The sequence below is a fragment of the Nerophis lumbriciformis genome, linkage group LG31, assembly GCF_033978685.3.
Source record: "Nerophis lumbriciformis linkage group LG31, RoL_Nlum_v2.1, whole genome shotgun sequence".
Taxonomy (NCBI): domain Eukaryota; kingdom Metazoa; phylum Chordata; class Actinopteri; order Syngnathiformes; family Syngnathidae; genus Nerophis; species Nerophis lumbriciformis.
Genome location: NC_084578.2, coordinates 22,531,890 through 22,820,247, shown reverse-complemented (window position 1 = coordinate 22,820,247; position 288,358 = coordinate 22,531,890). Strand labels below are relative to the sequence as shown.

Here is a 288,358-nt window from a genome sequence, read left to right as displayed (position 1 = left end):
TACTAGAATCAGTTGTTTTTGTAAGGTATACAAATACAAACTATTAGTTTTACTCATAATGACAGTATACTGTCACAATTAATCTGACAAAATGGCTAATAATGCCTTGAGGAATGTATCTTTGTGAGTTTTACTGGAAAAAATATTTTGTAAGGTTTGTAAAGACACGAGTTAGTTTTTTTTTTTTTTTACACAATTTAACAGTATAGCTGTCATACTATATATGAAAGTTTTATAAACATAATTCCATAACCAAATATGCAATCCGTCTAAAAATGCCTGTAATATTGAATATATGTGAGTTTTATCAGAATCAGATATTTTGGTAAGGTTTACGAATACAAAAATTAGGTTTTACTCATAGTGACAGTATATCTGCCACACTCAATATGACAGTTAATTAAACATAACTCCTAAAACACAAATGCAAAATGACTACTAATGCCTAGAGAAATGTATATTTTTGATCTTTACTGGAAAACAATATTTTGTAAGGTTTGTAAAGATACAAATTAGGTTTTTTTTTATTCAATATGATGGTATAACTGTCATACTAAATATGAAAGTTATAAAAACATAACTCCAAAACCAAACATGCTTTATGTCTAAAAATTCCTGTAATATTGTATCGATGTGGGTTTTACCAGAATCTGGTATTTTGGTAATTTTTACAAATACAAAAAATAGGTTTTACTCATAATGACAGTATAACTGCCACACTCAATATTACAGTTATTTAAACATAACTCCTAAACCAAACATGATAAATGACTAATTATGCCTGGAGAAATGTATCTTTGTGAGTTTTACTGGGAAAATTTTTTTTGTAAGGTTTATAAAGACACAAGTTATTTTTTTTTTACTCAATATGATGGTATAACTGTCATACTTAATATGAAAGTTGGATAAACATAACTCCAAAACCAAACATGCATTATGTCTAAAAATGCCTGCAATATTGTATCTATGTGATTTTTACCAGAATCAGGTATTTTTGGTAAAGTTTACAAATACAAAAATTAGGTTTTACTCACTATGACAGTAACCGTCACATTCAATCTGACAGTTATTTAAACATACTGTAACTCCTAAACCACAAATACAAAATGGCTAATAATGCCTGGAGAAATGTATCTTTGTGAGTTTTCCTGGGGAAAAAAAAAATTGCCTGTAATATTGAATCTATGTGAGTTTTACCAGAATCAGGTATTTTGGTAAGGTTTACAAATACAAAAATTGGGTTTTACTCATAATGACAGTATAACTGCCATATTCAAAATAACAGTTATTTAAACATAACTCCTAAACCAAACATGCTAAATAGCTAATAATGCCTGGAGAAATGTATCTTTGTGAGTTTTACTAGAAAAAAATATTTTGTAAGGTTTGTAAAGACAAAAGTTTTTTTTTTTTTACTCAATGTGATGGTATAACTGTCAAACTAAATATAAAAGTAATATAAACATCATTCCAAAATCAAACTCCTAAACCAAACTTGCTGTCTGTCTTAAACTGCCTGTAATATTGAATCTATATGAGTTTTACCAGAATCAGGTATTTTGGTAAGGTTTACAAATACAACACTTTGGTTTTACTCATAATGACAGTACAACTGCCATATTCAAAATAACAGTTATTTAAACATAACTCCTAAACCAAACATGCTAAATAGCTAATAATGCCTGGAGAAATGTATCTTTGTGAGTTTTACTAGAAAAAAAATATTTTGTAAGGTTTGTAAAGACAAAAGTTTTTTTTTTTTTACTTAATATGATGGTATAACTGTCAAACTAAATATAAAAGTAATATAAAAATCATTCCTAAACCAAACTCCTAAACCAAACTTGCAATCCGTCTTAAACTGCCTGTAATATTGAATCTATATGAGTTTTACCAGAATCAGGTATTTTGGTAAGGTTTACAAATACAAAACTTGGGTTTTACTCATAATGACAGTATAACTGCATTATTTGATACAACAGTTATTTAAACGTAACTCCTAAACCAAACATGATAAATAGCTAATAATGCCTGGAAAAATGTATACAAACATAACTCCAAAACCAAACATGCATTATGTCTAAAAATGCCTGTAATATTGTATCTATGTGAGTTTTGCCAGAATCAAGAATTTTGGTAAGGTTTATAAATACAAAAATTAGGTTTTACTCATAATGACAGTATAATTGCCACCCTCAATATGACGGTTATGTTAACATAACTCCTAAACCACACATGCAAAATGGCTAATAATGCCTAAAGAAATGTGTCTTTGTGAGTTTTACAGGAAAAAAAATATTTTGTAAGGTTTGATAAGACACAAAATAGTTTTTTTTATTCAATATGTTTGTATAACTGTCATAATAAATGTAAAAGTTATATAAACATAACTCCAATACCAAACATGCAATCCGTCTAAAATGCCTGTAATAATGAATCTATGTGAGTTTTACTAGAATCAGGTATTTTGTTAAGGTTTACAAATACAAAAATTAGGTCTTCCTCACTATGACAGTATACTGTCACATTCAATCTGACTGTTATATAAACACAAATTCTAAACCACAGATGCAAAATGGCAAATAATAACTGGAGAAATGTATTTTTGTGAGTTTTACTGGACAAAAAATATTTTGTAAAGTTTGTATAGACACAAGTAAGTTTTTTTTACTCAATATGATGGAAACATGCTTTATGTCTAAAAAAATCCTGTAATATTTTATCCATGTGAGTTTTATCAGAATCAGTTATTTTGGTAATTTTACAAATACAAAAAAATAGGTTTTACTCATAATGACAGTAAATCTGCCACACTCAATATGACAGTTATTTAAACATAACTCTAAACCAAACATGGTTAATGGCTAATGATGCCTGAAGAAATGTATCTTTGTGAGTTTTACTGGAAAACATTTTTTTAAGGTTTATAAAGACACAAGTTAGTTTTTTTTACTCAATATGACAGTATAACTGTAACACTAAATGTAAAAAATATATAAACATAACTCCAAAACCAAACATGCATTATGTTTAAAAATGCCTGTAATTTTGTATCCATACGAGTTTTACTAAAATCAATTGTTGTAGTAAGGTTTGCAATTACAAAATATTGGTTTTACTCACCATGATAGTATACTGTCACATTCAATTTGACAGTTATTTAAACATAACTACCAAACCACACATGCAAAATGGCTATAATGCCTGGAGAAATGTATCTTTGTGAGATTACTGGAAAAACATATTTTGTAAGGTTTGTAAAGAAACAATTTAGTTTTTTTTTACTTAATATGATGAAGTGGCGACTTTTCCAGGGTGTACACTGCCTTCCGCCCGATTGTAGCTGAGATAGGCTCCAGCGCCCCCCGCGACCCCGAAGGGAATAAGTGGTAGAAAAAATGGATGGATGGATGGACAGTATAACTGTCATACTAAATGTAAAAGTAGTATAAACATAACTTCAAAACCAAACATGCAATCCATCTAAAAATGCCTGTAATATTGAATCTATGTGAGTTTTACCACAAACAGGTATTTTTGTAAGGTTTACAAATACAAAAATTAGGTTTTACTCATAATGACAGTATAACTGCAACGTTCAAAATGACAGTTATTTAAACATAACTCCTAAACCAAACATGCTAAATGGCTAATAATGACTGGAGAAATGCATCTTTGTGAGTTTTACTGAAAAAAACAACATTTTAGTAAGGTTTGTAAAGACACAAGTTAGTTGTTTTTTACTCCATATGACAGTATAACTGTCATACTAAATGTAAAATGTATATAAACAAAACTCCAAAACCAAACATGCATTATGTCTAAAAATGCCTGTAACATTGTATCCATGTGAGTTTTACTAGAATCAGTTGTTTTTTTAAGGTTTGGAAATAGAAAATATTGAATTTACTCACTATGACAGTATGCTGTCACATTCAATCTGACAGTTATTTAAACATAACTCCTAAACCACACATACAAAATGACTAATAATGCCTTTGTGAGTTTTACTGAAAAATATATATATATATTTTGTAAGGTTTGTAAAGACACAAGTTAGTTTTTTTTTTTACTTAATATGAAAATATGAAAGTTATATAAACATAACTCCAAAACCAAACATGCATTATGTCTAAAAATGCCTGTAATATTGTATCTATGTGAGTTTTACTACAATCAGGTATTTTGGTAAGGTTTACAAATACAAAAATAAGGTTTTACTCATAATGACAGTATAACTGCCACACTCAATATGACAGTTATTTAAATATAACTCCTAAACCACACAAGCAAAATGGCTAATAATGCTTGGAAAAAATTGTAAGGTTTGTAAAGACAAGTTATTTTTTTTACTCAATATGACATTATAACTGTCATACTAAATGTAAAAGTTATATAAACATAACTCCAAAACCAAACATGCATTATATCTAAAAATAACTGTAGTATTATATCCATGTGAGTTTTACTAGAATCAGTTGTTTTTGTAAGGTTTGCAAATACAAAATATTGGTTTTACTCACTATGACAGTATACTGCTGTCATATTGAGTAAAAAAAAATTGTGTTATAAAAAACCTTACAAAATATTTTTTTCCAGAAAAATTCACAGAGATACATTTCTCCAGGCATTATTAGTCATTTTGAATATGTGGTTTAGGAGTTATGTTTAAATAACTGTCAGATCGAATGTGACAGTATACTGTCATTGTGAGTAAAACCAATATTTTGTATTTGCAAAACTTACAAAAACAACTGATTCTAGTACAACTCACATGACTACATCATTTCAGGCATTTTTAGATATAATGCATGTTTGGTTTTGGAGTTATGTTTATATAACTTTTCCATTTAGTATGACAGTTATACTGTATTTTTGAGCTAGAAAAAATTAACTTGTGTCTTTACAAACCTTACAATTTTTATTTATTTTTTTCCAGTAAAACTCACAAAGATATTTTCTCCAGTCATTATTAGCCATTTAGCATGTTTTGTTTAGGAGTTATGTTTAAAAACATTTGGCGGTTATCCGTCAATATGAGTAAAACCTAATTTTTGTATTTGTAATCCTTACCAAAATACCTGATTCTGGTAAAAATCAAATATATTCAATCTTACAGCCATTTTTTTACGAATTGCAAGTTTGGTTTTGGAGTTATGTTTATAAAACTTTCATATTTACAGTTATACCATCATATTGAGTTAAAAAAAACAAAAACAAAAACAGTATCTTTACAAACCTTACAAAATATTTTTTTCCAGTAAAAATCACAAAGATACATTTTTCCACGCATTATTAGTCATTTTGCATGTGTGTTTTAGGAGTTATGTTTAAATAACTGTCATATTGAGCGTGGCAGTTATACTGTCATTATGAGTAAAACCTAATTTTGGTATTGTAAACCTTACCAAAATACCAGATTCTGATAAAACTCACATATATTTAATATTACAGGCATTTTTAAATGGATTGCATGTTTGGTTTTTGAGTTTGGTTTTGGAGTTATGTTTCTATAACTTTTTTATTGACAGTTATACCGTCATATTGAGTAAAAAAACTTGTGTCTTTGTAAACCTTACAAAAGATCATTACTCTAGTAAAACTAACAAAGATACATTCCTCCAGGTTTAATAGCCATTTTCATGTGTCGTTTATGACTTATGTTTAAATAACTGTCATATTGAGTGTGGCACTTATAATGTCACTATCAGTAAAACCTTTTTTTTTTTTTTGTCAACCTTACCAAAATACCTCATTTTGGTAAAACTCACATAGATTCAATATTACAGACATTTTTAGACGGATTGCAAGTTTGGTTTTGGAGTCATGTTTATATATTTTCTGCATGTAGTATGACAGTTATACTGTCATATTGAGTAAAAAAACTAACGTGTGTCTTTACAAACCTTACAAATTGTTTTTCCTAGTGAAACTCACAAAGATACATTTCTCCAGGCATTATTAGCCATTTTGCATGTGTGGTTTAGGAGTTATGTTTACATAACTGTCAGATTGAATGTGACAGTATACTGTCATAGTGAGTAAAACCAAATTTTTGTATTTGTAAACCTTACCAAAATACCTGTTCTGGTAAAACTCACATAGATACAATATTGCAGGTATTTTTAGAAAAAATTCATGTTTTTTTTTGGAGTTATGTTTATATAACTTTCATATTTAGTATGACGGTTATACCATCATATTGAGTAAAAAAAAACTACCTTGTGTCTTTATAAACCTTACAAATTATTGTTTTCCTGTAAAACTCACAAAGATACATTTCTCCAGGCATTATTAGCCATTTATCATGTTTGGTTTAGGAATTATGTTTAAATACCTGTCATGTTAAATGTGGCAGTTATATTGTCATTATGAGTAAAACCTATTTTTTGTATTTGTAAACCTTACCAAAATACCTGATTCTGGTAAAACTCACATAGATACAATATTACACATAGACATAAAACATGTTTGGTTTTGCAGTTATGCTTATACAACTTTCATATTTAGTATGACAGTTATACCATCATATTGAGTAAAAAAACTAATTTGTGTCTTTACAAACCTTACAAAATATTTCTTTTTCATTAAATTTCACAAAGATACATTTTTCCAGGCATTATTAGTCATTTTGCATTTGTTGTTTAGGAGTTATGTTTAAAAAACTGTCATATTGAGTGTGGCAGTTATACTGTCATTATGAGTAAAACCTAATTTTTGTATTTGTAAACCTTACCAAAATACCTCATTTTGGTTAAACTCACATAGATTCAATATTACAGACATTTTTAGACGGATTGCAAGTTTGGTTTTAGAGTTATGTGTATATAACTTTCATATTTAGTATGACAGTTATACTGTCAAATAAGGTTTGTAAGGTTTGTAAAGACACAAATTAGTTTTTATTTACTCAATATGATGGTATAACTGTCATACTAAATATGAAAGTTATATAAACATAACTCCAAAACCAAACATGTTTTATGTCTAAAATTTCCCGTAATATTGTATCGGTGTGGGTTTTACCAGAATCAGGTATTTTGGTAAGGTTTACAAATACAAAAAATAGGTTTTATTTATAATGACACACAATACAATAACTACCCCACTCAATATGACAGTTATTTAAACATAACACCTAAACCAAACATGATAAATGGCTAATTATGCCAGGAGAAAAGTATCTTTGTGAGTTTTGGGGAAAAAAATCTGTAAGGTTTATAAGGACACAAGTTTTGTTTTTTTTACTCAATATGATGGGATAACTGTCATACTATATATGAAAGTTGTATAAACATAACTCCAAAACCAAACATGCATTATGTCTAAAAATGCCTGCAATATTGTATCTAATGTGATTTTTACCAGAATCAGGTCTTTTTGGTAAGGTTTACAAATACAAAAATTAGGTTTTACTCATAATGACAGTATACTGTCACATTCAATCTGACAGTTATTTAAACATAACTCCTAAACCACAAATACAAAATGGCTAATAATGCCTGGAGAAATGTATCTTTGTGAGTTTTCCTGGAAAAAAATAAAAAAATGTATAAGGTTTGTAAAGACACAAGTTAGTTTTTTTTACTTAATATGACAGTAAAACTGTCATCCTAAATATGAAAGTTAAATAAACATAACTCCAAAACCAAACTTGCAATACGTCTAAAAATGCCTGTAATATTGAATCTATGTGAGTTTTACCAGAATCAGGTATTTTGGTAAGGTTTACAAATACAAAACTTGGGTTTTACTCATAATGACAGTATAACTGCCATATTCAAAATAACAGTTATTTAAACATAACGCCTAAACCAAACATGCTATATAGCTAATAATGCCTGGATAAATGTATCTTTGTGAGTTTTACTAGAAAAAAATATTTTGTAAGGTTTGTAAAGACAAAACTTTTTTTTTTTACTCAATATGACTGTCAAACTAAATATAAAAGTAATATAAACATCATTCCAAAACCAAACTCCTAAACCAAATTTACAATCCGTCTTAAACTGCCTGTAATTTTGAATCTATATGAGTTTTACCAGAATCAGGTATTTTGGTAAGGTTTACAAATACAAAACTTGGGTTTTACTCATAATGACAGTATAACTGCATTATTTGATATGACAGTTATTTAAACATAACTCCTAAACCAAACATGATAAATAAGCTAATAATGCCTGGAAAAATGTATATAAACATAACTCCAAAACCAAACATGCATTATGTCTAAAAATGCCTGTAATATTGTATCTATGTGAGTTTTACCAGAATCAGGAATTTTGGTAAGGTTTATAAATACAAAAATTAGGTTTTACTCATAATGACAGTATAACTGCCACCCTCAATATGACGGTTATGTTAACATAACTCCTAAACCACACATGCAAAATGGTTAATAATGCCTGGAGAAATGTATCTTTGTGAGTTTTACTGGGGGGAAAAAAATATTTTGTAAGGTTTGTAAAGACACAAGTTAGTTCTTTCTTTCTTAATATGACAATATAAATGTCATACTAAATATTAAAGTTATATAAACATAACTCCAAAACCAAACATGCAACCCGTCTAAAAATGCCTGTGATATTGAATCTATGTGAGTTTTATGAGAATCAGGCATTTTGGTAAGGTTTACAAATACAAAAATTAGGTTTTACTCATAATGACGGATAACTGCCACACGCAAAATGACAGTTATTTAAACATAACTTCCTAACCACACATGCAAAAATGCTAATAATGCCTAAAACAATGCGTCCTTGTGAGTTTTACTCGAACATATGCTTTTTTAAGGCTTGCAGTTACAAAAAGTAGTTGTTTACTCAATATGACAGCAATGTTCTTAAAATCCTCTAATAATGCGGAAAAAGCAATACAAATGTTTTTCAACATAATTCCTAAACCAAACATGCAAAAATAAAAAAAAAAGCCTGTAGACATGTGTCTTTGTTAGTTTTAATAGGACAAATATATTTTGTAAGGTTTGCAAAGTTGCAAGTTAGTTTTTTTAATTCAATATGACTATAACTTTCATACTAAATATGAAAGTTACATAATTCCAAAACTAAACATGCATTATGTTAAAAAATGCCTAAAAGTCTGTATCTATGTGAGTTTTACCAGAATCAGGTAATTTGGTAAGGTTTACAAATACAAAAATTAGGTTTTACCCATAATGACAGTATAACTTCTCTAATCAATTTGACATTTATTTAAACATAACTTCCTAACCACACATGCAAAAAGGCTAATAAAGCCTAAAACAATGCATCCTTGTGAGTTTTACCTGAAACATATGCTTTTTTAAGGCTTGCAATTACAAAAAGTAGTTTTTTCGCTCAATATGACAGTGATGTTTTTAAAATCCTGATATAATGCGAAAAAAGCAATAAAAGAGTTTTTCAACATAATTCCTAAACCAAACATGCATTATGTCTTAAAATGCCTATAATATTGTATACAAGTGAGTTTTAGTAGAATCATTTGTTTTTGTAAGGTTTGCAAATACAACATTTTGGTTTTACTCACTATGACAGTATACTGCTGTCATATTGAGTAAAAAAAACAAAAAAACGTTCATTCAATCTGACTGTTATTTAAACATAAATTCTAAACCACAGATGCAAAATGGCCAATAATGCCTGGAGAAATGTATTTTTGTGAGTTTTACTGGAAAAAAAAATATTTTGTAAGGTTTGTTTGGACAAAAGTTTTTTGTTTTTTACTCAATATGATGGTATAACTGTCTTACTAAATTTGAAAGTTATATAAACATAACTTCAAAACCAAACATGCAATCCGTCTAAAAATGCCTGTAATATTGAATCTATGTGAGTTTTACCATATTCAGGTATTTTGGTAAGGTTTACAAATACAAAAATTAGGTTTTACTCATAATGACAGTATAACTGCCACATTCAAAATGACAGTTATTTAAACATAACCCCTAAAACAAAAATGCTAAATGGCTAATAATGACTGGAGAAATGCATCTTTGTGAGTTTTACTGAAAAAAAAAATATATATTTTGTAAGGTTTGTAAAGACACAAGTTAGTTTTTTTTTCTCTATATGACAGTATAACTGTCATACTAAATGTAAAATGTATATAAAAGAACCTCCAAAACCAAACATGCATTATGTCTAAAAATTCCTGTAACATTGCATCCATGTGAGTTTTACTAGAATCAGTTGTTTTTTTAAGGTTTGCAAATACAAAATATTGGTTTTACTCACTATGACAGTATGATGTCACATTCAAACTGACAGTTATTTAAACATAACTCCTAAACCACACATACAAAATGACTAATAATGCCTGGAGAAATGTATCTTTGTGAGTTTTACTGAAAAAAAAAAAAATATTTTGTAAGGTTTGTAAAGACACAAGTTAGTTTTTTTTACTCAATATGACAGTATAACTGTCATACTAAATATGAAAGTTATTTAAACATAACTCCAAAACCAAATATGCATTATGTCTAAAAATGCCTGTAATATTGTAACTATGTGAGTTTTACTACAATCAGGTATTTTGGTGAGGTTTACAAATACAAAAATAAGGTTTTACTCATAATGACAGTATAACTGCCACACTCAATATGGCAGTTATTTAAATATAACTACTAAACCACACATGCAAAATGGCTAATATTGCTTGGAAAAATGTGTATTTGTGAGTTTTACTGGGAAAAAAAAAGTAAGGTTTGTAAAGACACAAGTTATTTTTTTAAGTCAATATGACATTATAACTGTCATACTAAATGTAAAAGTTATATAAACATAACTCCAAAACAAAACATGCATTATATCTAAAAATGCCTGTAATTTTGTATCCATGTGAGTTTTACTAGAATCAGTTGTTTTTGTAAGGTTTGCAAATACAAAATATTGGTTTTACTCACTAAGACAGTATACTGCTGTCATATTGAGTAAAAAAAACAAAAAAACGTGTCATAACAAACCTTACAAAATATTTGTTTCCAGAAAAATTCACTGAGATACATTTCTCCAAGCATTATTAGTCATTTAAATGTGTGGTTTAGGAGTTATGTTTAAATAACTGTCAGATTGAATGTGACAGTATACTGTCATAGTGAGTAAAACCAATATTTTGTATTTGCAAAACTTACAAAAACCACTGATTCTAGTAAAACTCACATGGATACATCATTTCAGGCATTTTTAGACAAAATGCATGTTTGGTTTTGGAGTTATGTTTATATAACTTTTCCATTTAGTATGACAGTTATACAAACATATTAAATTAAAAAAAACTATTTTGTGTCTTATCAAACCTTACAAAATATTTTTTTTCCTGTAAAATTCACAAAGATACATTTCTCCAGGCATTATTAGCCATTTTGAATGTGTGTTTTAGGAGTTATGTTAACATAACCGTCATATTGAGGGTGGCAGTTGTACTGTCATTATGAGTAAAACCTAATTTTTGGATTTATAAACCTTACCAAAATTCCTGATTCTGGTAAAACTCACATAGATACAATATTACAGGCATTTTTAAACATAATGCATGTTTGGTTTTGGAGTTATGTTTATATAACTGTCATTTTGAATGTGGCAGTTATACTGTCATTATGAGTAAAAAAACTAACTTCTGTCTTTACAAACTTTACAAAATATTTATTTTTCCCAGTTAAACTCACAAAGATACATTTCCCCAGGCATTATTAGCCATTTAACATGTTTGGTTTAGGAGTTATGTTTAAATAACTGTCATATTGAGTGTGGCAGTTATACTGTCATTATGAGTAAAACCTATTTTTTGTATTTGTAAACCTTACCAAAATACCTGATTCTGGTAAAACCCACATTGATACAATATTACAGGAATTTTTAGACACAAAGTATGTTTGGTTTTGGAGTTATGTTTATATAACTTTTATATTTAGCATGACAGTTATACCATCATATTGAGTAATAGAACACTAATTTGTATCTTTACAAACCTTACAAAATATTGTTTTCCAGTAAAATTCACAAATATACATTTCTCTAGGCATTATTAGTCATTTTGAATTTGTGTTTTAGGAGTTATGTTTAAATAACTGTCATATTGAGTGTGGCAGTTATACTGTCACTATGAGTAAAACCTAATTTTTTGATTTTTAAACCTTACCAAAATACCTGATTCTGATAAAACTCACATGTAATAAATATTACAGACATTTTTAGACGGTTTGCATGTTTGGTTTTGGAGTTAAGTTTATAAAACTTTCATATACGGTATGAGAGCTATACTGTAAAATTAAGTTAAAAAAAACTAACGTGTGTCTTTACAAACCTTACAAAATATTTGTTCCAGTAAAATTCACAAAGATACATTCCTCCAGGCATTATTAACCATTTTGTCAGATTGATTGTGACATTATACTCTCATTATGAGAAAAACTAATTAACCTTACAAAAACAACTGATTTTAGTAAAACTCACGTAGATACAAAATTATAGGAATTTTTAGACATAATGCATGTTTGGTTTTGGAGTTATGTTTAAATAATTGTCATATTGAATGTGGCAGTTATACTTATCATTATGAGTAAAACCTAATGTTTGTATTTGTCAACCTTACCAAAATACCTGATTCTGGTAAAACTCAAAAAGATACAATATTACAGGCATTTTTAGACAAAATGCATTTTGGTTTTGGAGTTATGTTTATATAACTTTCATATTTAGTATGACAGTTATACCATCATTTTAAATAAAAAAAATAACTTGTGTCTTTATAAACCTTACATATTATTTTTTTCCAGTAAAACTCACAAAGATACTTTTCTCCAGGCATTATTAGTCATTTATCATGTTTGGTTTAGGAGTCATGTTTAATTAACTGTCATATCAAATGTTGCAGTTATACTGTCATTAAGAGTAAAACCCAAGTTTTGTATTTGTAAACCTTACCAAAATAACTGATTCTGGTAAAACTCCCATATATTCAATATACAGGCATTTTTAGACGGATTGCAAGTTTGGTTTTGGTGTTATATTTATTCAACTTTCATATTTAGTATGACAGTTATACTGTCATATTGAGTAAAAAAAAGCTAACTTGTGTCTTTACAAACCTTACAAACTATTTTTTTCCTGTAAAACTTACAAAGATACATTTCTCCAGGCATTATTTGACATTTTGCTTGCATGGTTTAGGAGTTATGTTTAAATAACAGTCAGATTGGATGTGACAGTATACTGTCATAGTGAGTAAAACCTATTTTTTGTATTTGTAAACCTTACCAAAATACCTGATTCTGGTAAAACTCACATAGATACAATATTACAGGTAATTTTAGACAAAAGTCATGTTTGTTTTTGGAGTTATGTTCATATAACTTTCATATTTAGTATGACGGTTATACCATCATATTGAGTAAAAAAAAAAACTACCTCGTGTCTTTATAAACTTTACAAATTTTTTTTTTCCTGTAAAACTCACAAAGATACATTTCTCCAGCCATTATTAGCCATTTATCATTTTTGGTTTAGGAATTATGTTTAAATACCTGTCATGTTAAATGTGGCAGTTATATTGTCATTATGAGTAAAACCTATTTTTTGTATTTGTAAACCTTACCAAAATACCTGATTCTGGTAAACTCACTTAGATACAATATTACAGGAATTTTTAGACATAAAACATGTTTGGTTTTGGAGTTATGTTTATATAACTTTCATATTTAGTATGACAGTTATACCATCATATTAAGTAAAAAAAATAATTTGTGTCTTTAAAAACCTTACAAAATTTTTTTTTTTTCATTAAAATTCACAAAGATGCATTTTTCCAGGCATTATTAGTCATTTTGCATTTGTTTTTTAGGAGTTATGTTTAAAAAACTGTCATATTGAGTGTGGCAGTTATACTGTCATTATAAGTAAAACCTATTTTTTGTATTTGTAAACCTTACCAAAATACCTGATTTTGGTTAAATTCACATAGATTCAATATTACAGGCATTTTTAGACGGATTGCAAGTTTTGTTTTAGAGTTATGTGTATATAACTTTCATATTTAGTATGACAGTTATACTGTCAAATTGAGTAAAAAATAACAAACTTGTACTTTTACAAACCTTACAAAATATTTTTTTCCAGTAAAATTCACAGAGATACATTTTTCCAGGCATTATTAGTCATTTTGCATGTGTGGTTTAGGAGTTATGTTTAATTAGCTGTCAGATTGAATGTGACAGTATACTGTCATAGTGAGTAAAACCAATATTTTGTATTTGCAAAACTTACAAAAACAACTGATTCTAGTAAAACTCACATGGATACAATATTACAGGCATTTTTATACATAATGCATGTTTGGTTTTGGAGTTAGCGACAATCGGGCAGAAGGCGGGGTACACCCTCGAAACGTCGCCACCTCATCATATTAAGTAAAAAAAACTAAATTGTTTCTTTACAAACCTTACAAAATATGTTTTTCCAGTAATCTCACAAAGATACATTTCTCCAGGCATTATAGCCATTTTGCATGTGTGGTTTGGTAGTTATGTTTAAATAACTGTCAAATTGAATGTGACAGTATACTATCATGGTGAGTAAAACCAATAATTTGTAGTTGCAAACCTTACTACAACAATTGATTTTAGTAAAACTCGCATGGATACAAAATTACAGGCATTTATAAACATAATGCATGTTTGGTTTTGGAGTTATATATATATATTTTTTACATTTAGTATTACAGTTATACTGTCATATTGAGTAAAAAAAACTAACTTGTGTATTTATAACCTTAAAAAACATTTTTTTCCAGTAAAACTCACAAAGATACATTTATTTCTCCAAGCATTATTAGCCATTAACTATGTTTGGTTTAGAGTTATGTTTCAATAACTGTCATATTGAGTGTGGCAGATATACTGTCATTATGAGTAAAACCTGTTTTTTGTATTTGTAAAATTACCAAAATAACTGATTCTGATAAAACTCACATGGATAAAATATTACAGGATTTTTTTAGACATAAAGCATGTTTCCATCATATTGAGTAAAAAAAACTAACTTGTGTCTATACAAACCTTACAAAATATTTTTTTTTCCAGTAAAACTCACAAAAATACATTTCTCCAGTTATTATTAGCCATTTTGCATCTGTGGTTTAGAATTTGTGTTTAAATAACAGTCAGATTGAATGTGACAGTATACTGTCATAGTGAGTAAAACCTAATTTTTGTATTTGTAAACCTTAACAAAATACCTGATTCTAGTAAAACGAAAATAGATTCAATATTACAGGCATTTTTAGACGGATTGCATAAATGGTATTGGAGTTATGTTTATATAACTTTTACATTTATTATGACAGTTATACAAACATATTGAATAAAAAAAACTATTTTGTGTCTTATCAAACCTTACAAAATATTTTTTTTCCTGTAAAACTCACAAAGATACATTTCTCCAGGCATTATTAGCCTTTTTGCATTTGTGGTTTAGGAGTTATGTTAACATTACCGTCATATTGAGGGTGGCAGTTATACTGTCATTATGAGTAAAACCTAATTTTTGTATTTATAAACCTTACCAAAATTCCTGATTCTGGTAAAACTCACATAGATACAATATTACAGGCATTTTTAGACATAATGCATGTTTGGTTTTGGAGTTATGTTTATATACATTTTTCCAGGCATTATTAACTATTTATCATGTTTGGTTTAGGAGTTATGTTTAAATAACTGTCATATCAAATAATGCAGTTATACTGTCATTATGAGTAAAACCCAGGTTTTGTATTTGTAAACCTTACCAAAATACCTGATTCTGGTAAAACTCATATATATTCAATATTACAGGCAGTTTAAGATGGATTGCAAGTTTGGTTTAGGATTTTGGTTTTGGAATGATGTTTATATTACTTTTATATTTAGTTTGACAGTTATACCATCATACTGATTTAAAAAAAAAAAATCTTTTTTCTTTACAAACCTTACAAAATATGTTTTTCTAGTAAAACTCACAAAGATACATTTCTCCAGGCATTATTAGCTATTTAGCATGTTTGGTTGAGGAGTTATGTTTAAATAACTGTTAATTTGAATATGGCAGTTATACTGTCATTATGAGTAAAACCCAATTTTTGTATTTGTAAACCTTACCAAAATACCCGATCCTGGTAAAACTCACTTAGATTCAATATTCTAGGCATTTTTAGACGTACTGCAAGTTTGGTTTTGGAGTTATGTTTATTTAACTTTCATATTTAGTATGACGGTTATACCATCATATTGAGTAAAAAAAAAAACTACCTCGTGTCTTTATAAACCTTACAAATTTTTTTTTCCTGTAAAACTCACAAAGATACATTTCTCCAGGCATTATTAGCCATTTATCATGTTTGGTTTAGGAATTATGTTTAAATACCTGTCATGTTAAATGTGGCAGTTATATTGTCATTATGAGTAAAACCTATTTTTTGTATTTGTAAACCTTACCAAAATACCTGATTCTGGTAAAACTCACATAGATACAATATTACAGGAATTTTTAGACATAAAACATGTTTGGTTTTGGAGTTATGTTTATATAACTTTCATATTTAGTATGACAGTTATTCCATCATATTAAGTAAAAAAAAATAATTTGTGTCTTTACAAACCTTACAAAATATTTTTTTTTCATTAAAATTCACAAAGATGCATTTTTCCAGGCATTATTAGTCATTTTGCATTTGTTTTTTAGGAGTTATGTTTAAAAAACTGTCATATTGAGTATATATTCTAGGCATTTTTAGACGTACTGCAAGTTTGGTTTTGGAGTTATGTTTATTTAACTTTCATATTTAGTATGACAGTTTTACTGTCATATTAAGTAAAAACTAACTTGTGTCTTTACAAACCTTATCCTTTTTTTATTTTTTTCCCAGGAAAACTCACAAAGATACATTTCTCCAGGCATTATTAGCCAATTTGTATTTGTGGTTTTGGAGTGACAGTATGTTTAATTAACTGTCAGATTGAATGTGACAGTATACTGTCATAGTGAGTAAAACCTAATTTTTGTATTTATAAACCTTACCAAAATACCTGATTCTGGTAAAACTCACATAGATACGATATTACAGGCATTTTTAGACATAATGCATGTTTGGTTTTGGAGTTACTTTACCTTATAATTTTTTTAATTTTTTTCCAGAAAAACTCACAAAAATACATTTTTCCAGGCATTATTAGCCATTTTGTAATTGTGGTTTAGGAGTTACAGTATGTTTAAAAAACTGTCAGATTGAATGTGACAGTATACTGTTATAGTGAGTAAAACCAATATTTTGAATTTGCAAACCTTACAAATACAACTGATTCTAGTTAAACTCACATGAATACAATATTACAGGCATTTTAAGACATAATGCATGTTTGGTTTTGGAGTTATGTTTATAATTTTTTTACATTTAGTATGACAGTTATACTGTCATATTGAGTAAAAAAAAAATAACTTGTGTCTTTACAAACCCATCCATCCATCCATTTTCTACCACTTATTCTCTTTGGGCTCGCGGGGGGTGCTGGAGCCTATATCAGCTACGATCGGGCGGAAGGCGGGGTACACCCTGGACAAGTCGCAGTCTTTACAAACCTTACAAATTTATTTATTTTCCTGTAAAATTTAAAAAGATACATTTCTCCAGGCATTATTAACCATTTTGCATGTGTGGTTTAGGAGTTATGTTTACATAACTGTCATATTGAATGTGGCAGTTATACTGTCATTATGAGTAAAACCTAATTTTTGTTTTTGTAAACCTTACCAAAATACCTGATTCTAGTAAAACAAACATAGATTCATTGGTTTTGGAGTTATTTTTATATAACTTTCATATTTAGTATGACAGTTATATCATCATATTGAGTAAAAAATTTAACTTGTGTCTTTATAAACCTTAAAATTTCGTTTTTTTCCAGTAAAACTCACAAAGATACATTTCTCCAGGCATTATTAACCATTTTGCCTGTGTGGTATAGGAGTTATGTTTACATAACTGTCATATTAAATGTGGCAGTTATACTGTCATTATGAGTAAAACCAAGTTTGTGTATATGTAAACCTTACCAAAATACCTGATTCTGGTAAAACTCACATAGATACAATATTACAGGCATTTTTAAACATAATGAATGTTTGGTTTTGGATTTATGTTTATATACATTTTTCCAGGCATTATTAGCCATTTATCATGTTTGGTTTAGGAGTTATGTTTAAATAACTGTCATATCAAATAATGCAGTTATACTGTCATTATGAGTAAAGCCCAAGTTTTGTATTTGTAAACCTTACAAAAAATACCTGATTCTGGTAAAACTCATATATATTCAATATTACAGGCATTTTTAGACATAATGCATGTTTGGTTTTGGAGTTATGTTTATACAACTTTCATATTTAGTATGACAGTATACCATCATATTGAGTAAATAAAACAAAAACACTTGTGTCTTTATAATCCTTACAATTTTTTTCCCCCCCAAAACTCACAAAGATACATTTCTCCAGGCATAATTAGCCATTGATCATGTTTGGTTTAGGAGTTATGTTTAAATAACTGTCATATTGAGTGTGGCAGTTATTGTATTGTGTGTCATTATAAATAAAAACCTATTTTTTGTATTTGTAAACCTTACCAAAATACCTGATTCTGGTAAAACCCACACCGATAAAATATTACAGGAATTTTTAGACATAAAGCATGTTTGGTTTTGGAGTTATGTTTATATAACGTTCATATTTAGTATGACAGTTATACCATCATATTGAGTAAAAAAACAAACTCATTTTTATCTTTACAAATCTTACAAAATATTGTTTTCCAGTAAAATTCACAAATATACATTTCTCTAGGCATTATTAGTCATTTTGCATTTGTGTTTTAGGAGTTATGTTTAAATAACTGTCATATGAGTGTGGCAGTTATATCTATGAGTAAAACCTAATTTTTGTATTCGTAAACCTTACCAAAATACCTGAATCTGATAAAACTCACATATATTCAATATTACAGGCATTTTTTAGATGGATTGCATATTTGGTTTTGGAATTATGTTTATATAACTTTCATATATAGTATGACAGCTAAACAGTTAAATTGTGTAAAAAAACTAACTTGTGTCTTTACAAACCTTACAAAATATTTTTCCAGTAAAACTCACAAAGATACATTCCTCAAGGCATTATTAGCCATTTTGTCAGTATACTGTCATTATGAGTAAAACTAATATTTTGTATTTGTAAACCTTACAAAAATAACTGATTATAGTAAAAATCACATGGATAAAAATTTATAAGCATTTTTAAACACAACATGTTTGGTGGCAGTCAATGTGGCAGTTATACTGTCATTATGAGTAAAACCTAATTTTTGTAATTGTAAACCTTACCAAAATACCTGATTCTGGTAAAACTCACATAGATACAATATTACAGGCATTTTTAGACATAATGTATGTTTGGTTTTGGAGTTATATTTATATAACTTTCATATTTAGTATGACAGTTATACCATCATATTAAGTAAAAAAACCTAATTTGTGTCTTTACAAACCTTACAAAATATTTTTTTTTTCATTAAAATTCACAAAGATACATTTTTCCAGGCATTATTAGTCATTTTGCATTTGTTTTTTAGGAGTTATGTTTAAATAACTGTCATGTTGAGTGTGGCAGTTATATTGTCATTATGAGTAAAACCTATTTTTTGTATTTGTAAACCTTACCAAAATACCTGATTCTGGTAAAACTCATATAGATACAATATTACAGGATTTTTTTTAGACATAAAACATGTTTGGTTTAGGAGTTATGTTTAAATAACTCAGATTGAATGTGACAGTATATTGTCATAGTGAGTTAAACCAATATTTTGTATTTGCAAACCTTACAAAAACAACTGATTCTAGTTAAACTAACATGAATACAATATTACAGGCATTTTTAGACATAGAGCATGTTTGGTTTTGGAGTTATGTTTATCATTTTTTTACATATAGTATGACAGTTTTACTGTCATATTGAGTAAGAAAAAAATAACTTGCGTCTTTACAAACCCATTCATCCATCCATTTTCTACCGCTTATTCCATTTGGGTTCGCGGGGGGCGCTGGAGCCTATCTCAGCTACAATCGGGCGGAAGGCGGGGTACACCCTGGACAAGTCGCTATCTCATCGCAGTCTTTACAAACCTTACAAAATTGTTTTTTTTTTCCCTGTAAAACTTAAAAAGATACATTTCTCCAGGCATTATTAACCATTTTGCATGTGTGGTTTAGGAGTTATGTTTACATAACTCTCATATTGAATGTGGCAGTTATACTGTCATTATGAGTAAAACCTATTTTTTGTTTTTGTAAACCTTACCAAAATACCTGATTCTAGTAAAACGAAAATAGATTCATTGGTTTTGGAGTTATGTTAATATATAACTTTCATATTTAGTTTGACAGTTATATCATCATATTGAGTAAAAAATGTAACTTGCATCTTTATAAACCTTACAAATTCGTTTTTCCAGTAAAACTCACAAAGATACATTTCTCCAGGCATTATTAACCATTTTGCATGGTTGGTATAGGAGTTATTTTTACAAAACTGTCATATTAAACGTGGCAGTTATACTGTCAGTATGAGTAAAACCAAATTTGTGTATATGTAAACCTTACCAAAATACCTGATTCTGGTAAAACTCACATAGATACAATATTACAGGCATTTTTAGACGCAAGTTTGGTTTTGGAGATATGTTTATTTAACTTTTATATTTAGTATGCCAGTTATACTGTCATATTAAGTAAAAAACTAACTTGTGTCTTTACAAACCTTACAATTTTTTATTTTTTTTTCCAGGAAAACTCACAAAGATACATTTTTCCAGGCATTATTAGCCATTTAACATGTTTGGTTTAGGAGTTATGTTTTAACTGTCATATTGAGTGTGGCAGTTATACTGTCATTATGAGTAAAACCTATTTTTTGTATTTGTAAACCTTACCAAAATATCTGATTCTGGTAAAACCCACATCCATACAATATTACAGGAATTTTTAGACATAAAGTATGTTTGGTTTTGGAGTTATGTTTATATAACTTTCATATTTAGTATGACAGTTATACCATCATATTGAGTAATAAAACACAAATTTGTATCTTTACAAACCTTACAAAATATTGTTTTCTAGTAAAATTCACAAATATACATTTCTCTAGGCATTATTAGTCATTTTAAATTTGTGTTTTAGGAGTTATGTATATAACTGTCATATTGTGTGTGGCAGTTATACTGTCACTATGAGAAAAACCTAATTTTTTGATTTGTAAACCTTACCAAAATACCTGATTCTGATAAAACTTACATATAATAGATATTACAGACATTTTTAGACGGATTGCATGTTTGGTTTTGGAGTTATGTTTATAAAACTTTCATATATAGTATGACAGCTATACTGTAAAATTAAGTAAAAAAAACAACTAACGTGTGTCTTTACAAACCTTACAAAATATTTGTTCTAGTAAAATTCACAAAGATACATTCCTCCAGGCATTATTAGCCATTTTGTCAGATTGATTGTGACAGTATACTCTCATTATGAGTAAAACTAATAATTTGTATTTGTAAACCTTACAAAAACAACTGATTCTAGTAAAACTCACGTAGGAATTTAATAGGAATTTTAAGACATAATGCATGTTTGGTTTTGGAGTTATGTTTAAATAATTGTCATATTGAATGTGGCAGTATACTGTCATTATGAGTAAAACCTATTGTTTGTATTTGTCAACCTTACCAAAATACCTGATTCTGGTAAAACTCAAAAAGATACAATATTACAGGCATTTTTAGACAAAATGCGTTTTGGTTTTGGAGTTATGTTTATATAACTTTCATATTTAGTATGACAGTTATACCATCATATTAAATAAAAAAAAATAATTTGTGTCTTTATAAACCTTACACAATATTTGTTTCCAGTAAAACTCACAAAGATACATTTCAAATCTTCTCCAGGCATTGTTAGTCATTTATCATGTTTAGTTTAGGAGTCATGTTTAAATAACTGTCATATCAAATGTTGCAGTTATACTGTCATTAAGAGTAAAACCCAAGTTTTGTATTTGTAAACCTTACCAAAATACCTGATTCTGGCAAAAATCACATAGATTCAATATTACAGGCAGTTTAAGACAGAGAGTTTGGTTTTGGAATTATGTTTATCTAACTTTCATATTTAGTATGACAGTTATACCATCATATTGAGTAAAAAAACAACCTAACTTTTGTCTTTACAAACCTTGCAAAATATTTTTTTTCTAGTAAAACTCACAAAGATTCATTTCTCCAGGCATTATTAGCCATTTAGCATATTTGGTTTAGGAGTTATGTTTAAATAACTGTTATTTTGAATATGGCAGTTATACTGTCATTATGAGTAAAACCCAATTTTTGTATTTGTAAACCTTACCAAAATAACTGATTCTGGTAAAACTCACATATATTCAATATTACAGGCATTTTTAGACGGATTGCAAATTTGGTTTTGGTGTTATATTTATTCAACTTTCATATATAGCATGACAGTTATACTGTCATATTGAGTAAAAAAAAAGCTAACTTGTGTCTTTACAAACCTTACAAACTATTTTTTTCCTGTAAAACTTACAAAGATACATTTCTCCAGGCATTATTTGACATTTTGCTTGCATGGTTTAGGAGTTATGTTTAAATAACAGTCAGATTGAATGTGACAGTATACTGTCATAGTAGTTTTTTACTCAATATGCCAGTAATGTTCTTAAAATCCTGAGATAATGCGAAAAAAAGCAATACGAATGTTTTTCAACATAATTCCTACACCAAACATGCAACATGTCTAATAATGCCTGAAGACATGTATCTTTGTTAGTTTTACTAGAAAATGTATCTTTTGTAAGTTTTGCAAAAACGCAAGTTAGTTTTTTTAATTCAATATAACAGTATTACTGTCAAACTAAATGTAAAAGTTATATAAACATAACTCCAAAAATGAACATACATTATGTCTAAAAATGCCTAAAATATTGTATCTATGTGAGTTTTACCAGTATGAAGTAATTTGGTAATGTTTACAAATACAAAAATTGGGTTTTTCTCATAATGACAGTATAACTGCTATATTCAATTTGACAGTTATTTAAACATAACTTCCTAACCACACATGCAAATAGGCTAATAAAGCCCAAAACAATGCATCCTTGTGAATTTTACTCAAAACATATGCTATTTTAAGGCTTGCAAACACAAAAAGTAGTTTTTTTTTTACTCATTTTGACAGTAATGTTCTTAAAATCCTGAGATAATGTGAAATAAGCAATAAAAATGTTTTTCAAAATAATTCCTACACCAAACATGCAACATGTCTAATAATGCCTGAAGACATGTATCTTTGTGAGTTTTACTAGAAAAAGTATCTTTTGTAAGTTTTGCAAAGAGGCAAATACGTTTTTTTAATTCAATATGACAGTATAACTATCATACCAAATATGAAAGTTATATAAACATAACTCCAAAACTGAACATGCATTATGTCTAAAAATGCCTAAAATATTGTATCTATGTGAGTTTTACAAGAATCAGGTAATTTGGTAAGGTTTACAAATACAGAAATATTTTCATGACAGTATAACTGCTTCATTCAATTTGACAGTTATTTAAACATAACTTCCTAATCACACATGCAAATAGATTAATAAAGCCTAAAACAATGCATCCTTGTGAGTTTTACTCGAAACATTTGCTATTTCAAGGCTTGCAAACACAAAAAGGAGTTTTTTACTCATTATGACAGTAATGTTCTTAAAATCCTGAGATAATGCGAAATAAGCAATAAAAATGTTTTTCAACATAATTCCTACCCCAAACATGCAACATGTCTAATAATGCCTGGATACATGTATCTTTGTTAGTTATATTTGAAAAATTATCTTTTGTAAGTTTTACAAAGACTCAAGTTAGTTTTTTTAATACAATATGACAGTATAACTGTCATACCAAATATGAAAGTTATATAAACATAACTCCAAAACTAAACATGCATTATGTCTAAAAATGCCTAAAATATTGTATCTATGTGAGTTTTGCAAGAATCAGTTAATTTGGTAAGGTTACAATTACATAAATTAGGGGTTTACTCATAATGACAGATAACTGCTACATTCAATTTGACAGTTATTTAAACATAACTTCTAACCACACATGCAAAATAGGCTAATAAAGCCTAAAACAATGCATCCATGTGAGTTTTACTCGAAACATATGCTATTTTAATGCTTGCAAACACAAAAAGTAGTTTTTTACTCATTATGACAGTAATGTTCTGAAAATCCAGAGATAAAGCGAAATCAGGAATAAAAATGTTTTTCAACATAATTCCTACCCCAAACATGCAACATGTCTAATAATGCGTGAAGATATGCATCTTTGTTAGTTTTACTTGAAAAATTATCTTTTGTAAGTTATTCAAAGAGGCAAGTTACTTTTTTAATACAATATGACAGTATAACTGTCATACCAAATATGAAATATATATAAACATAACTCCAAAATTGAACATGCATTATGTCTAAAAATGCCTAAAATATTGTATCTATATGAGTTTTACAAGAATCAGTTAATTTGGTAAGATGTACAATTACATAAATTAGGGGTTTACTCATAATGACAGATAACTGCTACATTCAATTTGACAGTTATTTAAACATAACTTCTAACCACACATGCAAAATAGGCTAATAAAGCCTAAAACAATGCATCAATGTGAGTTTTACTCGTAACATTTGCTATTTTAAGGCTTGCAAACACAAAAAGTAGTTTTTTACTCATTTTGACAGTAATGTTCTTAAAATCCTGAGATAATGCGAAATAAGCAATAAAAATGTTTTTCAACATAATTCCTACACCAAACATGCAACATGCCTGAAAACATGTATCTTTGTTAGTTTTACTAGAAAAATGATCTTTTGTAAGTTTTGCAAAGAGGCTAAGTTTTTTTAATTCAATATGACAGTATAACTGTCATACCAAATATGAAAGTTATATAAACATTACTCCAAAACTGAACATGCATTATGTCTAAAATTGCCTGTAATATTGTATCTATGTGCACCAGAATCAGGTAATTTGGTAAGGTTTACAAATACAAAAATTGTTTTTTTTCATAATGACAGTATAACTGCTACATTCAATTTGACTGTTATTTAAACAAACTTCCTAATCACACATGCAAATAGGTTAATAAAGTGTAAAACAATGCATCTTTGTGAGTTTTACTCGAAACATTTGCTATTTTAAGGCTTGCAAACACAAAAAGTAGTTTTTTACTCATTATGACAGTAATGTTCTTAAAATCCTGAGATAATGCGAAATAAGCAATTAAAATGTTTTTCAACATAATTCCTACACTAAAAACATGCACATGTCTAATGATGCGTGAAGATATTTATCTTTGTTAGTTATACTAGAAAAATTATCTTTTGTAAGTTTTGCAAAGAGGCAAGTTAGTTTTTTTAATTCAATATGACATTATAACTGTCATACCAAATATGAAAGTTATATAAACATAACTCCAAAACTAAACATGCATTATGTCTAAAAATGCCTAAAATATTGTATCTATGTGAGTTTTACAAGAATCAGTTAAATTGGTAAGATGTACAATTACATAAATTAGGGGTTTACTCATAATGACAGATAACTGCTACATTCAATTTGACAGTTATTTAAACATAACTTCTAACCACACATGCAAAATAGGCTAATAAAGCCTAAAACAATGCATCAATGTGAGTTTTACTCGTAACATTTGCTATTTTAAGGCTTGCAAACACAAAAAGTAGTTTTTTACACATTTTGACAGTAATGTTCTTAAAATCCTGAGATAATGCGAAATAAGCAATAAAAATGTTTTTCAACATAATTCCTACACCAAACATGCAACATGCCTGAAGACATGTATCTTTGTTAGTTTTAATAGAAAAATGATCTTTTGTAAGTTTTGCAAAGAGGCAAATAAGTTTTTTTAATTCAATATGACAGTATAACTGTCATACCAAATATGAAAGTTATATAAACATTACTCCAAAACTGAACATGCATTATGTCTAAAATTGCCTGTAATATTGTATCTATGTGCACCAGAATCAGGTAATTTGGTAAGGTTTACAAATACAAAAATTGTTTTTTTTCATAATGACAGTATAACTTCTACATTCAATTTGACTGTTATTTAAACCAACTTCCTAATCACACATGCAAATAGGTTAATAAAGTGTAATCAATGCATCCTTGTGAGTTTTACTCGAAACATTTGCTATTTTAAGGCTTGCAAACACAAAAAGTAGTTTTTTACTCATTATGACAGTAATGTTCTTAAAATCCTGAGATAATGCAAAATAAGCAATAAAAATGTTTTTCAACATATTTCCTACACCAAACATGCAACATGTCTAATTATGCGTGAAGATATGTATCTTTCTTAGTTTTACTAGAAAAATTATCTTTTGTAAGTTTTGCAAAGAAGCAAGTCAGTTTTTTTAATTCATTATGACAGTATAACTGTCATACCTAATATGAAATATATATAAACATAACTCCAAAATTGAACAAGCATTATCTTTAAAAATGCCTGAAATATTGTATCTATGTGAGTTTCACCAGAATCAGGTAATTTGGTAGTTTACAAATACATTTTTTTTTTTTCATAATGACAGTAAAACTGCTACATTCAATTTGACTGTTATTTAAAAATAACTTCCTAATCACACATGTAAATAGGTTAATAGAGCCTAAAACAATGCATCCTTGTGAGTTTTACTCGAAACATTTGCTTTTTTAAGGCTTGCAAACACAAAAAGTAGTTTTTTACTCATTATGACAGTAATGTTCTTAAAATCCTGAGATAATGCGAAATAAGCAATAAAAATGTTTTTCAATATAATTCCTACATCAAACATGCAACATGTCTAATAATGCCTGAAGACATGTATCTTTGTTAGTTTTACTAGAAAAATTATCTTTTGTAAGTTTTGCAAAGAGGCAAGTTAGTTTTTTTAATTCAATATGACATTATAACTGTCATACCAAATATGAAAGTTATATAAACATAACTCCAAAACTGAACATGCATTATGTCTAAAAATGCCTGTAATATTGTATCTATGTGAGTTTCACCAGAATCAGGTACTTTGGTAAGGTTTACAAATACAAAAATTGTTTTTTTCATAATGACAGTATAACTGCTACATTCAATTTGACTGTTATTTCAAATCAAATCAAATCAACTTTATTTATAATTTAAACATAACTACCTAATCACACGTGCAAAATAGGTTAATAAAGCCTAAAACAATGCATCCTTGTGAGTTTTACTCGAAACATTTGCTATTTTAAGGCTTGCAAACACAAAAAGTAGTTTTTTACTCATTATGACAGTAATGTTCATAAAATCCTGAGATTATGCGAAATAAGCAATAAAAATGTTTTTCAACATAATTCCTACATCAAACATGCAACATGTCTAATAATGCTTGAAGACATGTATCTTTGTTAGTTTTCTTGGAAAAATTATCTTTTGTAAGTTTTGCAAAGAGGCAAGTTAGTTTTTTTAATTCAATATGACAGTATAACTGTCATACCAAATATGAAAGTTATATAAACATAACTCCAAAATTGAACAAGCATTATGTTTAAAAATGCCTAAAATATTGTATATAAGTGAGTTTCACCAGAATCAGGTAATTTGGTAAGGTTTACAAATACAAAAATTGTTTTTTTTTCCATAATGACAGTATAACTGCTACATTCAATTTGACTGTTATTTAAACATAACTTCCTAATCACACATGCAATTAGGTTAATAAAGCCTAAAGCAATGCATCCTTGTGAGTTTTACTCGAAACATTTGCTATTTTAAGGCTTGCAAACACAAAAAGTAGTTTTTTCTCATTTTGACGGTAATGTTCTTAAAATCCTGAGATAATGCGAAATAAGCAATAAAAATGTTTTTCAATATAATTCCTACATCAAACATGCAACATGTCTAATAATGCTTGAAGACATGTATCTTTGTTAGTTTTACTGGAAAAAATATCTTTTGTAAGTTTTGCAAAGAGGCAAGTTATTTTTTTAATTCAATATGACAGTATAACTATCATACCAAATATGAAAGTTATATAAACATAACTCCAAAACTAAACATGCATTATGTCTAAAAATGCCTAAAATATTGTATCTATGTGAGTTTTACAAGGATCAGTTAATTTGGTAAGGTGTACAATTACATAAATTAGGGGTTTACTCATAATGACAGTTAACTGCTACATTCAATTTGACTGTTAGTTAAACATAACTCCCTAACCACACATGCAAAATAGATTGATAAAGCCTAAAACAATGCATACTTGTGAGTTTTACTCAAAACATATGCTATTTTAAGGCTTGCAAACACAAGAAGTAGTTTTTTACTCATTTTGACAGTAATGTTCTTAAAATCCTGAGATAATGCGAAATAAGCAATAACAAGGTTTTTCAACATAATTCCTACACCAAACATGCAACATGTCTAATAATGCCTGAAGACATGTATCTTTGTTAGTTTTACTGGAAAAATTACCTTTTGTAAGTTTTGCAAAGAGGCAAATAAGTTTTTGTAATTCAATATGACAGTATAACTGTCATACCAAATATGAAATATATATAAACATAACTCCAAAACTGAACATGCATTATGTCTAAAATTGCCTAAATTATTGTATCTATGTGAGTTTTACAAGAATCAGTCAATTTGGTAAGGTGTACAAATACATAAATTAGGGGTTTACTCATAATGACAGATAACTGCTACATTCAATTTGACATTTATTTAAACATAACTTCCTAACCACAAATGCAAAAAGGCTAAAAAAGCCTAAAACAACTTATCCTTGTGAGTTTTACTCGAAACATATGCTTTTTTAAGGTTTGCAAACACTAAAAGTAGTTTTTTACTCAATATGACAGTAATGTTCTTAAAATCCTGAGATAATGAGAAAAAAGCAATAAAAATGTTTTTCAACATAATTCCTACACCAATCGTGCAAAATGTCTAATAATGCCTGGAGACTTGTACCCTGTTAGTTTCACTAGAAAAAATATCTTTTGTAAGTTTTGCAAACAGGCAAGTTAGTTTTTTTAATTCAATATGACAGTATAACTGTCAAACCAAATATGAAAGTTATGCAAACATAACTCCAAAACTGAACATGCATTATGTCTAAAAATGCCTAAAGTATTGTATCTATGTGAGTTTTAAAAGAATCAGTTAATTTGGTAAGGTGTACAATTACATAAATTAGGGGTTTACTCATAATGACAGATAACTGCTACATTCAATTTGACAGTTATTTAAACATAACTCCTAAACCAAACATGCTAAATGGCTAATAATGCCTGGAGAAATGTATCTTTGTGAGTTTTACTAGAAAAAAATATTTTGTAAGGTTTGTAAAGAAAAAAGTTTTTTTTTTTACTCAATACGATGGTATAACTTTCAAACTAAATATAAAAGTAATATAAACATAATTCCAAAACCAAACTCCTAAACCAAACTTGCAATCCGTCTTAAACTGCCTGTAATATTGAATCTATATGAGTTTTACCAGAATCAGGTATTTTGGTAAGGTTTACAAAAACAAAACTTTAGTTTTACTCATAATGACAGTATAACTGCATTATTTGATATGACAGTTATTTAAACATAACTCCTAAACCAAACATGATAAATGGCTAATAATGCCTGGAAAAATGTATATAAACATAACTCCAAAACAAAACATGGATTAAGTCTAAAAATGCCTGTAATATTGTATCTATGTGAGTTTTACCAGAATCAGGTATTTTGGTAAGGTTTATAAATACAAAATTTAAGTTTTACTCATAATGACAGTATAACTGCAACATTTGATATGACAGTTATTTAAACATAACTCCTGAACCAAACATGCATTATATATTATTATATTTCTCCAGGCTATTATTGCCTGGAGAAATGTATACAAACATAACTCCAAAACCAAACATGCATTATGTCGAAAAATGCCTTTAGTATTGTATCTATGTGAGTTTTACCAGAATCAGGAATTTTGGTAAGGTTGAAAAATACAAAAATTTGGTTTTACTCATATTATACATTATACTGTCATTTTTAATCTGACAAAATGGCTATAATGCCTTGAGGAATGTATCTTTTTTTTACACCATTTAACAGTATAGCTGTCATACTATATATAAATGATAAATGGGTTGTACTTGTATAGCGCTTTTCTACCTTCAAGGTACTTAAAGCGCTTTGACACTACTTCCACATTTACCCATTCACACACACATTCACACACTGATGGAGGGAGCTGCCATGCAAGGCGCTAACCAGCACCCATCAGGAGCAAGGGTGAACTGTCTTGCTCAGGACACAACGGACATGACGAGGTTGGTACTAGGTGGGGATTGAACCAGGGACCCTCGGGTCGCGCCATTCTCCCACTGCGCCACGCCGTCCCTGAATGAAAGTTGTATAAACACAACTCCAAAACCAAATATGCATTCCGTCTAAAAATGCCTGTAATATTGATATACATTGTGAGTTTTATCAGAATCAGGTATTTTGGTAAGGTTTACAAAAACAAAAATTAAGTTTTACTCATAGTGACAGTATAACGGCCACACTCAACATGACAGTTAATTAAACATAACTCCTAAAACAGAAATGCAAAATGACTAATAATGCCTAGAGAAAGGTATATTTAAGAATTTTACTGGAAAACAAAATTTTGTAAGGTTTGTAAAGATACAAATTATTTTTTGTTTTTTACTCATTATGATGGTATAACATTCATACTAAATATGAAAGTTATATAAACATAACTCCAAAACCAAACATGCTTTATGTCTAAAAAATCCTGTAATATTATATCGATGTGGGTTTTACCAGAATCAGGTATTTTGGTAAAGTTTAAAAATACAAAAAATAGGTTATACTCATAATGACAGTATAACTGCCACACTCAATATGACAGTTGTTTAAACATGATAAATGGCTAATTAATGCCTGGAGAAATGTATCTTTGTGAGTTTTACTGGGAACATTTTTTTTTTGTAAGGTTTATAAAGACACAAGTTTTTGTTTTTTTTACGCAATAGGATGGTATAACTGTCATACTAAATATAAAAGTTGTATAAACATAACTCCAAAACCAAACATGCATTATGTCTAAAAATGCCTGCAATATTGTATCTATGTGATTTTTACCAGAATCAGGTATTTTTGGTAAAGTTTACAAATAAAAAAATTTGGTTTTTCTCACTAAGACAGTATACTGTCACATTCAATCTGAAAGTTATTTAAATATATTGTAACTCCTAAACCACAATTACAAAATGGCTTATAATGCCTGGAAAAATGTATCTTTTTGAGTTTTTCTGGAAAAAAAAAAAATGTTATAAGGTTTGTAAAGAAACATGTTAGTTTTTTTACTTAATATGACAGTATAACTGTCATTTTAAATAGGAAAGGTAAATAAACATAACTCCAAAACCAAACTTGCAATACGTCTAAAAATGCCTGTAATATTGAATCTATGTGAGTTTTACCAGAATCAAGTATTTTGGTAAGGTTTACAAATACAAAAATTGGGTTTTACTCATAATGACAGTATAACTGCCATATTCAAAATAACAGTTTTTTTAAACATAACTCCTAAACCAAACATGCTAAATGGCTAATAATGCCTGGAAAAATGTATATACACAAAACTCCAAAACCAAACATGCATTATGTATAAAAATGCCTGTAATATTGGATCTATGTGAGTTTTACCAGAATCAGGTATTTTTGTAAGGTTTATAAATACAAAATTTAGGTTTTACTCATAATGACAGTATAACTGCCATATTCAAAATAATTATTATTTAAATATAACTCCTCAACCAAACATGCTAAATTGCTATTAATGCCTGGAGAAATGTATACAAACATAACTCCAAAACCAAATATGAATTATGTCTAAAAATGCCTTTAGTATTGTATCCATGTGAGTTTTACCAGATTCAGATATTTTGGTAAGGTTGAAAAATACAAAAATTAGGTTTTACTCATAATGACAGTATAACTGCCACATTGACTGCCACCAAAAATGCATGATGTCTAAAAATGCCTATAATTTTGTATACATGTGAGTTTTACTAGAATCAGTGGTTTTTGTAAGGTTTACAAATACAAAATATTAGTTTTACTCATAATGACAGTATACTGTCACATTTAATCTGACAAAATGGCTAATAATGCCTTGAGGAATGTATCTTTGTGAATTTTACTGGAAAAAATATTTTGTAAGGTTTGTAAAGACACAATTTAGTTGTTGTTTTTTTTACACAATTTAACAGTATAGCTGTCATACTATATATGAAAGCTATATAAACACAACTCCAAAACCAAATATGCAATCCGTCTAAAAATGCCTGTAATATTGAATACATGTGAGTTTTATCAGAATCAGGTATTTTGGTAAGGTTTACAAAAACAAAAATTAGGTTTTACTCATAGTGACAGTATTACTGCCACACTCAATATGACAGTTATGTAAACATAACTCTTATACCACACATGCAAAATGACTAATAATGCCTAGAGAAATGTATATTTGTGATTTTTACTAGAAAAAATTTTTTTTGTAAGGTTTTGTAAAGTTAGTTTTTTTTTACTCAATATGATGGTATAACTGTCATACTATATATGAAAGTTATATAAACATAATTCCAAAACCAAACTCCTAAACCAAACTTGCAATCTGTCTTAAACTGCCTGTAATATTGAATCTATGTGAGTTTTACCAGAATCTAGTATTTTGGTAAGGTTTACAAATACAAAACTTGGGTTTTACTCATAATGACAGTATAACTGCAACATTTGATATGACAGTTATTTAAACATAACTTCTAATCCAAACATGATAAATGGCTAATAATGCCTGGAGAAATGTATCATTGTAAGTTTTACTGGAAACAAATAATTTTTAAGGTTTATAAAAACACAAGTTAGTTTTTTTTATTTCATTTGATGGTATAACTGTCATACTAAATATGAAAGTTATATAAACATAACTCCAAAACCAAATATGAATTATGTCTAAAAATGCCTGTAATATTGTATCTATGTGAGTTTTACCAGAATCAGGTATTTTGATAATGTTGACAAATACAAAAATTAGGTTTTACTCATAATGACAGTATAACTGCCACATTGACTGCCACCAAACATGCATTATGTCTAAAAATGCTTATAATTTTGTATCCATGTGAGTTTTACTAGAATCAGTTGTTTTTGTAAGGTTTACAAATACAAAATATTAGTTTTACTCATAATGACAGTATACTGTCACAATTAATCTGACAAAATGGCTAATAATGCCTTGAGGAATGTATCTTTGTAAGTTTTACAGGAAACAATATTTTGTATGGTTTGTAAAGACACAAGTTAGTTTTTTTTTTAAACACTTTAACAGTATAGCTGTCATACAATATATGAAAGTTATATAAACATAATTCCAAAACCAAATATTTAATCCGTCTAAAAATGCCTGTAATATTGAATATATGTGAGTTTTATCATAATCAGGTATTTTGGTAAGGTTTACGAATACAAAAATTAGGTTTTACTCATAGTGAAAGTATAACTGCCACACATAATATGACAGTTAATTAAACATAACTCCTAAAACACAAATGCAAAATGACTACTAATGCCTAGAGAAATGTATATTTGTGAATTGTCAAAATATTAGTTTTACTCATAATGACAGTATACTGTCACAATTAATCTGACAAAATGGCTAATAATGCCTTGAGGAATGTATCTTTGTGAGTTTTACAGGAAACAATATTTTGTAAGGTTTGTAAAGATACAAATTAGTTTTCTTTTACTCAATATGATGGTATAACTGTCATACAAAATATGAAAGTTATATAAACATTACTTCAAAACCAAACATGCTTTATGTCTAAACATTCCTGTAATATTGTATCGATGTGGGTTTTACCAGAATCAGGTATTTTGGTAAGGTTTACAAAAACAAAAAATAGGTTTTACCCATGCTGACAGTATAACTGCCACACTCAATATGACAGTTATTTAAACATAACTCCTAAACCAAACATGATAAATGACTAATTATGCCTGGAGAAATGTATCTTTTTGAGTTTTACTGGGGGAAAAAAAATTGTAAGGTTTATAAAGACACAAGTTATTTTTTTTTACTCAATATGATGGTATAACTGTCATACTAAATATGAAAGTTGTATAAACATAACTCCAAAACCAAACATGCATTATTTCTAAAAATGCCTGCAATATTGTATCTATGTATTTTTACCAGAATGGGGTATTTTTGGTAAGGTTTACAAATACAAAAATTAGGTTTTACTCACTATGACAGTATACCGTCACATTCAATCTGACAGTCATTTATACATATTGTAACTCCTAAACCACAATTACAAAATGGCTAATAATGCCTGGAGAAATGTATCTTCGTGAGTTTTCCTGGGAAAAAAAACAACAATTTATAAGGTTTGTAAAGACACAAGTTAATTTTTTTACTTAATATGACAGTAGAACTGTCATACTAAATATGCAAGTTAAATAAACATAACTCCAAAACCAAACTTGCAATACGTCTTAAAATGCCTGTAATATTGAATCTATGTGAGTTTTACCAGAATCAGGTATTTTGGTAAGGTTTACAAATACAAAAATTGGGTTTTACTCATAATGACAGTATAACTGCCATATTCAAAATAACAGTTATTTAAACATAACTCCTAAACCAAACATGCTATATAGCTAATAATGCCTGGAGAAATGTATCTTTGTGAGTTTTACTAGAAAACAATATTTTGTAAGGTTTGTAAAGACAAAAGTTTTTTTTTTTTTTACTCAATATGATGGTATAACTGTCAAACTAAATATAAAAGTAATATAAACATCATTCCAAAACCAAACTCCTAAACCAAACTTGCAATCTGTCTTAAACTGCCTGTAATATTGAATATATATGAGTTTGACCAGAATCAGGTATTTTGGTAAGGTTTACAAATACAAAACTTGGGTTTTACTCACAATGACAGTATCACTGCATTATTTGATATGACAGTTATTCAAACATAACTCCTAAACCAAACATGATAAATAGCTAATAATGCCTGGAAAAATGTTTTTAAACATAACTCCAAAACCAAACATGCATTACGTCTAAAACTGCCTGTAATATTGAATCTATGTGAGTTTTACCAGAATCAGGTATTTTGGTAAGGTTTACAAATACAAAACTTGGGTTTTACTCATAATGACAGTATAACTGCAACATTTGATATGACAGTTATTTAAACATAACTCCTAATCCAAACATGATAAATGGCTAATAATAACTGGAGAAATGTATCATTGTAAGTTTTACTGGAAACAAATAATTTTTAAGGTTTATAAAAACACAAGTTAGTTTTTTTTATTTCATTTGATGGTATAACTGTCATACTAAACATGAAAGTTATATAAACATAACTCCAAAACCAAATATGAATTATGTCTAAAAATGCCTGTAATATTGTATCTATGTGAGTTTTACCAGAATCAGGTATTTTGATAATGTTGACAAATACAAAAATTAGGTTTTACTCATAATGACAGTATAACTGCCACATTGACTGCCACCAAACATGCATTATGTCTAAAAATGCTTATAATTTTGTATCCATGTGAGTTTTAGTAGAATCAGTTGTTTTTGTAAGGTTTACAAATACAAAATATTAGTTTTACTCATAATGACAGTATACTGTCACAATTAATCTGACAAAATGGCTAATAATGCCTTGAGGAATGTATCTTTGTGAGTTTTACAGGAAACAATATTTTGTAAGGTTTGTAAAGACACAAATTAGGTTTTTTTTACACAATTTAACAGTATAGCTGTCATACTATATATGAAAGTTATATAAACATAATTCCAAAACCAAATATTTAATCCGTCTAAAAATGCCTGTAATATTGAATATATGTGAGTTTTATCATAATCAGGTATTTTGGTAAGGTTTACGAATACAGAAATTAGGTTTTACTCATAGTGAAAGTATAACTGCCACACTCAATATGACAGTTAATTAAACATAACTCCTAAAACACAAATGCAAAATGACTACTAATGCCTAGAGAAATGTATATTTGTGAATTTTACTGGAAAACAATATTTTGTAAGGTTTGTAAAGATACAAATTAATTTTCTTTTACTCAATATGATGGTATAACCTTCATACAAAATATGAAAGTTATATAAACATAACTTCAAAACCAAACATGCTTTATGTCTAAAAATTCCTGTAATATTGTATCGATGTGGGTTTTACCAGAATCGGGTATTTTGGTAAGGTTTACAAATACAAAAAATAGGTTTTACTCATAATGACAGTATAACTGCCACACTCAATATGACAGTTATTTAAACATAACTCCTAAACCAAACATGATAAATGACGAATTATGCCTGGAGAAATGTATCTTTTTGAGTTTTACTGGGAAAAAAAAATTGTAAGGTTTATAAAGACACAAGTTATTTTTTTTTTACTCAATATGATGGTATAACTGTCATACTAAATATGAAAGTTGTATAAACATAACTCCAAAACCAAACATGCATTATGTCTAAAAATGTCTGCAATATTGTATCTATGTGATTTTTACCAGAATCGGGTATTTTTGGTAAGGTTTACAAATACAAAAATTAGGTTTTACTCACTATGACAGTATACTGTCACATTCAATCTGACAGTCATTTAAACATATTGTAACTCCTAAACCACAAATACAAAATGGCTAATAATGCCTGGAGAAATGTATCTTTGTGAGTTTTCCTGGGAAAAACAACAACAATTTATAAGGTTTGTAAAGACACAAGTTAATTTTTTTACTTAATATGACAGTAGAACTGTCATACTAAATATGAAAGTTAAATAAACATAACTCCAAAACCAAACTTGCAATACGTCTTAAAATGCCTGTAATATTGAATCTATGTGAGTTTTACCAGAATCAGGTATTTTGGTAAGGTTTACAAATACAAAAATTGGGTTTTACTCATAATGACAGTATAACTGTCATATTCAAAATAACAGTTATTTAAACATAACTCCTAAACCAAACATGCTAAACAGCTAATAATGCCTGGAGAAATGTATCTTTGTGAGTTTTACTAGAAAACAATATTTTGTAAGGTTTGTAAAGACAAAAGTTTTTTTTTTTTTTACTCAATATAATGGTATAACTGTCAAACTAAATATAAAAGTAATATAAACATCATTCCAAAACCAAACTCCTAAACCAATCTTGCAATCTGTCTTAAACTGCCTGTAATATTGAATATATATGAGTTTTACCAGAATCAGGTATTTTGGTAAGGTTTACAAATACAAAACTTGGGTTTTACTCACAATGACAGTATAACTGCATTATTTGATATGACAGTTATTCAAACATAACTCCTAAACCAAACATGATAAATAGCTAATAATGCCTGGAAAAATGTGTATAAACATAACTCCAAAACCAAACATGCATTACGTCTAAAAATGCCTGTAATATTGTATATATGTGAGTTTTACCAGAATCAGGAATTTTGGTAAGGTTTATAAATACAAAAATTAGGTTTTACTCATAATGACAGTATAACTGCCACACTCAATATGACGGTTATGTTAACATAACTCCTAAACCACACATGCAAAATGGCTAATAATGCCTGGAGAAATGTATCTTTGTGAATTTTACAGGAAAAAAAATATTTTGTAAGGTTTGATAAGACACAAAATAGTTTTTTTTATTTAATATGTTTGTATAACTGTCATAATAAATGAAAAAGTTATATAAACATAACTCCAATAGCAAACATGCAATCCGTGTAAAAATGCCTGTAATATTGAATCTATGTGAGTTTTACTAGAATCAGGTATTTTGTTAAGGTTTACAAATACAAACATTAGGTTTTACTCACTATGACAGTATACTGTCACAATCAATCTGACTGTTATTTAAACACAAATTCTAAACCACAGATGCAAAATGGCTAATAATAACTGGAGAAATGTATTTTTGTGAGTTTTACTGGAAAAAAAATATTTTGTAAGGTTTGTATAGACACAAGTTAGTTTTTTTTACTCAATATGATGGAAACATGCTTTATGTCTAAAAAATCCTGCAATATTTTATCCATGTGAGTTTTATCAGAATCAGTTATTATGGTGATTTTACAAATACAAAAAATAGGTTTTACTCAATATGACAGTTATTTAAACATAACTCTAAACCAAACATGGTTAATGGCTAATAATGCCTGGAGAAATGTATCTTTGTGAGTTTTACTGGAAAACATTTTTTTTAAGGTTTATAAAGACACAAGTTAGTTTTTTTTACTCAATATGACAGTATACCTGTAATACTAAATGTAAAAAATATATAAACATAACTCCAAAACCAAACATGCATTATGTTTAAAAATGCCTGTAATTTTGTATCCATGCGAGTTTTACTAAAATCAATTGTAGTAAGGTTTGCAATTACAAAATATTGGTTTTACTCACCATGATAGTATACTGTCACATTCAATTTGACAGTTATTTAAACATAACTACCAAACCACACATGCGAAATGGCTATAATGCCTGGAGAAATGTATCTTTGTGGATTACTGGAAAAACATATTTTGTAAGGTTTGTAAAGAAACAATTTAGTTTTTTTTTTACTTAATATGATGAGGTAGCGACTTTTCCAGGGTGTACCTCGCCTTCCGCCCGATTGTAGCTGAGATAGGCTCCAGCGCCCCCCGCGACCCCGAAGGGATAAGCGGTAGACAATGGATGGATGGATGGACAGTATAACTGTCATACTAAATGTAAAAGTAGTATAAACATAACTCCAAAACCAAACATGCATTATGTCTAAAAATGCCTGTAATATTGTATCCATGTGAGTTTTACTAGATTCTGTTGTTTTTGTAAGTTTTGCAAATACAAAATATTGGTTTTACTCACTATGACAGTATACTGTCACATTCAATCTGACAGCTATTTAAACATAACTTCTAAACCACACATGCAAAATGACTAATAATGCCTGGAAAAATGTATCTCTGTGAATTTTACTGGAAAACATTTTTTTGTAAGGTTTGTAAAATTACAAGTTTGTTATTTTTTACTCAATTTGACAGTATAACTGTCATACTAAATATGAAAGTTATATACACATAACTCCAAAACCAAACTTGCAATCCGTCTAAAAATGCCTGTAATATTGAATCTATGTGAGTTTTACCAAAATCAGGTATTTTGGTAAGGTTTACAAATACAAAAATTAGGTTTTACTCATAATGACAGTATAACTGCCACACTCAATATGACAGTTTTTTAAACATAACTCCTAAAAAACAAATGCAAAATGACTAATAATGCCTGGAAAAATGTATCTTTGTGAATTTTAATGGAAAAAAATATTTTGTAAGGTTTGTAAAGACACAAATTAGGTTTTTTTATGCGGTATGATGGTATAACTGTCATACTAAATATGAAAGTTATATAAACATAACTGCAAAACCAAACATGTTTTATGTCTAAAAATTCCTGTAATATTGTATCTATGTGAGTTTTACCAGAATCATGTATGTTGGTAAGGTTTACAAATACAAAAATTAGGTTTTACTCACTATGACAGTATACTGTCACATTCAATCTGCCTGTTATTTAAACATAAATTCTGAACCACGGATGCAAAATGGATAATAATGCCTGGAGAAATGTATTTTTGTGAATTTTACGGGAAAAAAATATTTTATAAGGTTTGTATTGACATAAGTTTTTTTTTTTTTACTCAATATGATAGTATAACTGTCTTACTAAATTTGAAAGTTATATAGACATAACTCCAAAACCAAACTTGCAATCTGTCTAAAAATGTCTGTAATATTGAATATATGTGATTTTTACCAGAATCAGGTATTTTGGTAAGGATTACAAATAAAAAAAAATAGGTTTTACTCATAATGACGGATAACTGCCACATTCGAAATGACAGTTTTTCTAAACATAACTCCTAAACAAAACATGCTAAATGGCTAATAATGCCTGGAGAAATGTATCTTTGTGAGTTTTACTGGAAAAAAAAAAATTGTAAGGTTTGTAAAGACACAAGTTAGTTTTTTGTTACTCAAAAAGACAGTATAACTGTCATACTAAATGGAAAAGTTATACAAACAGAACTCCAAAACCAAACATGCATTTTGTCTAAAAATGCCTGAAATGATGTATCAATGTGAGTTTTACTCACTATGACAGTATACTGTCACATTCAATCTGACAGTTATTTAAACATAACTCCTAAACCACACATTCAAAATGACTAATAATGCCTGGAGAAATGTATCTCTGTGAATTTTTCTGGAAAAATATATTTTGTAAGGTTTGTTATAACACAAGATTGTTTTGTTTTTTACTCAATATGACAGCAGTATACTGTCATTGTGAGTAAAACCAATATTTTGTATTTGCAAACCTTTCAAAAACAACTGATTCTAGTAAAACTCACATGGACACAAAATTACAAACTTGTGTCTTTACAAACCTTACTTTTTTTTCCCAGTAAAACTCACAAATATACATTTTTCCAAGCATTATTAGCCATTTAGCATGTGTGGTTTAGGAGTTATATTTAAATAACTGCCATATTGAGTGTGGCAGTTATACTGTCATTATGAGTAAAACCTTATTTTTGTATTTGTAAACCTCACCAAAATACCTGATTGTAGTAAAACTCACATAGATACAATATTACAGGCATTTTTAGAGATAAGGCATGTTTGGTTTTGGAGTTATGTTTAAACAACTTTCATATTTAGTATGACAGTTATACTGTCATATTGAGTAAAAAAAACTAACTTGTGTCTTTACAAACCTTACAAAATATATATATTTTTTTTCAGTAAAACTCACAAAGATACATTTCTCCAGGCATTATTAGTCATTTTGTATGTGTGGTTTAGGAGTTACGTTTAAATAACTGTCAGATTGAATGTGACAACATACTGTCATAGTGAGTAAAACCAATATTTTGTATTTGCAAACCTTAAAAAAACAACTGATTCTAGTAAAACTCACATGGATGCAATGTTACAGGCATTTTTAGACATAATGCATGTTTGGTTTTGGAGTTTTGTATATATTTTACATTTAGTATAACAGTTATACTGTCATATGGAGTAAAAAAAAACTAACTTTTGTCTTTACAAACCTTACAAAATATATATTTTTTTTTTCAGTAAAACTCACAAAGATGCATTTCTCCAGTCATTATTAGCCATTTAGCATTTTTGTTTTAGGAGTTATGTTTAAATAACTGTCATTTTGAATGTGGCAGTTATACTGTCATTATGAGTAAAACCTAATTTTTGTATTTGTAAACCTTACCAAAATACCTGATTCTGTTAAAACTCACATAGATTCAATATTATAGGCATTTTTAGACGGATTGCATGTTTGGTTTTGAAGTTATGTTTATATAACTTTCAAATTTATACCATCATATTGAGTAAAACAAACTAACTTTTGTCCAAACAAACCTTACAAAATATATGTTTTTCCAGTAAAACTAAAAAAAATACATTTCTCCAGGCAGTATTAGCCATTTTGCATCTGTGGTTTAGAATTTATGTTTAAATAACAGTCAGATTGAATGTGACAGTATACTGTCATAGTGAGTAAAACCAAAATGTTGTATTTGTAAACCTTACAAAAACAAATGATTCTACTAAAACTCACTTGGATACAATATTATAGGCATTTTAAGACATAATGCATGTTTGGTTTAGGAATTATGTTGAAAAACTCTTTTATTGCTTTTTTCGCATTATATCAGGATTTTAAAAACATCACTGTCATATTGAGCAAAAAAACTACTTTTTGTAATCGCAAGCCTTAAAAAAGCATATGTTTCGAGTAAAACTCACAAGGATGCATTGTTTTAGGCTTTATTAGCCTTTTTGCATGTGTGGTTAGGAAGCTATGTTTAAATAAATGTCAAATTGATTAGAGAAGTTATACTGTCATTATGAGTAAAACCTAATTTTTGTATTTGTAAACCTTACCAAATTACCTGATTCTGGTAAAACTCACATAGATACAATATTTTAGGCATTTTTAAACATAATGCATGTTTAGTTTTGGAATTATGTAACTTTCATATTTAGTATGAAAGTTATACAGTCATATTGAATTAAAAAAAGTAACTTGCAACTTTGCAAACCTTACAAAATATATTTTTCCTAGTAAAACTAACAAAGACACATGTCTACAGGCTTTATTAGAAATTTTGCATGTTTGGTTTAGGAATTATGTTGAAAAACATTTGTATTGCTTTTTCCGCATTACTAGAGGATTTTAAGAACATTGCTGTCATATTGAGTAAACAACTACTTTTTGTAATTGCAAGCCTTAAAAAAGCACATGTTCGAGTAAAACTCACAAGGATGCATTGTTTTAGGCATTATTAGCATTTTTGCATGTGTGGTTAGGAAGTTATGTTTAAATAACTGTCATTTTGAATGTGGCAGTTATCCGTCATTATGAGTAAAACCTAATTTTTGTATTTGTAAACCTTACCAAAATACCTGATTCTAATAAAACTAACATAGATTCAATATTACAGGCATTTTTAGACGGATTGCATGTTTGGTTTTGGAGTTATGTTTATATAACTTTAATATTTAGTATGACATTTATATTGTCATATTAAGTAAAAAAGAACTAACTTGTGTCTTTACAAACAAAAAATATATATTTTTTTCCCATTAAAACTCACAAAGATACATTTCTCCAGGCATTATTAACCAATTTGCATGTGTGGTTTAGGAGTTATGTTTAAATAACTGTCAGATTGAATGTGCCAGTATACTGTCATAGTGAGTAAAACCAGTATTTTGTATTTGCAAAACTTACAAAAACAACTTATTCTAGTGAAACTCACATGGATACAATATTACAGGCATTTTTAGACATAATGCATGTTTGGTTTTGGAGATATATTTATATAACTTTCACATTTAGTATGACAGTATTAATGTCATATTGAGTAAAAAAAAACTATTTTTTCAGGCATTATTAACCATTTTGCATGAGTGGTTTAGGAGTTATGTTTACATAACTGTCTTTTTGAATGAGGCAGTTATACTGTCTATATGAGTAAAACCTAATTTTTGTATATGTAAACCTTACCAAAATACCTGATTCTGGTTAAACTCACATAGATACAATATAACAATAATTTTCAGACAAAATGCATGTTTGGTTTTGGAGTTATGTTTATATAACTTTTATATTTAGTATGACAGTTATACCATCATATTGAGTAAAAAAAAACTAACTTGTGTCTTTATAAACCTTACAAATTATTTTTCTTTCAGTAAAAGTCACAAAGATTCCTTTCTCTAGGCATTATTAGCCATTTAGCATGTTTGGTTTAGGAGTTATGTTTAAATAACAGTCATATTGAGTGTGGCAGTTATAATGTCACTATCAGTATTTGTCAACCTTACCAAAATACCTCATTTTGGTAAAACTCACATAGATTCAATATTACAGACATTTTTAGACGGATTGAAAGTTTGGTTTTGGAGTCATGTTTGTATATTTTTTGCATGTAGTATGACAGTTATACTGTCATATTTAGTAAAAAAAAACTAACTTGTGTCTTTACAAACCTTACAAAATATTTGGCGTAGTAAAACTCACAAAGATACATTTCTCCAGGTATTAGTAGCCATTTTGCATGTGTGGTTTAGGAGTTATGTTTACATAACTGTCAAAACTCACATACAATACAATAATACAGGTAATTTTAGACAAAATTCATGTTTGTTTTTGGAGTTATGTTCATATAACTTTCATATTTAGTATATACCATCATATTGAGTGAAAAAAAAAAAACTACCTTGTGTCTTTATAAACCTTACAAATTATTTTTTTCCTGTAAAACTCACAAAGATACATTTCTCCAGGCATTATTAGCCATTTATCATGTTTGGTTTAGGAATTATGTTTAAATACCTGTCATGTTAAATGTGGCAGTTATATTGTCATTATGAGTAAAACCTATTTTTTGTATTTGTAAACCTTACCAAAATACCTGATTCTGGTAAAACTCAAATAGATACAATATTACAGGAATTTTTAGACATAAACATGTTTGGTTTTGGAGTTATGTTTATATAACTTTCATATTTAGTATGACAGTTATACCATCATTTTAAGTAAAAAAAACTAATTTGTGTCTTTACAAACCTTACAAAATATTTTTTTTTCATTAAAATTTACAAAGATACATTTTTCCAGGCATTATTAGTCATTTTGCATTTGTTTTTTAGGAGTTATGTTTAAAAAACTGTCATATTGAGTGTGGCAGTTATACTGTCATTATAAGTAAAACCTAATTTTTGTATTTGTAAACCTTACCAAAATACCTGACTTCGGTAAAACTCACATAGATTCAATATTACAGGCATTTTTAGACGGATTGCAAGTTTGGTTTTAGAGTTATGTGTATATAACTTTCATATTTAGTATGACAGTTATACTGTCAAATTGAGTAAAAAATAACAAACTTGTAATTTTACAAACCATACAAAATATTTTTTTCCAGTAAAATTCACAGAGATACATTTTTCTAGGCATTATTAGTCATTTTGCATGTGTGGTTTAGGAGTTATGTTTAATTAGCTGTCAGATTGAATGTGACAGTATACTGTCATAGTGAGTAAAACCAATATTTTGTATTTGCAAAACTTACAAAAACAACTGATTCTAGTAAAACTCACATCGATACAATATTACAGGCATTTTTAGACATAATGCATGTTTGGTTTTGGAATTATGTTTATACTACTTTTACATTTAGTATGACAGTTATACTGTCCATCCATCCATCCATTTTCTACCGCTTATTCTCTTCGGGGTCGCGGGGGACGCTAGAGCCTATCTCAGCGACAATCGGGCGGAAGGCGGCGTACACCCTGGAAAAGTCGCCACCTCATCATATTAAGTAAAAAAAACTAAATTGTTTCTTTACAAACCTTACAAAATATGTTTTTCCAGTAATCTCACAAAGATACATTTCTCCAGGCATTATAGCCATTTTGCATGTGTGGTTTTGTAGTTATGTTTAAATAACTGTCAAATTGAATGTGACAGTATACTATCATGGTGAGTAAAACCAATAATTTGTAGTTGCAAACCTTACTACAACAATTGATTTTAGTAAAACTCGCATGGATACAAATTGACAGGCATTTTTAAACATAATGCATGTTTGGTTTTGGAGTCATGTTTATATATTTTTTACATTTAGTATTCGAGTTATACTGTCATATTGAGTAAAAAAAACTAACTTGTGTCTTTATAAACCTTAAAAAAAATGTTTTTCCAGTAAAACTCACAAATATACATTTCTCCAGGCATTATTAGCCATTAACTATGTTTGGTTTAGAGTTATGTTTAAATAACTGTCATATTGAGTGTGGCAGATGTACTGTCATTATGAGTAAAACCTATTTTTTGTATTTGTAAAATTACCAAAATAACTGATTCTGATAAAACTCACATGGATAAAATATTACAGGATTTTTTAGACATAAAGCATGTTTCCATCATATTGAGTAAAAAAAACTAATTTGTGTCTATACAAACCTTACAAAATATTGTTTTTCCAGTAAAACTCACAAAAATACATTTATCCAGTTATTATTAGCCATTTTGCATGTGTGGTTTAGAATTTGTGTTTAAATAACAGTCAGATTGAATGTGACAGTATACTGTCATAGTGAGTAAAACCTAATTTTTTTATTTGTAAACCTTAACAAAATACCTGATTCTAGTAAAACTCACATAGATTCAATATTACAGGCATTTTTAGACGGATTGCATGTTTGGTATTGGAGTTATGTTTATATAACTTTTACATTTATTATGACAGTTATATAAACATATTGAATAAAAAAAACTATTTTGTGTCTTATCAAACCTTACAAAATATTTTTTTCCTGTAAAACTCACAAAGATACATTTCTCCAGGCATTATTAGCCATTTTGCATGTGTGGTTTAGGAGTTATGTTAACATAACCGTCATATTGAGGGTGGCAGTTATACTGTCATTATGAGTAAAACCTAATTTTTGTATTTATAAACCTTACCAAAATTCCTGATTCTGGTGAAACTCACATACCGTGTTTTCCGCACTATTAGCCGCACCTAAAAACCACAAATTTACTCAAAAGCTGACAGTGCGGCTTATAACCCGGTGCGCTTTATATATGGATTAATATTAAGATTAATTTTCATAAAGTTTCGGTCTCGCAACTACGGTAAACAGCCGCCATCTTTTTTCCCCGTAGAAGAGGAAGTGCTTCTTCTTCTACGCAAGCAACCGCCAAGGTAAGCACCCGCCCCCATAGAACAGGAAGCGCTTCTTCTTCTACTGTAAGCAACCACCCGCCCGCGTAGAAGAAGAAGAAGCGCGCGGATATTACGTTTCATTTCCTTTGTGTGTTTACATCTGTAAAGACCAGAAAATGGCTCCTACTAAGCGACAGGTTTCTGGTTCATGAAAAGACGCAATCTCTCCATCCGCACACGGACTACTATTTCACAGCAACTGCCTAAAGACTTTCAAGAAAAGCTGGCTACTTTCCGTGCATATTGTAAAAACAAGATAGCTGAAAAAAAGATCCGGCCAGAGAACATTATCAACATGGACGAGGTTCCACTGACTTTTGATATTCCTGTGAACCGCACTGTGGATACAACGGGAGCACGTACGGTGAATATTCGCACCACAGGGAATGAGAAGTCATCCTTCACTGTGGTTCTAGCTTGCCATGCTAATGGCCAGAAACTTCCACCCATGGTGATATTCAAAAGGAAGACCTTGCCAAAAGAGACCTTTCCAGCCGGCGTCATCGTAAAAGCTAACTCGAAGGGATGGATGGATGAAGAAAAGATGAGCGAGTGGTTAAGGGAAGTTTACGCGAAGAGGCCGGGTGGCTTTTTTCACGCAGCTCCGTCCATGTTGATATACGACTCCATGCGCGCCCACATCACGCTGGTTTTTAATATATTATTAAAGTTTGACTGACCTATCTGACTGTTTTTTTGACATTCCTTTAGCGCAGTTAGATGCGGCTTATAACACGGGGCGGCTTATAGGTGGACAAAGTTTTGAAATATGCCGTTCATTGAAGGCGCGGCTTATAACCCAGGGCGGCTTATGGTGCGGAAAATACGGTAGATACAATATTACAGGCATTTTTAGACATAATGCATGTTTGGTTTTGGAGTTATGTTTATATACATTTTTCCAGGCATTATTAGCTATTTATCATGTTTGGTTTAGGAGTTATGTTTAAATAACTGGCATATCAAATAATGCAGTTATACTGTCATTATGAGTAAAACCCAGGTTTTGTATTTGTAAACCTTACCAAAATACCTGATTCTGGTAAAACTCATATAGATTCAATATTACAGGCAGTTTAAGACGGATTGCAAGTTTGGTTTAGGAGTTTGGTTTTGGAATGATGTTTATATTACTTTTATATTTAGTTTGAGAGTTATACCATCGGGCTTCACGGTGGCAGAGGGGTTAGTGCATCTGCCTCACAATACGAAGGTCCTGAGTAGTCTGGGGTTCAATCCCGGGCTCGGGATCTTTCTGTGTGGAGTTTGCATGTTCTCCCTGTGACTGCGTGGGTTCCCTCCGGGTACTCCGGCTTCCTCCCAACTCCAAAGACATGCACCTGGGGATAAGTTGATTGGCAACACTAAATTGGCCCTATTGTGTGGATGTGAGTGTGAATGTTGTCTGTCTATCTGTGTTGGCCCTGCGATGAGGAGGCGACTTGTCCAGGGTGTACACCGCCTTCCGCCCGATTGTAGCTGAGATAGGCTCCAGCGCCCCCCCGCGACCCCAAAGGGAATAAGCGGTAGAAAATGGATGGATGGATGGATGGAGTAATACCATCATATTGATTAAAAAAAATTACTTTTTTCTTTACAAACCTTACAAAGTATTGTTTTCTAGTGAAACTCACAAAGATACATTTCTCCAGGCATTATTAGCCATTTAGCATGTTTGGTTTAGGAGTTATGTTTGAAAAACTGTTATTTTGAATATGGCAGTTATACTGTCATTATGAGTAAAACCCAATTTTTGTATTTGTAAACCTTACCAAAATACTTGATTCTGGTAAAACTCACATAGATTCAATATTACAGGCATTTTTAGACGTATTGCAAGTTTGGTTTTGGAGTTATGTTTATTTAACTTTCATATTTAGAATGACAGTTATACTGTCATATTAAGTAAAAAAACTAACATGTTTCTTTACAAACCTTATAACATTTTTTTCCAGAAAAATTCAAAAAGATACATTTTTCCAGGCATTATTAGCCATTTTGTAATTGTGGTTTAGGAGTTACATTATGTTTAAATAACTGTCAGATTGAATGTGACAGTATACTGTCATAGTGAGAAAAACCTAATTTTTGTATTTGTAAACCTTACCAAAAATACCTGATTCTGGTAAAAATCACATATATGCAATATTGCAGGCATTTTTAGACATAATGCATGTTTGGTTTTGGAGTTATGTTTATACAACTTTTATATTTAGTATGACAGTTATACCGTCCTATTGAGTAAAAAAAAAAAAAACTTGTGTCTTTATAAACCTTACAAAAAAAAAATGTTCCCAGTAAAACTCACAAAGATACATTTCTCCAAGCATAATTAGCCATTTATCATGTTTGGTTTAGGAGTTATGTTTAAACAACTGTCATATTGAGTGTGGCAGTTATACTGTCATTATGAGTAAAACCTATTTTTTGTATTTTTAAACTTTACCAAAATACCTGATTCTGGTAAAACCCACATCGATATAATATTACAGGAATTTTTAGACATAAAGCATGTTTGGTTTTGGAGTTATGTTTATATAACTTTCATATTAAGTATGAATGTTATACCATCATAATGAGTAAAAAACAAAAACTAATTTGTATCTTTACAATTCTTACAAAATATTGTTTTCCAGTAAAATTCACAAATATACCTTTCTCTAGGCATTATTAGTCATTTTGCATTTGTGTTTTAGGAGTTATGTTTAATTTACTGTCATATTGAGTGTGGCAGTTATACTGTCACTATGAGTAAAACTTAATTTTTGTTTTTGTAAACCTTACCAAAATACCTGATTCTGATAAAACTCACATGTATTCAATAATACAGGCATTTTTAGACGGATTGCATATTTGGTTTTGGAGTTGTGTTTATATAACTTTCATATATAGTATGACAGCTATACTGTTAAATGGTGTAAAAAAAACCAATTAAATCGTGTCTTTACAAACCTTACAAAATATTTTATCCAGTAAAATTCACAAAGATACATTCCTCAAGGCATTATAGCCATTTTGTCAGATTAAATGGGACATTATAATGTCATTATGAGTAAAACCTAATTTTTGTATTTTTCAACCTTACCAAAATACCTGATTCTGGTAAAACTCACATAGATACAATACTAAAGGCATTTTTAGACATAATGCATGTTTGGTTTTGGAGTTATGTTTGTATACATTTCTCCAGGCATCAATAGCCATTTATTATGTTTGGTTCAGGAGGTATGTTTAAATAACTGTTATTATGAATATGGCAGTTATACTGTCATTATGAGTAAAACTTAAATTTTGTATTTATAAACCTTACCAAAATACCTGATTCTGGTAAAACTCACATAGATACAATATTACAGGCATTTTTAGACATAATCCATGTTTGGTTTTGGAGTTATGTTTATATACATTTTTCCAGGCATTATTAGCCATTTATCATTTTTGGTTTAGGAGTTATGTTTAAATAACTGTCATATCAAATAATGCAGTTATACTGTCATTATGAGTAAAACTCAAGTTTTGTTTTTGTAAACCTTACCAAAATACGTGATTCTGGTAAAACTCATATAGATTCAATATTACAGGCAGTTTAAGACGGATTGCAAGTTTGGTTTAGGAATTTGGTTTTGGAATTATGTTTATATTATTGTATATTTAGTTTGAAAGTTATACCATCATATTGAGTAAAAAAAAAAAACTTTTTTCTTTACAAACCTTACAAAATATTTGTTTCTAGTAAAACTCACAAAGATAGATTTCTCCAGGCATTATTAGCCATTTAGCATGTTTGGTTTAGGAGTTATGTTTAAATAACTGACAAATTGAATGTAGCAGTTATACTGTCATTATGAAAAAAAAAAAAAAAAATTGTATTTGTAAACCTTACCAAATTACTTGATTCTGGTAAAACTCACATAGATACAATATTACAGGCATTTTTAGACAAAATGCATTTTCGGTTTTGGAGTTATAATTATATAACTTTTATATTTGGTATGACAGTTATACTGTCATATTGAATTAAAAAAAACTAACTTGCGTCATGGCAAAACTTACAAAAGTTAATTTTTCTAGTGAAACTAACAGGGTACAAGTCTCCAGGCATTATTAGACATTTTGCACGTTTGGTGTAGGAATTATGTTGAAAAACATTTTTATTGTTTTTTTTCTCATTATCTCAGGATTTTAAGAACATTACTGTCATATTGAGTAAAAAACTACTTTTAGTGTTTGCAAACCTTAAAAAAGCATATGTTTCGAGTAAAACTCACAAGGATAAGTTTTTTTAGGCTTTATTAGCCTTTTTGCATTCGTGGTTAGGAAGTTATGTTTAAATAACTGTCAAATTGAATGTAGCAGTTATCTGTCATTATGAGAAAACCCCTAATTTATGTAATTGTACACCTTACCAAATTTACTGATTCTTGTAAAACTCACATAGATACACTATTTTAGGCATTTTAGACACAATGCATGTTTAGTTTTGGAGTTATGTTTATATAACTTTCATATTTGGTATGACAGTTATACTGTCATATTGAATTAAAAAAACTAACTTGCCTCTTTGCAAAACTTACAAAAGATAATTTTTCTAGTAAAACTAACAAAGATACATGTCTTCAGGCATTATTAGACATGTTGCATGTTTGATGTAGGAATTATATTGGAAAAACATTTTTATTGCTTATTTCGCATTATCTCAGGATTTTAAGAACATTACTGTCATAATGAGTAAAAAACTACTTTTTGTGTTTGCAAGCCTTAAAATAGCAAATGTTTCGATTAAAACTCACAAGGATGCATTGTTTTAGGCTTTATTAACCTATTTGCATGTGTGATTAGGAAGTTATTTTTAAATAACAGTCAAATTGAATGTAGCAGTTATACTGTCATTATAAAAAAATAAAAATTGTATTTGTAAACCTTACCAAATTACCTGATTCTGTTGAAACTCACATAGATACAATATTTTAGGCATTTTTAAACATAATGCTTGTTCAATTTTGGAGTTATGTTTATTTATATTTCATATTTGGTATGGCAGTTATACTGTCATATTGAATTAAAAAAACTAACTTGCCTCTTTGCAAAACTTACAAAAGATAAGTTTTCTAGTAAAAATAACAGAGATACATATCTTCACGCATTATTAGACATGTTGCATGTTTGGTGTAGGAAATATGTTGAAAAACATTTTTATTGCTTATTTCGCATTATCTCACGATTTTAAGAACATTACTGTCATAATCAGTAAAAAACTACTTTTTGTGTTTGCAAGCCTTAAAATAGCATATGTTTCGAGTAAAACTCACATGGATGCATTGTTTTAGGCTTTATTAGCCTATTTTGCATGTTTTAAATAACTGTCAAATTGAATGTAGCAGTTATCTGTCATTATGAGTAAACCCCTAATTTATGTAATTGTACACCTTACCAAATTAACTGATTCTTGTAAAACTCACATAGATACAATATTTTATGCATTTTTAGACATAATGCATGTTCAGTTTTTTAGTTATGTTTATATAACTTTCATATTTGGTATGACAGTTATACTGTCATATTGTATTAAAAAAACTAACTTGAGTGTTTGTAAAACTTACAAAAGATACATTTTCTAGTAAAACTAACAAAGATACATGTCTTCAGGCATTATTAGACATGTTGCATGTTTGGTGAAAAACATTTTTATTGCTTTTTTCGCATTATCTCAGGATTTTAAGAACATTACTGGCATATTGAGAAATGTATCTTTGTAAGTTTTACAGGAAAACAATAGTTTGTAAAGTTTATAAAGACACAAGTTAGCTTTTTTTTTTACTCAATATGACAGTATAACTGTCATACTAAATATGAAAGTTGAATAAATATAACACCAAAACCAAACTTGCAATCTGTCTAAAAATGCCTGTAATATTGAAAATATGTGAGTTTTACCAGAATCAGTTATTTTGGTAAGGTTTACAAATACAAAAATTGAGTTTTACTCGTAATGACAGTATAACTGCCATATTCAAAATAACAGTTATTTAAACATAACTCCTAAACCAAATATGCTAAATGGCTAATGTGCCTGGAGAAATGAATCTTTGTGAGCTTTACTAGAAAAAAACTATTTTGTAAGGTTTGTAAAGACAAAAGTTAGTTGTTTTTTTTTACTCAATATGATGGTATAACTGTCATACTAAAAATGAAAGTTAGATAAACATAATTCCAAAACCACACTCCTAAACCAAACTTGCAGTCTGTCTTAAACTGCCTGTAATATTGAATCTATGTGAGTTTTGCCAGAATCAGGTATTTTGGTAAGGTTTTTACAAATACAAAACTTGGGTTTGACTCATAATGACTGCAACATTTGATATGACAGTTATTTAAACATGACTCCTAAACCAAACATGATAAATGACTAATAATGCCTGGAGAAAGGTATCTTTGTGAGTTTTACTGGAAAAAAAGAATGTGTAAGGTTTATAAAGACACAAGTTATTTTTTTAATTTAATATGATCGAAGACCTCTATGAAGAACACGAACAAGGAACCCAGATTTCCCTCGCCCGGACGCGGGTCACCGGGGCCCTCCTCTGGAGCCAGGCCCGGAGGTGTGGCACGATGGCGAGCGCCTGGTGGCCGGGCCTGTCCCCATGGGGCCCGGCCGGGCACAGCCCGAAGAGGCAACGTGGGTCCCCCCTCCAATGGGCTCACCACCCATAGCAGGGGTCATAGAGGTCGGGTGCGATGTGAGCTGGGCGGAAGCCGAAGGCAGGGCACTTGGCGGTCCGATCCTCGGCTACAGAAGCTAGCTCTTGGGACGTGGAACGTCACCTCGCTGGGGGGGAAGGAGCCTGAGCTAGTGCGTGAGGTGGAGAAGTTCCGGCTAGATATAGTCGGACTCACTTCGACGCACAGCAAGGGCTCTGGAACCAGTTCTCTTGACAGGGGCTGGACTCTCTTCCACTCTGGCGTTGCCAGCAATGAGAGGCGACGGGCTGGGGTGGCAATTCTTGTTTCCCCTCGGCTCAAAGCCTGCACGTTGGAGTTCAACCCGGTGGACGAGAGGGTAGCCTCCCTCCGCCTTCGGGTGGGGGGACGGGTCCTGACTGTTGTTTGCGCTTACGCGCCCAACGGCAGTTCAGATTACCCACCCTTTTTGGATTCACTCGAGGGAGTACTGGAGAGTGCTCCCCCGGGTGATTCCCTCGTTCTACTGGGGGACTTCAACGCTCATGTTGGCAACGACAGTGAAACCTGGAGAGGCGTGATTGGGAAGAATGGCCGCCCGGATCTGAACCCGAGTGGTGTTTTGTTACTGGACTTTTGTGCTCGTCACGGATTGTCAATAACAAACACCATGTTCAAACATAAGGGTGTCCATATGTGCACTTGGCACCAGGACACCCTAGGCCGCGGTTCCATGATCGACTTTGTAGTTGTGTCATCGGATTTGCGGCCTCATGTTTTGGACACTCGGGTGAAGAGAGGGGCGGAGCTTTCTACCGATCACCACCTGGTGGTGAGTTGGCTGCGATGGTGGGGGAGGATGCCGGACAGACCTGGCAGGCCCAAACGCATTGTGAGGGTTTGCTGGGAACGTCTAGCAGAGTCTCCTGTCAGAGAGAGTTTCAATTCCCACCTCCGGAAGAACTTTGAACATGTCACGAGGGAGGCGCTGGACATTGAGTCCGAGTGGACGATGTTCCGTACCTCTGTTGTCGGGGCGGCCGATTGGAGCTGTGGCCGCAGGGTAGTTGGTGCCTGTCGTGGCGGTAATCCTAGAACCCGTTGGTGGACACCGGCGGTGAGGGATGCCGTCAAGCTGAAGAAGGAGTCCTATCGGGTTCTTTTGGCTCATGGGACTCCTGACGCAGCAGACAGGTACCGACAGGCCAAGCGGTGTGCGGCTTCAGCGGTCGCGGAGGCAAAAACTCGGACATGGGAGGAGTTCGGTGAGGCCATGGAAAAAGACTTCCGGACGGCTTCGAAGCAATTCTGGACCACCATCCGCCGCCTCAGGAAGGGGAAGCAGTGCAGTGTCAACACCGTGTATGGTGGGGATGGTGCTCTGTTGACCTCGACTGCGGATGTTGTGGATCGGTGGAGAGAATACTTCGAAGACCTCCTCAATCCTACCAGCACGTCTTCCTATGAGGAAGCAGGGCCTGGGGAATCTGTGGTGGGCTCTCCTATTTCTGGGGCTGAGGTTGCCGAGGTAGTTAAAAAGCTCCTCGGTGGCAAGGCCCCGGGGGTGGATGAGATCCGCCCGGAGTTCCTTAAGGCTCTGGATGTTGTGGGGCTGTCTTGGTTGACAAGACTCTGCAACATCGCGTGGACATCGGGGGCGGTACCTCTGGATTGGCAGACCGGGGTGGTGGTTCCTCTCTTTAAGAAGGGGAACCGGAGGGTGTGTTCCAACTATCGTGGGATCACACTCCTCAGCCTTCCCGGTAAGGTCTATTCAGGTGTACTGGAGAGGAGGCTACGCCGGATAGTCGAACCTCGGATTCAGGAGGAACAGTGTGGTTTTCGTCCTGGTCGTGGAACTGTGGACCAGCTCTATACTCTCGGCAGGGTCCTTGAGGGTGCATGGGAGTTTGCCCAACCAGTCTACATGTGCTTTGTGGACTTGGAGAAGGCATTCGACCGTGTACCCCGGGAAGTCCTGTGGGGAGTGCTCAGAGAGTATGGGGTAACGGACTGTCTTATTGTGGCGGTTCGCTCCCTGTATAATCGGTGTCAGAGCTTGGTCCGCATTGCCGGCAGTAAGTCGGACACGTTTCCAGTGAGGGTTGGACTCCGCCAGGGCTGCCCTTTGTCACCGATTCTGTTCATAACCTTTATGGACAGAATTTCTAGGCGCAGTCAGGGCGTTGAGGGTATCTGGTTTGGTGGCTGCAGGATTAGGTCTCTGCTTTTTGCAGATGATGTGGTCCTGATGGCTTCATCTGGCCAAGATCTTCAGCTCTCACTGGATCGGTTCGCAGCCGAGTGTGAAGCGACTGGGATGAGAATCAGCACCTCCAAATCCGAGTCCATGGTTCTCGCCCGGAAAAGGGTGGAGTGCCATCTCCGTGTTGGGGAGGAGATCTTGCCCCAAGTGGAGGAGTTCAAGTACCTCGGAGTCTTGTTCACGAGTGAGGGAAGAGTGGATCGTGAGATCGACAGGCGGATCGGTGCGGCATCTTCAGTAATGCGGACGCTGTATCGATCCGTTGTGGTGAAGAAGGAGCTGAGCCAGAAGGCAAAGCTCTCGATTTACCGGTCGATCTACGTTCCCATCCTCACCTATGGTCATGAGCTTTGGGTCATGACCGAAAGGACAAGATCACGGGTACAAGCGGCCGAAATGAGTTTCCTCCGCCGGGTGGCGGGGCTCTCCCTTAGAGATAGGGTGAGAAGCTCTGCCATCCGGGGGGAGCTCAAAGTAAAGCCGCTGCTCCTCCATATCGAGAGGAGCCAGATGAGGTGGTTCGGGCATCTGGTCAGGATGCCACCCGAACGCCTCCCTCGGGAGGTGTTTCGGGCACGTCCGACCGGTAGGAGGCCACGGGGAAGACCCAGGACACGTTGGGAAGACTATGTGTCCCGGCTGGCCTGGGAACGCCTCGGGATCCACCGGGAGGAGCTGGACGAAGTGGCTGGGGAGAGGGAAGTCTGGGCTTCCCTGCTTAGGCTGCTGCCCCCGCGACCCGACCTCGGATAAGCGGAAGAAGATGGATGGATGGATGGATGGATGATAATATGATGGTATAACTGTCATACTAAATATGAAAGTTATATAAACATAACTCCAAAACCAAAATGCATTTTGTCTAAAAATGCCTGTAATATTGTATCTTTTTGAGTTTTACCAGAATCAGGTATTTTGGTAAGGTTGACAAATACAAACATTAGGTTTTACTCATAATGACAGTATACTGCCACATTCAATATGACAATTATTTAAACATAACTCCAAAACCAAACATGCATTATGTCTAAAAATTCCTATAATTTTGTATCTACATGAGTTTTACTAGAATCAGTTGTTTTTGTAAGGTTAATTAGTTATTCTCTTAATGAGAGTATAATGTCACAATCAATCTGACAAAATGGCTAATAATGCCTGGAGGAATGTATTTTTGTGAATTTTACTGGAACACAAATTTTGTAAGGTTTGTAAAGACACATGTTAGTTTTTTTTAACTTAATTTTACAGTATAGCTGTCATACTTTATATGAAAGTTTTATAAACATAACTCCAAAACCAAACATGCAATCCGTCTAAAAATGTCTGTAATATTTATTATATGTGAGTTTTATCAGAATCAGGTATTTTGGTAAGGACAATACAAATTAGTGTTTTATTACTCAATAGGATGGTATAACTGTCATGCTAAATATAAAAGTTATATAAACATATCTCCAAAACCAAACATACTTTGTGTCTAAAAATTCCTGTAATATTGTATCGATGTGGGTTTTACCAGAATCAGGTATTTTGGTAAGGTTTACAAATACAAAAAATAGGTTTTACTCATAATGAAAGTATAACTGTCACATTCAATATGACAGTTATGTAAACATAACTCCTAAACCACACATGCAAAATGGTTAATAATGCCTGGAAAATGTATCTTTTTAAGTTTTACAGGGAAAAAAAAACAATTTTGTAAGGTTTGTAAAGACTGCGATGAGGTGGCAACTTGTCCAGGGTGTACCCCGCCTTCCGCCCGATTGTAGCTGAGATAGGCTCCAGCGCCCCCCGCGACCCCAAAGGGAATAAGCGGTAGAAAATGGATGGATGTTTGTAAAGACACAAGTTATTTTTTTCTTACTCAATATGTTGGTAAAACTGTCATACTAAATGTAAAAAAATTATAAACATAACTCCAAAACCAAACATGCATTATGTCTAAAAATGCCTGTAAAATTGTATTGTGAGTTTAACTAGAATCAGTTGTTTTTGTTAGGTTTGCAAATACAAAATATTGGTTTAACTCACTATGACAGTATACTGTCACATTCAATCTGACAGTTATTAAAACATAACTCCTAAACCAAACATGTTTTATGTCTAAAAATTCCTGTAATATTGTATCGATGTGGGTTTTACCAGAATCAGGTATTTTGGTAAGGTTTACAAATACAAAAAATAGGTTTTACTCATAATAACAATATAACTGCCACACTCAACATGACAATTATTTAAACATAATTCCTAAACCAAACATGATACATGGCTAATAATGCCTGGAGAAATGTATCTTTGTGATTTTTACTAGAAAAAATTATTTTGTAAGGTTTGTAAAGACAAAAGTTAGGTTTTTTTTTACTCAATATGATGGTATAAATGTCATACTAAATATGAAAGTTATATAAACATAATTCCAAAACCAAACTCCTAAACCAAACTTGCAATATGTCTTAAACTGCCTGTAATATTTAATCTATGTGAGTTTTACCAGAATCAGGTATTTTGGTAAGGTTTACAAATACAAAACTTGGGTTTTACTCATAATGACAGTATAACTGCAACATTTGATATGACAGTTATTTAAACATAACTCCTAAACCAAACATGATAAATGGCTAATAATGCCTGGAGAAATGTATCAGTGTGAGTTTTACTGGAAACAAATAATTTGTAAGGTTTATAAAGACACAAGTTAGTTTTTTTTATTTAATATGATGGTACAACTGTCATACTAAATATGAAAGTTATATAAATATAACTCCAAAACCAAACATACATTATGTCTAAAAATGCCTGTAATATTGTATCTATGTGAGTTTTACCAGAATCAGGTATTTTGGTAAGGTTTACAATTACAAAATTTAGGTTTTACTCATAATGACAGTGAACCTGCCACAATGACTGCCACCAAACATGCATTGTGTTTAAAAATGCTTATAATTTTGTATCCATGTGAGTTTTACTATAATCAGTTGTTTTTGTAAGGTTTACAAATACAAAATATTAGTTTTACTCATAATGACAGTATACTGACAAAATGGTTAATAATGCCTTGAGGAATGTATCTTTGTGAGTTTTACTGGAAAAAATATTTTGTAAGGTTTGTAAAGACACAAGTTAGTTTTTTTTACACAATTTAACAGTTTAGCTGTCATACTATATATGAAAGTTATATAAACATAATTCCAAAACCAAATATGCAATCCGTCTAAAAATGCCTGTAATATTGAATATATGTGAGCTTTATCAGATTCAGGTATTCTGGTAAGGTTTAAGAATACAAAAATTAGGTTTTAAACATAATTCCAAAACCAAATATGCAATCCGTCTAAAAATGCCTGTAATATTGAATATATGTGAGCTTTATCAGATTCAGGTATTCTGGTAAGGTTTAAGAATACAAAAATTAGGTTTTACTCATAGTGACAATATAACTGCCACGCTCAATATGACAGTTAATTAAACATAACTCCTAAAACACAAATGCAAAATGACTAATAATGCCTAGAGAAATGTATATTTGTGAATTTTACTGGAACAAAAATTTTGTAAGGTTTGTAAGGACACACGTTAGTTTTTTTTAACTTAATTTTACAGTATAGCTGTCATACTTTATATGAAAGTTTTATAAACATAACTTCAAAACCAAACATGCAATCCGTCTAAAAATATCTGTAATATTTATTATATGTGAGTTTTATCAGAATCAGGTATTTTGGTAAGGTTTACAAATAAAAAAATTAGGTTTTACTCATAGTGACAGTATAACTGCCACACTCAATATGACAGTTATTTAAACATAACTCCTAAAACACAAATGCAAAATGACTAATAATGCCTAGAGAAATGTATATTTGTGAATTTTACTGGAAAACAATATTTTGTAAGGTTTGTAAAGATACAAATTAGTGTTTTATTACTCAATATGATGGTATAACTGTCATGCTAAATATAAAAGTTATATAAACATAACTCCAAAACCAAACATACTTTGTGTCTAAAAATTCCTGTAATATTGTATCGATGGGGGTTTTACCAGAATCAGGTATTTTGGTAAGGTTTACAAATACAAAAAATAGGTTTTACTCATAATGACAGTATAACTGCCACACTCAATATGACAGTTATTTAAACATAACTCCTAAACCAAAAATGTTAAATGGCTAATAATGCCTGGGGAAATGTATATTTGTGAGTTTAACTGGAAAATAAAATATTTTGTAAGGTTTGTAAAGACAGAAGTTAGTTTTTTTACTCATAATGACAGTATAACTGCCACATTCAAAATGACAGTTATATAAACATAACGCCAAAACCAAACATGCATTTTGTCTAAAAATGCCTGTAATATTGTATCTATGTGAGTTTTACCAGAATCAGGTATTTTGGTAAGGTTGAAAAATAAAAAAATTTGGTTTTACTCATAATGTCAGTATAACTGCCACATTGACTGCCCCCAAACATGCATTATGTCTAAAAATGCCTATAATTTTGTATCCATGTGAGTTTTACTAGAATCAGTTGTTTTTGTAAGGTTTACAAATACAAAATATTAGTTTTACTCATAATGACAGTATACTGTCACAATCAATCTCACAATATGGCTAATAATGCCTTGAGGAATGTATCTTTGTGAATTTTACTGGAAATAATATTTTGTAAGGTTTGTAAAGACACGAGTTAGTTGTTTTTTTTACACAATTTTACAGTATAGCTGTCATACTTTATATGAAAGTTATATAAACACAACTCCAAAACCAAATATGCAATACGTGAGTTTTATCAGAATCAGGTATTTTGGTAAAGTTTACAAAAACAAAAATTAGGTTTTACTCATAGTGACAGTGTAACTGCCACACTCAATATGACAGTTATTTAAACATAACTCCTAAAACACAAATGCAAAATGACTAATAATGCCTAGGAAAGGTATATTTGTGAATTTTACTGGAAAACAATATTTTGTAAGGTTTGTAAAGATACAAATTAGTTTATTTTTTTACTCAATATGATGGTATAACTTTCATACTAAATATGAAAGTTATATAAACATAACTCCAAAACCAAACATGCTTTATGTCTAAAAATTCTTGTAATATTGTATCGATGTTGTAAAAAAAATAGGTTTTACTCATAATGACAGTATAACTGCCACACTCAATATGACAGTTATTTAAACATAACTCCTAAACCAAACATGATAAATGGCTAATTAAAACTGGAGAAATGTATCTTTGTGAGTTTTACTGGAAAAAGAAAAAAAGTAAGGTTTACAAAGACACAAGTTATTTTTTTTTTACTCATTATAATGGTATAACTGTCATACTAAATATGAAAGTTGTATAAACATAACTCCAAAACCAAACATGCATTGTGTCTAAAAATGCCTGTAATATTGTATCTATGTGATTTTTACCAGAATCAGGTATTTTGGTAAGGTTTACAAATACAAAATCTAGGTTTTACTCATAATGACAGTATAACTGCCACACTCAATATGACAGTTATTTAAACATAACTCCTAAACCAAAAATGCAAAATGGCTAATAATGCCTGGAGCAATGTATCTTTGTGAGTTTTCCTGGAAAAAATAAAACAAATTGTAAGGTTTGTAAACACACAAGTTAGTTTTTTACTTAATATGACAGTATAACTGGCATACTAAATACAAAAGTTAAATAAACATAACTCCAAAACCAAACTTGCAATACGTCTAAAAATGCCTGTAATATTGTATCTATGTGAGTTTTACCAGAATCAGGTATTTTGGTAAGGTTTACATATACACAAATTTGGTTTTACTCATAATGACAGTATAACTGCCACATTCAATATGACAGTTATGTAAACATAACTTCTAAACCACACATGCAAAATGGTTAATAATGCCTGGAAAATGTATCTTTTTAAGTTTTACAGGAAAAAAAAAACAATTTTGTAAGGTTTGTAAAGACTGCGATGAGGTGGCAACTTGTCCAGGGTGTACACCGCCTTCCGCTCGATTGTAGCTGAGATAGGCTCCAGCACACCCCGCGACCCCAAAGGGAATAAGCGGTAGGAAATGGATGGATGAATGGGTTTGTAAAGACACAAGTTATTTTTTTCTTACTCAATATGACGGTAAAACTGTCATACTAAATGTAAAAAAATTATAAACATAACTCCAAAACCAAACATGCATTATGTCTAAACATGCCTGTAAAATTGTATTCATGTGAGCTTAACTAGAATCTGTTGTTTTTGTTAGGTTTGCAAATACAAAATATTGGTTTAACTCACTATGACAGTATACTGTCACATTCAATCTGACAGTTATTAAAACATAACTCCTAAACCAAACATGTTTTATGTCTAAAAATTCCTGTAATATTGTATCTATATGAGTTTTACCAGAATCTGGTATTTTGGTAAGGTTTACAAATACAAAAAATAGGTTTTACTCATAATGACAATACAACTGCCACACTCAACATGACAATTATTTAAACATAATTCCTAAACCAAACATGATACATGGCTAATAATGCCTGGAGAAATGTATCTTTGTGATTTTTACTAGAAAAAATTATTTTGTAAGGTTTGTAAAGACAAAAGTTAGGTTTTTTTTACTCAATATGATGGTATAACTGTCATACTAAATACGAAAGTTATATGAACATAATTCCAAAACCAAACTCCTAAAACCAAACTTGCAATATGTCTTAAACTGCCTGTAATATTTAATCTATGTGAGTTTTACCAGAATCAGGTATTTTGGTAAGGTTTACAAATACAAAACTTGGGTTTTACTCATAATGACAGTATAACTGCAACATTTGATATGACAGTTATTTAAACATAACTCCTAAACCAAACATGATAAATGGCTAATAATGCCTGGAGAAAGTGTGAGTTTTACTGGAAACAAATAATTTGTAAGGTTTATAAAGACACAAGTTAGTTTTTTTTATTTAATATGATGGTACAACTGTCATACTAAATATGAAAGTTATATAAATATAACTCCAAAACCAAACATACATTATGTCTAAAAATGCCTGTAATATTGTATCTATGTGAGTTTTACCAGAATCAGGTATTTTGGTAAGGTTTACAATTACAAAATTTAGGTTTTACTCATAATGACAGTGAACCTGCCACAATGACTGCCACCAAACATGCATTGTGTTTAAAAATGCTTATAATTTTGTATCCATGTGAGTTTTACCATAATCAGTTGTTTTTGTAAGGTTTACAAATACAAAATATTAGTTTTACTCATAATGACAGTATACTGACAAAATGGTTAATAATGCCTTGAGGAATGTATCTTTGTGAGTTTTACTGGAAAAAATATTTTGTAAGGTTTGTAAAGACACAAGTTAGTTTTTTTTACATAATTTAACAGTTTAGCTGTCATACTATATATGAAAGTTATATAAACACAACTCTAAAACATAATATGCAATTCGTCTAAAAATGCCTGTAATATTGAATACAAGTAAGTTTTGTCAGAATCAGGTATTTTGGTAAGGTTTACAAAAACAAAAATTAGGTTTTACTCATAGTGACAGTGTAACTGCCACACTCAATATGACAGTTAATTAAACATAACTCCTAAAACACAAATGCAAAATGACTAATAATGCCTAGAAAAAGGTATATTTGTGAATTTTACTGGAAAACAATATTTTGTAAGGTTTGTAAAGATACAAATTATTTTTTGTTTTTTACTCAATATGATGGTATAACTTTCATACTAAATATGAAAGTTATATAAAAACATAACTCCAAAACCAAACATGCTTTATGGCTAAAAATTCCTGTAATATTGTATCGATGTAGGTTTTACCAGAAATAGGTATTTTGGTAAAGTTTACAAATACAAAAAATTGGTTTTACTCATAATGACAGTATAACTGCCACACTCAATATGACAGTTGTTTAAACATAACTCCTAAACCAAACATGATTAATGGCTAATTATGCTTGGACAAATGTATCTTTTTGAGTTTTACTGGGAAAAAATTTTTTTGTAAGGTTTATAAAGACACAAGTTTTTTTGTTTTTTTTTACTCAATAGGATGGTATAACTGTCATACTAAATATAAAAGTTGTATGAACGTAACTCCAAAACCAAACATGCATTATGTCTAAAAATGCCTGCAATATTGTATCTATGTGATTTTTACCAGAATCAAGTATTTTTGGTAAGGTTTACAAATACAAAAATTAGGTTTTACTCACTATGACAGTATACTGTCACATTCAATCTGACAGTTATTTAAACATACTGTAACTCCTAAACCACAATTACAAAATGGCTAATAATGACTGGAAAAATGTATCTTTTTTTTATAAGGTTTGTAAAGAAACAAGTTAGTTTTTTTTACTTAATATGACATTACTGTCATAACTGTCAGATTGAATGTGACAGTATACTGTCATAGTGAGTTAAAACAATATTTTGTATTTGCAAACCTTACAAAAACAACTGATTCTAGTTAAACTCACATGAATACAATATTACAGGCATTTTTAGACATAATGCATGTTTGGTTTTGGAGTTATGTTTTTAATTTTTTTACATTTAGTATGACAGTTTTACTGTCATATTGAGTAAGAAAAAAATAACTTGTGTCTTTACAAACCCATTCATCCATCCATTTTCTACCGCTTATTCCCTTTGTGGTTGCGGGGGGCGCTGGAGCCTATCTCAGCTACAATCGGGCAGAAGGCTGGGTACACCCTGGACAAGTCGCCACCTCATCGCAGTCTTTACAAAACTTACAAAATTGTAAAACTTAAAAAGATACATTTCTCCAGGCATTATTAACCATTTTGCATGTGTGGTTTAGGAGTTATGTTTACATAACTGTCATATTGAATGTGGCAGTTATACTGTCATTATGAGTAAAACCTATTTTTTGTATTTGTAAACCTTACCAAAATACCTGATTCTGGTAAAACCCACATCGATACAATATTACAGGAATTTTTAGACATAAAATATGTTCTGTTTTGGAGTTAAGTTTATATAACTTTCATATTTAGTATGACAGTTATACCATCATATTGAGTAATAAAACACTAATTTGTATCTTTACAAACCTTACAAAATATTGTTTTCCAGTAAAATTCACAAATATACATTTCTCTAGGCATTATTAGTCATTTTGCAATTGTGTTTTAGGAGTTATTTTTTAAATAAGTGTCATATTGAGTGTGGCAGTTATACTGTCACTATGAGTAAAACCTAATTTTTTGATTTGTAAACCTTACCAAAATACCTGATTCTGATAAAACTTACATATAATAAATATTACAGACATTTTTAGACGGATTGCATGTTTGGTTTTGGAGTTATGTTTATAAAACTTTCATATATAGTATGACAGCTATACTGTAAAATTAAGTAAAAAAAACTAACGTGTGTCTTTACAAACCTTACAAAATTTTTTGTTCCGGTAAAATTCACAAAGATACATTCCTCCAGGCATTATTAGCCATTTTGTCAGATTGATTGTGACAGTATACTCTCATTATGAGAAAAACTAATATTTTGTATTTGTAAACCTTACAAAAACAACTGATTCTAGTAAAAATCTCGAAGATAAAAAATTATAGGAATTTTTAGACATAATGCATGTTTGGTTTTGGAGTTTTGTTTAAATAATTGTCATATTGAATGTGGCAGTATACTGTCATTATGAGTAAAACCTAATGTTTGTATTTGTCAACCTTACCAAAATACCCGATTCTGGTAAAACTCAAAAAGATACAATATTACAGGCATTTTTAGACAAAATGCATTTTGGTTTTGGAGTTATGTATGTTATATAAAATAACTTGTGTCTTTATAAACCTTACACATTATTTTTTTCCAGTAAAACTCACAAAGATACATTTCTCCAGGCATTATTAGTCATTTATCATGTTTGGTTCAGGAGTCATGTTTAAATAACTGTCAGATCAAATGTTGCAGTTATACTGTCATTATGAGTAAAACCCAAGTTTTGTATTTGTAAACCTTACCAAAATACCTGATTCTGGCAAAATTCACATAGATTCAATATTACAGGCAGTTTAAGACAGACTGCAAATTTGGTTTAGGAGTTTCGTTTTGGAATTATGTTTATCTAACTTTCATATTTAGTAGGACAGTTATACCATCATATTGAGTAAAAAAAACAACTAACTTTTGTCTTTACAAACCTAACAAAATATTTTTTTTCTAGTAAAACTCACAAAGATTCATTTCTCCAGGCATTATTAGCCATTTAGCATTTTTGGTTTAGGAGTTATGTTTAAATAACTGTTATTTTGAATATGGCAGTTATACTGTCATTATGAGTAAAATCCAATTTTTGTATTTGTAAACCTTACCAAAATAACTTATTCTGGTAAAACTCACATATATTTAATATTACAGGCATTTTTCGACGGATTGCAAGTTTGGTTTTGGTGTTATATTTATTCAACTTTCATATTTAGTATGACAGTTATCCTGTCATATTGAGTAAAAAAAAGCTAACTTGTGTCTTTACAAACTATTTTTTTTCCTGTAAAACTTACAAAGATACATTTCTCCAGGCATTATTTGACATTTTGCTTGCATGGTTTAGGAGTTATGTTTAAATAACAGTCAGATTGAATGTGACAGTATACTGTCATAGTAGTTTTTTACTCAATATGCCGGTAATGTTCTTAAAATCCTGAGATAATGCGAAAAAAGCAATAAAAATGTTTTTCAACATAATTCCTACACAAACATGCAACATGTCTAATAATGCCTGAAGTATCTTTGTTAGTTTTACTAGAAAATGTATCTTTTGTAATTTTTGCAACGACGCAAGTTATTTTTTTTTAATTCAATATAACCGTATAACTGTCAAACTAAATGTAAAAGTTATATAAACATAACTCCAAAAATGAACATGCATTATGTCTAAAAATGCCTAAAATATTGTATCTATGTGAGTTTTACCAGAATAAGGTAATTTTGTAAGGTTTACAAATACAAAAATTGGGTTTTTTCTCATAATGACAGTAGAACTGCTATATTCAATTTGACAGTTATTTAAACATAACTTCCTAACCACACATGCAAATAGGCTAATAAAGCCTAAAACAATGCATCCTTGTGAGTTTTACTCGCAACATATGCTATTTTAAGGCTTGCAAACACATAAAGTAGTTTTTTACTCATTTTGACAGTAATGTTCTTAAAATCCTGAGATAATGCAAAATAAGCAATAAAAATGTTTTTCAACATAATTCCTACATCAAACATGCAACATGTCTAATAATGCCTGAAGACATGTATCTTTGTTAGTTTTACTAGAAAAATTATCTTTTGTAAGTTTTGCAAAGAGGCAAGTTAGTTTTTTTAATTCAAAATGAGAGTATAACTGTCACACCAAATATGAAAGTTATATAATTGGGACGGCGTGGCACAGTGGGAGAATGGCTGTGCGCGACCCGAGGGTCCCTCGTTCAATCCCCACCTAGTACCAACCTTGTCATGTCCGTTGTGTCCTGAGCAAGACACTTCACCCTTGCTCCTGATGGGTGCTGGTTAGTGCATTGCATGGCAGCTCCCTCCATCAGTGTGTGAATGTGTGTGTGAATAGGTAAATGTGGAAGTAGTGTCAAAGCACTTTGAGTACCTTGAAGGCAGAAAAGCGCTATACAAGTACAACCCATTTATCATTATTTATTTATAAACATAACTCCAAAACTGAACATGCATTATGTCTAAAATTGCCTGTAATATTGTATCTATGTGAGTTTCACCATAATCAGGTAAGTTGGTAAGGTTTACAAATACAAAATTTTTTTTTTTTCATAATGACAGTATATCTGCTACATTCAATTTGACTGTTATTTAAACATAACTTCCTAATCACACATGCAAATAGGTTAATAAAGCCTAAAACAATGCATCCTTGTGAGTTTTACTCGAAACATATGCTATTTTAAGACTTGCAAACACAAAAAGTAGTTTTTTACTCATTTTGACAGTAATGTTCTTCAAATCCTGAGATAATGCGAAAAAAGCAATAAAAATGTTTTTCAACATAATTCCTACACCAAACATGCAACATGTCTAATAATGCCTGAAGACATGTATCTTTGTTAGTTTTACTAGAAAATTATCTTTTATAAGTTTTGCAAAGAGGCAAATAAGTTTTTTTAATTCAATATGAGAGTATAACTGTCATACCAAATATGAAAGTTATATAAACATAACTCCAAAACTGAACATGCATTATGTCTAAAATTGCCTGTAATATTGTATATATGTGAGTTTCACCAGAATCAGGTAATTTGGTAAGGTTTACAAATACAAAAATTGTTTTTTTTCATGACAGTATAACTGCTACATTCAATTTGACTGTTATTTAAACATAACTTCCTAATGACTATTACAAATAGGGTTAATAAAGCCTAAAACAATGCATCCTTGTGAGTTTTACTCGAAACATTTGCTATTTTAAGGCTTGCAAACACAAAAAGTAGTTTTTTACTCATTACTACAGTAAAGTTCTTAAAATCCTGAGATAATGCGGAATAAGCAATAAAAATGTTTTTCAACATAATTCCTACATCAAACATGCAACATGTCTAATAATGCCTGAAAACATGTATCTTTGTTAGTTTTACTAGAAAAATTATCTTTTGTAAGTTTTACAAAGACTCAAGTTAGTTTTTTTAATGAATATGACAGTATAACTGTCATACCAAATATGAAAGTTATATAAACATAACTCCAAAACTAAACATGCATTATGTCTAAAAATGCTTAAAATATTGTATCTCTGTGAGTTTTACAAGAATCAGTTAATTTGGTAAGGTGTAAAATTACATAAATTAGGGGTTTACTCATAATGACAGTTAACTGCTACATTCAATTTGACTGTTATTTAAACATAACTCCCTAACCACACATGCAAAATAGGCTAAAAAAAGCCTAAAACAATGCATCCATGTGAGTTTTACTCGAAACATATGCTATTTTAAGGCTTGCAAACACAAAAAGTAGTTTTTTACTCATTATGACAGTAATGTTCTTAAAATCCTGAGATAATGCGAAATAAGCAATAAAAAAGTTTTTCATCATAATTCCTACACCAAACATGCAACATGTCTAATAATGCCTGAATACAAGTATCTTTGTTAGTTATACTAGAAAAAATATATTTTGTAAGTTTTACAAAGACTCAAGTTAGTTTTTTTTAATACAATATGACAGTATAACTGTCATACCAAATATGAGTTATATAAACATAACTCCAAAACTGAACATGCATTATGTCTAAAAATGCCTGTAATATTGTATCTATGTGAGTTTTACCAGAATCAGGTAATTTTGTAAGGTTTACAAATACAATTTTTTTTTTTTTTTATAATGACAGTTAACTGTTACATTCAATTTGACTGTTATTTAAGCTTAACTCCCTAACCACACATGCAAATAGGTTAAAAAAGCCTAAAACAATGCATCCTTGTGAGTTTTACTCGAAACATTTGCTATTTTAAGGCTTGCAAACACAAAAAGTACTTTTTTTTTTCATTATGACAGTAATGTTCTTAAAATCCTGATATAATGCGAAATAAGCAATAAAAAAAATTTTCAACATAATTTCTACATTAAACATGCAAAATGTCTAATAATGCCTGCAGACATGTATCTTTGTAAGTTTTACTAGAAAAAATATCTTTTGTAAGTTTTGCAAGGAGGCAAATTAGTTTTTTTAATTCAATATGACATTATAACTGTCATACCAAATATGAAAGTTATATAAACATAACTCAAAAACTGAACATGCATTATGTTTAAAAATGCCTAAAATATTGTATCTATGTGAGTTTTACAAGAATCAGTTAATTTGGTAAGGTGTACAATTACATAAATTAGGGGTTTACTCATAATGACAGATAACTGCTACATTCAATTTGACAGTTATTTAAACATAACTTCCTAACCACACATGCAAAATAGGCTAATAAAGCCTAAAACAATGCATCCTTGTGAGTTTTACTCGAAACATATGCTATTTTAAGGCTTGCAAACACAAAAAGTAGTTTTTTACTCATTATTACAGTAATAAATGGCTAATTATGCCTGGAGAAATGCATCTTTGTGAGTTTTACTGGGAAAACATTTTTTTTTAAGGTTTATAAAGACACAAGTTATTTTTTTTTTACTCAATATGATAGTATAACTGTCATACTAAATATAAAAGTTGTATAAACATAACTCCAAAACCAAACATGCATTATGTCTAAAAATGCCTGCAATATTGTATCTATGTGATTTTTACCAGAATCGGGTATTTTTGGTAAGGTTTACAAATACAAAAATTAGGTTTTACTCATAATGACAGTATACTGTTACATTCAATCTGACAGTTATTTAAACATACTGTAACTCCTAAATCACAATTACAAAATGGCTAATAATGCCAGGAAAAATGTATCTTTGTGAGTTTTCCTGGAAAACATTTTTTTTTATAAGGTTTGTAAAGAAACAAGTTAGTTTTTTCACTTAATATGACAGTATAACTGTCATACTAAATATGAAAGTTAAATAAACATTACTCCAAAACCAAACTTGCAATACGTCTAAAAATGCCTGTAATATTGAATCTATGTGAGTTTTACCAGAATCAGGTATTTTGGTAAGGTTTACAAATACAAAGATTGGGTTTTACTCATAATGACAGTATAACTGCCATATTCAAAATAACAGTTATTTAAACATAACTCCTAAACCAAACATACTAAATGGCTAATAATGCCTGGAGAAATGTATCTTTGTGAGTTTTAGTAGAAACCAATATTTTATAAGGTATGTAAAGAATTTTTTTTTATTTTTTTTTTACTCAATATGATGGTATAACTGTCAAATTAAATATAAAAAAAAAAAAAAAAGTCTCCTCTCTGAGCTGCCACCTTAACGTGGTAGAGGAGTTTGCGTGTCCCAATGATCCTAGGAGCTATGTTGTCCGGGGGATTTATGCCCCCTGGTAGGGTCTCCCAAGACAAACTGGTGAGGGATCAGACAAAGAGCAGCTCGAAGACCTCCATGAATAATAAAAAACAAGGACCCAGATTTCCCTCGCCCGGATGCGGGTCACCGGGGCCCCCCTCTGGAGCCAGGCCCGCAGGTGGGGCACGATGGCGAGCGCCTGACATGGGGCCCGGCCGGGCACAGCCCGAAGAGGCAACGTGGGTCCCCCCTCCAATGGGCTCACCATCCATAGCAGGGGTCATAGAGGTCGGGTGCGATGTGAGCTGGGCGGCAGCCGAAGGCAGGGCACTTGGCGGTCCGATCCTCGGCTACAGAAGCTAGCTCTTGGGACGTGGAACGTCACCTCGCTGGGGGGGAAGGAGCCTGAGCTAGTGCGCGAAGTGGAGAAGTTCCGGTTAGATATAGTCGGACTCACTTCGACGCACAGCAAGGGCTCTGGAACCAGTTCTCTCGAGAGGGGCTGGACTCTCTTCCACTCTGGCATTGCCGGCAGTGAGAGGCGACGGGCTGGGGTGGCAATTCTTGTTTCCCCCCGGCTCAGAGCCTGTACGTTGGAGTTCAACCCGGTGGACGAGAGGGTAGCTTCCCTCCGCCTTCGGGTGGGGGAATGGGTCCTGACTGTGGTTTGCGCTTACACGCCAAACCGCAGCTCAGAGTACCCACCCTTTTTAGATTCACTCGAGGGAGTACTTGAGAGTGCTCCCCCGGGTGATTCCCTCGTGCTAATGGGGGACTTCAATGCTCATGTTGGCAACGACAGTGAAACCTGGAGAAGCGTGATTGGGAAGAATGGCTGCCCGGATCTGAACCCGAGCGGTGTTTTGTTATTGGACTCTTGTGCCCGTCACAGATTGTCCATAACGAACACCATGTTCAAACATAAGGGTGTCCATATGTGCACTTGGCACCAGGACACCCTAGGCCGCAGTTCCATGATCGACTTTGTAGTTGTGTCATCGGATTTGCGGCCTCATGTTTTGGACACTCGGGTGAAGAGAGGGGCGGAGCTTTCTACCGATCACCACCTGGTGGTGAGTTGGCTGCAATGGTGGGGGAGGATGCCGGAAAGACCTGGCAGGCCCAAACGCATTGTGAGGGTTTGCTGGGAACGTCTGGCAGAGTCTCCTGTCAGAGAGAGTTTCAATTCCCACCTCCGGAAGAACTTTGAACATGTCACGAGGGAGGTGCTGGACATTGAGTCCGAATGGACCATGTTCCGCGCCTCTATTGTCGAGGCGGATGATTGGAGCTGTGGGCGCAAGGTAGTTGGTGCTTGTTGTGGCGGTAATCCTAGAACCCGTTGGTGGACACCGGCGGTGAGGGATGCCGTCAAGCTGAAGAAGGAGTCCTATCGGGTTCTTTTGGCTCATAGGACTCCTGAGGCAGCGGACAGGTACCGATGTGCGGCTTCAGCGGTCGCAGAGGCAAAAACTCGGACATGGGAGGAGTTCGGGGAAGCCATGGAAAACGACTTCCGGACGGCTTCGAAGCAATTCTGGACCACCATCCGCCGCCTCAGGAAGGGGAAGCAGTGCACTATCAACACCGTGTATGGCGAGGATGGTGTTCTGCTGACCTCGACTGCGGATGTTGTGGATCGGTGGAGGGAATACTTCGAAGACCTCCTCAATCCCACCAACACGTCTTCTTATGAGGAAGCAGTGCCTGGGGAGTCTGTGGTGGGCTCTCCTATTTCTGGGGCTGAGGTTGCTGAGGTAGTTAAAAAGCTCCTCGGTGGCAAGGCCCCAGGGCTAGATGAGATCCGCCCGGAGTTCCTTAAGGCTCTGGATGCTGTGGGGCTGTCTTGGTTGACAAGACTCTGCAGCATCGCGTGGACATCGGGGGCTGTACCTCTGGATTGGCAGACCGGGGTGGTGGTTCCTCTCTTTAAGAAGGGGAACCGGAGGGTGTGCTCTAACTATCGTGGGATCACACTCCTCAGCCTTCCCGGTAAGGTCTATTCAGGTGTACTGGAGAGGAGGCTACGCCGGATAGTCGAACCTCGGATTCAGGAGGAACAGTGTGGTTTTCGTCCTGGTCGTGGAACTGTGGACCAGCTCTATACTCTCGGCAGGGTCCTTGAGGGTGCATGGGAGTTTGCCCAACCAGTCTACATGTGTTTTGTGGACTTGGAGAAGGCATTCGACCGTGTCCCTCGGGAAGTCCTGTGGGGAGTGCTCAGAGAGTATGGGGTATCGGACTGTCTGATTGTGGCAGTCCGCTCTCTGTATGCTCAGTGCCAGAGCTTGGTCCGCATTGCCGGCAGTAAGTCGGACACGTTTCCAGTGAGGGTTGGACTCCGCCAAGGCTGCCCTTTGTCACCGATTCTGTTCATAACTTTTATGGACAGAATTTCTAGGCGCAGTCAAGGCGTTGGGGATCTGGTTTGGTGGCTGCAGGATTAGGTCTCTGCTTTTTGCAGATGATGTGGTCCTGTTGGCTTCATCTGGCCAGGATCTTCAGCTCTCACTGGATCGGTTCGCAGCCGAGTGTGAAGCGACTGGGATGGACCATGGACTCGGACCTCCAAGTCCGAGTCCATGGTTCTCGCTCAAAAAAGGGTGGAGTGCCATCTCCGGGTTGGGGAGGAGATCTTGCCCCAAGTGGAGGAGTTCAAGTACCTCGGAGTCTTGTTCACGAGTGAGGGAAGAGTGGATCGTGAGATCGACAGGCGGATCGGTGCGGCGTCTTCAGTAATGCGGACGCTGTATCGATCCGTTGTGGTGAAGAAGGAGCTGAGCCGGAAGGCAAAGCTATAAATAAATGATAAATGGGTTGTACTTGTATAGCGCTTTTCTACCTTCAAGGTACTCAAAGCGCTTTGACACTACTTCCACATTTACCCATTCACACACACATTCACACACTGATGGAGGGAGCTGCCATGCAAGGCGCTAACCAGCACCCATCAGGAGCAAGGGTGAAGTGTCTTGCTCAGGACACAACGGACATGACGAGGTTGGTACTAGGTGGGGATTGAACCAGTGACCCTCGGGTTGCGCACGGCCACTCTTACACTGCGCCACGCCGTCCCTAGCTCCCAATTTACCGGTCGATCTACGTTCCCATCCTCACCTATGGTCATGAGCTTTGGGTTATGACCGAAAGGACAAGATCACAGGTACAAGCGGCCGAAATGAGTTTCCTCCGCCGGGTGGCGGGGCTCTCCCTTAGAGATAGGGTGTGAGAAGCTCTGCCATCCGGGGGGAGCTCAAAGTAAAGCCGCTGCTCCTCCACATCGAGAGGAGCCAGATGAGGTGGTTCGGGCATCTGGTCAGGATGCCACCCGAACGCCTCCCTAGGGAGGTGTTTAGGGCACGTCCGACCGGTAGGAGGCCACGGGGAAGACCCAGGACACGTTGGGAAGACTATGTCTCCCGGCTGGCCTGGGAACGCCTCGGGGTCCCACAGGAAGAGCTGGACGAAGTGGCTGGGGAGAGGGAAGTCTGGGCTTCCCTGCTTAGGCTGCTGCCCCCGCGACCCGACCTCGGATAAGCGGAAGAAGATGGATGGATGGATGGATAAATATAAAAGTAATATAAACATCATTCCAAAACCAAACTCCTAAACCAAACTTGCAATCCGTCTTAAACTGCCTGTAATATTGAATCTATATGAGTTTTACCAGAATCAGGTATTTTGGTAAGGTTTACAAATACAAAACTTGGGTTTTACTCATAATGACAGTATAACTGCATTATTTGATATGACAGTTATTTAAACATAACTCCTAAACCAAACATGATAAATAGCTAATAATGCCTGGAAAAATGTATATAAACATAACTCCAAAACCAAACATGCATTATGTCTTAAAATGCCTGTAATGTTGTATCTATGTGAGTTTTACCAGAATCAGGAATTTTGTTAAGGTTTATAAATACAAAAATTAGGTTTTACTCATAATGACAGTATAACTGCCACCCTCAATATGACGGTTATGTTAACATAACTCCTAAACCACAAATGCAAAATGGCTAATAATGCCTGGAGAAATGTATCTTTGTGAGTTTTACAGGAAAAAAAAATATTTTGTAAGGTTTGATAAGACACAAAATAGTTTTTTTTATTCAATATGTTTGTATAACTGTCATAATAAATGTAAAAGTTATATAAACATAACTCCAATACCAAACATGCAATCCGTCTAAAAATGCCTGTAATATTGAATCTATGTGAGTTTTACTAGAATCAGGTATTTTGTTAAGGTTTACAAATACAAAAATTAGGTTTTACTCACTATGACAGTATACTGTCACATTCAATCTGACTGTTATTTAAACACAAATTCTAAACCACGGATGCAAAATGGCTAATAATAACTGGAGAAATGTATTTTTGTGAGTTTTACTGGAAAAAAAATATTTTGTAAGGTTTGTATAGACACAAGTTAGTTTTTTTTACTCAATATGATGGAAACATGCTTTATGTCTAAAAAAAATCTTGTAATATTTTATCCATGTGAGTTTTATCAGAATAAGTTATTTTGGTAATTTTACAAATACAAAAAATAGGTTTTACTCATAATGACAGTATATCTGCCACACGCAATATGACAGTTATTTAAACATAACTCTAAACCAAACATGGTTAATGGCTAATAATGCCTGGAGAAATGTATCTTTGTGAGTTTTACTGGAAAACATTTTTTTTTAAGGTTTATAAAGACACAAGTTAGTTTTTTTTACTCAATATGACAGTATAACTGTAATACTAAATGTACCGTTAAAACATATGTAAACATAACTCCAAAACCAAACATGCATTATGTTTAAAAATGCCTGTAATTTTGTATCCATGCGAGTTTTACTAAAATCAATTGTTGTAGTAAGGTTTGCAATTACAAAATATTGGTTTTACTGACCATGATAGTATACTGTCACATTCAATTTGACAGTTATTTAAACATAACTACCAAACCACACATGCAAAATCTTTGTGAGATTACTGGAAAAACATATTTTGTAAGGTTTGTAAATAACCAATTTAGTTTTTTGTACTTAATATGATGAGGTGGCGACATTTCCAGGGTGTACCCCGCCTTCCGCCCGATTGTAGCTGACATAGGCTCCAGCGCCCCCCGCGACCCCGAAGGGAATACGCGGTAGAAAATGGATGGATGGATGGATGGACATCCATTAAAAAATGCCTGTAATATTGTATCACTCCTCTCTGAGCTGCCACCTTAACGTGGTAGAGGAGTTTGCGTGTCCCAATGATCCTAGGAGCTATGTTGTCCGGGGGCTTTATGCCCCCTGGTAGGGTCTCCCAAGACAAACTGGTCCTAGGTGAGGGATCAGACAAAGAGCAGCTCGCAGACCTCCATGAAATATAAAAAACAAGGACCCAGATTTCCCTCGCCCGGACGCGGGTCACCGGGGCCCCCCTCTGGAGCCAGGCCCGGAGGTGGGGCACGATGGCGAGCGCCTGGTGGCCGGGCCTGCCCCCATGGGGCCCGGCCGGGCACAGCCCGAAGAGGCAACGTGGGTCCCCCCTCCAATGGGCTCACCACCCATAGCAGGGGTCATGGAGGTCGGGTGCAATGTGAGCTGGGCGGCAGCCGAAGGCAGGGCACTTGGCGGTCCGATCCTCGGCTACAGAAGCTAGCTCTTGGGACGTGGAACGTCACCTCGCTGGGGGGGAAGGAGCCTGAGCTAGTGCGCGAGGTGGAGAAGTTCCGGCTAGATATAGTCGGACTCACTTCGACTGGTTTGGTGGCTGCAGGATTAGGTCTCTGCTTTTTGCAGATGATGTGGTCCTGATGGCTTCATCTGGCCAGGATCTTCAGCTCTCACTGGATCGGTTCGCAGCCGAGTGTGAAGCGACTGGGATGAGAATCAGCACCTCCAAGTCCGAGTCCATGGTTCTCGCCCGGAAAAGGGTGGAGTGCCATCTCCAGGTTGGGGAGGAGATTTTGCCCCAAGTGGAGGAGTTCAAGTACCTCGGAGTCTTATTCACGAGTGGGGGAATAGTGGATCGTGAGATCGACAGGCGGATCGGTGCGGCGTCTTCAGTAATGCGGACGCTGTATCGATCCGTTGTGGTGAAGAAGGAGCTGAGCCGGAAGGCAAAGCTCTCAATTTACCGGTCGATCTACGTTCCCATCCTCACCTATGGTCATGAGCTTTGGGTTATGACCGAAAGGACAAGATCACGGGTACAAGCGGCTGAAATGAGTTTCCTCCGCCGGGTGGCGGGGCTCTCCCTTAGAGATAGGGTGAGAAGCTCTGCCATCCGGGAGGAGCTCAAAGTAAAGCCGCTGCTCCTCCACATCGAGAGGAGCCAGATGAGGTGGTTCGGGCATCTGGTCAGGATGCCACCCGAACGCCTCCCTAGGGAGTTGTTTCGGGCACGTCCGACCGGTAGGAGGCCGCGGGGAAGACCCAGGACACGTTGGGAAGACTATATCTCCCGGCTGGCCTGGGAACGCCTCGGGGTCCCCCAGGAGGAGCTGGACGAAGTGGCTGGGGAGAGGGAAGTCTGGGCTTCCCTGCTTAGGCTGCTGCCCCCGCGACCCGACCTCGGATAAGCGGAAGAAGATGGATGGATGGTTATTGTATCAATGTGAGTTTTACTAAAATCAGTTGTTTTTGTAAGTTTTGCAAATACAAAATATTGGTTTTACTCACTATGACAGTATACTGTCACATTCAATCTGACAGCTATTTAAACATAACTCCTAAACCACACATGCAAAATGACTAATAATGCCGAGAAAAATGTATCTCTCTGAATTTTAGTGGAAAAAAATATTTTTTAAGGTTTTTGAAATTACAAGTTTGTTATTTTTTACTCAATTTGACAGTATAACTGTCACACTAAATATGAAAGTTATATACACATAACTCTAAAACCAAACTTGCAATCCGTCTAAAAATGCCTGTAATATTGAATCTATGTGAGTTTAACCAAAATCAGGTATTTTGGTAAGGTTTACAAATACAAAAATTAGGTTTTACTCATAATGACAGTATAACTGCCACACTCAATATGACAGTTTTTTAAACATAACTCCTAAAAAACAAATGCAAAATGACTAATAATGCATGTATCTTTGTGAAATTTAATGAAAAAAAAAAATTTAGTAAGGTTTGTAAAGACACAAATTAGTTTTTTTACTCAATATGATGGTATAACTGTCATACTAAATATGAAAGTTGTATGAACATAACTGCAAAACCAAACATGTTTTATGTCTATGTGTAATATTGTATCTATGTGAGTTTTACCAGAATCAGGTATTTTGGTAAGGTTTACAAATACAAAAAATAGGTTTTACTCATAATGACAATATAACTGCCACATTTAACATGACCGGTATTTAAACATAATTCCTAAACCAAACATGATAAATGGCTAATAATGCCTGGATAAATGTATCTTTGTGAGTTTTACAGGAAAACAATAATTTGTAAGGTTTATAAAGACACAAGGTAGTTTTTTTTTACTCAATATGATGATATAACCGTCATACTAAATAGGAAAGTTATATAAACATAACTCCAAAAACAAACATGATTTTTTTCTAAAAATACCTGTAATATTGTATCTATGTGAGTTTTACCAGATCAGGTATTTTGGTAAGGTTTACTAATACAAAAATTTGGTTTTACTCACTATGACAGTATACTGTCACATTCAATCTGACAGTTATGTAAACATAACTCCTAAACCACACATGCAAAAGGGCTAATAATGCCTGGAGAAATGTATCTTTGTGAGTTTTACTAGGAAAAACAATTTGTAAGGTTTGTAAAGACACACGTTAGTTTTTTTTACTCAATATGACAGTATAACTGTCATACTACATGCAGAAAATATATAAACATGACTCCAAAACCAAACTTGCAATCCGTCTAAAAATGTCTGTAATATTGAATCTATGTGAGTTTTACCAAAATGAGGTATTTTGGTAAGGTTGACAAAAAAAAAAAAAAAGGTTTTACTGATAGTGACATTATAAGTGCCACACTCAATATGACAGTTATTTAAACATAAGTCATAAACGACACATGAAAATGGCTATTAAACCTGGAGAAATGTATCTTTGTTAGTTTTACTAGAGTAATGATCTTTTGTAAGGTTTACAAAGACACAAGTTTTTTTACTCAATATGACGGTATAACTGTCAATAAAAAAGTTATAGAAACATAACTCCAAAACCAAACTCAAAAACCAAAGATGCAATCCATTTAAAAATGCCTGTAATATTAAATATATGTGAGTTTTATCAGAATCAGGTATTTTGGTAAGGTTTACAATACCAAAATTAGGTTTTACTCATAATGACAGTATAACTGCCACGCTCAATATGACAGTTATTTAAACATAACTCCTAAAACACACATGCAAAATGACTAATAATGCGTGGAAAAATGTATCTTTGTGATTTTTACTGGAAAAAAATGTTTTGTAAGGTTTGTAAAGATACTTTTTTTTTTTAACTCAATATGATGGTATAACTGTAAATATGAAAGTTTTATAAACATAACTCCAAAACCAAACTTGCAATTCGTAAAAAAAATGGCTGTAATATTGAATATATTTGATTTTTACCAGAATCAGGTATTTTGGTAAGGATTACAAATACAAAAAACAATTTTTTTTAAACATAACTCCTAAACAAAACATGCTAAATGGCTAATAATGCCTGGAGAAAAGTATCTTTGTGAGTTTTACTGGAAAAAAATGAATAAAAATTGTAAGGTTTGTAAAGACACAAGTTAGTTTTTTCTAATTCAAAAAGACAGTATAACTGTCATACTAAATGGAAAGGTTATATAAACATAACTCCAAAACCAAACATGCATTATGTCTAAAAATGCCTGAAATGATGTATCCATGTGAGTTATACTAGAATCAGTTGTTTTTGTAAGTTTTGCAAATACAAAATATTGGTTTTACTCACTATGACAGTATACTGTCACATTCGATCTGACAGTTATTTAAACATAACTCCTAAACCACATATTCAAAATGACTAATAATGTCTGGAGAAATGTATCTCTGTGAATTTTTCTGGAAAAAAATATTTTTTTAATCAATATGACAGCAGTATACTGTCATAGTGAGTAAAACCAATATTTTGTATTTGCAAACCTTTCAAAAACAACTGATTCTAGTAAAACTCACATGGATACAATGTTACAGATATTTTTAGATATAATGCATGTTTGGTTTTGGAGTTATGTTTATATAACTTTTACATTTAGTATGACAGTTATAATGTCATATTGAGTAAAAAAAATAACTTGTCTTTACAAACCTTACAATTTTTTCCAAGCATTATTAGCCATTTTGCATGTGTGGTTTAGGAGTTATATTTAAATAACTGTCATATTGAGTGTGGCAGTTATACTGTCATTATGAGTAAAACCTTATTTTTGTATTTGTAAACCTTACCAAAATACCTGATTGTAGTAAAACTCACATAGATACAATATTACAGGCATTTTTAGAAATAATGCATGTTTGGTTTTGGAGTTATGTTTATATAACTTTCATATTTAGTATGACAGTTATACTGTCATATTAAGTAAAAAAAACCAACTAACTTTTGTCTTTACAAACCTTACAAAATATATATTTTTTTTTTCAGTAAAACTCACAAAGGCATTATTAGTCATTTTGTATGTGTGGTTTAGGAGTTATGTTTAAATAACTGTCAGATTGAATGTGACAGTCATAGTGAGTAAATTCAATATTTTCTATTTTCAAACCTTAAAAAAACAACTGATTCTAGTAAAAATCACATGGATACAATGTTACAGGCATTTTTAGACATAATGCATGTTTGGTTATGGAGTTTTGTTTATATACATTTTACATTTAGTATGACAGTTATACTGTCATATGGAGTAAAAAACAACTACCGGTAACTTGTGTCTTTACAAACCTTACTAAAATGTTGTTTTTTTCAGGAAAACTCACAAAGATGCATTTCTCCAGTCATTATTAGCCATTTAGCATGTTTGGTTTAGGAGTTATGTTTAAATAACTGTCATTTTGAACGTTGCAGTTATACTGTCATTATGAGTAAAACCTAATTTTTGTATTTGTAAACCTTACCAAAATACCTGTTTGTGGTAAAACTCACATAGATTCAATATTACAGGCATTTTTAGACGGATTGCATGTTTGGTTTTGAAGTTATGTTTATATAACTTTCAAATTTAGTAATACAGTTATACCATCATATTGAGTAAAAAAAACTAACTTGTGTCCAAACAAACCTTAAAAAATATTTATTTTCCAGTAAAACTCACAAAAATACATTTCTCCAGGCATTATTAGCCATTTTGCATCCGTGGTTTAGATTTTATATTTAAATAACAGTCAGATTGAATGTGACAGTATACTGTCATTGTGAGTAAAACCAAAATGTTTTATTTGCAAACCTTACAAAAACAAATGATCCTACTAAAACTCACTTGGATACAATATTATAGGCATTTTAAGACATAATGCATGTTTTGTTTAGGAATTATGTTGAAAAACTATTTTATTGCTTTGTTCGCATTATATCAGGATTTTAAAAACATCACTGACATATTGAGAAAAAAAACTACTTTTTGTAATTGCAAGCTAAAAAAGCATGTTTTGAGTAAAACTCACAAGGATGCATTGTTTTAGGCTTTATTAGCCTTTTTGCATGTGTGGTTAGGAAGTTATGTTTAAATAACTGTCAAATTGATTAGAGAAGTTATACTGTCAATATGAGTAAAACCTAATTTTTGTATTTGTAAACCTTACCAAATTACCTGATTCTGGTAAAACTCACATAGATACAATATTTTAGGCATTTTTAAACATGGTGCATGTTTAGTTTTGGAATGATGTGACTTTCATATTTAGTATGAAAGTTATACAGTCATGTTGAATTAAAAAAACTAACTTGCAACTTTGCAAACCTTACAAAATATATTTTTCCTAATAAAACTAACAAAGACACATGTCTACAGGCTTTATTAGAATTGTTGCATGTTTGGTTTAGGAATTATGTTGAAAAACATTTGTATTGCTTTTTCCGCGTTATTCAAGGATTTTAAGAACAATTCTGTCATATTGAGTAAAAAACTACTTTTTGTAATTGCAAGCCTTAAAAAAGCATATGTTCGAGTAAAACTCACAAGGATGCATTGTTTTAGGCATTATTAGCATTTTTGAAAGTGTGGTTTAGGAGTTATGTTTAAATAACTGTCATTTTGCGTGTGGCAGTTATACTGTCATTATGAGTAAAACTTAATTTTTGTATTTGTGAACCTTACCAAAATACCTGATTGTAGTAAAACTCACGTAGATTCAATATTACAGGCATTTTTAAACGGATTGCAAGTTTGGTTTTAGAGTTATGTGTATATAACTTTCATATTTAGTATGACAGTTATACTGTCAAATTAAGTAAAAAATAACAAACTTGTAATTTTACAAACATTACAAAATATTTTTTTCCAGTAAAATTCACAGAGATACATTTTTCCAGGCATTATTTGTCATTTTGTATGTGTGGTTTAGGAGTTATGTTTAAATAGCTGTCAGATTGAATGTGACAGTATACTGTCATAGTGATTTAAACCAATATTTTGTGTTTGCAAAACTTACAAAAACAACTGATTCTAGTAAAACTCAAATGGATTCAATATTACAGGTATTTTTAGACATAATGCATGTTTGTTTTTGGAGTTATGTTTATATTACTTTTACATTTAGTATGACAGTTATACTGTCCATCCATCCATCCATTTTCTACCGCTTATTCCCTTCGGGGTCGCGGGGGGCGCTGGAGCCTATCTCAGCTACAATCGGGCGGAAGGCGGGGTACACCCTGGAAAAGTCGTCATATTGAGGGTGGCAATTATACTGTCATTATGAGTAAAATCTAATTTTTGTATTTGTAAACCTTACCAAAATACCTGATTCTGGTAAAACTCATATAGATTCAATATTACAGGCAGTTTAAGACGGATTGCAAGTTTGGTTTAGGAATTTGGTTTTGGAATGATGTTTATATTACTTTTATATTTAGTTTGACAGTTATACCATCATATTGAGTAAAAAAAAAAAAAAATTGTATTTACAACCCTTACAAAATAATTTTTTTCTAGTAAAACTCACAAAGATACATTTCTCCAGGCATAATTAGCTATTTAGCATGTTTGGTTTAGGAGTTATGTTTAAATAACTGTTATTTTGAATATGGCAGTTATACTGTCATTATGAGTAAAACCCAAGTGTTGTATTTGTAAACCTTTCCAAAATACCTGATTCTGGTAAAACTCATATAGATTCAATATTACAGGCAGTTTAAGACGGATTGCAAGTTTGGTTTAGCAGTTTGGTTTTGGAATGATGTTTATATTACTTTTATATTTAGTTTGACAGTTATACCATCATATTGAGTAAAAAAAAAAAAAAACTTTTGTCTTTACAAACCTTACAAAAAATTTTTTTCTAGTAAAACTCACAAAGATACATTTCTCCATGCATTATTAGCTATTTAGCATGTTTGGTTTAGGAGTTATGTTTAAATAACTGTTATTTTGAGTATGGCAGTTATACTGTCATTATGAGTAAAACCCAAGTGTTGTATTTGTAAACCTTTCCAAAATACCTGATTCTGGTAAAACTCATATAGATTCAATATTACAGGCAGTTTAAGACGGATTGCAAGTTTGGTTTAGGAGTTTGGTTTTGGAATGATGTTTATATTACTTTTATATTTAGTTTGACAGTTATACCATCATATTGAGTAAAAAAAAAAAAAAACTTTTGTCTTTACAAACCTTACAAAAATTTTTTTTCTAGTAAAACTCACAAAGATACATTTCTCCATGCATTATTAGCTATTTAGCATGTTTGGTTTAGGAGTTATGTTTAAATAACTGTTATTTTGAATATGGCAGTTATACTGTCATTATGAGTAAAACCCAATTTTTGTATTTGTAAACCTTACCAAAATACCTGATTCTGGTAAAACTCACATAGATTCAATATTACAGGCAATTTTTTTTTTCCAGGAAAACTCACAAAGATATATTTCTCCAGGCATTATTAGCCATTTTGTATTTGTGGTTTAGGAGTTACAGTATGTTTAAATAACTGTCAGATTGAATGTGACAGGTTACTGTCATAGTGAGTAAAACCAAATTTTTGTATTTGTAAACTTTACCAAAAATACCTGATTCTTGTAAAAATCACATAGATACAATATTACAGGAATTTTTAGACATAATGCATGTTTGGTTTTGGAGTTATGTTTATACAACTTTCATATTTAGTATGACAGTTATACCATCAAATTGAGTAAAAAAAAAATAACTTGTGTCTTTATAAACCTTACAAATTTTTTTTCTTCCCAGTAAAACTCACAAAGATACATTTCTCCAGGCATAGTTAGTCATTTATCATGTTTGGTTTAGGAGTTATGTTTAAATAACTGTCATATTGAGTGTGGCAGTTATACTGTCATTATGAGTAAAACCTATTTTTTTGTATTTGTAAACCTTACCAAAATACCTGATTCTGGTAAAACCCACATCGATACAATATTACAGGAATTTTTAGACATAAAGCATGTTTGGTTTTGGAGTTTTGTTTATATAACTTTCATATTTAGTATGACAGTTATACCATCATATTGAATAAAAAAAAACTAATTTGTATCTTTACAAACCTTACAAAATATTGTTTTCCAGTAAAATTCACAAATATACATTTCTCTAGGCATTAGTAGTCATTTTGCATTTGTGTTTTAGGAGTTATGTTTAATTAACTGTCATATTGAGTGTGGCAGATATGACAGTATAACTGTCATACTAAATATGAAAGTTATTTAAACATAACTCCAAAACCAAACATGCATTATGTCTAAAAATGCCTGTAATATTGTATCTATTTGAGTTTTACTACAATCAGGTATTTTGGTGAGGTTTACAAATACAAAACATAGGTTTTACTCATAATGACAGTATAACTGCCACACTCAATATGTTCAGTTATTTAAATATAACTCCTAAACCACACATGCTAAATGGCTAATAATGCTTGGAAAAATGTATATTTGTGAGTTTTACTGGAAAAAAAAAAGTAAGGTTTGTAAAGACACAAGTTATTTTTTTTACTCAATATGACATTATAACTGTCATACTAAATGTAAAAGTTATATAAACCTAACTCCAAAACCAAACATGCATTATATCTAAAAATGCCTGTAATTTTGTGTCCATGTGAGTTTTACTAGAATCAGTTGTTTTTGTAAGGTTTGCAAATACAAAATATTGGTTTTACTCACTATGACAGTATACTGCTGTCATATTGAGTAAAAAACAAAACAAACTTGTGTTATAACAAACCTTACAAAATATTTTTTTTCCAGAAAAATTCACAGAGATACATTTCTCCAGGCATTATTAGTCATTTTGAATGTGTGGTTTAGGAGTTATGTTTAAATAACTGTCAGATTGAATGTGACAGTATACTGTCATAGTGAGTAAAACTCACATGGATACATCATTTCAGGCATTTTTAGACAAAATGCATGTTTGGTTTTGGAGTTCTGTTTGTATAACTTTTCCATTTAGTATGACAGTTATACTGTCTTTTTGAGTAACAAAAAACTAACTTGTGTCTTTACAAACCTTACAATTTTATTTTTTCCCAGTAAAACTCACAAAGATACACTTCTCCAGGCATTATTAGCCATTTAGCATGTTTTGTTTAGGAGTTATGTTTAGAAAAACTGTCATTTCGAATGTGGCAGTTATCCGTCATTATGAGTAAAACCTCATTTTTTTATTTGTAATCCTTACCAAAATACCTTATTCTGGTAAAAATCACATATATTCAATATTACAGACATTTTTAGACAGATTGCAAGTTTGGTTTTGGAGTTATGTCTATATAACTTTCAAATTTAGTAAGACAGTTATACTATCATATTGAGTAAAAAAAACCTAACTTATGTCTATACAAACTTTATAAAATATTTTTTTCCGGTAAAATTCACAAAAATAAATTTCTCCAGGCATTATTATCCATTTTGCATCCGTGGTTTAGAATTTATGTTTAAATAACAGGCAGATTGAATGTGACAGTATACTGTCATAGTGAGTAAAACCTAATTTTTGTATTTGTAAACCTTACCAAAATACCTGATTCTGGTAAAACTCACATAGATACAATATTACAGGAATTTTTAGACATAAAACATGTTTGGTTTTGCAGTTTGTTTATATAACTTTCACATTTAGTATGACAGTTATACCATCATACTGCGTAAAAAAAAACTAATTTGTGTCTTTACAAACCTTACAAAATATTTTTTCCATTAAAATTCACAAAGATACATTTTTCCAGGCATTATTAGTCATTTTGCTTTTGTTTTTTAGGAGTTATGTTTAAAAAACTGTCATATTGAGTGTGGCAGTTATACTGTCATTATGAGTAAAACCTCATTTTTGTATTTGTAAACCTTACCAAAATACCAGATTTTGGTAAAACTCACATAGATTCAATATTACAGGCATTTTTAGACGGATTGCAAGTTTGATTTTGGAGTTATGTGTATATAACTTTCATATTTAGTATGACAGTTATACTGTCAAATTGAGTAAAAAATAACAAACTTGTAAATTTACAAACCTTACAAAAAATATTTTTCCAGTAAAATTCACAGACATACATTTTTCCAGGCATTATTAGTCATTTTGCATGTGTGGTTTAGAAGTTATGTTTAAATAGCTGTCAGATTGAATGTGACAGTATACTGTCATAGTGAGTAAAACCAATATTTTGTATTTGCAAAACTTACAAAAACAACTGAATCTAGTAAAACTCACATGGATACAATATTTACAGGCATTTTTAGACATAATGCATGTTTGGTTTTGGAGTTATGTTTATACTACTTTTACATTTAGTATGACAGTCATACTGTCCATCCATCCATCCATTTTCTACCGCTTATTCCCTTCGGGGTCGCGGGGTGCGCTGGAGCCTATCTCAGCTACAATCGGGCGGAAGGCGGGGTACACCCTGGAAAAGTCGCCAACTCATCATATTAAGTAAAAAAAAAACTAAATTGTTTCTTTACAAACCTTACAAAATATGTTTTTCCAGTAATCTCACAAAGATACATTTCTCCAGGCATTATAGCCATTTCGCATGTGTGGTTTGGTAGTTATGTTTAAATAACTGTCAAATTGAATGTGACAGTATACTATCATGGTGAGTAAAACCAATATTTTGTAATTGCAAACCTTACTACAACAATTGATTTTAGTAAAACTCGCATGGATACAAAATTACAGACATTTTTAAACATAATGCATGTTTGGTTTTGGAGTTATGTTTATATATTTTTTACATTTAGTATTACAGTTATACTGTCATATTGAGTAAAAAAAACTAACTTGTGTCTTTATAAACCTTAAAAAAAAATGTTTCCAGTAAAACTCACAAAGATACATTTCTCCAGGCATTATTAGCCATTAACCATGTTTGGTTTAGAGTTATGTTTAAATAACTGTCATATTGAGTGTGGCAGATATACTGCCATTATGAGTAAATTCTATTTTTTGTATTTCTAAAATTACAAAAATAACTGATTCTGATAAAACTCACATGGATAAAATATTACAGGATTTTTTTAGACATAAAGCATGTTTCCATCATATTGAGTAAAAAAACTAACTTGTGTCTATACAAACCTTACAAAATATTTTTTTTCCAGTAAAACTCACAAAAATACATTTCTCCAGTTATTATTAGTCATTTTGCATCTGTGGTTTAGAATTTGTGTTTAGATAACAGTCAGATTGAATGTGACAGTATACTGTCATAGTGAGTAAAACCTAATTTGTGTATTTGTAAACCTTAACAAAATACCTGATTATAGTAAAACTCACATAGATTCAATATTACAGGTATTTTTAGACGGATTGCATGTTTGGTATTGGAGTTATGTTTATATAACTTTTACATTTATTATGACAGTTATACAAACATATTGAATAAAAAAAACTATTTTGTGTCTTATCAAACCTTACAATTTTTTTTTTTCCTGTAAAATTCACAAAGATACATTTCTCCAGGCATTATAAGCCATTTTGCATTTGTGGTTTAGGAGTTATGTTAACATAACCGTCATATTGAGGGTGGCAGTTGTACTGTCATTATGAGTAAAACCTAATTTTTGTATTTATAAACCTTACCAAAATTCCTGATTCTGGTAAAACTCACATAGATACAATATTACAGGCATTTTTAGACATAATGCATGTTTGGTTTTGGAGTTATGTTTATATACATTTTTCCAGGCATTGTCAGCTATTTATCATGTTTGGTTTAGGAGTTATGTTTAAATAACTGTCATATCAAATAATGCCTGTCATTTTGAGTAAAACCCAAGTTTTGTATTTGTAAACCTTACCAAAATACCTGATTCTGGTAAAACTCATATAGATTCAATATTACAGGCAGTTTAAGACGGATTGCAAGTTTGGTTTAGGAGTTTGGTTTTGGAATTATGTTTATATTACTTTTATATTTAGTTTGACAATTATACCATCATGTTGAGTAAAAAAAAAAAACTTTTGTCTTTACAAACCTTACAAACTATTTTTTTCTAGTAAAACTCACAAAGATACATTTCTCCAGGCATTATTAGCTATTTAGCATGTTTGGTTTAGGAGTTATGTTTAAATAACTGTTGAATATGGCAGTTATACTGTCATTATGAGTAAAACCCAATTTTTGTATTTGTAAACCTTACCAAAATATCTGATTCTGGTAAAACTCACATAGATAAAATATTACAGGCATTTTTAGACATAATGCATGTTTGGTTTTGGAGTTTTGTTTATATATATTTTTCCAGGCATTATCAGCCATTTATCATGTTTGGTTTAGGAGTTATGTTTAAATAACTGTCATATCAAATAATGCAGTTATACTGTCATTATGAGTAAAACCCAACTTCTGTATTTGTAAACCTTACCAAAATACCTGATTCTGGTAAAACTCACATAGATTCAATAATACAGGCATTTTTAGACGTATTGCAAGTTTGGTTTTGGAATTATGTTTATTTAACTTTCATATTTAGTATGACAGTTTTACTGTCATATTAAGTAAAAAAAACTAACTTGTGTCTTTTACAAACCTTACAATTTGTTTTTGTTTTCCAGGAAAACTCACAAAGATACATTTCTCCAGGCATTATTAGCCATTTTGTATTTGTGTTTTAGGAGTTACAGTATGTCTAAATAACTGTCAGATTGAATGTGACAGTATACTGTCATAGTGAGTAAAACCTAATTTTTGTATTTGTAAACCTTATTGAGTAAAAAAATAATAACTTGTGTCTTGATAAACCTTACATTTTTTTTCCCAATAAAACTCACAAAGATACATTTCTCCAGGCATAATTAGTCATTTATCATATTTGGTTTAGGAGTTATGTTTAAATAACTGTCATATTGAGTGTGTCATTATGAGTAAAACCTATTTTTTGTATTTGTAAACCTTACCAAAATACCTTATTCTGGTAAAACCCACATCGATACAATATTACAGGAATTTTTAGACATAAAGCATGTTTGGTTTTGGAGTTATGTTTATATAACTTTCATATTTAGTATGACAGTTATACCATCATATTGAGTAAAAGAAAAATAATTTGTATCTTTACAAATCTATTGTTTTCCAGTAACATTCACAAATATACATTTCTCTAGGCATTATTAGTCATTTTGCATTTGTGTTTTAGGAGTTATGTTTAATTAACTGTCATATTGAGTGTGGCAGTTGTATTGTCACTATGAGTAAAACCAAATTTTTGTATTCGTAAACCTTACCAAAATACCTGTATCTGATAAAGCTCACATATATTCAATATTACAGGCATTTTTAGACGGATTGCATATTTGGTTTTGGAATTATGTTTATATAACTTTCATATATAGTATGACAGCTAAACTGTTAAATTGTGTAAAAAAAACTAACTTGTGTCTTTACAAACCTTACAAAATATTTTTTCCAGTAAAACTCACAAAGATACATTCCTCAAGGCATTATTAGCCATTTTGTCAGTATACTGTCATTATGAGTAAAACTAATATTTTGTATTTGTAAACCTTACAAAAACAACTGATTATAGTAAAACTCACATGGATACAAAATTATAAGCATTTTTAAACACAATGCATGTTTGGTGGCAGTCATTGTGGCAGTTACACTGTCATTATGAGTAAAACCTAAATTTTGTAATTGTAAACCTTACCAAAATACCTGATTCTGGTAAAACTCACATAGATACAATATTACAGGCATTTTTAGACATAATGTATGTTTGGTTTTGGAGTTATATTTATATAACTTTCATATTTAGTATGACAGTTATACCATCATATTAAATAAAAAAAACTAACTTGTGTCTTTATAAACCTTACAAATTATTTTTTTCAAGTAAAACTCACACTGATACATTTCTCCAGGCATTATTAGCCATGTATCATGTTTGGTTTAGGAATTATGTTTAAATAACTGTCATGTTGAGTGTGGCAGTTATATTGTCATTATGAGTAAAACCTATGTTTTGTATTTGTAAACCTTACCAAAATACCAGATTCTGGTAAAACTCATATAGATACAATATTACAGGAATTTTTAGACTTAAAACATGTTCGGTTTAGGAGCTATGTTTTAATAACTGTCAGATTGAATGTGACAGTATACTGTCATAGTGAGTTAAACCAATATTTTGTATTTGCAAACCTTACAAAAACAACTGATTCTAGTTAAACTCACATGAATACAATATTACAGGCATTTTTAGACATAATGCATGTTTGGTTTTGGAGTTATGTTTATAATTTTTTTACATTTAGTATGACAGTTTTACTTTCATATTGAGTAAGAAAAAAATAACTTGTGTCTTTACAAACCCATTCATCCATCCATTTTCTACCGCTTATTCCCTTTGGGGTCGCGGGGGGCGCTGGAGCATATCTCAGCTACAATCGGGCGGAAGGCGGGGTACACCCTGGACAAGTTGCCACCTCATCGCAGTCTTTACAAACCTTACAATTTTTATTTTTTTTTCCTGTAAAAGTTAAAAAGATACATTTTCCAGGCATTATTAACCATTTTGAATGTGTGGTTTAGGAGTTATGTTTACATAACTGTCATATTGAATGTGGCAGTTATACTGTCATTATGAGTAAAACCTATTTTTTGTTTTTGTAAACCTTACCAAAATACCTGATTCTAGTAAAACGAACATAGATTCATTGGTTTTGGAGTTATGTTAATATAACTTTCATATTTAGTATGACAGTTATATCATCATATTGAGTAAAAAATATAACTTGTATCTTTATAAACCTTACAAATTCGTTTTTTCCAGTAAAACTCACAAAGATACATTCCTCCAGGCATTATCAACCATTTTGCATGTGTGGTATAGGAGTTATGTTTACATAACTGTCATATTAAATGTGGCAGTGTCATTATGAGTAAAACCAAATTTGTGTATATGTAAACCTTACCAAAATACCTGATTCTGGTAAAACTCACATAGATACAATATTACAGGCATTTTAAGACGTATTGCAAGTTTGGTTTTGGAGTTATGTTTATTTAACTTTTGCATTTAGTATGCCAGTTATAATGTCATATTAAGTAAAAAACTAACTTGTGTGTTTACAAACCTTACAAATTTTTTTTATTTTTTCCAGGAAAACTCACAAAGATACATTGCTCCAGGGATTATTAGCCATTTTGCATTTTTGGTTTAGGAGTTATGTTTAAATAACTGTCAAATTGAGTGTGGCAGTTATACTGTCATTATGAGTAAAACCTAGATTTTGTATTTGTAAACCTTACCAAAATACCTGATTCTGGTAAAAATCACATAGATACCATATTACAGGCATTTTTAGACACAATGCATGTTTGGTTTTGGAGTTATGTTTATACAACTTTCATATTTAGTATGACAGTTATACCATCATATTGAGTAAAAAAACTAACTAATTTGTATCTTTACAAACCTTACAAGATCATTTTTTCCAGTAAAACTCACAAAGATACATTTCTCTAGGCATTATTAACCATTTTGCATGTGTGGTATAGGAGTTATGTTTACATAACTGTCATATTAAATGTGGCAGTTATACTGTCATTATGAGTAAAACCAAATTTGTGTATATGTAAACCTTACCAAAATACCTGAATCTGGTAAAACTCACATAGATACAATATTACAGGCATTTTTAGACGTATTGCAAGTTTGGTTTTGGAGTTATGTTTATTTAACTTTTGTATTTAGTATGCCAGTTATACTGTCATATTAAGTAAAAAACTAACTTGTGTGTTTACAAACCTTACAATTTTTTTTTTTTTTTCCAGGAAAACTCACAAATATACATTGCTCCAGGCATTATTAGCCATTTTGCATTTTTGGTTTAGGAGTTATGTTTAAACAACTGTCATATTGAGTGTGGCAGTTATACTGTCATTATGAGTAAAACCTGGATTTTGTATTTGTAAACCTTACCAAAATACCTGATTCTGGTAAAAATCACATAGATACAATATTACAGGCATTTTTAGACACAATGCATGTTTGGTTTTGGAGTTATGTTTATACAACTTTCATATTTAGTATGACAGTTATACCATTATAATGAGTAAAAAAAAATAACTTGTGTCTTTATAAACCTTACTTTTTTTTTTTTTCAGTAAAACTCACAAAAATACATTTATCCAGGTATAATTAGCCATTTATCATGTTTGGTTTAGGAGTTATGTTTAAATAACTGTCATATTGAGTGTGGCAGTTATACTGTCATTATGAGTAAAACCTATTTTTTGTAAAACATCGATACAATATTACAGGAATTTTTAGACATAAAGCATGTTTGGTTTTGGAGTTATGTTTATATAACTTTCATATTTAGTATGAAAGTTATACCATCATATTGAGTAAAAACACAAACTAATTTGTATCTTTACAAACCTTACAAAATATTGTTTTCCAGTAAAATTCACAAATATACCTTTCCTAGGCATTATTAGTCATTTTGCATTTGTGTTTTAGGAGTTATGTTTAAATAACTGTCATATTGAGTGTGGCAGTTATACTGTCACTATGAGTAAAACCTAATTTTTGTTTTTGTAAACTTTACCAAAATACCTGATTCTGATAAAACTCATGTACTGCATATTTGGTTTTGGAGTTGTGTTTATATAACTTTCATATATAGTATGACAGCTATACTGTAAAATTGTGTAAAAAAAAAAACTAACTCGTGTCTTTAAAAACCTTACAAAATATTATTTCCAGTAAAAATCACAAAGATACATTCCTCAAGGCATTATTAGCCATATTGTCAGATTGATTGTGACAGTATACTGTCATTATGAGTAAAACTAATATTTTGTATTTGTAAACCTTACAAAAACAACTGATTCTAGTAAAACTCACATGGATACAAAATTATAGGCATTTTTAGACATAATGCATGTTTGGGGGCTCTCAATGTGGCAGTTATACTGTCATTATGAGTAAAACCTAATTTTTTTATTTTTCAACCTTACCAAAATACCTGATTCTGGTAAAACTCACATAGATACAATATTACAGGCATTTTTAGACATAATGCATGTTTGGTTTTGGCATTATGTTTATATAACTGTCATTTTGAATGTGGCAGTTATACTGTCATTAAAGTAAAAAAACTAACTTCTGTCTTTACAAACCATACAAAATATTTTTTTTTCCATTTAAACTCACAAAGATACATTTTCCCAGGCATTATTAGCCATTTAACATGTTTGGTTTAGGAGTTATGTTTAAATAACTGTCATATTGAGTGTGGCAGTTATACTGTCATTATGAGCAAAACCTATTTTTTGTATTTGTAAACCTTACCAAAATACCTGATTCTGGTAAAACCAACATCGATACAATATTACAGGAATTTTTAGACACAAAGTATGTTTGGTTTTGGAGTTATGTTTATATAACTTTTATATTTAGCATGACAGTTATACCATCATATTGAGTAATAAAACGCTAATTTGTATCTTTACAAACCTTACAAAATATTGTTTTCCAGTAAAATTCACAAATATACATTTCTCTAGGCATTATTAGTCATTTTGCATTTGTGTTTTAGGAGTTATGTTTAAAAAACTGTCATATTGAGTGTGGCAGTTATACTGTCACTATGAGTAAAACCTAATTTTTTTATTTGTAAACCTTACCAAAATACCTGTTTCTTATAAAACTCACATATAATAAATATTACAGACATTTTTAGACGGATTGCATGTTTGGTTTTGGAGTTATGTTTATAAAACTTTCATATAAAGTATGACAGCTATACTGTAAAATTAAGTAAAAAAAAAATAACTAACGTGTGTCTTTACAAACCTTACAACATTTATGTTCCAGTAAAGTTCACAAAAATACATTCTTCCAGGCATTATTAGCCATTTTGTCAGATTGATTGTGACATTATACTCTCATTATGAGAAAAACTAATTAACCTTACAAAAACAACTGATTCTAGTAAAACTCACGTAGATACAAAATTATAGGAATTTTTAGACATAATGGTTTTGGAGTTATGTTTAAATAATTGTCATATTGAATGTGGCAGTATACTGTCATTATGAGTAAAACCTAATGTTTGTATTTGTCAACCTTACCAAAATACCTGATTCTGGTAAAACTCAAAAAGATACAATATTACAGGCATTTTTAGACAAAATGCATTTTGGTTTTGGAGTTATGTTTATATAACTTTCATATTTAGTATGATAGTTATACCATCATATTAAATAAAAAAAATAACTTGTGTCTTTATAAACCTTACACATTATTTTTTTCCCGTAAAACTCACAAAGATACCTTTCTCCAGGCATTATAAGTCATTTATCATGTTTGGTTTAGGAGTCATGTTTAAATAACTGTCATATCAAATGTTGCAGTTATACTGTCATTATGAGTAAAACCCAAGTTTTGTATTTGTAAAAACCTTACCAAAATACCTGATGCTGGCAAAACTCACATAGATTCAATATTACAGGCAGTTTAAGACGGACTGCAAGTTTGGTTTAGGAGTTTGGTTTTGGAATTATGTTTATCTAACTTTCATTTTTAGTATGACAGTTATACCATCATATTGAGTAAAAAAAAACCACTAACTTTTGTCTTTACAAACCTTACAAAATATTTTTTTTCTAGTAAAACTCAAAAAGATTCCTTTCTCCAGGCACATTAGCCATTTAGCATATTTGGTTTAGGAGTTATGTTTAAATAACTGTTTTTTTTAATATGGCAGTTATACTGTCATTATAAGTAAAACCCAATTTTTGTATTTTTAAACCTTACCTAAATACCTGATTCTGATAAAACTCACATAGATTTAATATTACAGGCATTTTTAGACGTATTGCAAGTTTGGTTTTGGAGTTATATTTATTCATTTTTCATATTTAGTATGACCGTTATACTGTCATATTGAGTAAAAAAAAGCTAACTTGTTTCTTTACAAACCTTACAAACTATTTTTTTCCTGTAAAACTTACAAAGATACATTTCTCAATATGCCAGTAATGTTCTTAAAATCCTGAGATAATGCGAAAAAAGCAATAAAAATGTTTTTCACCAAACATGCAACATGTCTAATAATGCCTGAAGACATGTATCTTTGTTAGTTTTACTAGAAAATGTATCTTTTGTAAGTTTTACAAACACTCAAGTTAATTCTTTTAATAAAATATGACAGTATAACTGTCATACCAAATATGAAAGTTATATAAACATAACTCCAAAACTGAACATACATTATGTCTAAAAATGCATAAAATATTGTATCTATGTGAGTTTTACAAGGATCAGTTAATTTGGTAAGGTGTACAATTACATAAATAGGGGTTTACTCATAATGACAGTTAACATTCAATTCTACTGTTATTTAAACATAACTCCCTAACCACACATGCAAAATAGGTAAATAAAGCCTAAAACAATGCATCCTTGTGAGTTTTACTCGAAACAAATGCTATTTTAAGGCTTGCAAACACAAAAAGTAGTTTTTTACTCATTTTGACAGTAATGTTCTAAAAATCCTGAGAAAATGCGAAAAAAGGAACACAAATGTTTTTAAACTTAATTCCTACACCAAACATGCAACACGTCTAATCATGCCTGAAGACATGTATCTTTCTTAGTTTTACTAGAAAAATTATCTTTTGTAAGTTTTGCAAAGAGACAAATACGTTTTTTTATTTCAATATGACAGTATAACTGTCATACCAAATATGAAAGTTATATAAACATAACTCCAAAACTGAACATGCATTATGTCTAAAATTGCCTGTAATATTGTATCTATGTGAGTTTCAACAGAATCAGGTAATTTGGTAAGGTTTACAAATACAAAAATTGTTTTTTTTCATAATGACAGTATAACTGCTACATTCAATTTGACAGTTATTTAAACATAACTTCCTAACCACGATTGCAAAAAGGCTAATAAAGCCTAAAACAACTTATCCTTGAGAGTTTTACTTGAAACATATGCTTTTTTAAGATTTGCAAACACTAAAAGAGTTTTTTACTCATTTTGACAGTAAAGTTCTTAAAATCCTGAGATAATGCGAAAAAAGCAATACAAATGTTTTTCAACATAATTCCTACACCAAACATGCAACACGTCTAATCATGCCTGAAGACATGTATCTTTCTTAGTTTTACTAGAAAAATTATCTTTTGTAAGTTTTGCAAAGAGGCAAATAAGTTTTTTTATTTCAATATGACAGTATAACTGTCATACCAAATATGAAAGTTATATAAACATAACTCCAAAACTGAACATGCATTATGTCTAAAATTGCCTGTAATATTGTATCTATGTGAGTTTCACCAGAATCAGGTAATTTGGTAGGGTTTACAAATACAAAAATTTTTTTTTTTTCATAATGACAGTATAACTGCTACATTCAATTTGACTGTTATTTAAACATAACTTCCTAATCACACATGCAAATAGGTTAATAAAGCCTAAAACAATGCATCCTTGTGAGTTTTACTCGAAACATTTGCTATTTTAAGGCTTGCAAACACAAAAAGTAGTTTTTTACTCATTATGACAGTAATGTTCTTAAAATACTGAGATAATGCGAAATAAGCAATAAAAATGTTTTTCAACATATTTCCTACACCAAAGATGCAACATGTCTAATAATGCGTGAAGATATGTATCTCTGTTAGTTTTACTAGAAAAATTATCTTTTGTAAGTTTTGCAAAGAGGCAAGTTAGTTTTTGTAATTCATAATGACAGTATAACTGTCATACCAAATATGAAATATATATAAACATAACTCCAAAATTGAACAAGCATTATGTTTAAAAATGCCTAAAATATTGTATCTATGTGAGTTTCACCAGAATCAGGTAATTTGGTAAGGTTTACAAATACAATTTTTTTTTTTTCATAATGACAGTAGAACTGCTACATTCAATTTTAATGTTATTTAATCATAACTTCCTAATCACGCATGCAAATAGGTTAATAAAGCCTAAAACAATGCATCCTTGTGAGTTTTACTCGAAACATTTGCTATTTTAAGGCTTGCAAACACAAAAAGTAGTTTTTTACTCATTATGACAGTAATGTTCTTAAAATCCTGAGATAATGCGAAATAAGCAATAAAAATGTTTTTAGTATAATTCCTACATCAAACATGCAACATGTCTAATAATGCCTGAAGACATGTATCTTTGTTAGTTTTACTAGAAAAATTATCTTTTGTAAGTTTTGCAAAGAGGCAAGTTAGTTTTTTTAATTCAATATGATAGTATAACTGTCATACCAAATATGAAAGTTATATAAACATAACTCCAAAACTAAACATGCATTATGTCTAAAAATGCCTAAAATATTGCATCTATGTGAGTTTTACAAGAATCAGTAAATTTGGTAAGGTGTACAATTACATAAATTAGGGGTTTACTCATAATGACAGATAACTGCTACATTCAATTTGACAGTTATTTAAACATAACTTCTGAACCACACATGCAAAATAGGCTAATAAAGCCTAAAACAATGCATCCATTTGTGTTTTACTTGAAACATATGCTATTTTAAGGTTTGCAAACACAAAAATAAGTATTTTACTCATTATGACAGTAATGTTCTTAAAATCCTGAGATATTGCGAAATAAGCAATAAAAATGTTTTTAATATAATTCCTACATCAAACATGCAACATGTCTAATAATGCCTGAAGACATGTATCTTTGTTAGTTTTACTAGAAAAAGTATCTTTTGTAAGTTTTGCAAAGAGGCAAGTTAGTTTTTTTAATTCAATATGATAGTATAACTGTCATACCAAATATGAAAGTTATATAAACATAACTCCAAAACTAAACATCCATTATGTCTAAAAATGCCTAAAATATTGTATCTATGTGAGTTTTACAAGAATCAGTAAATTTGGTAAGGTGTACAATTACATAAATTAGGGGTTTACTCATAATGACAGATAACTGCTACATTCAATTTGACAGTTATTTAAACATAACTTCTGAACCACACATGCAACATAGGCTAATAAAGCCTAAAACAATGCATCCATGTGAGTTTTACTTGAAACATATGCTATTTTAAGGTTTGCAAACACAAAAAGAAGTATTTTACTCATTATGACAGTAATGTTCTTAAAATCCTGAGATAATGCGAAATAAGCAATAAAAATGTTTTTAATATAATTCCTACATCAAACATGCAACATGTCTAATAATGCCTGAAGACATGTATCTTTGTTAGTTTTTGCTAGAAAAATTATCTTTTGTAAGTTTTGCAAAGAGGCAAGTTAGTTTTTTTAATTCAATATGATAGTATAACTGTCATACCAAATATGAAAGTTATATAAACATAACTCCAAAACTAAACATGCATTATGTCTAAAAATGCCTAAAATATTGTATCTATGTGAGTTTTACAAGAATCAGTAAATTTGGTAAGGTGTACAATTACATAAATTAGGGGTTTACTCATAATGACAGATAACTGCTACATTCAATTTGACAGTTATTTAAACATAACTTCTGAACCACACATGAGAAATAGGCTAATAAAGCCTAAAACAATGCATCCATGTGAGTTTTACTTGAAACATATGCTATTTTAAGGTTTGCAAACACAAAAAGAAGTATTTTACTCATTATGACAGTAATGTTCTTAAAATCCTGAGATAATGCGAAATAAGCAATAAAAATGTTTTTCAACATATTTCCTACACCAAACATGCAACATGTCTAATAATGTGTGAACATATGTATCTCTGTTAGTTTTACTAGAAAAAATTATCTTTTGTAAGTTTTGCAAAGAGGCAAGTTAGTTTTTTTAATTCAATATGACAGTATAAATGTCATACCAAATATGAAATATATATAAACATAACTCCAAAATTGAACAAGCATTATGTTTAAAAATGCCTAAAATATCGTATCTCTGTGATTTTCACCAGAATCAGGTAATTTGGTAGTTTACAAATACAATTCATTTTTTTTCATAATGACAGTATAACTGCTACAATCAATTTGACTGTTATTTAAAAATAACTTCCTAATCACACATGCAAATAGGTTAATAAAGCCTAAAACAATGCATCCTTGTGAGTTTTACTCGAAACATTTGCTATTTTAAGGCTTGCAAACACAAAAAGTAGTTTTTTACTCATTATGACAGTAATGTTCTTAAAATCCTGAGATAATGCGAACTAAGCAATAAAAATGTTTTTCAATATAATTCCTACATCAAACATGCAACATGTCTAATAATGCCTGAAGACATGTATCTTTGTTAGTTTTACTAGAAAAATTATCTTTTGTAAGTTTTGCAAAGAGGCAAGTTAGTTTTTTTAATTCAATATGACAGTATAACTATCATACCAAATATGAAAGTTATATAAACATAACTCCAAAACTAAACATGCATTATGTCTAAAAATGCCTAAAATATTGTTTCTATGTGAGTTTTACAAGGATCAGTTAATTTGGTAAGGTATACAATTACATAAATTAGGGGTTTTCTCATAATGACAGTTAACTGCTACATTCAATTTGACTATTAGTTAAACATAACTCCCCAACCACACATGCAAAATAGGTTAATAAAGCCTAAAACAATGCATCCTTGTGAGTTTTACTCGAAACATTTGCTATTTTAAGGCTTGCAAACACAAAAAGTAGTTTTTTACTCATTTTGACAGTAATGTTCTTAAAATCCTGAGATAATGCGAAATAAGCAATAACAATGTTTTTCAACATAATTCCTACACCAAACATGCAACATGTCTAATAATGCCTGAAGACATGTATCTTTGTTAGTTTTACTAGAAAATTTATCTTTTGTAAGTTTTGCAAAGAGGCAAGTTAGTTTTTTTAATTCAATATGACAGTATAACTGTCATACCAAATATGAAAGTTATATAAACATACCTACAAAACTAAACATGCATTATGTCTAAAAATGCCTAAAATATTGTATCTATGTGAGTTTTACAAGACTCAGTAAATTTGGTAAGGTGTACAATTACATAAATTAGGGGTTTACTCATAATGACAGATAACTGCTACATTCAATTTGACAGTTATTTAAACATAACTTCCTAACCACGAATGCAAAAAGGCATATAAAGCCTAAAACAACTTATCCTTGTGAGTTTTACTCGAAACATATGCTTTTTTAAGATTTGCAAACACTAAAAGTAGTTTTTTACTCAATATGACAGTAATGTTCTTAAAATCCTGAGATAATGAGAAAAAAGCAATAACAATATTTTTCAACATAATTCCTACACCAAACGTGCAAAATGTCTAATAATGCCTGGAGACTTGTACCCTGTTAGTTTAACTAGAAAAAATAACTTTTGTAAGTTTTGCCATGACGCAAGTTAGTTTTTTTTAATTCATTATGACAGTGTAACTGTCATACCAAATATAAAAGTTATATAATTATAACTCCAAAACTGAAAATGCATTTTGTCTAAAAATGCCTGTAATATTGTATCTATGTGAAGTTTACCAGAATCAAGTAATTTGGTAAGGTTTACAAATACAAAAATTGTTTTTTTTTTTCATAATGACAGTATAACTGCTACATTCAATTTGACAGTTATTTAAACATAACTCCTAAACCAAACATGCTAAATGGCTAATAATGCCTGGAGAAATGTATCTTTGTGAGTTTTACTAGAAACAAATATTTTGTAAGGTTTGTAAAGAAAAAAGTTTTTTTTTTTTACTCAATATGATGGTATAACTTTCAAACTAAATATAAAAGTAATATAAACATAATTCCAAAACCAAACTCCTAAACAAAACTTGCAATCCGTCTTAAACTGCCTGTAATATTGAATCCATATGAGTTTTACCAGAATCAGGTATTTTGGTAAGGTTTACAAAAACAAAACTTGAGTTTTACTCATAATGACAGTATAACTGCATTATTTGATACGACAGTTATTTAAACATAACTCCTAAACCAAACATGATAAATGGCTAATAATGCCTGGAAAAATTTATATAAACATAACTCCAAAACCAAACATGGATTATGTCTAAAAATGCCTGTAATATTGTATCTATGTGAGTTTTACCAGAATCAGGTATTTTGGTAAGGTTTATAAATACAAAATTTAAGTTTTACTCATAATGACAGTATAACTGCCATATTCATAATAACAGTTATTTAAACATAACTTCTGAACCAAACATAATAAATGGCTATTAATGCCTGGAGAAATGTATACAAACATAACTCCAAAACCAAACATGCATTATGTCTAAAAATGCCTTAAGTATTGTATCTATGTGAGTTTTACCAGAATCAGGTATTTTGGTAAGGTTGAAAAATACAAAAATTAGGTTTTACGCATAATGACATTATACTGTCACATTTAATCTGACAAAATGGCTATAATGCCTTGAGGAATGTATCTTTGTGAATTTTACTGGATAAAATATTTTGTAAGGTTTGTAAAGACACAATTTAGTTTGTTTTTTTTACACCATTTAACAGTATAGCTGTCATACTATATATGAAAGTTATATAAACACAACTCCAAAACCAAATATGCAATCCGTCTAAAAAGGCCTGTAATATTGAATACATGTGAGTTTTATCAGAATCAGGTATTTTGGTAAGGTTTACAAAAACAAAAATTAGGTTTTACTCATAGTGACAGTATGACTGCCACACTCAATATGACAGTAAATTAAACATAACTCCTAAAACACAAATGCAAAATGACTAATAATGCCTAGAGAAAGGTATATTTGTGACTTTTACTGGAAAACAATATTTTGTAAGAATTGTAAAGATACAAATTATTTTTTGTTTTTTACTCATGATGGTATAACATTCATACTAAATATGAAAGTTATATAAACATAACTCCAAAACCAAACATGCTTTATGTCTAAAAATTCCTGTAATATTATATCAATGTGTGTTTTACCAGAATCAGGTATTTTGGTAAAGTTGAAAAATACAAAAAATAGGTTTTATTCATAATGACAGTATAACTGCCACACTCAATATGACAGTTGTTTAAACATAACTCCTAAACCAAACATGATAAATGGCTAATTATGCCTGGATAAATGTATCTTTGTGAGTTGTACTGGGAACATTTTTTTTTTGTAAGGTTTATAAAGACACAAGTTATTTTTTTTTTTTACTCAATAGGATGGTATAACTGTCATACTAAATATAAAAGTTGTATAAACTTAACTCCAAAACCAAACATGCATTATGTCTAAAAAAGCCTGCAATATTGTATCTATGTGATTTTTAACAGAATCAAGTATTTTTGGTATGGTTTACAAATACAAAAATTAGGTTTTACTCACTATGACAGTATACTGTCACATTCAATCTGACAGTTATTTAAACATACTGTAACACCTAAAACACAATTACAAAATGGCTAATAATGCCTGGAAAAATGTATCTTTGTGAGTTTTTCTGGAATTTTTTTTTTTTTATAAGGTTTATAAAGAAACAAGTTAGTTTTTTTTACTTAATATGACAGTATAACTGTCATACTAAATATGAAAGTTAAATAAACATAACTCCAAAACCAAACTTGCAATACGTCTAAAAATGCCTGTAATATTGAATCTATGTGAGTTTTACCAGAATCAGGTATTTTGGTAGGGTTTACAAATACAAAAATTGGGTTTTACTCATAATGACAGTATAACTGCCATATTCAAAATAACAGTTATTTAAACATAACTCCTAAACCAAACATGCTAAATGGCTAATAATGCCTGGAGAAATGTATCTTTGTGAGTTTTAATAGAAACATTTTTTTGTAAGGTTTGTAAAGAAAAAAGTTTTTTTTTTTTTTACTCAATATGATGGTATAACTGTCAAACTAAATATAAAAGTAATATAAACATAATTCCAAAACCAAACTCCTAAACCAAACTTGCAGTCCGTCTTAAACTGCCTGTAATATTGAATGTATATGAGTTTTACCAGAATCAGGTATTTTGGTAAGGTTTACAAATACAAAACTTGGGTTTTACTCATAATGACAGTATAACTGCATTATTTGATATGACAGTTATTTAAACATAACTCCTAAACCAAACATGATAAATGGCTAATAATGCCTGGAGAAATTTATCATTGTAAGTTTTACTGGAAACAAATAATTTTTTAAGGTTTATAAAAACACAAGTTAGTTTTTTTTTATTTAATTTGATGGTATAACTTTCATACTAAATATGAAAGTTATATAAACATGACTCCAAAACCAAATATGCATTATGTCTAAAAATGCCTGTAATATTGTATCTATGTGGGTTTTACCAGAATCAGGTATTTTGGTAATGTTGACAAATACAAAAATTAGGTTTTACTCATAATGACAGTATAACTGCCACATTGACTGCAACCAAACATGCATTATGTCTAAAAATGCTTATAATTTTGTATCCATGTGAGTTTTACTAGAATCCGTTGTTTTTGTAAGGTTTACAAATACAAAATATTAGTTTTACTCATAATGACAGTATACTGTCACAATTAATCTGACAAAATGTCTAATAATGCCTTGAGGAATGTATCTTTGTGAGTTTTTACAGGAAACAATATTTTGTAAGGTTTGTAAAGACACAAGTTAGTTTTTTTTTTACACAATTTAACAGTATAGCTGTCATACTAAATATGAAAGTTATATAAACATAATTCCAAAACCATCCATTTTCTACCGCTAATTCCCTTTGGGGTCGCGGGGGGCGCTGGAACCTATCTCAGCTACAATCGGGCGGAAGGCGGGGTACACCCTGGACAAGTCGCCATCTCATCCAAAACCAAATATTTAATCCGTCTAAAAATGCCTGTAATATTGAATATATGTGAGTTTTATCATAATCAGGTATTTTGGTAAGGTTTACGAATACAAAAATTAGGTTTTACTCATAGTGAAAGTATAACTGCCACACTCAATATGACAGTTATTTAAACATAACTCCTAAAACACAAATGCAAAATGACTACTAATGCCTAGAGACATGTATATTTGTGAATTTTTCTGGTAAACAATATTTTGTAAGGTTTTTAAAGATACAAATTAGTTTTCTTTTACTCAATATGATGGTATAACTGTCATACAAAATATGAAAGTTATATAAACATAACTTAAAACCAAACATGCTTTATGTCTAAAAATTCCTGTAATATTGTATCGATGTGGGTTTTACCAGAATCAGGTATTTTGGTAAGGTTTACAAATACAAAAAATAGGTTTTACTCATAATGACAGTATAACTGCCACACTCAATATGACAGTTATTTAAACATAACTCCTAAACCAAACATGATAAATGACTAATTATGCCTGGAGAAATGTATCTTTTTGAGTTATACTGGGGGAAAAAAAATTGTAAGGTTTATAAAGACACAAGTTATTTTTTTTTTTACTCAATATGATGGTATAACTGTCATACTAAATATGAAAGTTGTATAAACATAACTCCAAAACCAAACATGCATTATGTCTAAAAATGCCTGCAATATTGAATCTATGTGATTTTTACCAGATTCGGGTGTTTTTGGTAAGGTTTACAAATACAAAAATTAGGTTTTACTCACTATGACAGTATACTGTCACATTCAATCTGACAGTTATTTAAACATATTGTAACTCCTAAACCACAAATACAAAATGGCTAATAAAGCCTGGAGAAATGTATCTTTGTGAGTTTTCCTGGAAAAAACAACAACAATTTATAAGGTTTGTAAAGACACAAGTTAGTTTTTTTACTTAATATGACAGTAGAACTGTCATACTAAATATGAAAGTTAAATAAACATAACTCCAAAACCAAACTTGCAATACGTCTTAAAATGCCTGTAATATTGAATCTATGTGAGTTTTACCAGAATCAGGTATTTTGGTAAGGTTTACAAATACAAAAATTGGGTTTTACTCATAATGACAGTATAAATGCCATATTCAAAATAACAGTTATTTAAACATAACTCATAAACCAAACATGCTAAATAGCTAATAATGCCTGGAGAAATGTATCTTTGTGAGTTTAACTAGAAAACAATATTTTGTAAGGTTTGTAAAGACAAATGTTTTTTGTTTTTTTACTCAATATGATGGTATAACTGTCAAACTAAATATAAAAGTAATATAAACATCATTCCAAAACCAAACTCCTAAACCAAACTTGCAATCTGTCTTAAACTGCCTGTAATATTGAATCTATATGAGTTTTACCAGAATCAGGTATTTTGGTAAGGTTTACAAATACAAAACTTGGGTTTTACTCATAATGACAGTATAACTGCATTATTTGATATGACAGTCATTCAAACATAACTCATAAACCAAACATGATGAATAGCTAATAATGCCTGGAAAAATGTGTATAAACATAACTCCAAAACCAAACATGCATTACATCTAAAAATGCCTGTAATATTGTATTTATGTGAGTTTTACCAGAATCAGGAATTTTGTTAAGGTTTATAAATACAAAAATTAGGTTTTACTCATAATGACAGTATAACTGCCACCCTCAATATGACGGTTATGTTAACATAACTCCTAAACCACACATGCAAAATGGCTAATAATGCCTGGAGAAATGTATCTTTGTGAATTTTACAGGAAAAAAAATATTTTGTAAGGTTTGATAAGACACAAAATAGTTTTTTTTTATTTAATATGTTTGTATAACCGTCATAATAAATGTAAAAGTTATATAAACATAACTCCAATAGCAAACATGCAATCCGTCTAAAAATGCCTGTAATATTGAATCTATGTGAGTTTTACTAGAATCAGGTATTTTGTTAAGGTTTACAAATACAAAAATTAGGTTTTACTGACTATGACAGTATACTGTCACAATCAATCTGACTGTTATTTAAACACAAATTCTAAACCACAGATGCAAAATGGCTAATAATAACTGGAGAAATGTAATTTTGTGAGTTTTACTGGAAAAAAAGGTTTGTATAGACACAGGTTAGTTTTTTTTACTCAATATGATGGAAACATGCTTTATGTCTAAAAAATCCTGCAATATTTTATCCATGTGAGTTTTATCAGAATCAGTTATTATGGTAATTTTACAAATACAAAAAATAGGTTTTACTCAATATGACAGTTATTTAAACATAACTCTAAACCAAACATGGTTAATGGCTAATAATGCCTGGAGAAATGTATCTTTGTGAGTTTTACTGGAAAACATTTTTTTTTAAGGTTTATAAAGACACAAGTTAGTTTTTTTTACTCAATATGACAGTATACCTGTAATAATAAATGTAAAAAATATATAAACATAACTCCAAAACCAAACATGCATTATGTTTAAAAATGCCTGTAATTTTGCATCCATGCGAGTTTTACTAAAATCAATTGTTGTAGTAAGGTTTGCAATTACAAAATATTGGTTTTACTCACCATGATAGTATACTGTCACATTCAATTTGACAGTTATTTAAACATAACTACCAAACCACACATGCGAAATGGCTATAATGCCTGGAGAAATGTATCTTTGTGAGATTACTGGAAAAACATATTTTGTAAGGTTTGTAAAGAAACAATTTATTTATTTTTTTACTTAATATGATGAGGTGGTGACTTTTTCAGGGTGTACCCCGCCTTCCGTCCGATTGTAGCTGAGATAGGCTCCAGCGCCCCCCGCGACCCCGAAGGGAATAAGCGGTAGAAAATGGATGGATGGATGGACAGTATAACTGTCATACAAATGTAAAAGTAGTATAAACATAACTCCAAACTCCTATCTTGAGACTTTACTCAGGAAATTTTTCAATGAGGCTGAGGATAGATCCCAAAAGCTATTCCAGCGATTGGAGGATCGATAGGTAACACCTAACGTTAGCGTAACGTTACTCTATGGTTCTCGTTTGGTTATGCAAGATGAGAACATTCTAAGAACATTCTCAGAACATATCATAACCTATCTGACACACAAAATATTTGCCTGCAATGGAAACAGCGACCGTTAGGCTTTTCGAAATGATTTTTTTCGCAAATGTACTTTATATACATTATGTAATAACGTTTCCCTAACGTTCCGCGAACGTGTTGTGTTTTTCGAACAATCTGACGTCAGCTGAGCTGAGTCAAGGCTGCACGCATGCGCGTAGAAGCTTCCGTGAGACAAAGACGAAGCTCGACAACGCTGCAAATTCCAGAATCCCGATACTCAGGCAATACGGTGCGCCATCCATTGATCACATGTAAGTAGATAGAAAGAGTGAAATATGAAGTGTAACGGAGTTAAAATACACCTTTGTTATTTATTATATTTTGTTTGTGAATTTTATCTCCAAATAGTTATCTTGTCTGCTCGCCTATGAGAGGGCGGTTTGATATCTTTTTGTCCCTCCTGAGCTCCTGTAGTTCTCCTGGGTTGTGTAGCCCCTCCCTTCTCCCCTCACAGAAAAGTTCCACATGGTTGAGGGTGAGTCTTGGTTGGACGGTCCCACCGACCTTTTCCTTGTTTTTCGGTAGAAATTAGGTCTTTAATTAATGAATGTGTGTACCAAGAATGTGAATATGTTTACCTGTGTTGTCCTCTAGTTTTAAGTTCAGATTACAGGTAACATTACATCGCTAACATTGGCGCCAAACGGCCGCTCTTTGTTGTATGAGACTTGTTCAGTGTGTGCGTGCGTGCGTGCCTACAAGTGTAGGTAATGAGACTTGTTCAGTGTGTGCGTGCGTGTGTGCGTGCCTACATGTGTAGGTAATGAGACTTGATCAGTGTGTGCGTGCGTGCGTGCGTGCCTACAAGTGTAGGTAATGAGACTTGTTCAGTGTGTGCGTGCGTGCGTGCGTGTGTGCGTGCCTACATGTGTAGGTAATGAGACTTGATCAGTGTGTGCGTGCGTGCGTGTGTGCCTACAAGTGTAGGTAATGAGACTTGTTCAGTGTGTGTGTGTGTGTGCGTGCGTGTTTGTGTGTGCGTGTGTGTGTGCTTACGTGCGTAGGTAACCGTGTTATTCTGTGTGTTTAGGCGTAAGCCAAAGAAAGACGGGATACCGACATTGTCTGATTGTCGCCCCGCAGGTTGGAAGAAAAATAAATGAAGCTGAGAACAGTGGAAAAGTCTCATCATTGTGCCGACCCAGAACAGTTACAGAAGCACGTTTTTGTGTAACAATTTCTACCCTACATTTTACGGTTTTAGCGTTGTGTCAAATGCGCGCCATGCTCAACTGCCGGCACCATATAAACTAGCATGCATTTCTCGTGCATATTGGCTGTTATATAGTTTCCAAATACCAACGAATGACTTCTGAAGAAGGGTGGATCTATCTGTAGCCTAGTTAAACAATAATTTGCCCCGTCAGTGTCATATTTTGAGGTCCATATGGCACGAATGTTGCCTGAACGTTCTGTTAAACATTATCACAATTTCAGAAGGGTTAAAACCATTAAAAATCAGTTCCCAGTGGCTTATTTTATTTTTCGAATTTTTTTTCAAAATGTTACCCATTACGCAATATCCCTAAAGAAATGTTATATACACCCGTCCATTTTCCTGTGACGTCACAATACAAACAAACATGGCGGATACAACAGCAAGATATAGCGACATTAGCTCGGATTCAGACTCGGATTTCAGGGGTTTACGCGATTCAACAGATTACGCATGTATTGAAACTGATGGTTGTAGTGTGGAGGCAGGTAGCGAAAACCAAATTGAAGAATAAACTGAAGCTATTGAGCATTGCCAACCTTGAGACCTCCGATTTCGGGAGGTGGCGGGTGGGGCGGGGCGTGGTTAAGAGGGGAGGAGTATATTGACAGCTAGAATTCACCAAGTCAAGTATTTCATACATATTATATATATATATATATATATATATATATATATATACATATATATATATATATATATATATATATATATATCTATCTACATCCTGAAAATATGCAAACAAAACTGTGTTTAGATAATTGACACTTCAAACTTGCATAGATAAATATTAAGGAATATAACATAACTTGGCTTCTGAGAGTTTCAAAATGTAATGAATAAAATGCTAAAGTTGTTGATAAACAAGCTATTATTTTAATAATTAAATATGGTAATTTTAAATGAATTATTATGATAATTTAAAATCAATTATTTCAAATATGTTTATTTTAATGTATAATTCTATGGTTGGATGTAATAAGGAGTCACAAAAAAATACAAATAAAAATACAATTAATTTGGATGTTTTTAGCAAAATATAGTAAAAATGTGGGCGATAATAGGGCAACCCATTTTCCTTGTTTTTTTTTTTATAGAATAAACAACACAATGAAGAAGTTTCAACAGAGGGCTTATAAGCGTAGATGGGCTGCCACAACTAGGCATTTGAAGAAGCAATGCCGACAGTCAACTTTAGAATTAGAGAGTGATGATAGCGAGCAAGAGAATGACACGACAATCTTTACAACTCCAGAAACAGTGACAACCCTTCAGTACATGGATGCTGCGGAGACTGCTTCCTGCACTGCCGCGGGTGCTGACAATGCCACCTACAGTGGCCCTGATAGTGATGAGCCTGATGAAAATGATGCTGATTGGAGACTAATCGACCATCATGTCACCTTGTCATCTGATTCAGAAAATGAGAGTGATAGTGACTGCTTTGAAGATATTTTGAGGTCTGGATTATTTTATCGTCAGAATAGCTTCTGCTATTGGCCAAAGCCAAATCCTACCCACTCTTGAATCCGGAGAGCTGAGATTCCTGACAAAGAAGTCTGGGCTAGGCTGCCAATTCGGGTTTTCAGGAAAACATTGACTGGTAAGGGAATATTGTCAAAGTCATATCATGTATATCTTAAACAACATAATTCATCTTGAGTCATCAGCATACTTTGAAATTTTGCAGAAGACTTTGACAAGGCCCTTCAATATGAAAAACAAGCTGAAATGTTTTCGAGCCCAGAGGAAGAAGAAATGTCAACCAAATGGAGCCACATCACCTCTGAACGTTATAGAAACGATGAGGAAGATGTGTTTGATGCTGACGGTTAGTCACTTTTCAAAGACTGTTTACTTACAATACTCAAACACTACTTAGTGGTGCATAAATGTTATTGTCTTCGTTGGTTTAGGCGAAGAGGAAATTCGGCCAAAAAAGAAGTGCAGAAAAGAGAAATTACAGATCCTCATCCAGGCACCCCCACTGCCAGTGCTCCCACCATTGAACTTTCCAAACTCCAGCGAGTACCAGACCACTTCAGCCAGTACCAGCCAATACTACACCACTCCAAGGCATCCAGGCCGACCTCACAGCCCAGCGAGAAGCAGCACTTACAGGCTCAGTCCAGACAGGAATCATGCATCTAGCTCAAGCCAGTACCAAACCACTCCAGCCAGTATGAGTCAGTACCAGACCACTCCAAGAAGCAGCAGGAATGCCCTTGAAAGTGAACGTTAGTTTGCTTTTTAACTGTTGATAGGTGGTGTTAAACAGGCTGTTACAACGGGCAGTAATACGAATTACCTCTTTGACTTTTGTTGTCTTTGCAGTTTTCCAGTTAAACATGAAAGTTCAAAAACTAGTTGAGAACCAGGGAGAACTGATGCGCATGCTGAGAGGGCTGGCAGCACAGTCTGTGGGGCCAGAAGCTGTGGATGTTCAAGATCTCATTGAGAAGCCTTTCGAGACTCTTGAGCAGCTTAAGACCTTCAGTGAACAGCTCGACACTGATCTTCTGCTCAGAAAGCAGCTGGTAATTAGTTTTAATTCCCCATTGCAAAATTATTTTGTTTAGTTATCAAAAAACATGTTCTAATCAAGTACAATATTGTTGTTTATTTATTTGTATAGGTGAAAGCTCTTACTGCTCTCGGTGGGCAGAATTTGGCAGACACAGTGAGGACAATGCTGAGGAAAATTGCCACAAACAAAGTCCTGGAGCAGCTTGGTCTCCGTGGAAAGACAGGCAAAGTGGCATTTGAGGACTTGCCCTTTTACAGAATAATAATAAGTAAGTGTTAATAATAGGTTTGCATCTTTGAACATGTTGCATGTATGCTCACAAGGTCGATCTAGCTGTTATTATTACGGTATTTATTCTAAAGGGAATTCTAAATTGTGCTGGTGATTCCAGAGGCATGCAGGGGTGTTCACAAACAGACGACCACAGCTGAAGTAGATTGTGAGCTTGGAGAGGTCCTGAAACTGGCCACTTTTCGAAAGGGAGGTTCAAAGTTTGAGGTACGGAGAATTATGATAAGATATCCCAATTTTGAATTCCATTTTATTGAAGTTCCACTGCATGTCTTTTAAATTTGCAATTATAACTACTTGCAGGAGAAGAGGAGGAATTAAGAGGAAGCGACGGCGAAGAAGGGCAAAGGGAGGTGTACAAAGGAAATGGACAGTGAGATGAGTGACCAGGTAAATGATAAAGTAATTATGCCAATGTTTTAAATCAATTCATGAAGATCCCAGTTCTGTGTTGAATTTGCAATTATAAACACTCGATTGTATTGTACATATGTCCCGGCAAGAAATCTGCGTTCAAAGAACTCCGGCTTATTATTGATACCCAGAGCCCCAAAAAAGTCTGCGGGCTATAGAGCGTTTTCTATTCAGGCTCCAGTACTATGGAATGCCCTCCCGGTAACAATTAGAGATGCTACCTCAGTAGAAGCATTTAAGTCCCATCTTAAAACTCATTTGTATACTCTAGCCTTTAAATAGACCCCCCTTTTAGACCAGTTGATCTGCCGTTTCTTTTTTCTCCTCTGCTCCCCTCTTCCTTGTGGAGGGGGGGGGGGGGCACAGGTCCGGTGGCCATGGATGAAGTGCTGGCTGTCCAGAGTCGGGACCCGTGGTGGGCCGCTTGCCTGTGCATCGGCTGGGAACATCTCTGCGCTGCTGACCCGTCTCCGCTCGGGATGTGTACAAAGGAATAGGACAGTGATATGAGTGACCAGGTAAATGATAAAGTAATTATGCCAATGTTTTAAATCAATTCATGAAGATCCCAGTTCTGTGTTGAATTTGCAATTATAAACACTTGCAGGAAGCGACGGCGAAGAAGGGCAAAGGGAGGTGTACAAAGGAATAGGACAGTGATATGAGTGACCAGGTAAATGATAAAGTAATTATGCCAATGTTTTAAATCAATTCATGAAGATCCCAGTTCTGTGTTGAATTTGCAATTATAAACACTTGCAGGAAGCGACGGCGAAGAAGGGCAAAGGGAGGTGTACAAAGGGAATGGACAGTGAGATGAGTGACCAGGTAAATGATAAAGTAATTATGCCAATGTTTTAATTCAATTCATAAAGATCCCAGTTCTGTGTTGAATTTGCAATTATAAATACTTGCAGGAAGTGAAGAAGAAGAAAACAGGGAAAGGGAAAAGAACCAAGCAAACGCCAGTGAGACCAGTGAGCATTGAGCAGGTAAACAAGGAGTAAATTATGCCATGTTTTAATTTAATTCAATTCATCTACATTCCAGTGCTGTCTTTGTTGTATTTGTGAATATCTATAATTATTTACTTCCAGGAAGAGAACCAACAAGAAGGGGCAGGAGTACACTGACGCGCACGACCAAGACCACAGCATTCCATTTCTATTGTATTATAATTATCACTAATAAAGAATTATTGTTGAATTTTCTGTTTGAGTGTCAGTCCTGACAAGATAGATAGCACAAAAACAGACGTAAATACCACTGCATTCCATTTCTATTGTATTATAATTATCACTAATAAAGAATTATTGTTGAATTTTGTGTTTGAGTGTTAGTCCTGACAATATAGAGCAAAAACAGACGAAAATAGCATGTTCCTAAACAGTTCCCTAAACGTTCTTGCCAAACGTTCTTGGCTAACGTTCTGCTAACCAAGCAAGAACTCCACAACCTAACGTTCTTTGAACGTTACAAACTAACGTTCCCATAACAATGCCACTACGTTCTCCTAACGTTCTCATAACGTTCGCGTGTTAAGCGAAATGGATCCAGATAGAAATGCTCCTCAAAACACCAACAATGATTGTTTATATTATACTGACGTCACATTTGATAAAACATTTATGCAAGATAAAAACATATCTCTAGTACATTTTAATAGCAGGAGTCTATACTCTCATTTTGATGATATCCAGGACTATTTGAATCAGTTCAAATCTCCATTTAATATTATAGGTATTTCAGAGACATGGATGAATGAGAATACAAGTAATGATTTTGAATTAAATGGGTATAAAATGTTTTGCACCAACCGTAAAAATAAGAGAGGAGGAGGTGTGGCTCTGTATGTGGACAAAAATATCAGCTGTAGTATTGTAACTGATATGTGTTTAACTGTTGAGGAACTCTTCGAATGCGTCACTGTAGAATTATCATTTTCAAATAGGAAACACATTATTGTAAGCTGCATTTATAGAACACCAGGATCCGACTTAAAAATATTTAATGAATGGATGGAAAAATTATTTAAGAGAAACAAAAAATATATAGTATGTGGTGACTTTAATATCAACCTTTTGAATCCTAATAAACACAAACACACAGCAAAATTTATTGACACCATGTTCTCCATGGGCTTATTCCCACTGATCACACGACCCACTAGAATCACAACACACAGCATGACACTTATTGACAACATATTTTGTAACATTGTAGATCAGACTGTAACTGGAGGCTTGTTAGTGAGTGACGTCAGTGATCATTTACCCGTGTTCATGGTGTACAATATTAACTGCAAAACATCCAAACCTGTAAATAGTGAATATTATCGTAGAGACACAACAGAAAGATCATTAACAGCACTAAAGAATGATTTAGCGAAACACAACTGGGATTCTGTTTTTCAAACGTCAGATATAAATGCAGCTTATAATTTATTTCATGACATTTTTTTCTCACTTTATGATACACACTGCCCCATCAAAAAATGCACTATAACTAACTCCACAAAAACTCCATGGATAACTAAAGGGCTTGCGAACGCTTGCAAAAAGAAACATTATTTATATAGGACTTTTTTTAGGCATCAAACCATAGAAACAGAACAAAAGTACAAAACATATAAAAATAAATTAACCAGCATATTAAGAGCAAGCAGAAAAGAATACACCACCAAACTATTAATCCAAAAGAAAAGTGATATAAAGGGAATTTGGAAGGTATTAAATACAATTATTGGGCATGGTTCAAACAGTCCTTGTTATCCAGAGTTTTTTGTTGAGAGCGACCAAATCATAAGTGACAAGAAGATGATTGCTGACGGCTTCAATATGTTTTTTGTTAAAGTTGGGCCTGAGCTGGCAAAAAAAATCCCAATTAATGATGTACAGCCTATGGAACTTATTGGAAAAAATCCTTACTCGATGTTCCTTACTCCGACTGTCGAAAAGGAAGTTTTAGAGATTATTTAGAAAAGCAAGAACAAAACATCACGTGACATTTATGACCTCGACATGAATGTAGCGGAAGAAATCATCAAACCATTCACATACATCTGCAATTTATCTTTTCAACTTGGACAATTTCCTTCACAAATGAAACTCTCAAAAGTCATCCCCATCTTCAAATCTGGAGACAAACACCACTTCACAAATTACCGGCCCGTCTCCCTTCTGCCACAGTTGTCAAAAATTTTGGAAAAATTATTTGATAATAGACTTCGTGGCTTCATTGAAAAACACACATTATTATCTGATTGTCAATATGGGTTCCGACAAAATAGGTCAACTTCATTAGCTTTAAGTGATCTAATAGAGAACATTACTAATGGTATCGAGAAAAACAAATTTGTTTTAGGAATTTTTATTGACCTGCAAAAGGCTTTCGATACCATTGACCACCAGATTTTGGTAAACAAACTGGAAAACTATGGCATAAGGGGAGTGGCAGGGAAATGGCTGAAGAGCTACTTGAATGAGAGACAGCAGATTGTTCAGATCGACCAACATCAATCTACACTCATGAACATAACCTGTGGAGTCCCCCAGGGGTCGATACTGGGACCCACCCTATTTATAATGTATATCAATGAAATATGTAAAGTATCAACACTGCTGAAGTTCATCCTCTTTGCTGACGACACAACCATTACATGTGCAGGTGACGACCTGAAGCAACTTCTGGCCTCTGTAACTGAGGAGATGATCAAGTTAAAAACTTGGTTTAATACCAACAAATTGTCTCTCAATTTAAAGAAGACCAAAATCATGCTCTTTAGCAATCGCAAAAGTGAAATACCCATCAGGATTGTTATTGATGATACACCAATAGAATATGTTCAACAAAATTCATTCTTAGGAGTGGTAATAGATGAAAATATATCATGGAAGCCTCATATAAATTACCTGAGGACAAAAGTTGCTAAATGTGTTGGAATGATGAGGAGATCATGTCATTTATTGAACACCAATGCTCTGCTTTTATTGTATCATTCATTTATTATGTCATATCTAAACAATTGTGTTGAAGTCTGGGGAAATTGTTATAAATCCCATCTACAGCCTTTAGTCACTCTGCAGAAAAAGGCCATTAGGATTGTGTCCAATGTTCACTACAGACATCATTCAAATCCACTATTCATGGAGTTAAAGCAACTTAAACTGCACGATGTGATCAATTTTAAAACTGCTCAAATTATGTTTAGGGCATCCCAAAACTCTCTACCATCCAATATACAAAACCTATTCCAGGATAGAGATGCTCATCATAGTTACAGTCTAAGAGGAAACAACAAATTATATTTGCCTAAATTTAGAACAACTTTAAAATCAATGTGCATTTCAGTGCGTGGAGTCAGTCTGTGGAACAACTTAGGGGACGAGTTAAAAACCTGTTCTAACATGATTACATTTAAAAGACTGTTTAAAAAAGAAGTACTGAAGAAGTACGAGGAGGAAAGAGAGTGATGCCCTCAGCACAGAGCGATGGGAGAGAGGTGTATGGTCAGAGAGTGTTTGGGCCTGTGTGTGTGTGTGTGTGTGTGTGTGTGTGTGTGTGTGTGTGTGTGTGTGTGTGTGTGTGTGTGTGTGTGTGTGTGTGTGTGTGTTTTGTCTCGTCTTGTCTTGTTTTATAGTAACAGTGGTACTATTGTATTGTTAGTGTACAGGAGCTTTTCTTGTTTTTGTTTGTATAGTATTGTTCTTGTATTATATTGTTTATGTTAAATGTGGAATGAGTGAGAGGGGTTGGGATATTATAAGCATCTGCTTCATCCAACCCCTTTTCAAGCCTTGCATAAATGTCCCTGCCAAAATGTTTAAAAAAAAAAAGTGTGTGTTGTTGTACTGTGCAGGTTTGAAATAAATAATTCAATCAATCAATCAAAATAACTGTCAGATTGAATGTGACAGTATACTGTCATAGTGAGTAAAACCAGTATTTTGTATTTGCAAAACTTACAAAAACAACTTATTCTAGTGAAACTCACATGGATACAATATTACAGGCATTTTTAGACATAATGCATGTTTGGTTTTGGAGATATATTTATATAACTTTCACATTTAGTACGACAGTATTAATGTCGTATTGAGTAAAAAAAAACCCTATTTTTTCAGGCATTATTAACCATTTTGCATGAGTGGTTTAGGAGTTATGTTTACATAACTGTCATTTTGAATGAGGCAGTTATACTGTCTATATGAGTAAAACCTCATTTTTGTATATGTAAACCTTACCAAAATACCTGATTCTGGTTAAACTCACATAGATACAATATAACAATAATTTTCAGACAAAATGCATGTTTGGTTTTGGAGTTATGTTTCTTTAACTTTTATATTTAGTATGACAGTTATACCATCATATTGAGTAAAAAAAAAACTAACTTGTGTCTTTATAAACCTTACAAATTATTTTTTTTTCAGTAAAAGTCACAAAGATTCCTTTCTCTAGGCATTATTAGCCATTTAGCATGTTTGGTTTAGGAGTTATGTTTAAATAACAGTCATATTGAGTGTGGCACTTATAATGTCACTATCAGTAAAACCTTTTTTTTATTATTTGTCAACCTTACCAAAATACCTCATTTTGGTAAAACTCACATAGATTCAATATTACAGACATTTTTAGACGGATTGAAAGTTTGGTTTTGGAGTCATGTTTATATATTTTTTGCATGTAGTATGACAGTTATACTGTCATATTTAGTAAAAAAAAACTAACGTGTGTCTTTACAAACCTTACAAAATATTTGTCCTAGTTAAACTCACAAAGATACATTTCTCCAGGCATTATTAGCCATTTTGCATGTGTGGTTTAGGAGTTATGTTTACATAACTGTCAGATTGAATGTGACAGTATACTGTCATAGTGAGTAAAACCTATTTTTTGTATTTGTAAACCTTACCAAAATACCTGATTCTAGTAAAACTCACATAGATACAAAATTACAGGTAATTTTAGACAAAATTCATGTTTGTCTTTGGAGTTATGTTCATATAACTTTCATATTTAGTATATACCATCATATTGAGTAAAAAAAAAACTACCTTGTGTCTTTATAAACCTTACAAATTATTTTTTTCCTGTAAAACTCACAAATATACATTTCTCCAGGCATTATTAGCCATTTATCATGTTTGGTTTAGGAATTATATTTAAATACCTGTCATGTTAAATGTGGCAGTTATATTGTCATTATGAGTAAAACCTATTTTTTGTATTTGTAAACCTTACCAAAATACCTGATTCTGGTAAAACTCACATAGATACAATATTACAGGAATTTTTAGACATAAAACATGTTTGGTTTTGGAGTTATGTTTATATAACTTTCATATTTAGTATGACAGTTATACCATTATATTATGTAAAAAAACTAATTTGTGTCTTTACAAACCTTACAAAATATTTTTTTTTCATTAAAATTCACAAAGATACATTTTTCCAGGCATTATTAGTCATTTTGCATTTGTTTTTTAGGAGTTATGTTTAAAAAACTGTCATATTGAGTGTGGCAGTTATACTGTCATTATAAGTAAAACCTAATTTTTGTATTTGTAAACCTTACCAAAATACCTGATTTTGGTAAAACTCACATAGATTCAATATTACAGGCATTTTTAGACGGATTGCAAGTTTGGTTTTAGAGTTATGTGTATATAACTTTCATATTTAGTATGACAGTTATACTGTCAAATTGAGTAAAAAATAACAAACTTGTAATTTTACAAACCTTACAAAATATTGTTTTCCAGTAAAATTCACAGAGATACATTTTTCTAGGCATTATTAGTAATTTTGCATGAGTGGTTTAGGAGTTATGTTTAATTAGCTGTCAGATTGAATGTGACAGTATACTGTCATAGTGAGTAAAACCAGTATTTTGTATTTGCAAAACTTACAAAAACAACTTATTCTAGTGAAACTCACATGGATACAATATTACAGGCATTTTTAGACATAATGCATGTTTGGTTTTGGAGATATATTTATATAACTTTCACATTTAGTACGACAGTATTAATGTCATATTGAGTAAAAAAAAAACCTATTTTTTCAGGCATTATTAACCATTTTGCATGAGTGGTTTAGGAGTTATGTTTACATAACTGTCATTTTGAATGAGGCAGTTATACTGTCTATATGAGTAAAACTTAATTTTTGTATATGTAAACCTTACCAAAATACCTGATTCTGGTTAAACTCACATAGATACAATATAACAATAATTTTCAGACAAAATGCATGTTTGGTTTTGGAGTTATGTTTATATAACTTTTATATTTAGTATGACAGTTATACCATCATATTGAGTAAAAAAAAACTAACTTGTGTCTTTATAAACCTTACAAATTATTATTTTTTCAGTAAAAGTCACAAAGATTCCTTTCTCTAGGCATTATTAGCCATTTAGCATGTTTGGTTTAGGAGTTATGTTTAAATAACAGTCACATTGAGTGTGGCACTTATAATGTCACTATCAGTAAAACCTATTCTTTTTTATTTGTCACATTCAATCTGACAGTTATGTAAACATAACTCCTAAACCACACATGCAAAATGGCTAATAATGCCTCTTTGTGAGTTTTACTAGGACAAATATTTTGTAAGGTTTGTAAAGACACACGTTAGTTTTTTTTTACTAAATATGACAGTATAACTGTCATACTACATGCAAAAAATATATAAACATTACTCCAAAACCAAACTTTCAATCCGTCTAAAAATGTCTGTAATATTGAATCTATGTGAGTTTTACCAAAATGAGGTATACTGTCATAGTGAGTAAAACCTATTTTTTGTATTTGTAAACCTTACCAAAATACCTGATTCTGGTAAAACTCACATAGATACAAAATTACAGGTAATTTTAGACAAAATTCATGTTTGTTTTTGGAGTTATGTTCATATAACTTTCATATTTAGTATATACCATCATATTGAGTAAAAAAAAAAACTACCTTGTGTCTTTATAAACCTTACAAATTATTTTTTTCCTGTAAAACTCACAAAGATACATTTCTCCAGGCATTATTAGCCATTTATCATGTTTGGTTTAGGAATTATGTTTAAATACCTGTCATGTTAAATGTGGCAGTTATATTGTCATTATGAGTAAAACCTATTTTTTGTATTTGTAAACCTTACCAAAATACCTGATTCTGGTAAAACTCACATAGATACAATATTACAGGAATTTTTAGACATAAAACATGTTTGGTTTTGGAGTTATGTTTATATAACTTTCATATTTAGTATGACAGTTATACCATTATATTAAGTAAAAAAAAACTAATTTGTGTCTTTACAAACCTTACAAAATATTTTTTTTTCATTAAAATTCACAAAGATACATTTTTCCAGGCATTATTAGTCATTTTGCATTTGTTTTTTAGGAGTTATGTTTAAAAAACTGTCATATTGAGTGTGGCAGTTATACTGTCATTATAAGTAAAACCTAATTTTTGTATTTGTAAACCTTACCAAAATACCTGATTTTGGTAAAACTCACATATATTCAATATTACAGGCAGTTTAAGACGGATTGCAAGTTTGGTTTAGGAGTTTGGTTTTGGAATGATGTTTATATTACTTTTATATTTAGTTTGACAGTTATACCATCATATTGAGTAAAAAAAATAAAATAACTTGTGTCTTTACAAACCTTATACATTTTTTATTTTTTTTCCAGGAAAACTCACAAAGATACATTTCTCCAGGCATTATTAGCCATTTTGTATTTGTGGTTTAGGAGTTACAGTATGTTTAATTAACTGTCAGATTGAATGTGACAGTATACTGTCATAGTGAGTAAAACCTAATTTTTGTATTTGTAAACCTTACCAAAAATACCTGATTCTGGTAAAACCCACATCGATACAATATTACAGGAATTTTTAGACATAAAGCATGTTTGGTTTTGGAGTTATGTTCATATAACTTTCATATTTAGTATGACAGTTATACCATTATATATTGAGTAAAAAAAACTAATTTGTATATTTAAAAACCTTACAAATTATTATTTTCCAGTAAAAATCACAAATATACATTTCCCTAGGCATTAGTAGTCATTTTGCATTTGTGTTTTAGGAGTTATGTTTAATTAACTGTCATACTGAGTGTGGCAGTTATACCATCATATTAAATAAAAAAACTAACTTGTGTCTTTATAAACCTTACAAATTATTTGTTTCCAGTAAAACTCACCATGATACATTTCTCCAGGCATTATTAGCCATTTATCATGTTTGGATTAGGAGTTATGTTTAAATAACTGTCATATCAAATGTTGCAGTTATACTGTCATTATGAGTAAAACCCAAGTTTTGTATTTGTAATCTTACCAAAATACCTGATTCTGGTAAAACTCACATAGATTCAATATTACAGGCAGTTTAAGACAGATTGCAAGTTTGGTTTAGGAGTTTGGTTTTGGAATTATGTTTATATAACTTTCATATTTAGTATGACAGTTATACCATCATATTGAGTAAAAAAAAACTAACTTTAGTCTTTACAAACCTTACAAAATATTTTTTTCTAGTTAAAATCACAAAGATACATTTCTCCAGGCATTATTAACCATTTTGCATGTGTGGTATAGGAGTTATGTTTACAAAACTGTCATATTAAATGTGGCAGTTATACTGTCATTATGAGTAAAACCAAATTTGTGTATATGTAAACCTTACCAAAATACCTGATTCTGGTAAAACTCACATAGATACAATACTAAAAGCATTTTTAGACATAATGCATGTTTGGTTTTGGAGTTATGTTTGTATACATTTCTCCAGGCATTAATAGCCATTTAGCATGTTTGGTTCAGGAGTTATGTTTAAATAACTGTTATTTTGAATATGGCAGTTATACTGTCATTATGAGTAAAACCTAAATTTTGTATTTATAAACCTTACCAAAATACCTGATTCTGGTAAAACTCACATAGATACAATATTACAGGCATTTTTAGACATAATGCATGTTTGATTTTGGAGTTATGTTTGTATACATTTATCCAGGCATTATTAGTCATTTTGCATTTGTGTTTTAGGAGTTATGTTTAATTAACTGTCATATTGAGTGTGGCAGTTATACTGTCACTATGAGTAAAACCGAATTTTTGTTTTTGTAAACCTTACCAAAATACCTGATTCTGATAAAACTCACATGTATTCAATATTACAGGCATTTTTAGACGGATTTCATATTTGGTTTTGGAGTTGTGTTTATATAACTTTCATATATAGTATGACAGCTATACTGTTAAATTGTGTACAAAAAAACAACTAAATCGTGTCTGTACAAACCTTACAAAATATTTTTTCCAGTAAAATTCACAAAGATACATTCCTCAAGGCATTATTAGCCATTTTGTCGGATTAAATGTGACAGTATACTGTCATTATGAGTAAAACGAATATTTTGTATTTGTAAACCTTACAAAAACAACTGATTCTAGTAAAACTCACATGGATACAAAATTATAGGCATTTTTAGACATAATGCATGTTTGGTTTTGGAGTTATGTTTATATACATTTTTCCAGGCATTATTAGCCATTTATCATGTTTGGTTTAGGAGTTATGTTTAAATAACTGTCTTATCAAATAATGCAGTTATACTGTCATTATGAGTAAAACCCAAGTTTTGTATTTGTAAACCTTACCAAAATACCTGATTCTGGTAAAACTCATATACGGTAGATTCAATATTACAGGCATTTTTAGACGTATTGCAAGTTTGGTTTTGGAGTTATGTTTATTTAACTTTCATATTTAGTATGACAGTTAAACTGTCATATTAAGTAAAAAAAACTAATTTGTTTCTTTACAAACCTTATAAAAAAAAAAAATTCCAGGAAAACTCACAAAGATACATTTTTCCAGGCATTATGAGCCATTTTGTATTTGTGGTTTAGGAGTTACAGTATGTTTAAATAACTGTCAGATTGAATGTGACAGTATACTGTCATAGTGAGTAAAACCTAATGTTTGTATTTCTAAACCTTACCAAAAATACCTGATTCTGGTAAAAATAACATAGATACAATATTGCAGGCATTTTTAGACATAAAGCATGTTTGGTTTTGGAGTTATGTTTATACAACTTTTATATTTAGTATGACAGTTATACCATCATATTGAGTAAAAAACAAAAAATAATTTGTATCTTTACAAACCTTACAAAATTTTGTTTTCCAGTAAAATTCACAAATATACCTTTCTCTAGGCATTATTAGTCATTTTGCATTTGTGTTTTAGGAGTTATGTTTAATTAACTGTCATATTGGGTGTGGCAGTTATACTGTCACTATGAGTAAAACCTAATTTTTGTTTTTGTAAACCTTACCAAAATACCTGATTCTGATAAAACTCACATATATTCAATATTACAGGCATTTTTAGACGGATTGCATATTTGTTTGGTTTTGGAGTTGTGTTTATATAACTTTCATATATAGTATGACAGCTATACTATTAAATTCCATCCATCCATCCATTTTCTACCACTTATTCCCTTTGGGTTCGCGGGGGGCGCTGGAGCCTATCTCAGCTACAATCGGGCGGAAGGCGGGGTACACCCTGGACAAGTCGCCACCTCATCGCAGGGCCAACACAGATAGACAGACAACATTCACACTCACATCCACACACTAGGGCCAATTTAGTGTTGCCAATCAACTTATCCCCAGGTGCATGTCTTTGGAAGTGGGAGGAAGCCGGAGTACCCGGAGGGAACCCACGCAGTCACGGGGAGGACATGCAAACTCCACACAGAAAGATCCCGAGCCCGGGATTGAACCCCAGACTACTCAGGACCTTCGTATTGTGAGGCAGATGCACTAACCCCTCTACCACCGTGAAGCCCAAATTGTGTACAAAAAAAAAACTAACTCGTGTCTTTACCAAAATACCTGATTCTGGTAAAACTCATATAGATTCAATATTACAGGCAGTTTAAGACGGATTGCAAGTTTGGTTTAGGAGTTTGGTTTTGGAATGATGTTTATATTACTTTTATATTTAGTTTGACAGTTATACCATCACTGCGATGAGGTGGCGACTTGTCCAGGGTGTACCCCGCCTTCCGCCCGATTGTAGCTGAGATAGGCTCCAGCGCCCCCCGCGACCCCAAAGGGAATAAGCGGTAGAAAATGGATGAGTTATACCATCATATTGAGTAAAAAAAAAAAAAACTTTTGTCGTTACAAACCTTACAAAATATTTTTTTCTAGTAAAATTCACAAAGATACATTTCTCCAGGCATTATTAGCCATTTAACATGTTTGGTTTAGGAGTGTTTAAATAACTGTTATTTTGAATATGGCAGTTATACTGTCATTATGAGTAAAAACCCAATTTTTGTATTTGTAAACCGGATTGCATATTTGTTTGGTTTTGGAGTTGTGTTTATATAACTTTCATATATAGTATGACAGCTATACTATTAAATTGTGTACAAAAAAAAAACTAACTCGTGTCTTTACCTAAATACCTGATTCTGGTAAAACTCACATAGATTCAATATTACAGGCATTTTTAGACATATTGCAAGTTTGGTTTTGGAGTTATGTTTATTTAACTTTCATATTTAGTATGACAGTTAAACTGTCATATTAAGTAAAAAAAACTAACTTGTGTCTTTACAAACCTTATAAAATATTTTTTTTTTCCAGGAAAACTCACAAAGATACATTTCTCCAGGCATTATTAGCCATTTTGTATTTGTGGTTTAGGAGTCATGTTTAAATAACTGTCAGATTGAATGTGACAATATACTGTCATTATCAGTAAAACTTAATTTGTGTATTTGTAAACCTTACCAAAAATACCTGATTCTGGTAAAAATCACATAGCTACAATATTGCAGGCATTTTTAGACATAATGCATGTTTGGTTTTGGAGTTATGTTTATACAACTTTCATATTTAGTATGACAGTTATACCATCATATTGAGTAAAAAAAACAAAAACTTGTGTCTTTATAAATCTTACATTTTTTTTTCCCCCAAAACTCACAAAGATACAATTCTCCAGGCATAAATAGCCATTTATCATGTTTGATTTAGGAGTTATGTTTAAATAACTGTCATATTGGATGGGGTAGTTATTGTATTGTGTGTCATTTTAAATAAAAACCTATTTTTTGTATTTGTAAACCTTACCAAAATACCTGATTCTGGTAAAACCCACACCGATACAATATTACAGGAATTTTTAGACATAAAGCATGTTTGGTTTTGGATTTATGTTTATATAACTTTCATATTTAGTATGAAAGTTATACCATTATATTGTGTAAAACAACAAACTAATTTGTATCTTTACAAACCTTACAAAATATTGTTTTCCAGTAAAATTCACAAATATACCTTTCCTAGGCATTATTAGTCATTTTGCTTTTCTGTTTTAGGAGTTATGTTTAAATAACTGTCATATTGAGTGTGGCAGTTATACTGTCACTATGAGTAAAACCTAATTTTTGTTTTTGTAAACCTTACCAAAATACCTGATTCTGATAAAACTCACATATTGCATATTTGGTTTTGGAGTTGTGTTTATATAACTTTCATATATAGTATGACAGCTATACTGTAAAATTGTGTAAAAAAAACAACTAACTCGTGTCTTTACAAACCTTACAAAATATTATTTCCAGTAAAACTTACATATACATTCCTCAAGGCATTATTAGCCATATTGTCAGATTGATTGTGACAATATACTGTCATTATGAGTAAAACTAATATTTTGTATTTGTAAACCTTACAAAAACAACTGATTCTAGTAAAACTCACATGGATACAAAATTATAGGCATTTTTTAGACATAATGCATGTTTGGGGGCAGTCAATGTGGCAGTTATACTGTCATTATGAGTAAAACCTAATTTTTGTATTTTTCAACCTTACCAAAATACCTGATTCTGGAAAAACCCACATCGATACAATATTACAGGAATTTTTACACATAAAGCATGTTTGGTTTTGGAGTTATGTTTATATAACTTTCATATTTAGTTTGAAAGTTATACCATCATATTGAGTAAAAAAACAAACTAATTTGTATCTTTACAAACCTTACAAAATATTTTTTTCCAGTAAAATTCACAAATATACCTTTCCTAGGCATTATTAGTCATTTTGCATTTGTGTTTTAGGAGTTATGTTTAAATAATTGTCATATTGAGTGTGGCAGTTATACTGTCACTATGAGTAAAACCTAATTTTTGTTTTTGTAAACTTTACCAAAATACCTGATTCTGATAAAACTCACGTATTGCATATTTGGTTTTGGAGTTGTGTTTATATAACGTTCATATATAGTATGACAGCTATACTGTAAAATTGTATAAAAAAAAAAAAACTAACTCGTGTCTTTACAAACCTTACAAAATATTATTTCCAGTAAAATTCACAAAGATACATTCCTCAAGGCATTATTAGCCATATTGTCAGATTGATTGTGACAGTATACTGTCATTATGAGTAAAACTAATATTTTGTATTTGTAAACCTTACAAAAACAACTGATTCTAGTAAAACTCACATGGATACAAAATTATAGGCATTTTTAAACATAATGCATGTTTGGGGGCAGTCAATGTGGCAGTTATACTGTCATTATGAGTAAAACCTAATTTTTTTATTTTTCAACCTTACCAAAATATCTGATTCTGGTAAAACTCACATAGATACAATATTACAGGCATTTTTAGACATAATGCATGTTTGGTTTTGGCATTATGTTTATATAACTGTCATTTTGAATGTGGCAGTTATACTGTCATTATGAGTAAAAAAACGAACTTCTGTTTATATAACTTTTATATTTAACATGACAGTTATACCATCATATTGAGTAATAAAACGCTAATTTGTATCTTTACAAACCTTACAAAATATTGTTTTCCAGTAAAATTCACAAATATACATTTCTCTAGGCATTATTAGTCATTTTGCATTTGTGTTTTAGGAGTTATGTTTAAAAAACTGTCATATTGAGTGTGGCAGTTATACTGTCACTATGAGTAAAACCTAATTTTTTTATTTGTAAACCTTACCAAAATACCTGATTCTGATAAAACTCACATATAATAAATATTACAGACATTTTTAGACGGATTGCATGTTTGGTTTTGGAGTTATGTTTATAAAACTTTCATATAAAGTATGACAGCTATACTGTAAAATTAAGTAAAAAAAAAAAAACTAACGTGTGTCTTTACAAACCTTACAACATTTTTGTTCCAGTAAAGTTCACAAAAATACATTCCTCCAGGCATTATTAGCCATTTTGTCAGATTGATTGTGACATTATACTCTCATTATGAGAAAAACTAATTAACCTTACTACAACAATTGATTTTAGTAAAACTCGCATGTATACAAAATTACAGACATTTTTAAACATAATGCATGTTTGGTTTTGGAGTTATGTTTATATATTTTTTACATTTAGTATTACAGTTATACTGTCATATTGAGTAAAAAAAACTAACTTGTGTCTTTATAAACCTTAAAAAAAAATGTTTCCAGTAAAACTCACAAAGATACATTTCTCCAGGCATTATTAGCCATTAACTATGTTTGGTTTAGAGTTATGTTTAAATAACTGTCATATTGAGTGTGGCAGATATACTGTCATTATGAGTAAATCATATTTTTTGTATTTCTAAAATTACCAAAATAACTGATTCTGATAAAACTCACATGGATAAAATATTACAGGATTTTTTTTAGACATAAAGCATGTTTCCATCATATTGAGTAAAAAAACTAACTTGTGTCTATACAAACCTTACAAAATATTTTTTTTCCAGTAAAACTCACAAAAATACATTTCTCCAGTTATTATTAGCCATTTTGCATCTGTGGTTTAGAATTTGTGTTTAGATAACAGTCAGATTGAATGTGACAGTATACTGTCATAGTGAGTAAAACCTAATTTGTGTATTTGTAAACCTTAACAAAATACCTGATTATAGTAAAACTCACATAGATTCAATATTACAGGTATTTTTAGACGGATTGCATGTTTGGTATTGGAGTAATGTTTATATAACTTTTACATTTATTATGACAGTTATACAAACATATTAAATAAAAAAAACTATTTTGTGTCTTATCAAACCTTACAAATGTTTTTTTTCCTGTAAAATTCACAAAGATACATTTCTCCAGGCATTATTAGCCATTTTGCATGTGTGGTTTAGGAGTTATGTTAACATAACCGTCATATTGAGGGTGGCAGTTATACTGTCATTATGAGTAAAACCTAATTTTTGTATTTATAAACCTTACCAAAATTCCTGATTGTGGTAAAACTCACATAGATACAATATTACAGGCATTTTTAGACATAATGCATGTTTGGTTTTGGAGTTATGTTTATATACATTTTTCCAGGCATTATTAGCTATTTATCATGTTTGGTTTAGGAGTTATGTTTAAATAACTGTCATATCAAATAATGCAGTTATACTGTCATTATGAGTAAAACCCAAGTTTTGTATTTGTAAACCTTACCAAAATACCTGATTCTGGTAAAACTCATATAGATTCAATATTACAGGCAGTTTAAGACGGATTGCAAGTTTGGTTTAGGAGTTTGGTTTTGGAATTATGTTTATATTACTTTTATATTTAGTTTGACAGTTATACCATCATATTGAGAAAAAAAACAAAAACTTTTGTCTTTACAAACCTTACAAAATATTTTTTTCTAGTAAAACTCACAAAGATACATTTCTCCAGGCATTATTAGCTATTTAGCATGTTTGGTTTAGGAGTTATGTTTAAATAACTGTTATTTTGAATATGGCAGTTATACTGTCATTATGAGTAAAACCCAATTTTTGTATTTGTAAACCTTACCAAAATATCTGATTCTGGTAAAACTCACATAGATACAATATTACAGGCATTTTTAGACATAATGCATGTTTGGTTTTGGAGTTTTGTTCATATACATTTTTCCAGGCATTATCAGCCATTTATCATGTTTGGTTTAGGAGTTATGTTTAAATAACTGTCATATCAAATAATGCAGTTATACTGTCATTATGAGTAAAACCCAACTTTTGTATTTGTAAACCTTACCAAAATACCTGATTCTGGTAAAACTCACATAGATTCAATAATACAGGCATTTTTAGACGTATTGCAAGTTTGGTTTTGGAGTTATGTTTATTTAACTTTCATATTTAGTATGACAGTTTTACTGTCATATTAAGTAAAAAAAACTAACTTGTGTCTTTTACAAACCTTACAATTTGTTTTTGTTTTCCAGGAAATCTCACAAATATACATTTCTCCAGGCATTATTAGCCATTTTGTATTTGTGTTTTAGGAGTTACAGTATGTCTAAATAACTGTCAGATTGAATGTGACAGTATACTGTCATAGTGAGTAAAACCTAATTTTTGTATTTGTAAACCTTATTGATTAAAAAAATAATAACTTGTGTCTTGATAAACCTTACATTTTTTTTCCCCCAATAAAACTCACAAAGATACATTTCTCCAGGCATAATTAGTCATTTATCATATTTGGTTTAGGAGTTATGTTTAAATAACTGTCATATTGAGTGTGTCATTATGAGTAAAACCTATTTTTTGTATTTGTAAACCTTACCAAAATACCTTATTCTGGTAAAACCCACATCGATACAATATTACAGGAATTTTTAGACATAAAGCATGTTTGGTTTTGGAGTTATGTTTATATAACTTTCATATTTAGTATGACAGTTATACCATCATATTGAGTAAAAAAAAACTAATTTGTATCTTTACAAATCTATTGTTTTCCAGTAACATTCACAAATATACATTTCTCTAGGCATTATTAGTCATTTTGCATTTGTGTTTTAGGAGTTATGTTTAATTAACTGTCATATTGAGTGTGGCAGTTATATTGTCACTATGAGTAAAACCTAATTTTTGTATTCGTAAACCTTACCAAAATACCTGTATCTGATAAAGCTCACATATATTCAATATTACAGGCATTTTTAGACGGATTGCATATTTGGTTTTGGAATTATGTTTATATAACTTTCATATATAGTATGACAGCTAAACTGTTAAATTGTGTAAAAAAAAACTAACTTGTGTCTTTACAAACCTTACAAAATATTTTTTCCAGTAAAACTCACAAAGATACATTCCTCAAGGCATTATTAGCCATTTTGTCAGTATACTGTCATTATGAGTAAAACTAATATTTTGTATTTGTAAACCTTACAAAAACAACTGATTATAGTAAACCTCACATGGATACAAAATTATAAGCATTTTTAAACACAATGCATGTTTGGTGGCAGTCATTGTGGCAGTTACACTGTCATTATGAGTAAAACCTAAATTTTGTAATTGTAAACCTTACCAAAATACCTGATTCTGGTAAAACTCACATAGATACAATATTACAGGCATTTTTAGACATAATGTATGTTTGGTTTTGGAGTTATATTTATATAACTTTCATATTTAGTATGACAGTTATACCATCATATTAAATTAAAAAAACTAACTTGTGTCTTTATAAACCTTACAAATTATTTTTTTCAAGTAAAACTCACACTGATACATTTCTCCAGGCATTATTAGCCATGTATCATGTTTGGTTTAGGAATTATGTTTAAATAACTGTCATGTTGAGTGTGGCAGTTATATTGTCATTATGAGTAAAACCTATTTTTTGTATTTGTAAACCTTACCAAAATACCAGATTCTGGTAAAACTCATATAGATACAATATTACAGGAATTTTTAGACATAAAACATGTTCGGTTTAGGAGTTATGTTTTAATAACTGTCAGATTGAATGTGACAGTATACTGTCATAGTGAGTTAAACCAATATTTTGTATTTGCAAACCTTACAAAAACAACTGATTCTAGTTAAACTTACATGAATACAATATTACAGGCATTTTTAGACATAATGCATGTTTGGTTTTGGAGTTATGTTTATAATTTTTTTACATTTAGTATGACAGTTTTACTTTCATATTGAGTAAGAAAAAAATAACTTGTGTCCGTACAAACCCATTCATCCATCCATTTTCTACCGCTTATTCCCTTTGGGGTCGCGGGGGGCGCTGGAGCCTATCTCAGCTACAATCAGGCGGAAGGCGGGGTACACCCTGGACAAGTTGCCACCTCATCGCAGTCTTTACAAACCTTACAAATTTTTTATTTTTTTCCTATAAAACTTAAAAAGATACATTTTCCAGGCATTATTAACCATTTTGCATGTGTGGTTTAGGAGTTATGTTTACATAACTGTCATATTGAATGTGGCAGTTATACTGTCATTATGAGTAAAACCTATTTTTTGTTTTTGTAAACCTTACCAAAATACCTGATTCTAGTAAAACGAACATAGATTCATTGGTTTTGGAGTTATGTTAATATAACTTTCATATTTAGTATGACAGTTATTTCATCATATTGAGTAAAAAATGTAAGTTGTATCTTTATAAACCTTACAAATTCGTTTTTTCCAGTAAAACTCACAAAGATACATTTCTCCAGGCATTATTAACCATTTTGCATGTGTGGTATAGGAGTTATGTTTACATAACTGTCATAATAAATGTGGCAGTTATTCTGTCATTATGAGTAAAACCAAATTTGTGTATATGTAAACCTTACCAAAATACCTGATTCTGGTAAAACTCACATAGATACAATATTACAGGCATTTTAAGACGTATTGCAAGTTTGGTTTTGGAGTTATGTTTATTTAACTTTTGCATTTAGTATGCCAGTTATAATGTCATATTAAGTAAAAAACTAACTTGTGTGTTTACAAACCTTACAATTTTTTTTATTTTTTCCAGGAAAACTCACAAAGATACATTGCTCCAGGGATTATTAGCCATTTTGCATTTTTGGTTTAGGAGTTATGTTTAAATAACTGTCATATTGAGTGTGGCAGTTATACTGTCATTATGAGTAAAACCTAAATTTTGTATTTGTAAACCTTACCAAAATACCTGATTCTGGTAAAACTCACATAGATACAAAATTGCAGGCATTTTTAGACATAATGTATGTTTGGTTTTGGAGTTATATTTATATAACTTTCATATTTAGTATGACAGTTATACCATCATATTCAATAAAAAAAACTAACTTGTGTCTTTAAACCTTACAAATTATTTGTTTCCCGTAAAACTCACACTGATACATTTCTCCAGGCATTATTAGCCATTTATCATGTTTGGATTAGGAGTTATGTTTAAATAACTCTCATATCAAATGTTGCAGTTATACTGTCATTATGAGTAAAACCCAAGTTTTGTATTTGTAATCTTACCAAAATACCTGATTCTGGTAAAACTCACATAGATTCAATATTACAGGCAGTTTAAGACAGATTGCAAGTTTGGTTAAGGAGTTTGGTTTTGGAATTATGTTTATATAACTTTCATATTTAGTATGACAGTTATACCATCATATTGAGTAAAAAAAAACTAACTTTAGTCTTTACAAACCTTACAAAATATTTTTTTCTAGTTAAAATCACAAAGATACATTTCTCCAGGCATTATTGGTTTTGGTAAAACTCACATAGATACAATACTAAAGGCATTTTTAGACATAATGCATGTTTGGTTTTGGAGTTATGTTTGTATACATTTCTCCAGGCATTAATAGCCATTTAGCATGTTTGGTTCAGGAGTTATGTTTAAATAACTGTTATTTTGAATATGGCAGTTATACTGTCATTTTGAGTAAAACCTAAATTTTGTATTCATAAACCTTACCAAAATACCTGATTCTGGTAAAACTCACATAGATACAATATTACAGGCATTTTTAGACATAATGCATGTTTGATTTTGGAGTTATGTTTGTATACATTTATCCAGGCATTATTAGTCATTTTGCTTTTGTGTTTTAGGAGTTATGTTTAATTAACTGTCATATTGAGTGTGACAGTTATACTGTCACTATGAGTAAAACCTAATTTTTGTTTTTGTAAACCTTACCAAAATACCTGATTCTGGTAAAACTCACATAGATACAAAATTGCAGGCATTTTTAGACATAATGTATGTTTGGTTTTGGAGTTATATTTATATAACTTTCATATTTAGTATGACAGTTATACCATCATATTCAATAAAAAAAACTAACTTGTGTCTTTAAACCTTACAAATTATTTGTTTCCCGTAAAACTCACACTGATACATTTCTCCAGGCATTATTAGCCATTTATCATTTTTGGATTAGGAGTTATGTTTAAATAACTCTCATATCAAATGTTGCAGTTATACTGTCATTATGAGTAAAATCCAAGTTTTGTATTTGTAATCTTACCAAAATACCTGATTCTGGTAAAACTCACATAGATTCAATATTACAGGCAGTTTAAGACAGATTGCAAGTTTGGTTTAGGAGTTTGGTTTTGGAATTATGTTTATATAACTTTCATATTTAGTATGACAGTTATACCATCATATTGAGTAAAAAAACCCTAACTTTAGTCTTTACAAACCTTACAAAATATTTTTTTCTAGTTAAAATCACAAAGATACATTTCTCCAGGCATTATTGGTTTTGGTAAAACTCACTTAGATACAATACTAAAGGCATTTTTAGACATAATGCATGTTTGGTTTTGGAGTTATGTTTGTATACATTTCTCCAGGCATTGATAGCCATTTAGCATGTTTGGTTCAGGAGTTATGTTTAAATAACTGTTATTTTGAATATGGCAGTTATACTGTCATTTTGAGTAAAACCTAAATGTTGTATTCATAAACCTTACCAAAATACCTGATTCTGGTAAAACTCACATAGATACAATATTACAGGCATTTTTAGACATAATGCATGTTTGATTTTGGAGTTATGTTTGTATACATTTATCCAGGCATTATTAGTCATTTTGCATTTGTGTTTTAGGAGTTATGTTTAATTATCTGTCATATTGAGTGTGGCAGTTATACTGTCACTATGAGTAAAACCTAATTTTTGTTTTTGTAAACCTTACCAAAATACCTGATTCTGACAAAACTTACTTGTATTCAATATTACAGGCATTTTTAGACGAATTGCATATTATGTTTTAGAGTTGTGTTTATATAACTTTCATATATAGTATGACAGCTAAACTGTTAAATTATGTAAAAAAAACTAACTTGTGTCTTTACAAACCTTACAAAATATTTTTTCCAGTAAAACTCACAAAGATACATTCCTCAAGGCATTATTAACCATTTTGTCAGTATACTGTCATTATGAGTAAAACTAATATTTTGTATTTGTAAACCTTACAAAAACAACTGATTATGGTAAAACTCACATGGATACAAAATTATAAGCATTTTTAAACACAATGCATGTTTGGTGGCAGTCATTGTGGCAGGTTCACTGTCATTATGAGTAAAACCTAAATTTTGTAATTGTAAACCTTACCAAAATACCTGATTCTGGTAAAACTCACATTGATACAATATTACAGGCATTTTTAGACATAATGTATGTTTGGTTTTGGAGTTATATTTATATAACTTTCATATTTAGTATGACAGTTGTACCATCATATTAAATAAAAAAAACTAACTTGTGTCTTTATAAACCTTACAAATTATTTGTTTCCAGTAAAACTCACACTTTCTCCAGGCATTATTAGCCATTTATCATGTTTGGTTTAGGAGTTATGTTTAAATAACTGTCATATCAAATGTTGCAGTTATACTGTCATTATGAGTAAAACCCAAGTTTTGTATTTGTAAACCTTACCAAAATACCTGATTTTGGTAAAACTCACATAGATTAAATATTACAGGCAGTTTAAGACATATTGCAAGTTTGGTTTTAGGAGTTTGGTTTTGGAATTATGTTCATATAACTTTCATATTTAGTATGACAGTTATACCATCATATTGAGTAAAAAAAACCTAACTTTTGTCTTTACAAACCTTACAAAATAATTTTTTCTAGTAAAAATCACAAAGATACATTTCTCCAGGCATTATTAGCCATGTATCATGTTTGGTTTAGGAATTATGTTTAAATAATTGTCATGTTGAGTGTGGCAGTTGTATTGTCATTATGAGTAAAACCTATTTTTTGTATTTGTAAACCTTACCAAAATACCAGATTCTGGTAAAACTCATATAGATACAATATTACAGGAATTTTTAGACATAAAACATGTTTGGTTTAGGAGTTATGTTTTAATAACTGTCAGATTGAATGTGACAGTATACTGTCATAGTGAGTTAAACCAATATTTTGTATTTGCAAACCTAACAAAAACAACAGATTCTAGTTAAGCTCACATGAATACAATTTTACAGGCATGTTTAGACATAATGCATGTTTGGTTTTGGAGTTATGTTTATAATTTTTTTACATTTAGTATGACAGTTTTACCGTCATATTGAGTAAGAAAAAAATAACTTGTGTCTTTACAAACCCATTCATCCATCCATTTCCTACCGCTTATTCCCTTTGGGGTCGCGGGGGGCGCTGGAGCCTATCTCAGCTACAATCGAGCGGAAGGCGGTGTACACCCTGGACAAGTTGCCACCTCATCGCAGTCTTTACAAACCTTACAAAATTGTTTTTTTTTTCCTGTAAAACTTAAAAAGATACATTTTCCAGGCATTATTAACCATTTTGCATGTGTGGTTTAGAAGTTATGTTTACATAACTGTCATATTGAATGTGGCAGTTATACTGTCATTATGAGTAAAACCAAATTTGTGTATATGTAAACCTTACCAAAATACCTGATTCTGGTAAAACTCACATAGATACATTATTACAGGCATTTTTAGACGTATTGCAAGTTTGGTTTTGGAGTTATGTTTATTTAACTTTCATATTTAGTATGACAGTTAAACTGTCATATTAAGTAAAAAAAACTAACTTGTGTCTTTACAAACCTTATAAAATATTTTTTTTTTCCAGGAAAACTCACAAAGATACATTTCTCCAGGCATTATTAGCAATTTTGTATTTGTGGTTTAGGAGTCATGTTTAAATAACTGTCAGATTGAATGTGACAATATACTGTCATTATCAGTAAAACTTAATTTGTGTATTTGTAAACCTTACCAAAAATACCTGATTCTGGTAAAAATCACATAGCTACAATATTGCAGGCATTTTTAGACATAATGCATGTTTGGTTTTGGAGTTATGTTTATACAACTTTCATATTTAGTATGACAGTTATACCATCATATTGAGTAAAAAAAACAAAAACTTGTGTCTTTATAAATCTTACATTTTTTTTCCCCCCAAAACTCACAAAGATACAATTCTCCAGGCATAAATAGCCATTTATCATGTTTGATTTAGGAGTTATGTTTAAATAACTGTCATATTGGATGGGGTAGTTATTGTATTGTGTGTCATTTTAAATAAAAACCTATTTTTTGTATTTGTAAACCTTACCAAAATACCTGATTCTGGTAAAACCCACACCGATACAATATTACAGGCATTTTAAGACGTATTGCAAGTTTGGTTTTGGAGTTATGTTTATTTAACTTTTGCATTTAGTATGCCAGTTATAATGTCATATTAAGTAAAAAACTAACTTGTGTGTTTACAAACCTTACAATTTTTTTTATTTTTTCCAGGAAAACTCACAAAGATACATTGCTCCAGGGATTATTAGCCATTTTGCATTTTTGGTTTAGGAGTTATGTTTAAATAACTGTCATATTGAGTGTGGCAGTTATACTGTCATTATGAGTAAAACCTAGATTTTGTATTTGTAAACCTTACCAAAATACCTGATTCTGGTAAAACTCACATAGATACAAAATTGCAGGCATTTTTAGACATAATGTATGTTTGGTTTTGGAGTTATATTTATATAACTTTCATATTTAGTATGACAGTTATACCATCATATTCAATAAAAAAAAATAACTTGTGTCTTTAAACCTTACAAATTATTTGTTTCCCGTAAAACTCACACTGATACATTTCTCCAGGCATTATTAGTCATTTATCATTTTTGGATTAGGAGTTATGTTTAAATAACTCTCATATCAAATGTTGCAGTTATACTGTCATTATGAGTAAAACCCAAGTTTTGTATTTGTAATCTTACCAAAATACCTGATTCTGGTAAAACTCACATAGATTCAATATTACAGGCAGTTTAAGACAGATTGCAAGTTTGGTTAAGGAGTTTGGTTTTGGAATTATGTTTATATAACTTTCATATTTAGTATGACAGTTATACCATCATATTGAGTAAAAAAAAACTAACTTTAGTCTTTACAAACCTTACAAAATATTTTTTTCTAGTTAAAATCACAAAGATACATTTCTCCAGGCATTATTGGTTTTGGTAAAACTCATATAGATACAATACTAAAGGCATTTTTAGACATAATGCATGTTTGGTTTTGGAGTTATGTTTGTATACATTTCTCCAGGCATTAATAGCCATTTAGCATGTTTGGTTCAGGAGTTATGTTTAAATAACTGTTATTTTGAATATGGCAGTTATACTGTCATTTTGAGTAAAACCTAAATTTTGTATTCATAAACCTTACCAAAATACCTGATTCTGGTAAAACTCACATAGATACAATATTACAGGCATTTTTAGACATAATGCATGTTTGATTTTGGAGTTATGTTTGTATACATTTATCCAGGCATTATTAGTCATTTTGCATTTGTGTTTTAGGAGTTATGTTTAATTAACTGTCATATTGAGTGTGACAGTTATACTGTCACTATGAGTAAAACCTAATTTTTGTTTTTGTAAACCTTACCAAAATACCTGATTCTGGTAAAACTCACATAGATACAAAATTGCAGGCATTTTTAGACATAATGTATGTTTGGTTTTGGAGTTATATTTATATAACTTTCATATTTAGTATGACAGTTATACCATCATATTCAATAAAAAAAACTAACTTGTGTCTTTAAACCTTACAAATTATTTGTTTCCCGTAAAACTCACACTGATACATTTCTCCAGGCATTATTAGCCATTTATCATTTTTGGATTAGGAGTTATGTTTAAATAACTCTCATATCAAATGTTGCAGTTATACTGTCATTATGAGTAAAATCCAAGTTTTGTATTTGTAATCTTACCAAAATACCTGATTCTGGTAAAACTCACATAGATTCAATATTACAGGCAGTTTAAGACAGATTGCAAGTTTGGTTTAGGAGTTTGGTTTTGGAATTATGTTTATATAACTTTCATATTTAGTATGACAGTTATACCATCATATTGAGTAAAAAAAAACTAACTTTAGTCTTTACAAACCTTACAAAATATTTTTTTCTAGTTAAAATCACAAAGATACATTTCTCCAGGCATTATTGGTTTTGGTAAAACTCACTTAGATACAATACTAAAGGCATTTTTAGACATAATGCATGTTTGGTTTTGGAGTTATGTTTGTATACATTTCTCCAGGCATTGATAGCCATTTAGCATGTTTGGTTCAGGAGTTATGTTTAAATAACTGTTATTTTGAATATGGCAGTTATACTGTCATTTTGAGTAAAACCTAAATGTTGTATTCATAAACCTTACCAAAATACCTGATTCTGGTAAAACTCACATAGATACAATATTACAGGCATTTTTAGACATAATGCATGTTTGATTTTGGAGTTATGTTTGTATACATTTATCCAGGCATTATTAGTCATTTTGCATTTGTGTTTTAGGAGTTATGTTTAATTATCTGTCATATTGAGTGTGGCAGTTATACTGTCACTATGAGTAAAACCTAATTTTTGTTTTTGTAAACCTTACCAAAATACCTGATTCTGATAAAACTCACATGTATTCAATATTACAGGCATTTTTAGACGGATTTCATATTTGGTTTTGGAGTTGTGTTTATATAACTTTCATATATAGTATGACAGCTATACTGTTAAATTGTGTTAAAAAAAACAACTAAATCGTGTCTGTACAAACCTTACAAAATATTTTTTCCAGTAAAATTCACAAAGATACATTCCTCAAGGCATTATTAGCCATTTTGTCAGATTAAATGTGACAGTATACTGTCATTATGAGTAAAACTAATATTTTGTATTTGTAAACCTTACAAAAACAACTGATTCTAGTAAAACTCACATGGATACAAAATTATAGGCATTTTTAGACATAATGCATGTTTGGTTTTGGAGTTATGTTTAAATACATTTTTCCAGGCATTATTAGCCATTTATCATGTTTGGTTTAGGAGTTATGTTTAAATAACTGTCATATCAAATAATGCAGTTATACTGTCATTATGAGTAAAACCCAAGTTTTGTATTTGTAAACCTTACCAAAATACCTGATTCTGGTAAAACTCATATAGATTCAATATTACAGGCATTTTTAGACGTATTGCAAGTTTGGTTTTGGAGTTATGTTTATTTAACTTTCATATTTAGTATGACAGTATGACAGTTAAACTGTCATATTAAGTAAAAAAAAACTAATTTGTTTCTTTACAAACCTTATAAAAAAAAAAATTCCAGGAAAACTCACAAAGATAAATTTTTCCAGGCATTATGAGCCATTTTGTATTTGTGGTTTAGGAGTTACAGTATGTTTAAATAACTGTCAGATTGAATGTGACAGTATACTGTCATAGTGAGTAAAACCTAATGTTTGTATTTGTAAACCTTACCAAAAATACCTGATTCTGGTAAAACTAACATAGATACAATATTGCAGGCATTTTTAGACATAATGCATGTTTGGTTTTGGAGTTATGTTTATACAACTTTTATATTTAGTATGACAGTTATACCATCATATTGAGTAAAAAACAAAACATAATTTGTATCTTTACAAACCTTACAAAATATTGTTTTCCAGTAAAATTCACAAATATACCTTTCTCTAGGCATTATTAGTCATTTTGCATTTGTGTTTTAGGAGTTATGTTTAATTAACTGTCATATTGGGTGTGGCAGTTATACTGTCACTATGAGTAAAACCTAATTTTTGTTTTTGTAAACCTTACCAAAATACCTGATTCTGATAAAACTCACATATATTCAATATTACAGGCATTTTTAGACGGATTGCATATTTGTTTGGTTTTGGAGTTGTGTTTATATAACTTTCATATATAGTATGACAGCTATACTATTAAATTGTGTACAAAAAAAAAACTAACTCGTGTCTTTACCAAAATACCTGATTCTGGTAAAACTCATATAGATTCAATATTACATGCAGTTTAAGACGGATTGCAAGTTTGGTTTAGGAGTTTGGTTTTGGAATGATGTTTATATTACTTTTATATTTAGTTTGACAGTTATACCATCATATTGAGTAAAAAAAACAAACTTTTGTCGTTACAAACCTTACAAAATAGTTTTTTCTAGTAAAATTCACAAAGATACAATTCTCCAGGCATTATTAGCCATTTAACATGTTTTGTAGAAGTTTTGTATTTGTAAACCTTACCAAAATACCTGATTCTGGTAAAACTCACATAGATACAATATTACAGGCATTTTTAGACATAATGCATGTTCAGTTTTGGAGTTATGTTTATATAACTTTCATATTTGGTATGACAGTTATAATGTCATTATGTTTTAAAAAAAATTAATTTGCGTCATGGCAAAACTTACAAAAGAAAATGTTTCTAGTGAAACTAACAAGGATACTTTTCTTCAGGCATTATTAGATATATGTTACATGTTTGGTGTCGGAATTATGTTAAAAAAAACATTTGTATTGCTTTTTTCGCATTATCTCAGGATTTTAAGAATATTACTGTCATATTGAGTAAAAAACTACTTTTAGTGTTTGCAAGCCTTAAAATGCCATATGTTTCGAGTAACACTCACAAGGATGCATTGTTTTAGGTCTTTTTAGCCTTTTTTGCTTGTATGGTTAGGAAGCTATGTTTAAATAACTGTCAAATTGAATGTAGCACTTATACTGTCATTATGAGAAAAACCTATTTTTTGTATTTGTAAACCTTACCAAATTTCCTGATTATGGTCAAACTCACATAGATACAAACTTACAGGCATTTTTAGACTTAATGCATCTTTACTTTTGGAGTAATATTTATATAACGTTCATATTTGGCATGACAGTTATACTGTCATATTGAATTAAAAAAACTAATGTGCGTCTTTGCAAAACTTACAAAAGATTATTTTTCTAGTAAAACTAACAAAGATACATGTCTCCAGGCATTATTAGATATTTTGCATGTTTGGTGTAGGAATTATGTTGAAAAACATTTTTATTGCTTTTTTCGACTTTTCTCAGGATTTTAAGAACATTACTGTCATATTGAGAAAAAACGACTTTTTGTGTTGGCAAGCCTTAAAATAGCAGATGTTTCGAGTAAAACTCACAAGGATGCATTGCTATAGGCTTTATTGGCCTAATTGCCCGTGTTATTATGAAGATATGTCTAAATAACTGTCGAATCGAATTTAGCAGTTATACTGTCAATATGACGAAAACCCAATTTTTGTATTTGTAAACCTTTCCAAATGACCTGAGTCTGGTTAAACTCACATAGATACAATATAACAGGCATTTTTAGACATAATGCATGTTCAGTTTTGGAGTTATGTTTATATAACTTTCATATTTGGTATGACAGTTATAATGTCATTATGAATTAAAAAAAACTAACTTGCGTCATGGCAAAACTTACAAAAGACTATTTTTCTTGTGAAACTAACAAGGATACTTGTCTCCAGGCATTATTAGACATGTTACATGTTTGGTGTCAGAATTATGTTAAAAAACATTTTTATTGATTTTTTCGCAATATCTCAGGATTTTAAGAATATTACTGTCAAATTGAGTAAAAAACTACTTTTAATGTTTCGAGTAACATTCACAAAGATGCTTTGTTTTAGGTCTTATTAGCCTTTTTTGCATGTATGGTTAGGAAGTTATGTTTAAATAACTGTCAAATTGAATGTAGCAGTTATACTGTCATTATGAGAAAAACTTAATTTATGTATTTGTAAACCTTCCCAAATTACCTGATTCTGGTAAAACTCACATAGATATAAACTTACAGGCATTTTTAGACTTAATGCATCTTTACTTTTGGAGTTATGTTTATATAACTTTCATATTTGGTATGGCAGTTATACTTTCATACAGAATTAAAAAAACTAAATTGCGTCTTTGCAAAACTTACAAAATATTATTTTTCTAGTAAAACTAACAAAGATACATGTCTCCAGGCATTATTAGACATTTTGCATGTTTGGTGTAGAAATTATGATGAAAAACATTTTTATTGCTTTTTTCGCATTATCTCAGTATTTTAGAAATATTACTGTCATTTTGAGGAAAAAAATACTTTTTGTTTTGTCAAGCCTTAAAATAGCATATGTTTCGAGTAAAACTCACAAAGATGCATTGTTTTAGGCTTTATTGGCCTATTTGCATGTGTTATTATGAAGATATGTTTAAATAACTGTCAAATTGAATTTAGCAGTTATACTGTCATGACAAAAACCCAATTTTTGTATTTGTAAAGCTTTCCAAATTACCTGATTCTGGTTAAACTCACATAGATACAATATTACAGGCATTTTAAGACATAATGCATGTTCAGTTTTGGAGTTATGTTTATTTAACTTTCATATTTGGTGTGACAGTTATACTGTAATATTGAATTAAAAAAACTAACTTGCGTCTTTGCAAAACTTACAAAATATTCTTTTTCAAGTAAAACTAACAAGGATACATGTCTCCAGACTTTATTAGACATTTTGCATGTTTTGTGTAGGAATTATGTTGAAAAACATTTTTATTGCTTTTTTCGCATTATTTCAGGATTTTAAGAACATTACTGTCATATTGAGGAAAAAACTACTTTTTGTGTTGGCAAGCTTTAAAATAGCATATGTTTCGAGTAAAACTCACAAGGATGCATTGTTATAGGCTTTATTGGCCTAATTGCCCGTGTTATTATGAAGATATGTCTAAATAACTGTCGAATCGAATTTAGCAGTTATACTGTCAATATGACAAAAACCCAATTTTTGTATTTGTAAACCTTTCCAAATGACCTGATTCTGGTAAAACTCACATAGATACAAAATGACAGGCATTTTTAGACTTAATGCATCTTTACTTTTGGAGTTATGTTTATATAACTTTCATATTTGGTATGATAGTTTGAATTAAAAAAAACTAACTTGCGTCTTTGCAAAACTTACAAAAGATTATTTTTCTAGTAAAACTAACAAAGATACATGTCTCCAGGCATTATTAGACATTGTGCATGTTTGGTGTAGGAATTATGTTGAAAAACATTTTTATTGCTTTTTTCGCATTATCTCAGGATTTTAAGAACATTACTGTCATTTTGAGGAAAAAACTACTTTTTGTGTTAGCAAGCCTTAAAATAGCATATGTTTCGAGTAAAACTCACAAGGATGCATTGTTTTAGCTTTATTGGCCTATTTGCATGTGTTATTATGAAGATATGTTTAAATAACTGTCAAATTGAATTTAGCAGGTATACTGTCATTAGGACAATAACCCAATTTTTGTATTTGTAAACCTTTCCAAATTACCTGATTCTGGTTAAACTCACATAGATACAATATTACAGGCATTTTTAGACATAATGCATGTTTTGGAGTTATGTTTATATAACTTTCATATTTGGTATGACAGTTATAATGTCATTATGAATTAAAAAAAACTAACTTGCGTCATGGCAAAACTTACAAAAGTTAATTTTTCTAGTAAAACTGACAAGGATACTTGTCTCTAGGCATTATTAGACATGTTACATGTTTGATGTAGGAATTATGTTAAAAAACATTTTTATTGCTTTTTTCGCATTATCTCAGGATTTTAAGAATATTAGTGTCATATTGAGTAAAAAAGTACTTTTTGAGTTTGCAAGCCTTAAAATACCATATGTTTCGAGTAACACTCACAAGGATGCATTGTTTTAGGCTTTATTAGCCTTTTTTGCCTGTATGGTTAGGAAGTTATGTTTAAATAACTGTCAAATTGAATGTAGCAGTTATACTGTCATTATGAGAAAAACTTAGTTTTTGTATTTGTAAACCTTACCAAATTACCTGATTCTTGTAAAACTCAATATTTTTGGCATTTTTAGACATAATGCATGTTCAGTTTTGGAGTTAAGTTTATTTAACTTTTATATTTGGTATGACAGTTATACTGTCATTATGAATTAAAAAAACTAACTTGCGTTTTTGAAAAACTTACAAAAGATAATTTTTCTAGTAAAACTAACAAAGATACATGTCTCCAGGCATTATTATACATTTTGCATGTTTTAGTATGAATTATGTTGAACAATATTTTTATTGCTTATTTCGCATTATCTCAGGATTTTCAGAACATTACTGTCATATTGAGTTTAAATCTACTTTTTGTGTTTGCAAGCCTTAAAATAGCATGTGTTTCGAGTAAAACTCACAAGGATGCATTGGTTTAGCCTTTATTAGCCTATTTGCATGTGTGGTTAGGAAAATATGTTTAAATAACTCAAATTGAATGTAGCAGATATACTGTCATTTTGAGTAAAACCCCATTTTTGTCTTTTTAAACCTTACCAAATTACCTGATTCTTGTAAAACTCACATAGATACAATATTTTAGGCATTTTTAGACATAATGCAAGTTCAGTTTTGGAGTTATGTTTATTTAACTTTTATATTTGGTATGACAGTTATACTTTCATTATGAAGTAAAAAAACTAACTTGCGTTTTTGCAAAACTTACAAAAGATCATTTTTCTAGCAAGACTAACAAAGATACATGTCTCCAGGCATTATTATTCATTTTGCATGTTTGGTGTAGGAATTATGTTGAAAAACATTTGTATTGCTTATTTCGCATTATCTCAGGATTTTAAGAACATTACTGTCATAATGAGTAAAAAACTACTTTTTGTGTTTGCAAGCGTTATAATAGCATATGTTTCGAGTAAAACTTACAAGGATGCATTGTTTTAGGCTTTATTAGGCGTGGCGAAGTTGGTAGAGTGGCCGTGCCAGCATTCGGAGGGTTGCTGGTTACTGGGGTTCAATCCCCACCTTCTACCATCTTAGTCACGTCCGTTGTGTCCTTGGCAAGACTCTCCACCCCTTGCTCCTGATGGCTGCTGGTTAGCGCCTTGCATGGCAGCTCCCGCCTTCAGTGTGTGAATGTGTGTTTGAATGGATGAATGTGGAAATACTGTCAAAGCGCTTTAAGTACCTTGAAGGTAGAAAAGCGCTATACAAGTATAACCAATTTATTTGCATGTGTGGTTAGGAAGTTATGTTTAAAAAACTGTCAAATTGAATGTAGCAGTTATACTGTCATTATGAGAAAAACACCATTTTTGTATTTGTAAACCTTGCCAAATTACCTGATTCTGGTAAAACTCATATAGATACAAAATTTTAGGCATTTTTAGACATAATGCATGTTCATTTTTGGAGTAATGTTTATATAACTTTTACATTTAGTTTGACAGTTATACTGTCATATTGAATTAAAAAAACTAACTTGCGTCGTTGCAAAACTTACAAAAGATACATTTTCTAGTAAAACTAACAAAATATACATGTCTCCAGTTATTATTATGTTGCATGTTTGGTGTAGGAATTATGTTGAAAAACTTTTTATTGCTGTTTTCGTATTATCTCAGGATTTTAAGAACATTACTGGCATATTGAGTAAAAAACTACTATGACAGTATACTGTCACATTCAATCTGACTGTTATTTAAACATAACTCCTAAACCATGCATGCAAAATGTCTAATAATGCTTGGAAAAATGTATCTTTGTAAGTTTTACAGGAAAAAATAGTTTGTAAGGTTTGTAAAAACACAAGTTAGCTTTTTTTTACTCAATATGACAGTATAACTGTCATACTAAATATAAAAGTTGAATAAATATTACACCAAAACCAAACTTGCAATCCGTCTAAAAATGTCTGTAATATTGAATCTATATGAGTTTTACCAGAATCAGGTATTTTGGTATGGTTTACAAATACAAAAATTGGGTTTTACTCATAATGACAGTATTGCTGCCATATTCAAAATAACAGTTATTTAAACATAACTCCTAAAACAAATATGCTAAATGACTAATAATGCCTGGAGAAATGAATCTTTGTGAGTTTTACTAGAAAAAAATATTTTGTAAGGTTTGTAAAGACAACATTTTTTTTTTTAATTTAATATGCCATTATATCTGTCATACTAAATATGAAAGTTAAATAAACATAAGTCCAAAACCAAGCTTGCAATCGGTCTAAAAATGCCTGTAATATTGAATCTATGTGAGTTTTACCAGAATCAGGTATTTTGGTAAGGTTTACAAATACAAAAATTGGGTTTTACTCATAATGACAGTATAACTGCCATATTCAAAATAACAGTTATTTAAACATAACTCCTAAACCAAATATGCTAAATGCCTAATAATGCCTGGAGAAATGAATCTTTGTGAGTTTTACTAGAAAAAAAATATTTTGTAAGGTTTGTAAAGACAAAAGTTTTTTAATTTTATTTAATATGCCATTATAACTGTCATACTAATTATGAAAGTTATATAAACATAATTCCAAAACCAAACTTCTAAACCAAACTTGCAATCTGTCTTAAACTTTTTGTAATATTGAATCTATGTGAGTTTTAACAGAATCAGGTATTTTGGTAAGATTTACAAATACAAAACTTGGGTTGTACTCATAATGACAGTATAACTGCAACAGTTGATATGACAGTTATTTAACATGACTCCTAAACCAAACATGATAAATGGCTAATAATGCCAAGAGAAATGTATCTTTGTGAGTTTTACTGGAAAAAAATAATTTGTAAGGTTTATAAAGACACAAGTTAGTTTTTTTTATTTAATATGACATTATAACTGTCATATTAAATATGAAAGTTAAATCAACATAAGTCCAAAACCAAGCTTGCAATTGGTCTAAAAATACTTTTAATATTGAATCTATGTGAGTTTTACCAGAATCAGGTATTTGGTAAGGTTTACAATTACAAAAATTTGGTTTTACTCATGACAGTATACCTGCCACATTCAATTTGACATTTATTTAAACATAACTCCTAAACCACACATGCTAAATGGCTAATAATACCTGGGGAAATGTCTCTTTGTGAGTTTTACTAGAAAAAATATATTGTGTAAGGTTTGTAAAGACACAAGTTAGTTTTTTTTTACTCAATATGACAGCATAACTGTCATACTAAATATGAAAGTTAAATAAACATAACTCCAAAATCAAACTTGCAATCCGTCTAAAAATACCTGTAATTGTGAATCTATGTGAGTTTTACCAGAATCAGATATTTTGGTAGGGTTTACAAATACAAAACTTGGGTTTTACTCACGTTGACAGTATACTATCACATTTAATCTGACAGTTATTTAAACATAACTCCTAAACCACACATGCAAAATGACTAATAATGCCTGGAAAAATGTATCTTTGTAAGTTTTACTGGAAAAAAAAAAAGTTTGTAAGGTTTGTAAAAACAAAAGTTAGTTTTTTGACTAAATATGAAAGTTAAATAAACATAAGTCCAAAACCAAACTTGCAATCGGTCTAAAAATGCCTGTAATTTTAAATCTAAGTAAGTTTTACCAGAATCAGATATTTTGGTTAGGTTTACAAATACAAAACTTTGGTTTTACTCAAAATAACTGTCATATCAAATGTTGCAGTTATACAACTGCAAAGTTTGATATGACAGTTATTTTAACATAACTCTTAAACCACACATGCAAAATGGCTAATAATGCCTGGAAAAATGTTTTACTAGAAAAACATATTTTGTAAGGTTTGTAAAGACAAAAGTTAGTTGTTTTTTTACTCAATGTCATACTAAATATGAAAGTTATATAAACATAATTCCAAAACCAAACTTTTAAACCAAACTTGCAATCCGTCTTAAACTTTTTGTAATATTGAATCTATGTGAGTTTTACCAGAATCAGGTATTTCGGTAAGGTTTACAAATGCAAAACTTAGGTTGTACTCATAATGACAGTATAACTGCATCATTTGATATGACAGTTATTTAACATGACTCCTAAACCAAACATGATAAATGGCTAATAATGCCTAGAGAAATGTATCTTTGTGAGTTTTACTGGAAAACAATAATTTGTAAGGTTTATAAATACACAAGATAGTTTTTTTAATTTAATATGCCATTATAACTGTCATACTAAATATGAAAGTTAAATAAACATAAGTCCAAAACCAAGCTTGCAATCGGTCTAAAAATACTTGTGATATTGAATCTATGTTAGTTTTACCAGAATCAGGTATTTTGGTAAGGTTTACAAATACAAAAATTGGGTTTTACTCATAATGACCTGCCATCTTCAAAATAACAGTTATTAAACATAACTCCAAAACCAAACATGCTAAATGGCTAATAATGCCTGGAGAAATGTATTTTTGTGAGTTCTACTGGAAAAAAAATATTTTGTAAGGTTTGTAAAGACACAAGTTAGTTTTTTTTTACTCAATATGACAGCATAACTGTCATACTAAATATGAAAGTTAAATAAACATAACTCCAAAACCAAACTTGCAATCTGTCTTAAACTGCCTGTAATATTGATACTATGTGAGTTTTATCAGAATAAGTTATTTTGGTAAGGTTTACAAATACAAAAAATAGGTTTTACTCATAATGACAGTATAACTGCCACCCTCAATATGACAGTTATTTAACATAACTCCTAAACCAAACATGCTCAATGGTTAATAATGCCTGGAAAAATGTATCTATGTGAGTTTTACTGGAAATAAATAATTTGTAAGGTTTATAAAGACACAATTTTTTTTTTTTTTTACGCAATATGATGGTATAGCCTAGGGAGGCGTTCGGGTGGCATCCTGACCAGATGCCCGAACCACCTCATCTGGCTCCTCTCGATGTGGAGGAGCAGCGGCTTTACTTTGAGCTTCCCCCCGGATGGCAGAGCTTCTCACCCTATCTCTAAGGGAGAGCCCCGCCACCCGGCGGAGGAAACTCATTTCGGCCGCTTGTACCCGTGATCTTGTCCTTTCGGTCATAACCCAAAGCTCATGACCATAGGTGAGGATGGGAACGTAGATCGACCGGTAAATTGAGAGCTTTGCCTTCCGGCTCAGCTCCTTCTTCACCACAACGGATCAATACAGCGTCCGCATTACTGAAGACGCCGCACCGATCCGCCTGTCGATCTCACGATCCACTCTTCCTTCACTCGTGAACAAGACTCCGAGGTACTTGAACTCCTCCACTTGGGGCAAGATCTCCTCCCCAACTCGGAGATGGCACTCCACCCTGAGAACCATGGACTCGGACTTGGAGGTGCTGATTCTCATCCCAGTCGCTTCACACTCGGCTGAGAACCGATCCAGTGAGAGCTGAAGATCCTGGCCAGATGAAGCCATCAGGACCACATCATCTGCAAAAAGCAGAGACCTAATCCTGCAGCCACCAAACCAGATCCCCTCAACGCCTTGACTGCGCCTAGAAATTCTGTCCATAAAAGTTATGAACAGAATCGGTGACAAAGGGCAGCCTTGGCGGAGTCCAACCCTCACTGGAAACGTGTCCGACTTACTGCCGGCAATGCGGACCAAGCTCTGGCACTGAGCATACAGGGAGCGGACTGCCACAATCAGACAGTCCGATACCCCATACTCTCTGAGCACTCCCCACAGGACTTCCCGAGGGACACGGTCAAATGCCTTCTCCAAGTCCACAAAACAAATGTAGACTGGTTGGGCAAACTCCCATGCACCCTCAAGGACCCTGCCGAGAGTATAGAGCTGGTCCACAGTTCCACGACCAGGACGAAAACCACACTGTTCTTCCTGAATCCGAGGTTCGACTATCCGGCGTAGCCCCCTCTCCAGTACACCTGAATAGACCTTACCGGGAAGGCTGAGGAGTGTGATCCCACAATAGTTAGAGCACACCCTCCGGTTCCCCTTCTTAAAGAGAGGAACCACCACCCCGGTCTGCCAATCCAGAGGTACCGCCCCCGATGTCCACGCGATGCTGCAGAGTCTTGTCAACCAAGACAGCCCCACAGCATCCAGAGCCTTAAGGAACTCCGGGCGGATCTCATCTACTCCCGGGGCCTTGCCACCGAGGAGCTTTTTAACTACCTCAGCAACCTCAGCCCCAGAAATAGGAGAGCCCACCACAGACTCCCCAGGCACTGCTTCCTCATAGGAAGACGTGTTGGTGGGATTGAGGAGGTCTTCGAAGTATTCCCTCCACCGATCCACAACATCCGCAGTCGAGGTCAGCAGAACACCATCCTCGCCATACACGGTGTTGATAGTGCACTGCTTCCCCTTCCTGAGGCGGCGGATGGTGGTCCAGAATTGCTTCGAAGCCGTCGTTTTCCATGGCTTCCCTGAACTCCTCCCATGTCCGAGTTTTTGCCTCTGCGACCGCTGAAGCCGCACACCGCTTGGCCTGTCGGTACCTGTCCGCTGCCTCGGGAGTCCTATGAGCCAAAAGAACCCGATAGAACTCCTTCTTCAGCTTGACGGCATCCCTCACCGCCGGTGTCCACCAACGGGTTCTAGGATTACCGCCACAACAAGCACCAACTACCTTGCGGCCACAGCTCCAATCAGCCGCCTCGACAATAGAGGCGCGGAACATGTTCCATTCGGACTCAATGTCCAGCCCATTGGAAGGGGGATCCACGTTGCCTCTTCGGGCTGTGCCCGGCCGGACCCCATGGGGACAGGCCCGGCCACCAGGCGCTCGCCATCGTGCCCCACCCCGGGCCTGGCTCCAGAGGGGGGCCCCGGTGGCCCGCGTCCGGGCGAGGGAAATCTGGGTCCTTGGTTTTTATTTTTCATGGAGGTCTTCGAGCTGCTCTTTGTCTACTGTCATTATTAGTAAAACCTAAATGTTGTATTTGTTGTATACATTTTTCCAGGCATTATTAGCCATTTTGTAATTGTGATTTAGGAGTTACAGTATGTCAGATTGATTGTGACAGTATACTGTCATAGTGAGTAAAACCTAATTTTTGTATTTGTAAACCTTACCAAAAATACCTGATTCTGGTAAAAATCACATAGATAAAATATTGCAGGCATTTTTAGACATAATGCATGTTTGGTTTTGGAGTTATGTTTATACAACTTTTATATTTAGTATGACAGTTATACCATCATATTGAGTAAAAAAAAAATAACTTGTGTCTTTATAAACCTTACAAAAAAATTTTTTCCCAGTAAAACTCACAAAGATACATTTCTCTAGGCATAATTAGCCATTTATCATGTTTGGTTTAGGAGTTATGTTTAAATAACTGTCATATTGAGTGTGGCAGTTATTGTATTGTGTGTCATTATAAATAAAAACCTATTTTTTGTATTTGTAAAACTTACCAAAATACCTGATTCTGGTAAAACCCACACCGATACAATATTACAGGAATTTTTAGACATAAAGCATGTTTGGTTTTGGAGTTATGTTTATATAACTTTGATATCTAGTATGACAGTTATACCATCATATTGAGTAAAAAAAAAAGTAATTTGTATCTTTACAAATCTTACAAAATATTGTTTTCCAGTAAAATTCACAAATATACATTTCTCTAGGCATTATTTGTCATTTTGCATTTGTGTTTTAGGAGTTATGTTTAATTAACTGTCATATTGAGTGTGGCAGTTATATTGTCACTATGAGTAAAACCTAATTTTTGTATTCGTAAACCTTACCAAAATACGTGAATCTGATAAAACTCACATATATTCAATATTACAGGCATTTTTAGACAGATTGCATATTTGGTTTTGGAATTATGTTTATATAACTTTCATATATAGTATGACAGCTAAACTGTTAAATTGTGTAGAAAAAACTAACTTGTGTCTTTACAAACCGTACAAAATATTTTTTCCAGTAAAACTCACAAAGATACATTCCTCAAGGCATTATTAGCCATTTTGTCAGTATACTGTCATTATGAGTAAAACTAATATTTTGTATTTGTAAACCTTACAAAAACAACTGATTACTTTTTGTGTTTGCCAGATTTGAAAAAGCATATGTTTCGAGTAAAACTCCGTAGAATGCATTATTTGAGGCATCATTAGACATTTTGCATGTGTAGTTTAGGAGTTATGATTAAATAATTGTCATATTTAGTGTGACAGTTTACTTTCATAAAAAGTAAAACCTAATTTTTGTTTTTGCAAACCTTACTAAAACAACTGATTCTAGTTAAACTCACATGGATTCAATATTACAGGCATTTTTAGACGTATTGCAAGTTTGGTTTTGGAGTTATGTTTATTTAACTTTCATATTTAGTATGACAGTTTTACTGTCATATTAAGTAAAAAAACTAACTTGTGTCTTTACAAACCTTATACATTTTTTATTTGTTTTCCAGGAAAACTCACAAAGATACATTTCCCCAGGCATTATTAGCCATTTTGTATTTGTGGTTTAGGAGTTATGTTTAAATAACTGTCAGATTGAATGTGACAATATACTGTCATAGTGAGTAAAACCTAAATTTTGTGTTTATAAACCTTACCAAAATACCTGATTCTGGTAAAACTCACATAGATACAAATTACAGGCATTTTTAGACATAATGTATGTTTGGTTTTGGAGTTATGTTTATATACATTTCTCCAGGCATTATTAGCCATTTGTCATGTTTGGATTAGGAGTTATGTTTAAATAACTGTCATATCAAATGTTGCAGTTATACTGTCATTATGAGTAAAACCCAAGTTTTGTATTTATAAACCTTGCCAAAATACCTGATTCTGGTAAAACTCACATAGATTCAATATTACAGGCAGTTTAAGACAGATTGCAAGTTTGGTTTAGGAATTTGGTTTTGGAATTATGTTTATATAACTTTCATATTTAGTATGACAGTTATACCATCATATTGAGTAAAAAAAAACTAACTTTTGTCTTTACAAACCTTACAAAATATTTTTTTCTAGTAAAAATCACAAAGATACAATTCTCCAGGCATTATTAACCATTTTGCATGTGTGGTATAGGAGTTATGTTTACATAACTGTCATATTAAATGTGGCAGTTATACTGTCATTATGAGTAAAACCAAATTTGTATATATGTAAACCTTACCAAAATACCTGATTCTGGTAAAACTCACATAGATTCAATACTAACGGCATTTTTAGACATAATGCATGTTTGGTTTTGGAGCTATGTTTGTATACATTTCTCCAGGCATTAATAGCCATATAGCATGTTTGGTTCAGGAGTTATGTTTAAATAACTGTTATTTTGAATATGGCAGTTATACTGTCATCCATCCATCCATCCATCCATCCATCTTCTTCCGCTTATCCGAGGTCGGGTCGCGGGGGCAGCAGCCTAAGCAGGGAAGCCCAGACTTCCCTCTCCCCAGCCACTTTGTCCAGCTCTTCCTGTGGGACCCCGAGGCGTTCCCAGGCCAGCCGGGAGACATAGTCTTCCCAACGTGTCCTGGGTCTTCCCCGCGGCCTCCTACCGGTCTTAGGACATTTAAAAACAGCATCCCAACAACCCACGATTAGATTCATACCTATTATGAAGGGGTGTGTACAGTTTTGATCCGCAACAATTACTACTCCTCTTTCGGGAACTTTAACACCCTCTACCTCAAAACCAAGAACCGCATAGCCGATATAGGGGATTTCCAGGCCATTAGCTGCTCTTAGACGAAAAAGGGTAGGGGTCCTTTCGAGCTTAGCTTTGGTAAAGTGAGCATTAAATAGGCTTTCGGACATTAGCGTCACTTGGGACCCGGTGTCTAAAAGTCCTGGCAGAATAGTGCCTCCAGCGTCTACTTGTATTTTGTTTGTTTGTTTTTAGACATAATGCATGTTTGGTTTTGGAGTTATGTTTATATAACTTGTGTTTATAGTATGACAGTTATACTGTTATATTGAGTAAAAAAAACTAACTTGTGTCTTAACAAACCTTACAAAATATGTTATCCCAGTAAAACTCACAAAGTTACATTTCTACAGGCATTATTATCCATTTTGCATGTGTGGTTTAGGAGTTATGTTTAAATATAACAGTATACTGTCTAAGTGAGTAAAAAAAACTAACTTGTGTCTTTGCAAACCTTACAAAAGAAAATGTTACTCGTAAAACTCACAATGATACATTTCTTCATGCATTATTAGAAAATGTTCATGTGTAGTTTTGAAGTTATGTGTATATAACTTTCATATATAGTATGACAGTTATACTATTGAGTAAAAAAAACTAACTTGTGTCTTTACAAACCTTACAAAATATTGTTTCCCAGTAAAACTCACAAAGATACATTTCTACAGGCATTATTAGCCATTTTGTATGTGTGGTTTAGGAGTTATGTTTAAATAACTGAAATTGAGTGTGACAGTATACTGTCAAAGTGAGTAAAAAAAAAACTAACTTGTGTCTTTGCAAACCTTACAAAAGAAAATGTTACTAGTAAAACTCACAAAGATACATTTCTTCATGCATTATTAGAAAATGGTCATGTGTAGTTTAGGAGTTATGTTTAAATAACTGTCATTTTGAGTGTGGTAGTATAACTGCCACACATATTGAGTTATAAAGTTAAGTGTAAAACCTAGTTTTTGTATTTGCAAACCTTGCAAAAACAACTGATTCTTGTAAAACTCACATAGATTCAATATTAAAGGCATTTTAGACATTTTACATGTTTTGTATAGGAGTTGTGTTTGAATACATTAGTATTGCTTTTTTCGTTAAGGCAAGTCCAAACGGCAGGAGGCCACGGGGAAGACACAGGACACATTGGGAAGATTATATCAGCTGGCTGGCCTGGGAACGCCTCGGGATCCCCCGAGAAGAGCTGGACAAAGTAGCTGGGGATAGGGAAGTCTGGGCTTTTCTGCTTAGGCTGGATTTAGTATGACAGTTATACTCCCTGCTAAAAATGTTCTATAGAATTTCTATAAAAAAAGTGTAAAGAATTTCTAAAGAATATCTCAATAGAACTCTATAGAATTTCTAATGAACTTTAGGACCGAAGTTCTATAGAACAGGATTCTAAAGAATGGTTCTATAGAACAGGATTCTAAAGAATGGTTCTATAGAACAGGGTTCTAAAGAATGGTTCTATAGAACAGGATTCTAAAGAATGGTTCTATGGAACACAATTCTGAAGAATAGTGCTATAGAAGAAAGTTCTAAAGAGTAGTTCTATAAAACAGGCTCCTATGGAATGGCTTTCTGTGGAATACGGTTCAGAATGATGTAGAAATGATTGGGCAGGCATTCTACAAAATCTGTGGTCTAACACTGGCAATGGAGAAAGACAAATATTGCAGTTGAATGAATGTTGACTTGTATTTATTATATACATGTAACTCAAATCTTATTGAGTAAAAAAAAAATAACTTTTGTTTTTGTAAACATTCAAAATATATTTTTTCTATTAAAACTCACAAAGATACATGGAGTTTAAATAACTGTCATAGTAAGTAAAACCTATTTTTTGTATTTGAAAACCTTACAAAAACAACTGATTCTAGTAAAACTCACATGGATTCAATATTACAGACATTTTTACACATTTTGCATGTTTGGTTTAGAAAATATGATGGAACACATTTTTATTGCCAACACGTCTTCCTATGATGAAGCAGTGCCTGGGGAGTCTGTGGTGGGCTCTCCTATTTCTGGGGCTGAGGTTGCTGAGGTAGTTAAAAAGCTCCTCGGTGGCAAGGCCCCAGGGGTAGATGAGATCCGCCCGGAGTTCCTTAAGGCTCTGGATGCTGTGGGGATGTCTTGGTTGACAAGACTCTGCAGCATCGCGTGGACATCGGGGGCGGTACCTCTGGATTGGCAGACCGGGGTGGTGGTTCCTCTCTTTAAGAAGGGGAACCGGAGGGTGTGCTCTAACTATCGTGGGATCACACTTTTCAGCCTTCCCGGTAAGGTCTATTCAGGTGTACTGGAGAGGAGGCTACGCCGGATAGTTGAACCTCAGATTCAGGAGGAACAATGTGGTTTTCGTCCTGGTCGTGGAACTGTGGACCAGCTCTATACTCTCGGCAGGGTCCTTGAGGGTGCATGGGAGTTTGCCCAACCAGTCTACATGTGTTTTGTGGACTTGGAGAAGGCATTCCACCGTGTCCCTCGGGAAGTCCTGTGGGGAGTGCTCAGAGAGTATGGGGTATCGGACTGTCTGATTGTGGCAGTCCGCTCCCTGTATGCTCAGTGCCAGAGCTTGGTCCGCATTGCCGGCAGTAAGTCGGACACGTTTCCAGTGAGGGTTGGACTCCGCCAAGGCTGCCCTTTGTCACCGATTCTGTTCATAACTTTTATGGACAGAATTTCTAGGCGCAGTCAAGGCGTTGAGGGGATCTGCTTTGGTGGCTGCAGGATTAGGTCTCTGCTTTTTGCAGATGATGTGGTCCTGATGGCTTCATCTGGCCAGGATCTTCAGCTCTCACTGGATCGGTTCGCAGCCGAGTGTGAAGCGACTGGGATGAGAATCAGCACCTCCAAGTCCGAGTCCATGGTTCTCGCCCGGAAAAGGGTGGAGTGCCATCTCCGGGTTGGGGAGGAGATCTTGCCCCAAGTGGAGGAGTTCAAGTACCTCGGAGTCTTGTTCACGAGTGAGGGAAGAGTGGATCGTGAGATCGACAGGCGGATCGGTGCGGCGTCTTCAGTAATGCGGACGCTGTATCGATCCATTGTGGTGAAAAAGGAGCTGAGCCGGAAGGCAAAGCTCTCAATTTACCGGTCGATCTACGTTCCCATCCTCACCTATGGTCATGAGCTTTGGGTTATGACCGAAAGGACAAGATCACGGGTACAAGCGGCCGAAATGAGTTTCCTCCGCCGGGTGGCGGGGCTCTCCCTTAGAGATAGGGTGAGAAGCTCTGTCATCCGGGGGGAGCTCAAAGTAAAGCCGCTGCTCCTCCACATCGAGAGGAGCCAGATGAGGTGGTTCGGGCATCTGGTCAGGATGCCACCCGAACGCCTCCCTAGGGAGGTGTTTAGGGCACGTCCGACCGGTAGGAGGCCGCGGGGAAGACCCAGGACACGTTGGGAAGACTATGTCTCCCGGCTGGCCTGGGAACGCCTCGGGGTCCCACAGGAAGAGCTGGACGAAGTGGCTGGGGAGAGGGAAGTCTGGGCTTCCCTGCTTAGGCTGCTGCCCCCGCGACCCGACCTCGGATAAGCGGAAGAAGATGGATGGATGGATGGATTTTTATTGCTTTTTTCGCATTATCTCAGGATTTTAAGAATATTACGGCGTGGCGCGGTGGAAGATTTGGCCGTGCGCGACCCGAGGGTCCCTGGTTCAATCCCCACCTAGTACCAACCTCGTCATGTCTGTTGTGTCCTGAGCAAGACACTTCACCCTTGCTCCTGATGGGTGCTGGTTAGCGCCTTGCATGGCAGCTCCCTCCATCAGTGTGTGAATGTGTGTGTGAATGGGTAAATGTGGAAGTAGTGTCAAAGCGCTTTGAGTACCTTGAAGGTAGAAAAGCGCTATACAAGTACAACCCATTTATCAATTATCATTTATCATTTATCTCAGGATTTTAGGAATACTACTGTCATATTGAGAAAAAAACTACTTTTTGTGTTTGCAAGCCTAAAAAAGCATATGTTTCGAGTAAAACTCACAAGAATGCATTATTTCAGGCAATATTAGCTCATATTTATGTGTAGTTTAGGAGTTATGTTTAATTTACTGTCATATTGAGTGTACATTGTCATGGTGAAAAAAAACAATTTTTTTTATTTGCAAAAATTTCAAAGACAGCTGATTCTAGTAAAATTCACATGGATTCAATATTACAGGCATTTTTACACATATTGCATGTTTGACTTAGGAAATATGATTGAATACATTTTTATTGCTTTTTTCGCATTATCTCAGGATTTTAGGAATATAACTGTCATATTGAGTAAAAAACTACTTTTTGTGTTTGCAAGATTTAAAAAAGCATATGTTTAGAGTAAAACTCCGTAGAATGCATTATTTGAGGCATCATTAGTCATTTTGCATGTGTAGTTAGGAGTTATTTTTAAATAACTGTCATATTGAGTGTGACAGTATACTTTCATGAAGAGTAAAACCTAATTTTTGTTTTTGCAAACTTTACTAAAACAACTGATTCTAGTAAAACTCACATGGATTCAATAATACAGGCATATTTACACATTTTGCATGTTTAGTTTAGAAATTATGATTGAATACATTTTTATTGCTTTTTTCGCATTATCTCAGGATTTTAAGAACATTACTGTCATGAGTAAAAAAATACTTTTTGTGTTTGCAAGCCTTAAGAAAGCAAATGTTTCGAGGAAAACTCCCAAGGATCCATTATTTCAAACATTATTAGCCATTTTGCATGAGTAGTTTAGGATTTATGATTAAAAAACTGTCATATTGAGTGTGACACTTTATTTTTATAAAGAGTAAAACCTAATTTTTGTTTTTGCAAACCTTACTAAAACAACTGATTCTAGTAAAACTCACATGGATATTACAGGCATTTTTAGACATTTTGCATTGCTGGTTTAGGAATTATGTTGGAATACATTTTTATTGTTTTTTTCGCATTATCTCAGGATTTTAAGAACATTACTGTCATATTGAGTAAAAACTACTTTTTGTGTTTGCAAGCCTTAAAAAAGCATATGTTTCGAGTAAAACTCACAAGAATGCATTATTTCAGGCAATATTAGCTCATTTTTAAGTGTAGTTTAGGAGTTATGTTTAATTTACTGTCATATTGAGTGTACATTGTCATGGTGAAAAAAAAAAATTTTTGTATTTGCAAAAATTTCAAACACAACCTAATCTAGTAAAACTCACATGGATTCAATATCACAGGCATTTTAACACATTTTGCATGTTTGATTTAGGAAATATGATTGAATACATTTTCATTGCTTTTTTCGCATTATCTCAGGATTTTACTGTCATATTGAGTAAAAAACTTTTTTTTTTGTGTTTGCAAGATTTGAAAAAGCATATGATTCGAGTAAAACTCCGTAGAATGCATTATTTGAGGCATCATTAGACATTTTGCATGTGTAGTTTAGGAGTTATGATTAAATACATGTAATGAGTGTGACAGTTTACTTTCATAAAGAGTAAAACCTAATTTTTGTTTTTGCAAACTTTACTTAAACAACTGATTCTAGTAAAACTCACATGGATTCAATAATACAGGCATTTTTACACATTTTGCATGTTTAGTTTAGAAATTATGATTGAATACATTTTTATTGCTTTTTTCGCATTATCTCAGGAATTTAAGAACATTACTGTCATATTGAGTAAAAAAATACTTTTTGTGTTTGCAAGCCTTAAGAAAGCAAATGTTTCGAGGAAAACTCCCAGGATCCATTATTTCAAACATTATTAGCCATTTTGCATGAGTAGTTTAGGAGTTATGATTAAAAAACTGTCATATTGAGTGTGACAGTTTATTTTTATAAAGAGTAAAACCTAATTTTTGTTTTTGCAAACCTTACTAAAACAACTGATTCTAGTAAAACTCACATGGATTTAATATTACAGGCATTTTTAGACATTTTGCATTGTTGGTTTAGGAATTATGTTGGAATACATTTTTATTGCTTTTTTCGCATTATCCCAGAATTTTAAGAACATTACTGTCATATTGAGTAAAAACTACTTTTTGTGTTTGCAAGCCTTAAAAAAGCATATGTTTCGAGTAAAACTTACAAGAATGCATTATTTCAGGCAATGTTAGCTCATTATTAAGTGTAGTTTAGGAGTTATGTTTAATTTACTGTCATATTGAGTGTACATTGTCCTGGTGAAAAAAACCTAATTTTTGTATTTGCAAAAATTTCAAACACAACCTAATCTAGTTAAACTCACATGGATTCGATATTACAGGCATTTTTACAAATTTTGCATGTTTGATTTAGGAAATATGATTGAATATATTTTCATTGCTTTTTACGCATCATCTCAGGATTTTAGGAATATTACTGTCATATTGAGTAAAAAACTACTTTTTGTGTTTGCAAGATTTGAAAAAGCAAATGTTTCGAGTAAAACTCCGTAGAATGCATTATTTGAGGCATCATTAGACATTTTGCATGTGTAGTTTAGGTGTTATGATTAAATACATGTGTGACAGTTTACTTTCATAAAGAGTAAAACCTAATTTTTGTTTTTGCAAACCTTACTAAAACAACTGATTCTAGTAAAACTCACACGGATTCAATATAACAGGCATTTTTACACATTTTGCATGTTTAGTTTAGAAATTATGATTGAATACATTTTTATTGCTTTTTTCGCATTATCTCAGGATTTTAAGAACATTACTGTCATATTGAGTAAAAAAAGACTTTTTGTGTTTGCAAGCCTTAAAAAAAGCACATGTTTCGAGGAAAACTCCCAAGGATCCATTATTTCAAACATTATTAGCCATTTTGCATTAGTAGTTTAGGAGTTATGATTAAAAAACTGTCATTGAGTGTGACAGTTTACTTTCCTAAAGAGTAAAACCTAACTTTTGTTTTTGCAAACCTTACTAAAACAACTGATTCTAGTAAAACTCACATGGATATAATATTACAGGCATTTTTAGAGATTTTGCATTGTTGGTTTAGGAATTATGTTGGAATACATTTTTACTGCTTTTTTCGCATTATCTCAGAATTTTAAGAACATTACTTTCATATTGAGTAAAAAACTACTTTTTGTGTTTGCAAGCCTTAAAAAAGCATATGTTTCGAGTAAAACTCACAAGAATGCATTATTTCAGGCAATATTAGCTCATTTTTATGTTCAGTTTAGGAGTTATGTTTAATTTACTGTCATGTTGAGTGTACATTGTCATGGTGAAAAAAACCTAATTTTTCTAATTGCAAAACATACATTGATTCACTATTACAGGCATTTTTACACATTTTGCATGTTTGGTTTAGGAATTATAATGGAATACATTTTTTTTTGCTTTTTTCGTATTATCTCAGGATTTTAAGAACATTACTGTCATATTGAGTAAAAAACTACTTTTTGTGTTTGCAAGATTTAAAAAAGCATATGTTTTGAGTAAAACTCCCAAGGATGCATTATTTCAGGCATCAATAGCCATTTTACTTGTGTGGATTAGGAGTTTTTAAATAACTGTCATATTGCGTGTGGCAGCTATACTGTTATTATGAGTAAAACCTAATTTTTGTATTTTTAAACCTTATAAACCTCCCGATTCTAGTAAAATTCACAAAGAAACAATATTACAGGCATTTTTAGACATAATGCAGGTTTGGTTTTGGAGTTAGGTTTATAACTTTTCGTATTTAGTATGACAGTTATACTGTCATATTAAGTAAAAAAAAAAAGACTTGTGTCTTTGCAAACCTTACAAAATATTTTTTTCCAGTAAAACTCACAAAGATACATTTCTCTTATTAGCCATTTTGCATGTGTGGTTTCGGAGTTATGTTTAAATAACTGTCAGATACAGAGACAGAGACAGTATACATGGGGAAGGCGTGGCGCAGTTGGGAGAGTGGCCGTTCCAGCAACCTGAGGGTTCTTGGTTCTATCCCCACCTTCTACCAACCTCGTCACGTCCGTTGTGTCCTTGAGGGAGACACTTTACCCTTGCTCCTGATGGGTTGTGGTTAGGGCCTTGCATGCCAGCTCCCGCCATCAATGTGTGAATGTGTGTGTGAATGGATGAATGGAAAAATAGTGTCAAAGCGCTTTGTGTACCTTGAAGCTAGAAAAGCGCTATACAAGTATAACCCATTTACCATAGTGCGTAAAACCAAATGTTTGTATTTACAAACCTTACAAAAACAACCCATTCTAGTAAAAGTCACACAGATACAATATTTTAGGCATTTTTAGACATAATGCAAGTTTGGTTTTGGAGTTATGTTTATATAACCTCCTTTCTGAGGCGCCACCTTATCGTGGTAGAGGAGTTTGCGTGTCCCACTGATCCTAGGAGCTATGCTGTCTGTGGGCTTCTATGCCCCCTTGTAGGCTCTCCCAAGACAAATAGGTCCTAGGTGAGGGATCAGACAAAGAGCAGCTCAAAGACCTTTATGAAAAGTACAAATCGAGGTCCTAGATTTTTCCTCGCCCGGACGCGGGTCACCGTGGCTCCCCTGTGGAGCCAGGCCCAGAGGTGGGGCACGATGGCGAGCGCCTGTTGGCTGGCTCAGCTCAATGAAGCAACGTGGTTCCCTCCTCCAATGGGCTCACCACTCATGGGCTGGGTTATAGAGGTCGGGTGCAGTGTGAGCTGAGCGGCAGCCGAAGGCAGGGCACTTGGCGGTCCGATCATCGGCTACATAAGCTAGCTCTTCTGACGTGAAATGTCACCTCGCTGGGAGGGAAGGAGCCTGAGGTGGTGTGCGAGGTGGAAAAGTTCCGGCTAGATATAGTTGGACTCACTTCGACGCACAGGAACCTGTTCTCTCGAGAGGGGCTGGACTCTCTTCCACTATGGCGTTGCAAGCAATGAGAGGCTGGGGTGGCAATTCTTGTTGTCCCCCCGGCTCAAAGACAAGAGTATGGGGTATCGGACTGTCTGATTGTGGCGGGTCGCTCCCTGTATGATCAGTGTAGGGCAGCCTTGGTCCGCTTAGGCTGCCGTTTGTCACCGATTCTGTTGTTAACTTTTATGGACAGAATTGCAGTCATGGCGTTGAGGGGATCCGGTTTGGTGGTTGCAGGATTAGGTCTCTGCTTTTTGCAGTTGATGTGGTTCTGATGGCTTCAACTGGCCAGGATCTCCAGCTCTCATTGGATGGCCAAGTATGAAGCGACTGGGATGAGAATCAGCACCTCCAAGTCCGAGTCCATGGTTCTCGCCCGGTAAAGGGTGGGGTGCCATTTCCAGGTTGAGGAGGCGATGGCACATACTAGATGGCCCCAAGTGGAGGAGTTCAAGTACCTAGGAGTCTTGTTCACGAGTGAGGGAAGAGTGGATCATGAGATCCACAGGCGGATCGGTGCGGCGTCTTCAGTAATGAGGACGCTATATCGATCCATTGTGGTGAAGAAGGAGCTGAGCCAGAATTAAAAGCTCTAAATTTACCGGTCGATCTACATTCCCATCCTGCACCCATGGTCATGGTTATGACCGAAAAGACAAGCGGCCAAATTGAGTTTCCTCCGCCGGGTGGCGGGTCTCTCCCTTAGAGATAGGATAAGAAGCTCTGTCATCCGGGAGGAACTCAGAGTAAAGCGCTGCTCCTCCACATTGAGAGGAGCCAGATGAGGTGGTTCGGGCATCTGCTCAGGATGCCACCCGAACGCCTCCCGAGGGAGGTGTTTAGGGCAAGTCCGACCGGCAGGAGGCCACGGGGAAGACCCAGGACACATTGGGAAGATTATGTCTCCAGGCTGGCCTGGGAACGCCTCAGGATCCCCCGAGAAGAGCTGGAAGAAGTGGCTGGGGAGAGGGAAGTCTGGGCTTCTCTGTTTAGGCTGCTTCCCCCGCAACCCGACCTCGGTTAAGCGGAAGAAAATGGATGGATTTAGTAACGACAACAAAAAATGCCCATCCATCCATTTTCTACCGCTTATTCCCTTTTGGGGTGGCAGGGGGCGCTGGAGCCTATCTCAGCTACAATCGGGCGGAAGGCGGGGTACACCCGCCACCTCATCGCAAAAAATAATTCTAGTAAAACTCACATTGATACAATTTTACAGGTATTTTTAGACATATTGCATGTTTGGTTTTGGAATTATGTTTATATAACTTTCATATGTATTAGACAGTTATACTGTCATCTTGAGTAAAACTAACTTGTGTCTTTACAAACATTACAAACTATGTTTTTCCAGTAAAACTCACAAAAATAATGTTTTCCAGGCATTATTAGACATTTTTCATGTGTGGTTTAGGAAATATGTTTAAATAACTGTCATATTGAATGTGGCAGTTATACTGTTATTATGTGTAAAACCAAATTTTTGTATTTGCAAACCTTACAAAAACAACTGATTCTAGTAAAACTCACATAGATTCAATATTACAGGCATTTTTAGACATTTCACATGTTTGAATACATTTTTATTGCTTTTTTCGTTAGGGCAAGTCCGATCGGCAGGAGGCCACGGGGAAGACCCAGGACACATTGGGAAGACTATGTCTCAGGCTGGCCTGGGAACGCCTCGGGATCCCCCGAGAAGAGCTGGACAAAGTGACTGGGGCTTCTCTGCTTAGGCTGCTGCCCCCGCAACCCGACCTCGGATAAGCGGAAGAAAATGGATGGATTTAGTATGACAGTTATACTGTCATATTGAGTAAAAAAACTATTTTTCATAGATTCAATATTACAGGCATCTTTAGATGGATTGCATGTTTGGTTTTGGAGATATGTTTATACAACTTTCATATTTAGTATGTCAGTTATACTGTCATATTGAGTAAAAAAAAAAAAACTTGTGTCTGCAAACCTTACAAAAGATTATTATTCTAGTAAAACTAACAAAGATACATTTTTCCAAGCATTATTAGCATTTGTTGTTTTGGAGTTATAATGCTTGCGTTGAGAGGCGACGGGCTCGGGTGGCAATTCTTGTTGCCCCCCGGCTCAAAGCCTGCACGTTGGAGTTCAATCCAGTGGACCAGTGGGTAGCTTTCCTCCGCCTTCTGGGTGGGGGGACGGGTCCTGACTGTTGTTTGGCCTTACGCGCCAAACGGCAGCTCAGAGTACCCACCCTTTTTGGATTCACTCGAGGGAGTACTGGAAAGTGCTCCACCGGGTGATTCCCTCGTTCTACTGGGGGCCTTCAACGCTCATCTTGGCAACAACAGTGAAACCTGGAGAGGCGTGATTGGGAAGAATGGCCGCCCGGATCTGAACCCGAGTGGTGTTTTGTTATTGGACTTTTGTGCTCGTCACAGATTGTCAATAACAATAACAACAATATGACAGTATAACTGTCATACTAAATATGAAAGTTGTAAAAACATAACTCCAAAACCAAACAAGCAATCCGTCTAAAAATGTAATATTCAATCTATGTGAGTTTTACCAGAATCAGGTATTTTGGTAAGGTTTACAATTACAAAAATTAGGTTTTACGCATGACAGTATACCTGCCACATTCAATTTGACATTTATTTAAACATAACTCCTAAACCACACATGCACAATGGCTAATAATACCTGGGGAAATGTCTCTTTGTGAGTTTTACTAGAAAAAATATATTGTGTAAGGTTTGTAAAGACACAAGTTAGTTTTTTTTACTCAATATAACAGTATAGCTGTCATACTATATATAAATAAATAAATAAATAAATGGGTTGTAATTGTATAGCGCTTTTCTACCTTCAAGGTACTCAAAGCGCTTTGACACTACTTCCACATTCACCCATCACACACTGATGGAGGGAGCTGCCATGCAAGGCGCTAAACAGCACCCATCAGGAGCAAGGGTGAAGTGTCTTGCTCAGGACACAACGGACATGACGAGGTTGGTACTAGGTGGGGATTGAACCAGGGACCCTCGGGTCGCGCACGGCCATTCTTCCACTGCGCCAAACATTACTCCAAAACCAAACATGTATTACCGTATTTTCCGCACTATAAGGCGCACCTAAAAACCACAAATTTTCTCAAAAGCTGACAGTGCGCCTTATAACCCGGTGCGCTTTATATATGGATAAATATTAAGATTTATTTTCATAAAGTTTCGGTCTCGTAACTACGGTAAACAGCCGCCATCTTTTTTCCCGGTAGAACAGGAAGCGCTTCTTCTTCTACGCAAGCAACCGCCAAGGTAAGCACCCGCCCCCATAGAACAGGAAGCGCTTCTTCTTCTACTGTAAGCAACCACCCGCCCGCGTAGAAGAAGAAAAAGCGCGCGGATATTACCGTACGGTACGTTTCATTTCCTTTGTGTGTTTACATCTGTAAAGACCACAAAATGGCTCCTACTAAACGACAGGGATCCGGTTCATGAAAAGACGCAATCTCTCCATCCGCACACGGATTACTATTTCACAGCAACTGATATTCCTGTGAACCGCACTGTGGATACAACGGGAGCACGTACGGTGAATATTCGCACCACAGGGAATGAGAAGTCATCCTTCACTGTGGTTCTAGCTTGCCATGCTAATGGCCAGAAACTTCCACCCATGGTGATATTCAAAAGGAAGACCTTGCCAAAAGAGACCTTTCCAGCCGGCGTCATCATAAAAGCTAACTCGAAGGGATGGATGAAGAAAAGATGAGCGAGTGGTTAAGGTAAGTTTAAGTTTACGCGAAGAGGCCGGGTGGCTTTTTTCACGCAACTTCGTCCATGTTGATATACGATTCCATGCGCGCCCACATCACGCTGGTTTTAATATATTATTAAAGTTTGACTGACCTATTTGACTGTTTTTTTGACATTCCTTTAGCGCAGTTAGATGCGGCTTACAACACGGGGCGGCTTATAGGTGGACAATGTTTTGAAATATGCCGTTCATTGAAGGCGCGGCTTATAACCCAGGGCGCCTTATGGTGCGGAAAATACGGTATGTCTAAAAATGCCTGTAATATTGTATCTGTGTGAGTTTTACTAGAATCAGTTGTTTTTGTAAGGTTTTCAAATACCAAAATTAGGTTTTATTTACTTTGACAGTTATTTAAACATAACTCCTAAACAACAAATGCAAAATAGCTAATAATGCTTGGAGAGATGTATCGTTGTTATAGCGAGCCTGCTGACCAACAGCATCTCTGTCTGGACTGGAGCCTGCAGTGCCTCAGACTGGAAGTATCTCCAGAGAGTGGTGAGGACGGCGGAAAAGATCATCAGGACTCCTCTTCCTCCTATCCAGGAGATCGCAAAAAGCGCTGCCTGACCAGGGCTCAGAAAATTGAATGAAATAAAAAATATAACATACACCCATAAACGTGGGCGCATGTGGAAAAAGTGCAATATATTTATCTGCACAGTAATCTATTTATCTATTTTTTATATATTTATTTATTATATATATATATATATGTATATATATATATATATATAGTATTTATATATTATTTATATATATTTATGTATCGAAATATGCACCTTATTGCTTTTTTATCCTGCACTACGACATTTCGTTCTTATCTGTGCTGTAAAGTTCAAATTTGAATGACAATAAAAAGAAAGTCTAAGTCTAAGTCTAAGTCTTTACTAGAATAACGATCTTTTGTAAGGTTTGCAAAGACACAAGTTAGGTTTTTTTTTACTCAATGGTAATATACAGTATAACTGTCATACTAAATATGAAAGTTGTATAATCAAAACTCCAAAACCAAACATGCAATCCGTCTAAAATGCATGTAATATTGAATCTATGTGAGTTTTACCAGAATCAGGTATTTTGGTAAGGTTTACAATTACAAACATTAGGTTTCACTCATAATGACAGTATAACTGCCACATTCAATTTGACATCTATTTAAACATAACTCCTAAACCACACATGCACAATGGCTATTAATGCCTGGAGAAATGTCTCTTTGTGAGTTTTACTGGGAAAAAAATATTTCGTAATGTTTGTACCGACACAAGTTAGTTTTTTTTACTCAATATGACAGTGTTACTGTCATACTAAACATGAAAGTTATATAAACATAACTCCAAAACCAAACATGCATTATCTCTAAAAATGCCTGTAATTTAAAAGTTAAAAAGTTAAAGTACCAATGATTGTCACACACACACTAGGTGTGGCGAAATTATTCTCTGCATTTGACCCATCACCCTTGATCACCCCCTGGAGGTGAGGGGAGCAGTGGGCAGCAGCGGTGGCCGCGCCCGGGAATCATTTTGGTGATTTAACCCCCAATTCCAACCCTTGATGCTGAGTGCCAAGCAGGGAGGTAATGGGTCCCATTTTTTTAGTCTTTGGTATGACTCGGCCGGGGTTTGAACTCCCAACCTACCGATCCCAGGACGGACACTCTAACCACTAGGCCACTGAGTAGGTGGCCTAGTGTAATTTTGTATCCATGTGAGTTTTACTAGAATCAGTTGTTTTTGTAAGGTTTGCAAATACAAAATATGGGTTTTACTCACAGTATAATGTCACACTCAATCTGACAGTTATTTAAACATAACTCCTAAACCACACATGCCAAATGGCTAATAATGCCTGGAGAAATGTCTCTTTGTGAGTTTTTCAGGAAAAAAAAAACATTTTGTAAGGTTTGTAAAGACACAAGTTAGTTTTTATTACTCAATATGACAGTATTACTGTAATACTAAATATGAAAGTTATATAAACACAACTCCAAAATCAAACATGCATCATGTCTAAAAATGCCTGCAATATTGCATCCATGTGAGTTTTACTAGAATCAGTTGTTTTTGTAAGGTTTTTGCAAATACAAAAATTAGGTTTTACTCACTATGACAGTTATTTAAACATAACTCCTAAACAACAAATGCAAAATGACTAATAATGCTTGGAGAAATGTATCTTTGTTAGATTTACTAGAAAAAATATATTTTGTAAGTTTGTTTTTTTTTTACTTAATATGACAGTATAACTGTCATACTAAATCCATCCATTTTCTTCCGCTTATCCGAGGTCCGGTTGCAGGGGCAGCAGCCTAAGCAGAGAAGCCCGGACTTCCCTATCCCCAACCACTTCGTCCAGCTCTTCTCGGGGGATCCCGAGGCGTTCGACAGCCCAGCCTGGAGACATAGTCTTCCCAATGTGTCCTGGGTCTTCCCCGCGGCCTCCTGCCCGTCGGACTTGCCCTAATGAAAAAAGCAATACAAATGTATTCAAACACAACTCTAAACCAAACATGTAAAATGTCTAAAAATGCCTGTAAAATTGAATCTATGTTTTACTAGAATCAGTTGTTTTTATAAGGTTTGCAAATACAAAATGAGGTTTTACACATAATGACAGTATAACTGCCACACTCAATATGACAGTTATTTAAACATAACTCCTAAACCACACATGAAAAATGTCTGATAATGCGTGAAGAAATGTATCTTTGTGATTTTTATTAGAAACGTTTTCTTTTGTGAGGTTTGCAAAGACACAAGTTAGTTTTTTTTACTCAATATGACAATATGACACTCACTATGACAGTTATTTAAACATAACTCCTAAACTCATACTTGCCAACATTGAGACCTCCGATTTCAGGATGTGGGGGTGGGGAAGGCATGGTCGGGGGTGGGGTGGGGGCGTGGTTGGGGGTGTGGTTAAGAGGGGAGGAGTATATTTAGAGCTAGAATTCACCAAGTCAAGTATTTCATATATATATATATATATATATATTTATATATATATATATATATATATATATATTTATATATATATATATATATATATATATATATATATATATATATATATATATATATATATATATATTTATATATATATATATATATATATATATATATATATATATATATATATATATATATATATATATATATATATACACATACATAAAAAAACTTGACTTTCAGTGAATTCTAGCTATATATATATATATATATATATATATATATATATATATATATATATATATATATATATATATATATATATATATATATATATGTATGTGTGGGGAAAAAAATCACAAGACTACTTCATCTCTACAGGCCTGTTTCATGAGGGGTTCCCTCAATCATCAGGAGATATAAGACATATATCAATCAATCAATCAATCAATGTTTATTTATATAGCCCTAAATCACAAGTGTCTCAAAGGGCTGCACAAGCCACAACGACATCCTCGGTATAGCCCACATAAGGGCAAGGAAAAACTCACCCCAGTGGGACGTCGATGTGAATGACTATGAGAAACCTTGGAGAGGACCGCATATGTGGGTATCCCCCCCCCCTCTAGGGAGACCGAATGCAATGGATGTCGAGTGGGTCTAACATAATATTGTGAGAGTCCAGTCCATAGTGGATCCAGCATAACAGTAAGAGTACAGTCCACAGTGGGGTCAGCAGGAAACCATCCCGAGCGGAGACGGGTCAGCAGCGCAGAGATGTTCCCAACCGATATACAGGCGAGCGGTCCACCCCGGGTCCCGACCCCGGACAGCCAGCACCCCATCCATGGCCACCGGATCTGTGTGTCTCCCCTTCCACAAGGGATAGGGGGGAGCAGAGGAGAAAAGAAAAGAAACGGCAGATCAACTGGTCTAAAAAAGGGGGCCTATTCAAAGGTTAGAGTATACAAATGAGTTTTGAGATGGGACTTAAATGTTTCTACTGAGGTAGCATCTCTAACTGTTACCGGGAGGGCATTCCATAGTGCTGGAGCCCGAATAGAAAACGCTCTACAGCCCGCAGACTTTTTTTGGGCTCTGGGAATCACTAATAAGCCGGAGTTCTTTGAACGCAGATTTCTTGCCGGGACATATGGTGCAATACAATCGGCAAGATAGGCTGGAGCTAGACCGTGTAGTATTTTATACCTAAGTAGTAAAACCTTAAAGTCGCATCTTAAGTGCACAGGAAGCCAGTGCAGGTGAGCCAGTATAGGCGTAATATGATCAAACTTTCTTGTTCTTGTCAAAAGTCTAGCAGCCGCATTTTGTACCAACTGTAATCTTTTAATGCTAGACATAGGGAGACCCGAAAATAATACGTTACAGTAATCGAGACGAGACGTAACGAACGCATGAATAATGATCTCAGCGTCGCTAGTGGACAAAATGGAACGAATTTTAGCGATATTACGGAGATGAAAGAAGGCCGTTTTAGTAACACTCTTTATGTGTGACTCAAAAGAGAGAGTTGGGTCGAAGATAATACCCAGATTCTTTACTGAGTCGCTTTGTGTAATTGTTTGGTTGTCAAATGTTAAGGTGGTATTATCAAATAAATGTCGGTGTTTAGCAGGACCGATAATCAGCATTTCCGTTTTCTTAGTGTTGAGTTGCAAGAAGTTAGCGGACATCCATTGTTTAATTTCATTAAGACACGCCTCCAGCTGACTACAATCCGGCGTGTTGGTCAGCTTTAGGGGCATGTAGAGTTGGGTGTCATCAGCATAGCAATGAAAGCTAACACCGTATTTGCGTATGATGTCGCCTAGCGGCAGCATGTAAATACTAAAGAGTGCAGGGCCAAGAACCGAACCTTGGGGGACTCCGCACGTTACCTTAACATAGTCCGAGGTCACATTGTTATGGGAGACGCACTACATCCTGTCAGTAAGATAAGAGTTAAACCACGACAAGGCTAAGTCTGACATACCAATACGTGTTTTGATACGCTCTAATAAAATGTTATGATCGACGGTATCGAAAGCAGCGCTAAGATCAAGAAGCAGCAACATAGATGACGCATCAGAATCCATCGTTAGCAGTAGATCATTAGTCATTTTTGCGAGGGCTGTCTCCGTAGAGTGATTTGCCCTGAAACCGGATTGAAAAGGTTCACAGAGATTGTTAGACATTAAGTGTTCATTTAGCTGCTGTGCGACAATTTTTTCGAGGATTTTCGAGATAAACGGAAGGTGGGACACCGGCCGGTAGTTTACCATGAGGTCAGGATCGAGGTTAGGTCTTTTGAGCAAAGGATGAATAACCGCTTTTTTGAATGCTAGTGGAACAGTGCCAGAGGAAAGTGATAAGTTTATAATATTTAGCACTGATGGACCTAATAATACAAAAAGCTCCTTAATAAGTTTCCCAGGAAATGGGTCAAGTAAACATGTTGTTTGTTTTGTCCCCTTAACACATCTTAACAATTCCTCTAATGTTATTTCATCAAAGAGAGAGAAACTATTTTGGAGGGCGGTATCCTTCGTAGATACAGTCGTATCTGTGTTAATAGAACCCAGTTGTAGCTGCGATGCATTGTCTTTAATCTCCTTTCTAATGAGTTCAATTTTCTTATTAAAGAAATTCATAAAATCATCTGCTGAGTGGGTGGAGCTACTGGGAGGAGTCCCTTGTTGGGTTAGCGATGCTACTGTACTAAACAAAAATTTCGGATCATTTTTGTTGAGGTGGATGAGATTTGAGTAATATTTAGCTTTAGCTAGGGTAAGCATGTGTTTATAAGTTATTAAACTATCACTCCATGCTTGATGGAAAACCTCAAGTTTAGTAGCGCGCCATTTGCATTCCAGCTTTCTACATGATAATTTATGGGCTCTAGTTTCTTCTGTAAACCATGGGGTGCGCCTTTTAGGGGCTCTTTTAAGCTTTAGCGGTGCTATACTATCAATGGTGTCGCGCAGGGCGTCGTTAAAGTTGTTAGTGAGGTTATCAATAGAGCCGACATAATTTGGGAATGGTGCCATTACCGAAGGCAGTAGGCCAGCAAGAGTCATCGTTGTGGCAGCATTAATGTTGCGGCTGCTATAGTAGTTATTATTATTAGTTTGTTGACAATGAGTCAGAACTTCGAATTTTATAAGGTAATGATCGGACATTACTTTAGTATACGGGAGTATCGTAACTTTGGAGGTGGTGACACCCCTGACCAGCACTAGATCTATCGTATTTCCGTTGCGATGCGTAGGTTCATTTATTATTTGTGTAAGACCACAGCTATCAATTATAGTCTGGAGCGCCATGCACTGAGGGTCCGATGGGGTATTCATATGGATATTAAAGTCCCCCATTATGATTATATTGTCGGCGTGCGTCACTAAATCAGCAACGAACTCTGAAAATTCACTGATGAAGTCCGAATTGGGTCCTGGGGGGCGGTAGATAACAGCCAGGTGGAGAGGCAGCGGTGTGACAAACCTCATAGTAAGCATCTCAAACGAGTTATATTTATTATTTAGGTTCGGGGTAAGATTAAAGTTTTTATTGTGGATGAGTGCAACTCCCCCACCCCTTTTAATGGGACGGGCAATATGCGCTCCCGCATAGCCAGGAGGAGACGCCTCACCCAGCGCAAAGAAATCATCTGGTTTGAGCCAGGTCTCGGCGAGACCAATAACGTCAAGATTATTGTCTCTAATGACCTCATTCACTAATAACGTTTTGGAAGATAATGATCTTATGTTTAAGAAGCCCATATTATAGGTAGTGGGCTGTTTTGAGGAGTTTTTGTTGAAATTATCCGTAGTAGCAATATTATAATGTTGTGTTTATTATGTGTAGTGCAATTTAAATAATTTCGACCATATCTAGGAATTGATATGACGGGAATTTTCCGATTGTTTGCTTGATGTTGTGATAAACCGAACGCATCATAACTTGCCACCTCAGTAGAGTGCATGTCTACTTTTGACACAGAAAAAACATTTTTGAGTTGTGTATTGTTCTAAAATAGTTGCTATGTGTGCAGGTATTATCCAGCCTGGCGCTGGCTAGTTCTATTTTAACAAACTTCTCACCCGGACTAGCGCTTCTTTGAGGATTAGCCTTTCGCTTTGTTGTTAGCCCCGCTCGGCATCCCCGCTTCTGCTTCCGCTCACACCGCTTACGTGTCTTCCGTTGACGGTCCTCGCTGGCACTTAACTCCGCTGCTTTCGAGGCCGCTGGATGTAGCCGGCGAAGAATCCCCATGCTAGCGAGGAGGTCGAAAGTACCCGCATCTTTCAGCCTATAACGGCCCGATCTATCCACATCCAGAATCGTCTGTCGGTCGTATCTGATCACGAAGTGTCCACGCTATGAGCCAGCCATGAAATAGACAGAATTGACGGGTATTTTTGCCAAATCGCTCTACACTTCCAAGAGCGTCTGCAAGCCGCTGCCATCAGGGCGCCGCCATCTTGGCTGAATATATATATATACAGGTAAAAGCCAGTAAATTAGAATATTTTGAAAAACTTGATTTATTTCAGTAATTGCATTCAAAAGGTGTAACTTGTACATTATATTTATTCATTGCACACAGACTGATGCATTCAAATGTTTATTTCATTTAATTTTGATGATTTGAAGTGGCAACAAATGAAAATCCAAAATTCCGTGTGTCACAAAATTAGAATATTACTTAAGGCTAATACAAAAAAGGGATTTTTAGAAATGTTGGCCAACTGAAAAGTATGAAAATGAAAAATATGAGCATGTACAATACTCAATACTAGGGTTGGAGCTCCTTTTGCCTCAATTACTGCGTTAATGCGGCGTGGCATGGAGTCGATGAGTTTCTGGCACTGCTCAGGTGTTATGAGAGCCCAGGTTGCTCTGACAGTGGCCTTCAACTCTTCTGCGTTTTTGGGTCTGGCATTCTGCATCTTCCTTTTCACAATACCCCACAGATTTTCTATGGGGCTAAGGTCAGGGGAGTTGGCGGGCCAATTTAGAACAGGCACGGGTAGATTTTGCGCTGTGTGCAGGCGCCAAGTCCTGTTGGAACTTGAAATCTCCATCTCCATAGAGCAGGTCAGCAGCAGGAAGCATGAAGTGCTCTAAAACTTGCTGGTAGACGGCTGCGTTGACCCTGGATCTCAGGAAACAGAGTGGACCGACACTAGCAGATGACATGGCACCCCAAACCAGCCTAGAAATTCTGTCCATAAAGGTTATGAACAGAATCGGTGACAAAGGGCAGCCTTGGCGGAGTCCAACCCTCACTGGAAACGGGTCCGACTTACTGCCGGCAATGCGGACCAAGCTCTGACTCTTGCAAAGGGAGCGAACCGCCACAATAAGACAGTCCGTTACCCCATACTCTCTAAGCACTCTCCACAGGACTTCCAGGGGTAAATGGTCGAATGCCTTCTCCAAGTCCATAAAGCACATGTAGACTGGTTGGGCAAACTCACATGCACCCTCAAGGACCCTGCCGAGAGTATAAAGCTGGTCCGCAGTTCCACGACCAGGACGTAAACCACACTGTTCCTCCTGAATCCGAGGTTTGACTATCCGGCGTAGCCTCTTCTCCAGTACACATGAATAGACCTTACCGGGAAGACTGAGGAGTGTGATCTCACGATAGTTGAAACACACCCTCTAGTTCCCCTTCTTAAAGAGAGGAACCACCACCCCGGTCTCCCAATCCAGAAGTACCGCCCCCGATGTCCACGCGATGTTGCAGAGTCTTGTCAACCAAGACAGCCCCACAGCATCCAGAGCCTTAAGGAACTCCGGACAGATCTCATCCACCCCCAGGGCGTTGCCATTGAGGAGCTTTTTAACTACCTTGGCATCCTCAGCCCCAGAAATAGGAGAGCCCACCACAGATTCCCCAGGCACTGCTTCCTCATAGGAAGACATGTTGGTGGGATTAAGGAGGTCTTCGAAGTATTCCCTCCACCGATCAATAACAGCTGCAGTAGAGGTCAGCAGCGCACCATCCTCACCATACACGGTGTTACAGTGCACTGCTGCCCCCCCTTGAGCCGGCGGATGGAGGTCCAGAATCGCTTCGAAGCCGTCTGGAAGTCGTTTTCCATGGCTTCTCCAAACTCCTCCCATGTCCGAGTTTTTGCCTCTGCGACCGCTGAAGCCGCACTTCGCTTGGCCTGTCGGCTGCCTCTGGAGTCCCATGAGCCTAAAGGACCCGATAGGCTCTTTCTTCAGCTTGACGGCATCCCTCACTGCTGGTGTCCACCAGCGGGTTCTAGGATTACCGCCACGACAGGCACCAAACTCCTTGCGGCAACAGCTCCAATCAGCCGGCTCGACAAGAGAGGCACGTAACATGGTCCACTCAGACTCAATGTCCAGCGCCTCGCTCGTGACATGTTCAAAGTTCTTCCGGAGGCGTTCCCAGCAAACCCTCACAATGCGTTTGGGCCTGCCGGTCTGTCAGGCATCCTCCCCCACCTTCGCAGCCAACTCACCACCAGGTGGTGATCGGTAGAAAGCTCCGCCCCTCTCTTCACCCGAGTGTCCAAAACATGAGACCGCAAATCCGATGACACAACTACAAAATCGATCATGGAACTGCGGCCTAGGGTGTCCTGGTGCCAAGTGCACATATGGACACCCTTATGTTTGAACTTGGTGTTTGTTATTGACAATCTGTGACGAGCACAAAAGTCCAATAACAAAACACCACTCGGGTTCAGATCCGGGCGGCCATTCTTCCCAATCACGCCTCTCCAGGTTTCACTGTTGTTGCCAAGATGAGCGTTGAAGGCCCCCAGTAGAACGAGGGAATCACCCGGTGGAGCACTTTCCAGTACTCCCTCGAGTGAATCCAAAAAGGGTGGGTACTCTGAGCTGCCGTTTGGCGCGTAAGGCCAAACAACAGTCAGGACCTGTCCCCCCACCCGAAGGCGGAGGAAAGCTACCCACTGGTCCACTGGGTTGAACTCCAACGTGCAGGCTTTGAGCCGGGGGGCAACAAGAATTGCCACCCGAGCCCGTCGCCTCTCAACGCAAGCATTATAACTCCAAAACAACAAATGCTAATAATGCTTGGAAAAATGTATCTTTGTTAGTTTTACTAGAATAATAATCTTTTGTAAGGTTTGCAGACACAAGTTGTTGTTTTTTTACTCAATATGACAGTATAACTGTCATACTAAATATGAAAGTTGTATAAACATATCTCCAAAACCAAACATGCAATCCATCTAAAGATGCCTGTATTATTGAATCTATGAAAAATAGTTTTTTTTACTCAATATGACAGTATAACTGTCATACTAAATCCATCCATTTTCTTTCGCTTATCCGAGGTCGGGTTGCGGGGGCAGCAGCCTAAGCAGAGAAGCCCAGACTTCCCTCTCCCCAGCCACTTTGTCCAGCTCTTCTCGGGGGATCCCGAGGCCTTCCCAAGCCCGCCTGAGACATAGTCTTCCCAATGTGTCCTGGGTCTTCCCCGTGGCCTCCTGCCGATCGGACTTGCCCTAACGAAAAAAGCAATAAAAATGTATTCAAACATGTGAAATGTCTAAAAATGCCTGTAATATTGAATCTATGTGAGTTTTACTAGAATCAGTTGTTTTTGTAAGGTTTGCAAATACAAAAATTTGGTTTTACACATAACAGTATAACTGCCACATTCAATATTACAGTTATTTAAACATATATCCTAAAACACACATGAAAAATGTCTAATAATGCCTGGAAAAAATTATTTTTGTGAGTTTTACTGGAAAAACATAGTTTGTAATGTTTGTAAAGACACAAGTTAGTTGTACTCAAGATGACAGTATAACTGTCATAATACATATGAAAGTTATATAAACATAATTCCAAAACCAAACATGCATTATGTCTAAAAATACCTGTAAAATTGTATCCATGTGAGTCTTACTATAATCATTTTTTGCGATGAGATGGCGATGGTGTACCCCACCTTCCGCCCGATTGTAGCTGAGATAGGCTCCAGCGCCTCCTGCCACCCCAAAAGGGAATAAGCGGTAGAAAATGGATAGATGGGCATTTTTTGTTGTCGTTACTAAATCCATCCATTTTCTTCCGCTTAACCGAGGTCGGGTTGCAGGGGCAGCAGCCTAAACAGAGAAGCCCAGACTTCCCTCTCCCCAGCCACTTCTTCCAGCTCTTCTCGGGGGATCCTGAGGCGTTCCCAGGCCAGCCGGGAGACATAATCTTCCCAATGTGTCCTGGGTCTTCCCCGTGGCCTCCTGCCGGTCGGACTTGCCCTAAACACCTCCCTCGGGAGGCGTTCGGGTGGCATCCTGAGCAGATGCCCGAACCACCTCATCTGGCTCCTCTCAATGTGGAGGAGCAGCGCTTTACTCTGAGTTCCTCCAGGATGACAGAGCTTCTTATCCTATCTCTAAGGGAGAGACCCGCCACCCGAAGGAGGAAACTCTTGTCTTTGATCTTGTCTTTTCGGTCATAACCATGACCATGGGTGCAGGATGGGACTGTAGATCGACCGGTAAATTTAGAGCTTTTAATTCTGGCTCAGCTCCTTCTTCACCACAATGGATCGATATAGCGTCCTCATTACTGAAGACGCTGCACCGATCCGCCTGTGGATTTCATGATCCACTCTTCCCTCACTCGTGAACAAGACTCCTAGGTACTTGAACTCCTCCACTTGGGGCCATCTAGTATGTGCCATCGCCTCCTCAACCTGGAAATGGCACCCCACCCTTTACCGGGCGAGAACCATGGACTCGGACTTGGAGGTGCTGACTCTCATCCCAGTCGCTTCATACTCGGCCATCCAATGAGAGCTGGAGATCCTGGCCAGTTGAAGCCATCAGGACCACATCAACTGCAAAAAGCAGAGACCTAATCCTGCAACCACCAAACCGGATCCCCTCAACGCCATGACTGCAATTCTGTCCATAAAAGTTAACAACAGAATCGGTGACAAAGGGCAGCCTTGGCGGACCAAGGCTGCCCTACACTGATCATACAGGGAGCGACCCGCCACAATCAGACAGTCCGATACCCCATACTCTTGTCTTTGAGCCGGGGGGACAACAAGAAATGCCACCCCAGCCTCTCATTGCTTGCAACGCCATAGTGGAAGAGAGTCCAGCCCCTCTCGAGAGAACAGGTTCCTGTGCGTCGAAGTGAGTCCAACTATATCTAGCCGGAACTTCTCCACCTCGCACACCAGCTCAGGCTCCTTCCCTCCCAGCGAGGTGACATTTCACGTCAGAAGAGCTAGCTTATGTAGCCGATGATCGGACCGCCAAGTGCCCTGCCTTCGGCTGCCGCTCAGCTCACACTCTATAACCCAGCCCATGAGTGGTGAGCCCATTGGAGGAGGGAACCACGTTGCTTCATTGAGCTGAGCCAGACAACAGGCGCTCGCCATCGTGCCCCACCTCTGGGCCTGGCTCCACAGGGGAGCCACGGTAACCCGCATCCGGGCGAGGAAAAATCTAGGACCTCGATTTGTACTTTTCATAAAGGTCTTTGAGCTGCTCTTTGTCTGATCCCTCACCTAGGACCTATTTGTCTTGGGAGAGCCTACGAGGGGGCATAGAATCCCACAGACAGCATAGCTCCTAGGATCAGTGGGCTCCGCAAACTCCTCTACCACGATAAGGTGGCGGCTCAGAAAGGAGGTTTTATAAACATAACTCCAAAACCAAGATTAGGTTGTTTTTTTTCACCATGACAATGTACCCTCATCCATCCATCCATTTTCCTACCGCTTATTCCCTTTGGGGTCGCGGGGGGGCGCTGGAGCCTATCTCAGCTACAATCAGGCGGAAGGCGGTGTACACCCTGGACAAGTTGCCCCCTCATAGCAGGGCCAACACAGATAGACAGACAACATTCACACTCACATTCACACACTAGGGCCAATTTGGTGTTGCCAATCAACCTATCCCCAGGTGCATGTGTTTGGAGGTGGGAGGAAGCCGGAGTACCCGGAGGGAACCCACGCAGTCACGGGGAGAACATGCAAACTCCACACAGAAAGATCCCGAGCCTGGGATTGAACCAAGGACTACTCAGGTCCTTCGTATTGTGAGGCAGACGCACTAACCCCTCTTCCACCGTGCTGCCCAATGTACACTCAATATGACAGTAAATTAAACATAACTCCTAAACTACACTTAAAAATGAGCTAATATTGCCTGAAATAATGCATTCTTGTGAGTTTTACTCGAAACATATGCTTTTTTAAGGCTTGCAAACACAAAAAGTAGTTTTTACTCAATATGACAGTAATGTTCTTAAAATTCTGAGATAATGCGAAAAAAGCAAAAAAAAGTATTCCAACATAATTCCTAAACCAACATTGCAAAATGTCTAAAAATGCCTGTAATATTAAATCCATGTGAGTTTTACTAGAATCAGTTGTTTTAGTAAAGTTTGCAAAAACAAAAATTAGGTTTTACTCTTTATGAAAGTAAACGTCACACTCAATATGACAGTTTTTTAATCATAACTCCTAAACTACTCATGCAAAATTGCTAATAATGTTTGAAATAATGGATTCTTGGGAGTTTTCCTTGAAACATATGCTTTCTTAAGGCTTGCAAACACAAAAAGTATTTTTTTTTACTCAATATGACAGTAATGTTCTTAAAATTCTGAGATAATGCGAAAAAAGCAATACAAATGTATTCCAACATAATTCCTAAACCAACAATGCAAAATGTCTAAAAATGCCAGTAAGATTATATCCTTGTGAGTTTCACTAGAATCAGTGTTTTAGTAAGATTTGCAAAAGCAAAAATTAGGTTTTACTCTTTATGAAAGTAAACTGTCACACTCAATATGACAATTTTTAAATCATAACTCCTAAACCACTCATGCAAAATGGCTAATGATGTTTGAAATAATGGACCCTTGGGAGTTTTTCTCGAAACATATGCTTTCTTAAGGCTTGCAAACACAAAAAGTATTTTTTTACTCAATATAACAGTAATGTTCTTAAAATCCTGAGATAATGCGAAAAAAGCAATAAAAATGTATTCAATCATAATTTCTAAACCAAACATGCAAAATATGTAAAAATGCCTGTAATATTGAGTCTATGTGAGTTTTACTAGAATCAGTTGATTTAGTAAAGTTTGCAAAAACAAAAATTAGGTTTTACTCTTTATGAAAGTAAACTGTCACACTCAATATGACAGTTTTTTAATCATAACTCCTAAACTACTCATGCAAAATGGCTAATAATGTTTGAAATAATGGATTATTGGGAGTTTTCCTCGAAACATTTGCTTTCTTAAGGCTTGCAAACACAAAAAGTTTTTTTTTTTTACTCAATATGACAGTAATGTTCTTATAATTCTGAGATATTGCGAAAAAAGCAATAAAAATGTATTCCAACATAATTCCTAAACCAACAATGCAAAATGTCTAAAAATGCCAGTAATATTAAATCCATGTGAGTTTCACTAGAATCAGTTAATTTAGTAAGGTTTGCAAAAGCAAAAATTAGGTTTTACTCTTTATGAAAGTAAACTGTCACACTCAATATGACAATTTTTAAATCATAACTCCTAAACCACTCATGCAAAATGGCTAATAATGTTTGAAATAATGGATCCTTGGGATTTTTCCTCGAAACATATGCTTTCTTAAGGCTTGCAAACACAAAAAGTATTTTTTTACTCAATATGACAGTAATGTTCTTAAAATCCTGAGATAATGCGAAAAAAGCAATAAAAATGTATTCAATCATAATTTCTAAACTAAATATGCAAAATGTGTAAAAATGCCTGTATTATTGAATCCATGTGAGTTTTACTAGAATCAGTTGTTTTAGTAAAGTTTGCAAAAACAAAAATTAGGTTTTACTCTTCAATATGACAATTTTTGAATCATAACTCCTAAACCACTCATGCAAAATGGCTAATAATGTTTGAAATAATGGATCCTTGGGAGTTTTCATTGAAACATATGCTTTCTTAAGGCTTGCAACAAAAAAAGTATTTTTTTACTCAATATGACAGTAATGTTCTTAAAATCCTGAGATAATGCGAAAAAAGCAATACAAATGTATTCAATCATAATTTCTAAACTAAACATGCAAAATGTGTAAAAATGCCTGTATTATTGAATCCATGTGAGTTTTACTAGAATCAGTTGTTTTAGTGAAGTTTGCAAAAACAAAAATTAGGTTTTACTCTTTATGAAAGTAAACTGTCCCACTCAATATGACAGTTTTTTAATCATAACTCCTAAACTACGCATGCAAAATGGCTAATAATGTTAGAAATAATGGATTATTGGGAGTTTTCCTCGAAACATTTGCTTTCTTAAGGCTTGCAAACACAAAAAGTATTTTTTTTTTACCAATATGACAGTAATGTTCTTAAAATTCTGAGATAATGCGAAAAAAGCAATAAAAATGTATTCCAACATAATTCCTAAATCAACAATGCAAAATGTCTAAAAATGCCAGTAATATTAAATCCATGTGCGTTTCACTAGAATCAGTTGTTTTAGTGAAGTTTGCAAAACCAAAAATTAGGTTTTACTCTTTATGAAAGTAAACTGTCACACTCAATATGACAATTTTTGAATCATAACTCCTAAACCACTCATGCAAAATGGCTAATAATGTTTGAAATAATGGATCCTTGGGAGTTTTCCTTGAAACATATGCTTTCTTAAGGCTTGCAAACACAAAAAGTATTGTTTTACTCAAAATGACAGTAATGTTCTTAAAATTCTGAGATAATGCGAAAAAAGCAATAAAAATGTATTCCAACATAATTCCTAAACCAACTATGCAAAATGTCTAAAAATGCCAGTAATTTTAAATCCATGTGAGTTTCACTAGAATCAGTTGTTTTAGTAAAGTTTGCAAAAACAAAAATTAGGTTTTACTCTTTATGAAAGTAAACTGTCACTCAATATGACAATTTTTGAATCATAACTCCTAAACCACTCATGCAAAATGGCTAATAATGTTTGAAATAATGGATCCTTGGGAGTTTTCATTGAAACATATGCTTTCTTAAGGCTTGCAAACACAAAAAGTATTTTTTTACTCAATATGACAGTAATGTTCTTAAAATCCTGAGATAATGCGAAAAAAGCAATAAAAATGTATTCAATCATAATTTCTAAACTAAACATGCAAAATGTAAAAAAATGCCTGTATTATTGAATCCATGTGAGTTTTACTAGAATCAGTTGTTTTAGTGAAGTTTGCAAAAACAAAAATTAGGTTTTACTCTTTATGAAAGTAAACTGTCCCACTCAATATGACAGTTTTTTAATCATAACTCCTAAACTACGCATGCAAAATGGCTAATAATGTTAGAAATAATGGATTATTGGGAGTTTTCCTCGAAACATTTGCTTTCTTAAGGCTTGCAAACACAAAAAGTATTTTTTTTTTACCAATATGACAGTAATGTTCTTAAAATTCTGAGATAATGCGAAAAAAGCAATAAAAATGTATTCCAACATAATTCCTAAATCAACAATGCAAAATGTCTAAAAATGCCAGTAATATTAAATCCATGTGCGTTTCACTAGAATCAGTTGTTTTAGTGAAGTTTGCAAAAACAAAAATTAGGTTTTACTCTTTATGAAAGTAAACTGTCACACTCAATATGACAATTTTTGAATCATAACTCCTAAACCACTCATGCAAAATGGCTAATAATGTTTGAAATAATGGATTCTTGGGAGTTTTCCTTGAAACATATGCTTTCTTAAGGCTTGCAAACACAAAAAGTATTTTTTTACTCAATATGACAGTAATGTTCTTAAAATCCTGAGATAATGCGAAAAAAGCAATAAAAATGTATTCAATCATAATTTCTAAACTAAATATGCAAAATGTGTAAAAATGCCTGTATTATTGAATCCATGTGAGTTTTACTAGAATCAGTTGTTTTAGTAAAGTTTGCAAAAACAAAAATTAGGTTTTACTCTTTATGAAAGTAAACTGTCACACTCAATATGACAATTTTTGAATCATAACTCCTAAACCACTCATGCAAAATGGCTAATAATGTTTGAAATAATGCATTATTGGGAGTTTTCCTCGAAACATTTGCTTTCTTAAGGCTTGCAAACACAAAAAGTATTTTTTTTTACCAATATGACAGTAATGTTCTTAAAATTCTGAGATAATGCGAAAAAAGCAATAAAAATGTATTCCAACATAATTCCTAAATCAACAATGCAAAATGTCTAAAAATGCCAGTAATATTAAATCCATGTGCGTTTCACTAGAATCAGTTGTTTTAGTGAAGTTTGCAAAAACAAAAATTAGGTTTTACTCTTTATGAAAGTAAACTGTCACACTCAAAATGACAATTTTTGAATCATAACTCCTAAACCACTCATGCAAAATGGCTAATAATGTTTGAAATAATGGATCCTTGGGAGTTTTCCTTGAAACATATGCTTTCTTAAGGCTTGCAAACACAAAAAGTATTTTTTTACTCAATATGACAGTAATGTTCTTAAAATCCTGAGATAATGCGAAAAAAGCAATAAAAATGTATTCAATCATAATTTCTAAACTAAACATGCAAAATGTGTAAAAATGCCTGTAATATTGAGTCTATGTGAGTTTTACTAGAATCAGTTGATTTAGTAAAGTTTGCAAAAACAAAAATTAGGTTTTACTCTTTATGAAAGTAAACTGTCACACTCAATATGACAGTTTTTTAATCATAACTCCTAAACTACTCATGCAAAATGGCTAATAATGTTTGAAATAATGGATTATTGGGAGTTTTCCTCGAAACATTTGCTTTCTTAAGGCTTGCAAACACAAAAAGTTTTTTTTTTTACTCAATATGACAGTAATGTTCTTATAATTCTGAGATATTGCGAAAAAAGCAATAAAAATGTATTCCAACATAATTCCTAAACCAACAATGCAAAATGTCTAAAAATGCCAGTAATATTAAATCCATGTGAGTTTCACTAGAATCAGTTAATTTAGTAAGGTTTGCAAAAGCAAAAATTAGGTTTTACTCTTTATGAAAGTAAACTGTCACACTCAATATGACAATTTTTAAATCATAACTCCTAAACCACTCATGCAAAACGGCTAATAATGTTTGAAATAATGGATCCTTGGGAGTTTTCATTGAAACATATGCTTTCTTAAGGCTTGCAAACACAAAAAGTATTTTTTTACTCAATATGACAGTAATGTTCTTAAAATCCTGAGATAATGCGAAAAAAGCAATAAAAATGTATTCAATCATAATTTCTAAACTAAACATGCAAAATGTGTAAAAATGCCTGTATTATTGAATCCATGTGAGTTTTACTAGAATCAGTTGTTTTAGTGAAGTTTGCAAAAACAAAAATTAGGTTTTACTCTTTATGAAAGTAAACTGTCACACTCAATATGACAATTTTTGAATCATAACTCCTAAACCACTCATGCAAAATGGCTAATAATGTTTGAAATAATGGATTCTTGGGAGTTTTCCTTGAAACGTATGCTTTCTTAAGGCTTGCAAACACAAAAAGTATTTTTTTACTCAATATGACAGTAATGTTCTTAAAATCCTGAGATAATGCGAAAAAAGCAATAAAAATGTATTCAATCATAATTTCTAAACTAAATATGCAAAATGTGTAAAAATGCCTGTATTATTGAATCCATGTGAGTTTTACTAGAATCAGTTGTTTTAGTAAAGTTTGCAAAAACAAAAATTAGGTTTTACTCTTTATGAAAGTAAACTGTCACACTCAATATGACAATTTTTGAATCATAACTCCTAAACCACTCATGCAAAATGGCTAATAATGTTTGAAATATTGGATCCTTGGGAGTTTTCATTGAAACATATGCTTTCTTAAGGCTTGCAAACACAAAAAGTATTTTTTTACTCAATATGACAGTAATGTTCTTAAAATCCTGAGATAATGCGAAAAAAGCAATAAAAATGTATTCAATCATAATTTCTAAACTAAATATGCAAAATGTGTAAAAATGCCTGTATTATTGAATCCATGTGAGTTTTACTAGAATCAGTTGTTTTAGTAAAGTTTGCAAAAACAAAAATTAGGTTTTACTCTTTATGAAAGTAAACTGTCACACTCAATATGACAGTTTTTTAATCATAACTCCTAAACTACGCATGCAAAATGGCTAATAATGTTAGAAATAATGGATTATTGGGAGTTTTCCTCGAAACATTTGCTTTCTTAAGGCTTGCAAACACAAAAAGTATTTTTTTTTTACCAATATGACAGTAATGTTCTTAAAATTCTGAGATGATGCGAAAAAAGCAATAAAAATGTATTCCAACATAATTCCTAAGTCAACAATGCAAAATGTCTAAAAATGCCAGTAATATTAAATCCATGTGCGTTTCACTAGAATCAGTTGTTTTAGTGAAGTTTGCAAAAACAAAAATTAGGTTTTACTCTTTATGAAAGTAAACTGTCACACTCAATATGACAATTTTTGAATCATAACTCCTAAACCACTCATGCAAAATGGCTAATAATGTTTGAAATAATGGATCCTTGGGAGTTTTCATTGAAACATATGCTTTCTTAAGGCTTGCAAACACAAAAAGTATTTTTTTACTCAATATGACAGTAATGTTCTTAAAATCCTGAGATAATGCGAAAAAAGCAATAAAAATGTATTCAATCATAATTTCTAAACTAAACATGCAAAATGTGTGAAAATGCCTGAATTATTGAATCCATGTGAGTTTTACTAGCATCAGTTGTTTTAGTGAAGTTTGCAAAAACAAAAATTAGGTTTTACTCTTTATGAAAGTAAACTGTCCCACTCAATATGACAGTTTTTTAATCATAACTCCTAAACTACTGATGCAAAATGGCTAATAATGTTAGAAATAATGGATTATTGGGAGTTTTCCTCGAAACATTTGCTTTCTTAAGGCTTGCAAACACAAAAAGTATTTTTTTTTACCAATATGACAGTAATGTTCTTAAAATTCTGAGATAATGCGAAAAAAGCAATAAAAATGTATTCCAACATAATTCCTAAATCAACAATGCAAAATGTCTAAAAATGCCAGTAATATTAAATCCATGTGCGTTTCACTAGAATCAGTTGTTTTAGTGAAGTTTTCAAAAACAAAAATTAGGTTTTACTCTTTATGAAAGTAAACTGTCACACTCAATATGACAATTTTTGAATCATAACTCCTAAACCACTCATGCAAAATGGCTAATAATGTTTGAAATAATGGATTCTTGGGAGTTTTCCTTGAAACATATGCTTTCTTAAGGCTTGCAAACACAAAAAGTATTTTTTTACTCAATATGACAGTAATGTTCTTAAAATCCTGAGATAATGCGAAAAAAGCAATAAAAATGTATTCAATCATAATTTCTAAACTAAACATGCAAAATGTGTAAAAATGCCTGTATTATTGAATCCATGTGAGTTTTACTAGAATCAGTTGTTTTAGTGAAGTTTGCAAAAACAAAAATTAGGTTTTACTCTTTATGAAAGTAAACTGTCACACTCAATATGACAATTTTTGAATCATAACTCCTAAACCACTCATGCAAAATGGCTAATAATGTTTGAAATAATGGATTCTTGGGAGTTTTCCTTGAAACATATGCTTTCTTAAGGCTTGCAAACACAAAAAGTATTTTTTTTTACCAATATGACAGTAATGTTCTTAAAATTCTGAGATAATGCGAAAAAAGCAATAAAAATGTATTCCAACATAATTCCTAAATCAACAATGCAAAATGTCTAAAAATGCCAGTAATATTAAATCCATGTGCGTTTCACTAGAATCAGTTGTTTTAGTGAAGTTTTCAAAAACAAAAATTAGGTTTTACTCTTTATGAAAGTAAACTGTCACACTCAATATGACAATTTTTGAATCATAACTCCTAAACCACTCATGCAAAATGGCTAATAATGTTTGAAATAATGGATTCTTGGGAGTTTTCCTTGAAACATATGCTTTCTTAAGGCTTGCAAACACAAAAAGTATTTTTTTACTCAATATGACAGTAATGTTCTTAAAATCCTGAGATAATGCGAAAAAAGCAATAAAAATGTATTCAATCATAATTTCTAAACTAAACATGCAAAATGTGTAAAAATGCCTGTATTATTGAATCCATGTGAGTTTTACTAGAATCAGTTGTTTTAGTGAAGTTTGCAAAAACAAAAATTAGGTTTTACTCTTTATGAAAGTAAACTGTCACACTCAATATGACAATTTTTGAATCATAACTCCTAAACAACTCATGCAAAATGGCTAATAACGTTTGAAATAATGGATTCTTGGGAGTTTTCCTTGAAACATATGCTTTCTTAAGGCTTGCAAACACAAAAAGTATTTTTTTACTCAATATGACAGTAATGTTCTTAAAATCCTGAGATAATGCGAAAAAAGCAATAAAAATGTATTCAATCATAATTTCTAAACTAAACATGCAAAATGTGTAAAAATGCCTGTATTATTGAATCCATGTGAGTTTTACTAGAATCAGTTGTTTTAGTGAAGTTTGCAAAAACAAAAATTAGGTTTTACTCTTTATGAAAGTAAACTGTCCCACTCAATATGACAGTTTTTAATCATAACTCCTAAACTACTCATGCAAAATGGCTAATAATGTTTGAAATAATGGATTATTGGGAGTTTTCCTCGAAACATTTGCTTTCTTAAGGCTTGCAAACACAAAAAGTATTTTTTTTTACCAATATGACAGTAATGTTCTTAAAATTCTGAGATAATGCGAAAAAAGCAATAAAAATGTATTCCAACATAATTCCTAAATCAACAATGCAAAATGTCTAAAAATGCCAGTAATATTAAATCCATGTGCGTTTCACTAGAATCAGTTGTTTTAGTGAAGTTTGCAAAACCAAAAATTAGGTTTTACTCTTTATGAAAGTAAACTGTCACACTCAATATGACAGTTTTTTAATCATAACTCCTAAACTACTCATGCAAAATGGCTAATAATGTTTGAAAAAATGGATCCTTGGGAGTTTTCCTTGAAACATATGCTTTCTTAAGGCTTGCAAACACAAAAAGTATTGTTTTACTCAAAATGACAGTAATGTTCTTAAAATTCTGAGATAATGCGAAAAAAGCAATAAAAATGTATTCCAACATAATTCCTAAACCAACAATGCAAAATGTCTAAAAATGCCAGTAATATTAAATCCATGTGAGTTTCACTAGAATCAGTTGTTTTAGTGAGGTTTGCAAAAGCAAAAATTAGGTTTTACTCTTTATGAATGTAAACTGTCACACTCAATATGACAATTTTTAAATCATAACTCCTAAACCACTCATGCAAAATGGCTAATAATGTTTGAAATAATGGATCCTTGGGTGTTTTCCTCGAAACATATGCTTTCTTAAGGCTTGCAAACACAAAAAGTATTTTTTTACTTAATATGACAGTAATGTTCTTAAAATCCTGAGATAATGCGAAAAAAGCAATAAAAATGTATTTAATCATAATGTCTAAACTAAACAAGCAAAATGTGTAAACATGCCTGTATTATTGAATCCATGTGAGTTTTACTAGAATCAGTTGTTTAAGTAAAGTTTGCAAAAACAAAATTTAGGTTTTACTCTTTATGAAAGTAAACTGTCACACTCAATATGACAATTTTTAAATCATAACTCCTAAACCACTCATGCAAAATGGCTAATAATGTTTGAAATAATGGATCCTTGGGAGTTTTCATTGAAACATATGCTTTCTTAAGGCTTGCAAACACAAAAAGTATTTTTTTACTCAATATGACAGTAATGTTCTTAAAATCCTGAGATAATGCGAAAAAAGCAATAAAAATGTAATCAATCATAATGTCTAAACTAAACATGCAAAATGTGTAAAAATGCCTGTATTATTGAATCCATGTGAGTTTTACTAGAATCAGTTGTTTTAGTAAGGTTTGCAAAAACAAAATTTAGGTGTTACTCTTTATGAAAGTAAACTGTCACACTCAATATGACATTTATTTAATCATAACTCCTAAACTTCACATGCAAAATGTCTAATGATGCCTCAAATAATGCATTCTACGGAGTTTTACTCGAAACAAATGCTTTTTCAAATCTTGCAAACACAAAAAGTAGTTTTTTACTCAATATGACAGTAATATTCCTAAAATACTGAGATAATCCAAAAAAAGAAATGAAAATATATTCAATCATATTTCCTAAATCAAACATGCAAAATGTGTAAAAATGCCTGTAATATTGAATCCATGTGAGTTTTACTAGATTAGGATGTGTTTGAAATTTTTGCAAATACAAAAATTAGTTTTTTTTCACCATGACAATGTACACTCAATATGACAGTAAATTAAACATAACTCCTAAATTACACTTAAAAATGAGCTAATGTTGCCTGAAATAATGCATTCTTGTGAGTTTTACTCGAAATATATGCTTTTTTAAGGCTTGCAAACACAAAAAGTAGTTTTTATTCAATATGACAGTAATGTTCTTAAAATTCTGAGATAATGCGAAAAAAGCAGTACAAATGTATTCCAACATAATTCCTAAACCAACAATGCAAAATGTCTAAAAATGCCTGTAATATTGAATCCATGTGAGTTTTACTAGAATCAGTTTAGTAAGGTTTGCAAAAACAAAAATTAAGTTTTACTCTTTATGAAAGTAAACTGTCACACTCAATATGACAGTTTTGTAATCATAACTCCTAAACTACCCATGCAAATTGGCTAATATTGTTTGAAATATTGGATATTTGGGAGTTTTCCTCGAAACATATGCTTTCTTAAGGCTTGCAAACACAAAAAGTATTTTTTTTACTCAATATGACAGTAATGTTCTTAAAATCTTGAGATAATGCGAAAAAAGCAATACAAATGTATTCAATCATAATTTCTAACCTAAACATGCAAAATTAGTAAAAATGCCTGTAATATTGAATCCATGTGAGTTTTACTAGAATCGGTTGTGTTTGAAATTTTTGCAAATAAAAAAATAGGTTTTTTTCACCATGACAAGTACACTCAATATAACAGTAAATAAACATAACTCCTAAACTACACATAAAAATGAGCTAATATTGCCTGAAATAATGCATTATTGTGAGTTTTATTCGAAACATATGCTTTTTTAAGGCTTGCAAACACAAAAAGTAGTTTTTTACTCAATATGACAGTAATGTTCTCTAAATCCTGAGATAATGATAAAAAAGCAATAAAAATGTATTCCAACATAATTGCTAAACCAACAATGCAAAATGTCTAATAATGCCTGTAATATAAATCCATGTTAGTTTTACTAGAATCAGTTGTTTTTATAAGGTTTGCAAATACAAAAATTAAGTTTTACTCACTATGACAGTATACTGTCACACTCAATATGACAGTTATTTAAAAATAACTCCTAACTACACTTGCAAAATTGCTAATGTTGCCTCAAATAATGCATTCTACGGAGTTTTGCTCTAAACATATGCTTTTTTAAATCTTGCTAACAGAAAAAGTAGTTTTTTACTCAATATGACAGTAATATTCTTAAAATCCTGAGATAATGCGAAAAAAGCAATACAAATGTATTCCATCAAAATTTCTAAACCAAACAGGCGAAATGTCTAAAAATAACTGTAATATTGAATTCATGTGAGTTTTACTAGAATCAGTTGTTTTTGTAAGGTTTGCAAATACAAAAATTAGGTTTTACTCTATACGAGAGTATACTGTTACATTTAATATGACAGTTATTTAAACATAACTCCTAAACTACAAATGCTAAATGGCTAATGATGCCTGAAATAATGCATCCTTAGGAGTTTTACTCGAAAAATATGTTTTTTTTAATCCTTGCAAACACAGAAAGTAGTTTTTCCTCAATGTGACAGTAATATTCTTAAAATCCTGAGATAATGCGAAAAAAGCAATAAAAATGTGTGCCATCATAATTTCTAAACCAAACATGCAAAATGTGTAAAAATGCCTGTAATATTGAATCCATGTGAGTTTTACTAGAATCAGTTGTTTTTGTAAGGTTTTCAAATACAAAAAATAGGTTTTACTTACTATGACAGTTATTTAAACTCTATGTATCTTTGTGAGTTTTACTAGAAAAAATATATTTTGAATGTTTACAAAAACAAAAGTTAGTTTTTTTTTACTCAATATGATAGTATAATTGTCATACTAAATCCATCCATTTTCTTCCGCTTATCCGAGGTCGTGTTGTGGGGGCTGCAGCCTAAGCAGAGAAGCCCAGACTTCCCTATCCCCAGCTACTTCGTCCAGCTCTTCTCGGGGGATCCCGAGGCGTTCCCAGGCCAGCCAGCTGATATAATCTTCCCAATGTGTCCTGTGTCTTCCCCGTGGCCTCCTGCCATTTGGACTTGCCTTAACGAAAAAAGCAATACTAATGTATTCAAACACAACTCCTAAACAAAACATGTAAAATGTCTAAAATGCCTTTAATATTGAATCTATGTGAGTTTTACAAAAATCAGTTGTTTTTGTAAGGTTTGCAAATACAAAAATTAGGTTTTACACTTAACTTTATAACTCAATATGTGTGGCAGTTATACTACCACACTCAAGTTGACAGTTATTTGAACATGACTCCTAAACTACTCATGACCATTTTCTAATAATGCATGAAGAAATGTATCTTTGTGAGTTTTACTAGTAACATTTTCTTTTGTAAGGTTTGCAAGGACACGAGTTAGTTTTTTTTTACTCACTTTGACAGTATACTGTCACACTCAATTTCAGTTATTTAAACATAACTCCTAAACCACACATACAAAATGGCTAATAATGTCTGTAGAAATGTATCTTTGTGAGTTTTACTGGGAAACAATATTTTGTAAGGTTTGCAAAGACACAAATTAGTTTTTTTTACTCAATATAACAGTATAACTGTCATACTATAAACACAAGTTATATAAACATAACTCCAAAACCAAACATGCATTATGTCTAAAAATTCAGCACTGCAACTACACATGCACCGGATTTAAACTAAATGTCCCGCTGCTGAGATCCGAGTTGCAGGGCTGGCCACCACGCCAACATCATCCAGGGCTCCAGAAACATTTGTAGGTCAATGCCCCACAATAGATGCTGGAGGCACTATTCTGCCAGGACTTTTAGACACCGGTTCCCAAGTGACGCTAATGTCCGAAAGCCTATTTAATGCTCACTTTACCGAAGCTAAGCTCGAAAGGACCCCTACCCTTTTTCGTCTAAGAGCAGCTAATGGTCTGGAAATCCCCTATATCGGCTATGCGGTTCTTGATTTTGAGGTAGAGGTTGTTAAAGTTCCCGAAAGAGGAGTAGTAATTGTTGCGGATCAAAACTGTACACACCCCTTCATAATAGGTATGAATCTAATCGTGGGTTGTTGGGATGCCGTTTTTAAATGTCCTAAGACCTCTACTCTTCGGCATCTTCAAAAGCAAAAGGTGTGGAGGGAAGCTTTTGCTACATGTTCCCGTATAGAAGCTGTTGCTGCTGAAGATGGCTTGCTAGGCCACGTGAGATTGGCCTCGAATACTAGTATTACATATCCCCCAAAGGAGATGTTGGTGCGGGGCTAACTACTGCGCCCTGCCACGCCAACTGCCGGTGCAGTTGGCGTGGCAAAATCACTGGTCGTGGTGAACAGAGGTAGGCTGCCCCTCCGTGTTTATAACCCCCATTCCTACAGTATTTCCTTAAAACGATTTGAGAAGCTAGGGCAGCTGTTCTGTGTTGATGATAGTGATGTGCATGGAGCTGAGGATCTGTGTTTATCTCTAGTAGAGGAGGGTGTGCTAGAAGTGTCACTCATTGATGCCACAGCCCAAACCAATCCAGAACTGTCCCCAGATGTTAGGGATTTGAGTGACAAACCGGATCTGTCTGAGCAGCAACAGGTGCAGCTATGCGCCCTGCTGGCGAAGTGGGAGAAGGTGTTTGCACAACATGAGGACTTTGGAAGGACCAGTCTTGTGCAACACAGGATACTGACAGGAGATTCCGCCCCTACCAGGGAGAGATACCGACCCATCCCGCCTCTGTTGCATAAGGAAGTGAAGACACTGCATGCTTTCAGGTATGCTTGAACAGAGAGTGATAAAGGAAAGCTGCAGTCCCTGGGCAGCGCCTATAGTGTTAGTCCGCAAAAAGGATGGGAGTTGGCGCTTTTGTGTAGACTACCGGAGGTTAAACTCAGTTACACATAAAGACGCCTTTCCGTTCCCCTGAATCGAAGAGACCCTAACTGGTCTGAGCAAATCTGAATGGTTTTCGACCTTAGACCTCGCTAGTGGGTATTGGCAAGTGGAGGTGCACCCGGACGATCGTGAAAAGACTGCATTTACAACTCCCCTCGGACTGTTCGAGTTTGAACGCATGCCATTTGGTCTATGCAATGCACCTGCCACTTTCCAACGGCTTATACATCATTGTTTGAATGGTCAAATAGCGGAATCATTGTTGGTTTATCTTGATGACATAATAATTTTTTCTGTTGATTTCACTGCCCATCTACAGCACCTGGACCAGGTGTTTGAACGGTTGCAGCGACATGGACTTAAACTCAAGCCCTCTAAGTGCAAGCTCTTTCAGCGTGAGGTGAAATTCTTGGGACACGTGGTGGATCGGGATGGAGTGAGACAGGGCCGGCCCGTGGCATAGGCCGTATAGGCAAATGCTAAGGGCGCCGTCCATCAGGGGGCGCCACGCCAGTGCCACAAATGTTGGGAGGAAAAAAAAAAAGAAAAAAAAATAAGTTGGTACTATTATTTCTAAATACAAAAAATAATCCCACGTTAATTAAAATGCAAAGTAAAGCCTATTTAATAGAAATATTATTTGTTACAACATTACGCCCCCTCCTCCCCCGCACGGTGCGCCCCCTCCCTTCCCGTATCGTGACTCTTTTTGGACGTCCCCACATCAAAAAATCAACACAAGATGCCAAAACTGTCAGGTGCCCAGGGAAGAAAAAAGAGAAAAGAAGAGGAGTAGAAACGAGCAAAGACAGAGGTAGCAGGTAGGTAACGTTAGCCTACATGAAATTATTTGTCTGTTACAGAATGTGATAGTAACCTGGCTTTTTAGCATTAAGCTAATGTTACATGATTCGGCAATTGCTAATAGTTGTGTTTTAACGTCGGGTTAATATTGTGGAGGGGGCTAAATTGTTATGGAAAATAATAATGTAACGTTAGGTAATTACAGTACTCCCACTTTACATTCCTCAGGGACATTTCTTTCTTTCTTTAGTTTATTTCGAACATGAACACACTTACATCATAATACATCACACAATTTCGTATCATTTCATTTTACATCATGCCCGAAAAGGAGTAGGAAGAAGCAAAGCTTATTTAATCCTACCTCTTTCCCACTTCAAAGCGTTTACAAATATATAGAATCATTTCTGACCTTTTTATATAATAAAATAACATCTATGAGTTAGTATACAACAGTTTTGTACTATGTAATTAATTAATTAATTCAGTCATTATTAACATACTGAGATGAAGAATATCTTATTTTCAATAAGGTTGAAAGTATTTCTCATAATTCTTCTTCTTTGTACTCTGTAAGCACTATTATTTTGAACAACCTCTTAAACTGGATCATATCAGTACAATTTTTAACTTTTTTACTTAATCCATTCCATAATTTAATTCCACATACTGATATGCTAAAAGTTCTAAGTGTTGTACGTGCATATAAATGTTTGTATTAGATCTCTCCCAAGCAGGTGTTTTTTGTTTACATTGTTATTGCCTTCTGGTTAGCTAATGTTTGCCCTGCAGGTAATAGTCACTTTTCCACCCCTTTATATATTAGGTATAGTTGTAAGTAAAAAAAAAAAGGTCAAAGACAAAGCTATTCAGGTTCTTGTGAGTATATACACTTCACTGCCGATGTGGGGGGGCGCCACCTAAAATCTTGCCTAGGGCGCCAGATTGGTTAGGGCCGGGCCTGAGTGAGACCGGACCCAGGTAAAATTAAGGCAGTACAGGACTGGGCCGCTCCGACCACTGTCAAGGAAGTGAGAGCGTTTCTTGGATTGGCAGGCTATTACCAACGTTTTGTGGCTGGGTTTGCTAAAATAGCCCGTCCCCTAAATAAATGTCGTTGGGACGGCCTCACTGGCCGTCCCACCGACAAGAAGGCACAGGCCCACAAAATAGTGTGGACACCAGAGTGTCAGACGTCCTTTGAAGAGCTAAAAAAGGCTTTGACCGACAGTTGCCTGCCCGCTATGCAGACGAGAGTTCCCCCCGTTGCAGGGACTGACAACGATAATGTATGGGGGGGATGTGATGGGACACAGGTAGGGGATTTTATTTTTTTTGTTTCATTGTCATGCATGTCTGAGTGTTTTTATTGTTGTAGATTTTAATTGCATGTTTTTACATTTTACAATTTGATTGCATGTTTTTACACTTTGAGGACTTTGACTGTATTTTTAATTGCATAAGTTTATTCCTTGTGGACTTTGCTGGCATTTTAAGACGTTGCCCCTTTTAGCTTGTTGCCCCTGACAACCAAAGTGCCCAATCGAACGGCACCTGAAATCAGACGCACCTGTGGAGCATTAGGGCTGCACACATTTAAAAAAGGAGCGACCAGGAGGATCGTCAGGCTTGACAAGGAGGACCGGGTGAACGCGCGCAAGTTGAGAAGGAATCCCCAAGACTACCCAGCAGACCCGCAGGCTACCGAAAAAAAAAACCAGAATCCCACAATACGCAGGGGCAGAGGAAACTCTGACTCCAAAGTAAGTGTCGTGCCTTGTGGATTTGCAGGGGTATTTAACTGCCTTGGGCTGTGGGCTTGTGGCTCGTGTGTTGTGCGCTGGCTGTGTGGTTCTGTGAGCAGGAGCAATCGAACACGATTCATAAACCAAAGATGTATTATGTCTAAAAATGCCTGTAATATTTTATCCATGTGAGTTTTACTACAATCAGTTGTTTTTGTAAGGTTTGCAAATACAACAATTAGGTTTTACACAGAATGACAGTATAACTGCCACACCCAATCAGTAGTTTTTTTACTCAATTTGACTAATATTTTTACAATCCTGAGATAATGCAAAAAAAGCAATAAAAATGTATTGCAACATAATTCCTAAACCAACAATGCAAAATGTCTAAAAATACCTGTAATATTAAAACTATGTGACAATTACTGTAATCAGTTGTTTTTGAAAGATTTGCAAATACAAAAATTAGGTTTTACGCATAGACATATAACTGCCACCTAAATATGACAGTTGTTTAAAACATATCTCCTAAACCACACATGCAAAGTGGCTAATAATGCCTGGAAGAATGTATCTTTGTGAGTTTTACTAGAATAATGATCTTTTGTAAGGATTGCAAAGACACAAGTTAGTTTTTTTTACTCAATATGACAGTTTTACTGTCATACTAAATATGACATTTATATAAACATAACTCTAAAACCAAACATGCATTATGTCTAAAAATGCCTGTAATATTGAATCTATGTGAGTTTTACCAGAATCAGGTATTTTGGTAAGGTTTACAATTACAAAAATTAGGTTTTACTCATAATGACAGTATAACTGCCACATTCAATATGGCAGTTATTTAAACATAACCCCTAAACAACATGCAAAATGGCTTATAATGCCTGGAGATGTATCTTTGTGAGTTTTTCTAGAAAACATATCATTTGTAAGGTTTTTTAAAGACACAAGTTAGTTTTTTTTACTCAATATAATAGTATAACTGTCATACTAAATGTATCCATTTTCTTCCGCTTATCCGAGGTCGGGTTGCGGGGGCAGCAGCTTAAGCAGAGAAGCCCAGACTTCCCTCTCCCCAGCCACTTCGTCCAGCTCTTCTCGGGGGATCCCGAAGCGTTCCCAGGCCAGCCGGCTGACATAGTCTTCCCAATGTGTCCTGGGGCTTCCCCGTGGCCTCCTGCCGGTCGGACTTGCCCTAACGATAAAAGCAATTAAAATGTATTCAAACACAACTCCTAAACCAAACATGTGAAATGTCTAAAATGCCTGCAATATTGAATGTGAGTTTTACTAGAATCAGTTGTTTTTGTAAGGTTTGCAAATACAAAAATTAGGTTTAACACTTAATGACAGTATAACTGCCACACTCAATTTGACAGTTATTAAAACATAACTCCTAAACTACACATGAACATTTTCTAATAATGCATGAAGAAATGTATCTTTTGTGAGTTTTACTAGTAACATTTTCTTTTGTAAGCATTGCAAAGACACAAGTTAGTTTGTTTTACTCACTATGACTTTACTGTCACACTAGATATGACAGTTATTTAAACATAAATCCTAAACCGCACATGCAAAATGGCTAATAATGCCTGTAGAAATGTATCTTTGAGTTTTACTGGGAAAAATATTGTGTAAGGTTTGTAAAGACACAAGTTAGTTGTTTTTTTTACTCAATATGACAGTATTACTGTAATACTAAATATGAAAGTTATATAAACACAACTCCAAAACCAAACATGCATTATGTCTAAAAATGCCTGTGATATTGTATCCATGTGAGTATTACTAGAATCAATTGTTTTTGTAAGGTTTGCAAATACAAAATTTAGGTTTTACTCACTATGACAGTTATTTAAACATAAATCCTAAACAACAAATGCAAATAGCTAATAATGCTTGGAGAACTGTATCTTTGTTATAGAGAGCCTGCTGACCAGCAGCATCTCTGTCTGGACTGGAGCCTGCAGTGCCTCAGACTGGAAGTCTCCCCAGAGAGTGGTGAGGACGCCGGAAAAGATCTTCAGGAATCCTCTTCCTCTTATCCAGGAGATCGCAAAAAGCGCTGCCTGACCAGGGCTCAGAAAATTTGCAAAGACTCCTCCCACCCCCACCAAGGACTGTTTTCACTGCTGGACTCTAGAAAGAGGTTCCGCAGCCTCCGAAGCAGAACCTCCAGCTTCTTCCCTCAGGCCGTAAGACTCTTGAACGCATTATAATTAAATTATCCCCTCAACTCCCCTCAAAATGGATTAACTAGCTGGAATAAACAAAAAACAATAACATACACCCATAAACGTGGGCGCATGTGGAACAAGTGCAATATATTTATCTGCACAGTATCCTTTTTATTTATTTATATATATTTAAGTATATTTATTTATTTTATATGTATATTTATATATTATTTATATTTATTTATTTATATATGCACCTTATTGCTTTTTTATCCTGCCCTACCATGAGCTTATGTCACGAAATTGTGTTATCTATGCTGTAAAGTTCAAATTTGAATGACAATAAAAAGAAAGTCTAAGTCTTTACCAGAATAATGATCTTTTGTAAGGTTTGCAAAGACACAAGTTAGTTTTTTTTTTACTCAATATGACAGTATAACTGTCATACTAAATATGAAAGTTGTAAAAACATAACTCCAAAACCAAACAAGCAATCCGTCTAAAAATGCATGTAATATTCAAACTATGTGAGTTTTACCAGAATCAGGTATTTTGGTAAGGTTTACAATTACAAAAATTAGGTTTTACTCATGACAGTATACCTGCCACATTCAATTTGATATGTATTTAAACATAACTCCTAAACCACACATGCACAATGGCTAATAATACCTGGGGAAATGTGTCTTTGTGAGTTTTACTAGAAAAAATATATTGTGTAAGGTTTGTAAAACACAAGTTAGTTTTTTTTACTCAATATAACAGTATAGCTGTCATACTATATATAAATAAATAAATAAATAAATGGGTTGTACTTGTATAGCGCTTTTCTACCTTCAAGGTACTCAAAGCGCTTTGACACTACTTCCACATTTACCCATCACACACTGATGGAGGGAGCTGCCATGCAAGGCGCTAACCAGCACCCATCAGGAGCAAGGGTGAAGTGTCTTGCTCAGGACACAACGGACATGACGAAGTTGGTACTAGGTGGGGATTGAACCAGGGACCCTCGGGTCGAGCACTGCCATTCTTCCACTGCACTGCAGTTGTTTTTGTAAGGTTTTCAAATACCAAAATTAGGTTTTATTTACTTTGACAGTTATTTAAACATAACACCTAAACAACAAATGCAAAATAGCTAATAATGCTTGGAGAGATGTATCGTTGTTATAGCGAGCCTGCTGACCAACAGCATCTCTGTCTGGACTGGAGCCTGCAGTGCCTCAGACTGGAAGTATCTCCAGAGAGTGGTGAGGACGGCGGAAAAGATCATCAGGACTCCTCTTCCTCCTATCCAGGAGATCGCAAAAAGTGCTGCCTGACCAGGGCTCAGAAAATTTGCAAAGACTCCTCCCACCCCCACCAAGGACTGTTTTCACTGCTGGACTCTAGAAAGAGGTTCCGCAGCCTCCGAAGCTTCTGTAGCAGCTTCTTCCCTCAGGCCGTAAGACTCTTGAACGCATCATAAATAAATTATCTCCTCAACTCCCCTCAAAATGAATTAACTCGCTGGAATGAAATAAACAATATAACATACACCCATAAACGTGGGCGCATGTGGAAAAAGTGCAATATATTTATCTGCACAGTAATCTATTTATCTATTTATATATATTTATTTATTATATATATATGTATGTGTATATATATATATATATATATATATATATATATAGTATTTATATATATTTATGTATCGAAATATGCACCTTATTGCTTTTTTATCCTGCACTACGACATTTCGTTCTTATCTGTGCTGTAAAGTTCAAATTTGAATGACAATAAAAAGAAAGTCAAAGTCTAAGTCTTTACTAGAATAACGATCTTTTGTAAGGTTTGCAAAGACACAAGTTAGGTTTTTTTTTTACTCAATGGTAATATACAGTATAACTGTCATACTAAATATGAAAGTTGTATAATCAAAACTCCAAAACCAAACATGCAATCCGTCTAAAAATGCATGTAATATTGAATCTATGTGAGTTTTACCAGAATCAGGTATTTTGGTAAGGTTTACAATTACAAAAATTAGGTTTCACTCATGACAGTATAACTGCCACGTTCAATTTGACATCTATTTAAACATAACTCCTAAACCACACATGCACAATGGCTATTAATGCCTGGAGAAATGTCTCTTTGTGAGTTTTACTGAAAAAAAAATATTTCGTAATGTTTGTACCGACACAAGTTAGTTTTTTTTACTCAATATGACAGTGTTACTGTCATACTAAATATGAAAGTTATATAAACATAACTCCAAAACCAAACATGCATTATCTCTAAAAATGCCTGTAATTTTGTATCCATGTGAGTTTTACTAGAATCAGTTGTTTTTGTAAGGTTTGCAAATACAAAATATGGGTTTTACTCACAGTATACTGTCACACTCAATCTGACAGTTATTTAAACATAACTCCTAAACCACACATGCCAAATGGCTAATAATGCCTGGAGAAATGTCTCTTTGTGAGTTTTGCAGGAAAAAAATATTTTGTAAGGTTTGTAAAGACACAAGTTAGTTTTTATTACTCAATATGACAGTATTACTGTAATACTAAATATGAAAGTTATATAAACACAACTCCAAAATCAAACATGCATCCTGTCTAAAAATGCCTGCAATATTGCATCCATGTGAGTTTTACTAGAATCAGTTGTTTTTGTAAGGTTTTTGCAAATACAAAAATTAAGTTTTACTTACTATGACAGTTATTTAAACATAACTCCTAAACAACAAATGCAAAATGACTAATAATGCTTGGAGAAATGTATCTTTGTTAGATTTACTAGAAAAAATATATTTTGTAAGTTAGTTTTTTTTACTTAATATGACAGTATAACTGTCATACTAAATCCATCCATTTTCTTCTGCTTATCCGAGGTCCGGTTGCAAGGGCAGCAGCCTAAGCAGAGAAGCCCGGACTTCCCTATCCCCAACCACTTCGTCCAGCTCTTCTCGGGGGATCCCGAGGCGTTCGACAGCCCAGCCGGGAGACATAGTCTTCCCAATGTGTCCTGGGTCTTCCCCGCGGCCTCCTGCCCGTCGGACTTGCCCTAATGAAAAAAGCAATACAAATGTATTCAAACACAACTCTAAACCAAACATGTAAAATGTCTAAAAATGCCTGTAATATTGAATCTATGTGAGTTTTACCAGAATCAGGTATTGTGGTAAGGTTAACATTTACAAAAATTAGGTTTTACTCATAATAACAGTATAACTGCCACATTCAATTTGACATTTATTTAAACATAACTCCTAAACCACATGTGCACAATGGCTAATAATGCCTGGAGAAATGTCTCTTTGTGAGTTTTACTGGGAAAAAAATATTTTTTAAGGTTTGTACAGATACAAGTTAGTTTTTTTTATTCAATATGACAGTATTACTGTCATACAAAATATGAAAGTTATATAAACATTACTCCAAAACCAAACATGCATCATGTCTAAAAATGCCTGTAATATTGTATCCATGTGAGTTTTAGTAGAATTATTTGTTTTCCTAAGGTTTGCAATTACAAAATATGGGTTTTACTCACTATGACAGTATACTGTCACACTCAATCTGACGATTATTTAAACATAAGTCCTAAACCACACATGAAAAATGTCTAATAATGCGTGAAGAAATGTATCTTTGTGATTTTTATTAGAAACGTTTTCTTTTGTGAGGTTTGCAAAGACACAAGTTAGTTTTTTTTACTCAATATGACAGTGTAACTGCCACACTCACTATGACAGTTATTTAAACATAACTCCTAAACTCATACTTGCCAACATTGAGACCTCCGATTTCAGGAGGTGGGGGTGGGGAAGGCATGGTCGGGGGTGGGGTGGGGGCGTGGTTGGGGGTGTGGTTAAGAGGGGAGGAGTATATTTAGAGCTAGAATTCACCAAGTCAAGTATTTCATATATATATATAAATATATATATATATATATATATATATATATATATATATATATATATATACACACACATATATAAAAAAAACTTGACTTTCAGTGAATTCTAGCTATATATATATATATATATATATATATATATATATATATATATATATATACACACACATATATAAAAAAAACTTGACTTTCAGTGAATTCTAGCTATATATATATATATATATATATATATATATATATATATATATATATATATATATATATATATATATGTGTGGGGAAAAAATCACAAGACTACTTCATCTCTACAGGCCTGTTTCATGAGGGGTTCCCTCAATCATCAGGAGATATAAGACATATATATATATATATATATATATATATATATATATATATATATATAAAAAATAAATACTTGAATTTCAGTTTTCATTTATTTACACATATACACACACACATAACACTCATCTACTCATTGTTGAGTTAAGGGTTGAATTGTCCATCCTTGTTCTATTCTCTGTCACTATTTTTATAACCATGCTGAACACCCTCTCTGATGATGCATTGCTGTGTGGCACGCACAAAAGTGCTTTCATCAAATGCACGAGAGTCTGGAATTTTCCATCCCTCCCGAGCATGGCCAAAAACCGGTCAATCTTTGCTTCTTGAGGAAGATCTTCACTGCCAAGCACTTGGTATTCCACTACTTCTTCCCGGAGGCTATCCAGGTCCAATCGCAGCTGCGGCTTGGAACTTATAAGCGTGTTTCTTCATCTTACTCGTCGTCGGCGTTGCCATGGCTGTATCTTCCGCGTTCTTCTGCTTCGTCTCCTTGTTGTGTGCGCAGTTGTGCACTGCACTCTCTAAAAGCCCTGGATGTTATTGTTACATATGCATGTACAGTAGATGGCAGTATTGCCCTGTTTAAAGTGTGTCACAACATTGCTGTTTACGGCAGACAAACTGCTTTACGGTAGACGAAAACGTGACTGCTGTTGTTTTGTGTTGTTACCGCGCTGGGAGGACGTTAATGAAACTACCTAACAATAAACCCACATAAGAAACCAAGAACTCACCCTCGATCATTCTACAGTTATAACGTGATTGGGCAGGCATGCTGTTTATATCGTGGGAAAGCAGACGTGAATACAGGCTGTCCTCACTCAGATCAGCCTGAATTTCGGGAGATTTTCGGGAGAAAATTTGTCCCGGGAGGTTTTCGGGAGAGGCGCTGAATTTCAGGAGTCTCCTGGAAAATCCAGGAGGCTTGGCAAGTATGACTAAACTACACATAAAAAATGGCTAATAATGCCTGAAATAAGGCATTCTTGTGAGTTTTACTCGAAACATATGCTTTTTTAAGGCTTGCAAACACAAAAAGTATTTGTTTTCCTCAATATGACAGTAAAGTTCTTAAAATCCTGAGATAATGCGAAATAAGCAAAAACAATGTATTCCATCATAATTCCTACACCAAATAAGCAAAATGTCTAAAAATGCCTGTAATATTGAATCTGTGTGAGTTTTACTAAAATCAGTTGTTTTGGTTTACAAATACAAAAATGAGGTTTTACTCTTTATGACTGTTATTTAAACATAACTCCATCCATCCAGCCATCCATTTTCTTCCGCTTATCCGAGGTCGGGTCGCGGGGGCTGCAGCCTAAGCAGGGAAGCCCAGACTTTCCTCTCCCCAGCCACTTCGTCCAGCTCCTCCCGGGGGATCCTGGGGCGTTCCCAGGCCAGCCGGGAGAGATAAGCTTCCCGTTTCCTGGGTCTTCCTGGGCCTCCTACCGGTCGGACGTGCCCGAAACACCTCCCTAGGGAGGCGTTCGGGTGGCATCCTGACCAGATGCCCGAACCACCTCATCTGGCTCCTCTCGAAATGGAGGAGCAATGACTTTACTTTGAGCTCCTCCCGGATGACAGAGCTTCTCACCCTATCTCTAAGGGAGAGCCCCGCCACCCGGCGGAGGAAACTCATTTCGGCCGCTTGTACCCGTGATTTTGTCCTTTCGGCCATGACACAAAGCTCATGACCATAGGTGAGGATGGGAACGTAGATCGACCGGTAAATCGAGAGCTTTGCCTTCCGGCTCAGCTCCTTCTTCACCACAACGGATCAATACAGCGTCCGCATTACTGAAGACGCCACACCGTTCCGCCTGTCGATCTCACGATCCACTCTTCCCTCACTCGTGAACAAGACTCTGAGGTCCTTGAACTCCTCCACTTGGGGCAAGATCTCCTCCCCAACCCGGAGATGGCACTCCACCCTTTTCCGGGCGAGAACCATGGACTCGGACTTGGAGGTGCTGATTCACATCCCAGTCACTTCACACTCGTCTGCGAACCGATCCAGTGAGGGCTGAAGATCTTGGCCAGATGAAGCCATCAGGACCACATCATCTGCAAATAGCAGAGACCTAATCCTGCAAACACCAAACCGGATCCCCTCAACGCCCTGACTGCGCCTAGAAATTCTGTCCATAAAGGTTATGAACAGAATCGGTGACAAAGGGCAGCTTTGGCGGAGTCCAACCCTCACTGGAAACGGGTCCGACTTACTGCCGGCAATGCGGACCAAGCTCTGACTCTTGCAAAGGGAGCGAACCGCCACAATAAGACAGTCCGTTACCCCATACTCTCTAAGCACTCCCCACAGGACTTCCAGGGGTAAATGGTCGAATGCCTTCTCCAAGTCCATAAAGCACAAACTCCCATGCACCCTCAAGGACCCTGCCGAGAGTATAAAGCTGGTCCGCAGTTCCACGACCAGGACGTAAACCACCCTGTTCCTCCTGAATCCGAGGTTCGACTATCCGGCGTAGCCTCTTCTCCAGTACACATGAATAGACCTTACCGGGAAGACTGAGGAGTGTGATCTCACGATAGTTGAAACACACCCTCTGGTTCCCCTTCTTAAAGAGAGGAACCACCACCCCGGTCTCCCAATCCAGAAGTAACGCCCCCGATGTCCACGCGATGTTGCAGAGTCTTGTCAACCAAGACAGCCCCACAGCATCCAGAGCCTTAAGGAACTCCGGACGGATCTCATCCACCCCCAGGGCGTTGCCATTGAGGAGCTTTTTAACTACCTTGGCATCCTCAGCCCCAGAAATAGGAGAGCCCACCACAGATTCCCCAGGCACTGCTTCCTCATAGGAAGACATGTTGGTGGGATTAAGGAAGTCTTCGAAGTATTCCCTCCACCGATCAATAACAGCTGCAGTAGAGGTCAGCAGCGCACCATCCTCACCATACCGGTGTTATAGTGCACTGCTCCCCCCCCTTGAGCCGGCGGATGGTGGTCCAGAATCGCTTCAAAGCCGTCTGGAAGTCGTTTTCCATGGCTTCTCCAAACTCCTCCCATGTCCGAGTTTTTGCCTCTGCGACCGCTGAAGTCGCTCTTCGCTTGGCCTGTCGGCTGCCTCTGGAGTCCCATGAGCCAAAAGGACCCGATAGGCTCTTTCTTCAGCTTGACGGCATCCCTCACTGCTGGTGTCCACCAGCGGGTTCTAGGATTACCACCACGACAGGCACCAAACTCCTTGCGGCCACAGCTCCAATCAGCCGGCTCGACAAGAGAGGCACGGAACATGGTCCACTCAGACTCAATGTCCAGCGCCTCCCTCGTGACATGTTCAAAGTTCTTCCGGAGGCGTTCCCAGCAAACCCTCACAATGCGTTTGGGCCTGCCAGGTCTGTCAGGCATCCTCCCCCACCATCGCAGCCAACTCACCACCAGGTGGTGATCGGTAGAAAGCTCCGCCCCTCTCTTCACCCGAGTGTCCAAAACATGAGACCGCAAATCCGATGACACAACTACAAAATCGATCATGGAACTGCGGCCTGGGGTGTCCTGGTGCCAAGTGCACATATGGACACCCTTATGTTTGAACTTGGTGTTTGTTATTGACAATCTGTGACGAGCACAAAAGTCCAATAACAAAACACCACTCGGGTTCAGATCCGGGCGGCCATTCTTCCCAATCACGCCCCTCCAGGTTTCACTGTTGTTGCCAAGATGAGCGTTGAAGGCCCCCAGTAGAACGAGGGAATCACCCGGTGGAGCACTTTCCAGTACTCCCTCGAGTGAATCCAAAAAGGGTGGGTACTCTGAGCTGCCGTTTGGCGCGTAAGGCCAAACAACAGTCAGGACCCGTCCCCCCACCCGAAGGCGGAGGAAAGCTACCCACTGGTCCACTGGATTGAACTCCAACGTGCAGGCTTTGAGCCGGGGAGCAACAAGAATTGCCACCCGAGCCCGTCGCCTCTCAACGCAAGCATTATAACTCCAAAACAACAAATGCTAATAATGCTTGGAAAAATGTATCTTTGTTAGTTTTACTAGAATAATAATCTTTTGTAAGGTTTGCAGACACAAGTTTTTTTTTTTTTTACTCAATATGACAGTATAGCTGTCATACTAAATATGAAAGTTGTATAAACATATCTCCAAAACCAAACATACAATCCATCTAAAGATGCCTGTAATATTGAATCTATGAAAAATAGTTTTTTTACTCAATATGACAGTATAACTGTCATACTAAATCTATCCATTTTCTTCCGCTTATCCGAGGTCGGGTTGCGGGGGCAGCAGCCTAAGCAGAGAAGCCCCAGCCACTTTGTCCAGCTCTTCTCGGGGGATCCCGAGGCGTTCCCAGGCCAGCCTGAGACATAGTCTTCCCAATGTGTCCTGGGTCTTCCCCGTGGCCTCCTGCCGATCGGACTTGCCCTAACGAAAAAAGCAATAAAAATGTATTCAAACATGTGAAATGTCTAAAAATGCCTGTAATATTGAATCTATGTGAGTTTTACTAGAATCAGTTGTTTTTGTAAGGTTTGCAAATACAAAAATTTGGTTTTACACATAATAACAGTATAACTGCCACATTCAATATGACAGTTATTTAAACATATTTCCTAAACCACACATGAAAAATGTCTAATAATGCCTGGAAAACATAATTTTTGTGAGTTTTACTGGAAAAACATAGTTTGTAATGTTTGTAAAGACACAAGTTAGTTTTACTCAAGATGACAGTATAACTGTCTAATACATATGAAAGTTATATAAACATAATTCCAAAACCAAACATGCAATATGTCTAAAAATACCTGTAAAATTGTATCAATGTGAGTTTTACTAGAATCATTTTTTGCGATGAGGTGGCGGGTGTACCCCGCCTTCCGCCCGATTGTAGCTGAGATAGGCTCCAGCGCCCCCTGCCACCCCAAAAGGGAATAAGCGGTAGAAAATGGATGGATGGGCATTTTTTGTTGTCATTACTAAATCCATCCATTTTCTTCCGCTTAACCGAGGTCGGGTTGCGGGGGCAGCAGCCTAAACAGAGAAGCCCAGACTTCCCTCTCCCCAGCCACTTCTTCCAGCTCTTCTCGGGGGATCCTGAGGCGTTCCCAGGCCAGCCGGGAGACATAATCTTCCCAATGTGTCCTGGGTCTTCCCCGTGGCCTCCTGCCGGTCGGACTTGCCCTAAACACCTCCCTCGGGAGGCGTTCGGGTGGCATCCTGAGCAGATGCCCGAACCACCTCATCTGGCTCCTCTCAATGTGGAGGAGCAGCGCTTTACTCTGAGTTCCTCCCGGATGACTTATCCTATCTCTAAGGGAGAGACCCGCCACCCGGCGGAGGAAACTCAATTTGGCCGCTTGTACCCGGGATCTTGTCTTTTCGGTCATAACCATGACCATAGGTGCAGGATGAGAATGTAGATCGACCGGTAAATTTAGAGCTTTTAATTCTGGCTCAGCTCCTTCTTCACCACAATGGATCGATATAGCGTCCTCATTACTGAAGACGCCGCACCGATCCGCCTGTGGATCTCATGATCCACTCTTCCCTCACTCGTGAACAAGACTCCTAGGTACTTGAACTCCTCCACTTGGGGCCATCTAGTATGTGCCATCGCCACCTCAACCTGGAAATGGCACCCCACCCTTTACCGGGCGAGAACCATGAACTCGGACTTGGAGGTGCTGATTCTCATCCCAGTCGCTTCATACTCGGCCATCCAATGAGAGCTGGAGATCCTGGCCAGTTGAAGCCATCAGGACCACATCAACTGCAAAAAGCAGAGACCTAATCCTGCAACCGCCAAACCGGATCCCCCAACGCCATGACTGCAATTCTGTCCATAAAAGTTAACAACAGAATCGGTGACAAAGGGCAGCCTTGGCGGACCAAGGCTGCCCTACACTGATCATACAGGGAGCGACCCGCCACAATCAGACAGTCCGATACCCCATACTCTTGTCTTTGAGCCGGGGGGACAACAAGAATTGCCACCCCAGCCTCTCATTGCTTGCAACGCCATAGTGGAAGAGAGTCCAGCCCCTCTCGAGAGAACAGGTTCCTGTGCGTCGAAGTGAGTCCAACTATATCTAGCCGGAACTTCTCCACCTCGCACATCAGCTCAGGCTCCTTCCCTCCCAGCGAGGTGACATTTAGTGGCCTAGCAACCTACTCAGTGGCCTAGTGGTTAGAGTGTCCGCCCTGAGATCGGTAGGTTGTGAGTTCAAACCCCGGCCGAGTCATACCAAAGACTTTAAAAATGGGACCCATTACCTCCCTGCTTGGCACTCAGCATCAAGGATTGGAATTGGGGGTTAAATCACCAAAAATGATTCCCGGGCGCGGCCACCGCTGCTGCCCACTGCTCCCCTCACCTCCCAGGGGGTGATCAAGGGTGATGGGTCAAATGCAGAGAATAATCTCGCCACACCTAGTGTGTGTGTGTGACAATCATTGGTACTTTAACTTTAACTTTTAATTTCACGTCAGAAGAGCTAGCTTATGTAGCCGATGATCGGACCGCCAAGTGCCCTGCCTTCGGCTGCCGCTCAGCACCCGACCTCTATAACCCAGCCCATGAGTGGTGAGCCCATTGGTGGAGGGAACCACGTTGCTTCATTGAGCTGAGCCAGCCAACAGGCGCTCACCATCGTGCCCCACCTCTGGGCCTGGCTCCACAGGGGAGCCACGGTGACCCGCGCCGGGCGAGGAAAAATCTAGGACCTCGATTTATACTTTTCATAAAGGTCTTTGAGCTGCTCTTTGTCTGATCCCTCACCTAGGACCTATTTGTCTTGGGAGAGCCTACGAGGGGGCATAGAAGCCCACAGACAGCATAGCTCCTAGGATCAGTGGGCCCCGCAAACTCCTCTACCACGATAAGGTGGCGGCTCAGAAAGGAGGTTATACAAACATAACTCCAAAACCAAACATGCATTATGTCTAAAAATGCCTACAATATTGTATCTGTGTGACTTTTACTAGAATGGGTTGTTTTTGTAAGGTTTGTAAATACAAACATTTGGTTTTACTCACTATGGTAAATGGGCTATACTTGTATAGCGCTTTTCTACCTTCAAGGTACACAAAGCGCTTTGACACTATTTTTACATTCATCCATTCACACACACATTCACACACTCATGGCGGAAGCTGGCATGCAAGGCCCTAACCACAACCCATCAGGAGCAAGGGTAAAGTGTCTCCCTCAAGGACGCAACAGACGTGACGAGGTTGGTAGAAGGTGGGGATCGAACCAAGAACCCTCAGGTTGCTGGAACGGCCACTCTCCCAACTGCGCCACGCCTTCCCCATGTATACTGTCTCTGTCTCTGTATCTGACAGTTATTTAAACATAATTCCGAAACCACACATGCAAAATGGCTAATAAGAGAAATGTATCTTTGTGAGTTTTACTGGAAAAAAATATTTTGTAAGGTTTGCAAAGACACGTCTTTTTTTTTTTTTTTTACTTAATATGACAGTATAACTGTCATACTAAATATGAAAAGTTATAAACCTAACTCCAAAACCAAACCTGCATTATGTCTAAAAATGCCTGTAATATTGTATCTTTGTGAATTTTACTAGAATCAGGAGGTTTTAAGGTTTAAAAATACAAAAATTAGGTAACTAACAGCCACACGCAATATGACAGTTATTTAAAAACTCCTAATCCACACAAGCAAAATGGCTATTTATGCCTGAAATAATGCATCCTTAGGAGTTTTCCTCGAAACATATGCTTTTTTTAAATCTTGCAAACACGAAAAGTAGTTTTTTACTCAATATGACAGTAATGTTCTTAAAATCCTGAGATAATTACGAAAAAAGCAAAAAAAAAATGTATTCCATTATAATTCCTAAACCAAACATGCAAAATGTGTAAAAATGCCTGTAATATTGAATCAATGTATGTTTTACTAGAATCAGTTGTGTTTGAAAGGTTTGCAATTAGAAAAAGTGGGTTTTTTTCACCATGACAATGTACACTCAATATGACAGTAAATGAAACATAACTCCTAAACTACACATAAAAATGAGCTAATATTGCCTGAAATAATGCATTCTTGTGAGTTTTACTCGAAACATATGCCTTTTTAAGGCTTGCAAACACAAAAACTAGTTTTTTACTCAATATGACAGTAATGTTCTTAAAAATCTGAGATAATGCGAAAAAAAGCAATAAATGTATTCCAACATAATTCCTAAACCAACAATGCAAAATGTCTAAAAATTTCTGTAATATTATATCCATGTGAGTTTTACTAGAATCAGTTGTTTTAGTAAGGTTTGCAAAAACAAAAATTAGGTTTTACTCTTTAGGAAAGTAAACTGTCACACTCAATATGACAGTTTTTTTTAAATCATAACTCCTAAACTACTCATGCAAAATGGCTAATAATGTTTGAAATAATGGATCCTTGGGAGTTTTCCTCGAAACATATGCTTTCTTAAGGCTTGCAAACACAAAAAGTATTTTTTTACTCAATATGACAGTAATGTTCTTCAATTCCTGAGATAATGCGAAAAAAGCAAAAAAAAATTCTTCAATCATAATTTCTAAACCAAACATGCAAAATGTGTAAAAATGCCTGTATTATTGAATCCATGTGAGTTTTACTAGAATCAGTTGATTTAGTAAAGTTTGCAAAAACAGAAATTAGGTTTTACTCTTTATGAAAGTAAACGTCACACTCAATATGACAGTTTTTTAATCATAACTCCTAAACTACTCATGCAAAATGGCTAATAATGTTTGAAATAATGGATCCTTGGGAGTTTTCCTTGAAACATATGCTTTCTTAAGGCTTGCAAACACAAAAAGTATTTTTTTTTTACTCAATATGACAGTAATGTTCTTAAAATTCTGAGATAATGCGAAAAAAGCAATAAAAATGTATTCCAACATAATTCCTAAACCAACAATGCAAAATGTCTAAAAATGCCAGTAATATTATATCCTTGTGAGTTTCACTAGAATCAGTTGTTTTAGTAAGGTTTGCAAAAGCAAACATTTGGTTTTACTCTTTATGAAAGTAAACTGTCACACTCAATATGACAATTTTGAAATAATGGATCCTTGGGAGTTTTCTTCGAAAAATATGCTTTCTTAAGGCTTGCAAACACAAAAAGTATTTTTTTACTCAAAATGACAGTAAAGTTCTTAAAATCCTGAGATAATGCGAAAAAAGCAATAAAAATGTATTCAATCATAATTTCTAAACTAAACATGCAAAATGTGTAAAAATGCCTGTATTATTGAATCCATGTGAGTTTTACTAGAATCAGTTGTTTTAGTAAAGTTTGCAAAAACAAAAATTAGGTTTTTTTCACCATGACAATGTACACTCAATATGACAGTAAATAAACATAACTCCTAAACTACACATAAAAATGAGCTAATATTGCCTGAAATAATGCATTATTATGAGTTTTACTCGAAACATATGCTTTTTTAAGGCTTGCAAACACAAAAAGTAGTTTTTTACTCAATATGACAGTAATGTTCTTAAAATCCTGAGATAATGCGAAAAAAGCAATAAAAATGTATTCCAACATAATTCCTAAACCAACAATGCAAAATGTCTAAAAATGCCTGTAATATTAAATCCATGTGAGTTTTACTAGAATCAGTTGTTTTTATAAGGTTTGCAAATACAAAAATTAAGTTTTACTCACTATGACAGTATACTGTCACACTCAATATGACAGTTATTTAAAAATAACTCCTAACTACACATGCAAAATGGCTAATGATACCTCAAATAATGCATTCTACGGAGTTTTACTCGAAACATATGCTTTTTCAAATCTTGCAAACACAAAAAGTAGTTTTTTACTCAATATGACAGTAATATTCCTAAAATCCTGATATAATGCGAAAAAAGCAATGAAAATATATTCAATCATATTTCCTAAATCAAACATGCAAAATGTGGGAAAATGCCTGTAATATTGAATCCATGTGAGTTTTACTAGAATCGGTTGTGTTTGAAATTTTTGCAAATAGAAAAATTAGGTTTTTTTTCACCATGACAATGTACACTCAATATGACAGTAAATAAACATAACTCCTAAACTACACATAAAAATGAGCTAATATTGCCTGAAATAATGCATTATTGTGAGTTTTACTCGAAACATATACTTTTTTAAGGCTTGCAAACACAAAAAGTAGTTTTTTTATTCAATATGACAGTAATATTCCTAAAATCCTGAGATAATGCGACAAAAGCAATACAATGTATTCCATCATAATTTCTAAACCAAACAGGCAAAATGTCTAAAAATAACTGTAATATTGAATGCATGTGAGTTTTACTAGAATCGGTTGTGTTTGAAATTTTTGCAAATAAAAAAAATAGTTTTTTTTCACCATGACAATGTACACTCAATATGACAGTAAATAAACATAACTCCTAAACTACACATAAAAATGAGCTAATATTGCCTGAAATAATGCATTATTGTGAGTTTTACTCGAAACATATGCTTTTTTTAAGGCTTGCAAACACAAAAAGTAGTTTTTTACTCAATATGACAGTAATATTCCTAAAATCCTGAGATAATGCGTAAAAAGCAATACAAATGTATTCCATCATAATTTCTAAACCAAACAGGCAAAATGTCTAAAAATAACTGTAATATTGAATGCATGTGAATTTTACTAGAATCAGTTGTTTTTGTAAGGTTTGCAAATACAATACTGTTACATTTAATATGACAGTTATTTAAACATAACTCCTAAACAACAAATGCAAAATGACTAATAATGCCTGGAGATGTATCTTTGAGTTTTACTAAAATGTTCTTTTGTAAGGTTTGCAAAGACACAAGTTAGTTTTTTTTTTTACTCAATATGATAGTATCACTGTCATACTAAATAAGAAAGTTGTATGAACATAATTTCAAAAATACACATGCAATCCGTCTAAAAATGCTTGTAATATTGAATCTATGTGAGTTTTACCAGAATCAGGTATTTTGGTAAGGTTTACAATTACAAAAATTAGGTTTTACTCATAATGACAGTATAACTGCCACATTCAATATGGCAGTTATTTAAACATAACCCCTAAACCACATGCAAAATGGCTTATAATGCCTGGAGATGTATCTTTGTGAGTTTTACTAGAAAACATATAATTTGTAAGGTTTTTTAAGGACACAAGTTAGTTTTTTTTACTCAATATAATAGTATAACTGTCATACTAAATGTATCCATTTTCTTCCGCTTATCCGAGGTCGGGTTGCGGGGGCAGCAGCCTAAGCAGAGAAGCCCAGACTTCCCTCCCCCCAGCCACTTCGTCCAGCTCTTCTCGGGGGATCCCGAAGCGTTCCCAGGCCAGCCGGCTGACATAGTCTTCCCAATGTGTCCTGGGGCTTCCCCGTGGCCTCCTGCCAGTCGGACTTGCCCTAACGAAAAAAACAATTAAAATGTATTCAAACACAACTCCTAAACCAAACATGTGAAATGTCTAAAATGCCTGCAATATTGAATCTATGTGAGTTTTACTAGAATCAGTTGTTTTTGTAAGGTTTGCAAATACAAAAATTAGGTTTAACACTTAATGACAGTATAACTGCCACACTCAATTTGACAGTTATTAAAACATAACTCCTAAACTACACATGAACATTTTCTAATAATGCATGAAGAAATGTATCTTTTGTGAGTTTTACTAGTAACATTTTCTTTTGTAAGCATTGCAAAGACACAAGTTAGTTTGTTTTACTCACTATGACTTTACTGTCACACTCAATATGACAGTTATTTAAACATAAATCCTAAACTGCACATGCAAAATGGCTAATAATGCCTGTAGAAATGTATCTTTAAATTTTACTGGGAAAAACATTTTGTAAGGTTTGTAAAGACACAAGTTAGTTGTTTTTTTTTACTCAATATGACCGTATTACTGTAATACTAAATATGAAAGTTATATAAACACAACTCCAAAACCAAACATGCATTATGTCTAAAAATGCCTGTGATATTGTATCTGTGAGTTTTACTAGAATCAATTGTTTTTGTAAGGTTTGCAAATACAAAATTTAGGTTTTACTCACTATGACAGTTATTTAAACATAAATCCTAAACAACAAATGCAAATAGCTAATAATGCTTGGAGAACTGTATCTTTGTTATAGAGAGCCTGCTGACCAACAGCATCTCTGTCTGGACTGGAGCCTGCAGTGTCTCAGACTGGAAGTCTCTCCAGAGAGTGGTGAGGACGGCGGAAAAGATCTTCAGGAATCCTCTTCCTCCTATCCAGGAGATCGCAAAAAGCGCTGCCTGACCAGGGCTCAGAAAATTTGCAAAGACTCCTCCCACCCCCACCAAGGACTGTTTTCACTGCTGGACTCTAGAAAGAGGTTCCGCAGCCTCCGAAGCAGAACCTCCAGCTTCTTCCCTCAGGCCGTAAGACTCTTGAACGCATTATAATTAAATTATCCCCTCAACTCCCCTCAAAATGGATTAACTCGCTGGAATAAAAAAAAAACAATATAACATACACCCATGGCGCATGTGGAAAAAGTGCAATATATTTATCTGCACAGTAATCTTTTTATTTATTTATATATATTTAAGTATATTTATTTATTTTATATGTATATTTATATATTATTTATATTTATTTATTTATATATGCACCTTATTGCTTTTTTATCCTGCACTACCATGAGCTTATGTAACGAAATTGTGTTATCTATTATGTAAAGTTCAAATTTGAATGACAATAAAAAGAAAGTCTAAGTCTTTACCAGAATAATGATCTTTTGTAAGGTTTGCAAAGACGCAAGTTAGTTGTTTTTTTTACTCAATATGACAGTATAACTGTCATACTAAATATGAAAGTTGTAAAAACATAACTCCAAAACCAAACAAGCAATCCGTCTAAAAATGTAATATTCAATCTATGTGAGTTTTACCAGAATCAGGTATTTTGGTAAGGTTTACAATTACAAAAATTAGGTTTTACTCATGACAGTATACCTGCCACATTCAATTTGACATTTATTTAAACATAACTCCTAAACCACACATGCACAATGGCTAATAATACCTGGGGAAATGTCTCTTTGTGAGTTTTACTAGAAAAAATATATTGTGTAAGGTTTGTAAAGACACAAGTTAGTTTTTTTTACTCAATATAACAGTATAGCTGTCATACTATATATAAATAAATAAATAAATAAATGGGTTGTAATTGTATAGCGCTTTTCTACCTTCAAGGTACTCAAAGCGCTTTGACACTACTTCCACATTTACCCATCACACACTGATGGAGGGAGCTGCCATGCAAGGCGCTAAACAGCACCCATCAGGAGCAAGGGTGAAGTGTCTTGCTCAGGACACAACGGACATGACGAGGTTGGTACTAGGTGGGGATTGAACCAGGGACCCTCGGGTCGCGCACGGCCATTCTTCCACTGCGCCAAACATTACTCCAAAACCAAACATGTATTACTGTATTTTCCGCACTATAAGGCGCACCTAAAAACCAAAAATTTTCTCAAAAGCTGACAGTGCGCCTTATAACCCAGTGCGCTTTATATATGGATAAATATTAAGATTTATTTTCATAAAGTTTTGGTCTCGTAACTACGGTAAACAGCCGCCATCTTTTTTCCCGGTAGAACAGGAAGCGCTTCTTCTTCTACGCAAGCAACCGCCAAGGTAAGCACCCGCCCCCATAGAACAGGAAGCGCTGCTTCTTCTACTGTAAGCAACCACCCTCCCGCGTAGAAGAAGAAAAAGCGCGCGGATATTACCGTACGGTACGTTTCATTTCCTTTGTGTGTTTACATCTGTAAAGACCACAAAATGGCTCCTACTAAACGACAGGGATCCGGTTCATGAAAAGACGCAATCTCTCCATCCGCACACAGATTACTATTTCACAGCAACTGATATTCCTGTGAACCGCACTGTGGATACAACGGGAGCACGTACGGTGAATATTCGCACCACAGGGAATGAGAAGTCATCCTTCACTGTGGTTCTAGCTTGCCATGCTAATGGCCAGAAACTTCCACCCATGGTGATATTCAAAAGGAAGACCTTGCCAAAAGAGACCTTTCCAGCCGGCGTCATCATAAAAGCTAACTCGAAGGGATGGATGAAGAAAAGATGAGCGAGTGGTTAAGGTAAGTTTAAGTTTACGCGAAGAGGCCGGGTGGCTTTTTTCACGCAACTTCGTCCATGTTGATATACGATTCCATGCGCGCCCACATCACGCTGGTTTTAATATATTATTAAAGTTTGACTGACCTATTTGACTGTTTTTTTGACATTCCTTTAGCGCAGTTAGATGCGGCTTACAACACGGGGCGGCTTATAGGTGGACAATGTTTTGAAATATGCCGTTCATTGAAGGCGCGGCTTATAACCCAGGGCGCCTTATGGTGCGGAAAATACGGTATGTCTAAAAATGCCTGTAATATTGTATCTGTGTGAGTTTTACTAGAATCAGTTGTTTTTGTAAGGTTTTCAAATACCAAAATTAGGTTTTATTTACTTTGACAGTTATTTAAACATAACTCCTAAACAACAAATGCAAAATAGCTAATAATGCTTGGAGAGATGTATCGTTGTTATAGCGAGCCTGCTGACCAACAGCATCTCTGTCTGGACTGGAGCCTGCAGTGCCTCAGACTGGAAGTATCTCCAGAGAGTGGTGAGGACGGCGGAAAAGATCATCAGGACTCCTCTTCCTCCTATCCAGGAGATCGCAAAAAGCGCTGCCTGACCAGGGCTCAGAAAATTTGCAAAGACTCCTCCCACCCCCACCAAGGACTGTTTTCACCGCTGGACTCTAGAAAGAGGTTCCGCAGCCTCCGAAGCAGAACCTCCAGCTTCTTCCCTCAGGCCGTAAGACTCTTGAACGCATCATAATTAAATTATCTCCTCAACTCCCCTCAAAATGAATTAACTCGCTGGAATGAAATAAAAAATATAACATACACCCATAAACGTGGGCGCATGTGGAAAAAGTGCAATATATTTATCTGCACAGTAATCTATGTATCTATTTTTTATATATTTATGTATATTTATTTATTATATATATATACATATGTATATATATATATATATATATATATATAGTATTTATATATTATTTATATATATTTATGTATCGAAATATGCACCTTATTGCTATTTTATCCTGCACTACGACATTTCGTTCTTATCTGTGCTGTAAAGTTCAAATTTGAATGACAATAAAAAGAAAGTCTAAGTCTAAGTCTAAGTCTTTACTAGAATAACGATCTTTTGTAAGGTTTGCAAAGACACAAGTTAGGTTTTTTTTTACTCAATGGTAATATACAGTATAACTGTCATACTAAATATGAAAGTTGTATAATCAAAACTCCAAAACCAAACATGCAATCTGTCTAAAATGCATGTAATATTGAATCTATGTGAGTTTTACCAGAATCAGGTATTTTGGTAAGGTTTACAATTACAAACATTAGGTTTCACTCATAATGACAGTATAACTGCCACGTTCAATTTGACATCTATTTAAACATAACTCCTAAACCACACATGCACAATGGCTATTAATGCCTGGAGAAATGTCTCTTTGTGAGTTTTACTGGAAAAAACATATTTCGTAATGTTTGTACCGACACAAGTTAGTTTTTTTTACTCAATATGACAGTGTTACTGTCATACTAAACATGAAAGTTATATAAACATAACTCCAAAACCAAACATGCATTATCTCTAAAAATGCCTGTAATTTAAAAGTTAAAAAGTTAAAGTACCAATGATTGTCACACACACACTAGGTGTGGCGAAATTATTCTCTGCATTTGACCCATCACCCTTGATCACCCCCTGGAGGTGAGGGGAGCAGTGGGCAGCAGCGGTGGCCGCGCCCGGGAATCATTTTGGTGATTTAACCCCCAATTCCAACCCTTGATGCTGAGTGCCAAGCAGGGAGGTAATGGGTCCCATTTTTTTAGTCTTTGGTATGACTCGGCCGGGGTTTGAACTCCCAACCTACCGATCCCAGGACGGACACTCTAACCACTAGGCCACTGAGTAGGTGGCCTAGTGTAATTTTGTATCCATGTGAGTTTTACTAGAATCAGTTGTTTTTGTAAGGTTTGCAAATACAAAATATGGGTTTTACTCACAGTATAATGTCACACTCAATCTGACAGTTATTTAAACATAACTCCTAAACCACACATGCCAAATGGCTAATAATGCCTGGAGAAATGTCTCTTTGTGAGTTTTTTAGGAAAAAAAACATTTTGTAAGGTTTGTAAAGACACAAGTTAGTTTTTATTACTCAATATGACAGTATTACTGTAATACTAAATATGAAAGTTATATAAACACAACTCCAAAATCAAACATGCATCATGTCTAAAAATGCCTGCAATATTGCATCCATGTGAGTTTTACTAGAATCAGTTGTTTTTGTAAGGTTTTTGCAAATACAAAAATTAGGTTTTACTCACTATGACAGTTATTTAAACATAACTCCTAAACAACAAATGCAAAATGACTAATAATGCTTGGAGAAATGTATCTTTGTTAGATTTACTAGAAAAAATATATTTCGTAAGTTAGTTTTTTTTACTTAATATGACAGTATAACTGTCATACTAAATCCATCCATTTTCTTCCGCTTATCCGAGGTCCGGTTGCAGGGGCAGCAGCCTAAGCAGAGAAGCCCGGACTTCCCTATCCCCAACCACTTCGTCCAGCTCTTCTCGGGGGATCCCGAGGCGTTCGACAGCCCAGCCGGGAGACATAGTCTTCCCAATGTGTCCTGGGTCTTCCCCGCGGCCTCCTGCCCGTCGGACTTGCCCTAATGAAAAAAGCAATACAAATGTATTCAAACACAACTCTAAACCAAACATGTAAAATGTCTAAAAATGCCTGTAAAATTGAATCTATGTTTTACTAGAATCAGTTGTTTTTATAAGGTTTGCAAATACAAAATGAGGTTTTACACATAATGACAGTATAACTGCCACACTCAATATGACAGTTATTTAAACATAACTCCTAAACCACACATGAAAAATGTCTGATAATGCGTGAAGAAATGTATCTTTGTGATTTTTATTAGAAACGTTTTCTTTTGTGAGGTTTGCAAATACACAAGTTAGTTTTTTTTACTCAATATGACAATATGACACTCACTATGACAGTTATTTAAACATAACTCCTAAACTCATACTTGCCAACATTGAGACCTCCGATTTCAGGAGGTGGGGGTGGGGAAGGCATGGTCGGGGGTGGGGTGGGGGCGTGAATGGGGGTGTGGTTAAGAGGGGAGGAGTATATTTAGAGCTAAAATTCACCAAGTCAAGTATTTCATATATATATATATATATATATATATATATATATATATATATATATATATATATATATATATATATATATACACATATATAAAAAAAACTTGACTTTCAGTGAATTCTAGCTATATATATATATATATATATATATATGTATGTGTGGGGAAAAAAATCACAAGACTACTTCATCTCTACAGGCCTGTTTCATGAGGGGTTCCCTCAATCATCAGGAGATATAAGACATATATCAATCAATCAATCAATCAATGTTTATTTATATAGCCCTAAATCACAAGTGTCTCAAAGGGCTGCACAAGCCACAACGACATCCTCGGTATAGCCCACATAAGGGCAAGGAAAAACTCACCCCAGTGGGACGTCGATGTGAATGACTATGAGAAACCTTGGAGAGGACCGCATATGTGGGTATCCCCCCCCCCTCTAGGGAGACCGAATGCAATGGATGTCGAGTGGGTCTAACATAATATTGTGAGAGTCCAGTCCATAGTGGATCCAGCATAACAGTAAGAGTACAGTCCACAGTGGGGTCAGCAGGAAACCATCCCGAGCGGAGACGGGTCAGCAGCGCAGAGATGTTCCCAACCGATATACAGGCGAGCGGTCCACCCCGGGTCCCGACCCCGGACAGCCAGCACCCCATCCATGGCCACCGGATCTGTGTGTCTCCCCTTCCACAAGGGATAGGGGGGAGCAGAGGAGAAAAGAAAAGAAACGGCAGATCAACTGGTCTAAAAAAGGGGGCCTATTCAAAGGTTAGAGTATACAAATGAGTTTTGAGATGGGACTTAAATGTTTCTACTGAGGTAGCATCTCTAACTGTTACCGGGAGGGCATTCCATAGTGCTGGAGCCCGAATAGAAAACGCTCTACAGCCCGCAGACTTTTTTTGGGCTCTGGGAATCACTAATAAGCCGGAGTTCTTTGAACGCAGATTTCTTGCCGGGACATATGGTGCAATACAATCGGCAAGATAGGCTGGAGCTAGACCGTGTAGTATTTTATACCTAAGTAGTAAAACCTTAAAGTCGCATCTTAAGTGCACAGGAAGCCAGTGCAGGTGAGCCAGTATAGGCGTAATATGATCAAACTTTCTTGTTCTTGTCAAAAGTCTAGCAGCCGCATTTTGTACCAACTGTAATCTTTTAATGCTAGACATAGGGAGACCCGAAAATAATACGTTACAGTAATCGAGACGAGACGTAACGAACGCATGAATAATGATCTCAGCGTCGCTAGTGGACAAAATGGAACGAATTTTAGCGATATTACGGAGATGAAAGAAGGCCGTTTTAGTAACACTCTTTATGTGTGACTCAAAGGAGAGAGTTGGGTCGAAGATAATACCCAGATTCTTTACTGAGTCGCTTTGTGTAATTGTTTGGTTGTCAAATGTTAAGGTGGTATTATCAAATAAATGTCGGTGTTTAGCAGGACCGATAATCAGCATTTCCGTTTTCTTAGTGTTGAGTTGCAAGAAGTTAGCGGACATCCATTGTTTAATTTCATTAAGACACGCCTCCAGCTGACTACAATCCGGCGTGTTGGTCAGCTTTAGGGGCATGTAGAGTTGGGTGTCATCAGCATAGCAATGAAAGCTAACACCGTATTTGCGTATGATGTCGCCTAGCGGCAGCATGTAAATACTAAAGAGTGCAGGGCCAAGAACCGAACCTTGGGGGACTCCGCACGTTACCTTAACATAGTCCGAGGTCACATTGTTATGGGAGACGCACTACATCCTGTCAGTAAGATAAGAGTTAAACCACGACAAGGCTAAGTCTGACATACCAATACGTGTTTTGATACGCTCTAATAAAATGTTATGATCGACGGTATCGAAAGCAGCGCTAAGATCAAGAAGCAGCAACATAGATGACGCATCAGAATCCATCGTTAGCAGTAGATCATTAGTCATTTTTGCGAGGGCTGTCTCCGTAGAGTGATTTGCCCTGAAACCGGATTGAAAAGGTTCACAGAGATTGTTAGACATTAAGTGTTCATTTAGCTGCTGTGCGACAATTTTTTCGAGGATTTTCGAGATAAACGGAAGGTGGGACACCGGCCGGTAGTTTACCATGAGGTCAGGATCGAGGTTAGGTCTTTTGAGCAAAGGATGAATAACCGCTTTTTTGAATGCTAGTGGAACAGTGCCAGAGGAAAGTGATAAGTTTATAATATTTAGCACTGATGGACCTAATAATACAAAAAGCTCCTTAATAAGTTTCCCAGGAAATGGGTCAAGTAAACATGTTGTTTGTTTTGTCCCCTTAACACATCTTAACAATTCCTCTAATGTTATTTCATCAAAGAGAGAGAAACTATTTTGGAGGGCGGTATCCTTCGTAGATACAGTCGTATCTGTGTTAATAGAACCCAGTTGTAGCTGCGATGCATTGTCTTTAATCTCCTTTCTAATGAGTTCAATTTTCTTATTAAAGAAATTCATAAAATCATCTGCTGAGTGGGTGGAGCTACTGGGAGGAGTCCCTTGTTGGGTTAGCGATGCTACTGTACTAAACAAAAATTTCGGATCATTTTTGTTGAGGTGGATGAGATTTGAGTAATATTTAGCTTTAGCTAGGGTAAGCATGTGTTTATAAGTTATTAAACTATCACTCCATGCTTGATGGAAAACCTCAAGTTTAGTAGCGCGCCATTTGCGTTCCAGCTTTCTACATGATAATTTATGGGCTCTAGTTTCTTCTGTAAACCATGGGGTGCGCCTTTTAGGGGCTCTTTTAAGCTTTAGCGGTGCTATACTATCAATGGTGTCGCGCAGGGCGTCGTTAAAGTTGTTAGTGAGGTTATCAATAGAGCCGACATAATTTGGGAATGGTGCCATTACCGAAGGCAGTAGGCCAGCAAGAGTCATCGTTGTGGCAGCATTAATGTTGCGGCTGCTATAGTAGTTATTATTATTAGTTTGTTGACAATGAGTCAGAACTTCGAATTTTATAAGGTAATGATCGGACATTACTTTAGTATACGGGAGTATCGTAACTTTGGAGGTGGTGACACCCCTGACCAGCACTAGATCTATCGTATTTCCGTTGCGATGCGTAGGTTCATTTATTATTTGTGTAAGACCACAGCTATCAATTATAGTCTGGAGCGCCATGCACTGAGGGTCCGATGGGGTATTCATATGGATATTAAAGTCCCCCATTATGATTATATTGTCGGCGTGCGTCACTAAATCAGCAACGAACTCTGAAAATTCACTGATGAAGTCCGAATTGGGTCCTGGGGGGCGGTAGATAACAGCCAGGTGGAGAGGCAGCGGTGTGACAAACCTCATAGTAAGCATCTCAAACGAGTTATATTTATTATTTAGGTTCGGGGTAAGATTAAAGTTTTTATTGTGGATGAGTGCAACTCCCCCACCCCTTTTAATGGGACGGGCAATATGCGCTCCCGCATAGCCAGGAGGAGACGCCTCACCCAGCGCAAAGAAATCATCTGGTTTGAGCCAGGTCTCGGCGAGACCAATAACGTCAAGATTATTGTCTCTAATGACCTCATTCACTAATAACGTTTTGGAAGATAATGATCTTATGTTTAAGAAGCCCATATTATAGGTAGTGGGCTGTTTTGAGGAGTTTTTGTTGAAATTATCCGTAGTAGCAATATTATAATGTTGTGTTTATTATGTGTAGTGCAATTTAAATAATTTCGACCATATCTAGGAATTGATATGACGGGAATTTTCCGATTGTTTGCTTGATGTTGTGATAAACCGAACGCATCATAACTTGCCACCTCAGTAGAGTGCATGTCTACTTTTGACACAGAAAAAACATTTTTGAGTTGTGTATTGTTCTAAAATAGTTGCTATGTGTGCAGGTATTATCCAGCCTGGCGCTGGCTAGTTCTATTTTAACAAACTTCTCACCCGGACTAGCGCTTCTTTGAGGATTAGCCTTTCGCTTTGTTGTTAGCCCCGCTCGGCATCCCCGCTTCTGCTTCCGCTCACACCGCTTACGTGTCTTCCGTTGACGGTCCTCGCTGGCACTTAACTCCGCTGCTTTCGAGGCCGCTGGATGTAGCCGGCGAAGAATCCCCATGCTAGCGAGGAGGTCGAAAGTACCCGCATCTTTCAGCCTATAACGGCCCGATCTATCCACATCCAGAATCGTCTGTCGGTCGTATCTGATCACGAAGTGTCCACGCTATGAGCCAGCCATGAAATAGACAGAATTGACGGGTATTTTTGCCAAATCGCTCTACACTTCCAAGAGCGTCTGCAAGCCGCTGCCATCAGGGCGCCGCCATCTTGGCTGAATATATATATATACAGGTAAAAGCCAGTAAATTAGAATATTTTGAAAAACTTGATTTATTTCAGTAATTGCATTCAAAAGGTGTAACTTGTACATTATATTTATTCATTGCACACAGACTGATGCATTCAAATGTTTATTTCATTTAATTTTGATGATTTGAAGTGGCAACAAATGAAAATCCAAAATTCCGTGTGTCACAAAATTAGAATATTACTTAAGGCTAATACAAAAAAGGGATTTTTAGAAATGTTGGCCAACTGAAAAGTATGAAAATGAAAAATATGAGCATGTACAATACTCAATACTAGGGTTGGAGCTCCTTTTGCCTCAATTACTGCGTTAATGCGGCGTGGCATGGAGTCGATGAGTTTCTGGCACTGCTCAGGTGTTATGAGAGCCCAGGTTGCTCTGACAGTGGCCTTCAACTCTTCTGCGTTTTTGGGTCTGGCATTCTGCATCTTCCTTTTCACAATACCCCACAGATTTTCTATGGGGCTAAGGTCAGGGGAGTTGGCGGGCCAATTTAGAACAGAAATACCATGGTCCGTAAACCAGGCACGGGTAGATTTTGCGCTGTGTGCAGGCGCCAAGTCCTGTTGGAACTTGAAATCTCCATCTCCATAGAGCAGGTCAGCAGCAGGAAGCATGAAGTGCTCTAAAACTTGCTGGTAGACGGTTGCGTTGACCCTGGATCTCAGGAAACAGAGTGGACCGACACTAGCAGATGACATGGCACCCCAAACCAGCCTAGAAATTCTGTCCATAAAGGTTATGAACAGAATCGGTGACAAAGGGCAGCCTTGGCGGAGTCCAACCCTCACTGGAAACGGGTCCGACTTACTGCCGGCAATGCGGACCAAGCTCTGACTCTTGCAAAGGGAGCGAACCGCCACAATAAGACAGTCCGTTACCCCATACTCTCTAAGCACTCTCCACAGGACTTCCAGGGGTAAATGGTCGAATGCCTTCTCCAAGTCCATAAAGCACATGTAGACTGGTTGGGCAAACTCACATGCACCCTCAAGGACCCTGCCGAGAGTATAAAGCTGGTCCGCAGTTCCACGACCAGGACGTAAACCACACTGTTCCTCCTGAATCCGAGGTTTGACTATCCGGCGTAGCCTCTTCTCCAGTACACATGAATAGACCTTACCGGGAAGACTGAGGAGTGTGATCTCACGATAGTTGAAACACACCCTCTGGTTCCCCTTCTTAAAGAGAGGAACCACCACCCCGGTCTCCCAATCCAGAAGTACTGCCCCCGATGTCCACGCGATGTTGCAGAGTCTTGTCAACCAAGACAGCCCCACAGCATCCAGGGCCTTAAGGAACTCCGGACAGATCTCATCCACCCCCAGGGCGTTGCCATTGAGGAGCTTTTTAACTACCTTGGCATCCTCAGCCCCAGAAATAGGAGAGCCCACCACAGATTCCCCAGGCACTGCTTCCTCATAGGAAGACATGTTGGTGGGATTAAGGAGGTCTTCGAAGTATTCCCTCCACCGATCAATAACAGCTGCAGTAGAGGTCAGCAGCGCACCATCCTCACCATACACGGTGTTACAGTGCACTGCTGCCCCCCCTTGAGCCTGCGGATGGTGGTCCAGAATCGCTTCGAAGCCGTCTGGAAGTCGTTTTCCATGGGTTCTCCAAACTCCTCCCATGTCCGAGTTTTTGCCTCTGCGACCGCTGAAGCCGCACTTCGCTTGGCCTGTCGGCTGCCTCTGGAGTCCCATGAGCCTAAAGGACCCGATAGGCTCTTTCTTCAGCTTGACGGCATCCCTCGCTGCTGGTGTCCACCAGCGGGTTCTAGGATTACCGCCACGACAGGCACCAAACTCCTTGCGGCAACAGCTCCAATCAGCCGGCTCGACAAGAGAGGCACGTAACATGGTCCACTCAGACTCAATGTCCAGCGCCTCGCTCGTGACATGTTCAAAGTTCTTCCGGAGGCGTTCCCAGCAAACCCTCACAATGCGTTTGGGCCTGCCGGTCTGTCAGGCATCCTCCCCCACCTTCGCAGCCAACTCACCACCAGGTGGTGATCGGTAGAAAGCTCCGCCCCTCTCTTCACCCGAGTGTCCAAAACATGAGACCGCAAATCCGATGACACAACTACAAAATCGATCATGGAACTGCGGCCTAGGGTGTCCTGGTGCCAAGTGCACATATGGACACCCTTATGTTTGAACTTGGTGTTTGTTATTGACAATCTGTGACGAGCACAAAAGTCCAATAACAAAACACCACTCGGGTTCAGATCCGGGCGGCCATTCTTCCCAATCACGCCTCTCCAGGTTTCACTGTTGTTGCCAAGATGAGCGTTGAAGGCCCCCAGTAGAACGAGGGAATCACCCGGTGGAGCACTTTCCAGTACTCCCTCGAGTGAATCCAAAAAGGGTGGGTACTCTGAGCTGCCGTTTGGCGCGTAAGGCCAAACAACAGTCAGGACCTGTCCCCCCACCCGAAGGCGGAGGAAAGCTACCCACTGGTCCACTGGGTTGAACTCCAACGTGCAGGCTTTGAGCCGGGGGGCAACAAGAATTGCCACCCGAGCCCGTCGCCTCTCAACGCAAGCATTATAACTCCAAAACAACAAATGCTAATAATGCTTGGAAAAATGTATCTTTGTTAGTTTTACTAGAATAATAATCTTTTGTAAGGTTTGCAGACACAAGTTGTTGTTTTTTTACTCAATATGACAGTATAACTGTCATACTAAATATGAAAGTTGTATAAACATATCTCCAAAACCAAACATGCAATCCATCTAAAGATGCCTGTAATATTGAATCTAAGAAAAATAGTTTTTTTTACTCAATATGACAGTATAACTGTCATACTAAATCCATCCATTTTCTTTCGCTTATCCGAGGTCGGGTTGCGGGGGCAGCAGCCTAAGCAGAGAAGCCCAGACTTCCCTCTCCCCAGCCACTTTGTCCAGCTCTTCTCGGGGGATCCCGAGGCCTTCCCAAGCCCGCCTGAGACATAGTCTTCCCAATGTGTCCTGGGTCTTCCCCGTGGCCTCCTGCCGATCGGACTTGCCCTAACGAAAAAAGCACTAAAAATGTATTCAAACATGTGAAATGTCTAAAAATGCCTGTAATATTGAATCTATGTGAGTTTTACTAGAATCAGTTGTTTTTGTAAGGTTTGCAAATACAAAAATTTGGTTTTACACATAACAGTATAACTGCCACATTCAATATGACAGTTATTTAAACATATTTCCTAAACCACACATGAAAAATGTCTAATAATGCCTGGAAAAAATTATTTTTGTGAGTTTTACTGGAAAAACATAGTTTGTAATGTTTGTAAAGACACAAGTTAGTTTTACTCAAGATGACAGTATAACTGTCATAATACATATGAAAGTTATATAAACATAATTCCAAAACCAAACATGCATTATGTCTAAAAATACCTGTAAAATTGTATCCATGTGAGTTTTACTATAATCATTTTTTGCGATGAGATGGCGACTTGTCCGGGGTGTACCCCACCTTCCGCCCGATTGTAGCTGAGATAGGCTCCAGCGCCTCTTGCCACCCCAAAAGGGAATAAGCGGTAGAAAATGGATAGATGGGCATTTTTTGTTGTCGTTACTAAATCCATCCATTTTCTTCCGCTTAACCGAGGTCGGGTTGCAGGGGCAGCAGCCTAAACAGAGAAGCCCAGACTTCCCTCTCCCCAACCACTTCTTCCAGCTCTTCTCGGGGGATCCTGAGGCGTTCCCAGGCCAGCCGGGAGACATAATCTTCCCAATGTGTCCTGGGTCTTCCCCGTGGCCTCCTGCCGGTCGGACTTGCCCTAAACACCTCCCTCGGGAGGCGTTCGGGTGGCATCCTGAGCAGATGCCCGAACCACCTCATCTGGCTCCTCTCAATGTGGAGGAGCAGCGCTTTACTCTGAGTTCCTCCAGGATGACAGAGCTTCTTATCCTATCTCTAAGGGAGTGACCCGCCACCCGAAGGAGGAAACTCTTGTCTTTGATCTTGTCTTTTCGGTCATAACCATGACCATGGGTGCAGGATGGGAATGTAGATCGACCGGTAAATTTAGAGCTTTTAATTCTGGCTCAGCTCCTTCTTCACCACAATGGATCGATATAGCGTCCTCATTACTGAAGACGCTGCACCGATCCGCCTGTGGATCTCATGATCCACTCTTCCCTCACTCGTGAACAAGACTCCTAGGTACTTGAACTCCTCCACTTGGGGCCATCTAGTATGTGCCATCGCCTCCTCAACCTGGAAATGGCACCCCACCCTTTACCGGGCGAGAACCATGGACTCGGACTTGGAGGTGCTGACTCTCATCCCAGTCGCTTCATACTCGGCCATCCAATGAGAGCTGGAGATCCTGGCCAGTTGAAGCCATCAGGACCACATCAACTGCAAAAAGCAGAGACCTAATCCTGCAACCACCAAACCGGATCCCCTCAACGCCATGACTGCAATTCTGTCCATAAAAGTTAACAACAGAATCGGTGACAAAGGGCAGCCTTGGCGGACCAAGGCTGCCCTACACTGATCATACAGGGAGCGACCCGCCACAATCAGACAGTCCGATACCCCATACTCTTGTCTTTGAGCCGGGGGGACAACAAGAAATGCCACCCCAGCCTCTCATTGCTTGCAACGCCATAGTGGAAGAGAGTCCAGCCCCTCTCGAGAGAACAGGTTCCTGTGCGTCGAAGTGAGTCCAACTATATCTAGCCGGAACTTCTCCACCTCGCACACCAGCTCAGGCTCCTTCCCTCCCAGCGAGGTGACATTTCACGTCAGAAGAGCTAGCTTATGTAGCCGATGATCGGACCGCCAAGTGCCCTGCCTTCGGCTGCCGCTCAGCTCACACTCTATAACCCAGCCCATGAGTGGTGAGCCCATTGGAGGAGGGAACCACGTTGCTTCATTGAGCTGAGCCAGACAACAGGCGCTCGCCATCGTGCCCCACCTCTGGGCCTGGCTCCACAGGGGAGCCACGGTAACCCGCGTCCGGGCGAGGAAAAATCTAGGACCTCGATTTGTACTTTTCATAAAGGTCTTTGAGCTGCTCTTTGATCCCTCACCTAGGACCTATTTGTCTTGGGAGAGCCTACGAGGGGGCATAGAAGCCCACAGACAGCATAGCTCCTAGGATCAGTGGGCTCCGCAAACTCTTCTACCACGATAAGGTGGCGGCTCAGAAAGGAGGTTTTATAAACATAACTCAAAAACCAAGATTAGGTTGTTTTTATTCACCATGACAATGTACCCTCATCCATCCATCCATTTTTCTACCGCTTATTCCCTTTGGGGTCGCGGGGGGGCGCTGGAGCCTATCTCAGCTACAATCAGGCGGAAGGCGGTGTACACCCTGGACAAGTCGCCACCTCATCGCAGGGCCAACACAGATAGACAGACAACATTCACACTCACATTCACACACTAGGGCCAATTTGGTGTTGTCAATCAACCTATCCCCAGGTGCATGTGTTTGGAGGTGGGAGGAAGCCGGAGTACCCGGAGGGAACCCACGCAGTCACGGGGAGAACATGCAAACTCCACACAGAAAGATCCCGAGCCTGGGATTGAACCAAGGACTACTCAGGTCCTTCGTATTGTGAGGCAGACGCACTAACCCCTCTTCCACCGTGCTGCCCAATGTACACTCAATATGACGGTAAATTAAACATAACTCCTAAACTACACTTAAAAATGAGCTAATATTGCCTGAAATAAAGCATTCTTGTGAGTTTTACTCGAAACATATGCTTTTTTTAAGGCTTGCAAACACAAAAAGTAGTTTTTACTCAATATGACAGTAATGTTCTTAAAATCCTGAGATAATGCGAAAAAAGCAAAAAAAAAGTATTCCAACATAATTCCTAAACCAACATTGCAAAATGTCTAAAAATGCCTGTAATATTAAATCCATGTGAGTTTTACTAGAATCAGTTGTTTTAGTAAAGTTTGCAAAAACAAAAATTAGGTTTTACTCTTTATGAAAGTAAACGTCACACTCAATATGACAGTTTTTTAATCATAACTCCTAAACTACTCATGCAAAATTGCTAATAATGTTTGAAATAATGGATTCTTGGGAGTTTTCCTTGAAACATATGCTTTCTTAAGGCTTGCAAACACAAAAAGTATTTTTTTTTACTCAATATGACAGTAATGTTCTTAAAATTCTGAGATAATGCGAAAAAAGCAATACAAATGTATTCCAACATAATTCCTAAACCAACAATTCAAAATGTCTAAAAATGCCAGTAAGATTATATCCTTGTGAGTTTCACTAGAATCAGTGTTTTAGTAAGATTTGCAAATAGAAAATTTAGGTTTTACTCTTTATGAAAGTAAACTGTCACACTCAATATGACAATTTTTTAATCATAACTCCTAAACCACTCATGCAAAATGGCTAATGATGTTTGAAATAATGGACCCTTGGGAGTTTTTCTCGAAACATATGCTTTCTTAAGGCTTGCAAACACAAAAAGTATTTTTTTACTCAATATGACAGTAATGTTCTTAAAATCCTGAGATATTGCGAAAAAAGCAATAAAAATGTATTCCAACATAATTCCTAAACCAACAATGCAAAATGTCTAAAAATGCCAGTAATATTAAATCCATGTGAGTTTCACTAGAATCAGTTAATTTAGTAAGGTTTGCAAAATTAAAAATTAGGTTTTACTCTTTATGAAAGTAAACTGTCACACTCAATATGACAATTTTTAAATCATAACTCCTAAACCACTCATGCAAAATGGCTAATAATGTTTGAAATAATGGATCCTTGGGATTTGTCCTCGAAACATATGCTTACTTAAGGCTTGCAAACACAAAAAGTATTTTTTTACTCAATATGACAGTAATGTTCTTAAAATCCTGAGATAATGCGAAAAAAGCAATAAAAATGTATTCAATCATAATTTCTAAACTAAACATGCAAAATGTGTAAAAATGCCTGTATTATTGAATCCATGTGAGTTTTACTAGAATCAGTTGTTTTAGTGAAGTTTGCAAAAACAAAAATTAGGTTTTACTCTTTATGAAAGTAAACTGTCCCACTCAATATGACAGTTTTTTAATCATAACTCCTAAACTACTCATGGCTAATAATGTTTGAAATAATGGATTATTGGGAGTTTTCCTCGAAACATTTGCTTTCTTAAGGCTTGCAAACACAAAAAGTTTTTTTTTTACTCAATATGACAGTAATGTTCTTATAATTCTGAGATATTGCGAAAAAAGCAATAAAAATGTATTCCAACATAATTCCTAAACCAACAATGCAAAATGTCTAAAAATGCCAGTAATATTAAATCCATGTGAGTTTCACTAGAATCAGTTAATTTAGTAAGGTTTGCAAAAGCAAAAATTAGGTTTTACTCTTTATGAAAGTAAACTGTCACACTCGATATGACAATTTTTAAATCATAACTCCTAAACCACTCATGCAAAATGGCTAATAATGTTTGAAATAATGGATCCTTGGGATTTGTCCTCGAAACATATGCTTTCTTAAGGCTTGAAAACACAAAAAGTATTTTTTTACTCAATATGACAGTAATGTTCTTAAAATCCTGAGATAATGCGAAAAAAGCAATAAAAATGTATTCAATCATAATTTCTAAACTAAATATGCAAAATGTGTAAAAATGCCTGTATTATTGAATCCTAAAACTAAAACAACTGATTCTAGTAAAACTCAAAAAAAAAATTTTATTGCTTTTTTCGCATTATCTCAGGATTTTAAGAACATTACTGTCATATTGAGTAAAAAAATACTTTTTGTGTTTGCAAGCCTTAAGAAAGCATATGTTTCGAGGAAAACTCCCAAGGATCCATTATTTCAAACATTATTAGCCATTTTGCATGAGTGGTTTAGGAGTTATGATTTAAAAATTGTCATATTGAGAGTGACAGTTTACTTTCATAAAGAGTAAAACCTAATTTTTGCTTTTGCAAACCTTACTAAAACAACTGATTCTAGTGAAACTCACATGGATTTATTTTACTTGCATTTTTAGACATTTTGCATTGTTGGTTTAGGAATTATGTTGGAATACATTTTTATTGCTTTTTTCGCATTATCTCAGGATTTTAAGAACATTACTGTCATATTGAGTAAAAAAATACTTTTTGTGTTTGCAAGGCTTAAGAAAGCATATGTTTCGAGGAAAACTCAAGGATCCATTATTTCAAACATTATTAGCCAATTTGCATGAGTGGTTTAGGAGTTATGATTAAAAATTTGTCATATCGAGTGTGACAGTTTACTTTCATAAAGAGTAAAACCTAATTTTTGCTTTTGCAAACCTTACTAAAACAACTGATTCTAGGAATTATGTTGGAATACATTTTTATTGCTTTTTTCGCATTATCTCAGAATTTTAAGAACATTACTGTCATATTGGTAAAAAAAAATACTTTTTGTGTTTGCAAGCCTTAAGAAAGCAAATGTTTCGAGGAAAACTCCCAATAATCCATTATTTCAAACATTATTAGCCATTTTGCATGAGTAGTTTAGGAGTTATGATTAAAAAACTGTCATATTGAGTGGGACAGTTTACTTTCATAAAGAGTAAAACCTAATTTTTGTTTTTGCAAACTTCACTAAAACAACTGATTCTAGTAAAACTCACATGGATTCAATAATACAGGCATTTTTACACATTTTGCATGTTTAGTTTAGAAATTATGATTGAATACATTTTTATTGCTTTTTTCGCATTATCTCAGGATTTTAAGAACATTACTGTCATATTGAGTAAAAAAATACTTTTTGTGTTTGCAAGCCTTAAGAAAGCATATGTTTCGAGGAAAACTCCCAAGGATCCATTATTTCAAACATTATTAGCCATTTTGCATGCGTAGTTTAGGAGTTATGATTAAAAAACTGTCATATTGAGTGTGACAGTTTACTTTCATAAAGAGAAAAACCTAATTTTTGTTTTTGCAAACTTTACTAAAACAACTGATTCTAGTAAAACTCACATGGATTCAATAATACAGGCATTTTTACACATTTTGCATATTTAGTTTAGAAATTATGATTGAATACATTTTTATTGCTTTTTTCGCATTATCTCAGGATTTTAAGAACATTACTGTCATATTGAGTAAAAAAATACTTTTTGTGTTTGCAAGCCTTAAGAAAGCATATGTTTCGAGGAAAACTCCCAAGGATCCATTATTTCAAACATTATTAGCCATTTTGCATGAGTGGTTTAGGAGTTATGATTTAAAAATTGTCATATTGAGAGTGACAGTTTACTTTCATAAAGAGTAAAACCTAATTTTTGCTTTTGCAAACCTTACTAAAACAACTGATTCTAGTGAAACTCACATGGATTTATTTTACTTGCATTTTTAGACATTTTGCATTGTTGGTTTAGGAATTATGTTGGAATACATTTTTATTGCTTTTTTCGCATTATCTCAGGATTTTAAGAACATTACTGTCATATTGAGTAAAAAAATACTTTTTGTGTTTGCAAGGCTTAAGAAAGCATATGTTTCGAGGAAAACTCAAGGATCCATTATTTCAAACATTATTAGCCAATTTGCATGAGTGGTTTAGGAGTTATGATTAAAAATTTGTCATATCGAGTGTGACAGTTTACTTTCATAAAGAGTAAAACCTAATTTTTGCTTTTGCAAACCTTACTAAAACAACTGATTCTAGGAATTATGTTGGAATACATTTTTATTGCTTTTTTCGCATTATCTCAGAATTTTAAGAACATTACTGTCATATTGGTAAAAAAAAATACTTTTTGTGTTTGCAAGCCTTAAGAAAGCAAATGTTTCGAGGAAAACTCCCAATAATCCATTATTTCAAACATTATTAGCCATTTTGCATGAGTAGTTTAGGAGTTATGATTAAAAAACTGTCATATTGAGTGGGACAGTTTACTTTCATAAAGAGTAAAACCTAATTTTTGTTTTTGCAAACTTCACTAAAACAACTGATTCTAGTAAAACTCACATGGATTCAATAATACAGGCATTTTTACACATTTTGCATGTTTAGTTTAGAAATTATGATTGAATACATTTTTATTGCTTTTTTCGCATTATCTCAGGAATTGAAGAACATTACTGTCATATTGAGTAAAAAAATACTTTTTGTGTTTGCAAGCCTTAAGAAAGCATATGTTTCGAGGAAAACTCCCAAGGATCCATTATTTCAAACATTATTAGCCATTTTGCATGCGTAGTTTAGGAGTTATGATTAAAAAACTGTCATATTGAGTGTGACAGTTTACTTTCATAAAGAGAAAAACCTAATTTTTGTTTTTGCAAACTTTACTAAAACAACTGATTCTAGTAAAACTCACATGGATTCAATAATACAGGCATTTTTACACATTTTGCATATTTAGTTTAGAAATTATGATTGAATACATTTTTATTGCTTTTTTCGCATTATCTCAGGATTTTAAGAACATTACTGTCATATTGAGTAAAAAAATACTTTTTGTGTTTGCAAGCCTTAAGAAAGCATATGTTTCGAGGAAAACTCCCAAGGATCCATTATTTCAAACATTATTAGCCATTTTGCATGAGTGGTTTAGGAGTTATGATTTAAAAATTGTCATATTGAGTGTGACAGTTTACTTTCATAAAGAGTAAAACCTAATTTTTGCTTTTGCAAACCTTACTAAAACAACTGATTCTAGTGAAACTCACATGGATTTAATATTACTGGCATTTTTAGACATTTTGCATTGTTGGTTTAGGAATTATGTTGGAATACATTTTTATTGCTTTTTTCGCATTATCTCAGGATTTTAAGAACATTACTGTCATATTGAGTAAAAAAATACTTTTTGTGTTTGCAAGGCTTAAGAAAGCATATGTTTCGAGGAAAACTCCCAAGGATCCATTATTTCAAACATTATTAGCCAATTTGCATGAGTGGTTTAGGAGTTATGATTAAAAATTTGTCATATCGAGTGTGACAGTTTACTTTCATAAAGAGTAAAACCTTATTTTTGCTTTTGCAAACCTTACTAAAACAACTGATTCTAGTGAAACGCACATGGATTTAATATTACTGGCATTTTTAGACATTTTGCATTGTTGATTTAAGAATTATGTTGGAATACATTTTTATTGTTTTTTTCGCATTATCTCAGAATTTTAAGAACATTACTGTCATATTGGTAAAAAAAAATACTTTTTGTGTTTGCAAGCCTTAAGAAAGCAAATGTTTCGAGGAAAACTCCCAATAATCCATTATTTCAAACATTATTAGCCATTTTGCATGAGTAGTTTAGGAGTTATGATTAAAAAACTGTCATATTGAGTGTGACAGTTTACTTTCATAAAGAGAAAAACCTAATTTTTGTTTTTGCAAACTTTACTAAAACAACTGATTCTAGTAAAACTCACATGGATTCAATAATACAGGCATTTTTACACATTTTGCATATTTAGTTTAGAAATTATGATTGAATACATTTTTATTGCTTTTTTCGCATTATCTCAGGATTTTAAGAACATTACTGTCATATTGAGTAAAAAAATACTTTTTGTGTTTGCAAGCCTTAAGAAAGCATATGTTTCGAGGAAAACTCCCAAGGATCCATTATTTCAAACATTATTAGCCATTTTGCATGAGTGGTTTAGGAGTTATGATTTAAAAATTGTCATATTGAGTGTGACAGTTTACTTTCATAAAGAGTAAAACCTAATTTTTGCTTTTGCAAACCTTACTAAAACAACTGATTCTAGTGAAACTCACATGGATTTAATATTACTGGCATTTTTAGACATTTTGCATTGTTGGTTTAGGAATTATGTTGGAATACATTTTTATTGCTTTTTTCGCATTATCTCAGGATTTTAAGAACATTACTGTCATATTGAGTAAAAAAATACTTTTTGTGTTTGCAAGGCTTAAGAAAGCATATGTTTCGAGGAAAACTCCCAAGGATCCATTATTTCAAACATTATTAGCCAATTTGCATGAGTGGTTTAGGAGTTATGATTAAAAATTTGTCATATCGAGTGTGACAGTTTACTTTCATAAAGAGTAAAACCTAATTTTTGCTTTTGCAAACCTTACTAAAACAACTGATTCTAGTGAAACGCACATGGATTTAATATTACTGGCATTTTTAGACATTTTGCATTGTTGGTTTAGGAATTATGTTGGAATACATTTTTATTGCTTTTTTCGCAATATCTCAGGATTTTAAGAACATTACTGTCATATTGAGTAAAAAAATACTTTTTGTGTTTGCAAGCCTTAAGAAAGCATATGTTTCGAGAAAAACTCCCAAGGGTCCATTATTTCAAACATCATTAGCCATTTTGCATGAGTGGTTTAGGAGTTATGATTAAAAAATTGTCATATTGAGTGTGACAGTTTACTTTCATAAAGAGTAAAACCTAATTTTTGCTTTTGCAAATCTTACTAAAACACTGATTCTAGTGAAACTCACAAGGATATAATCTTACTGGCATTTTTAGACATTTTGCATTGTTGGTTTAGGAATTATGTTGGAATACATTTGTATTGCTTTTTTCGCATTATCTCAGGATTTTAAGAACATTACTGTCATATTGAGTAAAAAAATACTTTTTGTGTTTGCAAGGCTTAAGAAAGCATATGTTTCGAGGAAAACTCCCAAGGATCCATTATTTCAAACATTATTAGCCAATTTGCATGAGTGGTTTAGGAGTTATGATTAAAAATTTGTCATATCGAGTGTGACAGTTTACTTTCATAAAGAGTAAAACCTAATTTTTGCTTTTGCAAACCTTACTAAAACAACTGATTCTAGTGAAACGCACATGGATTTAATATTCCTGGCATTTTTAGACATTTTGCATTGTTGATTTAGGAATTATGTTGGAATACATTTTTATTGCTTTTTTCGCATTATCTCAGAATTTTAAGAACATTACTGTCATATTGAGTAAAAAAATACTTTTTGTGTTTGCAAGCCTAAAGAAAGCATATGTTTCGAGGACAAATCCCTAGGATCCATTATTTCAAACATTATTAGCCATTTTGCATGAGTGGTTTAGGAGTTATGATTTAAAAATTGTCATATTGAGTGTGACAGTTTACTTTCATAAAGAGTAAAACCTAATTTTTGCTTTTGCAAACCTTACTAAATTAACTGATTCTAGTGAAACTCACATGGATTTAATATTACTGGCATTTTTAGACATTTTGCATTGTTGGTTTAGGAATTATGTTGGAATACATTTTTATTGCTTTTTTCGCAATATCTCAGGATTTTAAGAACATTACTGTCATATTGAGTAAAAAAATACTTTTTGTGTTTGCAAGCCTTAAGAAAGCATATGTTTCGAGAAAAACTCCCAAGGGTCCATTATTTCAAACATCATTAGCCATTTTGCATGAGTGGTTTAGGAGTTATGATTAAAAAATTGTCATATTGAGTGTGACAGTTTACTTTCATAAAGAGTACAACCTAATTTTTGCTTTTGCAAATCTTACTAAAACACTGATTCTAGTGAAACTCACAAGGATATAATCTTACTGGCATTTTTAGACATTTTGCATTGTTGGTTTAGGAATTATGTTGGAATACATTTGTATTGCTTTTTTCGCATTATCTCAGAATTTTAAGAACATTACTGTCATATTGAGTAAAAAAAAATACTTTTTGTTTTTGCAAGCCTTAAGAAAGCATATGTTTCAAGGAAAACTCCCAAGAATCCATTATTTCAAACATTATTAGCAATTTTGCATGAGTAGTTTAGGAGTTATGATTAAAAAACTGTCATATTGAGTGTGACGTTTACTTTCATAAAGAGTAAAACCTAATTTTTGTTTTTGCAAACTTTACTAAAACAACTGATTCTAGTAAAACTCACATGGATTTAATATTACAGGCATTTTTAGACATTTTGCAATGTTGGTTTAGGAATTATGTTGGAATACTTTTTTTTGCTTTTTTCGCATTATCTCAGAATTTTAAGAACATTACTGTCATATTGAGTAAAAACTACTTTTTGTGTTTGCAAGCCTTAAAAAATTATATGTTTCGAGTAAAACTCACAAGAATGCATTATTTCAGGCAATATTAGCTCATTTTTAAGTGTAGTTTAGGAGTTATGTTTAATTTACTGTCATATTGAGTGTACATTGGGCAGCACGGTGGAAGAGGGGTTAGTGCGTCTGCCTCACAATACGGAGGACCTGAGTAGTCCTTGGTTCAATCCCAGGCTCGGGATCTTTCTGTGTGGAGTTTGCATGTTCTCCCCGTGACTGCGTGGGTTCCCTCCGGGTACTCCGGCTTCCTCCCACCTCCAAACACATGCACCTGGGGATAGGTTGATTGGCAACACCAAATTGGCCCTAGTGTGTGAATGTGAGTGTGAATGTTGTCTGTCTATCTGTGTTGGCCCTGCGATGAGGTGGCGACTTGTCCAGGGTGTACACCGCCTTCCGCCTGATTGTAGCTGAGATAGGCTCCAGCGCCCCCCCGCGACCCCAAAGGGAATAAGCGGTAGGAAAATGGATGGATGGATGAGGGTACATTGTCATGGTGAAAAAAAACAACCTAATCTTGGTTTTGGAGTTATGTTTATAAAACCTCCTTTCTGAGCCGCCACCTTATCGTGGTAGAGGAGTTTGCGGAGCCCACTGATCCTAGGAGCTATGCTGTCTGTGGGCTTCTATGCCCCCTCGTAGGCTCTCCCAAGACAAATAGGTCCTAGGTGAGGGATCAGACAAAGAGCAGCTCAAAGACCTTTATGAAAAGTACAAATCGAGGTCCTAGATTTTTCCTCGCCCGGACGCGGGTTACCGTGGCTCCCCTGTGGAGCCAGGCCCAGAGGTGGGGCACGATGGCGAGCGCCTGTTGTCTGGCTCAGCTCAATGAAGCAACGTGGTTCCCTCCTCCAATGGGCTCACCACTCATGGGCTGGGTTATAGAGTGTGAGCTGAGCGGCAGCCGAAGGCAGGGCACTTGGCGGTCCGATCATCGGCTACATAAGCTAGCTCTTCTGACGTGAAATGTCACCTCGCTGGGAGGGAAGGAGCCTGAGCTGGTGTGCGAGGTGGAGAAGTTCCGGCTAGATATAGTTGGACTCACTTCGACGCACAGGAACCTGTTCTCTCGAGAGGGGCTGGACTCTCTTCCATTATGGCGTTGCAAGCAATGAGAGGCTGGGGTGGCATTTCTTGTTGTCCCCCCGGCTCAAAGACAAGAGTATGGGGTATCGGACTGTCTGATTGTGGCGGGTCGCTCCCTGTATGATCAGTGTAGGGCAGCCTTGGTCCGCCAAGGCTACCCTTTGTCACCGATTCTGTTGTTAACTTTTATGGACAGAATTGCAGTCATGGCGTTGAGGGGATCCGGTTTGGTGGTTGCAGGATTAGGTCTCTGCTTTTTGCAGTTGATGTGGTCCTGATGGCTTCAACTGGCCAGGATCTCCAGCTCTCATTGGATGGCCGAGTATGAAGCGACTGGGATGAGAGTCAGCACCTCCAAGTCCGAGTCCATGGTTCTCGCCCGGTAAAGGGTGGGGTGCCATTTCCAGGTTGAGGAGGCGATGGCACATACTAGATGGCCCCAAGTGGAGGAGTTCAAGTACCTAGGAGTCTTGTTCACGAGTGAGGGAAGAGTGGATCATGAGATCCACAGGCGGATCGGTGCAGCGTCTTCAGTAATGAGGACGCTATATCGATCCATTGTGGTGAAGAAGGAGCTGAGCCAGAATTAAAAGCTCTAAATTTACCGGTCGATCTACATTCCCATCCTGCACCCATGGTCATGGTTATGACCGAAAAGACAAGATCAAAGACAAGAGTTTCCTCCTTCGGGTGGCGGGTCACTCCCTTAGAGATAGGATAAGAAGCTCTGTCATCCTGGAGGAACTCAGAGTAAAGCGCTGCTCCTCCACATTGAGAGGAGCCAGATGAGGTGGTTCGGGCATCTGCTCAGGATGCCACCCGAACGCCTCCCGAGGGAGGTGTTTAGGGCAAGTCCGACCGGCAGGAGGCCACGGGGAAGACCCAGGACACATTGGGAAGATTATGTCTCCCGGCTGGCCTGGGAACGCCTCAGGATCCCCCGAGAAGAGCTGGAAGAAGTGGTTGGGGAGAGGGAAGTCTGGGCTTCTCTGTTTAGGCTGCTGCCCCTGCAACCCGACCTCGGTTAAGCGGAAGAAAATGGATGGATTTAGTAACGACAACAAAAAATGCCCATCTATCCATTTTCTACCGCTTATTCCCTTTTGGGGTGGCAGGAGGCGCTAGAGCCTATCTCAGCTACAATCGGGCGGAAGGTGGGGTACACCCCGGACAAGTCGCCATCTCATCGCAAAAAATGATTATAGTAAAACTCACATGGATACAATTTTACAGGTATTTTTAGACATAATGCATGTTTGGTTTTGGAATTATGTTTATATAACTTTCATATGTATTATGACAGTTATACTGTCATCTTGAGTAAAACTAACTTGTGTCTTTACAAACATTACAAACTATGTTTTTCCAGTAAAACTCACAAAAATATTTTTTCCAGGCATTATTAGACATTTTTCATGTGTGGTTTAGGAAATATGTTTAAATAACTGTCATATTGAATGTGGCAGTTATACTGTTATGTGTAAAACCAAATTTTTGTATTTGCAAACCTTGCAAAAACAACTGATTCTAGTAAAACTCACATAGATTCAATATTACAGGCATTTTTAGACATTTCACATGTTTGAATACATTTTTATTGCTTTTTTCGTTAGGGCAAGTCCGATCGGCAGGAGGCCACGGGGAAGACCTAGGACACATTGGGAAGACTATGTCTCAGGCGGGCTTGGGAAGGCCTCGGGATCACCCGAGAAGAGCTGGACAAAGTGGCTGGGGAGAGGGAAGTCTGGGCTTCTCTGCTTAGGCTGCTGCCCCCGCAACCCGACCTCGGATAAGCGAAAGAAAATGGATGGATTTAGTATGACAGTTATACTGTCATATTGAGTAAAAAAACTATTTTTCATAGATTCAATATTACAGGCATCTTTAGATGGATTGCATGTTTGGTTTTGGAGATATGTTTATACAACTTTCATATTTAGTATGACAGTTATACTGTCATATTGAGTAAAAAAAACAACAACTTGTGTCTGCAAACCTTGCAAAAGATTATTATTCTAGTAAAACTAACAAAGATACATTTTTCCAAGCATTATTAGCATTTGTTGTTTTGGAGTTATAATGCTTGCGTTGAGAGGCGACGGGCTCGGGTGGCAATTCTTGTTGCCCCCCGGCTCAAAGCCTGCACGTTGGAGTTCAACCCAGTGGACCAGTGGGTAGCTTTCCTCCGCCTTCGGGTGGGGGGACAGGTCCTGACTGTTGTTTGGCCTTACGCGCCAAACGGCAGCTCAGAGTACCCACCCTTTTTGGATTCACTCGAGGGAGTACTGGAAAGTGCTCCACCGGGTGATTCCCTCGTTCTACTGGGGGCCTTCAACGCTCATCTTGGCAACAACAGTGAAACCTGGAGAGGCGTGATTGGGAAGAATGGCCGCCCGGATCTGAACCCGAGTGGTGTTTTGTTATTGGACTTTTGTGCTCGTCACAGATTGTCAATAACAAACACCAAGTTCAAACATAAGGGTGTCCATATGTGCACTTGGCACCAGGACACCCTAGGCCGCAGTTCCATGATCGATTTTGTAGTTGTGTCATCGGATTTGCGGTCTCATGTTTTGGACACTCGGGTGAAGAGAGGGGCGGAGCTTTCTACCGATCACCACCTGGTGGTGAGTTGGCTGCGAAGGTGGGGGAGGATGCCTGACAGACCGGCAGGCCCAAACTCATTGTGAGGGTTTGCTGGGAACGCCTCCGGAAGAACTTTGAACATGTCACGAGCGAGGCGCTGGACATTGAGTCTGAGTGGACCATGTTACGTGCCTCTCTTGTCGAGCCGGCTGATTGGAGCTGTTGCCGCAAGGAGTTTGGTGCCTGTCGTGGCGGTAATCCTAGAACCCGCTGGTGGACACCAGCAGTGAGGGATGCCGTCAAGCTGAAGAAAGAGCCTATCGGGTCCTTTAGGCTCATGGGACTCCAGAGGCAGCCGACAGGCCAAGCGAAGTTCGGCTTCAGCGGTCGCAGAGGCAAAAACTCGGACATGGGAAGAGTTTGGAGAAGCCATGGAAAACGACTTCCAGACGGCTTCGAAGCGATTCTGGACCACCATCCGCCGGCTCAAGGGGGGGCAGCAGTGCACTGTAACACCGTGTATGGTGAGGATGGTGCGCTGCTGACCTCTACTGCAGCTGTTATTGATCGGTGGAGGGAATACTTCGAAGACCTCCTTAATCCCACCAACATGTCTTCCTATGAGGAAGCAGTGCCTGGGGAATCTGTGGTGGGCTCTCCTATTTCTGGGGCTGAGGATGCCAAGGTAGTTAAAAAGCTCCTCAATGGCAACGCCCTGGGGGTGGATGAGATCTGTCCGGAGTTCCTTAAGGCTCTGGATGCTGTGGGGCTGTCTTGGTTGACAAGACTCTGCAACATCGCGTGGACATCGGGGGCGGTACTTCTGGATTGGGAGACCGGGGTTGGTGGTTCCTCTCTTTAAGAAGGGGAACCAGAGGGTGTGTTTCAACTATCGTGAGATCACACTCCTCAGTCTTCCCGGTAAGGTCTATTCATGTGTACTGGAGAAGAGGCTACGCCGGATAGTCAAACCTCGGATTCAGGAGGAACAGTGTGGTTTACGTCCTGGTCGTGGAACTGCGGACCAGCTTTATACTCTCGGCAGGGTCCTTGAGGGTGCATGTGAGTTTGCCCAACCAGTCTACATGTGCTTTATGGACTTGGAGAAGGCATTCGACCATTTACCCCTGGAAGTCCTGTGGAGAGTGCTTAGAGAGTATGGGGTAACGGACTGTCTTATTGTGGCGGTTCGCTCCCTTTGCAAGAGTCAGAGCTTGGTCCGCATTGCCGGCAGTAAGTCGGACCCGTTTCCAGTGAGGGTTGGACTCCGCCAAGGCTGCCCTTTGTCACCGATTCTGTTCATAACCTTTATGGACAGAATTTCTAGGCTGGTTTGGGGTGCCATGTCATCTGCTAGTGTCGGTCCACTCTGTTTCCTGAGATCCAGGGTCAACGCAGCCGTCTACCAGCAAGTTTTAGAGCACTTCATGCTTCCTGCTGCTGACCTGCTCTATGGAGATGGAGATTTCAAGTTCCAACAGGACTTGGCGCCTGCACACAGCGCAAAATCTACCCGTGCCTGGTTTACGGACCATGGTATTTCTGTTCTAAATTGGCCCGCCAACTCCCCTGACCTTAGCCCCATAGAAAATCTGTGGGGTATTGTGAAAAGGAAGATGCAGAATGCCAGACCCAAAAACGCAGAAGAGTTGAAGGCCACTGTCAGAGCAACCTGGGCTCTCATAACACCTGAGCAGTGCCAGAAACTCATCGACTCCATGCCACGCCGCATTAACGCAGTAATTGAGGCAAAAGGAGCTCCAACCCTAGTATTGAGTATTGTACATGCTCATATTTTTCATTTTCATACTTTTCAGTTGGCCAACATTTCTAAAAATCCCTGTTTTGTATTAGCCTTAAGTAATATTCTAATTTTGTGACACACGGAATTTTGGATTTTCATTTGTTGCCACTTCAAATCATCAAAATTAAATGAAATAAACATTTGAATGCATCAGTCTGTGTGCAATGAATAAATATAATGTACAAGTTACACCTTTTGAATGCAATTACTGAAATAAATCAAGTTTTTCAAAATATTCTAATTTACTGGCTTTTACCTGTATATATATATATATTCAGCCAAGATGGCGGCGCCCTGATGGCAGCGGCTTGCAGACGCTCTTGGAAGTGTAGAGCGATTTGGCAAAAATACCCGTCAATTCTGTCTATTTCATGGCTGGCTCATAGCGTGGACACTTCGTGATCAGATACGACCGACAGACGATTCTGGATGTGGATAGATCGGGCCGTTATAGGCTGAAAGATGCGGGTACTTTCGACCTCCTCGCTAGCATGGGGATTCTTCGCCGGCTACATCCAGCGGCCTCGAAAGCAGCGGAGTTAAGTGCCAGCGAGGACCGTCAACGGAAGACACGTAAGCGGTGTGAGCGGAAGCAGAAGCGGGGATGCCGAGCGGGGCTAACAACAAAGCGAAAGGCTAATCCTCAAAGAAGCGCTAGTCCGGGTGAGAAGTTTGTTAAAATAGAACTAGCCAGCGCCAGGCTGGATAATACCTGCACACATAGCAACTATTTTAGAACAATACACAACTCAAAAATGTTTTTTCTGTGTCAAAATTAGACATGCACTCTACTGAGGTGGCAAGTTATGATGCGTTCGGTTTATCACAACATCAAGCAAACAATCGGAAAATTCCCGTCATATCAATTCCTAGATATGGTCGAAATTATTTAAATTGCACTACACATAATAAACACAACATTATTAATATTGCTACTACGGATAATTTCAACAAAAACTCCTCAAAACAGCCCACTACCTATAATATGGGCTTCTTAAACATAAGATCATTATCTTCCAAAACGTTATTAGTGAATGAGGTCATTAGAGACAATAATCTTGACGTTATTGGTCTCGCCGAGACCTGGCTCAAACCAGATGATTTCTTTGCGCTGGGTGAGGCGTCTCCTCCTGGCTATGCGGGAGCGCATATTGCCCGTCCCATTAAAAGGGGTGGGGGAGTTGCACTCATCCACAATAAAAACTTTAATCTTACCCCGAACCTAAATAATAAATATAACTCGTTTGAGATGCTTACTATGAGGTTTGTCACACCGCTGCCTCTCCACCTGGCTGTTATCTACCGCCCCCCAGGACCCAATTCGGACTTCATCAGTGAATTTTCAGAGTTCGTTGCTGATTAAGTGACGCACGCCGACAATATAATCATAATGGGGGACTTTAATATCCATATGAATACCCCATCGGACCCTCAGTGCATGGCGCTCCAGACTATAATTGATAGCTGTGGTCTTACACAAATAATAAATGAACCTACGCATCGCAACGGAAATACGATAGATCTAGTGCTGGTCAGGGGTGTCACCACCTCCAAAGTTACGATACTCCCGTATACTAAAGTAATGTCCGATCATTACCTTATAAAATTCGAAGTTCTGACTCATTGTCAACAAACTAATAATAATAACTACAATAGCAGCCGCAACATTAATGCTGCCACAACGATGACTCTTGCTGGCCTACTGCCTTCGGTAATGGCACCATTCCCAAATTATGTCGGCTCTATTGATAACCTCACTAACAACTTTAACGACGCCCTGCGCGACACCATTGATAGTATAGCACCGCTAAAGCTTAAAAGAGCCCCTAAAAGGCGCACCCCATGGTTTACAGAAGAAACTAGAGCCCATAAATTATCATGTAGAAAGCTGGAACGCAAATGGCGCGCTACTAAACTTGAGGTTTTCCATCAAGCATGGAGTGATAGTTTAATAACTTATAAACACATGCTTACCCTAGCTAAAGCTAAATATTACTCAAATCTCATCCACCTCAACAAAAATGATCCGAAATTTTTGTTTAGTACAGTAGCATCGCTAACCCAACAAGGGACTCCTCCCAGTAGCTCCACCCACTCAGCAGATGATTTTATGAATTTCTTTAATAAGAAAATTGAACTCATTAGAAAGGAGATTAAAGACAATGCATCGCAGCTACAACTGGGTTCTATTAACACAGATACGACTGTATCTACGAAGGATACCGCCCTCCAAAATAGTTTCTCTCTCTTTGATGAAATAACATTAGAGGAATTGTTAAGATGTGTTAAGGGGACAAAACAAACAACATGTTTACTTGACCCATTTCCTGGGAAACTTATTAAGGAGCTTTTTGTATTATTAGGTCCATCAGTGCTAAATATTATAAACTTATCACTTTCCTCTGGCACTGTTCCACTAGCATTCAAAAAAGCGGTTATTCATCCTTTGCTCAAAAGACCTAACCTCGATCCTGACCTCATGGTAAACTACCGGCCGGTGTCCCACCTTCCGTTTATCTCGAAAATCCTCGAAAAAATTGTCGCACAGCAGCTAAATGAACACTTAATGTCTAACAATCTCTGTGAACCTTTTCAATCCGGTTTCAGGGCAAATCACTCTACGGAGACAGCCCTCGCAAAAATGACTAATGATCTACTGCTAACGATGGATTCTGATGCGTCATCTATGTTGCTGCTTCTTGATCTTAGCGCTGCTTTCGATACCGTCGATCATAACATTTTATTAGAGCGTATCAAAACACGTATTGGTATGTCAGACTTAGCCTTGTCGTGGTTTAACTCTTATCTTACTGACAGGATGCAGTGCGTCTCCCATAACAATGTGACCTCGGACTATGTTAAGGTAACGTGCGGAGTCCCCCAAGGTTCGGTTCTTGGCCCTGCACTCTTTAGTATTTACATGCTGCCGCTAGGCGACATCATACGCAAATACGGTGTTAGCTTTCATTGCTATGCTGATGACACCCAACTCTACATGCCCCTAAAGCTGACCAACACGCCGGATTGTAGTCAGCTGGAGGCGTGTCTTAATGAAATTAAACAATGGATGTCCGCTAACTTCTTGCAACTCAACACTAAGAAAACGGAAATGCTGATTATCGGTCCTGCTAAACACCGACATTTATTTGATAATACCTTAACATTTGACAACCAAACAATTACACAAAGCGACTCAGTAAAGAATCTGGGTATTATCTTCGACCCAACTCTCTCCTTTGAGTCACACATAAAGAGTGTTACTAAAACGGCCTTCTTTCATCTCCGTAATATCGCTAAAATTCGTTCCATTTTGTCCACTAGCGACGCTGAGATCATTATTCATGCGTTCGTTACGTCTCGTCTCGATTACTGTAACGTATTATTTTCGGGTCTCCCTATGTCTAGCATTAAAAGATTACAGTTGGTACAAAATGCGGCTGCTAGACTTTTGACAAGAACAAGAAAGTTTGATCATATTACGCCTATACTGGCTCACCTGCACTGGCTTCCTGTGCACTTAAGATGCGACTTTAAGGTTTTACTACTTAGGTATAAAATACTACACGGTCTAGCTCCAGCCTATCTTGCCGATTGTATTGTACCATATGTCCCGGCAAGAAATCTGCGTTCAAAGAACTCCGGCTTATTAGTGATTCCCAGAGCCCAAAAAAAGTCTGCGGGCTGTAGAGCGTTTTCTATTCGGGCTCCAGCACTATGGAATGCCCTCCCGGTAACAGTTAGAGTTGCTACCTCAGTAGAAACATTTAAGTCCCATCTCAAAACTCATTTGTATACTCTAACCTTTGAATAGCCCCCCTTTTTTAGACCAGTTGATCTGCCGTTTCTTTTCTTTTCTCCTCTGCTCCCCCCTATCCCTTGTGGAAGGGGAGACACACAGATCCGGTGGCCATGGATGGGGTGCTGGCTGTCCGGGGTCGGGACCCGGGGTGGACCGCTCGCCTGTATATCGGTTGGGAACATCTCTGCGCTGCTGACCCGTCTCCGCTCGGGATGGTTTCCTGCTGACCCCACTGTGGACTGTACTCTTACTGTTATGCTGGATCCACTATGGACTGGACTCTCACAATATTATGTTAGACCCACTCGACATCCATTGCATTCGGTCTCCCTAGAGGGGGGGGGTTACCCACATATGCGGTCCTCTCCAAGGTTTCTCATAGTCATTCACATCGACGTCCCACTGGGGTGAGTTTTTCCTTGCCCTTATGTGGGCTATACCGAGGATGTCGTTGTGGCTTGTGCAGCCCTTTGAGACACTTGTGATTTAGGGCTATATAAATAAACATTGATTGATTGATTGATTGATATATGTCTTATATATCCTGATGATTGAGGGAACCCCTCATGAAACAGGCCTGTAGAGATGAAGTAGTCTTGTGATTTTTTTCCCCACACATACATATATATATATATATATATATATATATATATACATATATATATATATATATATATATATATATATATATATATATATATATAGCTAGAATTCACTGAAAGTCAAGTTTTTTTATATATGTGTATATATATATATATATATATATATATATATATATATATATATATATATATATATATATAAATATATATATATATATATATATATATATATATATATATATATATATATATATATATATATATATATATGAAATACTTGACTTGGTGAATTCTAGCTCTAAATATACTCCTCCCCTCTTAACCACACCCCCAACCACGCCCCCACCCCACCCCCGACCATGCCTTCCCCACCCCCACATCCTGAAATCGGAGGTCTCAATGTTGGCAAGTATGAGTTTAGGAGTTATGTTTAAATAACTGTCATAGTGAGTGTCATATTGTCATATTGAGTAAAAAAAACTAACTTGTGTCTTTGCAAACCTCACAAAAGAAAACGTTTCTAATAAAAATCACAAAGATACATTTCTTCACGCATTATCAGACATTTTTCATGTGTGGTTTAGGAGTTATGTTTAAATAACTGTCATATTGAGTGTGGCAGTTATACTGTCATTATGTGTAAAACCTCATTTTGTATTTGCAAACCTTATAAAAACAACTGATTCTAGTAAAACATAGATTCAATTTTACAGGCATTTTTAGACATTTTACATGTTTGGTTTAGAGTTGTGTTTGAATACATTTGTATTGCTTTTTTCATTAGGGCAAGTCCGACGGGCAGGAGGCCGCGGGGAAGACCCAGGACACATTGGGAAGACTATGTCTCCCGGCTGGGCTGTCGAACGCCTCGGGATCCCCCGAGAAGAGCTGGACGAAGTGGTTGGGGATAGGGAAGTCCGGGCTTCTCTGCTTAGGCTGCTGCCCCTGCAACCGGACCTCGGATAAGCGGAAGAAAATGGATGGATTTAGTATGACAGTTATACTGTCATATTAAGTAAAAAAAACTAACTTACAAAATATATTTTTTCTAGTAAATCTAACAAAGATACATTTCTCCAAGCATTATTAGTCATTTTGCATTTGTTGTTTAGGAGTTATGTTTAAATAACTGTCATAGTGAGTAAAACCTAATTTTTGTATTTGCAAAAACCTTACAAAAACAACTGATTCTAGTAAAACTCACATGGATGCAATATTGCAGGCATTTTTAGACATGATGCATGTTTGATTTTGGAGTTGTGTTTATATAACTTTCATATTTAGTATTACAGTAATACTGTCATATTGAGTAATAAAAACTAACTTGTGTCTTTACAAACCTTACAAAATGGTTTTTTTCCTGAAAAACTCACAAAGAGACATTTCTCCAGGCATTATTAGCCATTTGGCATGTGTGGTTTAGGAGTTATGTTTAAATAACTGTCAGATTGAGTGTGACATTATACTGTGAGTAAAACCCATATTTTGTATTTGCAAACCTTACAAAAACAACTGATTCTAGTAAAACTCACATGGATACAAAATTACACTAGGCCACCTACTCAGTGGCCTAGTGGTTAGAGTGTCCGTCCTGGGATCGGTAGGTTGGGAGTTCAAACCCCGGCCGAGTCATACCAAAGACTAAAAAAATGGGACCCATTACCTCCCTGCTTGGCACTCAGCATCAAGGGTTGGAATTGGGGGTTAAATCACCAAAATGATTCCCGGGCGCGGCCACCGCTGCTGCCCACTGCTCCCCTCACCTCCAGGGGGTGATCAAGGGTGATGGGTCAAATGCAGAGAATAATTTCGCCACACCTAGTGTGTGTGTGACAATCATTGGTACTTTAACTTTTTAACTTTTAAATTACAGGCATTTTTAGAGATAATGCATGTTTGGTTTTGGAGTTATGTTTATATAACTTTCATGTTTAGTATGACAGTAACACTGTCATATTGAGTAAAAAAAACTAACTTGTGTCGGTACAAACATTACGAAATATTTTTTTTCCAGTAAAACTCACAAAGAGACATTTCTCCAGGCATTAATAGCCATTGTGCATGTGTGGTTTAGGAGTTATGTTTAAATAGATGTCAAATTGAATGTGGCAGTTATACTGTCATTATGAGTGAAACCTAATGTTTGTAATTGTAAACCTTACCAAAATACCTGATTCTGGTAAAACTCACATAGATTCAATATTACATGCATTTTAGACGGATTGCATGTTTGGTTTTGGAGTTTTGATTATACAACTTTCATATTTAGTATGACAGTTATACTGTATATTACCATTGAGTAAAAAAAAACCTAACTTGTGTCTTTGCAAACCTTACAAAAGATCGTTATTCTAGTAAAGACTTAGACTTAGACTTAGACTTTCTTTTTATTGTCATTCAAATTTGAACTTTACAGCACAGATAAGAACGAAATGTCGTAGTGCAGGATAAAAAAGCAATAAGGTGCATATTTCGATACATAAATATATATAAATAATATATAAATACTATATATATATATATATACATATATATATATATATATATAATAAATAAATATGTATAAATATATAAAAAATAGATAAATAGATTACTGTGCAGATAAATATATTGCACTTTTTCCACATGCGCCCACGTTTATGGGTGTATGTTATATTTTTTATTTCATTCCAGCGAGTTAATTCATTTTGAGGGGAGTTGAGGAGATAATTTAATTATGATGCGTTCAAGAGTCTTACGGCCTGAGGGAAGAAGCTGGAGGTTCTGCTTCGGAGGCTGCGGAACCTCTTTCTAGAGTCCAGCAGTGAAAACAGTCCTTGGTGGGGGTGGGAGGAGTCTTTGCAAATTTTCTGAGCCCTGGTCAGGCAGCGCTTTTTGCGATCTCCTGGATAGGAGGAAGAGGAGTCCTGATGATCTTTTCCGCCGTCCTCACCACTCTCTGGAGATACTTCCAGTCTGAGGCACTGCAGGCTCCAGTCCAGACAGAGATGCTGTTGGTCAGCAGGCTCGCTATAACAACGATACATCTCTCCAAGCATTATTAGCTATTTTGCATTTGTTGTTTAGGAGTTATGTTTAAATAACTGTCAAAGTAAATAAAACCTAATTTTGGTATTTGAAAACCTTACAAAAACAACTGATTCTAGTAAAACTCACACAGATACAATATTACAGGCATTTTTAGACATACCGTATTTTCCGCACCATAAGGCGCCCTGGGTTATAAGCCGCCCCTTCAATGAACGGCATATTTCAAAACTTTGTCCACCTATAAGCCGCCCCGTGTTGTAAGCCGCATCTAACTGCGCTAAAGGAATGTCAAAAAAACAGTCAAATAGGTCAGTCAAACTTTAATAATATATTAAAACCAGCGTGATGTGGGCGCGCATGGAATCGTATATCAACATGGACGAAGTTGCGTGAAAAAAGCCACCCGGCCTCTTCGCGTAAACTTAAACTTACCTTAACCACTCGCTCATCTTTTCTTCATCCATCCCTTCGAGTTAGCTTTTATGATGACGCCGGCTGGAAAGGTCTCTTTTGGCAAGGTCTTCCTTTTGAATATCACCATGGGTGGAAGTTTCTGGCCATTAGCATGGCAAGCTAGAACCACAGTGAAGGATGACTTCTCATTCCCTGTGGTGCGAATATTCACCGTACGTGCTCCCGTTGTATCCACAGTGCGGTTCACAGGAATATCAGTTGCTGTGAAATAGTAATCCGTGTGCGGATGGAGAGATTGCGTCTTTTCATGAACCGGATCCCTGTCGTTTAGTAGGAGCCATTTTGTGGTCTTTACAGATGTAAACACACAAAGGAAATTAAACGTACCGTACGGTAATATCCGCGCGCTTTTTCTTCTTCTACGCGGGCGGGTGGTTGCTTACAGTAGAAGAAGAAGCGCTTCCTGTTCTATGGGGGCGGGTGCTTACCTTGGCGGTTGCTTGCGTAGAAGAAGAAGCGCTTCCTGTTCTACCGGGAAAAAAGATGGCGGCTGTTTACCGTAGTTACGAGACCGAAACTTTATGAAAATAAATCTTAATATTTATCCATATATAAAGCGCACCGGGTTATAAGGCGCACTGTCAGCTTTTGAGAAAATTTGTGGTTTTTAGGTGCGCCTTATAGTGCGGAAAATACGGTAATACATGTTTGGTTTTGGAGTAATGTTTGGCGCAGTGGAAGAATGGCCGTGCGCGACCCGAGGGTCCCTGGTTCAATCCCCACCTAGTACCAACCTCGTCATGTCCGTTGTGTCCTGAGCAAGACACTTCACCCTTGCTCCTGATGGGTGCTGTTTAGCGCCTTGCATGGCAGCTCCCTCCATCAGTGTGTGATGGGTAAATGTGGAAGTAGTGTCAAAGCGCTTTGAGTACCTTGAAGGTAGAAAAGCGCTATACAATTACAACCCATTTATTTATTTATTTATTTATATATAGTATGACAGCTATACTGTTATATTGAGTAAAAAAAACTAACTTGTGTCTTTACAAACCTTACACAATATATTTTTTCTAGTAAAACTCACAAAGAGACATTTCCCCAGGTATTATTAGCCATTGTGCATGTGTGGTTTAGGAGTTATGTTTAAATAAATGTCAAATTGAATGTGGCAGGTATACTGTCATGCGTAAAACCTAATTTTTGTAATTGTAAACCTTACCAAAATACCTGATTCTGGTAAAACTCACATAGATTGAATATTACATTTTTAGACGGATTGCTTGTTTGGTTTTGGAGTTATGTTTTTACAACTTTCATATTTAGTATGACAGTTATACTGTCATATTGAGTAAAAAAAACAACTAACTTGCGTCTTTGCAAACCTTACAAAAGATCATTATTCTGGTAAAGACTTAGACTTTCTTTTTATTGTCATTCAAATTTGAACTTTACAGCATAGATAACACAATTTCGTTACATAAGCTCATGGTAGTGCAGGATAAAAAAGCAATAAGGTGCATATATAATCAAATAAATATAAATAATATATAAATATACATATAAAATAAATAAATATACTTAAATATATATAAATAAATAAAAAGGATACTGTGCAGATAAATATATTGCACTTTTTCCACATGCGCCCACGTTTATGGGTGTATGTTATATTGTTTTGTTTTTTTATTCCAGCGAGTTAATCCATTTTGAGGGGAGTTGAGGGGATAATTTAATTATAATGCGTTCAAGAGTCTTACGGCCTGAGGGAAGAAGCTGGAGGTTCTGCTTCGGAGGCTGCGGAACCTCTTTCTAGAGTCCAGCAGTGAAAACAGTCCTTGGTGGGGGTGGGAGGAGTCTTTGCAAATTTTCTGAGCCCTGGTCAGGCAGCGCTTTTTGCGATCTCCTGGATAGGAGGAAGAGGATTCCTGAAGATCTTTTCCGCCGTCCTCACCACTCTCTGGAGAGACTTCCAGTCTGAGGCACTGCAGGCTCCAGTCCAGACAGAGATGCTGTTGGTCAGCAGGCTCTCTATAACAAAGATACAGTTCTCCAAGCATTATTAGCTATTTGCATTTGTTGTTTAGGATTTATGTTTAAATAACTGTCATAGTGAGTAAAACCTAAATTTTGTATTTGCAAACCTTACAAAAACAATTGATTCTAGTAAAACTCACAGATACAATATCACAGGCATTTTTAGACATAATGCATGTTTGGTTTTGGAGTTGTGTTTATATAACTTTCATATTTAGTATTACAGTAATACTGTCATATTGAGTAAAAAAAAAACAACTAACTTGTGTCTTTACAAACCTTACAAAATATTTTTCCCAGTAAAACTCAAAGATACATTTCTACAGGCATTATTAGCCATTTTGCATGTGCGGTTTAGGATTTATGTTTAAATAACTGTCATATTGAGTGTGACAGTAAAGTCATAGTGAGTAAAACAAACTAACTTGTGTCTTTGCAATGCTTACAAAAGAAAATGTTACTAGTAAAACTCACAAAAGATACATTTCTTCATGCATTATTAGAAAATGTTCATGTGTAGTTTAGGAGTTATGTTTTAATAACTGTCAAATTGAGTGTGGCAGTTATACACTGAAAAAAGTGACTTTTTGGTGCTGTAAACTCTATTAGAGTAACTGTCATAATTTATACCTAATATTTTTAACATTCAGTAAGAACTAGAGTTTTTTAAGTAAAATTAAACATTTTATTAACGTAATACATGAATTATGGGGGAAGAGTAAGTTTTACTTATGTTTCCTCATACTATTTAAATGTTTAATAGTTGTACGTACATAAACCTAAAAATATTACATAAACTTTACTCTGAAAATCTAGTGTTTTGAAACGCATGCACGACGACGCATGCGCACAGCACAACAGGCTCCGGCCGTTAGGATCTCTTCACAGAGTACTGCAAGGTGTATTGTAGCGCCAGAAAGTCATTCCACAGGTAAGTTATTACGTTCTGTTTTAAATTTGTGATAATATACGTCTGCATGTAGTTTGACGCAAGATATGTAACTGCTCATAAGTTAATTAAGTTAAGTTAAGTAAGTAAGTAAGTTCGGTAAAAAAAATTTAGCATATAACGCTACATTGGTCCGTGCTGGCCTGTAGTGGGAGGGCTGCAGTTTTTCCTGATAAAAACTAAAGTTAACTAAATAAAGTTAGGATATTAAAAAACCACCAACCTAACGGTATAACTTTTATCAACTGACGTCAACATAGTAGAACATGGTATTGTTCTCTGTAAAACTTTTGGCGGCGACACTGAAGTAACGTTAACGTTAGTGAATTAATGTTAATTAATGTGCTTTGGGAATGAGGGGGCGATACTGCTGAATGTTTGGGAGAAATGCCCAAGAATAGGTTTTTAAAACACACATTTACTGACAGAAGCGCCAGAGGTCTTTGAGAGCATCAGCTTGCGATTACAAAGAGACTTCGCTGGCAGTTTTCTTTCCTTTCTTTTTTTTTGACAAGAAGCTAGCTATCGGTGTGAAGCCCACAGCAACATGTTTTTGTAATTCAATGAAAGAATGGATTGTTCATTACAACTTCTACTCGCAAATAAATCTGTCATGTGTTAATTGTTTTATTTAGCTAGACAAAACAAAATGTTCATTAATGTTTATGATGTAGTTTATTTCTTATTGAAATATTTTTCCATCAACAGGAAGCAAATCAGAACAGAACATTATTCTCATAATTCAGGCAAGTAGAAAATAATGTATGCATTATATTGCTTTGTTATTTTCCCTTATTCATCCATCATAATGTAAAATTAAAATTGTGGCTGAATATTTTAGACCATTGTTTTAATACCACAAATTGTGTCTCTTCATTTTCAGGGTGCCCTTTGGAGGAGCCAGTGGACTTTGTGCAAGGGAGGTGCCGTGGGGATCAAGATGAGGCCGCTCCTGGACAGACTGAGTCAGGTGTGCTTGTTTTGCTTGTTCATACAGTATGTTTTACAGGGAGCTGGACCTACTTTTTTTCTCACTCACAGACACATACAGTATACACATACAGGACAAGCCTCACACTTGGTAGATTCCATGCCCTTGCACGCTCTGGGTCCATGCACTTAAAACACGAGCAAATATATGCACTTGTGTTTTCACTTGACAGTTGATTGTGTATATATAATGGTTATGTTCATGTTCTTAATCTGTTCACAGAAACAGAGCATTGAGATGAGGCGTGAAACCATTATCCGCAGCCTTATACTGTACCTTGGCGAGAAGGAAGAGGAACTTTTTGAAGACTGCTTGGTATAGCATTATTTTAATCATTTAAAAATATGTTTTAATGACACAGGTTAATTTAATGTTAAAGTTAAGAGGAAAGCAGACAAAGGAACATAAATTCTTGTGTTCATTCTTCCCTGATAATGAAGTCACTTTGAATGATTCATGCAGTTCTATTATTTGTTTCTCAATAACATTCTTCTTTTTTGTTGTATTTTGTATGCAGGAGGACAGCCGGAGTGATGTCAGTAACCACATCCTCAAAATACTCGTCGTCCACGGTGCTGATGAGGATCCAGTTGATGTCTCCATCCTTGTGGAAGGCCATGAGATTTTGCCAGGGTGCAACAGTACTGCGAAAGCTTGCTCACTGCTCATGGGACTGATTTATGCCCTGAACTTGGCATACCCTCCCACTTTGCGCTACACTTTTGAAGTCTTCCAAAAACTCATGCTGGAGCTGGATGGATTGAAACTGTCCCCAAAAGTAAACACCTTGAAGTTGAAGTTGCTTTCCTAAATGCATGTCATGACTTTGTCATCCTAGAGGAGGAAAATGACATCATTTATGGACCCTTGTTGAGGACGTAGCATCATGCATGGACTCTTGTGAAGAAATGCCAAGAATTAGCACTGAGTTCCAGTTCATCTTGGTTTACTAGTGGGTTGCCTGTCATAAATGTTTTTCATTTTTTGTCAAATAAGGTATCTGTTAATGACAGTAAAGATTGCATTCTTCAACAAGAATGGTTAGACATCTTAAGCTGTTTATTTTTAGTTGATTATGTTGATTTTATTTCATCAATGTTTTAATTGCATACTTAAAAGTGCACTAGTCAGAGGACTGGTTTAAATGTTGAAATTGCACTTTTTCAGTGTAGTTTGTAAGATTTTAATTGCATATTTGAGAAGTGACTATGTTACCAGATCTATGTTGGATTTGGTGTATAATGTGTAATACTGTGTATTTGTTGTTTACCAGTCATACCAACCTTTGGATATTTTCTTAAAAAAATATACTATTACTACTATTTACTTTGAATACCTTTTGCTGGAGATACATCTTTAATTTACTGTTAGTACAAATTCTAATGCAGTACAATATAATGCACTTTTACTATTAACGCAGTACTTGTACAGTACATTCTGTTTTTCCCCCCATTTAAATAGGGGTATACATAATCCATACACCACTGTTCAAAGTTTAAGAGGCGGTTTCTGTCCTGACCCTCTCCCAGAAGTTGTTGTTGAGTATTATATTTCTGCGATGAATGTAGAAACTCTGTTTCAGAGGGTTGTAAGATTGAACTAAAAAGAAACTGTTTAATTGCATTGTAATTTAGTTGTGTGATATGTGATACATATATATTAAATGCATAGAGTATTGGTTAAATTTATTTGGTAACATTTATCAAAAGAAAACTGGCAATGATTACCTAATTTTAGTGAGTAATGTAAAGTAATGCAACCAAGTAAATTAAAATGTCAAGCACAAGAAAATAATTAAAATCTACTGAATTACTTCATAACAGCAAATACTACAGATATATAAAATGTACTTAAAATTTTGAGTAAAATGATGTTCCTGCTGATGAAAAACAAGTAGACTTTACTTAATTTGTTTAAATAAATATAACTTAAAACTTGGATGTAATTAAGTAACTGTTACTTAATATCTTCACAAATGTTATGTTATATGGTAAGTAGAATTTACTTGATACTGGCAAGTGAGTGTTACTTGATATTGCAGCATTAAATTTTACTTAAATCATTTGCGTGCAAATACTTACAATAATTTTTTTAAGTAAATCTTAGGAGTTATTTTTTTCAGTGTACTGTCATTAGGTGTTAAACCTAATTTTTGTATTTGCAAACCTTACAAAAACAACTGATTCTAGTAAAACTCACATAGATTCAATATTGCAGGCATTTTAGACATTTCACATGTTTGGTTTAGGAGTTGTGTTTGAATACATTTTAATTGTTTTTTTCGTTAGGGCAAGTCCGACTGGCAGGAGGCCACGGGGAAGCCCCAGGACACATTGGGAAGACTATGTCAGCCGGCTGGCCTGGGAACGCTTCGGGATCCCCCGAGAAGAGCTGGACGAAGTGGCTGGGGAGAGGGAAGTCTGGGCTTCTCTGCTTAGGCTGCTGCTCCCGCAACCCGACCTCGGATAAGCGGAAGAAAATGGATACATTTAGTATGACAGTTATACTATTATATTGAGTAAAAAAAACTAACTTGTGTCTTTAAAAAACCTTACAAATTATAAGTTTTCTAGTAAAACTCACAAAGATACATCTCCAGGCATTATAAGCCATTTTGCATGTGGTTTAGGGGTTATGTTTAAATAACTGCCATATTGAATGTGGCAGTTATACTGTCATTATGAGTAAAACCTAATTTTTGTAATTGTAAACCTTACCAAAATACCTGATTCTGGTAAAACTCACATAGATTCAATATTACAGGCATTTTTGGACGGATTGTATGTGTATTTTTGAAATTATGTTCATACAACTTTCTTATTTAGTATGACAGTGATACTATCATATTGAGTAAAAAAAAACTAACTTGTGTCTTTGCAAACCTTACAAAAGAACATTTTAGTAAAACTCAAAGATACATCTCCAGGCATTATTAGTCATTTTGCATTTGTTGTTTAGGAGTTATGTTTAAATAACTGTCATATTAAATGTAACAGTATACTCTCATATAGAGTAAAACCTAATTTTTGTATTTGCAAACCTTACAAAAACAACTGATTCTAGTAAAATTCACATGCATTCAATATTACAGTTATTTTTATACATTTTGCCTGTTTGGTTTAGAAATTATGATGGAATACATTTGTATTGCTTTTTTCGCATTATCTCAGGATTTTAGGAATATTACTGTCATATTGAGTAAAAAACTACTTTTTGTGTTTGCAAGCCTTAAAAAAAGCATATGTTTCGAGTAAAACTCACAATAATGCATTATTTCAGGCAATATTAGCTCATTTTTATGTGTAGTTTAGGAGTTATGTTTATTTACTGTCATATTGAGTGTACATTGTCATGGTGAAAAAAAACTATTTTTTTTATTTGCAAAAATTTCAAACACAACCGATTCTAGTAAAACTCACATGCATTCAATATTACAGTTATTTTTAGACATTTTGCCTGTTTGGTTTAGAAATTATGATGGAATACATTGTATTGCTTTTGTCGCATTATCTCAGGATTTTAGGAATATTACTGTCATATTGAATAAAAAACTACCGGTACTTTTTGTGTTTTCAAGCCTTAAAAAAGTATATGTTTCGAGTAAAACTCACAATAATGCATTATTTCAGGCAATATTAGCTCATTTTTATGTGTAGTTTAGGAGTTATGTTTATTTACTGTCATATTGAGTGTACATTGTCATGGTGAAAAAAAAACAAATTTTTTTATTTGCAAAAATTTCAAACACAACCGATTCTAGTAAAACTCACATGGGTTCAATATTACAGGCATTTTCCCACATTTTGCATGTTTGATTTAGGAAATATGATTGAATATATTTTCATTGCTTTTTTCGCATTATATCAGGATTTTAGGAATATTACTGTCATATTGAGTAAAAAACTACTTTTTGTGTTTGCAAGATTTGAAAAAGCATATGTTTCGAGTAAAACTCCGTAGAATGCATTATTTGAGGTATCATTAGCCATTTTGCATGTGTAGTTAGGAGTTATTTTTAAATAACTGTCATATTGAGTGTGACAGTATACTGTCATAGTGAGTAAAACTTAATTTTTGTATTTGCAAACCTTATAAGAACAACTGATTCTAGTAAAACTCACATGGATTTAATATTACAGGCATTTTTAGACATTTTGCATTGTTGGTTTAGGAATTATGTTGGAATACATTTTTATTGCTTTTTTCGCATTATCTCAGGATTTTAAGAACATTACTGTCATATTGAGTAAAAAACTACTTTTTGTGTTTGCAAGCCTTAAAAAAGCATATGTTTCGAGTAAAACTCATAATAATGCATTATTTCAGGCAATATTAGCTCATTTTTATGTGTAGTTTAGGAGTTATGTTTATTTACTGTCATATTGAGTGTACATTGTCATGGTGAAAAAAACCTAATTTTTGTTTTTGCAAACTTTACTAAAACAACTGATTCTAGTAAAACTCACATGGATTCAATAACACAGGCATTTTTAGACATTTTGCATGTTTAGTTTAGAAATTATGATTGAATACATTTTTATTGCTTTTTTCGCATTATCTCAGGATTTTAAGAACTTTACTGTCATTTTGAGTAAAAAAATACTTTTTGTGTTTGCAAGCCTTAAGAAAGCATATGTTTCGAAGAAAACTCCCAAGGATCCATTATTTCAAAATTGTCATATTGAGTGTGACAGTTTACTTTCATAAAGAGTAAAACCTAATTTTTGCTTTTGCAAACCTTACTAAAACAACTGATTCTAGTGAAACTCACAAGGATATAATATTACTGGCATTTTTAGACATTTTGCATTGTTGGTTTAGGAATTATGTTGGAATACATTTTTATTGCTTTTTTCGCATTATCTCAGAATTTTAAGAACATTACTGTCATATTGAGTAAAAAAAAATACTTTTTGTGTTTGCAAGCCTTAAGAAAGCATATTTTTCAAGGAAAACTCCAAAGGATCCATTATTTCAAACATTATTAGCCATTTTGCATGAGTAGTTTAGGAGTTATGATTAAAAAACTGTCATATTGAGTGTGACGTTTACTTTCATAAAGAGTAAAACCTAATTTTTGTTTTTGCAAACTTTACTAAATCAACTGATTCTAGTAAAACTCACATGGATTCAATAATACAGGCATTTTTACACATTTTGCAATGTTGGTTTAGAAATTATGATTGAAGAATTTTTTTTTGCTTTTTTCGCATTATCCCAGGAATTGAAGAACATTACTGTCATATTGAGTAAAAAAATACTTTTTGTGTTTGCAAGCCTTAAGAAAGCATATGTTTCGAGGAAAACTCCCAAGGATCCATTATTTCAAACATTATTAGCCATTTTGCATGAGTAGTTTAGGAGTTATGATTAAAAAACTGTCATATTGAGTGTGACAGTTTACTTTCCTAAAGAGTAAAACCTAATTTTTGTTTTTGCAAACCTTACTAAAACAACTGATTCTAGTAAAACTCACATGGATATAATATTACAGAAATTTTTAGACATTTCGCATTGTTGGTTTAGGAATTATGTTGGAATACATTTATTGCTTTTTTTCGCATTATCTCAGATTTTTAAGAACATTACTGTCATATTGAGTAAAAAACTAGTTTTTGTGTTTGCAAGCCTTAAAAAAGCATATGTTTCGAGTAAAACTCACAAGAATGCATTATTTCAGGCAATATTAGCTCATTTTTATGTGTAGTTTAGGAGTTATGTTTAATTTACTGTCATATTGAGTGTGACAGTTTACTTTCCTAAAGAGTAAAACCTAATTTTTGTTTTTGCAAACCTTACTAAAACAACTGATTCTAGTAAAACTCACATGGATATAATATTACAGAAATTTTTAGACATTTCGCATTGTTGGTTTAGGAATTATGTTGGAATACATTTATTGCTTTTTTTCGCATTATCTCAGATTTTTAAGAACATTACTGTCATATTGAGTAAAAAACTAGTTTTTGTGTTTGCAAGCCTTAAAAAAGCATATGTTTCGAGTAAAACTCACAAGAATGCATTATTTCAGGCAATATTAGCTCATTTTTATGTGTAGTTTAGGAGTTATGTTTAATTTACTGTCATATTGAGTGTACATTGTCATGGTGAAAAAAACCCACTTTTTCTAATTGCAAACCTTATAAACACAACTGATTCTAGTAAAACATACATTGATTCAATATTACAGGCATTTTTACACATTTTGCATGTTTGGTTTAGGAATTATAATGGAATACATTTTTTTTTTGCTTTTTTCGTAATTATCTCAGGATTTTAAGAACATTACTGTCATATTGAGTAAAAAACTACTTTTTGTGTTTGCAAGATTTAAAAAAGCATATGTTTCGAGGAAAACTCCTAAGGATGCATTATTTCAGGCATAAATAGCCATTTTGCTTGTGTGGATTAGGAGTTTTTAAATAACTGTCATATTGCGTGTGGCTGTTAGTTACCTAATTTTTGTATTTTTAAACCTTAAAACCTCCTGATTCTAGTAAAATTCACAAAGATACAATATTACAGGCATTTTTAGACATAATGCAGGTTTGGTTTTGGAGTTAGGTTTATAACTTTTCATATTTAGTATGACAGTTATACTGTCATATTAAGTAAAAAAAAAAAAAAAAAAGACTTTTGTCTTTGCAAACCTTACAAAATATTTTTTTCCAGTAAAACTCACAAAGATACATTTCTCTTATTAGCCATTTTGCATGTGTGGTTTCGGAATTATGTTTAAATAACTGTCAGATACAGAGACAGAGACAGTATACATGGGGAAGGCGTGGCGCAGTTGGGAGAGTGGCCGTTCCAGCAACCTGAGGGTTCTTGGTTCGATCCCCACCTTCTACCAACCTCGTCACGTCTGTTGCGTCCTTGAGGGAGACACTTTACCCTTGCTCCTGATGGGTTGTGGTTAGGGCCTTGCATGCCAGCTTCCGCCATGAGTGTGTGAATGTGTGTGTGAATGGATGAATGTAAAAATAGTGTCAAAGCGCTTTGTGTACCTTGAAGGTAGAAAAGCGCTATACAAGTATAGCCCATTTACCATAGTGAGTAAAACCAAATGTTTGTATTTACAAACCTTACAAAAACAACCCATTCTAGTAAAAGTCACACAGATACAATATTGTAGGCATTTTTAGACATAATGCATGTTTGGTTTTGGAGTTATGTTTATATAACCTCCTTTCTGAGCCGCCACCTTATCGTGGTAGAGGAGTTTGCGGGGCCCACTGATCCTAGGAGCTATGCTGTCTGTGGGCTTCTATGCCCCCTCGTAGGCTCTCCCAAGACAAATAGGTCCTAGGTGAGGGATCAGACAAAGAGCAGCTCAAAGACCTTTATGAAAAGTACAAATAGAGGTCCTAGATTTTTCCTCGCCCGGCGCGGGTCACCGTGGCTCCCCTGTGGAGCCAGGCCCAGAGGTGGGGCACGATGGTGAGCGCCTGTTGGCTGGCTCAGCTCAATGAAGCAACGTGGTTCCCTCCACCAATGGGCTCACCACTCATGGGCTGGGTTATAGAGGTCGGGTGCTGAGCGGCAGCCGAAGGCAGGGCACTTGGCGGTCCGATCATCGGCTACATAAGCTAGCTCTTCTGACGTGAAATTAAAAGTTAAAGTTAAAGTACCAATGATTGTCACACACACACACTAGGTGTGGCGAGATTATTCTCTGCATTTGACCCATCACCCTTGATCACCCCCTGGGAGGTGAGGGGAGCAGTGGGCAGCAGCGGTGGCCGCGCCCGGGAATCATTTTTGGTGATTTAACCCCCAATTCCAACCCTTGATGCTGAGTGCCAAGCAGGGAGGTAATGGGTCCCATTTTTATAGTCTTTGGTATGACTCGGCCGGGGTTTGAACTCACAACCTACCGATCTCAGGGCGGACACTCTAACCACTAGGCCACTGAGTAGGTTGCTAGGCCACTAAATGTCACCTCGCTGGGAGGGAAGGAGCCTGAGCTGATGTGCGAGGTGGAGAAGTTCCGGCTAGATATAGTTGGACTCACTTCGACGCACAGGAACCTGTTCTCTCGAGAGGGGCTGGACTCTCTTCCACTATGGCGTTGCAAGCAATGAGAGGCTGGGGTGGCAATTCTTGTTGTCCCCCCGGCTCAAAGACAAGAGTATGGGGTATCGGACTGTCTGATTGTGGCGGGTCGCTCCCTGTATGATCAGTGTAGGGCAGCCTTGGTCCACCAAGGCTGCCCTTTGTCACCGATTCTGTTGTTAACTTTTATGGACAGAATTGCAGTCATGGCGTTGAGGGGATCCGGTTTGGTGGTTGCAGGATTAGGTCTCTGCTTTTTGCAGTTGATGTGGTCCTGATGGCTTCAACTGGCCAGGATCTCCAACTCTCATTGGATGGCCGAGTATGAAGCGACTGGGATGAGAATCAGCACCTCCAAGTCCGAGTCCATGGTTCTCGCCCGGTAAAGGGTGGGGTGCCATTTCCAGGTTGAGGTGGCGATGGCACATACTAGATGGCCCCAAGTGGAGGAGTTCAACTACCTAGGAGTCTTGTTCACGAGTGAGGGAAGAGTGGATCATGAGATCCACAGGCGGATCGGTGCGGCGTCTTCAGTAATGAGGACGCTATATCGATCCATTGTGGTGAAGAAGGAGCTGAGCCAGAATTAAAAGCTCTAAATTTACCGGTCGATCTACATTCTCATCCTGCACCTATGGTCATGGTTATGACCGAAAAGACAAGATCCCGGGTACAAGCGGCCAAATTGAGTTTCCTCCGCCGGGTGGCGGGTCTCTCCCTTAGAGATAGGATAAGAAGCTCTGTCATCCGGGAGGAACTCAGAGTAAAGCGCTGCTCCTCCACATTGAGAGGAGCCAGATGAGGTGGTTCGGGCATCTGCTCAGGATGCCACCCGAACGCCTCCCGAGGGAGGTGTTTAGGGCAAGTATGACCGGCAGGAGGCCACGGGGAAGACCCAGGACCCATTGGGAAGATTATGTCTCCAGGCTGGCCTGGGAACGCCTCAGGATCCCCCGAGAAGAGCTGGAAGAAGTGGCTGGGGAGAGGGAAGTCTGGGCTTCCCTGCTTAGGCTGCAGCCCCCGCGACCCGACCTCGGATAAGCGGAAGAAAATGGATGGCTGGATGGATGGAGTTATGTTTAAATAACAGTCATAAAGAGTAAAACCTCATTTTTGTTTTTGTAAACCAAAACAACTGATTTTGGTAAAACTCACACAGATTCAATATTACAGGCATTTTTAGACATTTTGCTTATTTGGTGTAGGAATTATGATGGAATACATTGTTTTTGCTTATTTCGCATTATCTCAGGATTTTAAGAACTTTACTGTCATATTGAGGAAAACAAATACTTTTTGTGTTTGCAAGCCTTAAAAAAGCATATGTTTCGAGTAAAACTCACAAGAATGCCTTATTTCAGGCATTATTAGCCATTTTTTATGTGTAGTTTAGGCATACTTGCCAAGCCTCCTGGATTTTCCAGGAGACTCCTGAAATTCAGCGCCTCTCCCGAAAACCTCCCGGGACAAATTTTCTCCCGAAAATCTCCCGAAATTCAGGCTGATCTGAGTGAGGACAGCCTGTATTCACGTCTGCTTTCCCACGATATAAACAGCATGCCTGCCCAATCACGTTATAACTGTAGAATGATCGAGGGTGAGTTATTGGTTTCTTATGTGGGTTTATTGTTAGGTAGTTTCATTAACGTCCTCCCAGCGCGGTAACAACACAAAACAACAGCAGTCACGTTTTCGTCTACCGTAAAGCAGTTTGTCTGCCGTAAACAGCAATGTTGTGACACACTTTAAACAGGGCAATACTGCCATCTACTGTACATGCATATGTAACAATAACATCCAGGGCTTTTAGAGAGTGCAGTGCACAACTGCGCACACAACAAGGAGACGAAGCAGAAGAACGCGGAAGATACAGCCATGGCAACGCCGACGACGAGTAAGATGAAGAAACACGCTTATAAGTTCCAAGCCGCAGCTGCGATTGGACCTGGATAGCCTCCGGGAAGAAGTAGTGGAATACCAAGTGCTTGGCAGTGAAGATCTTCCTCAGGAAGCAAAGATTGACCGGTTTTTGGCCATGCTCGGGAGGGATGGAAAATTCCAGACTCTCGTGCATTTGATGAAAGCACTTTTGTGCGTGCCACACAGCAATGCATCATCAGAGAGGGTGTTCAGCATGGTTATAAAAATAGTGACAGAGAATAGAACAAGGATGGACAATTCAACCCTTAACTCAACAATGAGTAGATGAATGTTATGTGTGTGTATATGTGTAAATAAATGAAAACTGAAATTCAAGTATTTATTTTATATATATATATATATATATATATATATATATATATATATATATATATATATATATATATATATATATATGTCTTATATCTCCTGATGATTGAGGGAACCTTTCATGAAACAGGCCTGTAGAGATGAAGTAGTCTTGTGATTTTTTCCCCACACATACATACGTATATATATATATATATATATATATATATATATATATATATATATATATATATATATATATATATATATATATATATATATATATATATACATATATATATATAGCTAGAATTCACTGAAAGTCAAATTTTATATATTTTATATTATATATATATATATATACATATATATATATATGTATATATATATATATATATATATATATATATATATATATATATATATATATATATATATATATATATATATATATATATGAAATAATGAAATAATATGAGTTTAGGAGTTATGTTTAAATAACTGTCATAGTGAGTGTGGCAGTTACACTGTCATATTGAGTAAAAAAACTAACTTGTGTCTTTGCAAACCTCACAAAAGAAAACGTTTCTAATAAAAATCACAAAGATACATTTCTTCACGCATTATTAGACATTTTTCATGTGTGGTTTAGGACTTATGTTTAAATAATCGTCAGATTGAGTGTGACAGTATACTGTCATAGTGAGTAAAACCCATATTTTGTAATTGCAAACCTTATGAAAACAAATGATTCTACTAAAACTCACATGGATACAATATTACAGGCATTTTTAGACATAATGCATGTTTGGTTTTGGAGTAATGTTTATATAACTTTCATATTTTGTATGACAGTAATACTGTCATATTGAATAAAAAAAACTAACTTGTATCTGTACAAACCTAAAAAAATATTTTTTTTTCCAGTAAAACTCACAAAGAGACATTTCTCCAGGCATTATTAGCCATTGTGCACATGTGGTTTAGGAGTTATGTTTAAATAAATGTCAAATTGAATGTGGCAGTTATACTGTTATTATGAGTAAAACCTAATTTTTGTAAATGTTAACCTTACCACAATACCTGATTCTGGTCAAACTCACATAGATTCAATATTACAGGCATTTTTAGACATTTTATATGTTTGGTTTAGAGTTGTGTTTGAATACATTTGTATTGCTTTTTTCATTAGGGCAAGTCCGACGGGCAGGAGGCCGCGGGGAAGACCCAGGACACATTGGGAAGACTATGTCTCCCGGCTGGGCTGTCGAACGCCTCGGGATCCCCCGAGAAGAGCTGGACGAAGTGGTTGGGGATAGGGAAGTCCGGGCTTCTCTGCTTAGGCTGCTGCCCCTGTAACCGGAACTCGGATAAGCGGAAGAAAATGGATGGATTTAGTATGACAGTTATACTGTCATATTAAGTAAAAAAAACTAACTTACAAAATATATTTTTTCTAGTAAATCTAACAAAGATACATTTCTCCAAGCATTATTAGTCATTTTGCATTTGTTGTTTAGGAGTTATGTTTAAATAACTGTCATAGTAAGTAAAAACTAATTTTTGTATTTGCAAAAACCTTACAAAAACAACTGATTCTAGTAAAACTCACATGGATGCAATATTGCAGGCATTTTTAGACATGATGCATGTTTGATTTTGGAGTTGTGTTTATATAACTTTCATATTTAGTATTACAGTAATACTGTCATATTGAGTAATAAAAACTAACTTGTGTCTTTACAAACCTTACAAAATATTTTTTTTCCTGCAAAACTCACAAAGAGACATTTCTCCAGGCATTATTAGCCATTTGGCATGTGTGGTTTAGGAGTCATGTTTAAATAACTGTCAGATTGAGTGTGACAGTATACTGTGAGTAAAACCCATATTTTGTATTTGCAAACCTTACAAAAACAACTGATTCTAGTAAAACTCACATGGATACAACATTACAGGCATTTTTAGAGATAATGCATGTTTGGTTTTGGAGTTATGTTTATATAACTTTCATATTTAGTATGACAGTAACACTGTTATATTGAGTAAAAAAAACTAACTTGTGTCGGTACAAACATTACGAAATATTTTTTTTCCAGTAAAACTCACAAAGAGACATTTCTCCAGGCATTAATAGCCATTGTGCATGTGTGGTTAGGAGTTATGTTTAAATAGATGTCAAATTGAATGTGGCAGTTATACTGTCATTATGAGTGAAACCTAATTTTTGTAATTGTAAACCTTACCAAAATACCTGATTCTGGTAAAACTCACATATATTCAATATTACATGCATTTTTAGACGGATTGCATGTTTGGTTTTGGAGTTTTGATTATACAACTTTCATATTTAGTATGACAGTTATACTGTATATTACCATTGAGTAAAAAAAAAATAACTTGTGTCTTTGCAAACCTTACAAAACATCGTTATTCTAGTAAAGACTTAGACTTTGACTTAGACTTTCTTTTTATTGTCATTCAAATTTGAACTTTACAGCACAGATAAGAACGAAATGTCGTAGTGCAGGATAAAAAAGCAATAAGGTGCATATTTCGATACATAAATATATATAAATAATATATAAATACTATATATATATATATACATATATATATATATATATATATATAATAAATAAATATATATAAATATATATAAATAGATAAATAGATTACTGTGCAGATAAATATATTGCACTTTTTCCACATGCGCCCACGTTTATATGGGTGTATGTTATATTGTTTATTTCATTCCAGCGAGTTAATTCATTTTGAGGGGAGTTGAGGAGATAATTTATTTATGATGCGTTCAAGAGTCTTACGGCCTGAGGGAAGAAGCTGCTACAGAAGCTTCGGAGGCTGCGGAACCTCTTTCTAGAGTCCAGCAGTGAAAACTGTCCTTGGTGGGGGTGGGAGGAGTCTTTGCAAATTTTCTGAGCACTGGTCAGGCAGCACTTTTTGCGATCTCCTGGATAGGAGGAAGAGGAGTCCTGATGATCTTTTCCGCCGTCCTCACCACTCTCTGGAGATACTTCCAGTCTGAGGCACTGCAGGCTCCAGTCCAGACAGAGATGCTGTTGGTCAGCAGGCTCGCTATAACAACGATACATCTCTCCAAGCATTATTAGCTATTTTGCATTTGTTGTTTAGGAGTTATGTTTAAATAACTGTCAAAGTAAATAAAACCTAATTTTGGTATTTGAAAACCTTACAAAAACAACTGATTCTAGTAAAACTCACACAGATACAATATTACAGGCATTTTTAGACATAATACATGTTTGGTTTTGGAGTGATGTTTGGCGCAGTGGAAGAATGGCCGTGCTCGATCCGAGGGTCCCTGGTTCAATCCCCACCTAGTACCAACCTCGTCATGTCCGTTGTGTCCTGAGCAAGACACTTCACCCTTGCTCCTGATGGGTGCTGGTTAGCGCCTTGCATGGCAGCTCCCTCCATCAGTGTGTGATGGGTAAATGTGGAAGTAGTGTCAAAGCGCTTTGAGTACCTTGAAGGTAGAAAAGCGCTATACAAGTACAACCCATTTATTTATTTATATATAGTATGACAGCTATACTGTTATATTGAGTAAAAAAAACTAACTTGTGTCTTTACAAACCTTACACAATATATTTTTTCTAGTAAAACTCACAAAGAGACATTTCCCCAGGTATTATTAGCCATTGTGCATGTGTGGTTTAGGAGTTATGTTTAAATACATGTCAAATTGAATGTGGCAGGTATACTGTCATGAGTAAAACCTAATTTTTGTAATTGTAAACCTTACCAAAATACCTGATTCTGGTAAAACTCACATAGATTGAATATTACATGCATTTTTAGACGGATTGCATGTTTGGTTTTGGAGTTATGTTTTTACAACTTTCATATTTAGTATGACAGTTATACTGTCATATTGAGTAAAAAAAACAACTAACTGCGTCTTTGCAAACCTTACAAAAGATCATTATTCTGGTAAAGACTTAGACTTTCTTTTTATTGTCATTCAAATTTGAACTTTACAGCATAGATAACACAATTTCGTGACATAAGCTCATGGTAGGGCAGGATAAAAAAGCAATAAGGTGCATATATAAATAAATAAATATATAAATATATATATATATAAAACATATACATATATATATAAAATAAATAAATATACTTAAATATATATAAATAAAAAGATTACTGTGCAGATAAATATATTGCACTTGTTCCACATGCGCCCACGTTTATGGGTGTATGTTATTGTTTTTTGTTTATTCCAGCTAGTTAATCCATTTTGAGGGGAGTTGAGGGGATAATTTAATTATAATGCGTTCAAGAGTCTTACGGCCTGAGGGAAGAAGCTGGAGGTTCTGCTTCGGAGGCTGCGGAACCTCTTTCTAGAGTCCAGCAGTGAAAACAGTCCTTGGTGGGGGTGGGAGGAGTCTTTGCAAATTTTCTGAGCCCTGGTCAGGCAGCGCTTTTTGCGATCTCCTGGATAAGAGGAAGAGGATTCCTGAAGATCTTTTCCGGCGTCCTCACCACTCTCTGGGGAGACTTCCAGTCTGAGGCACTGCAGGCTCCAGTCCAGACAGAGATGCTGCTGGTCAGCAGGCTCTCTATAACAAAGATACAGTTCTCCAAGCATTATTAGCTATTTGCATTTGTTGTTTAGGATTTATGTTTAAATAACTGTCATAGTGAGTAAAACCTAAATTTTGTATTTGCAAACCTTACAAAAACAATTGATTCTAGTAATACTCACATGGATACAATATCACAGGCATTTTTAGACATAATGCATGTTTGGTTTTGGAGTTGTGTTTATATAACTTTCATATTTAGTATTACAGTAATACTGTCATATTGAGTAAAAAAAACAACTAACTTGTGTCTTTACAAACCTTACACAATATTTTTCCCAGTAAAACTCAAAGATACATTTCTACAGGCATTATTAGCCATTTTGCATGTGCGGTTTAGGATTTATGTTTAAATAACTGTCATATCTAGTGTGACAGTAAAGTCATAGTGAGTAAAACAAACTAACTTGTGTCTTTGCAATGCTTACAAAAGAAAATGTTATTAGTAAAACTCACAAAAGATACATTTCTTCATGCATTATTAGAAAATGTTCATGTGTAGTTTAGGAGTTATGTTTTAATAACTGTCAAATTGAGTGTGGCAGTTATACTGTCATTAAGTGTTAAACCTAATTTTTGTATTTGCAAACCTTACAAAAACAACTGATTCTAGTAAAACTCACATTCAATATTGCAGGCATTTTAGACATTTCACATGTTTGGTTTAGGAGTTGTGTTTGAATACATTTTAATTGCTTTTATCGTTAGGGCAAGTCCGACCGGCAGGAGGCCACGGGGAAGCCCCAGGACACATTGGGAAGACTATGTCAGCCGGCTGGCCTGGGAACGCTTCGGGATCCCCCGAGAAGAGCTGGACGAAGTGGCTGGGGAGAGGGAAGTCTGGGCTTCTCTGCTTAAGCTGCTGCCCCCGCAACCCGACCTCGGATAAGCGGAAGAAAATGGATACATTTAGTATGACAGTTATACTATTATATTGAGTAAAAAAAACTAACTTGCGTCTTTAAAAAACCTTACAAATGATATGTTTTCTAGTAAAACTCACAAAGATACATCTCCAGGCATTATAAGCCATTTTGCATGTTGTTTAGGGGTTATGTTTAAATAACTGCCATATTGAATGTGGCAGTTATACTGTCATTATGAGTAAAACCTAATTTTTGTAATTGTAAACCTTACCAAAATACCTGATTCTGGTAAAACTCACATAGATTCAATATTACAGGCATTTTTAGACATAATGCATGTTTGGTTTTAGAGTTATGTTTATATAAATGTCATATTTAGTATGACAGTAAAACTGTCATATTGAGTAAAAAAAACTAACTTGTGTCTTTGCAATCCTTACAAAAGATCATTATTCTAGTAAAACTCACAAAGATACATTCTTCCAGGCATTATTAGCCACTTTGCATGTGTGGTTTAGGAGATATGTTTTAAACAACTGTCATATTTAGGTGGCAGTTATATGTCTATGCGTAAAACCTAATTTTTGTATTTGCATATCTTTCAAAAACAACTGATTACAGTAATTGGCACATAGTTTTAATATTACAGGTATTTTTAGACATTTTGCATTGTTGGTTTAGAAATTATGTTGCAATACATTTTTATTGCTTTTTTTGCATTATCTCAGGATTGTAAAAATATTAGTCAAATTGAGTAAAAAAACTACTGATTGGGTGTGGCAGTTATACTGTGGGGGCTGCACCTAATTGTTGTATTTGCAAACCTTACAAAAACAACTGATTGTAGTAAAACTCACATGGATAAAATATTACAGGCATTTTTAGACATAATACATCTTTGGTTTATGAATCGTGTTCGATTGCTCCTGCTCACAGAACCACACAGCCAGCGCACAACACACGAGCCACAAGCCCACAGCCCAAGGCAGTTAAATACCCCTGCAAATCCACAAGGCACGACACTTACTTTGGAGTCAGAGTTTCCTCTGCCCCTGCGTATTGTGGGATTCTGGGTTTTTTTTTCGGTAGCCTGCGGGTCTGCTGGGTAGTCTTGGGGATTCCTTCTCAACTTGCGCGCGTTCACCCGGTCCTCCTTGTCAAGCCTGACGATCCTCCTGGTCGCTCCTTTTTTAAATGTGTGCAGCCCTAATGCTCCACAGGTGCGTCTGATTTCAGGTGCCGTTCGATTGGGCACTTTGGTTGTCAGGGGCAACAAGCTAAAAGGGGCAACGTCTTAAAATGCCAGCAAAGTCCACAAGGAATAAACTTATGCAATTAAAAATACAGTCAAAGTCCTCAAAGTGTAAAAACATGCAATCAAATTGTAAAATGTAAAAACATGCAATTAAAATCTACAACAATAAAAACACTCAGACAAGCATGACAATGAAACAAAAAAAATAAAATCCCCTACCTGTGTCCCATCACATCCCCCCCCATACATTATCGTTGTCAGTCCCTGCAACGGGGGGAACTCTTGTCTGCATAGCGGGCAGGCAACTGTCGGTCAAAGCCTTTTTTAGCTCTTCAAAGGACGTCTGACACTCTGGTGTCCACACTATTTTGTGGGCCTGTGCCTTCTTGTCGGTGGGACGGCCAGTGAGGCCGTCCCAACGACATTTATTTAGGGGACGGGCTATTTCAGCAAACCCAGCCACAAAACGTTGGTAATAGCCTGCCAATCCAAGAAACGCTCTCACTTCCTTGACAGTAGTCGGAGCGGCCCAGTCCTGTACTGTCTTAATTTTACCTGGGTCCGGTCTCACTCAGGCCCGGCCCTAACCAATCTGGCGCCCTAGGCAAGATTTTAGATGGCGCCCCCCCACATCGGCAGTGAAGTGTATATACTCACAAGAACCTGAATAGCTTTGTCTTTGACCTTTTTTTTTTTTACTTACAACTATACCTAATATATACAGGGGTGGAAAAGTGACTATTACATGCAGGGCAAACAGCTAACCAGAAGGCAATAACAATGTAAACAAAAAACACCTGCTTGGGAGAGATCTAATACAAACATTTATATGCACGTACAACACTTAGAACTTTTAGCATATCAGTATGTGGAATTAAATTATGGAATGGATTAAGTAAAAAAGTTAAAAATTGTACTGATATGATCCAGTTTAAGAGGTTGTTCAAAATAATAGTGCTTACAGAGTACAAAGAAGAAGAATTATGAGAAATACTTTCAACCTTATTGAAAATAATATATTCTTCATCTCAGTATGTTAATAATGACTGAATTAATTAATTAATTACATAGTACAAAACTGTTGTATACTAACTCATAGATGTTATTTTATTATATAAAAAGGTCAGTAAATGATTCTATATATTTGTAAACGCTTTGAAGTGGGAAAGAGGTAGGATTAAATAAGCTTTGCTTCTTCCTACTCCTTTTCGGGCATGATGTAAAATGAAATGATATGAAATTGTGTGATGTATTATGATGTAAGTGTGTTCATGTTTGAAATAAACTAAAGAAAGAAAGAAATGTCCCTGAGGAATGTAAAGTGGGAGTACTGTAATTACCTAACGTTACATTATTATTTTCCATAACAATTTAGCCCCCTCCACAATATTAACCCGACGTTAAAACACAACTATTAGCAATTGCCGAATCATGTAACATTAGCTTAATGCTAAAAAGCCAGGTTACTATCACATTCTGTAACAGACAAATAATTTCATGTAGGCTAACGTTACCTACCTGCTACCTCTGTCTTTGCTCGTTTCTCCTCCTCTTCTTTTCTCTTTTTTCTTCCCTGGGCACCTGACAGTTTTGGCATCTTGTGTTGATTTTTTGATGTGGGGACGTCCAAAAAGAGTCACGATACGGGAAGGGAGGGGGCGCACCGTGCGGGGGAGGAGGGGGCGTAATGTTGTAACAAATAATATTTCTATTAAATAGGCTTTACTTTGCATTTTAATTAACGTGGGATTATTTTTTGTATTTAGAAATAATAGTACCAACTTATTTTTTTTTCTTTTTTTTTTTCCTCCCAACATTTGTGGCACTGGCGTGGCGCCCCCTGATGGACGGCGCCCTTAGCATTTGCCTATACGGCCTATGCCACGGGCCGGCCCTGTCTCACTCCATCCCGATCCACCACATGTCCCAAGAATTTCACCTCACGCTGAAAGAGCTTGCACTTAGAGGGCTTGAGTTTAAGTCCATGTCGCTGCAACCGTTCAAACACCTGGTCCAGGTGCTGTAGATGGGCAGTGAAATCAACAGAAAAAATTATTATGTCATCAAGATAAACCAACAATGATTCCGCTATTTGACCATTCAAACAATGATGTATAAGCCGTTGGAAAGTGGCAGGTGCATTGCATAGACCAAATGGCATGCGTTCAAACTCGAACAGTCCGAGGGGAGTTGTAAATGCAGTCTTTTCACGATCGTCCGGGTGCACCTCCACTTGCCAATACCCACTAGCGAGGTCTAAGGTCGAAAACCATTCAGATTTGCTCAGACCAGTTAGGGTCTCTTCGATTCAGGGGAACGGAAAGGCGTCTTTATGTGTAACTGAGTTTAACCTCCGGTAGTCTACACAAAAGCGCCAACTCCCATCCTTTTTGCGGACTAACACTATAGGCGCTGCCCAGGGACTGCAGCTTTCCTTTATCACTCTCTGTTCAAGCATACCTGAAAGCATGCAGTGTCTTCACTTCCTTATGCAACAGAGGCGGGATGGGTCGGTATCTCTCCCTGGTAGGGGCGGAATCTCCTGTCAGTATCCTGTGTTGCACAAGACTGGTCCTTCCAAAGTCCTCATGTTGTGCAAACACCTTCTCCCACTTCGCCAGCAGGGCGCATAGCTGCACCTGTTGCTGCTCAGACAGATCCGGTTTATCACTCAAATCCCTAACATCTGGGGACAGTTCTGGATTGGTTTGGGCTGTGGCATCAATGAGTGACACTTCTACCACACCCTCCTCTACTAGAGATAAACACAGATCCTCAGCTCCATGCACATCACTATCATCAACACAGAACAGCTGCCCTAGCTTCTCAAATCGTTTTAAGGAAATACTGTAGGAATGGGGGTTATAAACACGGAGGGGCAGCCTACCTCTGTTCACCACGACCAGTGATTTTGCCACGCCAACTGCACCTACTGCGCCCAGTTGGCGTGGCAGGGCGCAGTAGTTAGCCCCGCACCAACATCTCCTTTGGGGGATATGTAATACTAGTCTTCGAGGCCAATCTCACGTGGCCTAGCAAGCCATCTTCAGCAGCAACAGCTTCTATACGGGAACATGTAGCAAAAGCTTCCCTCCACACCTTTTGCTTTTGAAGATGCCGAAGAGTAGAGGTCTTAGGACATTTAAAAACGGCATCCCAACAACCCACGATTAGATTCATACCTATTATGAAGGGGTGTGTACAGTTTTGATCCGCAACAATTACTACTCCTCTTTCGGGAACTTTAACACCCTCTACCTCAAAATCAAGAACCGCATAGCCGATATAGGGGATTTCCAGGCCATTAGCTGCTCTTAGACGAAAAAGGGTAGGGGTCCTTTCGAGCTTAGCTTCGGTAAAGTGAGCATTAAATAGGCTTTCGGACATTAGCGTCACTTGGGAACCGGTGTCTAAAAGTCCTGGCAGAATAGTGCCTCCAGCATCTATTGTGGGGCATTGACCTACAAATGTTTCTGGAGCCCTGGATGATGTTGGCGTGGTGGCCAGCCCTGCAACTCGGATCTCAGCAGCAGGGACATTTAGTTTAAATCCGGTGCATGTGTAGTTGCAGTGCTGAATTTTTAGACATAATGCATGTTTGGTTTTGGAGTTATGTTTATATAACTTGTGTTTATAGTATGACAGTTATACTGTTATATTGAGTAAAAAAAACTAATTTGTGTCTTTGCAAACCTTACAAAATATTGTTTCCCAGTAAAACTCACAAAGATACATTTCTACAGACATTATTAGCCATTTTGTATGTGTGGTTTAGGAGTTATGTTTAAATAACTGAAATTGAGTGTGACAGTATACTGTCAAAGTGAGTAAAAAAAAACTATCTCGTGTCCTTGCAAACCTTACAAAAGAAAATGTTACTAGTAAAACTCACAAAGATACATTTCTTCATGCATTATTAGAAAATGGTCATGTGTAGTTTGGGAGTTATGTTTAAATAACTGTCAACTTGAGTGTGGTAGTATAACTGCCACACATATTGAGTTATAAAGTTAAGTGTAAAACCTAATTTTTGTATTTGCAAACCTTACAAAAACAACTGATTCTTGTAAAACTCACATAGATATTAAAGGCATTTTAGACATTTTACACGTTTTGTTTAGGAGTTGTGTTTGAATACATTAGTATTGCTTTTTTCGTTAAGGCAAGTCCAAACGGCAGGAGGCCACGGGGAAGACACAGGACACATTGGGAAGATTATATCAGCTGGCTGGCCTGGGAACGCCTCGGGATCCCCCGAGAAGAGCTGGACGAAGTAGCTGGGGATAGGGAAGTCTGGGCTTCTCTGCTTAGGCTGCAGCCCCCACAACACGACCTCGGATAAGCGGAAGAAAATGGATGGATTTAGTATGACAGTTATACTATCATATTGAGTAAAAAAAAACTAACTTTTGTTTTTGTAAACATTCAAAATATATTTTTTCTAGTAAAACTCACAAAGATACATAGAGTTTAAATAACTGTCATAGTAAGTAAAACCTATTTTTTGTATTTGAAAACCTTACAAAAACAACTGATTCTAGTAAAACTCACATGGATTCAATATTACAGGCATTTTTACACATTTTGCATGTTTGGTTTAGAAATTATGATGGAACACATTTTTATTGCTTTTTTCGCATTATCTCAGGATTTTAAAAATATTACTGTCACATTGAGGAAAAACTACTTTCTGTGTTTGCAAGGATTAAAAAAAGCATATTTTTCGAGTAAAACTCCTAAGGATGCATTATTTCAGGCATCATTAGCCATTTAGCATTTGTAGTTTAGGAGTTATGTTTAAATAACTGTCATATTAAATGTAACAGTATACTCTCATATAGAGTAAAACCTAATTTTTGTATTTGCAAACCTTACAAAAACAACTGATTCTAGTAAAACTCACATGAATTCAATATTACAGTTATTTTTAGACATTTTGCCTGTTTGGTTTAGAAATTTTGATGGAATTTTAAGAATATTACTGTCATATTGAGTAAAAAACTACTTTTTGTGTTTGCAAGATTTAAAAAAGCATATGTTTATAGCAAAACTCCGTAGAATGCATTATTTGAGGCAACATTAGCCATTTTGCAAGTGTAGTTAGGAGTTATTTTTAAATAACTGTCATATTGAGTGTGACAGTATACTGTCATAGTGAGTAAAACTTAATTTTTGTATTTGCAAACCTTATAAAAACAACTGATTCTAGTAAAACTAACATGGATTTATATTACAGGCATTTTTAGACATTTTGCATTGTTGGTTTAGCAATTATGTTGGAATACATTTTTATTGCTTTTTTCTCATTATCTCAGGATTTAGAGAACATTACTGTCATATTGAGTAAAAAACTACTTTTTGTGTTTGCAAGCCTTAAAAAAGCATATGTTTCGAATAAAACTCACAATAATGCATTATTTCAGGCAATATTAGCTCATTTTTATGTGTAGTTTAGGAGTTATGTTTATTTACTGTTATATTGAGTGTACTTGTCATGGTGAAAAAAACCTATTTTTTTATTTGCAAAAATTTCAAACACAACCGATTCTAGTAAAACTCACATGGATTCAATATTACAGGCATTTTTACTAATTTTGCATGTTTAGGTTAGAAATTATGATTGAATACATTTGTATTGCTTTTTTCGCATTATCTCAGGATTTTAAGAACATTACTGTCATATTGAGTAAAAAAAATACTTTTTGTGTTTGCAAGCCTTAAGAAAGCATATGTTTCGAGGAAAACTCCCAAATATCCAATATTTCAAACAATATTAGCCAATTTGCATGGGTAGTTTAGGAGTTATGATTACAAAACTGTCATATTGAGTGTGACAGTTTACTTTCATAAAGAGTAAAACCTAATTTTTGTTTTTGCAAACCTTACTAAACTGATTCCAGTAAAACTCACACGGATTCAATATTACAGGCATTTTTAGACATTTTGCATTGTTGGTTTAGGAATTATGTTGGAATACATTTGTACTGCTTTTTTCGCATTATCTCAGAATTTTAAGAACATTACTGTCATATTGAATAAAAACTACTTTTTGTGTTTGCAAGCCTTAAAAAAGCATATATTTCGAGTAAAACTCACAAGAATGCATTATTTCAGGCTCATTTTTAAGTGTAATTTAGGAGTTATGTTTAATTTACTGTCATATTGAGTGTACATTGTCATGGTGAAAAAAAACTAATTTTTGTATTTGCAAAAATTTCAAACACAACCTAATCTAGTAAAACTCACATGGATTCAATATTACAGGCATTTTTACACATTTTGCATGTTTGATTTAGGAAATATGATTGAATATATTTTCATTTCTTTTTTTGCATTATCTCAGTATTTTAGGAATATATTGAGTAAAAAACTACTTTTTGTGTTTGCAAGATTTGAAAAAGCATATGTTTCGAGTAAAACTCCGTAGAATGCATTATTTGAGGCATCATTAGACATTTTGCATGTGAAGTTTAGGAGTTATGATTAAATAAATGTCATATTGAGTGTGACAGTTTACTTTCATAAAGAGTAAAACCTAAATTTTGTTTTTGCAAACCTTACTAAAACAACTGATTCTAGTTAAACTCACATGGATTCAATATAACAGGCATTTTTACACATTTTGCATGTTTAGTTTAGACATTATGATTAAATACATTTTTATTGCTTTTTTTGCATTATCTCAGGATTTTAAGAACATTACTGTCATATTGAGTAAAAAAATACTTTTTGTGTTTGCAAGCCTTGTTTCGAGGAAAATTCCCAAGGATCCATTATTTCAAACATTATTAGCCATTTTGCATGAGTGGTTTAGGAGTTATGATTTAAAAATTGTCATATTGAGTGTGACAGTTTACTTTCATAAAGAGTAAAACCTAATTTTTGCTTTTGCAAACCTTACTAAAACAACTGATTCTAGTGAAACTCACATGGATTTAATATTACTGGCATTTTTAGACATTTTGCATTGTTGATTTAGGAATTATGTTGGAATACCTTTTTATTGTTTTTTTCACATTATCTCAGAATTTTAAGAACATTACTGTCATATTGAGTAAAAAAATATACTTTTTGTGTTTGCAAGCCTTAAGAAAGCAAATGTTTCGAGGAAAACTCCCAATAATCCATTATTTCAAACATTATTAGCCATTTTGCATGAGTAGTTTCGGAGTTATGATTTAAAAACTGTCATATTGAGTGGGACAGTTTACTTTCATATATAGTAAAACCTAATTTTGTTTTTGCAAACTTCACTAAAACAACTGATTCTAGTAAAACTCACATGGATTCAATAATACAGGCATTTTTACACATTTTGCATGTTTAGTTTAGAAATTATGATTGAATACATTTTTATTGCTTTTTTCGCATTATCTCAGGATTTTAAGAACATTACTGTCATATTGAGTAAACAAATACTTTTTGTGTTTGCAAGCCTTAAGAAAGCATATGTTTCAAGGAAAACTCCCAAGGATCCATTATTTCAAACATTATTAGCCATTTTGCATGAGTGGTTTAGGAGTTATGATTCAAAAATTGTCATATTGAGTGTGACAGTTTACTTTCATAAAGAGTAAAACCTAATTTTTGTTTTTGCAAACTTTACTAAAACAACTGATTCTAGTAAAACTCACATGGATTCAATAATACAGGCATTTTTACACATTTTGCATATTTAGTTTAGAAATTATGATTGAATACATTTTTATTGCTTTTTTCGCATTATCTCAGGATTTTAAAAACATTACTGTCATATTGAGTAAAAAAATACTTTTTGTGTTTGCAAGCCTTAAGAAAGCATATGTTTCGAGGAAAACTCCCAAGGATCCATTATTTCAAACATTATTAGCCATTTTGCATGAGTGGTTTAGGAGTTATGATTTAAAAATTGTCATATTGAGTGTGACAGTTTACTTTCATAAAGAGTAAAACCTAATTTTTGCTTTTGCAAACCTTACTAAAACAACTGATTCTAGTGAAACTCACATGGATTTAATATTACTGGCATTTTTAGACATTTTGCATTGTTGGTTTAGGAATTATGTTGGAATACATTTTTATTGCTTTTTTCCCATTATCTCAGAATTTTAAGAACATTACTGTCATTTTGAGTAAAACAATACTTTTTGTGTTTGCAAGCCTTAAGAAAGCATATGTTTCGAGGAAGACTCCCAAGGATCCATTATTTCAAACATTATTAGCCATTTTGCATGAGTGGTTTAGGAGTTATGATTTAAAAATTGTCATATCGAGTGTGACAGTTTACTTTCATAAAGAGTAAAACCTAATTTTTGCTTTTGCAAACCTTACTAAAACAACAGATTCTAGTGAAACGCACATGGATTTAATATTACTGGCATTTTTAGACATTTTGCATTGTTGATTTAGGAATTATGTTGGAATACATTTTTATTGCTTTTTTCGCATTATCTCAGCATTTTAAGAACATTACTGTCATATTGGTAAAAAAAAATACTTTTTGTGTTTGCAAGCCTTAAGAAAGCAAATGTTTCGAGGAAAACTCCCAATAATCCATTATTTCAAACATTATTAGCCATTTTGCATGAGTAGTTTAGGAGTTATGATTAAAAAACTGTCATATTGAGTGTGACAGTTTACTTTCATAAAGAGTAAAACCTAATTTTTGTTTTTGCAAACTTTACTAAATCAACTGATTCTATTAAAACTCACATGGACTCAATAATACAGGCATTTTTACACATTTTGCATGTTTAGTTTAGAAATTATGATTGAATACATTTTTATTGCTTTTTTCGCATTATCTCAGGATTTTAAGAACATTACTGTCATATTGAGTAAAAAAATACTTTTTGTGTTTGCAAGCCTTAAGAAAGCATATGTTTCGAGGAATACTCCCAAGGATCCATTATTTCAAACATTATTAGCCATTTTGCATGCGTAGTTTAGGAGTTATGATTAAAAAACTGTCATATTGAGTGGGACAGTTTACTTTCATAAAGAGTAAAACCTAATTTTTGTTTTTGCAAACTTTACTAAAACAACTGATTCTAGTAAAACTCACATGGATTCAATAATACAGGCATTTTTACACATTTTGTATATTTAGTTTAGAAATTATGATTGAATACATTTTTATTGCTTTTTTCGCATTATCTCAGGATTTTAAGAACATTACTGTCATATTGAGTAAAAAAATACTTTTTGTGTTTGCAAGCCTTAAGAAAGCATATGTTTCGAGGAAAACTCCCAAGGATCCATTATTTCAAACATTATTAGCCAATTTGCATGAGTGGTTTAGGAGTTATGATTAAAAATTTGTCATATCGAGTGTGACAGTTTACTTTCATAAAGAGTAAAACCTAATTTTTGCTTTTGCAAACCTTACTAAAACAACTGATTCTAGTGAAACGCACATGGATTTAATATTACTGGCATTTTTAGACATTTTGCATTGTTGATTTAGGAATTATGTTGGAATACATTTTTATTGCTTTTTTCGCATTATCTCAAAATTCTAAGAACATTACTGTCATATTGGTTAAAAAAAAACTTTTTGTGTTTGCAAGCCTTAAGAAAGCAAATGTTTCGAAGAAAACTCCCAATAATCCATTATTTCAAACATTATTAGCCATTTTGCATGAGTAGTTTAGGAGTTATGATTAAAAAACTGTCATATTGAGTGGGACAGTTTACTTTCATAAAGAGTAAAACCTAATTTTTGTTTTTGCAAACTTTACTAAAACAACTGATTCTAGTAAAACTCACATGGATTCAATAATACAGGCATTTTTACACATTTTGCATATTTAGTTTAGAAATTATGATTGAATACATTTTTATTGCTTTTTTCGCATTATCTCAGGATTTTAAGAACATTACTGTCATATTGAGTAAAAAAATACTTTTTGTGTTTGCAAGCCTTAAGAAAGCATATGTTTCGAGGAAAACTCCCAAGGATCCATTATTTCAAACATTATTAGCCATTTTGCATGAGTGGTTTAGGAGTTATGATTTAAAAATTGTCATATCGAGTGTGACAGTTTACTTTCATAAAGAGTAAAACCTAATTTTTGCTTTTGCAAACCTTACTAAAACAACTGATTCTAGTGAAACGCACATGGATTTAATATTACTGGCATTTTTAGATATTTTGCATTGTTGATTTAGGAATTATGTTGGAATACATTTTTATTGCTTTTTTCGCATTATCTCAGAATTTTAAGAACATTACTGTCATATTGGTAAAAAAAATACTTTTTGTGTTTGCAAGCCTTAAGAAAGCAAATGTTTCGAGGAAAACTCCCAATAATCCATTATTTCAAACATTATTAGCCATTTTGCATGAGTAGTTTAGGAGTTATGATTAAAAAACTGTCATATTGAGTGGGACAGTTTACTTTCATAAAGAGTAAAACCTAATTTTTGTTTTTGCAAACTTTACTAAAACAACTGATTCTAGTAAAACTCACATGGATTCAATAATACAGGCATTTTTACACATTTTTCATATTTAGTTTAGAAATTATGTTGGAATACATTTTTATTGCTTTTTTCCCATTATCTCAGAATTTTAAGAACATTACTGTCATTTTGAGTAAAACAATACTTTTTGTGTTTGCAAGCCTTAAGAAAGCATATGTTTCGAGGAAGACTCCCAAGGATCCATTATTTCAAACATTATTAGCCATTTTGCATGAGTGGTTTAGGAGTTATGATTTAAAATTTGTCATATCGAGTGTGACAGTTTACTTTCATAAAGAGTAAAACCTAATTTTTGCTTTTGCAAACCTTACTAAAACAACTGATTCTAGTGAAACGCACATGGATTTAATATTACTGGCATTTTTAGATATTTTGCATTGTTGATTTAGGAATTATGTTGGAATACATTTTTATTGCTTTTTTCGCATTATCTCAGAATTTTAAGAACATTACTGTCATATTGGTAAAAAAAATACTTTTTGTGTTTGCAAGCCTTAAGAAAGCAAATGTTTCGAGGAAAACTCCCAATAATCCATTATTTCAAACATTATTAGCCATTTTGCATGAGTAGTTTAGGAGTTATGATTAAAAAACTGTCATATTGAGTGGGACAGTTTACTTTCATAAAGAGAAAAACCTAATTTTTGTTTTTGCAAACTTTACTAAAACAACTTATTCTAGTAAAACTCACAAGGATTCAATAATACAGGCATTTTTACACATTTTGCATGTTTAGTTTAGAAATTATGATTGAATACATTTTTATTGCTTTTTTCGCATTATCTCAGGATTTTAAGAACATTACTGTCATATTGAGTAAAAAAATACTTTTTGTGTTTGCAAGCCTTAAGAAAGCATATGTTTCGAGGAATACTCCCAAGGATCCATTATTTCAAACATTATTAGCCATTTTGCATGCGTAGTTTAGGAGTTATGATTAAAAAACTGTCATATTGAGTGTGACAGTTTACTTTCATAAAGAGAAAAACCTAATTTTTGTTTTTGCAAACTTTACTAAAACAACTTATTCTAGTAAAACTCACAAGGATTCAATAATACAGGCATTTTTACACATTTTGCATGTTTAGTTTAGAAATTATGATTGAATACATTTTTATTGCTTTTTTCGCATTATCTCAGGATTTTAACAACATTACTGTCATATTGAGTAAAAAAATACTTTTTGTGTTTGCCAGCCTTAAGAAAGCATATGTTTCAAAGAAAATTCCCAAGGATCCATTATTTCAAACATTATTAGCCATTTTGCATGAGTGGTTTAGGAGTTATGATTCAAAAATTGTCATATTGAGTGTGACAGTTTACTTTCATAAAGAGTAAAACCTAATTTTTGTTTTTGCAAACTTTACTAAAACAACTGATTCTAGTAAAACTCACATGGATTCAATAATACAGGCATTTTTACCCCTTTTGGCATATTTAGTTTAGAAATTATGATTGAATACATTTTTATTGCTTTTTTCGCATTATCTCAGGATTTTAAGAACATTACTGTCATATTGAGTAAAAAAATACTTTTTGTGTTTGCAAGCCTTAAGAAAGCATATGTTTCGAGGAAAACTCCCAAGGATCCATTATTTCAAACATTATTAGCCATTTTGCATGAGTGGTTTAGGAGTTATGATTTAAAAATTGTCATATTGAGTGTGACAGTTTACTTTCATAAAGAGTAAAACCTAATTTTTGCTTTTGCAAACCTTACTAAAACAACTGATTCTAGTGAAACTCACATGGATTTAATATTACTGGCATTTTTAGACATTTTGCATTGTTGGTTTAGGAATTATGTTGGAATACATTTTTATTGTTTTTTTTCGCATTATCTCAGAATTTTAAGAACATTACTGTCATTTTGAGTAAAACAATACTTTTTGTGTTTGCAAGCCTTAAGAAAGCATATGTTTCGAGGAAAACTCCCAAGGATCCATTATTTCAAACATTATTAGCCAATTTGCATGAGTGGTTTAGGAGTTATGATTAAAAATTTGTCATATCGAGTGTGACGGTTTACTTTTATAAAGAGTAAAACCTAATTTTTGCTTTTGCAAACCTTACTAAAACAACTGATTCTAGTGAAACGCACATGGATTTAATATTACTGGCATTTTTAGACATTTTGCATTGTTGATTTAGGAATTATGTTGGAATACATTTTTATTGCTTTTTTCGCATTATCTCAAAATTCTAAGAACATTACTGTCATATTGGTTAAAAAAAATACTTTTTGTGTTTGCAAGCCTTAAGAAAGCAAATGTTTCGAAGAAAACTCCCAATAATCCATTATTTCAAACATTATTAGCCATTTTGCATGAGTAGTTTAGGAGTTATGATTAAAAAACTGTCATATTGAGTGGGACAGTTTACTTTCATAAAGAGTAAAACCTAATTTTTGTTTTTGCAAACTTTACTAAAACAACTGATTCTAGTAAAACTCACATGGATTCAATAATACAGGCATTTTTACACATTTTGCATATTTAGTTTAGAAATTATGATTGAATACATTTTTATTGCTTTTTTCGCATTATCTCAGGATTTTAAGAACATTACTGTCATATTGAGTAAAAAAATACTTTTTGTGTTTGCAAGCCTTAAGAAAGCATATGTTTCGAGGAAAACTCCCAAGGATCCATTATTTCAAACATTATTAGCCAATTTGCATGAGTGGTTTAGGAGTTATGATTAAAAATTTGTCATATCGAGTGTGACAGTTTACTTTCATAAAGAGTAAAACCTAATTTTTGCTTTTGCAAACCTTACTAAAACAACTGATTCTAGTGAAACGCACATGGATTTAATATTACTGGCATTTTTAGATATTTTGCATTGTTGATTTAGGAATTATGTTGGAATACATTTTTATTGCTTTTTTCGCATTATCTCAGAATTTTAAGAACATTACTGTCATATTGGTAAAAAAAATACTTTTTGTGTTTGCAAGCCTTAAGAAAGCAAATGTTTCGAGGAAAACTCCCAATAATCCATTATTTCAAACATTATTAGCCATTTTGCATGAGTAGTTTAGGAGTTATGATTAAAAAACTGTCATATTGAGTGGGACAGTTTACTTTCATAAAGAGAAAAACCTAATTTTTGTTTTTGCAAACTTTACTAAAACAACTTATTCTAGTAAAACTCACAAGGATTCAATAATACAGGCATTTTTACACATTTTGCATGTTTAGTTTAGAAATTATGATTGAATACATTTTTATTGCTTTTTTCGCATTATCTCAGGATTTTAAGAACATTACTGTCATATTGAGTAAAAAAATACTTTTTGTGTTTGCAAGCCTTAAGAAAGCATATGTTTCGAGGAAAACTCCCAAGGATCCATTATTTCAAACATTATTAGCCATTTTGCATGAGTGGTTTAGGAGTTATGATTTAAAAATTGTCATATTGAGTGTGACAGTTTACTTTCATGAAGAGTAAAACCTAATTTTTGCTTTTGCAAACCTTACTAAATGAACTGATTCTAGTGAAACTCACATGGATTTAATATTACTGGCATTTTTAGACATTTTGCATTGTTGGTTTAGGAATTATGTTGGAATACATTTTTATTGCTTTTTTCGCAATATCTCAGGATTTTAAGAACATTACTGTCATATTGAGTAAAAAAATACTTTTTGTGTTTGCAAGCCTTAAGAAAGCATATGTTTCGAGAAAAACTCCCAAGGGTCCATTATTTCAAACATCATTAGCCATTTTGCATGAGTGGTTTAGGAGTTATGATTAAAAAATTGTCATATTGAGTGTGACAGTTTACTTTCATAAAGAGTAAAACCTAATTTTTGCTTTTGCAAATCTTACTAAAACACTGATTCTAGTGAAACTCACAAGGATATAATCTTACTGGCATTTTTAGACATTTTGCATTGTTGGTTTAGGAATTATGTTGGAATACATTTGTATTGCTTTTTTCGCATTATCTCAGAATTTTAAGAACATTACTGTCATATTGAGTAAAAAAAAATACTTTTTGTGTTTGCAAGCCTTAAGAAAGCATATGTTTCAAGGAAAACTCCCAAGAATCCATTATTTCAAACATTATTAGCAATTTTGCATGAGTAGTTTAGGAGTTATGATTAAAAAACTGTCATATTGAGTGTGACGTTTACTTTCATAAAGAGTAAAACCTAATTTTTGTTTTTGCAAACTTTACTAAAACAACTGATTCTAGTAAAACTCACATGGATTTAATATTACAGGCATTTTTAGACATTTTGCAATGTTGGTTTAGGAATTATGTTGGAATACTTTTTTTTGCTTTTTTCGCATTATCTCAGAATTTTAAGAACATTACTGTCATATTGAGTAAAAACTACTTTTTGTGTTTGCAAGCCTTAAAAAAAGCATATGTTTCGAGTAAAACTCACAAGAATGCATTATTTCAGGCAATATTAGCTCATTTTTAAGTGTAGTTTAGGAGTTATGTTTAATTTACTGTCATATTGAGTGTACATTGGGCAGCACGGTGGCAGAGGGGTTAGTGCGTCTGCCTCACAATACGAAGGACCTGAGTAGTCCTTGGTTCAATCCCAGGCTCGGGATCTTTCTGTGTGGAGTTTGCATGTTCTCCCCGTGACTGCGTGGGTTCCCTCCGGGTACTCCGGCTTCCTCCCACCTCCAAAGACATGCACCTGGGGATAGGTTGATTGGCAACACCAAATTGGCCCTAGTGTGTGAATGTGAGTGTGAATGTTGTCTGTCTATCTGTGTTGGCCCTGCGATGAGATGGCGACTTGTCCAGGGTGTACACCGCCTTCCGCCTGATTGTAGCTGAGATAGGCTCCAGCGCCCCCCCGCAACCCCAAAGGGAATAAGCGGTAGAAAATGGATGGATGGATGAGGGTACATTGTCATGGTGAAAAAAAACAACCTAATCTTGGTTTTTGAGTTATGTTTATAAAACCTCCTTTCTGAGCCGCCACCTTATCGTGGTAGAGGAGTTTGCGGAGCCCACTGATCCTAGGAGCTATGCTGTCTGTGGGCTTCTATGCCCCCTCGTAGGCTCTCCCAAGACAAATAGGTCCTAGGTGAGGGATCAGACAAAGAGCAGCTCAAAGACCTTTATGAAAAGTACAAATCGAGGTCCTAGATTTTTCCTCGCCCGGACGCGGGTTACCGTGGCTCCCCTGTGGAGCCAGGCCCAGAGGTGGGGCACGATGGCGAGCGCCTGTTGGCTGGCTCAGCTCAATGAAGCAACGTGGTTCCCTCCTCCAATGGGCTCACCACTCATGGGCTGGGTTATAGAGTGTGAGCTGAGCGGCAGCCGAAGGCAGGGCACTTGGCGGTCCGATCATCGGCTACATAAGCTAGCTCTTCTGACGTGAAATGTCACCTCGCTGGGAGGGAAGGAGCCTGAGCTGGTGTGCGAGGTGGAGAAGTTCCGGCTAGATATAGTTGGACTCACTTCGACGCACAGGAACCTGTTCTCTCGAGAGGGGCTGGACTCTCTTCCACTATGGCGTTGCAAGCAATGAGAGGCTGGGGTGGCATTTCTTGTTGTCCCCCCGGCTCAAAGACAAGAGTATGGGGTATCGGACTGTCTGATTGTGGCGGGTCGCTCCCTGTATGATCAGTGTAGGGCAGCCTTGGCCCGCCAAGGCTGCCCTTTGTCACCGATTCTGTTGTTAACTTTTATGGACAGAATTGCAGTCATGGCGTTGAGGGGATCCGGTTTGGTGGTTGCAGGATTAGGTCTCTGCTTTTTGCAGTTGATGTGGTCCTGATGGCTTCAACTGGCCAGGATCTCCAGCTCTAATTGGATGGCCGAGTATGAAGCGACTGGGATGAGAGTCAGCACCTCCAAGTCCGAGTCCATGGTTCTCGCCCGGTAAAGGGTGGGGTG

General features: G+C 34.4%; 1 protein-coding gene across 9 annotated transcripts; it reads left to right on the top strand.

Moving 5' to 3' along the window:
* The first annotated feature begins 109,972 nt into the window (after positions 1-109,972).
* On the top strand, positions 109,973-112,812 carry LOC133574301 (uncharacterized). 9 transcript variants are annotated; one of them, XM_061926439.2, is made up of 10 exons: positions 109,980-110,205; positions 110,291-110,611; positions 110,709-110,911; positions 111,010-111,169; positions 111,293-111,399; positions 111,496-111,582; positions 112,214-112,279; positions 112,369-112,434; positions 112,524-112,598; positions 112,704-112,812. In XM_061926439.2, the coding sequence occupies exons 1-6, from the start codon at positions 110,106-110,108 to the stop codon at positions 111,511-111,513; spliced, it is 909 nt and encodes a 302-aa protein (XP_061782423.1). In that variant the 5' UTR covers positions 109,980-110,105; the 3' UTR covers positions 111,514-111,582; positions 112,214-112,279; positions 112,369-112,434; positions 112,524-112,598; positions 112,704-112,812. The 9 variants fall into 9 exon arrangements, with proteins under 9 accessions (XP_061782427.1, XP_061782428.1, XP_061782426.1 ...); XM_061926437.2 differs by having other exon boundaries at positions 109,982-110,205; positions 111,496-112,124; XM_061926441.2 differs by having other exon boundaries at positions 109,982-110,205; positions 111,496-112,124; positions 112,369-112,446.
* The last annotated feature ends 175,546 nt before the right edge of the window (positions 112,813-288,358 follow it).

Coding starts and splice junctions, on each gene's coding strand:
- LOC133574301 (XM_061926440.2), top strand. CDS start 110,106: ATGTTTTCGAGCCCAGAGGAAGAAGAAATGTCAACCAAATGGAGCCAC. Junction 110,206..110,290: donor AGATGTGTTTGATGCTGACG/GTTAGTCACTTT, acceptor TCGTTGGTTTAG/GCGAAGAGGAAATTCGGCCA. Junction 110,912..111,009: donor TTCTGCTCAGAAAGCAGCTG/GTAATTAGTTTT, acceptor TTATTTGTATAG/GTGAAAGCTCTTACTGCTCT.